General features: G+C 42.6%; 2 protein-coding genes and 1 long non-coding RNA gene across 4 annotated transcripts; 2 read left to right on the top strand and 1 right to left on the bottom strand.

Moving 5' to 3' along the window:
- Window positions 1–20,914: 20,914 nt before the first annotated feature.
- Window positions 20,915–21,639, bottom strand: LOC128587437 (uncharacterized). The gene is made up of 3 exons (XR_008380595.1): window positions 21,496–21,639; window positions 21,271–21,338; window positions 20,915–21,000 (listed from the first exon to the last, which is right to left on the bottom strand). It is a non-coding gene; the product is annotated as an uncharacterized LOC128587437 (long non-coding RNA).
- Window positions 21,640–22,008: 369 nt separating this feature from the next.
- Window positions 22,009–121,708, top strand: MYZAP (myocardial zonula adherens protein). 2 transcript variants are annotated; one of them, XM_053594288.1, is made up of 13 exons: window positions 22,009–22,211; window positions 34,366–34,452; window positions 48,504–48,659; window positions 51,534–51,626; window positions 54,955–55,068; window positions 58,136–58,288; window positions 60,531–60,656; window positions 61,658–61,786; window positions 65,593–65,672; window positions 67,048–67,153; window positions 90,437–90,520; window positions 111,664–111,764; window positions 120,726–121,708. In XM_053594288.1, the coding sequence occupies exons 1-13, from the start codon at window positions 22,137–22,139 to the stop codon at window positions 120,820–120,822; spliced, it is 1,401 nt and encodes a 466-aa protein (XP_053450263.1). In that variant the 5' UTR covers window positions 22,009–22,136; the 3' UTR covers window positions 120,823–121,708. The 2 variants fall into 2 exon arrangements, with proteins under 2 accessions (XP_053450263.1, XP_053450264.1); XM_053594289.1 differs by lacking the exons at window positions 90,437–90,520; window positions 111,664–111,764; window positions 120,726–121,708 and adding an exon at window positions 73,645–75,857.
- A 16,527-nt stretch (window positions 121,709–138,235) lies between these two features.
- On the top strand, window positions 138,236–146,844 carry POLR2M (RNA polymerase II subunit M). The gene is made up of 4 exons (XM_053594290.1): window positions 138,236–138,654; window positions 140,337–140,984; window positions 144,471–144,675; window positions 146,458–146,844. The coding sequence occupies exons 1-4, from the start codon at window positions 138,542–138,544 to the stop codon at window positions 146,602–146,604; spliced, it is 1,113 nt and encodes a 370-aa protein (XP_053450265.1). The 5' UTR covers window positions 138,236–138,541; the 3' UTR covers window positions 146,605–146,844.
- The last annotated feature ends 141,514 nt before the right edge of the window (window positions 146,845–288,358 follow it).

A 288,358-nucleotide genomic window follows, 5' to 3' on the forward strand; every position in this document is an offset into this window, starting at 1 on the left:
TGCTCAGGCTGGTCTCAAACTCCGGAGCTCAGGCACTCTGCCTGCCTCGCCTCCCCGAGTGGTAGGATTACAGGTGTGAGCCACTGCACCAGGCCAAGATTACTACTTTTGAAGGAAAGGTAGTGATAAGTCTCTATTAAGTTCAGAGAAAGCCAAATAAACAAAGAAAAGGTGATCATTTTTAGCTGCAGGGAAAGCAAAATGTGTATAAGAAAGAAAAGACAGCCGTATAATGTACCTCCTGGCCTAATTGTGGATCATAATCACAGGGTCATAGGGCATAAGCACTGAATGTTGAGAAAGCCAAAATAATCATCTTGCTCTATTTGGAGAACAGGAGAGAGAAAGTGAGCAAGGAGATTTAAGAGACCAAAACCTCAATTTCTTCAAAGTCAATAGAAAAGATCTACAATTTAAACAAGTTATAAATATAGCCATATGTGTGTTGTATAAATATACGGTGATAAACACCAGAAGAAAATAGCTAAAAGAGTTAGAGGCAGTTGTGTCCAGAGGCAGAAGAATGCTAATTTGCATTCTCAAGCTTGTATGCATAACTAGCTTTGTTTTTTTTTTAATGAATGTAATGGCTAGTAGTTGCAAAATCAGTATTTTAACTCAATTCTTGTCTGAATCCAAATCTCTTTCTATTATCTCGATTTTGTCTCTCAAAATAATTATTTGTTACTATCTGCCTTCCGACTGATTTTCTTTAGAGTCAATTTGTACAAGGGACTCAACAATCTACAAACTCCATGAGGAGGGCAGGGTCTGTGATTATTTTGCTGACCATTATATTCCCAGTGCCCAGTGCAGCACCTGGAAACTAGCCTCTCAAAAAATATTTACTTGGCATTAAATCCATTTTCTAAATCTCTCAGTGTATTGGTTTCCATTCTTGAATGTCCACTTCCCTCTTAAAGGCCAGTTCTGGGCTTCACAGGTGTGAACACCACGGCAGGTGCATATGCAGGAGTGAATTGGGGTTGTGTGATCCCCCTAGACTAGAGAATTCAGGATCTGAGTGACGAGAGTTCACTGCCTAAGCTCTCTTGATTTCCCTGAAAAAGGTGCCATTATTCAGCTGCCCTGACTGTAGCACAGTGGCTGCAATTTGATGGCTGTCTGGCTCTCCTAGATGGAGCAGAATCTGGGTAGAATTTAATTTGACTAGATGTTATTTTATACTTTAAGTCATTGGCCTAAGGATCCTCCCTTTCCTTCCTTCTTTACTCCCTTTTCCCTTCCATCCTGTCCTTCCTTTCTACAATGAGTATACATTGGGCACCTACTACTTACTGGGCACAGGGGGGAGGTAGGTAGGAAGACACCTAAGGAAATAAAAGGTGATTAATATTATCCTTGCCATTGAAGAGCCCACAATCAAGTGAGAGAGCTGGGTGTGCAATCAGCTTCCCAGCTGGAGCCAGGAAACAGGTGCTCAGCCGCACCTGGGGCACACACAGGATGTGGAAATGTGGGGGGGGAATGTGTAATACCAGCTGGAATCAAGGAAGCCTTGGTAGGCAACGTGGGGCTCACAGGGAGAGAGCCGGGGCTCTGGGTGTGGGGAGGGCAAGACAGAGGCTTACAGAAGCCTGGGGCCTCGATGGCAGGACCTGGAGACAGAACCCAGTGCTTCCTGCAGACCATCCAGTGAAGGGTGGGGTACAGCATGTCTGCCCTTCTCTACCCTTGTCCTTGGGGACTGGGCTTGTGATGTGACTTAAAAATCTCCAGAAATGCTGATGGGATGTGAGTGCCAACCGGAGTGGCCCTGCTGTCATCTTGAAGAGGAAACAGACACAAGGCCACAGACTCCTGCCCAACTTGGGCCTAGGAATGTGCTCCAGGGCCTCTGCGTGAGGCTCAGCTGTCAGGCTGGATTGGCTGCAGTCATCCAGAACTCACTGAGATTACCTTAAGTGACAAGGAGAACTTGTTCTGCATTTGGAGGGATGTCTCACAGAGCCCAAGGGCAGGGAACTTGAATCCAGAACTTCAGTATTGTAGGAACCCTGCACGTTCTTTCTCTCCATTGCTTCTTGGGCTTCCTCCTGCCTATGGCATCCCATTCCTCTGAATTCCAGTCTTCATGCTTGAAAACAGCCCCAGATGGCACCTGCATAGACCAGCTAGAGGGAGGCTTGGGGAGGGGTTAGAACAGACATAGTTAGGTGCCAAGTTCTATAAGGTCAGAGGAGAGATCCCAATGCTGTGTGTAGAGCTAGAATTCATTTAATTGAGCTGGAGTTTAGGGTCCTGGCTTCCCTGAGGGAGTTAGTCTCCTTCAGTCTCTGGACTGGGTGGGTGGCTGGGCTGGGAGTCCTTCAAGGGAATCTTCAAAGAAGCCATTTACTCTTATTGGAACAAAATCCAAGCTTGCACAGCAGCGGGGACTGCACAGACTGGGAAGGCTGAGGAGGGTCCCAGTTCCTCCTTGGGGGTCCCAAATCCAGCTCTTCTTATTAGTGGTGTAGTTCCCAGGTCCATGTGACTATTGAACACTTGAAACAGAGCTACTCCAAACTGAGATGACCTGTGAGTACATACTGAATTTTGAAGACTTAGTACAAGGAAATGTAAAATATCTCACTATTTTAATATGACTTATAGCAATATTATTAGTATTAATGTCAAGTGATAATGTTTTTGGATATATTGGGTAAAATAAAATATTTTAGTAAAGTTAATTTTACCTGTTTCCGTTTATTTTTTTAAAATGTGACTATTAGAAATATTAAAATTACAAAAATGGCTCACATTATATTTCAAGTAGATATCACCAATCTAGACTCTAAGCCTAATGGGTTGCCTTTATGGAAAAAAGCAAAATCTGGCTCGGTGCCCATAGCACAGTGGTTACGGTATCAGCCACATACACCGAGACTGGCTGGTTCAAACCTAGTCCTGGCCAGCTAAACAACAATGACAACTGCAACAAAAAAATGGCCAGGTGTTATGGCAGGCACCTGTAGTCCCAGCTACTTGGGAGGCTGAGGCAAGAGAATTGCTTAAGCCCAGGAGTTGGAGGTTTCTGTGAGCTGTGACGTCACAGCACTCTATTGAGGGTGACATAGTGAGACTCTGTCTCAAAAAAAAAAAAAAGGAGCAGAATCACACAGGCTCAGCACCACTTTAGAAAGTAGAGGAAAGATGTGTATACAATTTCAATGCCCCTGTTTACAATTATTATTGTTTCTTGCCAGGGGCCAGACCCAAGTACCATCCATGGCTGCCCCACACTCTGCACTGTCTGGTCTCAAGCTTGCCCTAACCATAGGGGACAAGGTGAGGACAGTAACCCTGACCTAATAAGGCCCTGTGTACTCTTCAGGACCTGGAGACATTCTCAAGGACCACAGGCTATTCTATGAGTCTGAAAAGTTTGACAGAAAGAAAGCACACAGCCACCCAAACACTGCTGCCTTGGCCTGTGAGATTGTTTCTTGGCTTGGGGCTAATATGTAGTAGCAATCTGGCCAGGCAAGGTTGGTGGTCTCAGCTTATCAAAAGCTCTAATTGGCAATTTTAAACCTTCCTGATTAATGAACAGGTTGAAAATAAATTAATTACACATAAAAATGTAATTGGATAGACAAAAATGTTCTTAGCTATGTTACTAAAGATGCCCGTTGGTAATCTTTGGGAAGTTTGGGAACCATGAATAGAATAAATTGTATTCTTCAGAGTCTTGGTTTTTGAATGTTCTGTCTCCACATTTGGTTGGTAGGTGACTGAATTCCCCTTAACTTTGTCCCAGGGATGTGTCCTTGGCATCTCTCTGAAACTCACAGAATTTTGAGGTTTGGGAGGCTTTCCTCATTTCGCCATCTGGGATGTCAAAGCCCCATGACCATCCCCCACGCTCTCATTCAGCCCGACTTCCTCCACACCTTGGAATGCACCAAGCTTTATATCATCACTGAGAACACAGAGTGGTAACCACAGATTCCTTAGTTTGTGTGCAGTTCTGTGATCTGCTGTGACACCCACAGGACTAGTTCTTCACCCTCATCGTGACTACAGGTGCCTGGGCTCTGCCCAGCGCAGTAACATCCCACTGTCCTGGTCTTCACCTGAGCCTCTTGCTCCAGTGCCCATCCATAGGGAAGGTGGCATTGACGGAGGTTAAGTGCGTGTATTCTGGAGCAAGTTGAGCCCCCACACCTTCCTTGCTATGAGACCATGAGCAGATTGCTTAATCTTTCTGGAACTCAATTTTGTTATTTTTAAGCCAGGGTTCATGACAGCACCTACCTCACTGTGAAGGATAGGATCCTATGTATGCAAAATAGGACCGACTGGCTCTGTCCACAGAGCATGATACTTACATCCCACAGGTACATCCCAAAATGCAATCATTGTGCATGTGTGTAAAAGTTTAACCAAGAAATATGTGTGTCACGATGCCTCTTTTCCTTTATTGAGCTAAAATTCATATGCTATACAATTAATCCATTTAAAGTGTACCATTCCATGGTTTCTAGAATATTTGCCGAATGATGCGACCATTATCACAATCAATTTTCGAACATATTGAGGACTCTAAAGGTTCGGTGCCACTATGGTGCACTGACACAGCTCGCAAGAAACAGCCAGGACACGGATTAGAAGTACAATGCTTGCAAGAGGTGGACTTCTCATAGGTGGAGGGAAGCCCTGAGTAACCTGTGTCTTGGCTTTTTATTGAAACAATATACAACAGGTGTGGAGAGCCCACGTACAAAGTCTACGTGCTTAATGATCGCTCTGAGCTCTTTCCCCACCGGCTAGACTCCCACCCTGTTGCACCATAAATGTTCAGAGTCCAACACCTAATTGCTAACAAGCCATGATCTTATCTCATTAACACATGCAGTTGCTTGAGGGCTTGTCTCCGGGCTGTAAAACATCTTCATGCGGGACAGGGGATTGTCCCGCTCCCAGAGCCTCCCTCAAGAACCAGTGATGGCTCCTACAAGCCTGGTGCTCAGTCTCCTACAGTAAAGAACAACCCCATACTCTTTAGGATCGCTCTTCATCCAGACCAGGACAATCACTCATATACTTTTTGTTTTCTCTTTGGATCTGCATATTTCGGATATTTCATACAAATGGAACCATGCAACATACAGTTTCTCATGACTGTTTATTTTCACTTAGCATGTTTTTAAGGTTCACCCATGTTGTAGAATGTGTTAGCTCTTCATTCTCTTTCATGACTAAATAATATGTTATTGTATGATTATGCCACATTTTGCTTGTCCATTGATTCATTGATGGATGTTTGGGTTGTTTTCAGTTTGGGGACATTGGGAATAATGGCACTATTTTGTACAAATTTTTAGTGGACCTATGTTTTCATTTCTTTTGGGTTTATACCTAGGAATGGAACTGCTGGGTCCTCTTTAACCATCTGAGGAACTGCCAGACTGTTTTCCAAAGTGGCTGCACCATTTTACATCCCCACCAGCAGTGTAGGAGGATTCTGATTTTTTTGTATCTTGCCAACACTTACTATTACCTTTTTAATTATAGCTACTTTGGTATATGTAAAGTGGTATGGCATTGTGGTTTTGATTTACACGTCCCTGGTGGTTACTAATGTTGAGCTGATTGGCAATCATTTCTCCATCATTTTCTTATTATCTCTTTGACTCCCATTGTGGGTATTACAAACCTTTTGCAGACTTCAAAAGGTCCCAGTCCCTCCCATCCTCTCATCTCCAGAAATTGCATCTCCTCACCATTCTCAAACATCTTTGTGCAATCATTCATCCTTCCACAAATATTTATTGGACATCTGTTTTGTGGCTTGTGTTGACGCCTGGAATGTACAACTGAATAGGCCATGATCTTTGCCATTGCCTGTCATTTGTGCTTAGTATAGTGGTGACACTTGCAGCCTTGTCTCAGGGACTCCTCCACTTAAAATGCTTCACTGGCTTCCCAGCGGCTATCCTGGCTTTCAGGATAAAATTTCATGGCAAATTCATGGCAACCATGAGAATCATGAGTGCTGGGCCAGCCTAGCCACTTCCCTGCCATTCTCCCTCCTCAGATGCTCTACTACCCACTGAGGTCTATAAGGGAATAATTCTGTCATGAAGCCCTGCTCCCAAGCTTCTCCATGGCCGAGGATGATTCTATGGATCCTCGCATTTTCTGTAGCCCTATAGGACAAGGCTTCAAGAGCTGGATGACTGCTGAGTTAGTAAATGAATAGATGGCCAAATAAATAAATGAATGAAGGGACGCAGTTCTGCCAAGTAGTGCGATTTATGTTAGTTGTTAGTTGGCTGAAGTTAGGCTCTATTCTGATCCTTATTTCAAACTGTCCCACTAGAATGATGAACCGAGCCAGCTGAGCTGAGGAAGTTTGATTTTAGTCTTTGTTGAGACCCTTCCACTCCCATAGCTGCTGTGGCCATGCTTCTCCCATGTTTTGTTGACCAGGAATTCCTCAAGCTTAGCACTGCCTCAAGCACTAGCCACTTCCCTGCCATTCTCCCTCCTCAGATGCTCTACTACCCACTGAGGTCTATAAGGGAATAATTCTGTCATGAAGCCCTGCTCCCAAGCTTAGCACATCTCAGCTGCACCAGACACTCACACAGCTGGCTGGTAGCAGGAAGAAAATAGAACCTACTGAGTAAGGGTAAGGTCTCTGCATCAGACTCTGCATGCGTTCAACTCTGCATGCAAATTCCGCAGCTACCCATTATGAGAATATTCAATTTCCTTCCCCAAGCCTCAGTTTCTCAATCTGTAAAATATGAGAAATAGTCATTAACACTCTCTTTGAGGGTGGTCAAGATTAGCGGGATGATATATGGAAGACACTTGGTACATAGTAAGTACTTAACTAAGCAGAGGGGCCGAGAGGCTGCCTCCTGTTTTGTGTCCTCAATGGCCTACTATTGAAGATCTGATTATTCTGTTTTAGGAGGGGGAAGAGAAGAAAGAGCCAGAGAGGAAGAAGCCGTGGTAGCTGCTACCATGAGTGGGCATCTGGGTCACCAGGGGCTCTTAACAGTGCAGGGGTGTTGGGGAGGATGAGGCCAGTCCCCTGGGGAGTGTGGGCTGGGGATGTGGGAGTCTCACCGCGGATGGCCGGGAGGATCCTAAAATGGGGGGAGGGAAATTGAGGCGAAGACCCTGGGGCCAGCTCTGCCCTGGTGGTGAACCCAGCCCTGTTTCAGAAGCCCTGTTTTAGCCCTTCATCAGGAAGTTATCTTCGCAGCAACCTCTGAAAACACTCTCTCTGCCGTGTTTATTGTCTCCCCCAAACAACATTCTCAGTGAGTGACAAATGCTACCACTCCAAGGAGTTTTAACTAATGCTATGTTTCTGTCTGTACTCCATAAGCTTTTAAGCAAAATAACTTGACATTTAGCCTAAGACAGCCACAAGGTAAATGTGAACGTGTTAAACGGTCATGTTGAGGAGCTGATATTGAAATTTTCAAGGAAGGCTGGAGAGTTACAAGTGTCCAAGCCCGGTGTGCTTCCCCTTTCACCTGCAGATAGACAGGATGAAGGTCTTGCACCATGCAGCACAGGAAAATGTCCCTGTACTGGATAGTTTTGTGGAGGGATGGGACAGAGGGGCGGAAGAAGGCTTGCTGTGGGGTATCCGGTCTGGCCAGCCCCATGGGAGACAGGATGCAGGCAGGCCAGACACCCCTCTAGTGCAGCTGTTTTCTATTTTCAAAAGTCTGTATGTACGCACAGCAAGAAATGCATTGTCCTGCAATCTAAACTGGAGCGGGAGGAAACGCCTGGCATTGATGATATGCCTGTCTGCTTATTCACTGAGAATGCTGTTTAGGGGATAGAGATGATAAACACAGCAGAGAGAGGGATTTCAGAGGTCGCCGTGAAGATAACTTCCTGATGAAGGGCTAAGATATCAGTGGCTTCTGAAACAGGACCAGGCTCACCATCAGGGCAGAGCTGGCCCCAGGGTCTTTGCCTCAATTTCCCTCCCCCCATTTCAGGATCTTCCCGGCCATCCACAGTGAGACTGCCACATCCCCAGCCTACCCTTCTCATGGGACTGGCCTCATCCCCCCACCAAGATCCCTGCACTGTTAAGAGCCCCTGATGACCCAGATGCCTACTCATGGAAGCAGCTATCCACGGCTTCTTCCTCCCTGGCTCTTTCTTCCCTTCCCCCTCTCAAAATGGAATAATCAGATCTTCACTAGTAGGCCACTGAAGGCATGAAACAGGAGGCAGCCTCTCGGCCCCTCTGCTTAGTTAAGTACTTACTGTGTACCAAGTGTCTTCCTTATATCATTCAGTTGATCCTGACTACCCTCAAAGGCAGTGATAATGACTATTTCTCCTACTTTACAGATTGAGAAACTGAGGCTTGGGGAAGGAAATTGAATATTCCCATAATGGGTAGCTGTGGGATTTGAACGCATGCAGAGATGTGTTGAACGCAGCAGATTCTATTTTCTTCCTGCTACCAGCCAGCTGTGTGAATGTCTGGTGCAGCCGAGATGTGGCTGGCAGTGCTAAGCTTGAGGAATTCCTGGTCAACAAAACATGGGAGAAGCATGGCCACAGCAATGATGGGAGGGGAGGGGAGCAAAGGCACTGTGTCTGATGCTGCTATACATCCAGGTCCCCTCACTCTCCCAGTCACAGGGGGCATGCATGCTGATGGCTCATAGAATCGCCTTTGACTGGAAGGAGCTGCCTCACTCAATGTTAGCTTCCTCCTAGGGCAAGCCTGAATCCGGGGACTGATCAGTAGGTGGGCACAAATGCTTAGCCTCCATGGCCTGCATCGAGGACAACTCTGAAGAGCCACCTAGCCCTAGAGTGCTGTGGGATGGCTGAGCCCTTGGGTGTGCCTGCATCACAGGCCAGTCCCTCTCTCCACCAATCCCAGTCGCCTCCAGCTCTTAGGTGTCTCCCGAGACCCCTTCTCACACGAGTTCCTGCCTGAGAGTCTGTGTCCCAGGGAATTCAAGCTAAGACAGGCAGGGAAGCATGTAGCATGTTCTGGAAAGTCAAGATGGTCCCAGATTGTAGGGTGTAGGGTACAGGTTGTGTCCCAGTGGTTCCTCCTGAATTTTGATCTGAACAGCCCTACTGGACCTACATTTAGTTTTCTTCAGAACCTAGCCTGGTGGCTCAGAGTCTTGACCTGTTATCAGAGTAAACTGCTTGAGATTTAGAGAAAAGGACAGTTAATAACTCAAATAAACAACAACAAAGAAATGTTTGGGAATCATTTTATTTATTGATGCTTTTGGGATGTCAGAGCTAAAAAGCAATCTTAGTGAGCACCCTGTCTAAAGGACCTCAGGTATCATGTGGCAGTGTCAAGGCCCAGAGAGGTGACATGGCTTCAGGCCAACACAGAAAGTGCCAGAGAACTCCGCAACCCGGGACCGAGGTTCCCTGGCCTCCCTGCCGTGGTCTTTCCACCACTGCTGGGGCCGGGCTGTATCTCATGCCTCCCGAGGACTGTAGACTTAAGCCCTTGATGGCCTTACTCATCTTTGTTCTACCAAGGGGCCTTGTCCCTAGGGGTGCAAATATGCTCTTGAAGAAGACTGCTGCCTAGCGTCCTCCAAAGGCTCCAGCAATCCTCCACCAGGCCCTGCACCTGGGGAACCCAGGGAGTCCTTTTTGCTGGTGCAGGCAAAGCAAGGCTCAGTGTCATTCCAGAACCCTCTGCACTTCCTCTGCTTCTCCTCTCAACCCCAGATCAAATCTAAGATCAAGCTAAATACAGAAGTCATAGAAATCATAGTCAAGGCGGTTCTCCCTACACTGTCACAGCTCAGAGTTAGTGCTGGCACCGGAGCGGGTGGCTGCTTCTCTTCATCCCATGCCTTGGGTTTCTGGGCCCCTCCTTTCTCTGCAGAGAGGGTTACCAGGTGGGCTGACCTTCAGTTGGGTCACTTGGTATGACCAGTGACAGTCCTTAGCCACAGCACTTTAATCCCAATACATGGGTTACTCTAGAACATCCCTCTATGGGAAGCGGTAGTGCTTTGTCCGATGAGGCCATGAGGTCTAAAACGGAGACTTTGTCCCTCTGTTTGGCTCTCTGGGCTGGATAATTATTAACTCACATAATCAGACTCCACATGAACTTCTCTCTCCAGATACGGCACATTCCTGAAAAGTTACCTTAGAGCAGTGTCTCCCCAGCAGGGCCTGTGTTTTGCTGGCTTCCTACAAGCTCTGTTCTATCAGGGATGCTATGGGGTTGGGAGAGGCCGTGGCCAGCTAAGATGGGGAAATACTTCTTCCTTTGAAGATTCTCCATGCGTATTAGAGGGATAAGTTCTGTCTTGAACCTGCCTACTTTTGTTTGACCTAAATTTTCCCAATTTTGTTTGACTACGGGAATTTTGCTTTGGTTGTTTTTTTTAATGGAACTCCTTTTAACCTCCTTGAAGGGACTTACCCTCATCTCTTCCTAAGCCCAATCTCTTCCCTCTGTCTTTGTTCTTGCACCTGGGCTTTCTGTCTGGGTTACTTTTGGAGTCAGTGTTCTGCAAGTGACCCTGATGAACCTTCTTCACCCCAGAGTCAGGCCTTGCTCCCTGCTCTGGGAGGAGTGACCAACTGTCCCAGTTTTCCTGGGACTGATGGGGTTTCCTGGGACATGGGCCTCACAAGTGCTGAAACAGAGAATACAGGCAAACTGGACCATTCTGGTCTTTCTATCCTGAACCTTACTCCATGCCTGAAGTCCTGAGGCCCCTGGTAGCCCAGCCTGGGACATCCTTGGCCTCTCTTTCTGCCAGGTTGTGGGGCTCAGCCTGCCTGCTAGAACTTGCAGCTGTTCAATCTTAAACTCCCTGCTCCTGGCTGATGATCGGGGCTGTGACCAGGAGTTGCTTAAATACCTCTCTCCTGTTCTCTAGTTAAACTCAGTCTCCTCATCAGCCCCTACAGCTGGGGCAGACCCTGATGTTCCCTTCCTGCCCCTCTGAGCAGACCTTGGCCCCAGTGCATCTGCCCCAAGTTGATGTGAGTAATCACAGCACCAGGGTATCTTGCAGTCTGACAGGCACAAGGGAGCTAAGTGGCCATCAAGAGAGGTCACGGTGATGTGATCCAGCTGAGAGGAAGCTGAAGGGGCATGAACATGCAGAGGTAGAGAGAGAGACACAGAGAGAGAGTGTGCGTGTGCAGGAGACAGGAGCCTGCAGCCTCCCAGCCCCTCCTCCCACCTCATCCTCTGGCTGCAGTGAAGCAGGCTTTGGGGATTGGCACCTGGCACCTTGACTGTCCATCTCTGGGCCACACAGGTGTCTCTGACGTCAAGGGCTCTCTTGCGGTTGAGGAGGTGACATGGGAACCAAAGAGTGTAATAAAGTACTAAGGTGTGTCACAGCATAATTGATGGAGTGATTAATTGGTTCCTTGTTTTTGCTGCTATGGGTATTTATCCTTATTCCTTCTCGTTTCCCCAAGCTTTTCTGTTCCCTTGATCCAGGGCCTTTTGTGTAGGTCTGTATCAGCAATTTCTTTTGTTTTTAAAGCCCTGCCTTATTGAGAGATTGCTGACATCTGCTTTTGAAGAGGAGGGATGAGATGACTTGCTGTTGAGTGTCAGAAATAACCCAGTAAGAGGGAAATTGGGACCAGAAGTAGATGTACTTTTTCATTTCTGGTGAGTAATGGAGCTCACACCACTCCCATCCAGAGGCGCTGGGATCTTGGATGACTGCTGTAACATCTTATAGCCCTCGGACCTGGCAAAAGACCACTCATTCACCCAAGAACGATCCACTGGATGTCTATTCTGTGCCAGGCATTGTTGTAGATGCTGGTAATAGTGTCATGAGAAAAACAGACTAAAACCCCTGCCTCGTAGACCTTGATTCTTAAGGGAAATGGACACAAACTAGATGCCCAAGACTTGGGCTTTTATCTGAAGAGCTGTGAAGCTATTGCAGGAGTTTGGGCAGAGCAGTGTGTTTAGACCTCTGTGCTGTAAATGGACTTCAGGTGGGCCCGGGCAAAAACAAGGAGACCAGTTAGGGGGCTGTTTCAAAGAGGCAGGAGAGAGGGAATGGTGGCTTAAACCCTGGTGATGAAAAGGGCGTAGGGTCTGGACCTGTTTGGAAGGCAAAGCCAGAGAGATAACAAGTAGGATATGAGTGAGGGGAGGGAGCAAGATGACTCCAGAAGTATTGGCCTGAGCCACTGGAACAAAGGAATCCCTATTAACTGAGCTGGGGAAGGATGTGGCAGGCACAGGGTGCTTTTGATGGGAGGAGAGGTCTTGTACAAAAATAACAGAGCCCCCCACATCCAGGACAGCACTACCACCAGCCCCTATGGCTTTGTGTGAATTAGAAATGCTTTCTCTGGGGGACACAGCTCCTTTTTGGGGACACAGCTTGTCAGAGAGAACATGAACTCTTCTAGCCTGAAGGCTTTGTGCTGTGACCAACCTTCGCAACCATGTGAGAGGCCCTGCGGAAGCGACTACTGGCACATCGGAAAGACCCCTGCCAGCCACAGGGCACATGGGGAACTGGGGAGCGCAAATTGGACTGAAAGAAAAATGGTTCTTATCCCATGTTTTATGGTAAACTTTATACAGGCCTCAGCAGTCATAAGGGAAACCTGTTTGCCTGCGTCATTAGAGAAATAAAGGCAGAAAAATAATGTTGGGGAGTATAAATAGTCTTCTTAGGATTAAAAAAATGAATGCTGCTTGGTTCTGAAGTTATATGATTTTCCTCTTACGTGCTAAGAATAGGTAAGTTCTCTATTTCAATCTCTCTTAATGGAGCAAATCAAATAGCGGAACAAAAAGGCTTTTATTGCTTTCTAAAAGTCTTACAGTAGCACTGGCATGGAACGCTCGATGGTTTTGCTTTGCAGAAATTGTTGCAGATCAGAAGGAGTATGCTGTCCTCTTTCATGCTCAGGGTCACCAAAACATGAGCAGGCAATTCATGGTTTTCCTTAGAAAGGACTTCACTTTTGTTGAGAGCTATGACCTACTATGGTCCTGTACTTTTTATTTTATGATCTCACTTGAGCCTCAGGACAACCCTAGGAACTGCTACTATTATCTTCCATTTTATAAGTGAGAAGATTCAGACTTGGAGTGTGGAAATGACTTGCCCAAGACCCCTCAGTTGGTTTGTGGCAGAGCCTCAGTGCAGACCCAGGGTAGTGCGGCTCCGAAGTCCATGTTCTCCATGAAATAGTGTTTGTCCTACTGACTCCCCTGATGTGAGACCTAGAATCCCACAGTCCCAGGGGCACAGATTTCTGGGATTTGAAGGGAATAAATGCATCTATTCTATGCCCACTTCCCCACCTGGTGGCCGAGTCCTCTCTAGTCATCTTTGATGAGATATCTTCACCAGTGGTCTCAGACCTTGGGCCCAGTACAAATACTGGATGATAACATCAGAAAAAATTGGGAGAACTTATTAGAATATATATTTCTGCGTGTTATCTACTCAATTGGAATGTCCGTGGGTCAGAGCCCAGGATGTGTTATGAGCAAGCCCCCATGTGGCTTTGGTGTGCAGCCTGGTCTGAGAACCACTGGCAGGGCCACCTTCCAAGGATCATCCCTATGCTTCCCAATCCCTCTCCTTCGCTAGCCAAATCCTTGGTTGAAGTTGTTCCTTAGCTTGAGTTGAACTTTGTCTTCCCACAGCTTTGACCCTCCGGCCCTGGTCCCCTGACTTACACTTTGGGTTACACAGAACAAGTCTATTCTTTGTGCCACAGTGACAGCCATTCAAGAATTGAAGTCACCTAATGCGTCTTCCAGTGTTTTCTTCTTTAGGGAAAATACTCCCAGTTCTGTCATCTCCCATCACTGAGTGTCAAGTTCTTATACCATCTGGGTCATGTTTTTCTGAAATTATTTGGGTGTTTCATGTTCCATTAGCCTGTGGCACCCAGACCTGAAGGCCACATTCTGGGCATGGTTGTGGCAGCACCCCACAGTAGGGACTCTTCCCTTGTGGTTCTGGATTCTTATCCCCCTGAGCCAACTTAGATGAGGTGTTCTAGGGCATAGAAGGATGGGTTTCCGTGGAGCTACTGGCCAGACCGAGTCCCACAGGTATCTTTAGCATGGGATGCTGCTGAGCTGGGTCTCCTAAGTCCTCTACTGTGTTAGTGTTGATTTTGGATCCAACGTTGGCATCATACATGAATTTCTACCAGATTTCATCTTGTCGGATTCTGCTCCTTGCTCCAGCCTCTTCATTTTTTGGATCCTGCCTCTTCCATCAGTAGAATCCACCCTCTAATATTTTTCAGGCTATCTGTATCCTCACTCCTTTGTTTCAGACTCTGCGGACTGCATAGTGGGTTATGGTTACTGTTTCTCTAGAGATTTACTCAGAGTGGTGACATATCACATACCTACCGGTATCTGTGTTTACATAGAAATACCTTTGTATACAGATATAGACATGGTGGACACAGTTGGTGCCCACTCCAGTCTCCTCATCCCCTGTTACCTGCTGTGTGTGTCTGCTCCCTACCTTTTGTGTTCTTTGATGCTAATTGTCTACACCTGTCCTCCTTCAGAGGCTTTTTTGCTTTTGTTTTCCCCATAGGATTTTCTATGGACATATAGTTTCTTTGTCCCTATGAAGTGCTGCAATGGCACGGGAGTTCACTCTTCACCTCCATCCCCAGGGAACCTCAGCTGAAGACAGGTACAGAAGTACAAATGCCTCAGCTCTTTTGTCTTGAGGGAGAACTATCTCTGAGCTGCAATTTACACTCCAGAGCTGCCCAAGGGCTCAGGCAGAATCTGGAACTTTACCTAAATTTGTTCTCTCGCTTGTTTCTTCCCCTTCCTGTGTCCCCTACTCCCTTCCTGATTTCTCCTGAGATGATGTCTTTAATGGTCACCTGCATGTGGGTCTTACCTTAGAGTCTGCTTCCAGGAAAAGCTGACCTAAGATGACAGTCACGGCACAGAGACATATCAGATGTTCTCCATGAACATGCACACATAAACATTTCAGGAGTTTTTTTCTTCTTTTATAAAAGTTTCAGAATATTACAGGAGTACACTTGTTTTACTTATATAATTTGCTTTTGTACATTTTAAGTCAATTATAAGTGTGCCCTTTACCCAGAATGTGCGCATTCACACTGGTTAGGTGTGAGTTTACCCAAGCCCTCTGTCCCCTTCCTACCTACTAGATTTCCGTTGAGTTTTGCGATTGGTGCCAATTTAGTATCAAGTACATATGGTGTTTGTTTTTCCATTCTTGTGATATTTCACTTAGAAGAACGGTCTCCGGTTCCACCCAGGTTGTTGCAAAAAATAGTAGACTGCCGTTACTTTTTTTTTTAAAGGCTGACTAGCACTCCATGGTGTACATACACCACATTTTTATTAATACACTTATGTATTGATGGGCACTTGGGTTTTATTTTTAAAGTACAAGGCATTAAAATTTTTCTTCTTTACAGATTGATACTTCATTTTTGGTATAGATTCAAACTCATATTTTAATTTGTACAAATGATAATTATTGACTAGTCAACAATTTTTGGGGACAAATCTACTAAATTACTCAAGGAAGCACATGGGCTCCAAAATGGGTTGTTCTTTATTTTTTTATTTCAGATTAATATGAGGGTACAAATGATTAGGTTACAATGTTTGCATTTGTTAAAGTCCCTGCTGTAGTTGTGTCCCACACCCAGGAGGTGTGTCATATACCCTTACATGGTGCCCATGGTGCACCAATCCCCACCCCTCCTCTCCTCTTTCTTTTTTTTTAATTTCTATTATTATTATTAAATCATAGCTGTGTACATTAATGCGATGATGGGGCACCATACACTGGTTTTATAGACCATTTGACATATTTCCATCACACTGGTTAACATAGCCTTCCTGGCATTTTCTTAGTTATTAAGACATTTATATTCTACATTTATTAAGTTTCACATGTACCCTTGTAAGATGCACCATAGGTGTAATCCCACCAATCACCCTCCCTCCCCTCCCTCTCCCCCTTCCCCATATGCTTAGGTTATAACTGGGTTATAGCTTTCATGTAAAAGCCATAAATTAGTTTCATAGTAGGGCTGAGTATATTGGATACTTTTTCTTCCATTCTTGAGATACTTTACTGTGAAGAATATGTTCCAGCTCCATCCATGTAAACAAGAAAGAGGTAAAGTCTCCATCTTTCTTTAAGGTTGCATAATATTCCATGGTGTACATATACCACAATTTATTAATCCATTCGGGGAACGATGGGCACTTGGGCTTTTTCCATGACTTAGCAATTATGAGTTGGGCTGCAATAAACATTCTGGTACAAATATCTTTGTTATGATGTGATTTTCGGTCTTCTGGATATATGCCCAGTAGAGGAATTATAGGATCGAATGGCAGATCTATTTGTACATCTCTAAGTGTTCTCCAAACATCTTTCCAAAAGGAATGTATTAATTTGCATTCCCACCAGCAGTGTAGAAGTGTTCCCTTTTCTCCACATCCATGCCAACATCTCTGGTCTTGGGATTTTGTGATATGGGCTATTCTTACTGGAGTTAGATGATATCTCAAAGTAGTTTTGATTTGTATTTCTCTGATGATTAAGGATGATGAGTATTTTTTCATATGTCTGTAGGCCATGCGCCTGTCAATCCTCTCTTCTTTCATTTCCCTCTCTCCCCAGCTTGAACTAAGTTGAGTTTTTCTCTTGGGTGGGCGTGTATTTGTTCTACTGACTTCATATTAGCATTGAGTACATTGGATACTTGCTTTTCCATTCTTGTGATGACTTGCCCTTTGAATCACACTGCTCAGGATGGTTCCTGATTCCTTTAACGTTTCTCACCTACCATTACTTTTTCTCCTTTGTTATTTATTTATTTCTTTTTTGACATCAGGTAGAACCTGCTTCCTCTTAAAGATAGTCATCAGGATGTCTTCCTGAGAAAATAAATACATAAGGTGTTTGCCTTTGCATCTAAAGATGTTTTGCTATAAGTTGATAGTAGCAGCTACTTGGAAAGTCAGAATGATGCCTTCTTCTAGACTTCAAGATGTGTCCCTTTGTGTTTGATGCATGGGGGAGACTCAAGGCTAATAAAGTCATCATTTATCCTTTACTTAATTCATTTTCTCCACTGTTTCCTCTTTTCTCAGGATCTATAGAGGTGTTGGTCAACTCTTCTCTTGGGTGACTTACAATTCACAAAAATCCTCCAACTTTTGGTTGGTCGCTAAGTTCTATTGATTTTCTGCCTTTTGAATCTCTCCTCTCTTTTCCATTCCACAACCACTGACTGCCCTAGTATGGAGCCTCTTTATGTCATATTAATGCTAGTCCAGTACACTCCAAAGTACTCACCCTCCAGTCTCTGTCTTCCATACACAGGCCTCTCCCTGCTCCTACCATCTTTCTTAATGCAGCTCTGTTCATGTTACTGAGTGGTTTCAAACTTTGAATAGCTCATCACCTACAATAAAGTGTCAACTTTATACAAGGCTATGGGCACTCTGAACCCATCGTATTTTGTCTCTGGCCATTCCCTTCTACCCTGAAGTTCAAACTGAACTGGCATTTCCCAGGCCCTCTGACCAACCCCACTGTTTCCTCTAGCTCCTGGTTTGGAATGCCCTTACCTTTTCCTCCTCATTTTTCACAGCCAGCTCCCATGCCACCTTCTGTGGGAAGCTTTTCCTGTCCATCATGTCTGCAGCAGCAGCACTTTGTCCTCTGCCACCATAAAGCTCTGGACATGTCTCAAGTCTGGCCCAATCCCAGTATGGAAGGTGATTTGTCAAGTTCATAGATGCTGAAGCCATCTTGCTTGGGGTAGAAATTTAGTTCCATGGGCCAGTTACTTTACCTCCCTGTGATTCTATTTTCTCATTATACCAAATAGGAGACAAAATAGTTCCTACCTTCCTCATTAAATGGCTGTGGTGAGTAAATGTGTTGATACATTTTAAGCTTTTTGAAGACAGTACATGCCATGTTAAGTGTTAGCTATGATTTTACTTGCTAAGTACATGTCTCTCTTTCCAAATTGGTCATTAACTCCTAGGGAGCAGGGGCTGTCTTACTTGTCTCTGTGTCCCCAGCGCCCAACATATAATAGGTGCTTGGTATATATTTGTTCAATGAATTGGGTCATTGCAACTCTGCCAGTTGCTTGTTTTTTTCATTGGGTTAAATGATGAGCTAACAGAATTATTTTCAAGTTTGTATTCCCCAGGTTGGATTGGCAGCATGATCCAGCCGCTGTGTCTAGACAGGCTTATAAACGCCATGTATCTGGGTGACTAGGCTGGCATATTGGGTTCCTCTTAGTCTGCTTCTCTTATCACTAGGCCTTGTTCCTTGTTTCTCAGATGCTCTGTGAATGCAGGGTGTTTCTTGTTCTACTTTGTCCAAAGGAGTTTTGTAATTCAATATACTTGTCCTTTCTCCATTGTGAAAGTTTGGTCTGGTTGGCATTCAGAATGGGAGAATATGCCAAGACATTGGGATGCTGTCACAGATGAATGGAAGAGGAAGAAAGAGAAGCTTCAGAGACATACGAGTGAAGATGGCAGACAATACTGAGAAGCCTGGCATTGCTTGGGCTCGCCTACTCTGTGCTCTCATCCGGCGATTCAACTTCTGATTATTTCTGCCAAGAAATAGTGGTAGTCTTTGTTGCTCAGAATTTTGCTGGAGAAATGAGTCCCATCAGAAGCCCTTTAACTAAAAATGCCAGTAGAGTTTGGAAAGAGTTAACAGAAAGCAGAAAGGCAATTCAGAAAGCAGAGGACTAGAGGATAAGAAAGGAAATTCTGGGAATTAGAATGGGAGAAGGAGTTACAGTACAGTAATAGATCACAAGAAAATGAAGGGAGTTTGTATAGACATCTGAAATTTTTTACACACCTCTGCTTCAGTGGAGAAATTTAGGACAGCATTTAGGCCCATTACTGTGGGTAGGAAAGGATGACAGGTAAGATGGTTTTATCATAGTTCTTGTTTCCTGCAGCCCAGACTCTGGCAACCCATCATTACCAACGCTCAGGGAGGGCCTAGAGTGAATGTGGGATATTGAAAGGGAACATGGTGACTTTTTACAGCAGAACTCTACCCCTGTCCTGCCCCTGCCCGCTTCCCCACTCTCTGACCCTGGAGGACTTTTGGCTGGGGCAGAAGTTCTCAGCCTTTGATGCCCCTTTCATAAAAGCATCAGTTCTTTATTTATTTATTTATTTATTTTTTTGTAGAGACAGAGTCTCACTTTATGGCCCTCGGTAGAGTGCCATGGCCTCACACAGCTCACAGCAACCTCCAACTCCTGGGCTTAGGCGATTCTCTTGCCTCAGCCTCCCGAGCAGCTGGGACTACAGGCGCCCGCCACAACGCCCGGCTATTTTTTGGTTGCAGTTTGGCCGGGGCTGGGTCCGAACCCGCCACCCTCGGTATATGGGGCTGGCGCCTTACCGACTGAGCCACAGGCGCCGCCCAGCATCAGTTCTTTTTAATTTTCTTTTCCAAGAACTATTCATAGAAACAAGTAACTGTGACGTCACTTTTTACTTTATCCTCTCCCTTCAAGGTCCACCTTCCCATTGACTTCTCAGTCCTACTTGTGTCCCCATTTTCGTTCTGTCCCACCATTCCTTCTTTCTGAGGAGCCCCATACTCCTCTCTCTTGCAGATCTTTGTGATCTCAGCTTCCTAGGATTGGCCAGGTAGGGAAGAACAGTGGCATAAGCCAGAGCCTGGCACCTGCCTGGTCACACCCACAGCCTTTGGTGACTGACAGCCAGTTTGGGGGAACTGACCTGGCTGAGACAGGGACTCCGGCTGCTTCTGCCAACCAAGTGCTTGGGGACCCTGGCCCACCCTAGAAGCTGATTGGCAAGGATCTTAGTTTCTGTTTTGTTTGACCATGAGTACATTGAAATCTTGCTCTTTCTGCCATTTCTTCACTCATTCAACATTTAGGGCACCTGCCTCATGTCAATTACCTGTTCTAGATATCAGGCTGGTGGAGATGTAAACAAAATGCCCTTCTACACAGGGCTCCCAAGCTGGTGAGCAGTCTGCTGCTTTTGTAAAGAACTATAATTCAGCATGAAAAAGATTACATGAGTGATATGAAGAAGACTTGGGTGGATGGAAGGAAAATGTACCCATGGACCACCCTTCCTCTCAGACGTTTACTCCAGCCGGGATGGTCACTTGTGTGGTCACCATGATTTAAGTAAACATTGATCATACCAGGTTATTCTGACTGTCTAAGCAACAGCCCATTTCCTTTCTCCTCAGGCCAACAAACAAAACAGCAATAGCCTCTCTCTATTGAGATTACCATGCAGATGCCTCTCAAGCCCATTGGCTTTTTCATCAGCCACATTTTGTCCCAGTTTTCAATCTTCCAAAGCTTTCCTCAAAGTAGGGGGCTGTGTGGGAAGTCAAATGGGTCTCTCATGAGTGACCTTTTTTTGGAAGGGTCAGTGGGTGGAAGATGCAGAGAGGGGCCTAGAAGAAGGCAGAAGGCCTGGAGTTAGAAGACCAGAGCTCTAGACCCAGCTGTTTACTACTTTACCTAATGGGGGTGATGACAATAAACACCTTGTAAGGTCAATGTGAAAACTGGATGAAAAAGTACATATTAAAAAACACTTAGAGCACAGGCACGGCTGCAGGGAGGATGATGGTGGGGATGGTGAAAAAGAGGCTCTGTGACTTTAGGAGTCACTTATATACACTGGCCTCAATTTCCTTACCTGCAAAAGGAGTGGGTTCCATAGGATCACTTGTAATTCTATCTGGTGCCATTTCTTCAACTCAGGGTGCATTCAGGGAAGGGCAAGGTCTGGCCCTCACCCTCCAGAAGGAAAGGGGACAGGCACACATAGATGACTCTGACAGAAGATGTGGTTCCCCAGGGGGTGCTAAGTTCCTGAGCCGGAGCTCCTGGTGAACTTGGTGAGGAGGCAGGGCTTGAACCGGGTTTTGAAGAACCAGTAGACAGAGACTGTGTCTTCCCTTGCTGAAAAACACTTTGTCTTCAGGATAAAGACCACAGCCTTTAGGTGAGCACGCAGGTCCCTCACCCCCTGGCCTCAGCATCCCCCTGCTACTTCTGCACCATTTTGTGCATGTACCGTGATGCTTCCAGTTCCTGAGACCTGTCTGATCCTCTCCCCTGCCTCTCTCCCTGCTTTGCACCCAGCAGCCTGGAACATCCTCCTTCCTCTGCTAGAAGACAGTGGAGGGGACAAGCAAGACACTAGGGTCATACTGGGGGTTCACCTCTTACCTTTGCCCTGGAGTGGCCAGTGGATCCTTGCTATGTTACTCAGCCCCTTGGTGAACCAATGTCCTTATCTGCAAAATGGGGTTACAGGATGACAATAGTGCTTATCTCAAAGGATGCCTGTGGATTAAATGAGGTAACACGTGCAAAGTGCTTGCCGACCAGGCCCAGGTCGTTACATAACTAGGAGTAGTTGTGCAGAACACTTTATGTCTGACCTAGTCTTACTTTCTTGCATTTCAGGTCCTAGGTTAGTCATCACATCCTCTTCACCTGTTCTGGCTCAGAGGCCGGCGTGTGCTCCTTAAGTACACTGTTTCCCCTCTCCTACACAGTGTCAGCCCGCCAGATGGCAAACTCCAGTAGGCCAAGACCCAGCCAATTGTGTTGGCTGCGGAAAAGCCCTCAGTAAAATTGAATGAATGACACAGGATGAAGGTCCATTGATCCGAGGGTGCTGCAAGGGGATCAGCCAGGGAGACCGATGGGCAGGTGGACTTCGACTCCGCGGGGGGCAGAGCGAGTCTGGGCTCCAAGGTGTCCAGGGCCCCTTCCCACCCGGGAACTGAAGGCGAGGCACGGTGGGAGAGGATGGCTCTCAACTTCGGCTGGGTCTGGGCCCTGGGGAGAAAATGCAGCCAGACGGGTCAGACTAGCGCGCGCGGCCCTGCCCCGCCCCCGCCCCCGCCCCGCCCCGGCCAGGGCCCCGCCCCCAGACCCGCCCCCTCCAGAGCCCGCGACTGCTGCAGCCAGTGGCCCGGGCGGTCCCCGCGTCGCCCTCGTGTCGCCCCCGCACAGGACGGGCCCCTCACGTTTATTCGGCCCGGAGGAGCACCGGGGTCCAGCCTGCTGCCGGCCGCCGCTGCGGGATGCTGCGCTCCACGTCCACGGTCACCCTGCTTTCGGGTGGTGGCTCCCGGACGCCCGGGGCGCCCAGCCGGAGGGTGAGTAGCTGGAGGGGGAGCCGCCGCCTCACTGGAGTGGTTCTCCCCGCCTGGCCGCCCCCTCGGTGGGAGTCTCAGGACCGGGACTCGCAGGAGCCAGCCACTTTCTGGCTGTGCCCCTTCCTCTCTAAGTCTCAGGGGCGCCCCACTGGCTGGAAGGAGAGGGCTTAGGGGATTTTATGGAATTCCCAGAAATTTCCTCTCCTTCCTGCCTTCTCTGTTAAGCCAAGTTTATTGGTGGCGCCAGTTTAAAAAGCGGGGAAGACATTTCTGCAGTGTGTTTACCTTGAGACCCCAAAGTAATGAATGTATTTAAAACCCAAACTTTCCTTCGGGGTCACTTGTTTCAACTGGTCGTAGAATAACTCTGATTCTGTAGTGGGTTTAGTTAAGGAGCGGGGGGGCACCACTTTGCAAACTAGAGGTCAGCTGGCGGTCCAGGAGCCCAGTTCTGCAGGACTCTGGCTTATGCAAACCGCTCGCTTTTTGTTTCCTGATTTAAATACTAGCACAGTGGTAGCAGTGGTAGCCCTGAAAACTCTGGGCACCATTTCCAGGGAAGGTTGCCCTTAGGAAGCAGGGTTTTTCTGCATTCGCAGTTGCATCTTTTTTCACCTCTCCAGATGCTCTGTGAAAGAAATGCTGGGCACACGCAGGTTGTGCCTCTCACACTCCGTGTTTCTTCCACAATCAGGCCTAACAGCACACAGCTGAGGACTTGGTGTACGGGTTTTAAATTCTTCCATTTATCATGATGTTCAATACTTAATATTTGGTACTGTGATTGAGACTTTGGTGATCGCATTTCCCCACTCTTAGCTAAACAGGTAGTTAAAACCTTCTGGTACTGCCATCTGTTTGCTGGTCTTGGATATACTTATTTGCTTTTATATTCCTCAAGCAAGTGAGAGGGCCACCTCATAAGCTGTCTTATGACACACTATTGACACGCTTTTTTTTTTTGAGATAGTATCTTACTCTGTCACCCTGGGTAGAGTGCTGTGGCATCACTATAGCTCACAACAACCTCAGGCTCCTGGGTTCAAGTGATCCTCTTGCCTCAGCCTCCCTAGCAGCTGGGATTATAGGTGCCCCCACCACACCCAGCTAGTTTTTCTATTTTTTTTTTCAGTTTTTGGCCAGGGCTGGGTTTGAACCCGCCACCTCCGGCATATAGGGCCGGCACCCTACTCCTTTGAGCCACAGGTGCCGCCCAAGTAGAGTCGGGGTTTCTATCTTGGTCAGGCTGGTCTCGAACTCCTGAGCTCGAGCAATCCACCCACCTTGGTCTCCAGAGTGATAATGTTACAGGCGTGAGCCATCGTGCAAAGCCAGGCTTTGCTTTTTGAATAAGATGGCAGAAATACTTCAGACTGGAGGACTCCGAGCTCTGAATCAGACTGTGCAGGGCTATCTACTTGTTCTTGAAAGACGATATCTAAAGGTTCTAATGTTCTCTGTATCTTTACAGTTTCCAACTCTACTCATGATTTGTAGATGTCACAGTTACTATCTGTGTAAGGGGAGGCATGGTTGGAAGCTGTGATCCATTGGTTAACTGGTTTATTAAACATTCACAGATCTCCTTCTGTGTGAGGCAGGGCTGGGAGTCCACTCTGCTTGTGGAGGCAGACATTGTCCCAAACTATCATCATACAAAGTGATAATGGTTATGGTGGGCTGCAGGGTTTATAGCCATCACTGCAGGTGACGTTTGAGTTTAATCTTGTGGGGTAAGTAGAATTTGTAGGGGAATTGACATCATTGGTATTAAAAGGAGGAAATATTCATATGGAGTACTTAGCATATAGTCATGTGCCCCATAATGATGTTTTGGTCTACAATAGACGCCTTATATGAATGTGGTCAGAGCAATAGGATATCCCGTATGGTCTGGCAGTACTATCTAGGGTTGTGTAAGTGTGCTCTATGATGTGTGGTCATTGACAAGATCACTTAACGATGTGTTTCTCAGAATGTAACCCTATTGTTAAGCAGCACATGATTCCTGTATAATGATGGCATATTGGACCTGCTTTGGGACCAAAATGCTTATGTTTTAGAAAAACAAGAACAGGATGTTTGAAAATAAAATTATAGACCAAACAAGCAATCATTAAAAGTGTTCCTGAAGTTGAAAGATTTTCAATAAATACTACTGTTCTCCTCTCTGATGATGGACAAGTGATGGTTTTGAACAGTAACACGTTAGCCATGAAAAGTGTATTTCTGTTTCATCCAGAGAGCTTAGGGACGGCAGGGGAAACCAGGCTATGTGGCTCCAGATATTGAAGCCAACCAGAAATGGTGGTGACAGCTGATGGTGAGCAGGGCACTCTCTGAGTCAGCTGCCAAGGGCAATGTGGCCAACTGAACGGTCCTCAGTTATCCTTTAGTGCAAGGCTGCCACCTGCAATTTGTATTTCCTTCTTATCTGAAATGATCTCTCAAGGGGAAAAAAAAAGCAGGTGGAGAGAGTAGTTATTGTCAGCTGATAAACAAAGCCCCAAGAGGCATTTATGGATATCAACCAACAGGAGTTGTGAAATTGAAAAAAAAAAAATGCTTTCAAACCAGTTATGTACTCACTAAAAATAGTTTTATCTATGGCAAGAGCAGGAAGATAAATTGGCTGGAGAATAACCACAGCCAGAATGATGACCTTAGAGAATGGGGGGAATGACCTTTTTCTAAAGTATTGACATTGTTTCATGCTTTTTTGTCAGGAATTTTACAAATGCCAGTTAATCCGCTGAAGGAGCTTTGAAAGGAAAGGTCAATTGTGTGGCCAGGATGTGTCCTTTAGGGGGAAGGCGTGTGTGACTGTGTGCATCTGAGTATGTTTGGCTGAGCTGTTTGGTGAGGGTGGTGAGGGTGGTGAGGGTGGTGAGGTGGTGAGGGTGGTGTGAGACAGACCTGTCCAGGCTTTTCTCCAGCACCATGCTTTCTTGATAATAAGAGACTATTGCCTGGTGTTGCTGGTATCACGGCCCCTCAGTGGCACATGAAAAAGAAAACAAAACCCAACAAGGTGTGGGGTCGGGTTGTCTCCTAGCCTGCCCTTGCTGGTATTTCCTTCTGTTCATATTTGGGAAAGGCTTCCCCTATTAGAAACTGGAATGGGCCTGTCAGACATTGCTCCCCTCTCCTCTGTCGCATTTCTGTCTGACTGACTTGAAGCAATCCTCCTTAGCTGGCCTATGAATGGGTCAGACAGGTTTTTGCTCCACTTCCCTCTCCCAGTAGACAGAAACATCTGTGCACGTAAGCTCTCTATCATCCTATAGGCTCTGAGGAAGGGACACAGGAAGTTGTGGGACCTTGGTGTCTGGTGGAAGGAAGCTGGCTACAGCATCCACTGGGGGAGGGGAAGTGGGTCCCATTGCACCTGGAAAACAGTCTGGCTGCTCACCGGGGCCCTCCTGAGCTAGCCCCCGACAGGCCAAGCGGTGAGGCATCTTCAAGGCTTATACAAAAGCCTCTGACACTAAAATATGGCAGTTGTAGACTCAGAAAAAATTGTCCCAAGCTCTACGCTTTTGTTCTTACATCTGGCCATGTCCAGTGTAGGATGTACTGACCAGAGTTCTGGGGACTCTTAAGGAAATTTTGTTTTCCCAAGACATTGAAGGAGACCCCATGGTGGTTCGACAGAGGGCATGGAATGTGATTCTGACCCATTTTGTGTCTCCAGGGCCCTGGGTCGCTGTTGTAGTTTATCTGTGCTATGCACCCATATCAGAACGAGACATGGGGTTGGTGTCACCACCGTGCTCCAGTCACTGGGGAAACCAGGCTTGACTAACTAGAGACCACGTTGAAACATTTTCCCCTCAGATACTTTGAACAGTGTGGTGTGTCACGGTCCAGTGATTCTTCAACACAGCAAAGTACTACAGGGGTACTGGCTTCAACACAGGGGTACTGGCTGTGTTTACATCTTTTACTCTTAGATGAGTGATGTTTCCTAAATGTCATACTCCTCACTTTTATTCATTCTTAAAGGCCAGAGCGCCCTTTCTGAAATGTACCATCTAGTCACCTGACTCTTCTGCTTCAAGAACCTCTGCAGTATTGATGGGAAAAATTCCTTAGGCTGCACCCAGGCCCTTGCTCTGCCCTTTATCTGCCCAGTCCCCCTCCACGCCTACTCTGCCCAGACGTTCCAAATTACTTGCCAGCCCCCAAGCTTTCAGCGCTGTTCCTCGCCTCTTTCCTTTCTTCAGGCTTGTCCTCTGAAGAGGGTTGCCTCCTCCAGAAAGCCTGCCCTGAGCCCTCCTTCCTGTGTTCCCCTAGAGGCCAGTGCACCCTACCACAGCTTGCTTGAGGAGTTTAGGGACCCTCCCTCCCCAGGCCTGGGGGGATAGGTGCTTAGGCAGAGGCAGGTCACCAAGGTCCTAAAGGAGCTACCTTAACATCCAAATGGCAAATAGCAAAACAGGAAGAGAAGCCTCGGGATGAAGCCAGCCCATCACCTCTGACCCACCTGGGCAGGAAACAGGTGACAAGTGCACGGGACTCCTGGCCCAAGTGAAGAGTTTGACAGTTCTGGGAAGTCCTCCAAATATTCCAGTTGCCTCATCCTGCCACACAGTTGGAGCCTCATTCCTTTGGTCAGGTCAGTGGTTCTCAACCCTGGGTTCACATAGAGTCCTTGGGTGCCCAGGCCTGAGCCCAGACCAATGAAAGGAGAACCTCTGAAAGTAGAGAATAGCGTGAATATTGTTTACGAAGCTTCCCAGGTGATTCTAATGCATAGACAACGCTAAGAATACTTCTTTAAGCATCGCTCCCTCCTAACAGCTTTCTTGTAAGGGCAGACACTCCTGGGATAGGGTCTGGAAAGGTCCCTTGGGTCCTGTGGGATGGAGGGCAGGTGGCGTGAGGGCAGGGCTGGGGAGTTTAACAATCCAGGTCACGCTAGTACTTTTGTGTACCTTCATCAACCTGTGTTTTCTCTCTGGATCTTGGCATGTCAGTCACATTGTGTGCCTGCTACAGAAATGAGCCAGAGAGAGCAGGAAAGAGAAGTTGCCTTCTTCCTATTTGTGAATTTTGTCTAGAGACAGGAGAGAGGGGCTTTCTACCACCTGGAAAAAGTGGCCAAGTATGACGATGGGGCAGCCAGCTGCTGCCCCTGGGCCAGATCTTGCCCTTGGCCTGTTTTTGTATGCCTTTGAGCTAAGAATGGTTTTTATAGCTGCCTGCAAAACCTAAATATTTACTGTCTGGCTCTTTACAGAAAAAGTTTGGCCTATCCTGATGTAGATAATTGGGCTGCAATTTCAGGGCTAAGCAGAATGAAGAGGCCCAATCTAGATGGAGCATTCTCCGTGCCACGGATCCCAGAGATCCTATGTGGAGGATCTGTGCTGAGCTGTGTGTGGGGTCTGTTCCCTCTGTCATGACCACAGGGGCCGCACTTTCTGTGCTTAGGAGGTGTCAGGCAGGCATCAACAAAGTGGACAAAGCAAGGGAGAAATGTAGATTCATTTGGCTAATTTCCTGAGGAAATCTGATTAGCAAAATGATTAGCAAACTGGTCATATCCTTGGGCTGTCTTTAACTCCCCTTTTTATTTAGATGGTTATTCCCCCACTGGGCAAGCCCCTGTGCCAGAAACTGAGAGCCTGAAGGTACTGGATCCCCAGGGCACCAGATAGGTGAGAGACCCAGGCCTGCTGCTTCCAGAAAGGGGTTGGAACCAGGGCCCCAGAGGACCTGCAGTGCTCCCCAGGTGCCCTGAGTTGCAAACAAGGGCTTGGTTGTGCCTTTTCTTGTGGAGGAAGCCTGAATACTGCCTGCCTCCCCTTGCCATGGGGGGATGGTTTGTAGAAATAGAAGGCCCCCTAGGGAGTTTCAGGTATATTTTCCTTACTTTGTTTCAGTTCAACCTAAAAAAACCACCCAAACATTATTGAGCAAATGCCCAGTAAGTGTTGATACCATGCTAAAGCTCCGTAAGGGCCTTGGAAGTCATTGCAGTACAAAGCTTGCTTGTTCTCTCCCTGGGCCTTCCCTTTCATCCATTCTGTGGTACAGGGAACATAAAAGTGCTTAATAATAACGGATATCAGCTGAATTATTGAAATGAACTCAGATTTGTATGTCTGTCTCTTCCTCCAGAGGTTTGAATGGCTCCTCTTGTCTTCTGACTGGACTTTGTGCTTCCCCATCAGGCATTTGTAGTCTTAGACTGGTCCATTTTCTTCTCCTGCTCCAGCATAGGCCTTTAAAACAATCTCATGACCCACAAAACTCCTTATGCAAAAGGGAAGGTGAAGCCTGGAGGCTGAGTGATGCAATACCCTTTTTCAAAAGAATAACTGTTCCTAGGAAATTCTTTGCTGGCCTCCCCCAGACAAGGGCGTGGGGATCATAACTTTATGCCTGCAGGTGAAATCTACCTTCTAAAACTAAAGTCTGTCCACACTGGTCAAATTGGTTACAAGCTTATCTTCTGAGGTGTAGAACACGGACAAGACAAGAGGGGTTGTTCCTCCACATACTCAGGTACATCTGTGTAATTCATTCTTCCTTTACTCCCTTTTTCTCTTCAAACATTCACCATATCTTATGTAAAATGTAGATTTCCAGGTAGTTCCTAAAGTCTCAGAAGAATGGAACCATTTCACTTTACCACCTACCTGTCCCTCCTCCCTGTGCGTCTTTCCCCCCTTTAAGGAAATATACAGGTAGTAAACCTCCTGAAAACCTCTTTGGGAAAACAGCCACAGTCTCAACTATGACTTTTGTTTTCCTTGGATGTGTCCTAAAGGTGGCTTAATAAACCTCGAGTGATTGAGATCCTTGCCTTAGTCACTTGTTTTGGTTGACATGCCCACTTATTCTCTGAACATGCCAGTATCTGACCAGCCTGCAATGTCTTGTTTGATAGCTGTCTGTTGTTATGGTGATGGATTCTTCAAACCTCACTGACCTAAGAAGTCCTTTCTGTCCTATACCCAGCTCAAATATGATCTCTAGGAGTCATCTCACTGAGTCCCACTTCCAATTAAGATTAGTGTTCTCCTTCCTGTATATCCACAAGGTGTCCATAAAGTTCATGTGTAATTTACTATGTTAAACTATTATAAATGTCACACAAACTTTATGTCCCTGTCTATGTACCCATGATCATAAAGAACACTTAGAAAGTGCTTAATAGGTGACAGAAACTGTTCTAAGTCCTTTCCATGTATTAGCTATTTTAATATATAGATAAAAATACAGATGGAGGGACCATCTTGTTTTGGGTAACAATCTGAAGAGGGTCTAGCATCATTAGCTCTGTTTCACAACTAAGATAACTAAAGCACTGAAGGTCAAGTAGATTTCTAAAGATTTTATAGCTAGTAGGTGTCAGAACCAATGTCGGAACCTAGGAAGTGCAGCTCCACTGTGCTTTAACCACCAAGCTACCCCGACTGTCAGTACTGTGTGTTGGGTTATACCAAGTGTTCTTGATTGTCTTCTTTGGGTGTATTTCTAGATCATGAGCTCGTGGGGACATAGCTGTTTCTTTGTCATCGTGGTACTCTCATCACCTTTACAAAGTATGTCACAAGTAGAGGGTACTTGGTAACTGAGTAATGAAATACACTGGCTGCACTGCTGGAAGGGGTGCTCGCTCACAGGGATGGTGCAGGGTAAGGTGCAGCTCTTCCTTCCAGTTGTTCAGAACTCAAGGCCTGAGCCAGATGCTGTGGATACCCCTAGGAATAAAGTGCCCTATCTGCCTCTCAGGTACTTCCCAGCCTAGGACAGATCTCGGTATTGTGTATCTGAGTTTCAGGAAACTGTGAAGACCTGTGTCATAGAAAGCTCAGTGATAAACAGCACTGCCTTGGCTGAACTCAGAGGTAGACTTGTCCATGGGATGATTGCTGAAGGTGAGTGAGTGGGTGGAGACTGTGCCAGGTCAGCCTGGTAGGTGGGTTTAGGGGTTACTTTCCTTGGTGCTTCTGTTAGGAATTCAGAGTACCTTCTAGACTTTTAGGATACTCTCTTTGTTGATCCTGAGGCGGTCCTGTGGATTTGGGAAGAATTAATCTCTTTTTCTCACTGTTTCTTTCTGGCACACATTCTCTTTCAATCTTTATTATTGCTATTACTACGATCACTGTTTTAACTAAAACAATCACATATACTTGAAACAGGCACAAACAACACAAAAATCCCATTTTCTATCCATTTTCATGGATAAAACCATCAACACTTGGTTGTGTTTCCTTAAGACTATTCCCCCCACCCCCCACGTCAAAATCTACACAAGTGTATTTAAGACATAATTGCAAGAGGGACTTTGCCTAACAATTGCAATCAGTGTAACCTGGCTTATTGTACCCTCAATGAGTCCCCAACAATAAAAAAAAAAAAAGCTTTTTCTGCATCAATCGAAAAAAAAATAAAAATGGGATTATTCTTAACATTTTCTTCTGCAGCTTTCTTTTTACCCTTGAAAATACACTTGGCTCTCTTGTAAGGAAGACGTGTGATCCCGTTCCAAGCTGGGTTTAAATCGCTCCTGACCAGCCAGTCCACCAGTGGGTCAGCATTTGTTAAAGAAAAACTAGCTGTGTGCCTTAGTGTTTCCATCAGAGCACCTTTATTGACAAATGTCAAGTTAAGACAGGGCCCTGGGTGTAGCCTGAAGCACCTGCTGCAAATAAATATCTTTGCACTCAAACATTTCGTTTTATAAGTTCATTTTATTTTGTGCATTTTGTTTACCCTGTGGCTTTATATACTCCAGGGTATAAATGGCTCAGTGTGAGAGTTTGATGCATTAATGTAAGGTGTGCTCAGCTCCATAGCTAGTGTGTTGAGGAATATCAATGTTCTGGGTGGGCAGATGTAGAATGGGCTCAAGCAGGGGGAGGGACCATCTTGTTTTGGGCGACTGGACCCCTTGGGTCCCCTTTCTGAAAACTTTATCCCCGTAGAGCAATCAGTCAACCTATGGGCATCACTTACAATGCTAATGTCTCAGATCCATTGACCAAATTGTCATTTTCATGGAAATAAGGCTGCAAATTCAAGTAGGTCTGTTTCATTTTTGAGCATATAGGATGACAAAATGATGATTATATATATGATAATATATAAACATATCTAACATTCATGGAGGCTAACTATGTGCCAGACACCCTCTTTTATCCTGTTTTACCGCTAAGATTCAGACAGGTTAAGTAACTTGCCCATAGTCACACAACTAGTAAATTCAGGAGCCAGTGTGGGTGCATGCATGTGCAAATGTGTGAGCATGCGTGTGTGTATATGGGCTACGGTTCAGGGAAGAAAGCATCACACATTTGGATTGCCTAGCTGGTGTGAGTTACACATGGATGTTTGTGCAAATACCAGGCTGAGGGGTCTGGAGTCAGAGGATTGTTTTTCTCTGGAGGGCCTTGAATTCCCATCAGTGTTATTGCCTGTCTGGAAAGAGCTACCTGCTGCTATGGCTTGGTTTCTTTTTGGCCAACATGGATGGTGATGAGATTCAAAGGCTGGTTGCAAAGTTGGCCTCATAAGGGGCAGTGATAACCTTGGGGGATAGGCTACAGCTGATGCTGGGGTTACTGCGGGATGAGTTTACCCAGATGAGAAAGAGGATGGAAGAGGAGTCTCAGAAACAAGTCAGGTGACTTAAAGAACATGTTTCGTCTAGAATAAAAGAGGTTCAAAGGACAGGAGGACTGTCTAGAGAAAGGGGAATTCTGCTGCAGTCCAAGGACAACTGTGGGTCTGTTAAGTCGAAATTATGAAGAACACACAAGCTCAGTTTCAGGAAGGTAGAGGTGCCCTGTAGCCAGATGGGGTGCCTTGGAGGGAGGCGATGGTGTATATGGAAGTGCTAACATGGGTCTCATGTGTGGCATCTCTGACCTATTCTTTGAAAATTAATAGGTGCATTCCAAACTGGTTCCCAAGTGCATTGTTGGGTGTGGGGTGCCTTCATAGATGGACAGGGTGGACTTGAAAGCTCTTTTATAATCCTGTCCAACCCTGGGCTGCAGGGTAGTTTTGCTCAGAGGCCACCTTGTAGACCAGTGCAGATCTTGTAAACCAGGCCAGGGTAGGGCTGGGGAGGATTAGTTTGGCAGGATTGCCATAAAAAGTACTGCAAAAACCAGTGGCTTAAACAATGCATTGTCTCACTATGATATTCATAAATCATAAAGTTGTAGCTTCTCTCACTGAATCAGTATAATTTTTTTTTACCATTTTTTACCATTTTTTTTACCAAGGAGAAATAGTGCAATTCTAGACTTTTTTTTTTTTTGACAGAGTCTCACTCAGTTGCTCTGGATAGAGTGCTGTGATATCAGAGCTCCCAGCAACCCCATACTCTTGGGCTTAAAGGCCAGGCACAATGGCTCACACCTGCAATCCTAGCACTCTGGGAGGCCATGGTGGGTGATTGCCTGAGCTCAGGAGTTCAAGACCAGCCTGAGCAAGAGTGAGACCTTGTCTCTAAAAAATAGCCAGGCATTGTGGCAGGCACCTGTAGTCCCAGCTACTTGGTAGGCTGAGGCAAGAGAATCGCTTGAGCCCAGGTGTTTGAGGTTGCTGTGAGCTATGAAGCCATAGCACTCTACCCAGGGTGACAAAGTGAGACTCTGTCTCAAAAAGAAAGAAAAAAAGGGCAGTGCCTGTGACTCAAAGGAGTAAGGTGCCGGCCCCATATGCTGGAGGTGGCAGGTTCAAACCCAGCCCTGGCCAAAAACTGCAAAAAAAAAAAAAAAAAACAACAAAGAAAAAACTTGGGCTCAGGTGATCCTCTTGCCTCAGCCTCTTGAGTGGCTGGGACTACAGGTGCCTGTCACCATGCCCAGCTAGTTTTTCTATTTTTAATAGAGATGGGAGTCTTGCTCTTGCTGAAGCTAACCTTGAACACATGAGCTCAAGCAATCCATCAGCCTCAACCTCCCAGAATTCAAGGATTATAGGTATGAGCCACTGTAATGATTTTAAAAAATCATTTAGGAGTCTTTATTCCAATATTTCTGTGAGCTTTGTTAGCAGCGTTTAATAAACTGACATGAGAATCTCAGAGATTAGTGGCAACTATTCATGGTGGCATGGCTGATTAAGGAGTGAGATATTTGATTAACTCATAATCATTGTATTCTTAGTCTCCTATGCTTTTTCAGCTAGCTGTCTTACCTTACCCGAGTCTCCATTTAGCAAAAACACAGGCAGCTTTGATTTTGTTTTTCAATCATTGTAAAATACAAATAACTTAAAATTTACGATTCTAACCATTTTAAAATACATAGGTCAGTGGCAGTAAGGGCATTCGCATTGTTGTACAAACAGCACTACCATCCATCTCTAGAACTTTCTCCCTCTTCTGAAACTGAAATTCTATGTCCAAAAAACACTAACTTCCCAGCCCTGTCTCTTTCTCCCTGGCAACCACCATTCTACTTTGCCTCTCTGACTTAGTTTACTCCAGGTACCTTGTCTAAGTGGAATTGTACAGTATTTGTCTTCTTATGACTGGCTTATTTCACTTAGCATGATGTCCTCAATGTTCATCCGTGTGTTAGAATTTCCTTCCTTTTTAAGGCTGAATCGTATTCCATGGACTGTATAAGTCACATTTTGTTCATTCACCTGTTTATGGACATTTGGATTGCTTTCACCTTTTAGCTATTGTGAATATTGCTGCTATGAACTTGGGTGTTCTTTTGAAAAGAAAACCTTGGGTTAAACACATACATGTCTATTGTAGTAAAATTAAATACAATCAAGGAAAGAGTACTCTCCCACCCCAGTCATCTGAAACCGTTCCACTTCGGAGAGAACCACTGCGTGTATTTAGGCCTCTTTTCCCTCTAGCTGTTTTTTGGACTATACTTGTGAAATGAGATTATTTTATACATACCATTATGGAACCTGAGCTATCCATAAAAAGTTTGAAATCTCTGAAGTTATTTGGTAGTTCCCTGTTTTGAGCAGCAGGGTGGGTGGTTGGTACTTGTGTTGGGTCAGGCAAAGGCTGGTCATGTCGACACAGTCTCCTGTGGGATCGGTTCTGTGACCCCTTTGGAAGTGGGCGAAGCAGGCTGTGAAAAGCCCGAGGTCACCTGGCTCTTCTTGCCCCAACACTGGCTTCTGACTGGCCTCTCCTCTCTGTCTCTTCCAGGCAAATGTCTGCAGATTGCGGCTGACCGTACCTCCAGAGAGCCCAGTTCCCGAGCAAAGTGAAAAGAAGATTGAGAGAAAAGAGCAGGTGAGGCATCTTGGGCAAGGCTTGGGAAGGCCCCAGCCCTTGTGCTTTTAACCAGCTCCGCCTCCTGTCCCCTAACCCGGCTGGTTCACACAGGCTCCTATCAGCAGCTCTGATGAGGAGAAGGCCCACTCCACTTTGCGGCCTTGTCTCCCATCTTCCCAGCAGACAGCCAGCTCTCCCAGCCAGCTCTGCCAGCATCGTGCCCTGCTCTTGTTTCTTGGTGGACACTGTGGGTCTGTGTTGCTTCAAAGCCGTGGGGACGCTGGCCTTAGTGACAGGTGCTGTGGCGAGGAACGTGGGTTTTCCTGAAACAGCCCAGTCCAGTTGAGTCAAAGGGCCCTTTGTGAGCTGCTGCTGGAGCCAGTATTTTTCTCAGCACCTTAGAGCAGCATCCGGGGCCCACAGGGCACAGGATGGGCCAGCAGACATCTGTGGCATGGGAAAGGGCACTTTCTTGGCTGGGGGAGGAGGTGTTTAGCAAATATTTTTGTGCTAGCTTGTGTGCTAGTGCTGGGGCCATGGAGATAAGTATGTCCTTGCCTTGAAGGAACACATAGTTTTCCAGGTGAAACAGGTTTACCTATTTATTCATTGTATAAATGAACAGTGATAATGCAAGGTTTCAAGTGTTAGGGTCCAGCGATGTAAGAAGGGCTCCGGGGACACAGAGAAGGGAATAACTACCTGGGAGTTCACTTTGGAGCAGAGGGTTAAAGAGGAAAGAGGAAGTCCTGTTACCTCTAGGCCTCAGGTCCTGGCCAAGCTGTTTTAGTCAGTCACAAGCAATTATTGGGCACCTACTGTATTCCAGGCACTGTTGTAGGCGAAAGGAGTAGCGTAGTAAACAAAGAAACAAACAAAAAAATAAAATAAATCTGTCATCCATGCAACTTACATTCTAGTGGGACAAGAGTGAAAAATCAGCAAAATAATTGAGTATATTTTATAGGGGTTAGGTGGTAGTAAGTGTTGATGGAGACAAATAAATTAAGAGAAAAGCATAGGCGTGCCAGGGAGTCAGTGTATTTTTTCTTATGCTTATATTTTACATGGATATAAAATAAAAGAATATAATATAGTATACATTTTATAAATAAAATCTTGAAATGTAAGCCTCGCTTTAGAGTTAATAATGTGGTCAGTTATACAAAAAGGAAGCTTTTCATTGACTGCTAAGAGTTTAATAATGTCCCTGAGTTTCCCCTGAGTTTCCTCTGTGTCCCCTCCCCTTCTCCTCCTGCCTTCCTCTCCCCACTGCCTACCGAGGGTGGAGAGTTGCCTGTGCTAACGCAAGTGATGAATGACAGGGAAAGGAAGTAGGGAGGAAGGAAAGCAATATTATCAGAGAAAGGGGAGAGAAGGTAAAGTTGTTGATCTGCCTGGAAAGAGAGGATGAGTCCAACTAAAAGGGTCCAGAGAAGCAGCTGCTTCCTGTTGAGCACGTACAGGGTGAGGTGGGCCTGGGACCCAGGGTGCTGGATGCGTGGGGTCGTAGCAAAGGGACCCGGCAGTCAGTTTGAAAGGGCTCTCACTGGCCAAAATTAGAGCAACTTGAGCATGGAAAAGAATAATGACAGTAGTGGATTATGACACATAGAATAATTTTTACAAAGTCCACATAGTAATATTTGGAAAGGGGAGGGGTTAAAAAAGGGAAGGCTCTTCTTCATAGAATATGGGCCAATAAATGTAGAAAATCTCTATTTTGCAACTCCCTGGTAGATTTGTCAATAGACAGAGAAACTAGGAGGTGAAAGGTTATTGCAGAATAGATGGAAAAACGAGTTGGTGAAAGAATATTATGGAATGGGATTATTCATGTGATCTCAGGGTATTACCTCAACAGATTACTTACCGATTCTGAAGGGATATGTACCTTCACAGTGGGGTAGGCTGGCGGTCAACATTTCAACCACGTGATCCAAGCTAGTGTAACCAGTAGGGGGGCAGCTGATGTTACAGGACCTGAGGTGATGTGATTAAGAAGTACACAGTATTACCTATGTTGTATTCATGCCGCACTTGTTTAACTGAATCTAATAATAAGGAAACAGAAAAACCTCAAACGCAGGACAGTCTGTAGAATACCTCCTTAATAAAGTCAATGTTGGGCGGCACCTGTGGCTCAGTGAGTAGGGCGCTGGCCCCATATGCCGAGGGTGGCGGGTTCAAACCCAGCCCCTGCCAAACTGCAACAACAAAAAAAAATAGCCGGGCATTGTGGCGGGCGCCTGTAGTCCCAGCTACTTGGGAGGCTGAGGCAAGAGAATGGCTTAAGCCCAGGAGTTGGAGGTTGCTGTGAGCTGTGTGAGGCCACGGCACTCTACCGAGGGCAGTAAAGTGAGACTCTGTCTCTACAAAAAAAAAAAAAAAAAAAAGTCAATGTTATTAAAAAAAAAAAAAAGGGCGGCACCTGTGGCTCAAGGAGTAGGGCGCTGGTCCCATATGCCGGAGGTGGCAAGTTCAAACCCAGCCCCGGCCAAAAACCACAAAAAAAAAAAAAAAAAAAAAAAAAAAAAAGATGAGAATCTGTTGTAGGTAAGGGAGACTAAAGAGACTTAACATTAAATGTAATGAGTGAACCTTGATTAAATTAGTCCCCAAAAATCTTTGAAGGACATATTGGGATAATTATATACTTTTGAATATGAACCATATATTAAATATTAATTTTCTTGTGGTAATGGTACTGTGGTATGTACTTGAACTATTCTTTCAGATTCTTTCTGTAGCTTCAAACATTCTCCAAAGAAAAAGTCTGGGAGTGAAGTTCATTGCCAAGCAGAGAAGGCAATGGTTTAGCTTTGGCCGCTGGGCCCTTGTTAATGAGGGCGACTGAGGGGGCCTCTGTTGCTGTGGGGATTTCTCCTTCTGCCCTCACTGCTCCCTTCTCCTTCCCCTGTTAAAGCTGATGGATGGTCAGTGAAGCAGACCTGGGCTGTGTCCACAGCGATGCACCTGCTTAGAACACTTTCTAAGACCTGGGCTGTGCCCACGCTGGAGTGAGGGGCAGGACGTGGGTGCTGGCTGTGCCCTTCCAGACATGTGGTAGGGGAGTTGCGGAACTCTGTCTGTTGGGGTCAGAGCCAAGCTGTGTGCCTGGGAAGATGTTTGGGAAGGGTTTTGAGTGCCCTGGAGGACCTGTTGCTGCTGAAGAAGAATCAAGTATTCCCAAGGAAGGAGGCTCATGTGTTTAGCTGTGTCAAGTGGAGTTGCTGACCAAGTTGTATGCAGATTTGCCTCTCTGTCTTGAGCAGTGTGTTTAGAACTTGTTAAAGCAAAAGGAACTCTCTTTTTGGGGGGATCAAAATGTTGTACTGAACCCTCGCATGTAAATCAGGCAAAAGTGGCACTGGTGGGGGCCCCGGTCCTCCCAGCCTTCCTTTACCCTTCGACCCCCAGGCACCCTCCCTTGGTGCCTGAGAACTCCAAGGCTCTGAAGAGCACCTGGGGCAGCGTATGCACTAGGATGCTGCTTCCACCCGGTGGGCCAGGTGCGGTCCCAGTGCCTGTCTGCGACACATTGGTGACTCACTGCCGAAGAACTGGGGTAGAGAGGAGGAGGGTGGGGCAGGTGGTTCCCTGGGAACGAAGTCCTTGGGTGGTGGCAGCCCTTGAAGGCCCTGATGGCAACAGGGTGATTTTTGTCACCATGTCCTGGCTGGGTTCCTGGCGTGAGTCACTAGGAGCCAGATGCCACACACCAGTAAGGACACTCTGGGGGGGCTGCTTCCCCTGATGTGGTTTCAATGTGGCTGCCCTTTCCCTGGGGCCCGCAGAATTTCAAGGTGCCAAAAACTCTGATTACTCTTTCTGGTTCCTTTGAGGATGGGGGGGTGTCTGTGGTGTACAAAGGCCCAGGGCATGGAGCTGGTTCAGATGGAGGAGTTGGAAAATGGAAATGGTCTGAATGACTTCTCATGAAGGGGACATCTTGGAGGATTTCCAGGGCCCTGTTAGAGCCACAGCTGACAGAGGGCAGGCTGGAGACACTGTCAAAGATGCTTAGTGTATTTTGAAATATGGGATGCCATGGTGCAACTGCCAAGCTTCTTCCATGTGGGCCCATCTGTCCATTGTCCACAAATCACTGGAGAGAGAGGTAACTCACAGTGGAGCTGTGTTGCAGATGGCACGTTTTGCCCAGCTCCACAAAGAGATGTTTGGACGTTCCTGGAAGCAAATGCAACAGATTTGGCATCTTTTTATGGGGTAGTGCATTCTTCAGGTGTGGCAGGTGTCTGATCTGCCTGTTCCTTCTAGTCATTCTCTTTAGGAGACATCAACTGCCCCGAGACTGCTTCCTACAGGCCATCGATGAGCTCCAAACACTCAGCTTCCTCTTTAGAGTAGGCATAATAATGCCTGGTTGCAAAGAGTAAGTGAGCTAATAGATGCAAAGTTGGTATCTGGCTTAAAATATGGATTAGAGAAGTAATGACCAAATGCCAATCTCTGTCCTTTGAATGGCAAACCCAGTGGCCCTTGGTCTTTGCTTTTCCTTTACCTCTCTGGGAGTTGTTCCCCTTCGTGAAGTTGCCCATCCTGCCTTTCCTTCTTCTCAGGCTGTGCCTTCTATGTCCTTTCTGATGTCATTCTGTTCTTCTGCTCCACCCATATACCCAACCTTTGCCTCCTGTCTACACAGACCTGCCCTCAGAGACCTCATCTTTGCAGCTTGGAGCTGGCCTCACACCTCAGCTCTGCTCTTCCGAGCCCTGTCCTGCTGGTGGCCATGCGGGTTTTCAGTGTTGTGTACGTGGTGCTATTTTTAGATACCAGAATACCAATATTTTGATATTTATTTTGTTATAACAAAACACAGTTATTTTACTTAGAGGAAGAGATATCATCATCTTCTTCTACCCTTTGTGTTCACTTGTCATTTCATCTCAAAGAGGGTCAAGGCCCAGGACTGTATCTCAGGTGGGTTGTTTGAGGTTCTGGTGAAAAGAAATGATCTTAGAGAAGGAGGGATCAGGTTGTAAGAGATAAGGGATTCAGCTCTGGAGGAAATAAAGGGAAAGAGGCAGAGTAATCTGCCCTGCGAAGGGGGTGGTTAGAGTCCCAGGGAAGAGTTGGGGGGACTGGGTGCTGGCACCTGCCTCTCCTGTTCCTCCTCCCCAGATCCTTACCCCACACAATGACTCCAGCAGGTGGATGGGAAGTGGAAGTGGATGGGACCCAGATTAGCTCTGAGAGAAATGTAGATGATAAACCCAAGACAAGACACTTGTTCTCGCTAGAGGTCCAGAAACGGAATATAAGACACTGGGGGCGGGGGTGTTCCTCACCAGAAGGGGGATAGAGGCTGGACCATGGCTCACGCCTATAACCCTAACACTTTGGGAGGATGATGTGGGAGCATTATTTGAGCTCAGGAGTTCCAGACCAGCCTGAACAATAGTGAGACCCCATCTCTACAAAAAATACAAAAAGTAGCTGGGCACTGTGGCTCATCCCTGTAGGCCCAGATACTCTGGGAGCTGAGGCAGAAGGATCACGTGAGCCCAGGAATTTGAGGTTGCTGTGAGCTGTGATGGTAATGTCCCTGCACTCTAGCCCAGGTGACAGAGAGAGAGACCCAATCTCAAAACAGAACAAAATAAAACTAAACCCAGCCAAACAAACAAATAAACAAAAAAACAGAAGAGGGAAATAGAACATTTCTGAATGAGGGTGCCTATGTTCCATTCAGAATTTTAATGCAGCCGGGACCTTTTTGGTATTTGTTCATATAAATGACCCAGCTTCACTTCTCTGTGTGTATGTAAATGTACACGTTATGTTCAGATTTCACAGAAATACATATCGATACATACATGGAGTGCTCAGCTGTGGATGGCTAGGTGCCAAGGGACAGTGGCAGCCTGGATGTCACCTCAAATTGTATTAACAACTCAGATGAATTAGCTGTGGGCTTTTATTTGTCTATTAAAAATCATTAATAATATGAGAGAGGGAATGCTAATTTGTTTTCAGGCATAAACTACATGTTGAGAAGTGGATAAGTGGAATATAATATTTATAAAATTGTTGCTTATTAGAATTAAAATTAGTAGTAGATAATTTTGAAAATAAATAACTATTGTTTTCTTTCCTTCTTTTTTCTTTGAGACAGAGTCTCACTATGTTGTCCACGGTAGAGCACTGTGGCATCACAGCTCACAGCAACCTCAAACTCTTGGGCTTAAGTGATCTTTTGCCTCAGCCTCCCAAGTAGCTGGACTACAGGTGCCCGCCACAACGCCTGGCTACTTTTTGGTTGCAGTTGTCATTGTTGTTTTAGCAGGCCCAGGCCAAGCTTGAGCCCACCAGCCTCTGTGTATGTGGCTGGTGCCGTACTCACTGAGCTGTGGGTGCCAAGCCTATAACTATTGTTTTCAAAGAACTCCGTGAATGCGTGTATCCATAGTCCCGTCCAAATCCATATGCATTGTATTCTTATGTCATATGCAGGTGCGTGCACACACGTGCACACACACATGCGTGTGCACACACACAGAACCACAAGAGCCTGCACCAGTTATTATAGATTTATCATGTGGAATTAGGGTCTCACATGTACTTATCACGTTGAGTTTTAGGGAGCTGGTTCTGAGTCTTAGTGTTGGTAAAGTCCTTTTCAAATCAAAAAATAGCTGAGGCAGATAATATTTTACATAGCAATTAGCATTCCAGCTTTGAAGTGTGCTTTAGTGACCAGTTTTTTTTTTTTTTTTTTTAGGTTATTGCCCTCTAGATCTCTGGGAACCGTGACTGAGAGAGGGCAGATATGTGTGTGGATGTGAAGGCAGGGACTTTCATAGCCCAATAAAATGTTGAAAAAGAGGAAACCCTTGCCAGTAGGTTTTAAAGTCCCCTTTCCTTTAAAAGCCCTGGATGAGTAAGCCTGCTAGGTCCAAGTCCCTGGCACGACTGTTTATACAACATTGAGGGCTGTTGCCAGGTGGAGGAGTATGCTGCCATGATTCAGAACTTCAGCCAGGAGCCCGCCTGCCCTTTGTGACAGTGTGCAGGGACTCTGCGTGCCTCTCAGAGATAACAGCCCTGGGAGGACCAGGAGAGGCCTGGGCATCTGGTCCCAGCTCCCTCATCAACTACTGCAGTAGTCAAGGGCAGTGAGGTCATCTCGAGGAGCCTCAGTTTCCTCTTGGAGCAAATGGAAATGTTAGCCAGTGTTTTTCCAAACATGTCTTTAGCTGTGGAACTCAGGTCAAACTGCTATGTGTGGAAGTGCCATTGGGACACCAGGGGCAGTTGCTGTGGCTTAAAGTTAAGGCTGGGGCTCTGTTGGCTGCCTCCAGCCGCCCTCACCCCTCCACCCTACACTACAGCCTTATCAGCTGGTGGGGGCCATTGTATATAAACCCACTGGCTGTGTCTTCCGAAACTGTCTGCTTCTGTCACCAAGAACAGAAACCATGGTCAGGTGCGAGGGGGGCATTTCACTGTCACAGCGAATTTGATGATTGTAATGTGAACAGCAAAAGGACATAATAAAAGAGGAGGGGACAGATGCACAGAATCATCCAGATGGACATGTAGTGTTTAGTTGGAACCCAGATGCTCAGAAGTATAAAGAAACCACAACCCTGATACCAGAAACCACATATCTACCTGTTTGCCATCAGCACACTAAGCGTTTTATGTACATTATTCCATGTATTCCTTAAACTGTACCCTGAAATTGGTGATAGTATCCCCATTTTGCTGTTTGGGACCCTGAAGCTCAGTGAAGCACAGAAAATAACTTTGCACAGGGCACACAGCTGGTAGATAAGTGGTTTTCAACATTCCTAATGCCACGATGTATTGTTACAAAGGGGTCGAGACCCACAGGTTGAGAACCACTGTAGTAGATGGTGGATTGGCAATTCCGCCTCAGGGTGGTCTGACCAGGTTGGCATGGGAACAGCAACTTGCAGGCTTCTCTACCAGAGAAAGTCTGTTTAGGATATTTACATTTTATCAGTCAAGGTTACCTGAAGTGTGTGCTATACCCCTGGGTTCTAGGAAAGCTGTTCCTGATGTTTTCCCTCCCATGCTTCTCCCCATTTCCCCTGGCCTTGTTGGGCCTACACAGCTGTTGTCTGCATAGAAGCTGTAAAGTACTATCTTGAGGAAGTTATCTCCCGTCAGGATGCTGTCATTATAGCTGTCACTCTTTTGGGAACTTCTGCTTGGCTGAAGGTCTTTCATCTCCTTCTCATCTTAAGCATTCTTTTTTTTCTTTTGAGACAGTCTCACTCCTGCCCTGCCCTGGGTAGAGTGATATGATGTCATAGCTCACAGCAACCTCAAACTCCTCGGTTTCAGTGAACGATCCTCTTGCCTCAGCCTCCGAAGTAGCTGGGACTACAGGCACCCCCCACACACCCAGCTAGTTTTTCTATTTTTGGTAAAGATGAGGTCTCGATCTTGCTCAGGCTGGTCTCGAACTCCTAAGCCAAAGCAATCCTCCCACTTGGCCTAGAGTGCTGGTGTTACAGGTGTGAACCACAGGACTTGGCTTCATCCTAAGCATTCTAAGTGATCTTTTTTCTTTAGGAAGTAAATACTATTTAGTCTGTCAGATAATTGGAAGTAACAAGTTAATTTTTTTTAAGAGGCCTGGTCTTGCTGTGTCACCCGGACTGGAGAGAAGTGTCTATTCACAGACTCTGTCATAGCTCAACAGCAGCCTTGAGCTCCTGGGCTCCAGTGATCCTCCTGCCTTGGCTTCCAGAGTTGGAAGCTTGACTGGAACGACAGGCTTAGGCCACTGCGTGGCTAAATATTTTAATAAGCCAAAGGTTTCAATTTCTCTGATAATATAAGGCTGCCCACCTCCTTTCTATTTCTTTCCCAGGCTGTGGGAAGGCCCCAGGAGCTCAGCTATAATGTTCATTTATTTGTCACAAGAAGGCAAAACAATGTCAAGTGTGAATAATGACGTGGGACAAGTAGTTTGCTAAGATGAACCTGCAGGTCAGACAGGCCAGAGCACATTCCTGACAGTTCTGGCCTCTGCCTGCAGGATGCACAGGGGGCCCAAAGGCTCTGTGCTCAGCAGTCCCTGGCTGGCTGCCGCCCTCTGGCTGGAGAGAAGAGGTCCAAAGCAAGAAGTTTGGGAAATAACTCCGCTTCTATTTTGCAAGTCATTTGAGTCATGTTAGGGTCCTACTAAGTCATGCTGGCAGTTGGACCTGTGATCAGCCTCCTGTCCTAGCATCTGTGGCCGGAGTTGTGGCAAATCTGCCACCATCTGTTCTGATTTATGCTGAGCTGTGTTTCTGCTGTTATTTACCCCCTGGGAGACCTATTGACCAAAGGATTTTCTTCCATTGCACAGATAGGTCCCAAGTGTCTAGGATGGCCACATAGTCCAAATATTCTGTCTTTCTTTTTTCCTTCAAAATGTAGGTATGTGGCTGGCGCCTGTAGCACAGTGGTTATGGCACCGGCCACATACACCCAAGCCCATGGGTTCGAACCCAGCCTGGGCCTGCCAAACAGTGACAACTGCAACAAAAAAAATAGCCAGGCGTTGTGGCAGGCTCCTGTAGTCCTAGCTACTTGGGAGGCTGAGGCAGGAGAATTGCTTACACCCAGGAGTTTGAGGTTGCTGTGAGCTGTGATGTTACAGCACTCTACCGAGGGTGACATAGTGAGACTCTGTCTCAAAAAAAAAAAAAAATGTAGGTATGGAACATCTATTTACGCTGGATACCAGGATGTGGTAGTGAATGTGGGAGATGCAGTTCCTGTCTTGGTGGAGCTGGCTGCATTGTAGGATTATACATTTGGATGTAGGATTTGAATATTATCACTGGCCTTGATGACCCAAACTCTCCAGTGGGCAGTAAATCCCTTAGAGTAGGAATTTAGGCTAAGTTACTTTTCTATTGTTTCTTTCTTTCTATAGCACTTGCTGTTAAATGCATCTTTACAGAAAACAGCCATAGTACGACCCTGTAGGTTAATTTTAAGCTATGAGTTCACCCAGGGAACAGCTCAATTTGGAGATTCCGTAGTACGGTTACACCTGCATTCCACTTAGGGACTATGGAATGACCTTTTAGTTGGCTGTTTCCTTTTTCATTCTTTGGTAATATATATATTTTTTATTCTGTGCATTTATTAGGGCTTTTGTTTTCAAGGTGATTTTGCCTAATATTGCTTCATGCCCAGGAGGCTTTCAATAGGTTTGCTGTACATTTTAAAAAATTTTATATTTTAACCAACCAACATTATAAGTTAAACAAATCTCAATTTTGGCTGGTTTCAAACATATACAAAAGGAGACAGAATAGTGCAGTGAGCCACTGACCCTTCCCTCCAGCTCCAACAGCCCTTAGCCCATGGCCAGTCCTGCCTGATCTACACGCCCGTCCACGTCCTCCACCCTGTACAAAGAAATAAATAGATGTCATAAATATTTCTACGTGTTTCTCTAGCAGATAAAGATTCAATAGTATTACAATGCTGTTATCATGCCTTAAAATAATTAAAATTTATCTTGTAGAAAGATACTGTAAGGGATCTGAGAAGAGAAAAATTTAGATAAAAACACCTTGCCCAACATACCGGCTCTTTTCTTTTTTTTTCTTGTGTTTTTCAGTCTTCACCAAAAGCATACCAACATTTTGTAAAACCAATAGTAGTTTCTGCTCCTTAGCCACTTTTCTGGGTATACCTGTTGTGATTGGGGGGAACATCTGTGTTATATCATCTCAGAGGAACCAAGGGTGTTCTTCAGCTGGACCATATTTATGTAGTCTGTGGAATTCCCTAGAACGGGCGTCCTCAAACTTTTTAAACAGGGAGCCAGTTCACTGTCCCTCAGACCGCTGGAGGGCCGGACTATAGTTTAAAAAAAAGAACTATGAACAAATTCCTATGCACACTGCACATATCTTATTTTGAAGTAAAAAAACAAAACGGGAACAAATACAATCACACCGCCTCATGTGGCCTGCGGGCTGCAGTGTGAGGACCCCTGCTAGAACCTCTTTCAACTTTTAAAGCTCCCTGTTCGTTCAGCAAATATTTGTTGAAAAACTTGTGTGTCAGTCGCTGTTAGATGGTGGTACTTATAGTGGAAAAGAACAGGAAGAAGGGCCTAGACCTGCTGGAACTCACAGTTGATAGGGAAGCAGGCCTCACCTATGGAAGGACACTAGTGGTCATTTGGTGTGGCAGGGCTGGGTGTTGTGGAGAAAGGTGAGAATAGACCAAGGACATATGCCCGGGCTGGAGGGTCAAGGAAGGTGTTCTGGAGGGAGAGGCCTTTCAGGTTGGCTCCTAAAACAACAGAAAGGAGGCGAAGAGGCAGGACTTGGGGAAGGGTTGGTGTGGGGAAGTAGAGAAAAGTCCCCCATGCTGGGCCTGCCTCTTCCAAACGGCCCAGGACCTGAGGGCCAGCCTCAGCTTCCTCACTCTTTGAGATTCGGAGATGCTATGGAAATGTGAAGTCCAGTTCCGCTCCTGACAGCTGTTTTGGAAGTATTGTAGAGCTTCTATTTGGAAAGACATTTAGAAAGCACTTTTAGGCTCTCACTTGACAGAGCTAACATATTTACACAGAAGGGTTAATTGTGAAGATTAAAGAAAATAATACACTATAAAATTGCTACACAAATCCCTTTTCCTTCTCTCTCATTGTGACGGTGTCTGGCCCAGCAGCTCCCCAGGCTGCTTCAGGAGTCCTCTCCTCCAGGAGTGGCCCAGCCACCGCACTGCTCCTGAGTAGGGTCCTGGGACTGTGCCCTTCCCTAGACCTGGATACTTATAAAAATGATCAGTTAAAACATAATGCTCTTAAAAAATGCCAAAAAAGATAATTTAAAGGGTACAGAAGAGGATCAAGGAAAAAGTAAAATCCCATTTTAGGGAGGAAACTGTGATGAAAAATTTGGATTCTATCCTTCTGGATGTTTTACACACATAAACACGAACATTCGTAAAACAAAAATCAGCAATATGAAATGTATTATTTGCACTGAGTGTATCTTAGATGCCTTTATAGGTGTGCGGCTTTAGCCGCAGGACCTCTCAGGCTGTGTTCCACAGACCTTTGTCCTTGGTGTCATTTGTGCTTTCCTCCCTGTCTGTGGCCCTCATCGTCCTGCCTGGGTCAGGAGGCGGGATCCTCTGTATCCAGCCACCTGAGTGTTCCTGCAAGCTAGTCCACCTCGGAGAGTCTTTTGCTTTGCAGAAATGCACTTCATCAGCTTGTTTTTCAGGAACTGGGTGGAGCCCATGACTGAAAGAACATGCTTTTGTTTTCTGGTATGTGGATAGTTTCATTAGACTTTCCTCTTCCTAGTTGTATTTCTAGTAAATTGGGAATAACTTAATGCCAGCTTGTAAGTCCATTGCGAATCATGAACAGCTCAGTTTCCCAAACTTACACACGAATTTCACAAGTTGAGTCAGTGCCTGTGAAGCCCAGGTGTGAGGGACTCAGGGGGGAGTGTTTACCAGACACAAGTACATATACAAAGGGTCGCAGCCCCTTGCATTCCGTCTTTGCTCAAGCATGTGCAGAAGGGTGGGAAGCAATGGAGATACACAGCTATGATTTAATAAAAAAAAAATGATTAAACCATGAAAAAAATAAAAAAAATAAAAAGCTCCCATTATAAAACAAAGCAAAACAAAACAAAAGCAATACAAAAGAGGCTAAAGACCAAAGTGAAAGTCATCCCAACCTCAGCACCCCTGTATCACCCTGCTGCCCCCTCCTTAGAGGGGTCTACTATTAATAATGGACCGTGTACCTTTCTAGACTTTTCTTTGATTTTACAAACCTGAATGAATGAGGTCATAAAGTACTTGCTGTTCTGTCATAATGAATGATTTTGAATTTGTGATGAACACAGGGAAAGAATGGATGCAAAGGCAGTTGAAACATTTGCTGGAGAGCAGTTAACGATTATGAAGCTGGGGCTTCTGTGCTGTGGCATTGTTGAGGTTTAGGGTCAATCCCAGGGAAAGTTGGGAGAAGGCCAGTTTGCAGGTGAAGTCTCAGTTCTTGGTGGTGTTTTTTCCCTTGTCTCTGTTCCCTTCATGTGGTGAAGGCCCCTGCCCTGACCCCTGCATCTGAGGTCACCTGCAGGATGGGAGGAAGATTCACTGTCAGACAGAACCACACAACTAGACTTGAGTCCAAATGTGTGACTGCTAGCAAGTGGCTTAATCTCTCCCAACTTCAGTTTTCTCAGCTGTGAGCAGAGAGGACAATGACTACATCACAGAGTGGTTGTGAACGTTAAACGTGCTTAGAAACGCGTCTGGATTATAGAACGTGCTCAAAAAAATAAAGGGGTATTAAGACTTGAACATGTTACTTTTCTCAAAGGTATTTGCATTGAACGATGACCAAAGTTTTAACTGAAGGAATGAAGGGTCAGCCAGCAGGAGCAGAGGGATTCTGCCTGGCTTTACAGAAATACGTCATAAATGGTCACAACAGGTTTTGTACAAAGCCTACTTCTTTTTCTTAGAACTGCAGTAGGCTTTGTACAAAACCTGACATGTGACCCCCAGGCCAGCTGTCCTACCCTCAGAGGATAGCTTGGCTGCCAGGTGACAGCCAACTTCCACCTTATGCATTTTAAGCCATGTGTTTAGTGATGAGTTTGAAGCCACAAGGGAACTGGTTCAAGGCTAAAAGTGGCATTGCTAAGAGCAGCAGGTTTCAATCACTTGCTCTTGTTATCAGGGATGATGGAAGTCCATCAGGCACCTTTGTGGGAATTAGGAATGAGCGCCCCCTAGGGGAAGGTGGGGCCGTGTAGATGCTCTACTAGGTCAGTGGACAGGGCCTTATAGAAATTAACCCAGTGTGCTCTTCCTCCAGGGCAAATGCAAGCCCCAGCCCAGGTCAGGTGTGACTTGGTGAGCTGAGACTAAGCTGGATTTCTCCTCTACTCTGTCCCCACTGCCAGGCACCTAGCGCTGGGCATGACCTGCATGAATACGGTGAGAACCCATTATGACAACTGTTTTCATGAGGACTCAAGAATCATTTTTATTTTTTTCTCTCTTTTCTTACCCTCTTTTAGCCTGCTGACCTAAGCAAGGGAGAAGCTACCAGGAAACTTCCTCAGGGTGTTGTTTATGGTGTGGTGCGAAGATCAGATCAAAACCAGCACAAAGAAATGGTGGTGTATGGGTGGTCCACTAGTCAACTGAAAGAAGAGATGAACTACATCAAAGATGTGAGCTGCTTATCAGCTTTTTTTCTGGTTTATATTTTACTTACAGCACGTAAGAAGATGATGTTGGAAGAATTGATATCAGGTTAATACGGCATTTGAAAGAATTCTTTGTGTTGCCATTTTAGGTAGAAATGTTTCTGTGTATGTCCATAGTAAAGTTATAATAGAAAGTACATATGTAATTCTGCAAGGTAGGGTAGGTTGAACTTCTGTGGGATGAATGTTACTGAGCAGGTGTACTAGGGAGACCAGATGGCTTCCTTCTTCCATGTACAGTATGGAGGCTCTTAGGGGATTTTGCTTATTACACTGAATATATCTAATGTATAAATTTGGACAACTATACATTTGGATGCTTTTGATTGCAAATAACAGAAAAGCCAACTCAAAGAGGACATTTATCTCCCATGGGGTAAGTTTAGAGGTGAGTGGGTGCCAAGCAGGGCCCGTCTGGACTCTAGTTCTGTTTCTCTGTGTTTCCATTTCTCCCTCTTCCTACAGCCTCAGACTCAAGGTGTCATCTGAAAACATGACAGTGTCTGGAGGAAGAAGAGAGGCTACCCACCTCTGGAAACTTGTTAGAGGCCCACACTCCATACCCATTAGATCACCCTTCTGTCGAGTTGGGCAGGACTGTGTCACTTGCCTCGTCCCAGCCCATCGCTGGCAAGAGAGGCAGGAAACTCCGGCTGGTCCAGGGCAGTCACTCGGGCTGGAACGAATGCTGTGCAGGCAGCCACAATAGGTGTCACTCAGCCAAGTTGATCAATGCCATTTCTTTGTATTCAATATTTTTTTAAATTTCATGTTCTTCTGAGAAAATTTTGGAAATATGAAAGTCTATGAGGAAGGACACAAAGTTACCTCGGGGCGGGCCTGTGAGCGCACAGACCTTGCTTCAGGGTCTGGCTTGTGATTGGCCCGGTGTGTCATTTGGGCCCTAGGTAGGCTTCAGTTTTCTCAGGTATAGATCATGGGGACTGGGCTTAACCCCTCAGGTCAAAATCTCAGGGCTGTGAACCCCTTTTTATTTGGTGGGCTTGTGGATAAGATGCAAAGCCACTCTGTCTCAGCCTTTGTGTGAGTTTTTAAAAGAAACATTTCTTTATTGAATGTAGAGAATAATAAATGATTAGTAGAAAATATGAGGAAAAGCTAGAAAGGTTATAAAGTTACACACACACACAAGATGTGTGTGATCAATACCAGCCTCAAATCCCGAGTTATCCTACTTGCCAAAGATAATCCCATTTGGAGTGTTTCATTCCTGATTTTCCTGTTAAGAATAGCTCAGGCATTCTAAATTTCCCGTATTTTTCTCAAGGAGATACTTACATTTTCCTTACTTAAATGCTCCAAACATGCTCCAGCATGGTGTTACTTTGGAGGTAAACCTTCTTTCCAAGCAGAGTACAGAGTCACAAATTGCCTAAGATAAAGATGGTAGGTTGAGGCTGATCTGAGCCATGGATGACACAAACCAAAGTCACAGAGCTGCTGGCTCTAACCTGGAATTACCAACCTCCACCATGATCTGTGATTTAAAATGAATTTCCAGGTCCTTTCATCTCGAGCTGTTTTCAAATCTCTCCCTGGCCAGGTTCTTCCTGTGTGTTTATGGGTTTGTCTGCCCTCTCCCCTTGGGAGTGTCCCTCTGGCCCTGTTGTCAGTGGGAGTGACAGCCAGCTCAGTTTTCTACCCATCCCCACCGGGGAGTGGCAAAGTGCAAACTCAGAGCCCCAGATGAAAGCCATCCTGATGGCCTACAATGAAAATCATGGTTTTGGCTTCATTTTTCCAAAGTGTTTGTAGTTAATGGCAAGAAAGTAGCCTCTATTATTATAATTCATCTGGGGAAGGCTTAGTGGAAGGCTTAGGGTCTTCACTGCCCCCTTCCCCCAAATCTCCTCCAATATCCAGTCACCCCTAATAAACATGTACTCTAATTTAACACATTTGCTATACAAATACATCTTCAAAATTGTACTCTTAACGCTGTCCCCTAAACTCTTGCATTCTAAGCAAACTGCTGCCCTTAATCCTTTCCTGAAATAGAAATTCTGGATGGTACTTGAAGAAAACTCCTTTGAGACTTCCTGTCCTGTTTAAGGATTCCCGAGCATTTTGTCCATCTTAGCGACACAGAAGAAGGGAGGAGACAGGGACTGTTTCTATGGATTTTTGTTTTATTTTAAAGTTTTCAAGACCTTGTAATTCCTCTAACACTGGTACTATAAAGAAACTTGAACAGTGTTTGTGTGAACAGTTGGGTTTTTTGTTGTTGTTACATCGAATGCCTTGTATGTTATTGGTGATTATTGAGGAACTGACTTTCACATTTGTGGCTCTCTAGAACTCATATTTTCCTACCTTACGTTCCAGATATTTAATTGCTGTTTGGCAGAAGTAGGGAAAATTAAAGGTCACATTTTGGTTTTTTGGTCCCTTTACGTGCGTTTGCAGAGTCGACTTGTTAAAAATTTTGTACTTGTGAAAATGTGTGATAGGAAAGGAACAAATCTTGCCCAAATATGGTGTGAGAGTGATAGGTGAGTTTCAACAAACCTTTTTTTCTTCAGAGTTTATTATTTGGATAATTAATATTTATTGATAGTTACAGATATAATCCTAACATATATGTGTGTGTATATATATATAAATGTATGTATATATAAATTATTGTTTGGATAATTCCCTTGGTTTCTAAGTAGATGTCAGGGGTGTTCTCCCTGACTTTCCTGAATGTCCTGTTCTTAGGATTTTTTTTTTGTTTTTTGTGGGAAACCCCTCTTCTTAGGGTTTCTTAAAAGTTTTGAAAATCTTCCATGACAATGTTATAGCTTAGTCTCTAACCAGCATCTTTGTGGGCTGCAGGTGAGAGCCACTTTGGAAAAAGTGAGGAAGCGAATGTGTGGGGACTATGACGAGATGAGACAGAAGATTCGAGAACTCACCAAGGAACTGTCAGTAAGTTAATACCCAGTGACGTGGTAATATGGAGGCGTGGTGCAGCTCAGAACTTTCTCTCAGTGGCTGGTGTATATAATGAGTGTATAATGTTGAATATATAATGTTGTAAATAAATGGAATCATATTTTAAATGAACTTAGGGAATTTTGTCACATGGTGAAATTTATTATTTAAAGGGTAATTTTTTTGGTTCAAATATTTCTATTTGAACCAGTCCCACCAAGGTCAGGAACAAGACAAGAAAGATAGATATCACCGTTATTATTTATTGTACCTAAGATGCTAGCCAGTGGAATTAAACAAGGGAAATAAATTTAAAGGTTTAAAAAGAGGACAGGTAGATGTAAAACTATCACTATTTACAAACTATATGATTTTATAACAAGAAAGGCCAAGTGAACTGATGAAAAAAACAACTAGAAACAATAAAAGAACTCTGTAAGACAGCAGGGTATAAAATTAATATAGACAAAGAGATTTCAATGGATTGAAAAAAATAGCTAGGAGAAAAAATAGAGACAGAAAATATTAAATATCTAAAAACTTTAACAAATGGAAAGACACATCATGTGTTTAGAGAGGAGGAGTCAATGTTGTAAGATTGTCAGTACAATCTGGGTTAATGTGCACATTTATGTGATTCAATAAAAATACCAACAGTACCAATAAAATTTGGAATTTATTTTGTTTTTTACAAATGGACTAGGTGATTCTTAGGTTGTATAGAAAATAAATACAAAGAGTTGGGAAAGTTCTGGGGGAAAAAAACATTGAGGGGGACTAACCCTATCAATGTTAAAATAAACTGAAGAGTCCTCAGAGATTAAAATATCAATGAAAAAAGTCCCAAAATGTCTTACCCTAGTATATGATAAATATAGCATCTCAACTGAAGGAGGAAAGAGGCCTTGTCAGTGTATGCTATGGGCACAACTTGTATGCTGTTGGGACGGTCTCATACCTGGACAAACTCCAAATGGAACAAAGATTTAAATGCTAAAAATGGAACTTAAAAGTGTTAGTAGAAAACGTGAATTCATTTATACTCTTGGGGTGGGAAGGCCTTTTCTTATTATGACATAAAGTCCTAAAACCATGAAAGAAAAGGTTGGTAACTTTGACTACCTTAAAATGAAAAACTTTAGCTGATAAAAGTACCCAGCTCAAAGTCAAAGGACAGACTGGGAAAAATGATTTTCCCTTTTTTATCGTAGATAACAGGCTAATTTTCTGAATATTTAAAGTGCTCCGTTGACTCAAGAAAAATGCTACAACTCATAAAAACAGGTGAAAGATTGGTAACAGGTAATTTATCATAGAGGAAAGATGGAGAGCTTTTAAATATTTGACAAAATATTCCACCTCACTCACAGGAGAAGAAACCCAGATCAAAACCATCCTGAGATGTAATTTTTACTCATGAGACTGGCCAGACTGTATGAGTGGGGCAAGACATTGTCAACAGAGCTGTGGGCAAGCAGGAAGGTCGCTGATGGGAAAGCAATTTTGTATTGCTCTTAGGGAGAGCGACTTGGCACTATCTATCAAAATTGCAAATGCCTAGACCCTTTGGCCCAGCAATTCTGTTCCTAAGCATTGTTCTATTGATAGGCTCTCATGTACGAAAAATAACATATGGATGAAGTTATTTATTGCAGCATTGTTTGGAAAAGTGAAAAGATTGGAAACTTACATGTCCACCAGGAAGGAAGAAGTAAAATAAATTATATCTCTGCAATAGAGTATACACATTTGTAAAAGAAATAAAAAGGTCAAGTAAGCCCTTTGAAAAGAGTTATGGAAAGATTTCAAAGATACAGAGTAGGTGAGAAAAGCAAGATGAAGGAAAATATGTATAATTTGATACCATTTGTGTAAATGGGGACAAACATATATCAGGATTGTTCTGTGTGTGCACAAAGAGTTGCCAAAATGGATCATCTGGGAAGTAATTAACAGTGGTTCCCAACTGGGGGGCACAGTGGGCAGGGTGGTAACCCAGCAGATGGGATAGGAGTGACAGGGGATTTATTTCAGGGTATACATTTTATACTTTTTCAATATTTACACTATGTGAGTGTATTACCTACCCCTAAATTTAAGAAAAATAACCTTCCTTTAGATTAACCAAGCTAATGCTTATGGACATTTAAAAAAATTGTTATTATTAATCCTAAAGATAAAAGTCCATATCTATATGACATACTTTTCATAAGAGTTAATATCTGCAGGAAAGAAGGGCAATTATAATAATCATGCGTTAGAGTTGAGTGTATGGCTGGGCGGTGAGAATATCTGCTTACGTAAGATCTACTGCTCTGATTAGAGAAGTGGGGGACCCACCTAGCCCATTCTCACTGGCATGTAGGAGATTTGTGACATTCTCACCTACTTACGGAAATTCACTGTCATCCATTGACAGACACTAATGACTGTCTTCAAAGCCAAAGGATTGGATTTGCAATAAATGCATAAACAAGGCTCTGCCGTTTGCTTTCTGTCACCATCTCCTACACACCCGCATTTTCTCATGCTAGAACTGTCCTAGGAGCCCTGTCTCTCTGCCTCTAAGTCTCTTTGTTCTCCAGGCCATCCTACATCCTGCAGCCAGATTAAGTTGCTAAACTCTGGCTACATAAACACACCCCAGAGCATGCCACGTGGGGTGGTCCTGGCCTGGTGTTTCAGCTTTCTCTCCCACTCCCCAAGAGCACCTCCTGCCCTGCTGTTTCCTGCGGCTTCCCTGGCTACACATCTGAGCCTTCCTGAGAACCCGACCCCTAGTTCTCCCTGTATCCAGCCTCTTGCTAGGATCTAGCTCAAGACTGGCCACTGATGAAACTTTCTCATACATGTTAAACATACACCCAGTAAGACAGCAACAGCAAGAGCAGCTGCAAATACCTCCTGAGAATTGGGGGGCCCAAAGCAGACCCTTCCTTGGTGAGTAGAAAGGGCAAGATGGCAGAAGAAGTTATTCCATCTGGGCTCTAGTTCTAGCTGTGTCCCCTCTGGGCTGTTGTGAGCAAATCATTTAACCCCTCTGATTCTGTTTCTTGTACAGGGCCATGTTCTGACTCCTCACAGCACTGCTGTGGGGTGAGTGAGGCTCTGTGGGTGAATGGTGTGTGTAGATACTATGCAAAGGGAGCATATTCCTCTCTTCTCTCTGGGTCATGCAGATGTAGACTTTTCATTTAAAGCTTTGCTTTCAATATTGTTGAAGTGGGTGCAGCTTCTATTAGAAGGGCATTGCAGCCTAATGGAAGATTGCTGTGGGTGTGTATGGACTGATTTCGTGTGACTGTCTCCTCAATCTGTCCAGGTTTCCCACGCCCGGCAGGACTATCTAGAGAACCACATCCAAGCCCAGTCATCTGCCCTGGATGATTTTGATGCCACGAACTCAGCCTTGGCGTCGGACTCCATCGGCCTGCAGGTACTCACCTGCTCCCTGTTAAACTCCCTGTCCCTCTGTTACAGGCCAACCAAGCCTAGCCCAGTGTGGGCCCTGTCCCTTCCCTGAACAGTAAGTCACAGTGTGTCCTTGGCTCATTATGTAGATTCTTCTAAGCAGAGCCACAATAAAAACTGTGCCCAGAAGACGGTGAAGGAAGTTGAAGGAAGGGCTTCCAAACTGAGACTGGAATGCTTTGTTTTTGCCCTCACTGAAATGGGGGTTTTGATGCTGAGTTCAGTGTGATGTCAGTGGTTCCACCAGGTGCCCAGATGGTCCTCAGCATCAGTGCCTAGGACAGCACATCAGCCCACTTCTTTTTCCATCCTCAGTGTTATAGGAGGTCCAGCCAATCTCAGAAAAGACCAAAGACATCTGTACCCTTTACATGGCAAGTCATTCTCAAAGTCTTATGAGCACTTTTTCTTAATTTAGAAATTATTTTGCATCAAAGAGAATCATGTGTATTTCAAAGAATGTCTTGTAGCAGCAGAGAGGAAAACAGAAAGACCCTGTCTTCTATGCTGGTGAAAATGTGTGTTGTCACTCATTTCAAGGGACTATGTTGACTGATTTGATTTGCTAGGAACTATTCAAATGCTTCTACTCTTACTCTTCCAACAAAGTCCCCATCTAATACGCAAATTAACTTTAAAAATGTCCAAAACAAAGCATTGTATTTATTTGAAATAGCTTCTCTTGGCTTTAGTTTCCAAACATAAGAACAATAGTTTCTGCCCCTCCCCCACCTTTATTTGGCTCTTATCATTTTACCCTCCTCTTAAAAGTTCCACAGATGATTTCAAATCCTTTCCGTCCCTATATAAATAATCTCTTAGGTAAACAAACACATTTTCATGTTGAGATTCTCCACTTCCCCTGGATCCTAGTATTCTCCAACAACAGCTGACAGGGCAGTGGTGACAACAGCAGGACTGGCCACTGTCCAAGAGTGGGTCCAGGCGGGCCCCATGTTAGGGTATATCTGGGCTACCCACTTCCGGTGGGGCCTGTGGGTCCTACCCTTTTCCTGGCTTTCTTGGTGTGTGGCAGTTCCCCCCGGCCTCAGACTGGGCCCTGTGTAGGGTCTAGTTTACCCAGTAGCCTTTGTTTTTCCTTCCCCCTGTCATCAAGGGGGCTTGCCAAGATTCCTGTTCCTTCCCTCTGAGACGTAGCTCACTCCCAGCCGAGCAGGAAAGGCTGTATCTCACCTCAATTCAGACTTCATTGGTATCTATGCTATGTGTCTGGTTTTTCTTTCCAGAAAATAAAATATATACATTTGCAGGCATTTTCTGTCAATTCTCACTCTCCATCTGGCTGACTCTTCAGGTATTTACTGCAGAGGTCAGGTGTTAGAAGGGTCAGCCCTAACCATGGTTTCCTGACTGATTCCCAGCTACTGTCCAGCATCTTAGTTCTGGACAGCCAAAGGAGCCTTATAACTATAAGATCATATCGTTGTTACTGGAGGTGGATGGCAGGGGGAGCAAGGCACCATCTCACAGCAGGAAACTCAACTGAGTCTGAAAGTAGCCCCAAGATCCCAGCCTCATACTCTGCCCCATTCCACCCACTTTCATTGCTATTCACAGGAAGACCAGACCCTGGGTTTGATTCCCCAGAATGTCAGAGTTAGAGCGAACTGTCCAGATGATCTCCAACCTCTTTGTTTTGTGGATAAACACACTGAGACCAACAGAGAGAAGTGACACGAATGAGGTGTCTCTAGCTAGTGGCAGAGCCAGGATTAGAAACATCCTGGTCTCCTGGGCCAGACAGTGCATGTTTGTATAGAAATCAAAGTAGTGTTTGCGAAGCCAGTAGGCTTGGGGAAGGGGTGACTGGGATAGGTGGTTTCTAAAGCCCCTTGGAGTTCAGCATTCTATGATTCCATGTCTCCAGGCGGCTTCAGTATTTCCTTTAATATGTAATCACCTTCAGAAATTCTTTCTCCTCATTCAAGTAAGTTTAGGAGAGAGAAGTTTATTACTGTCCAATCTCTCAAGAGAGGTTTACTATTGTCCAAAGTGGAGGTTGAGGAGTTTGGGAAGCTGTAGGGCCTGACCATCTTACAAAGAGGACAAAGGTGTTGGAAGCTGTGCCCAGCACCAGAGTTCCCTGATCTTCTAATTTGAAGTTGTAGATGACTTGGGGAGGTGGTAGGAGGTGCTTCCATAACCCAGTGTCCAGTGGTAGGAATTCTGTGGGAGCCATTTCTCCATAAGAAGAGTTAACCAAATAGAAACCAAAGCGGTAAATAGCAACACGATTGATTCAAACATTTCTGCTCCTGTGGGTGGCCTGGAGCAATAATCAACAGGCTTTTGACACTTGTCAGGCACTTACCTAAGTCACCAAACTCTATTCCTTGGCATGCCTTCTTCACCACTCTTCTCTGCCCGAGGGAGGAAGGTGAAGCATTTGGAGGCATGGGTGTAACTTCAGCCAGGTCGTCTCTATCCTGGCAGGCAGTCCAGAAGTGCTGAAATGAAAAAAGGGGAATATCTCGGTTCTGTAAAACTTAGATTTTGTTTTCTGATGTCATGCGGGAATTTGGAAAATACAGAAAGAAATAAAAAAGAAAGTAAGCATCCATAATCCTATCACGTAGTGAAAACTGTCATTTAGATTTCTTCCTGGTCTTTTTTTAATGCATAAACACATTTGAAAACATGAATTTTTTTCAAAGTGGGATGTACTATATTTATGATTTGCAACCCCGTTTTTCCCCCATATCAAATGAAGTATTATAAACACCTTTCCTTGGGAAGACTGTTTTAATCCCTTTCATCCATCCTAAGCAGTTGCAGTGGGGTTAACAACAGCTGTGGGATGTATGGAGGGGCTTGCTATCCCACCATGCTGGGGGGTCGAGGGGGGCAGCCCACCTCTCAGCCCACTGTGAAAGGCCTGCAGCTCTGCACACCGCAGGGGCCCAGGCTGGCAGCTGCTGTGGCCTGTGCTAAAGGAATGTCCCAGTGCATGGCTCCAGCCTTTTCTTTTCATCCCATAAGATCTGGTTTTGCTTTTATTTTCATTCAAACAGAAAACCCTTGTGGATGTGACTTTGGAAAACAGCAACATTAAGGATCAATTCAGAAATTTGCAGCAGACCTATGAAACATCCATGGACCAGCTGAGGGAGAAGCAGAGGCAGTTAGAAGTAGCTCAAGCGGAAAACCAGCTGCTGAAAATGAAGGTAGCACGGGAGCTCGGATTCTCTGCTGGCCTTCCTCTTCCTTGCTTCGCCTTTCTCTCCTCCCGCCTTCAGCACTGCCATTTCCTTTTCTCCCCTCTCTTCTTGTGGCCAACTCCATCGGGCTTGGGTTGAAGGCACGGAGGAGGGGTCTGTGTTCATAGTTGTCTGTCCAGGTTGGGGGTACTCCATAAATGTGCACTCCTGCCTTGGACCCCAGGGCCTCAGGGGCTACTGAGACAGTCACTCTGGCATGGCCCTTACAGGACCGAGCAGGCAGGTGGGTGTACCCCCAGGTCTGGGATCTTGGAAGCTTTGGAGATCTCTCCCTTCTTAGTTAGCTTTTCTGTGAGAGGTCTTTCTGTCTGGCTTGATAACAGAGAGGTGAGGAGCGTGCGGGTTCCCTGGTACTAGGGCTCTGGCCCCTTGTCATGGCCAAAGTGAGGGTGACTAAGGACGCTGGTGCTGTTCCTTTTGTCTCCCAGGCTGTGTGTATTCCTTAGCTGGACTTCTAATGACCTGGAGGCATTCGTGTCCCTCCCAGATTTGAAACAGGGATAGACTTTTTACCCAATGGCAGGAGTAGACCCATAAATGGCTCACAGAGGCACTTCACAAACTATGTTCTGAATAGATTCTTCCTTATTTAAGTCTGTGGTCTTAAAATTGTGTTCAGCATAGCCTTAGAGTATCTTGTGGATAGTGTATCCACATTAAGTATTGCTCAAACCAGAATATGTTAAGGGCGTGAACAGTAATTTGTGCTTTCCTTTGGAAACACTCCAACCTAGTTTTGGGAACACCAAGTGGGCTGTTAATAATTTAGTTAGGGAAACCGGCTAGGCAATATGGTCCCTGTCCCTGTGGGCCGCCCGAGGTGGGGCTGGGGAGGGGCTGCCACAGGGTCCTGCCTAGTCTGTGTATCTCCACCCCCGGGGATCTGCCAGCCCAGTCCAGTGAGCCCGGCACAACCATCCCGGAAGCCGTGGAGTAAGTGAACAGGGGAGTCTTCTCTATTGGTATGTCATATATTATATTTCTGAATAAGAATTACTTTGTAAAAAAGGTTTGTGGCTGAAAAATCTGAAATTATTGTCTTTTTTATTCCAGCTTAGGAACTTTATTCAATCATTCACTGCACAAGTATTTATTGAGTGTCTGTTAAATGTGTCTGTCCCGTTCATTCCTGTTTGTTCCAGAGATGCTGTGTTATCAAGCATCTGGGGACATCGTTAGCTTGCTTCCAGGCCTTTAAGTCCAGGTGACAGTTGCCTGGTTTGGGGACTGATGCTTGTTTTTATCCTGACCAGCAGAGTTAAGGAGGGTTTCCCCTACTCTTCCTGTTATTTTTCCCCACAACAAAAAAAAAAGTCTCAGGGACTCAGGGTACTGCATATGACCTGGTGCAGAGTGTATAGGCCTTCAGGGACAGGGCCCTTTTGGGCAGTCTACTTGGGCAGTAGAAATTGAGCCCGGGGCACACTGGGTCTCTCTCTCTCAGCTAAAGGTAGCCTCTGCTCAGGATTTTCCACTGGGGGCTTCTTGGTGCCAATAATAAGCCTTGTGATGAGAAGGAGAATTAAAGGGCGTCAAGGGAGACTTGTCACATTTTCGACATAAACATCATGTAACCTGTTAAGGTTGGAAATGACCTCTCACATCCAGAGGTTAGGTAGCCAACAAATCCAGCCCTCTGGAAAAATCAGTGATGTGGAAGCGAGGGACAAGAGCAAACCTTCAGATGAATGGCACAGTCCCCATGTGAGGACAGGGTCCGGGCAGACAGCACCCACCTAGGCCCTGCCCTTCCACAGCTCTGCTAACTTTTTCTCATCTCCTAAGCTGGGCCTGCCTCTCACCACTAGGGGTGCCCACTTAGTGTTCCCCAAACTAGGCTGGAATGTTTCCAAAGGAAAGCACAAAGGCATAAAAAGATTTCTTACCTGAACTTGACTGAACTCTTACCCAGAGCCTGGCTTGGCCAGCACAAGGAAGGGGTTTGCTTAGGGAAGTAAGTTTATACCCTCTGAAAAATTCACTTGTGTGAAGAACCTTTGTCACAATGCCCAAATGAATCAATGCAAACGCTGCTTTCTCTTTTTCTGTGGCTCTGCTCACCTTCTCCCTCCCATCAGTTCCCGCTTCGGTCTGTTACAGGACCCAGCTGGCGCATCTCCCATCTCTGTGAGTCCATGCGGGGGCATACTGAGCGGAAGCCGTAGCTCTGACGCAAGTCTCTTCACAGGTGGAGTCATCCCAGGAGGCCAATGCCGAGGTGATGAGAGAGATGACCAGGAAGCTGTACAGCCAGTATGAGGAGAAGCTGCAGGAGCAGCAGCAGAAGCACAGCGCCGAGAAGGAGGCTCTGCTGGTGTGTATGGTGTTGCTGTGGTGCGACGTCACCAGGGGGCCTAGTGTGCTTGATTGTTGGTGAGGTTTAAATCGCAGTTTCTTCTTAGAGGAATATTCGTTTGCTCATTCCCTCCCTCCCTTCCCTCCCTGCCTCATTCAAACCCCTTCCTGCTCAGAAATGCCCCCGATCTCTGTCCCTAAACACAGCACTTGCCTTTCTCCAGCTCCTCTGACCACCTGCCAGCGTCCAGGCAGGTCCTGGGCTCACCTGCCGCCCTGCCCCTGCTCACTCCATGTGCACCTTTCTACTTGAGATTGCCTCTTTCCTTGCCCTTGAAGGAAACTCCCCTAAAGCCTTGAAAATGCCGCCTCTCCACACACAAGGTCTCTCTCCCATTCACACAGCTGGGAGTGTCCTCTGTCCTTGGCAAGACACTCTCTTTGCCATGGCATTCTGTTAAAATGTCATTAGAGTTGGATAGAGTGCCCACATTTTGGTTTCTCTAGGACAGTGTAAGCTCCTGGAGGGCAGGGACTCCGGGTCTGGCTCCGTGTGTTTAGAGGCTTAATTAATATAAACGTGCTGAATGATTAACTGGGTTTTCTTCTTGGGAGTGATTTGGTGCATTGCAATATGGGAGAAAGATCTGGGAATTCTGCATTCCATTCCAGATCTGGCCCTAATTCCCTTATGGCAAACAGAATAACACTTTGAGTAGATATTGAATGTTATTAAAACATTAGCAGGCCCTTTTTTTACACCTTTTAGACATAAGGACTCAAGGGGAAAAGGGAGAAAAACTAAGGAGGCCCATTAAAAAGGCACAGAATGTATCTGTATCCATAGGCAAGAATCAGAATCATGGAAGTTGAGTCAGGGTTCCATGAGACACTTATAGGTCCCAAGGTCATGGGACCTATAAGGAGAAATCATGATTTGGAAAGGCCAGTGCTGCTTGGACCCTGGCGTGTAGTGCAGGTACCCCATGACTGCATTGAGGGGAGTGTGTTTCTTTTCAGGAAGAAACCAATAGTTTCCTGAAAGCGATTGAAGAAGCCAATAAAAAGATGCAAGCAGCAGAGATCAGCCTAGAGGAGAAAGATCAGAGGATCGGGGAGCTGGACAGGCTGATTGAGCGCATGGAAAAGGTAATACACAGCCTTGGACCTGTTGCCCACTTGTCCGAACTGCCCTGCTTCCCACATTCCCTCACAGGCCTGTCTGAAGATATAAGAAACCTTTGATGCTGATCCCTCTCATTGTTCCAATTTGTGATTTTTTTAATAAAGAGATAAGACTACAAAGTAAAGTATAAGGAAGTCCAACAAAGTTCTGGTTTTTCACTTGGTTACTATTTTGATGCCTTAAAAAAAATTACATAAATTCTATGCAAATATATATTTAGCAGCCTTGCTTTGCTGGTGTCCCAGGTGTTAATTGAGTTTACCTGTTGAGTAATCAAGCCCTGTTTAGATGTGACATCAACTCTGCAACCCTGTTGTTCCCAGGGGTGTGTCTCAAGGGTGGCTTTTCCCTGACATGCCAGAGACTTGGAGAAGTGGGGAGGTCCCATTTCTCTGGGCGTGTGGTCAGCAGGCTGCTGGGCGGGGTGGGGGCACCTAGAGACAGGAGCTTAGCTGAGATCAGGCAGCTGCTTAGAGAAAGGGAAGAGCTTGGAAATTAGGCAGGAAGTGGAGAAAATGGGGGGAAGTGGTGGGAGAGACAAAAGAGGAAAGGAAGGGAAGGAAGAGAAAGAATGGGTGACCTTAAGCAGGTGACAGCTGACTTCTGGGGGGAGGGCCCAGGAGTTTAAGGCTAAGGCTATGGTTGTTTTCTGAAAACTGGCTCTCAAGCTATAGGTGGGTTTATAGAAAATGGTGACCTGCCAACACTGTGACATTACTAGTGCCCTGTCACTCACTCTGGGTGCTGAGAATCTCCACCCTGATGACGCAGGCAGGGGCCAACAATGTGAGTAAAGCCACTGTCTGACTTCCATGACAATCTGTGAAGAGGTCCCCTTACTCCTTCATGTCCACAACATGGAATCTTCTGTAGTCCCCTGAGAAGGCGGGTGTCACCAGCGTGGGCACTGCATTCAATCAGTGCTTTGGACCTTCAGGACTCACTAGGGTCTCCTTTTTAGCTAATATTTTTATTTGGGAGAGACTTGAGCAAACTGAAGAGTCATTTACAATCTCACCTCTGCCCCTGAGAAAACAGAATCCCATCTTTTCTGGAAGAGCAGATGGTTGGCTCATTTAGGACTAATGTTAGTATTGACCAGAGTGGATAGTGGTGAACATAGGGCAGTGAGGGAACTTTCTAGAACTTGGGTAAGCTTTCTCCCACATTACCATTCTCCTGCAACAGTGGAGGATGCTGCTGAACTGTCTCTGGGTGACAGATTTTCCCATGGCATAAAGCAGCAAGGTGAGCTGGTAGCCACAGGGAGGCAGCTTGGGCACAAAGTCACCCTACAGACAGACTGTGTAGTGTCTGGGAATACAGGGTTTGCAATCAGGTAGACCTCGGACTGGAGCCTTGCTTCCCTTTCTACTGTGGGTAGTTAGTTACTTGACTTTTGCAAACCCAGTTTCCTACTCTGTAAAATGCTGGTAATGATATTCTTATTCTTCGGGCTTTATGAGAAATAAATGAGAAAAAAAGCATAGTGCCTGGTGCCCGGGCAGGGCTCAGTCCTTTGTGGCTCTGATTTTTATTTTATTACAGCCTTGCCTAAGTGTCTGCCCCCAGACACTTTTTTAGCTGGATTCATTTTGTAGCTTATCTTCTTTGTACCCTTGGAATTCTAGCTTCTCCCCCGTGGTTCCCGTGTGGAGCCTGTATGTGAATGGGTGAGGAGCCAGAGGGGTAGCTAGGCCAGCCCTGTCTGCCAGCCTTTGGGTGACACAAAATGTTCCCCAAGTGGAGTTGCCCACTTATTTACTAGTTCAGAATTGTCCTTTCTCTAAATCTTCCTTTCCATTTAGGCTAGAGAAACACTATATTTAGCTGAGACTGGATATACTGATTACAGTCTTTTCAGAATAAATCCTTGAGATCAGGAATGTGTTCACATCTCTGCCACATGTGATGTGAGCAGCATGTCCACAGGCAGGGACCGTGGCAGTGTTTGTGTCCTGCTTGAAGTCTCAAACTTCTGAGCTCAAGCAATCCACCCTGGCCTCCCAGAGTGCTAGGATTATAGGCTTAAGCCACCCTGCTCGGCCTACCTTTATTATTCCAAATATGTTGGTGGTGACTCACTCCTCCTGGACCCCTTGGTATGCTTCTGTGTAGAGCTTCAGAAGTTTTGTTGATCGGGGCTGGGTTTGAACCCGCCACCTCTGGTATATGGGGCCGGCGCCCTACTCCTTGAGCCATAGGCTTCAGTAGTTGTGGGAGATAAATCTTCCATGATTTGCTCTCAATAATTTCATGAAAGAGTTTTGGAATCTATATAACTGGTAAGAATGTGCAGGGTCAAATTTCTGAACATAAAGGTGAGGTGCAGCAGTTCTCCGAGGAGTACCTAAGGTCAAATAATCTCCTTCTGGTTAGTGAGCAGGATTTGTTAAACTTTCATTTTAAGGAAGATATTATGCTAATATCTGTAATACATTTCTAGTGCAATTTTAGTTATGATGGCCACCACGTTTTCATTAACATTTTCCCACTTTGTCCAAAGAAATAATAACAGGTCCTTGCTTTTTTGGTAAATTTCTAAATTGATATACATACGACAAAGTGTACAAAGTAGCCTGCTTGCCATCTGGATGTCTCGTATTGCTGCTGTTAACTAGTTACCACAAAATTAGGGTTTAAAACAACACAGATTTATTATGTTACATTTTCAAAAGTTAGAAGTCCTAAAATCGAGGTTTTGGTAGGGCTGGATTCCTTTTGGAAGCTCTAGGGGAGAACCTATTTCCCTGCCTTCTCTAACTTCTGGAGGCCACCTGTGCTCCTTGGCTGGGAACCGCATCCTCTGGCTTCAGAGCCAGCAGTGGGGCATCCGTCTCCCTTCCCTGATTGTAACCTTCCTGCCTTTTCCTTACCAGGGTCCAAATGGATAATCCAGGACAATCTCCCTAAGTTAAAATCCTAACTTAACCACATCTGCAATGTTCTTTTTTCCATGTGAGATCACATATAGATTGATCAGGGATTAGGATGTGGACATCTTTAGGGGACTGCTATTCTGACCACTACAACACATTTTTACAAGTGAACGCACCTGTGTAAGTGCTACCCAGGTTAGTATATAGGTTATCGTCAGAATTCCAGAGCCTCTTGATGATTGAGAAAATAATATAGAATTCTGTAATATTACAGGCCACCAATTTAGAGTAATGATTGTCATTACTTAGAACTATAACTTTTCACAAGATGCCTGAGCCTGGGCTGATGGAATACTTTTAAAAAATAAATCTTAGGCTGGGCATGGTGGCTCACGCCTGTAATCCTAGCACTCTGGGAGGCTGAGGTGGACCGATTGCCTGAGCTCACAAGTTCGAGACCAGCCTGAGCAAGAGTGAGACCTTGTTTCTAAAAATAGCTGGGCACTGTGGCAGGTACCTGTAGTCCCAGGTACTTGGGAGGCTGAGGCAAGAGAATAGCTTGAGCCCAAGAGTCTGAAGTTGCTGTGAGCTATGATGCCATGGCATTGTCATGGCATTTGCCAAGGATGACAAAGTGAGACTGTCTCAGAAAAAAAATGTTGAAGTTTTTATGTAGGATACGTGTATTTGTCTCTAATTCATAAATATGCCTATGAATGCACACCAACACGTGGTACTGTTGAGCTTTGTTTGGACTCTGGGTGAATGGGCATGTAAAATCCAGGGAGTATTATATACACTTGGACTCCTTAGTGCTAAAACTGCTTGATAGACATTCTCCACCCAACTTGGGACGCACCAATAAAAACATCAGCTCCTGTTTGTTTTAGGAACGCCATCAACTGCAACTCCAACTCCTAGAGCATGAAACAGAAATGTCAGGGGAGGTAACTGCTTCTGACAAGGAGAGGTAAGATGTGAGGCCCTTTACCTTGCAATAGATTGAGATGGTAGATGTGCTATGTTTTTGTAGGCTTATTAGTCCCTTGCGTTTTCATTCATGTGGTCGTACTTATAACGGATTTGTACACATGTAACATTGGGCTGAAGAGTTTCTTTAGAAACGTACAACCACACTGTACAGCCCATGGTTGGTTGTTAGTACAGCAGAACATATGAAAGACTGTCACAAGTGCAAAAGTTCAGTCTGTTAATGTTCTCCATAACTTTGAACTCCACAGGATATAGCTTCTGGATGAGAAAGCTCATCAAGTATGACTGATACCATGTGTCCTGGAAACTAATTTTAAAATGTCTTTGTTTCCAAACATTGCTAAGTAAAACTTTGCCCTGTCCTATGGCTATGAGGATACAAAGGCATGTGTGAAAAATGTGGGAATAGCATACGGTGTCTTCTAGAAATCAAAAGGCTGCTCTCTGGTGAAGGACAGCAAGGTTGGGATGATTTGAGTATTTGGGCCGTGTTACTTCACCCGAGAGTCTTGCTCATCTGTGACATGGAAATTTGTTTTCAAAGGAGAAGCAGGTTATGGTGAGAACTGTGAGGGAACTGTTGGGCGTTCTGCCTGCCACATTGTATTTGCTGCAAAAAATACCTCTTTTCCTTCCCATTTGCAGCTTCAGAGTTTTCAAAGTCACAGGGGGCTTTGCTGGTCTTTAACGTAGTGCTGAGAAGGAACCTGGCAGAGAGGGAAGTGGGGAATAGACTGCCAGATTCTTCTTCTAGAGCCCCGCTCTGGTGGCCCCAGAGAAATGAAGAGTCCATCTGTTGCTTCCTTTGGTTCCTTTGAACCAAGCAGTGTCAGAGAATAATTTGTGTTTTGAAAGTATGAATTGTTTTGGCATGTGGCCTGTTCTATTGTGGTGCCCATTTACCCAAAATTGCTCCATGTATTCCCTATTTACCCCAAATAAATGACACGTTCAGTAACTATGATTCCACAACTTTCCATGACTCTGCCATTGATTTTAGATATTTTGCTGTGTTTGCTAGATCCTTCCTTCTCTGTTCTCCCAATCAAGGTCATTGAATGGGCATGTCTATATTTTTTTTAGCCCCGAAGCAGGTTATAATATGTTTAAAAAGTAATGGTCCATGTAGAGGATAAAACTTGCAAATGGTAACTTGCAGAAGAGTCCCATCCTTCTCCTCTGGTGGGTGGTTGGTTGGCAGTGAATCACCTGGGATGCACACAGCGTCAGACGAGGGCATCTCGTGGTTTCTTCTCTTGTTCCTGCCACCATTCTCTAAAGCGGTGACTTTTTATGTTGGTGTTGCTGCTTTGGTTTGGGCCTCATTTGCTCTTTCCTTCTATTTGTGTTAGGTATCAGCAGCTGGAGGAGGCATCAGCCAGCCTCCGTGAGCGCATCAGACACCTTGATGACATGGTGCATTGCCAGCAGAAGAAGGTCAAGCAGATGGTTGAGGAGGTGAGCACCTGTGAAAGGCCTGGGCCCGGGATTGCTCTCTGTGGTGGGGGGAAGGTCAGCCCCAGAACAGACCCAACTCTCCGCTCGGTTTCCTGTGGTTCATCGTGAATTTGATTGGCCTTGATCATGAACTTGATCATGGGGGACCTTGATTGGTCCCCCATGGACTGATGATGATCCCTCTCAAAGGGAGCTTCTCCAAGGCCAGGGTTACAGTGGAGAGAGCTGGGAAGTGAGTGGGAAGCACACCCTCTTTGACGGGGCAGTGATACCCTTTGTGGGTGCCTGTGGGCTCAGCGGATGAAAGGGTGTGATGTGTGAAGAGCAGGTTGATGTTAGCTGAGGTCTCAGCCTCCTCCCAGACCTGCCTGCCTCTCTCTCCAGCTGCCACCTGTGTCCTTTCTCCTTTTCTGGGTTCGTTTCTATTCTGCCTCTTTCGTTCTCACTCACTTTCCTTGTTTGTTTCTCTTTGTCTCCTTCCTTCCTCCCTCATTCTCTTCTCCCACTCTTGCTTCTTCCCCATCCTTTCTTCTTTCCACCATCCTTTCTGTCCTTAACATCCATGTAACAGGAAACCAACTTATGTATTTACTGGGCTGGGCATAGTTCACTATTCTATTTTTTTCTAAGTGAAAAACCAAAGCCAGGTAAGTTGAACATTTGGATTTCTCTAAGAGGAAAAAAAATCCTTCTAACTTGTATCAGTACGATCTGCCCCCCTGATGGTGGTGCTCAAAAGAAGAAAGTCTGTGCGGTGGTGAAGCTGCTCACGTGTTCTTATCATTTCTTCTTGCTCAATTAAAAGATCTGATGGAAAAACCTGTTAGAAGAAAAAGCAGTGAGGGCTAACAGGATTATAAGAATTCTCTGGCAAAGAAAAAAGTTTCAATTTAATTAAATATTTCCTTGGCAATGGAAAACCTGGGGGGAAAAGTTTTCCTTCTATTAAGCACTACTGGGTGGTACCTGTGGCTCAAGGAGTAGGGTGCCGGCCCCATATACCAGGGGTGGTGGGTTCCAGCTCGGCCCTGGCCAAAACCGCAAAAAAAAGAAAAAAAAAGTGTCTATTAAACACTGCTCTAAAAGGTTATCTGTTTTATTAATAAATTATGAAAATTAAATGTGTATATACTGCCAACAAAACTATAGACATGACAAACATACAAAATTAAAAGTATATCTATTTTAATCCATAAAAGATTGGGGGTATTAGTATGATAAGAGGGTTGTGAAGATGGGCAGGGACACTCTTTGATGGTGTGGAGGATTAACACTTAATATTTAGATAAAGTCTTGCCCCCAAAGTGGAAGTTCAGTCATAATGTGCTGAATCTTGTAAGCCTCCTATTGGTTCACATAAAACCCTTTAAAGGGGACAAAGGAATAGCAGAGGAAGCCAGGCAGCACTTTCGAAGCCCCCCTGTGCACCCATGCAGGAGGACACCTGTGACTGTGACCAGGACGGAGCTCCTACCTGATCATCAACACTAGGTACATGTCAGGAGTGTGTTTCCCGAGGAAAAGCATCATTTTGTCACACTTGGCATCTCGGTGAACCTTGGCTGTCAGAGCATAGGTCTTCGGCTTCTGCACTCCACACACGTGACATCTGGGGCAAGGGCAGTCCCTCGTGTTCCCATGTGACTCCTTAATTGTGGGGTGGGGCACTACATGTTTTTCACCTCACCAGGAGGGGTGTCTGTGTTGTTCTTGCATCTATATCGGAGAACCATTCAACAAAGCCTCATACTAGTTGGCTTCTGATTCAATTAAACCTTTATTTAGAAGGGGCTAAGACTGGTACCAAAATTGGAGACACATTTTTTTTTTAAAGATACTTTCAAAGAAATTTAGAATTCTCTGCTTTCTAGCCTACTTCCGGAATATAACAAAGATATCAATTTGAAGGGAGTGCGGGAATATATGTGTATAACCCATGCACATATATGCACATATACATTAAATAGTTGCTTATACAGATCACTGCTCATGCCTTGGTTTCTTACCTGTGATTTGATGTCTCCCAAATAAGCGTCTCTAAATTCTGATGTTGTGGTCTGAAAGGCCCAGTCATTGGAATGAAATCATAGGCTAAAACTTAGGACACCACCATCAAAGTCCACACCACCTGGGGACTGTCTGGGTTTCAACAGTGAATGGAAACAGAAAAAAAAAAAAAAAAGAGTTTTATCCTTAAACTATCTAAATCAAGTAGTAAAAATTATTGTGTTTGTCCAGTAAACCATGTTAACTTACACCAGAAAGGGAAGGTTTAAAATATCAAAACAATCACATACAAGAGGGAATGAAAGTACTTTTCTTTTTTATTTTGATGCAAAGCCAGGCCACCACCACTGGGTGGCACTTTCAAAGAGGCAAATTGAGTTCTTCGTTCAAAAAGAAGAAAACATTTCTAATATTGGCTGCTCCGGGAAGCTAGTTAGCCCTTCATCACAGGCACATTACTTATGATGTAGGAAGTTGATTTAGAAGTTCTTTAGCATTCCTCCAAAATTCTCTGTAATCTGAAAGGCTATGTGGAGGATAGTGGGTGATGCTGGTAAGTGCTCCTTATATAAAGAACTCTCTGTTTTTTACTGTGCTGGGCCTGTTACTGTGATCTCAGCATTGTCATTACTTATAATGAGCAAAATCAGCAAGTTATCATTAAGTCGCTTCAGATCATTTGGACCACATTTTGAAAAATCCAGACTACTGAATTGGTCACTTGTGGAATATTGAACTCTGCCTTTGGAAGCATAGTTTTATCTGTGAGCTCTGGCTCCTGAGGCATAGAGGCAGAGGTGTAGTGGATGCTAGGGCCAGTTTTCCTTCCTCTGTGGAGGGTGAAAGCTCCCCTGCCTCACAGCCCCACGTTCACCGAGGATGGGAATCTAGACTCCATCCGTGGATGCTATCATTTTGGTCATAGTGTCTGTGAAGAAACTTAGTTTATTAAGATGATGGGCTTGTTTTTCCAGCTCAAAACTACCGAGGTTTTGGAATCTTTGAACGTTAACCAATATATTTCTTCCCACCTCAGTGTAATATCATTTTGTAATAATTAATCAAATTAATTAATTAAATTAAAAAGAAAGTAACTGGCCCAGGGTCTGTAAGCACGTTAGATAGTCAGGACTTGAAATACGTAAGAAGGGTTCACGGTGGTGGGCTCTGTTGAAATGAAGCATCTTATGAGGTCTTACATGAAATGTGGGACCAGATACCCTCCCTCGTCTAGGCTTTTCTACTGAACTCTTTGTCGTGGACATCAGGGATTGGATTATCTCCCTCCCATCACTAGTTATTTCAGCTGGTCTGACTCTGGCAAGAATAAAAAATAAGCAAAACCAAAAAAGCCTCATATATATCCCTTTTATACTTTTAAGGGTTTGCTAAAAAATTAGCAAATTTTAATTAGCAAATTACGGAGAAATACCAAAGTACTAGAACAAAACAGCACTCAAGGAGAAATTCATTCATTCATTCAGCAGATACCACCAGCACCTGCTCTGTGCCTGAGCCCTGCAGGCAGCAGTGCAGATAAAAACCCTGTCATCATGAATCTTACCCTCTGGTGTTACCAGAGGCCAGGGTAATCCTTGCCCTTGGGCTCCATTCATCTTCTGAAAAGTCTTGTTGGGCTTTTCTACTTGTGGGGATTGGTCCTTGGCCTTCAATCAGGCTGCTTCCTTTAGATTACCAGGAAAGGTGCCAGGAGAGCAGGGAAGAGGAAAAAGCTGAGAGGATCCTGAGGTCAGAGCCACACGGAGCACACCTTGACCAGTCAGCAGGGCCAGTCACACCTCTTTACCTGTGCTCACCACAGCCCAGGTTGTTGCCAACCAGATAGATTTTTCCAACTCTGGAAGGAAAAAACTTCGTATGTGCCTTCCCGAATGATGGATTTACATTTTTGCCAGTGGGCAGTGATATAATTCAGCTGAATAAATAATAATTTAGTAAGAGTTCCTTTACTATCGTAGAACTGCGGTGAGTTGACCACCCCACGGACTGTAACAAACTGGTCAACCTAGGGAGCTGGTCAACAAAAAGAGCTAGACCTACTGTACTGATTGACAGATGTGGTGCATGTCCGGTCTTTGAAAATTAGGTCAACTTAAGGAAGTGGTCAGTGTAGGGAGGTGGTCAGCTATGGGGGCTCTACTGTATGTCCCAGTTCAACCATAAGGCATCCTTTCATTTTTCATGTCTACCTTCTGATTTCCCATTGCCATTTATGATATGCAAAGTGTTTGTTCTAACAGAAACTTACTCGAGGGAGTTTCTTCTCAGTTGCAGAGACACATTGTTTCTTTTGACTTCTCTGCTGAAAGCAGTTGCACCTCACCCCTCCTCACCTTGCTGTAATTCAGATATTTAATAAGTGCAAAGGTGCAAGGAATTGATTTTGTCGTTAGTGCTTCTCCAACCAGGCTGCAAGTTAGAGTCACCTGGGAAGCTTTAAAAAATGCCTGGACCTGGCAGATGGGGGTGAGGGCTGACTAGATACTGGCGGGTTTTGTTTATATTTTATTTATTTATTTATTTATTTTTTTATTGGGAACTGATGCCCTGGAGTCTCAGAGCACCACTGTGGCCCTCCTGGCTGCGTTCATGGTGTTAGTGTATCAGCCAGCCTCCCTCCAAAGGTCCTATACTTGAGGGAAACTGGCCATGAACTTGGGGTAGGCAGCGCTTAGCAGGAGAAAGCCAGGGAGATCAGCCCCCAGGAGCTAGGAACACTGAAGTGCAAAAGCTGGTTCAAGTTTGTGTCAGTCTGGGCCTTCTCAGGGGACTTTACTTCTTGCCAACCCCAGTCCTGGGAGGATTCTGTGACAGCTTAATAGCTGTACTGGCCTGGCAGGATCCAGGTTAGGAAAACTTCCCAGAGGCTGTTCAGATCCAACTGGAGAGAAGATGTTACTAAGGTAGGGAGGGTAGGATACACTTGTTAAACGAGTGTTAGTAGAGAATCCAATTCACCTAAATCTCTGGAAGCTGGGAGATTACCACTGACAGATAATAACTGGTTCTCATGGGTCCTCCTCCTGCTAACGTGTTTTTGTGAGCCTGCCCTTGCCTGGGTTTAAATTATCCACTTCTGTCCATATAGAAGATCTCATGCTTGGCCATGCTTTATCTCTCCAGAAAGAGGAGAACAAAATACCTTGGTGAGATACTATTAACAATAACTGTTTCTCAAGTGCAAGTCAAAGCAGAAAGTTTCTGCAGTTCCTAAGAAATGGTTTTGAAAGTATTTAATGGTCATCTCTTAGATCTTTAAAGAAGGTTGCTATTGCTGTAATACAACAGCTCCTTGGGGGAAAACAAACTGGATCAGGGAGCACAGATGATGAATAACTCTTCAGACAGTTGAGGCTTCCAGTTTCTGGCTCTTTGGCCAGTCAGAAAAAGTCTTCTGGCTCGCTGCCCATGGCTCAGCTATTAGGACGCTGGCCACATACACCGAGGCAAGTTGGTTAGAACTCAGCCTGGGCCTGCTAAACAACAATGACAACTACAACCAAAAAATAGCTGGGTATTGTGATGGGCGCCTGTAGTCCTAGCTACTTGGGAGGCTGAGGCAAGAGAATCACTTAAGCCCAAGAGTTTGAGGTTGCTGTGAGCTGTGACACCACGGCACTCTACCGAGGGCGACATAGTAAGACTCTGTCTCAAAAAACCCCCCAAAGCAGTCTTCTTTTTTTTTTCCTAAAGCTCTTTAACTTACCTCGCCAGGCCCTAATTCCGCAAGCACCCCTTTATGAGCATACAATGAAAGGTGGCCTAGAAAAATAGCAATGAGCATGGACTTTAGAATTAGACAGACCTGCATTTACTAATTGTGGGACCTTTGAAAAATTATTGGTTCCTTGCCTATAAAATGGAATTAATAACAATATCTGCCCAAGAGTGCTTTTTATTGGAGTTAAATGAGATGATGTATATAAAACACGTAAACATGTTATTTGGAACGTAAGACGTACTCAGTAAATAAAAGCAGCTATTGTTACTACTACCAGTGGAAGAGTTCCGACTGTGCACACCTGAAGTAAAGCTGATCTCCTGGGCATTACACAGGGCTGCCCCTCATCCTTCCCTTTGGGAGTCTTGTGGGCCAATTTGGATCTTTGGGTACACTCCTTTCTTCTTTTCTGTGATCTGTGCTGCTTTCTGGCTTAGCTATCAGTCTCCCAAGTAGAATATTTATACACAAAGCAGTTTGTAAAATTTGAATTCTGTCCATTCCAAGAATCTTCCTTTTTAAGTGGTCCAGCCGTCTGCTGGCACATGACTCATTTTAAAACTATTGTGTGGTGCTCCAAAATGGGCAGCACGCAAAGCACACTTTTGCTGAGTATCCCATGTTTGGAGAGTTCCGAGCACGTCCTGTCCCTGGGGATTAGCCTAGCCGGGGGGTGGGGGTTGGGGAAAGCGTGTGTAGCACTGAGCTCACAACCCTAACCCACTCATTGAACTGTCTCCAGATCATGTCACACGAGCTCTTCTCCAGATTTAGTCTCCGGCTCTTTGGAAGATGATAAATTGGTAGCCTGCTCTGGGTTGGAAGCGATTCCTTTTATTTTTGGTGATTAGAAGAATACTCGCACCCTCTCTGCTGGGAAGAGGTGGCATTTCTCGGTGATAAGCCCATGGACAAAACAAGAAGGACGTGCTATCCAGAGGAAAATTTGACCTTGTGGGGCTGTCGTTTGTGAAGGCACCCACATACTGTCATGTCAACCTGTACAGCCTCCAACTGCAGAGTTGGGAGAACTCAGAGATCCACAGTGTTTTTAGGAACTTGGGTTCCTTATGTCAAAGAAGGAACTGCAATGAAAAAGACTGCTAAAAAATTCATTCAGAAAGTGCCATGTGGAGGCTGGCCGAAGAGCTTGGAAGATGAATCCTTATTTACAGAAAAGCTACTGAGGACATCCGTTAAGGAGCTGGGAAGTGGGCACGAAGCCCTTCAGTGCTGTGGGGAGGAAGTACACCCCACCAGGTTACATCCCAGAAAACATGGGAGCAGGCCAGCGTCTGTGTGATTACACAATATCTGTGCCACTTACATGAATAGAGGTGTCTTTTCTGAATGGTTACCAACCCTAGTCATCTCAGCACCCTTCCAAGAAATGTTCTGTTTGCTTCTATCACTGTAGGCATTTTGCCTGAACAGTCAGTTCATCCAACTTCATGAAAAGCAGTATGTCTGATGAAAAGAGTTTATTTGTCTGAAATACATGTGTATTGAAGTGAACTGTATTTCACAGGCACTTTATTTTTATAGGGGTCTTTCTTGAGCCGGTCCTAGGTGCTGGTATTCCATCAGAGCGTAACAGTCCTGCTGAGAGCCAGCAGTGGCAGGGGCCCTAGTCACAGGCGTTGTTAGCCTGCGTGAGCTGGTAGGCTGAGCTAATGGGGCGGGTGCCTCCAGAGGCCCAGGCCCCTCGGCTGTTGGCTAGGTCTTCCTCCTGCTGATTCTCTCTGGCACCTTGGGTATGTAGACGCTTTTTTGTCAACATTTGCCTTTGGTGTTTCCTTTATATCAGCAGTTCTCAACCTATGGGTCGTGACCCACCAGAACTGTATTAAAGGGTCGTGGCATTAGGAAGGTTGAGAACCACTGCTTTAGAAGCTCTGCCCAGGTGACTCTGCTCTTACCCAGATACTCTGCTGGGTCTTCAGAGTTCTGCCAAGGAGATGGAATCAGACGTGAGAATCACTGATCTCGACTTGCCCAGCATAGTTCCCTATTTTCTTCTCCATCTTTGCTGCTGTCCCTCAAGTCACCTCCCCCCCTCTAGACTGTGGTATGGTGTGAACTTAACTTGGAGGCTTGCCCGTCAAACCTGATTACGTGCTCTGGTCCTACCTCACCACCCCGTCCCCATCCTCTCCTCAGCCTGTAGCCTTGCAAGGCTGCAACTCTGCCTCACGGTTGCTTTTGCCCCCACGCAAAGAGGGTCTTCCTCAAAAGGCTGACAATTTTATAGATGAAAATGTTGTGATTGCAAATTTTAGTGTTTAACATGGGATTATTCATTTCTTTATCTGATAATCTTACATGCTTTATCTGAAATGTGAAGCGTTGAGAAGGTATCAGAAAGGAACAGGATCGTGCCAGCCTTTTTTCCGTCTGTGTGTTCCGGAAGTACTATAGGGTTATATTGGCAGGTGTTAATGAATGTGTTCATGGTATAAATTGTCTTTGCAAGAGACAAGATCTTTTCTTTGGACACGTTATTGAGCCCACAATTTAATTTTATTAAAACTCTTCAAATTGGCTTTGAACTATTTCCTAGAGACCCAGGTGCCGGGTTGCCCATAGAAAGCATGTAAGTGAGTGAGGCTACATTGTGGTCCATGTGCCAAGTCACTTTGGTCATTGAATGCTTCTCTTGTTTCAAGGCTATGCATATGGATCTCACATTCCCATGTTAATCCTACTCTATGGGAGGTATTATTTGTCAATTTTTTTTTTTTTTTTAAGCACAGGAAGCTGAGGCTGAAACTCTTAAAAGATAAGTAGCTCACAATCTCTCCGAAAATAATGGTGGTGCTGGGCTCCACACCTAGATCTGGAGTCTAAAGCTAGCCTTTCTTCTTCTATTTTTAATTAAAAAATTTTTGAATTACAGAAAATTGTAAAGATTGATGAAAACAAAAACCCATATATCTCTGTAGAATTAACAATGTTAACATTCCTAGCATGTTTGCTTTTGTTTTATTTATTTTAATATAATTTTTTTTTTTTTTGTAGAGACAGAGTCTCACTGTACCGCCCTCAGGTAGAGTGCCGTGGCGTCACACGGCTCACAGCAACCTCTAACTCTTGGGCTTACGCGATTCTCTTGCCTCAGCCTCCCGAGCAGCTGGGACTACAGGCGCCCGCCACAACGCCCGGCTATTTTTTTTTGTTGCAGTTTGGCCGGGGCTGGGTTTGAACCCACCACCCTCGGCATATGGGGCTGGCGCCCTACTCACTGAGCCACAGGCGCTGCCCTTTTTTTTTTTTTTTTTTTGAGGCAGTGTCTCACTCTTGCCCACACTAGAGTGCCTTGGCCTTAGCCTAGCTCACGGCAACCTCAGACTCCTGGGACTTAAGTGATCCTCTTGCCTCAGCCTTCTGAGTAGCTGGGACTACAGACACTCACCACAATGTCCAGCTTATTTTTTCTATTTTTAGTAGAGATGGAGCCTCTCTCTTGCTCAGGCTGGTCTTGAATTCATTCCCTCAAGCAATCCTCCGGCCTAAGCCTCCCAGAGTGCTTGGATTACAGGCATGAGCCATCATACCCAGCCTGTACTTTTATTTTTAATAAAAGATAACATTACAGATGTAGAAGAGATTCTCTTTTTACTCTTCTCCAATTCCATTTCACTTCCTTCTTCTGCCTTTCTTCTTTCTTCAGAGACAATTTGGCCTTATATTTTGATGCTTTTATTACATATATATAGCTATTATCAGTATATAGCTTAGTATAATATGCTTAATAATTTATATAAATATTAATTTATAATATAGATAATATATTTTATTGTACATATTTTGCAACTTACTCTTTGCCCCAGTTTTGTTTTTATTGTTACTACATTTGGATCTAAGTTGTTTACTTCAATGGCTATCTAATGTTCTTTTATATAATTATGTTGTAACCTATTTATCCTATTGATAGATATGTTTATTCTTTTACAAACAATGCCAAACATGTCTCCGTGGTTCTCTTACTAGGAAATATACTTAGAGGAGGAATTGCTAGGGCGTGGGGTTGGCACAGTTTCATCTTTACTGGGTACCGCCCTGTTCTCCAGAGTGGCCAGACGTTTCCACTAATTGCAGGTTCTTTCCAAATGCTCACCACCACTGGGCACTGTGTGGACTATAATTTTGGCTCGTTACAAAACAGCATTGTGTCTTACTTTTAATTTGCATCGGCTTGATTACTACTCATTACTAATTATGAGGCTGAAAAACTTTTGGTAAGCTTATTGACCAAGGATTTCCTCCTTTGTAAACTGGCTGTTTGTATCTTTTGTTCATTTTTATAGTAGCTTGCTTATCTTTTTTCCTCCTGACTTGTAGGAACTCTGCATAGTGCCAATGTTTGTCATTCATCAAAAAATATTTACGGGCCATTGTCTTCTCCCAGTCAATGGTTTTTGTTTGTGTTATCTTTTATATGTAAGTTCTTAAATATTGATAAAGTTAATCTGTTTGGCTATGTGGTGTGTCTTGTTTGTTATAAAGGTATTTTTCTGTAATAGTTTTGGGGTTGTTTTTCAGTGTTAGGCCTTTAATTACAACCCTCATCCCTATCTCCTCAGCCCTTTCCTACTCTATTTTTCTCCATGGCACTGGTCACCTTATACTTGGCACTTGTATACCATGTACTTAGCTGCTTTGCCTATTTATTTTGTCTGCTGTTTCCCTCACTAGAATGTAAGCTCTGTAAGAGCAGGGGCCTTTGTCTGCTTTGCTCATGTCTGTATCCCTGACACCTCAAACAGTCACTGGCATATAGTTGATGCTCAATAAATATTTGTTGGACACATAATGTATATGGAATTTATTTTTCATGTATGTAAGTAGGGCTCCTTTTGTTTTTTTTTTTTGGCTCATGGAAAGTTTATTTTTCTAACAGCATTACCTTGTTGATCTTTTTCACATCACCTTTGTCAAGCAGGAGTTGTTTCGCCTGCACTCCTCTGCTGACTGCATAAAACCACGTCTTTGGGCTTGGGAGTGGGAGTGGGGATGGGGAGGAGAAGCCAGGTGTAGCTCAAGGGAGCTCTTCTCTGATGGGACAGTCAGGAAACATTTAAGAAGTGCCTCTTATGAACCCAGAGAAAAAATGGGTTAAGGACTTTCCGGCTGACATTTAAATGTGTTGAGTGCTGGGAATACAGAAGCTGGAGAACATGGTGGTTAGGTTCATAGGTTTGGGGTAAATTAAATCTGGTTTTGTTCTCTGAGTAAACTAAATATGGTTTTGCTTCTTACCTCTGCTTCTGACAAGGGCTTGTATCTTGAGCAAATTACTTTTCCTCTCCAAGGTTCAGTTTCCTCATCAGTGACATGGGAGTGGTCAGAGTAGTACCTCCTCCAAAGATGGTTGAGGATTGACTGAAGTGATGCATGCTAAGTGCTTAACACAGTGCCTGCAAATAAAATTGACTTCTGGGGTGGGTGGAGAGTCTTTAGGGAGGAGGTAGTGTTTGACCAGGTCTTGCAGGAAGGGGTGCATTTTTCTAGGTAGGGATCGCATGGGTGGACATGCCAGACAAGACACAGAGTAAATAAAAACAAAATCATGGAGACCAGGAAGCAGTAGGGTGAGTTTAGGGAGCATTCATCTAGTTTGACTGGATTGTAGGAGGAAGTAAGAAATGAAATGGCTGAAAATGTGGGCTGAGTGCACCAAGCCAAGAAAAATATCCTCTATTACTCCACTCATAATCCCTCCATGGCTCCCCATTGCCCAGTCAGATCTGAGCCTCAGAGTGGTGCATCTGGCAGGGGAATGCTGGGCAGATGGGAGTGGGGACGTGCGGGGAGGGCAGCTAGACGGCTCTGAGGGCCCTGGCTAGCGCTAGAGAAGGGTTCATGTGCTAAGCACTTGAACTTTAGGAACAGTTATTAAAGTACCATCTTTTTATTTTTAAGTTTAGATTAATATGAGGTTACAAATGATGAGGTTACAATGTTTGTGTTGTTATGCGAGGTCCCTGTTGTAGGGTGTCCCGCACCCAGGAGGTACAGGTGTCCTGTACCTGTACATTGTGTCCATCAGGTGGGAGCACCCCCCTCCCTCTTCCCCTCTCTCAAGTACCATCTTTTCAATATCAGCTTTGTGCCAGGTGTGGCACTCACTACCTCCATTTATTACATTATTCTGAAATAATTCTTTCCCTGGATACTCCAGTTGAGGATATGGTGTGCTGTCTCTGAAGCTGCATCCATCAAGGGCAGCATGGGAATAAATAAGCCGCTCCCCCACCTTTGCATTCCACCTTCCATAAGAGGGAAGTAGCACAGCCTGAAGACTTAGGGCCCCAGCAGATCCTTCGTGAAAGACGCATCAACATTCTTCCCAGCTCTGCCTAGCTTCTGGGGTGGCCCTGCAGTCACAGGTTGTCATCACAGGGAGGACGGAAGCAGGAGAAGCTCTGAACAGCACACAGTATGGTGTGAAAGAGCCGGGCCCCAGCAGCATCTAGATAATTGTTGAGGGAATGACGGAATGATGGAAGTCTCGGAACCTCAGTTTCCTCCTCAAGTGGGGATAACCACTGAGTGTTGTTCCTGAGAATCGTGAGCTAATCCAGCAGTGTTCCTGATACTGTCAGTGAATGCTCTCAGATTGGGAAGCCAATGTCACCGTCTTTCCCGGACATTTTTCTAGCCAGGCCATTTTTAGGGGTACCCAGGAGAATCAGATTGCTTGCTGTTGCTCTCTTTAAAGAAAAGTTGGGTTATCTTCAATGTAAGATAGAAAGCAAACCAAATTAGATTATTTTACCTCGGAAGCCAGTTTCAACTGATGCTTTTGAATGGTGTAGTTCTATTATTATATATTACTTCAAACTTAATAGAAAAAAATTGATTAAAATATGTACCATGTTCATATCTAGCCTGGCTGAATGCCACAAGACACATTAATTGAAAATGAATTTCCACAAACCCAATCAAGCATCATGAAGATGAAAAATGTACCTTTTCCCCTCCATTCCTTCATTGATTTTTCATTTTCCCCACTCAGAGCTTCATTTAGCAATTTTTCAGTTTTGTTGTGTTGTGGCCTTAATTCATTCCCTTCACTTCCCCACAAATGAGATAATGTACCATTTTCTTCCTCCTTATTAAACTGTTCTCTCGGGCGACATTAGTGCAGGGGAGATTCCGATCTTGACATATTTCTCTTTGCATGATTATTTTTTGTTAAAAAGAGGCTAAGCTTTATTATTTTTATTCTTACATTTTTGTGGTGGCTTTTATCAGGGAGAATGCACTTTAAAAATGTAATAACCGTGAAATCACAGTGTTACAAGACTTCTAAAATAGAATTAAGGGAAGCTGTAGCAAAAATAAAAAACCTTTTCAGAGGAAGAGTAGAAAAGATCAAGTATTCTTTTTTTTCACGGTGGGGCATATGGGGGCATCAAACATAATTCATCTCTTGTTGAGGGAAATGGGAATAATGGTTTGCTGGATCACAGAGGGTTGAAGCAAAGGGAGAAGGTGGCCGAATCCTGAAGGTTATCGCCTGTTCTGTTCTGTCCCTGCCCCAGTCTTTTTACCTGTTCACTGAGTTTCTGGGAGTTTTGAAAATAATAATAGGAATCTTCAAGCCACTTCCTTGTGAAATTTTCAAATTTTCTGATAATAGAACAGCATTTTTTATCCTTAAAAAACCTCTAAGAACTCACAGTAAAGTATCATATTGCTTTATTTTCACCTAGAATTCCTGACCCTGATAATGTCATGTTGATTCGATTGGCATTTATACATCTTTGGTAAATTTCCAATGGGAAAATAAATTATATCATCATAAATGCATCATAAATGCCACATGACACACAAGCCCCCACACCCCGATTTTAAATAAATGTGCTGCTGGGCCTTAATTGGTGATTCTTAAAATTGAAAATAAAACAAATGCCATAAAGTTAGTCTGGATGTGAAAAATCAAATTCCTTTTTCCTGACAAGATTTTAAACAGTTCAATTAAGTGTGATTATCAATTATATTTTTTGTTTTTGGTATTTAATCTTAAAGAGGTTATTCATGATTCATGAATTAGGCATCAGCCAGGTTGCAGGTGGTTCAGGGCTTCATTTAGGGGACACAAGGGGAAAACTTTTGTAAGATGTTTGAGGAAGCAAGACAAAGAAAATGCTTGATTTAGAAGTCCCTAGGTGGAGGTTAGTTGGTGGTTTTGGATTGATGAAGTCTCTAGTTAGAGGGTAGTTTCTGATTGGTTAAGATAAATTTGGTTTTCCTAAGCTGTAACCACTCAGTCCGAGTTGGGTTTCAGCTTGCTTAGATGGGAACCCAAGGCACTGGGGCCATCTCAGCCTAAGGGCCTCCTAATAAATTATTCTAACAGCTCCTCCCTCTTAGTCAGCCTCTCATTGATGAGAGACTGATCAAAGAAGGGGTGGGATACCCCGTTACCATCATGGCTGGTGTGTCTTTGTCCTGGTGTAGAACTAGTAAGTGTTTTAGGAGTTTTTTTTTTTTCTTTTGAGATAGAATCTTACTTTGTCACCCTAGGTAGAGTGCTGTAGTGTCACAACTCACAGCAACCTCAAACTCTCGGGCTTAAGAGATCCTCTTGCCTCAGCCTCCTGAGTAGCTAGGACTGTGGGCACCCACCGTAGCACCTGGCTATATTTAGAGACTTCACTCTTGCTCAGGCTGGTCTCGAACTTCTGAGCTCAAGCAATGCACCCAGCTCAGCCTTCCATAGTGCTAGGATTATAGGTATGAGCCACCGTGCCTGGCCTGTGTTTTAGGAGGTTTTTTTTTTTGCAGTTTTTGGCCAGGGCTGGGTTTGAAACCACCACCTCCGGCCTATGGGGCTAGCGCCCCACTCCTTTGAGCCACAGGCGCCGCCTGTTTTAGGAGTTTTAACATGACCGCTAGTGTCAATGAGGGGAGACAGTAACTCTGATCATTACGTGGCACTCCCAGTGTATAATAAAGCTCAGGTGCATTCTTCATGTGCTCTGTTTTGGTGTGTTCCCTATTTTTTGGTGTAAGACCTTTTTTAACGTATTTTACCACTTGCCAGCTGGTGAAAGAAAATACCCCAAAGCACAATCTCTTAACAAAACCCCCATCAAGTGCTATCTAATATTTAAAATTTATTTGCTGCTGTATTTGTTTGTTAATTTTTCTTCATAGTCCCTGAGTTTGAGATCAAGTTATAGTTCATTACTCTTGCATGATTGGGTGGGTACTCTTCACATAATCCCAACTGGAGAGCTGGATCATTTTCTGACATCTGACGTGAAACGGTCTGTGTTCTGCATGTGACTGATGGCAAAAAAATTCCCTTTTTGGGAGAACTGAGAAGACTCACAACTTTCAGAGTTGTGCTAAGTCCGTAACAGAACCTTATTAAGGTTTTGTACAGTTTTCTTTTGGTCTGGTGGACATACAAGCTCTTTTCAGAACAAGTTGGGAGGAATGCTTTTTACTTAGCAGTCTGTTTCCCAAGCGGTTCATAAAAATGTGCGGATGGATTTCACCTCTTTTAATATAAGATCATTGATAGACTGAAATTTGTTCCCTGTGGTTCTGGGATCTAGCAAGGGAAGGGTATAAACAGTGGATGGAGTATCAGTGATTTTTCCTACCAGGGGTTGTTCAAAGGGAGGTATCACAGAGGAGAGAGCCACACAGCCACCTGCAGGACTTGGGAAACGCTGGCCTGGGAGGGGCCTGTGAGGAGATGGTGATAGCAGCAGTTTTCCTGGTGGAGAAGGGGATGGGGAGTGGGAAGGGGTTCCCGGGGGAGGCACCAGCCTGTGCAAAGGCATGGAGGCAGGACAGTGTGTGTTCACTGAGTGGTGAGAGGATGGAGTGAATGGCTTAAAGGTAGGGTTCATTGTGGGATGGGACGGGCACAAAATGAAAGTGGGAAGGCTGAGCAGGAGCACAGAAAGGCTTCCTGGTCTGCGCTAGGGAGTTTGACCCTTGGAAGTTCGGGAGAGTTTTTAAGTAGACTGAGATACACAGCATTTCTGGGGCCTGGGCCTGGACTTCTGTATTTTGCAAAAGTTCCCTCCAGGTGATTCCAGTATGTGGCTGTGGTTAGGGGCAATTGCTTTTCTCAAACCACCAATGCAGAGAACCCAATTGTGGCTAATATGGGGGAGAAAGCCATTATCAGTTTTAAGAATTAAGAAGTTAGAACTTCTTTTTCCCCTTCCATCCTTAACCGTTTGACTGTTGAGTGCTCAGAAACAGAAGGTGCCTACAGGCTCATATACATAAAAGGAACATCTTAGTTGAGCACCTATAGGCGTGTTCACAGTCAAAAGGTTTAATATCAAACTGATCTATAGTCTTAGAGATTAGCATTCTGAATGATTGATCAGACAGCAGGGCGTGTACTCAGTTTGGGTTACAAAGAAACATGCCAATTGAGACAAAAATTAGAAAAAAGTTAACATCATTAAAAAAGTTCTAGACTTTACCAAGATATGTTTGGTGTTTTTTCCCTTTGTTTTCTCAGGACTCTACTATTTGATATTTAAATTTAGCTGTTGCAAAAAAATTATGTTGTTGTATAAATCAAATAGGCGGAGTAAGGTGTGGAAAAACGAGTGCCTCTAATTGCTCAGTTCTTAATTTGATTTGAGCCCTGTACTACGGGCCATTTACCACCACCTGCTGACTGCTGCACCTAAAAGCAGCTTTGTGAAGGGTAAATAAACCTCTCCAAAGTTAAATTTACACACTTGAGCGCATCAGAAAATGAGAGTAAAGGGGCTTAGTAGATTTCACTGGCACACCACTTGCAGTGTACCCTGAATTTTGAAGTGGCCACCAATTTGGGGGTTGGTTTGGGACGTATGTTTTGCAAGGCCATCCTTGCCTCTAAGGGTCTGTTCTACACAATTTTTACCCCAACGTCTAAGGGATGAACAAACAGATTTGATGATGCATTCATTCATTGTCTGAGAATATAAAGAGGACCAAGGTCTTTACTCTCAGGAAGCCTCACCGTCTAGGGTGCGAGAAATACCAGTTATCATATAATAGTAGCTGATTTTGAGTGCTGATCATGTTGTAGGTGCTATAAGAGACAATATTTCAAAGCTCTTTGAAGTTGGTAGTGAGAAATATCATTTTCTATAAGTGTGTGATTTAGAGATTGTGAAGAAAGAACCAAAGACTTTGGAGTTAGACATTACTAGAGGGTGATCAAACCCAGGAGCATGTGAGTATGGTTATTTTAGAAGGGTGCCTAATTTGAAAGAGGTCATGAGATGTGCTCCAGGGCAGATGGCAGGGGATACTAAGTTGGGATTCAAGGTTGGCAGCCTTGTGGCGGATGCAGGCCCAGCTGTGTCCTGACTTGCCAGCCTCAGCATCCTTTTTTCCTCTAACCTGAGCAAGTCAACTCTGGTCACAGAATACATCTACTGGACTAGAGGTGTCTGTGAGAAATGCTCATGGATAAAAGCAAATGTGTGTGAACAGCATCCATTTAGCACAATAGCACATCATTGTGAGACAGAGGCTCACTCTATCACCCTGAGTAGAGTGCCATGGCATCATCATAGCTCACAGCAACCTCAAACTCTTGGGCTCCAGAAATCCTCTTGCCTCAGCCTTCTGGTATTTGGGACTACAGGTGCCCATCACCACCCCTGGCTACTTTTTTTATTTTTAGTGGAGATGAGAGTCTCGCTCTTGCTAAGGCTGGTTTCGATCTGAGCTCAAGCAATCCACCCACTTCAGCCTCCCGAGAGCTAGGATTTCAGGTGTGAGCCACTGCACCTGGCCTGCATAGTCACTTCCTGAAGCATCGTTTGTTGAAAACCATGAGCCTTGTTAGAAGTGTCAGCATCCCGAGATCCTTCTCCTGGCCAGCTCCTCCTCCCCAGACAGAAGTGCCTCTTCAGCCTAGCGTTGGCTGTCTTCTCTCTCATGAGAATGTCCAGAGGTCTTCTCCCTACAGTGCTCTCCCTAGATGATGTCCTTGCCTTTGATTGACTTATTTTTAACACATTGACTGCCATACTAGGAAAAAAAATTTTTCCTGGGGGCTACAGCGTTTGATTAGGTCAAGCACATTAACTGCCATGGGAGTTGTATTTAACTCATGCTAGTTTTGAGCTTAGGGCCCCATGAAGTATGTATAATTCACACATCTCTTAACCTAATAAAACACTGTGGCCTCAAAGACAAAATTTATTTTTTCATTTTTTTTTTTTTTTGCAGTTTTTGGCCGGGGCCGGGTTTGAACCCACCACCTCCGGTATATGGGACTGGCGCCCTATTCCTTTGAGCCACAGGTGCCACCCAAAATTTATTTTTTCTAATGTGGTAGTTGATATACAAGAGGTGTGTGTGTGTGTATGTGTGTGTGTGTGTGAATTACATGTGCTTCACAAGGCCCTGGGCTCAAAACTAGAATAAGTTAAATACAACTCACATGGCAATTAATATGTTAAACACAATCCAGAGGATGATGATCAGCAGAATTATCTTGCTATCTCCCTAGAGCTATTGATCAGGGTATTCTTAAACCACATATCTTGCTTTCTTCACAAGATACAAACTACTCTGATTTCTCTAGAGATAATGAAACTAGTGTATTTGAAAAGACTTTTTATTCCTAGCACTCTGGGAGGCTGAGGCAAGTGAATTGCCTGAGCTCAGGAGTTCAAGACCAGCCTGAGCCTAGAGCAAGACTCCATCTCTTAAAGAAATAGCCAGGTGTTGGGTGGGCACTATAGTCCCAGCTACTCAGGAAAATGAGGCAAGAGAATCACTTGAGCCAAGAGTTTGAGATTGCTGTGAGTTATGATGCCACAGCACTCTACCCCGGGTGACAGAGTCTTTGTCACCCTCAGTAAAGTGCTGTGGCGTCTTAATTCACAGCAACTTCAAACCCTTGGGCTCAAGTGATTCTCTTGCCTCAGCCTCCTGAGTAGCTGGGACTACAGGTGCCCATTACAACACCTGGCTATTTTTAGAGATGGGGTCTCACTCTTGCTCAGGCTGGTCTCAAACCTGTGAGCTCAGGCAATCCACTTGCCTCGGCCTCCCAAAGTGCTAGAATTACAGGCATGAGCCACTGGCCTAGAAAAACAACTTTTTGTGTTATTCTATTAAATATTATCCCTGACCTTCTTGGAACCTTTTAGTTAATTTCAGGACCCATGTTGCCTCTCATTTAAAGATTTTTAAGTTAGATTTTTAAGGTCTTAATACTATAGAAAGGAATGAAAAAGGAACACTTTGAGAATGATTTTTGAAAATTATTCCTACAAAAAATTGAATGAAATTTACACAAAACAAACTTTTTGGCTTTTTATTTTATTTTTATTTCTTTGACCATGCCCCTATTGTAACCCCAGAAGGATTTCATGTATCTAACTTCGCTTCCAGCTTTTACTTTCATCATTAGAAACTTTTTTTTTTGCCCCTGGAGGCTTTTTGTAAACACTTTTCCATTTTGCAGTGTACTTGTTTTTAGTGTTTGTGTAATACACTCCATCAAATTGATAATTCATAATTTATTACCCATTCCTTTAATGCTAGACATTAAGGTTATTTCCATTTTTCTCTCTATTATAAATAATGGGAGCAAGAATATCTTTATATATATAGCTTTTCCCCTATGTTTGAGTTATATCCTTAGGATAAATTCCCAGGAGTGGGATTAGTGGGTCAAAGGGTATGAACAGCTTTATGGCTCTTGATATTTATTGCTAAATTGCCTAAAGGGTCATTCTAATTTACAGTGCCACCTGCAACACACGAGAGTAGCTGCCCCCTCCGGCCCTGCCAACACTGTTTCTTTAGTCACCAGTTTTAGCAAATTTAATAGGTATTCAAGGGTAACTCATTACTGTTTTTAATTGGTAATTTCTTTAATTATTATCAACACTGGACATTTTTTCTTAAGTGTGTTTCTATTCTATGTTGTATGGTTTGCTTTTTATGCCAGAAGAGTACATTTTTTGACACCATGTGGAATTTAAAGTATTTTATCCTAAAAATACCAAATGCTTGAAGAACAGGAGGAGTAATTGATGGAGCTCCCTACGTTACCCAGGCTCAACAAATAGCAAGTTTGGGCTGCATTTGCTTTATCTGCCCCTTTTGTTCCTAACCACCTCCCCCCCCCACTTTGTGTAGTATTTTAAAGCAAATCCCAGGCATTCTGCATAACATTGCCTCTATACTCTATAAAAAAATGCACGGTGTAAAATATAAATGTCTTAACCCAATAACTAAGAAAATGCCAGGAAGGCTATGTTAACCAGTGTGATGAAAATATTTCAAATTGTATATAAAACCAGTGCATGGTACCCCATGATTGCATTAATGTACACAGCTGTGATTTAATAATAAAAATGCACAGACTCTTTTTATGTAGTCATAATGTCTTTGTCATTCCTAGATAAATTAATGATAATTCCTTGGTATCATTTAATACCAATCTGCAATATACTTTTTCTTTTTTTTTACAAACTTTTTTTCTTTTCCTCATTTTCATTTTAAATCTGAAAATGAAGTTTGAAGAAGTAAGGCAAGATAAATCTTTGTCTTTTTCTATAAATTGCCAAGTTTCCAAGTAGGGAATTGGTTTTTTGTTACTGTTTTTAGAGTAGTTGGGACTATAGGTATCTGCTACAACACCCAGCTAATTTTTCTATTTTTTGTAGGGATGGAGTCTCACTCTTGCTCTGGCTGGTCTCAAGCTCCTAACCTCACGGGATCCTTCTGGCTCAGCCTTCCAGAGTTCTAGTATTACAGGCATGAGCCACCACACTCAGCCCTTTGTCACTTTTGATGGTGTCCAATTATAAAATATTCATGTTCTTGGCTCAGTGCCCACAGTGCAGTGGTTATGGCTCCAGCCACATACACTGAAGGTGGTAGGTTCAAACCCGGCCTGGGCCAGTTAAACCACAATGACAACTGCAACAAAAAATAGCCGGGCGTTGTGGCAGGCGCCTGTATTCCCAGCTACTTGGGGGGCTGAGGCAAGAGACTCGCTTAAGCCCAAGAGTTTGAGGTTGCTATGAGCTGTGACACCATGGCATGGCCCTCTACCCAGGGTCACATAGTGAGACTCTGTCTCAAAAAAATAAAAAAATCATGTTTTTTAATATTTATATATTCCGTATATATTCCATATATATTCAATTACACCCCTTATTCTTCCTGATGTTCAAATTGTCTCATCCTTGGCCCAAAAGGAAACCTTTCATGTCCTTGTTTTCAGGTATAACAAGCTATCTCAGGTTCAAATGGGCCAATTCCTACAAGATGTCCTATGTTTTTCTAGTGGGGAATGCTACTTAGGGGCAGCAATCCAGATATATTATGTCTTTAGTGTTTCTAAGTTTTCTCAGTGGACAGAGTAGAAATGTATATTTTGCAAAAGAAAATAAAAGATTGTAAGTTCATGTTGATATTGTCATTTCAAATTTTAATAAAACTCTGTACTTTTTTAAAAATTTTGTTTCTTTGTCTTACAATAAAAGTTTTGGTTCCAAACTTGATTATACTACAATATAGATCAACTATATTGATCAACTAGTTTTAAAATAACAATAGCAATGTCACTACTAACAATTTTTTCAGTATTCCTTTGAAGCTCTTTTTATCCTTAGAATATATTCCATTAAAATATACAAATTGGCCAGGCTTGGTGCCTCACACCTATAATCCTATCACTCTGGGAGGCCAAGGTGGGTGGGTGGTTTGCCTGAGCTCAGGCGTTGGAGACCAGCCTGAGCAAGAGTGAGACCCTGTCTCTACTAAAAATAGAAAAACTAGCTTTGCGCGGTGGTGAGTGTGTGTAGTTCTAGCTATTGGAAGGCTGAGGCAAGAGAGTAAGTTCCTTTATTTCAGTTTGTTTTCAAATTTTAGGGTTCGCTTTTTTCTTTGTGGTTTAATTCTATTTTTTTGAATATCTAAAATGTGCTTTCAAATTAAACCCACGTAACAAGTTATCATTCGAAGACTTTCTTCCACCTGTCTCCCCTGCCTAAGTTCCTGCCTTTCTCTATTGGTGACTATTTCTTAATAATTAGTGTTTGTTTTATCTTTGCAGGGTCTCTTCTTGCAAATATATATACATTTATATGTCACCACATGCTTTATACTAAAGCTAGCACACCTATGTTCCTTACAAGACACTCTGTCAGTGTTTCAGAGACCTTCTGCATTGTTTTGGAAGGTTATGCAGACCTCCCTTGTTAGGTTGTACCATGGATTCTTTAACCCATTATTGTTGGAGTTCTGCTTTGCTTGGTGTGTTCTAACATAGCAGAAATACTGTGTCCAAGTCACTTCATGTTTTGACCATTGTATCTTTGGGAGCTGTTCCTAGAAATGGGATTGCTGAGAAAAAGGGTAAATGCATAATGTACTTTTCTAGATACTGCTTGTTTCCTTTGTATAGGAAATGTGTCATTTTGCGCTGAGAGGGGTTTTTTGGTTTTTGTTTTGTTGTTTGTTTGTTTGTTTTTTTGGTGACAGAGTCTCACTGTGTCGCCCTGGGTAGAGTGCTGTGGCGTCACAGCTCACAGCAACCTCCAGCTTTTGGGCTTAAGTGATTCTTCTGCCTCAGCCTCCCAAGTAGCTGGGACTACAGGCGCCTGCCACAAATAGCACCCGGCTATTTTTTGTTTTTGTTGTTGCAGTTGTCATTGTCGTTTTAGAAGGCCCAGGCTGGGCTCAAACCTACCAGCCTCAGTGTATGTGGCCGGCACCCAACTCAGTGAGCTATGGGCACCAAGCCAACTGAGAGGGTTTTTGAAAAAACAACTTTGTAAATGCTCAAATTTAATATACAAGATTGTCGGAAAGTTGGTGCATTATTTATTGAACCTAAATACTGTTTCCCTGCTATTGTCCAAGATATGGCCTGGGAGAGTATACTTTTTCCTGCTTTTAGGAAACTCATGGTTTGTGGAGGGAGACATGATATATGAATTAAAAACAAAGAGTTGTCCAAGATAGAATGTAAGAACAAACATAAAAGCCCAGCTCAGAGGAAGTCTTTTTTGCTTACTCCCTGCCAAATTTCATGAACATTTTTAATGACACTTTCAGTGATCCTTTTCTCAAACCAAAATTTTTAACACTTGGTTGAACAAATATGAATGTATTAAGAGGGATAACAGAGCTGAAAGCTTGAAACGTGGGCTGAATAATTGTTTTTTGAGGAGTTGAATCTGCATTCCCCAACGCATGTTTTCTGGAGGGTCCGTGAGAAGTTCTTAAGGGCTACACAGCAACATCCGTGTGGAAATGTTGGGTTAAAGAAATCTAATGAGCCGTGACTCCAAATTCTGCCTGGCATCTTATCTGCTCACAGAACCTCCCTTTCATGGAGCATGTCATGTTAATACTGTTGGGTGAAACAGTATGAAGTATAAGTATAATTAACAGTAAACAGAATCAATGAGCAGGTTCTGTTTAAATGAAAACCAAAGGCATCCCTTCCAGTTGAGGAATGTGTACTTACACGTTTATATTTCTGATTAACAATTTTCAATCTGTTTCTTTTCTAGATTGAATCGCTAAAGAAAAAGGTGCAACAGAAACAGCTCTTGATATTACAGCTTCTAGAAAAGATATCTTTCTTAGAAGGAGAGGTAAGAAGCCGTGTTTCTTTAAGTTGATGTCTTCCCTACCATTAAATTTTATGTTGCTACGCCTACCACCGGCACTTAATTAAAAATATGGCCATTTCCTGGCCTTATAAAATTGATTGAAGGTTAACTGCCGCCCTGAAAATGAGGATCTGACAGCTGGTTTTTCTTTAGCATCTGACTCTCCTCATTCCAGCTTGCTGCAGCACCTCTGCTTTTTGGCTCTAATTTTTCTTGTTCAAGTGAGTCTGATAAGCTGTTGATTAATGTTGGTAATGAATTACCCACCTTTGTGTGGTGCTTTATACTTGGTGAAACATTTTCACATACATTTCTCTCCCCAACTTGAAAAAAGGCAAGATACAGATTACCATCTCTGCATTGACAAAATTTCATCTCTGTAATAACAAATGAAAAACCAGAGGCACAGAGAGGACAGGTGATTTTGCTCAAGGACCCCCAGGTTAGAGCTGGCTGTCTGTCATCGCCAGAGCTAGGCTGCAAGACTGTCTCCTAACCCAGTGCTCTTCTGTCCCATTGACTGGTCACGTTAAGGCCCTTAATTTTACCTGAAACTTTAAGATGCTAAGTATTCTTGACTTTCTGGCTTTTTGAAAGTCCTTTGGAGATTTTTTTGTGTAGGTTCCAGAGAAGGAAATCATGGGGTTTGAAGAACTGTAAGAGGTTAAGTGTTAATAGAAGGAGAAGCCAAAATCTATCTGCTCTAACGTCTTCTTATTAAGAGCTTGGCAGAGAGCCTTTTCCTTTTAAGACCCCGTGAAAAGCTAGTTTGCCGAGCACCTGGCTTTGCCTGTCTTCCTCCTTATAGTCCTTCCCCAGCAAGACAGCTGAGGAGACCATGGATGAAGTAAGGAGGGAGGGAAGGAATGACTTTGCCCAAGCACTGTTAGTTACTTTCCACAAGATCTGTGTCACATAGACGTAAAGCATGGAATCAGACTTACCCAAGTTCAAACTGTGTCTGCTTATTAGTTGGGTGATGCTGGGGACGTTTCTTCTAATTGTAAACTGGGGGGTCTAACTGCACCTATGTGTGTGTGACAATAAAATGAGAAGGTTCCTGGCATGTACTAAGCACGCCAATAATTTTTTAACTTCTTGTTCTCTATTCAAAAGGATGCCTTCTGAGTTATAGAACACTGCCCCCATTTTATACATCGGGAAACTGAGGTTCAGGGATGTTAGGGAGCCTGCCCAAGGTGGAGGCCTGAATACAGAGCCTGTGCTCTCCACCATCATGCTTACAGGGGTGGCCAGCTGAGTCTTGATTTACCCCATTTGGCTGCCTACAGTAGCCCAACCAAAGTCCCGCATGGTCCCTGCTATTGTCTTTTTTCACTACTTTGTTGAATTTTCCCTCCTCATCCCCCCTCCCCCCGCAACCAGGGCTTTCTGAAATCACCTCCCAGATGCCTGTTCTTCAGGATAGAAGTCCTTCAAGGCCCGAGGGTCTCAGTCTCTTGAAGACCCATGCTCACTCCTGTCATCTCCACAGCCAGCCTTATGAATGCACATTGATATTGCTGAAATTTCCATCTGAAATTGCAGCTTCCAGTGGGAGGAATCATACCTTTCCAAGTGAGGGTCTGAAAATGAGCATTCTGGTGAAAGTCCATGTGTCCAGACAGAGGGTATTTCTAGGAAAGAGGAAAGAGATGCTGACGAGAGAGGCAGAAGGTCCCCCAAGACAGTGCCCACCCCCTGCCCCATGCTACTGGGGTGATTAAATGCCCAAGGGAGTATGTGTGTAGAGAGAAGCCTCACATGTGTTTGTGCTTTGTTCAATGCTTGATTTATCAGACTCATTCTTTATCTTAGACCCTCAGATATGGATATGAGTCCCAGATGGTTTACCTGGGAGGTGATCTCAGGAAGCCCTGGTAGGGAAGTAGGGAAATTCAACAGGGTAGAGAAAAAAGTCAATAGCAGAACCTTATTGAGGAGGTCACCCCTGAGGGCAGCTGGGGCTCACTGGCACTGGGGACCTCTGGGGATGCTGTGGAACTGGCCCTTGAATAATCCTTACCAAGAGGCTAGAGAGGGCATTATCCACTAGTTGCCATCAATCCTTGGCTGCGGTCTGCTCCAGGGTGTGTGACAATTCTGGCAGAATCCGGTAGCAAGAGGAAGCCTTCAGGTAGGGAGTCACAAGTGGCCTGTCAGGACATAGTGCCCAGAAGATATGGGTGGGTCTGGAGGCGTCAGTTATGTATGTCTAATTCAGCAAGACTTTCAAAACCAGTTTTTCTTGAGTATTAAATAAACAATGATTATAAATTTGATTGACTAAATTCCCTGAAACTATTTAAATTCCAAAGCAAGTTTAGGATGGTTAATTCCTTTTGGCTACTTCAGACATCCGCCTTACACAGCAAACAAAACATATACAAAATAAGTTACATAATGATAAGTTTAATAAACATTTAGACTTAAGTCTATTCTAAAATATTCAATATTGAATGTGTAATTTCTTTTTCTATTGTTTCTGTTCTTGTTTTTTTTTTAAATCTTTCTGAGGCCATCGTTTTACTCACTTCAGTGTTTTCTTAGGGTTCATACCATTTTGATTCTTGGTTGGGTTATAGGACTAGGCAGCTTCTCCCAAGATGATTCAATCTCAGGACTCCTTATCATTGTGATATATTGACCTGGTCTTTAGCACTATTAAAAACTTATATGTTCTTTATTAATATCATACTTAGTTGGGCCATGAAGAGATTTTATCTCCTAGGAGATGAGACGTTCAGTTTGAATACTTGGTTTTCCTCTGTGGCCATTTGACCAGTTCATCATCTTACACACTCTGCTGACTGCTGTTCCTTGCTCATGGCTAATGACCACTTACACTGATGAATTGCTGCCCCTCTTTCCACCTGTTGTTTTATGTTTTTTATTTTATTTTATTTTTCACCTGTTGTTTTATGACCACCAAACAGTCCTTCTGTGGGCCCTGAAATCCTGCAGCGACCTAACTTTTTTTCCCCTTATTATTCTTTCCAACTTAACACAGAAAATTTATAAACAGAATATAATTAATATTCTATAAAAGAGACTACATATTCTTACATATTAATGCTTCTTACTTTAAAAACTCAATAAAAATTTCATGTGTCTTATTATAGTCACCCTTCTTTTCTATTGAAACTGTCTTTTTGTACATGTTATAGTATTTTTCCCTTGGAGTGATGTTATGAACACAAGGCATTTCTCAGACTCAATTTCTCAGACTCAACTTATTTCCATAATTATAATTATTTCCTGGCTCAGCGCCTGTAGCTCAGCAGGTAGGGCGCCAGCCACATACACCGGAGCTGGCAGGTTCGAATCCAGCCCAGGGCTGCCAAACAATAATGACAAATACAACCAAAAAAATAGCTGGGCATTGTGGTGGGCACCTGTAGTCCCAGCTAATCGGGAGGCTGAGGCAAGAGAATCACTTAAGCCCAAGAGTTTGAGGTTGCTGTGAGCTGTGATGCCATGGCACTCTGCTGAGGGTGACATAGTGAGACTCTGTCTCAAAAAAAATAATAATTATTATTTTCTTCTAAACCTTTCTTTTCTTTTTTTTTTTAGATGCTCAAATTGTGGCAATTTAGCCAGAAAGAGTTCTTATACATGAACTTCTTTGCCATGTAACAGGGTTTCTGATGCTCTTAAAGTCATCTTGCTATTTGATAACAACGAGGTGTTTTAGACCTATCTTGGTTTTTGTTCTGTTCCAAGATATGGAATTAGTTTGTCTCTAAGGAGCTCTTGTTCATTTTAGTTGAGAACTATATTGAAGATCCTATCTGAGCATGAAAATTGGTAGTGGACAAAAGCACTAGGCCTATTGTTAGGCCAACTGTTTTTATAATTAAGAAGTAAAAATTATATATATTTATGGTATGTAACATGTTTTGACATTGTGAAATGGCTACATCAAGCTATTTAAGATACCAGGCCAATTATAATAGTGGATGAACTAGGGAAAATATGTATCTTTTTTGAGCTCACAGTGATGTTTTCCAAATTTATCTAATTATTTTGATTTATAAGACAGAGTTCTGTTAGCCACTAGGAATTTCTATTATGTTGACTGGTTCTAAAATCAGTAATTTTTATACCATGATGTTCCCTCCTCTGCCTTAAACTATGATGATGCCAATGGTGGTGTTTTAGGCAACTTTGAAAATATTAGTGGATAATCTCAAATCTCAGCTCTGCCACTGACTAGTCATGTGATCTTGAGCAAGTTACCTGACCGCCTTGTGCCTTAGTTTGCTCGTATGTACATGGGAAGCCACTTTGGCAAATGGCATCCTCTCCATAGAGCTGTTATGAGGATTCAGTTAGTGAATACCTAAGTGATTACCAGAGTATTATAGTAAATGCCACATAAGATGCCTGTTTTTTTAATTGCCTGGGTTTCAGGGATTCCTCTCATAGTCACTGATACATGCTTCAGATTTACAGACATGTCCCATAATCATACTTTCACATTTGCTCATCTCTACAGTTGGAGACCATCATCAAAACTCACTGTGTGAGAATTTAATACAGAGGGTTTTATACTTAGGTGAACATGAGCAGGGCTTGGACGGGTCAGGGCCTGCCAACAGGCCACACAGCCCAGAAGTCCTTTGTCTGTGGCCAGAGAGTTCTTCCTGGAGTTTGAGGCTAAATGTGGATCTTATAGGCTGGCAATATTCCATCTTATTTTCACAGTTGATCCCAGGATTTGTAGAATTCCTAGGTGCTTCGGATCCATATCAAGTCTTAGAGTTGGAATGTCATAAGCTGATGATCTTGTATGATGTCATTTCTCCTGTTAATTGTTCTGGCTGCAGGCCCAGGTGGTATTTGGGGATTTATTGATCACATCTGTGTTCCTCTTAGCCACAGTGCTGATGGTTTTAAAGAAGCAGCAGTTATTTAATCTCAGTTTCAGACTGGAGAGCCTTGGTTCTCACACAGTCCTTACTTAGTTCAATCTTACCTATCCCTGGGAACATTTTAGTGGTTCCCCTTGATGGGCATGGATTTTAGGCCTGCAGGGCATATCCGGGGTGTGCTGGAGCATCATGCTGGCTCGTGACAGCTGAACACGTGCATCACTTCTCAGTTCTGCATTCAGTGATGTTGTATTGGCAGTTTGAAATTAGCCGCGAAAGGAGTCCTTACACCAGAGAAAGTGGCATATACCACAAATCAGGGCATTTTCTCCTAACGATCCTATTGTTAAAAATTTACTAGCACACCATTAAACACATAATTTTAGTTTTATCTAAGTGTTCTGGGTTTCAATCCTGACACCTCTACTTATAGCCTGACCCACTTGGGTCAAGTGACCGGTATCCCTCCAAGCCTCAGTTTCAGCATTTGTAAAATGGGGATAATTACATCCACTTGAAATAATCTTGAGTAAATAAAATAATGTGTACAAAACACTTAGAATTGTGCTTGGCACAGTGTAAAAGACTGACAAATGGCATTCCTTTTTTGATTACTCAGCATTTGGGAAACTTAGATTCTTATCCACATTCTGCTGTTATCTGTGCATGACCTTGGGCAAATCATGACACCGAGAACCTGGATTCAATTACTTCATCTTTAAAAAAAGGGAAGAGAGAATAACAGAAGGCTTAGATCATCTCTGAGATCCCTTTATTTTTAATGTTTGAAAACTTGGTTGGCTTTTTTCCCCAGACCATAGCAGGAGTTGGGCAAACAGTGAAAGGAATCCTATCCATGATCCTGGGCTCAGAGAAGAGGCCAGGCCAGGCCCTTTCCTAGGTCAGGGCTGAAAATCTAGAACTCTTCTTCTTTTCTTTTAAAATGGAGAATGTGGACCACTTTGGTCTTTGGATCCATCATTTATACTTACTTATGTTTAAACTCATTAGATTTTGAACTGCCCCCCTTCCCCAAAACACACATCAGATTCCCAAAAGCTTACCCTAGCCTGGCCCTGTCAGACTATATTTTCATCAACCAATTTATAATTTTCCTGCTAACAAAAATATGCACTTTTTTTCAAACAATTTTTTTTTTAACTAAATCATAGCTGTGTACATTAATGCAATCATGGGGCACCATGCACTGGTTTTATATACAATTTGAAATATTTTCATCAAACTGGTTAACATAGCCTTCCTGGCATTTTCTTAGTTATTGTGTTAAGACATTTATATTCTACGTTTTAGTAAGTTTCACATGTACCCTTGTAAGATGCACTGTGGGTGTGGTCCCACCAATCACCCTCCTCAAACAATTTTTTATTTCCTCACCTTCTAGTGAAGAAATATCCCGTACCCTATTTCCAATATAGAAATGTTCTTAAAATAAAATCACAAGTATTTCTCTTCTTTAGGTTTCTGAAACTTTAAGCAGATCCCATTACATTTTTCTCTGCTTAAAATCCTAAACTTATAGCGAAATCCAAAAGTCAGAGGCAAGGAGTCAAATGTCTTGGTTTTGTCCCTCCTGCATTTAATGTGTGGTGTGTGGTACATAAACCTCTTAGCGTGTCTGTTGTGCATTCTTGCGACTATTATTAATTTTCCTGTGTAATACTGGGGCGGCAGCACCAGGCACCAGGGCTTCCCGTACGCATTTTATTGAACACACACTCTTATTTAGTGCATGTGCCACAGCTCCTGACTGCTCGCTCCCCTAGGCTTGAGGAATTTGGGGGAGGAGGTGACGGCCATACATTTGTGACATAATTTCCCAAAAATGTTCAAAGGTGCCACACCAGATTCTTCCTTTGGGAAAGGCACAGAGCCTCCCCAGCCACTGGTGGTATTCATTACGCATATTAACACAAGGGGGTGGTATGGGAAAGGAGGAAACCCCAGCAATTTGCTTCTCAATCCTAGAAGCAGTCTTCAATGGCGCGCAGTCCCTGGCTGTTCTTTGTCATTTACTTTCGTTGTATTTTGCAAGGCTCAAACAGATAGTCTTTACTTTATTGTATCAAGCCCTGTAAATCTTACTTTTTGAGTATTTCGTAAATCTCTCCCTCCCTCTCTAACTCTCCATCTTCTGTCCATATTTAGGCTCTCATCATCTTTTATTTTTCCTTATCCACGCTGCTGTGTATTAATTTACATAAACACAGTGTCTAATTTAGGGAGTTCTGACAGTGTGTACAGTGTGCCTGTGAAGTCGCACCATAATCAAGACATGCGAAATTTGCATCAACCCCTCAAGGATCTGTTTCCCTTTGCAGTTCAGCTCTCCATTCATCCCAGGCAATCCCTGGTTATTTTTTGTTTTCGGGTCACTTTATATCTTTATATCACTGTAAATTTGTTTACACTGTATGTGGCTGGAGTCTTACAGTCTGTGTCCTATCATGTCTCGCTTCTTTCACTCAGAATAACGATGTGAGACACATCTGAGATGCTGTGTGCATTACTTTTTGTTGCAGAATAATATTCCCTTGTATGACTGTATTGCAATTTATCCATTCATCTTTGAACTACATTTGAGTGTTTCCAGTTTTGGGCTATTGTGAATCAAGCTGCTTTGAATGCTACTGTGGGAGCCCCTGCGTGGACATGCATTTTATTTATTTATTTATTTTTTTTTTTTGTTAAATCATAGCTGTGTACATTAGTGCAATCGCCTGTACCCATTCTAAGATGCACCATAGATGTGGCCCCACCCATTACCCTTCCTCCACCAAAACCTCCCCCCTCCCTTCCCCTTCCTTGGCCCTTTCCCCATAGTCTTGTGCTATAATTGGGTTATAGTCCTCATGTGAAAGCTATAATTTAGCTTCATAGTAGGGCTGAGTACATTGGATACTTTTTCTTCCATTCCTGAGATACTTTGCTAAGAAGAATATGTTCCAGCTCCATCCATGTAAACATGAAAGACGTAAAGTCTCCATCTTTCTTTAAGGCTGCATAGTATTCCGTGGTATACATGTACCACAATTTGCTAGTCCATTCGTGGGTTGATGGGCACTTGGGCTTCTTCCATGACTTAGCAATTATGAATTGGGCTGTAATAAACATTCTGGTACAGATGTCTTTGTTATATTGTGACTTTTGGTCTTCTGGGTATAGACCTAGTAAAGGAATTATAGGATCGAATGGCAGGTCTATTTATTTATTTATTTATTTATTTGTAGAGACAGAGTTTCACTTTATTGCCCTAGGTAGAGTGCCGTGGCGTCACACAGCTCACAGCAACCCCCAACTTCTGGACTTAGGCGATTCTCCTGCCTCAGCCTCCCGAGTAGCTGGGACTATAGGCGCCCGCCACAACGCCCGGCTATTTTTTTGTTGCAGTTTGGCCGGGGCCGGGTTTGAACCCGCCACCCTCGGTATATGGGGCCGGCACCCTGCTCACTGAGCCACAGGCGCTGCCTTGCAGGTCTATTTTTAGGTCTCTAAGTATTCTCCAAACACCCTTCCAGAAGGAATGTATTAGTGGGCATTCCCACCAGCAGTGTAGAAGTGTGCCTTACCTCCACATCCACACCAACATTTCTGGTTTTGGGATTTTGTTATGTGGGCTATGCTTACTGGGGTTAGGTGATATCTCAGAGTAGTTTTTTTTTCTTTTTTCTTTTGGTTTTTGGCCGGGGCTAGGTTTGAACCCGCCACCTCCGGCATATGGGACCGGCGCCCTACTCCTTGAGCCACAGGCGCCGCCCTCAGAATAGTTTTGATTTGCATTTCTCTGATGATTAAGGATGATGAGCATTTTTTCATGTGTTTGTAGATCTTGCTTCGGTCTTCTTTAGAGAAGTTTCTCTTCAAGTCCCTTGTCCACCCTGAGATGGGGTCACGTGTTCTTTTCTTGTTGATACATTTGAGTTCTCTGTGGATTCTGGTTATTAGACCTTTATCGGAGGTATAACCTGCAAATATTTTCTCCCATTCTGAGGGCTGTCTGCTTGCTTTACTCACTATGTTCTTGGCTGTGCAGAACCTTTTTAGTTTGATCAGGTCCCAGTAGTGTATTTTTGATACTGCTTCAATTGCCTGGGGAATCCTCCTCATAAAATATTCACCCAGGCCGATTCCTTCAAGAGTTTTCCCTGCACTTTCTTCAAGTATTTTTATAGTTTCATGTCTTAAGTTTAAATCTTTTATCCAGTGAGAGTCTATCTTAGTTAGTGGTGAAAGGTGAGGGTCCAGTTTCAATCTTCTACAGGTTGCCAGCCAGTTCACCCAGCACCATTTGTTAAATAGGGAATCTTTTCCCCACTGAATGTTTTTAATTGGCTTGTCAAAGATCAAATAACAGTAAGTAGCTAGATCCATCTCTTGGTTCTCAATTCTGTTCCAGACATCTACTTGTCTGTTTTTGTGCCAGTACCATGCTGTTTTGATCATTATGGATTTATAGTACAGTCTCAGGTCTGGTAGTGTGATTCCTCCTGCTTTGTTTTTATTGCTCAGTAATGTTTTGGCTATTCGAGGTTTTTTCTGATTCCATATAAAACGAAGTATTATTTTTTCAAGATCTTTAAAGTATGACAATGAAGCTTTAATAGGAATTGCATTAAAATTATATATTGCTTTGGGCAGTATGGACATTTTAACAATGTTGATTCTTCCCAGCCATGAGCATGGTATGTTTTTCCATCTGTTAACATCTTCGGCTATTTCTTAGAGTTTCATAGTTCTCTTTGTAGAGATCTTTCACGTCCGTTGTTAGGTATACTCCCAAATATTTCATCTTCTTTGGCACTACTGTGAAAGGAATAGAGTCCTTGACTGTTTGTTTGGCTTGGTTATTGTTGGTATATATAAAGGCTACAGATTTATGAGTGTTGATTTTGTAGCCTGAGACATTGCTATATTCCTTGATCACTTCTAAAAGTTTTGTAGTAGAATCCCTAGTGTTTTCCAGATATATGATCATATCATCTGCGAAGAGTGAAAGTTTGATCTCTTCTGACCCTATGTGGATACCCTTGATTGCCTTTTCTTCTCTAATTGCAATGGTTAAAACTTCCATTACAATGTTAAAGAGCAATGGAGACAATGGGCAACCTTGCCTGGTTCCTGATCTAAGTGGAAATGATTTCAATTTAACTCCATTCAATACAATATTGGCTGTGGGTTTGCTGTAGATGGCCTCTATTAGTTTAAGAAATGTCCCTTCTATACTAATTTTCTTAAGTGCTCTGATCATGAAAGGATGCTGCATATTATCAAAAGCTTTTTCTGCATCAATTGAAAGAATCATATGGTCTTTATTTTTAAGTTTGTTTATGTGTTGAATTACATTTATAGATTTACGTATATTGAACCAGCCTTGAGACCCTGGGATAAATCCAACTTGGTCATGGTGCATAATTTTTTTGATGTGTTGTTGGATTCTGTTGGATTCTGTTAGGATCTTGTTGAGTATTTTAGCATCTATATTCATTAGTGATATTGGTCTATAATTTTCTTTTCTTGTTGGGTCTTTCCCTGGTTTGGGGATCAAGGTGATGTTTCTTCGTAGAATGTGCTGGGTAATATTCCTTCTTTTTCTATATTTTGGAAGAGGTTTAGTAGTATAGGTACTAGTTCTTCTTTAAATGTTTGGTAGAATTCTGACGTAAAGCCACCTGGTCCTGGGCTTTTCTTTTTAGGGAGATTTTGTATAGTTGATGCTATTTCAGGACTTGATATAGGCCTATTCAACATTTCCACTTCGTTCTGGCTAAGTCTTGGTAGGTGGCGTGCTTCCAGGTATTGGTCGATTTCTTTCAGATTTTCATATTTCTGAGAGTAGTTTTTTGTAGTATTCGTTAAGGATTTTTTGAATTTCTGAGGGGTCTGTTGTTATTTCATCATTACCATTTCTGATTGATGAAATTAGAGATTTTACTCTTTTTTTCCTGGTTAGGTTGGCCAAAGGTTTATCTATTTTATTGATCTTTTCAAAAAACCATCTTTTGGATTTATTGATCTGTTGTATAATTCTTTTGTTTTCAATTTCATTTAATTCTGCTCTGATTTGGTTATTTCTTTTCTTCTGCTGCGTTTGGGGTTGAAGTGTTTTTCTTTCTCCAGTTGCTCGAGATGTCCCATTAAGTTATTGACTTCCTCTCTTTCCGTTTTCTTGAGGAAGGCTTGCAGTGCTATAAATTTCCCTCTTAGGACTGCCTTTGCAGTATCCCAGAGGTTCTGGTAATTCGTGTCTTGATTGTTGTTTTGTTCCAAAAATATGGTGATTTCCTTCTTAATCTCATCTATAACCCATGTATCCTTCAGCATAAGGTTGTTTAGCTTCCATGTTTTTGTATGGGTATGCAGGTTCCTGTTGTTATTTAGTTCAACTTTTATTCCATGATGGTCTGAGAAGATGCAAGGAATAATTTCTATTTTTTTAAATTTGCTGAGGTTAGATTTGTGGCCTAGGATGTGGTCAATTTTGGAGTATGTTCTGTGGGCTGATGAGAAGAATGTGTAATCAGTTTTTTGGGGATGAAATGTTCTGTAGATGTCTGTTAAGTCCAGATGTTGAATGGTTGAGTTTAAATCTAAAATTTCTTTGCTTAGCTTCTTTTTGGAGGATCTATCCAGGACTGCTAAAGGGATGTTAAAATCTCCAACTACTATGGAAGTGGAGGAAATTGATTTGCTCATGTCTTTTAGAGTTTCTCTTCTAAATTGAGGTGCGTTGTGGTTGGGTGCATAAATATTAATAATTGAGATCTCATCATATTGAGTATTACCTTTAACAAATATGACGTGTCCATCCTTATCCTTAATTATTTTGGTTGGTTTAAAGCCTCTTGCGTCTGTGAACAGGATTGCAACGCCTGCTTTTTTCTGCTTTCTGTTTGCCTGGAATATAGATGACCATCCCTTCACCTTGAGTCTATATCTGTCTTTTAATGTAAGATGCGATTCTTGGATGCAGCAGATATCTGGCTTGAGTTTTTGTATCCAGTCCGCCAACCTATGCCTCTTTAGAGAACAATTTAAACCATTCACATTAATTGAAAGTATTGATAAGCCTTTCGAGTGACTGGTGGACATTTTTAATCCTTTTGCGACTGTGGAAGTTGGAATTTGATCAAAAATTTTTTGGGTGAGTTTACTTTTGTGGTGGAGAATTACGCTGGTCTTTATGGAGGATAGGTCTAAGAATATCCTGGAGAGCTGGTTTAGTTGTGGCAAATTTCTTCAACATGTGAATGTCGTTGAAGTATTTAATTTCTCCATCATAAATGAAGCTCAGTTTAGCTGGGTACAGGATCCTGGGTTGAAAGTTACTTTGTTTTAGGAGATTAAAAGTTGATGACCATCCTCTTCTAGCTTGAAAGGTTTCAGCAGAGAGATCTGCAGTTATTCTGATATTCTTCCCCTTGTAGGTAATAGTTTTCTTTCGTCTGGCAGCTTTCAGAATTTTGTCCTTCATATTAACTTTAGTGAAATTGATTATGATGTGTCTGGGGGATGTCTTATTTGGGTTGAGTCGTGCTGGAGTTCTGAAACTGTCTGCTATCTGAATTTCGGAATCTCTTGGCATGTCTGGAAAGTTCTCCTTCATAATCTCATGGAGAAGAGACTCTGTGTCTTGTGAAGCCACTTCGTCACTTTCAGGGATCCCTATAAGACGAATATTGGTTTTCTTCAAATTATCCGAGAGCTCTCTGAGAGTGTGGTCTGTTTTTGCTCTCCATTTCTCTTCTTCTTTGAGGGTTTGGGAGCATTCGAAAGCTTTGTCTTCAATGTCAGAAATCCTTTCTTCTGCTTGCTCCGTTCTGTTACTGAGGGATTCTACTGTGTTTCTCAGATCTTTGAGGGATGCAACTTCTTGTCTCAATGTGTCGAAATCTTTGGTCATTTGGTCTTTGAATCTGTTGAATTCTTGAGATAACTTTTGGAATTCTAATTCGATTTTATTTGCTATCCAGATCCTGAATTCAATTTCTGACATCTCAGCTATTTGTTTGTGCATGGGGTCTTGTGCTATTTCTGCCCCATTGATTCTTGGGGGAGTTGATCTACTCTGATTATTCATATTGCCAGAGTTTTTCTGTTGATTTCGCCTCATGATTGTTTTTCACCATTGCCTCTGGCTGTCTTCAGAGTTGGGGAGGTGTCTCTCCAAGATTAGGCCCCAGCGGGATCACTCTATTGTTGCTGGATCTTTGTAGGGAGTGACCCTGTGTAGTTCCTCTGGGGCTCTCTAGCTAGGGAGTTCTGGTTGTGGAAGCAGCTCCGGTTTGTGACACACCGGATCCAGCAACAGGGCTGGGGGTGGTGCGCACAGTTCTGGGAGTGGTAGGCACCCAGTGACTTTGGCATAGAGAGCCCAAGGCTCCAGGGGTCTCTGGCCAGGAGAAGAGCTCTGCACAGAGGCATGGAGGGCTCCAAAGGCCACGCAGCTACCAAAGTCCCTGTCCAGATGAACGGGCTAGTGTGGAAGCTGGGAGGACACAGGAGGGAGGGTGCAGGGTTGTATGGCTCCCGCAGTTCCTGGTCAGGGAATGTGGAGACCCTGTAGGTATGGGTCACCGGTCAGGGGTCACTGCACAGCTCTTATGGAGGTCTAGGTGGCCCCAAGCCCAGGAGTTTGAGGTTGCTATGAGCTGTGACGTCACGGCACTCTACCCAGGGCAACAGCCCAAGGCTCCAGTGTGCCAAAACCGTCTGACTCTGCCCCTAAGGATTAAGGCTGTAAGGCAGCTCAGTCCCCGCCTATAGGCTGCTCAGTCAGTAGGTTACTTTGACCCGCCCAGTCCTTGCTCTGAGACCCTGAGGGCGGAGCTTGCCGGAGCAGTCTTTCACAGTGGCTTCTTGCGCCCAGCTCAGTGGCTCAGTCTGGGGCCCCAGACAATGCCCAAAGTTCTCCACACTCCTGCTCAAGCTCTCCCCAAGGCAGTTCAACTGAGTGCCAAGTCCAAGAACACCGAAACAGTTTACAGGTAAGGCCTTTCCGGTTTGCAGTCTCACTGCTGCTTGTACTTACGTTTGCCGGCGTGATTAGGTTGATCAAACACACGCAACCACTTGCCAGTTTTCCACTGTTTTTGTCCTCCTCTGGTCCAGAAGTCCCTTGCTGGCTCCCTGTATCCTCAAAGGGATGATTATAGGCAGATCCCACTGGCCAGAGATGCCTGGAGTCTTGTCTCCCCAGACTCGCTGTTCCCAGTTGCAGGGAAGCTGTTACTTGGCCGCCATCTTTAATCTCTCCTGGACATGCATTTTAATTCCTCTTGGGTAAATTCCCAGCAGTGAGATAGCTGGGTTGTAGGGTTAGCCGTTCTAGGAGGTGTATAGTGGTGTCTCATTTTAGTTTTAATTTGCATTTCTCTGGTATCTAGGGATGTGGAGCATCTTTTCTTTCTTTTTTATTTTTGAGCATCTTTTCGTATGATTATTGGCTATGTGTCTCCTGTTTTAAAATATCTGCTTAAATCTTTTGCCTGTTATTTTACTGAGTTGTTAGTTTTCTTATTGAGTTGTAAGAATTCTGGATTTGAGTCCTTTGTCATATATACATATATATATATATATATATATATATATATAATACCATAAATATTTTCTCTCATTCTGTGACTTGGTTTTTCATTTTTTGATATGTATTAAAGATATTTTTATTTTGGTTTTATTTTAGATAAAGTTCAGTTAATCAAGTTTTTAAAAATGATTTATGCTTTTGGTATCCTAAGAAATCTTTTCCTACCACAAGGTCATGAAAATTTTCTCCTGTGGTTTCCTCTAAGAATTTTATAGTTTTGCTTTTTTATTTAGATGATCCATTTTGAGTTAATTTTTGTACTTTGTGTGAAGTAAAGGTGTGACTATCCTTTTTTTCTGCCCAATTCCCTGTTAGTGTCCCTTCCGTTTTTTATGTTGATTATTTGTGCCCATTCTTGCTCACAAAGGGTCTCTTTCTCTCTTTTCTCTCTTCCCCTTTTCACAGCCTAGCTGGGGGTTATCGATTTTCTTTCTTTCTTTCTTTTTTTTTTTTTTGTGGAGATGGAGTCTCACTCTGTCATCCCAAGCTAAAGTGTCATGACATCACAATTCACAGCAACCTCAAACTCTTGGATTTGAGCAATCCTCTTGCCTCAGACCCCAGTGTAGCTGGGACTACAGGCACCCACCACAATGCCCAGTTAGCTTTTTCTAATTTTAATAGAGATGGTGTCTTGCTCTTGTTCAGGCTGGTCTTGAACTCCTGAGCTCACATGATCCACCTGCCTGGGCTTCCCAGAGTGCTAGGGTAACAGGAGTGAACCACCATCCCCTGCCAATTTTGTTGACTTTTTTTTTTTTTAATTACAATAGCTTTATCAATTTTCTCTATTGTCTGTTTTCTATTTTACTGAATTTTGTTCTGTTGTTCATTATTTTCTTCCCTCTAACTATTTTGGGATTACTTTGCTTGTTTTCTTCCAACTTCTTGAGGCAGAACCTTAGGTCATTGATTTTAGACCTTTCATGTTTTTGAATATAAGCCTTTAAAGTTATAGATGTCCTTGTAAGCTCTGCTTTAGCTGCATCCCACACGCTTTGATGTATTGTATTTTCATCATCTCCAGTTGAAAATATTTTCTAATTCCCTTGAGATTTTTCTTGGAAGTGTGGATTATTTAGAAGTGTATTTTACTTCCAACTGGTCGAGATTCTCTTCGATATCTTAGTGTCTTTGTATTTCTAATTTAATACTGTTATGGTCAGAGAACACACTTTGTATGATTTTTCTTTTAAGTTTATTGAGACTTGTGTTATGGCCCCACATATAGTTCCTCTCAATTAAATATTACAGAAAAAAATACATTCTACTGTTGTATATTCTATAAGTACCAATTAGGTTTAGGTGGTTGATAATATTGTTTAGATAACTTATGTTTTTCCTGGTTTTTATATAATTGTCCTATAAATTGGTGAGAGAGAGGTGCTGAAATACTTTATTGTCAGGTTTTGTATTATGTATTTTGAAGCTCTGTTATAAGGTACCTACACATAGTTAATTGTTATGTCATTATGATGAATCGATATTTTCATTGTAAAATGTTTGTCACTACCTTTTTAATACTCTTTGTCTGGAAGTTTTCTTTTTCTCTGATATTAATACAGCCATCCCTACCCTGTTATGTTTACTATATATCTGGTGTATCTTGTTCTGTCTGCTTATTTTCAATTGATTCTCTTCTCTGTATTTGAAATCAATCTCTTATAGACAACATATAGTTGGGACTTGCTTTTTTATACATTCTGATAGTCTCTGCATTTTGTTTAGAGTATATAGTTTATTAACATTTAATTATATGGGTATGATTGGATTCAGGCCTACCATATCATTATTTGCTTTCTGTTTGTTGCTTCCGGTTTGTTTTGTTTTGCTTGCTTGTTTGTTTTGTTCCTCCTTTTTTACCTCCTTTTAGATTATTTCAATTTTTTTTATAATACTATTTTAATTTATCCATTGGTATTTTTGCTGTATCTCTTTTCTCTAATATTTTAATGTTTACTCTATGACAATATGTATCATTGACTTTTCATAGTCTACTTAGAGGTAATGTATCGTTTCTGGTAAAATCTAGAAAGCTTGCAGTAATACAGGTTCACTTATCCTTTCCCCCTCTGTTGTAATTGTCAAATATATCGTATCTGCATGCATTGTAAACCCACAATGCATTGTGCTTATTTTTGCTTTAACAATCATATGTATTTTAAAGAAATTAAGAGAAACTAGAGTCTTTCATACTTACTCATTCCGTTTCTGACATGCTTCATTCATTCCTGAAGGTCTAACTTTCTCTCTGGTATCGTCTCTCTGTAGCCTTAAGAAATTTCTATTTCTCATTCCATGTAGGTCAGGCCAGCTGGTAAAAAATTCTCTTAGTTTTTCTTATCTGAAAGTAAAGTCTTTACTTCATCTTTATTATTGAAAGATACAGACCCCTAGGCTGACAGTTCCTTTCTCTCAGTACTCACTGTTTCTGGTTTCCATGGTTTTTGATAAGAAATCTGTGGTAATTCTAATGATTGTTTCTCCATATGGGTTGCTGTCAAGATTTTTCCTTTGCTGTGGTTTTCAGAAGTTTGACTATGATGTGTTTCTCTTTGAATTTATTGGGGTTTGCTGAGCTTCTTATGTTTGTGAATTTATGACTTTTACCAAATTTGGGGAGTTTTCAGCCATTACCTTTTAGAATATTTTTTTCTAATTTAGTTCTCTCTTTTCTTTCTGTGATTCCAATATCCTTATGTTAGACTTTAAAAAATTTCACAATTCCATGAAACTCCATTTGTTGTTTTCGTTCTTTTCTTTGTCTACTTTTGATTAGATAATTTCTATTACTATATTCTCAAGTTCACTGACTTCTTTTATCATTGCCAGTCTTTCCTTAGGCCATCAAGTGAATTTTTTATTTTAAATTCAGATACTGTACTGTTCTATTCTAAAATTCCATTTGGTTCTTTTTTCTATTTTTTTTTACTACTTTTTTAATTATAAGCATCTTCCTTTCAATCATTTATCACAGTTATTATAACTGCATTAAAATCCCATCTGATGATTCTAGCACCCAGGTCATATCAGGATTGGTGTCTGTTGATTCTCTTTTCCTTTGGGAACGATTGATACTTTTTGACTCTTCATATCTCATGTAATTTTGGATTATAATTTGGACATTGTGAATGGTTTGTTGTGGAGTCTTTGTATGATGTTTCATTGTTCCGAAGAGTAGTGAGGTGTTTGTTTTGATTATCTGTAATAGGTGACAGGTCAGATCTCAGTTCAGTTCTTTACGTCATAGCTGCAAACTTCTTTGGCCCACATGTGAATGGTTCAGGGGTCTAGCAGAGGCCTGAGCTGAATGTATATGCAGAATTTGGGGGTGCGCCCTGCTCTGACTGTCCTTTCTGGGCTTCTCCCTTACTCTGGGGAGTCCTGAGCTTCTTCCTCTAGTATCTCCTGCCAGGAAGATGATCTTTCTTTTGACTTTGCCCTATATCTGTGCTTCTACCACCATGACTGTGGCACTCACAGACCAAAGCTGCAAAGAAAACAAAATAAAAATGAGCAAACCACAGAGAATACAGAGGAGTTTCACTTGCTCCAAGTTGCACCTCATCTCTGAAACTTGCCTGTCTTCTTTCAATTCTCTAGAGATTTTCTTAGTTATTTTTGTATCTTTTACTCCGAGTGGATAGCTATTACTTGTAGCATGTCTGTGTGCTGAGCACATACCCCTGTGTGCTGGAAGTACAGCTCTCAGTCTTTCAGCTGGATGTAGCAATGGCCTTCCTACTGTCTATTTTTTTTTTTTTTTTTTTTGAGACAGAGTCTCACTGTTTCACCCTTGGTAAAGTGCTGTGGCATCACAGCTCACAGCAACCTCAAACTCTTGGGCTTAAGCGATTCTCTTGTCTCAGCCTCCCAAGTAGCTGGAACTGCAGGCACCTGCCACAGTGCCCGGCTATATTTTTTGTTGTCGCAGTTGTCATTGTTGTTTAGCAGGCCCAGGCCAGGTTCGAACCTGCCTGTCTTGGTGTATGTGGCTGGTGCCCTAACCACTGAGCTACAGGCACCGAGCCCTTTCCTATCGTCTTTAGTATTATTTCCCTCCCATCCAGTTTTCACTCTGAAGCCAAGTGGTGAAAATGAATTCTGGTGCTGAGTTTGCTCTTACAAGATTGGGTTTTCACTCCTTGTCCTGGCATCCGTCGCTTCTCATAACTAACTCCTGCCCACCTGTATGATATGAGGAGGTGTCTTGTCTTAACCTTGCGTGTTCCACAATTCTGCAGTATCCATCTCCTTCATCTTTTCTGACTTTCTTTACCTTGCCTCACTCCAGGAAGTCCAGTTATCTCTTTCCCCATTGGGAGTGGGACATCCCTCTGAGTTCCCTTTGAGTTCCACAGGTCCCCTTGCAGTGATACTTACCACATTGTTCTGTTTTCTGCTCCGTTGTCTGTATCTCCAGAAGACAGAGCTCCTCAAGGGTGGCACGTCATTCCACACCTCTTTAACTGCTAACTACATTCCCCCACCTAATTTCACATACTGCATAAAATATAATGTTTCTACTGATTGCATTACATTTTCATGAGTACAGAATGTTCATATCTGTGCTTTTGTGGGTGTCTGATATGCACAGAGAGTTCTCAAGAAATAGAACAAAAGATTTGGGGCTACTTGTGCACTGTTCACTGTCTACTAATTGGGGCATATTTGCTAACCTTGCCTTTTATGCCCCTCACTGTAGGTGCTGCACCTAGCATTCTGTGAAATCCCCATGATTAAAGTCTTTATACTCAGAAAGGATAAGGCCGTGGGATTGCTGGAGCTTCCAATATGGGCAGGCCTCTTCTGCTTTTCCCTTTCCTTGTGAATGGGAAAGTTCACATATTCCCGGGGAAGCAGTGTGTGTGTGTGTGTGTGTGTGTGTGTGTGTGTGTGTGTGTGTGTGTGTGAATGTTGATACCCCCTGGCAGTAAGCCAACAGCATTCCACTCTGAGGATCAGGTGATAGATTCAAGGCTCGTAGAGCTATCACAGTTTGTCAGCTGCTAGGGAATCTGGAATGCCTTCTCTTCCTTTACACCACTTCCTATTTAACAGAAGGATCTAGAGACCTTTACATCTTTTATAACATAAGTTTGCATGAGAACTGCCACTTTGATTTTTCTTATCACCCATTCAGAGCAAGAGCTTCTGAGTTGTAAGCAATATTATTTCTTTCAAAACAAATAAGCTTCTATTTCTTTTCTGTTTGTGTGTGTGTGTGAGAGAGAGAGAGAAAGACAGACAGAGTCTCACTTTGTGCCCTGGCTAGAGTGCCGTGGCATCAGCCTAGCTCACAGCAAGCTCAGACTCCCAGGCTCAAGCAATCCTCCTGCCTCAGCCTCCCTAGAAGCAGGGACTCCAAGTGCCTGCCACAGTGCCCGGCTATTTTTAGAGATGGGGTCTCACTCTTGCTCAGGCTGGTCTTGAACCCTGAGCTAAGGCAATCCACCCTCCTTGGCCTCCTGGAGTTTTAGGATTATAGACATGAGCCACCACGCCTGGCCATGAGCTTCTATTTACATAGAACATTCAAACTTTCATATGCTCTCTATTATTGAGAATGGTGCCTCATCTTCATCTCCAACTTAAAAAGAAAAGACACGGGCTTTAATTTTTTTCTAGTTATGCAACTCATATGCTTATGGTAAAAGCCTTGTTACACATTTACTTATTCAATAAATATTTATCTTCTATCTTGTATATGCCATGCTTCAAGAATACGGCCAGGAAAATAGAGTCATTGATTCATGAAAATTTAGTCTAGCATTACAAAGAATTATGTAGAAGAGCTTTTTGAAAAGCATCCAAGAAGCTCCATACACACAGATAAGCACCATTAGCCTCTCTCTGAATTATTTTGTATGTTTTTGCTGTTTGGATTTCAGGCACCATCACTTCATCTATTTTCATTTCAATATCCCCAACTCTCCTGTTCGTTTGTCCTTCATTTCCTCTATGGGGCAAATCTCCAATTCCCGAGCATCTAATGTTCAATTTATGTAATGTTTGACTCTGGCCTGAAAAGAAACGATTCAGTATGCTAAGTTTAATCCCAAGGAGCTTGTTGTACTTTATATGTTTGGGATTCTGAATTTTCCACACCTATGAAATCCTAATTATTAAGTTTTAGAGGTACTTCCCACTAAATTAAATTAATAGACTTACTCATTTTATAGTTTCATGAGGGAGTATTAAAAGCTGGGCTGCACTTTATTTATAATGGCAGAGAAAGTGACAAATATCTAAATGCCCATCAACAAGTGACTAGTTAAATAAATGATGTATCCATACAATGGAGTACTATGAAGTAACTAGTTTGTTGAATAAACATGGAAATATATCTACCACAAATTGTTGACTTGGTGGGAGGAAGATCAGATTTAATATGAATAGATTAGGATATTTTGTTTTCATTTATGTAAAATTAGAGGCACATGTATGTACATGAACAGAAAGTTACCGATAAGGACTCAATCTATATATTTCTTCAATATAAACCTACTATGTACGAGATGTGCAACAAATGCATCCTGATAGATGTCCTAGTCACAGGGGAAGATCACAAAATGCAGATACATTGTATCATGCGTATTTGCGAGGCAACGTATTTGATTTACTAAAAGTGCTTTTTTCTCCTTTGCTAGAATAATGAACTACAAAGCAGGTTGGACTATTTAACAGAAACCCAGGCCAAGACTGAAGTGGAAACCAGAGAGATTGGAGTGGGCTGTGATCTTCTACCCAGGTATTTAGGAATTTCCTGTTTTGGGTACTAAAATTCCTCTTTTACTTAAGAAAATAACTTTACTGGACTGTTCTTAAAATTCTTGCATTCTTTCTTTCAATAATATTTCTGCAAAGCTAAGTGGTAGCTGCTGCAGGGGTCCGACTGGTTTGTGGAGGAGCAGGGGCTTTGTGCAGGTGGAGGGGAGAATGAAGTAAAGATCTGGGGAAGCCATGAGAGGGAGAGATTGGCCCTGTGAGTGAGTGCATGTATTTGTTCATTCATTCATTCATTCATCAAATAGCTGTTGAGTATCTTACTGTGCCAGATATTTATGAAATGGAGAGGAGTGAGACTGGGCCCCTATCCCAGAGTACTGTCAGGAGGGAGAGACAGGTGTGCAAAAGACATTTAGGATAGTGAGAGAGGGGCATACAAGGTGCTATCATGATACGGAACAGGTAGGGTCTCAGTCTTGAGCAACATTCCTCTCCTCCCCAGTACTGTGTAGCAGTATTGTGAAACACAGATCCAGTTCATAGATGCACGATCTGCTTCAGTCATCAGCAGATGTAGGATAAGTATACTGGTGTGTTGGGTTTTGTTTCCGAGCTGCAGGACTGGCCTGCTCATTGTTAAGCTGCTGCTGTGCCTGCGTCTTTCCCTGGTGAGACTGGAGCCCGGTAACTTGCCTTTGGGAACTAACTCCCGGTTTCTGGTGCTCTCAACTGTGCCTGGCACAAAGACGACACAAAACAAGTTTATAACAAGGATGCTGATGACATGTGTCTGGTGATTTAGGCAATTAAAGTCACAAAATGTATTGTGTCCTGTGTACAAAAGGGTGGATGCTTGTGTAGGCAGAGGCGTGTGTGTGTGCTGTGCTAGACACAGGAGTTCAGGTAGAGCCTGAACCCTGGAATCTCGAATGCACACTCCGTTGGGAAACAGTGATGCCGACCACCAAGCTGGGGTGTGGCACATCTGGCACTAGTCCTCCCTGCCACTCAGACATGTGCCCTTAGACAGCTCTTTCTTTGCTGGGCCCCCAGTTTCCTAATATGTAAAGTCAGTGATTTGGCCAGGTGCCTCCCCACTCCCTGCCAGATCTAACCTTATGTAGTAAGTCCTCATTTCCCTACTTTACTTTTATTTATTTTTTTAATTATTTATGTATGAGACAGAGTCTCACTCTGTGTCCCTGGATAGGGTGTTGTGGCATCATAGCTCACAGCAACCTCAAACTCTTGGGCTCAAGCGATCCTCTTGACTCAGTCTCCCGAGTAGCTGGGACTACAGGTGTGCACCACTACTCCTGACTAGTTTTTCTATTTTTAGTAGAGACAGGATCTCGCTCTGGCTCAGGCTAGTCTCGAACGCCCTGAGCTCAAGCAATCCACCCGCCTCGGCCTTACTTTATGTTTTTTTATTCTTTATTAAGTTATCTTTTTTTGTTCATTAAAATGAGTCACTCTAAATTCTCAAAGAGCAGCATGAAGCTCTTTGACTGCCAGTGTTCTCGTTTACGTTGCTTGCCTTCTGGTAGAAGCAAAGTCATTGTATTATTCTGATACAATTAACAGCAAATATTTTAAAAAAGAAGAAGAAGAAGAAAATATATGAATAGACTTCAGATCTCATCAATATGTGGTACAAAGTACATGATGAAAATATAACTGAAAAGAATGATGAAATATTCCTTTGAAATATAAATAATTTGGCCATTTCTCCTCTATTTTTCAAAAGTCAAGTGGCTTAGTCCCCTCTAATTGCCCACATAGTAAATCTTGTTTGGCTAAAACGGGTAGAAAATTATGTCTGAAACCAATAAATTGTTTGTTTTCTACTTCCCACATTTTGGCTTAAAACAAGCTTTTCAATTTGTATGCCCAAGTATCGCCTGAAGCCAACTTTTATGGCTAAGTTAGGAAACCACAAAGTGGTTTTCATAATGGAAGTGCTGACAGACCCTTAACTTATGGCCACGGTGAACTTGGAAGCCACTTCAGGATCTAAAAGCAGCTTTTCCATAAATGTAACATTTGGTTTCCCCTAGGATCCATCTTAGCAGTTTAACTACCTAGGTCAATCAGCAGAGGAAATGAAAACTACATTTCCACATTTCCGCATTTCCGAAAAGGCAGAATAATATTTCATTCGTTTCCTCACAAATATTTATTAAGTGCCTACTATGTGAAAGGTGCTGGGCAGGTCTGGGGGGTGAGTGAGAAACAACTTTGGGGCAGTGGTTTTTCACCCGCGCTTCTTGGGGCAGCCTTACTCTGTGCTGGGGCTTCCAGAGAGGCCTCAGGATGTCCCAGAGTATATAAGGAAGGCCAGTGAGGAGCCGGCCTGTGGGACACCCTGCCCCGCCCCCCCAGCAACCTGAGAAAGTCAGCTCTTAATCTGTTTTGTATATTGGATTCCAAGTAAGTTTTTGTTAGAATAAAGAGTTCTGTGGTCAAAAACAAATTGGAACTCTCGGTCTAGTTTAATCCTCATTTTTTTTTTTGAGGCAGAGTCTCACTATGTTGCCCTCAGTAGAGTACTGTGGCATTACAGCTCACAGCAACCTCAAACTCTTGGGCTTAAGCTATTCTCTTGCCTTAGCCTCCCAAGTAACTGGAACTATAAGCAGCCGCCACAACGCCCGATTATTTTTTGGTTGCAGTTGTAATTGTTTAGCAGGCCTGGGCAGGGTTGGAACCCACCAGCCCTAGTGTATGTGGCTGGTGCCCTACTCACTGAGCCCAGATGCCGAGCCAATCCTCATGTTTTCTGGATACCAAAATTGACACCTAGAGAGACAAAGTGATTCAATGGAAGTCCCACAGCCAGGATTAGAATCAAGCCTTCTTGAGTCTTACTGTGATACATTTGTAGTTTGAAAATACATAATAAATAGAGAGTTGCTAACTGGTGTTTTGTATATTCTAATGAAATTCTTAGTTCATACTTGGACTTCACACTTGCACCTAAGTACTAAAAGATTCTATAGTATTTTTCAGAATATTTTTGCTCCTTGAGAATAGTTTATATCAATGAAAGTATTGAATGAAGCCTTAATTATGCAGAAGTCCTTGTCCTTGTTCCCTGTTCTTGTGCTGTAAAGCACTCACCAGGCTGGTCCAGTTGGGGAGTCTCAGGCTGCCGTGATTCCCCGCCCAGCCAGCTGCTGGCTGAGCACAGTGTTGGGCAGGCTACTCAATCTCTTGAAAGTCTCCACTCTTTCATCCTTAAAAAGGGAATGAAGATGATAATATCAAATCTCATGGAGTTGCCATGAAGATTAAATGAAAACAGGCATATAAGCATGTGGCGTGGTAACTGGACCAAAATGAAGCACTTAATAAGCAGTAACTATTAATATGATTACTATCAATGAAACCAAAACTTTGATTTTATATGTAAAACATTATATAATTGAATATAAATGAATCTGGATAAGCTAAGACTAAGATAATATAAATGAATCTGGGTAACCTAAGCTCTCATTAATTTTCATAGTGATTGTATGAAATGGATTGATGGCCTAATCAAGTGTATAGTGCTTCGGTATGCTTTGGGTTTTTCAATTGAACTTCAACTTGAACAGTGGTTTGAACCCCCTTCTAGACACCACATTAAACTCTGGAAGGCTCAGTGACTGATGCGGTTTCTGTCAGCTGAAGCAGGGGAGTGGTCCCCATGTGTTCCAAGCACCCGGCACACACTTTGTTATAGAGTAGCATGGCGTGTCCTGCACACGTCCACACAACTGCAAGTGCTGTGCTCCTGCTAATAGCATTTGACTTACAGTTATGGCTGCTCTATTTGTTTTTATCCTGCTAGGAAAAAAAAAATTGTATTTGGTTATCTTCAATAAGGATTTGTTGAATGAATGAAAAGTACACACCAAATGGAAAAGTTAGGAAGCCGAGCTCTATTATAATCTAATTAAGCTATTTAATAAAGGCCTTGAGTGAAGTGACCCCTGCTTATGTTTGTGTTTCTCTGTCTGTGTCCTCACTAAAATGTAAGACCCATGAGGACAGGGATTTTCATCCATTTCACAGATTGTGGTCTCCTGGGAACCTCCTCAGGACAGTGCCTCCCGTGTGGTGGGCAGTCAGTCGGTGTTGTTGAGTGGAGCCATCTCCCTGTGGCATTCAGCAGTCCTTCCTGAGCAGAAAGACAGGATCTCTGAGCCAGCTTCTTAGTCTTGTAGGACTTTTCTCTCCTGGTTCTCTCTCTACTTCCCTGGCCTATCCCTCTCCCCTTCCTCCTCCAAGATCGCTGCCACGGGAGCTCCTCATGGCTCTGACTTGGTTCCAGTAGTTCCCACAGAGATCGCATCCAATCTCGGAGCTTCGCCTCTCCTCCCTTTAGCTGAGCCACAAGGGAGTGCTAACCTCTTTCTTGAAAACAAGTCCTCAGCCAGCTGGGCACTCTCAGCTAGTGCTCACGTGGACTCCATACTTGCCATTGCATCGCTGAGCATACCAGCTTTTCCTTCAAAGTCAGTTCTTCCTAGTAGTGGTTAAGAATAATACTGACTTAAAGCCAGGTGCAGTGACTCATGCCTGTCATCCTAGCACTCTGGGAGGTCCAGGTGGGAAGATTGCTTGTCCAGGAGTTTGAGACCAGCCTGAGCAAGAGAAAGATCCTTCCCCTCTCACTAAAAATAGAAAAAACTAGCTGGGCATTGTGACTGTAGTTGCAGCTACTCAGGAGGCTGAAGCAGGAGGATCGCTTAAACCCAGGAATTTGAGGTTGCTGTGAGTTAGGCTGATGCCATGGCACTCTAGCCTAGGAAACAGAATGATATTCTGTCTCAGAAAAACAAAATGAAACAAAACACAAACAAACCAATAGGAAAAAAAATAAATAAAGGGAAGGAAGGAAGGAGAGAGGGAGGGAGGGAATAAGAGAAATACTGTCTTGGAAGTTAGACCAGGATTGGAGTCCTGCTTCTGTGTCCTGCTACATCTGCAGCTTCGGCAAATTCCTAAACCTCTGTGAGTTTCAGTTTCCTCATGTTGAAAAGGAAGGTGTTGGTGGTGATCCTCTCAGAAGCTTGCTAAGAAGGTCTGAGTGAGGTGACAGGCATAGAACATAAGTGGCGGCGCATTAATGTTTCTGTAGATGTCACCGCTGCTTTCCCAGTCTCTAAGCTCAGTGAATCGTGGCGGCGCATTAATGTTTCTGTAGATGTCACCGCTGCTTTCCCAGTCTCTAAGCTCAGTGAATCGCAGGTGCTTCTGAGCCTGGGATTGTTTTGCTCCTACACTCACTCGCTCATGCTGAACATGCCTCCTGCCACCAGCCTGCCTGAGACTGGTCTGACCCTACCAGCACTCTCTGCAGAATCAGCTTCCTGCCCCCACTTTCTCCTCCAGATCTTCCTCTCTTTCATCTGATCTTTGTGTTACATAAATTTCTAGCAAGCAAAGATCTCATCAGAGAGGAAGGAGAGAGGGGTAGGGTGAAGAGGGACTCACTGTGGGTACAGGGCCGTTTAAACACCTATTTATTTTTATTGTTATTTTTTTTCTATTTCTTTTTAAAGGCTCAGAAGTTTGGATTAAAAATTTGATTATGTTAAAGTTATTGAAAATGAATTCACATCATCCAGCCTTCATTTACAAAGAAAAGTGAAAAGGCAAAAACCAAAAGAAAAGAGACTTTTCTTTTTCCTGTCCCTTGGTAAATCTTAGTTTCCAGCAAACTCATAAATTATGTCTTAAGTGGTGCAATTTGATAAAAAATATTCCCCATGGCCGTAAGTGCCTGACGCGTAGTAAGTGCTTCAAAATGCTAGCATTTTCCTATTTTTGTTGCAAAGACCAGAACACAAAGTAGCCTTTTGTCAAAGCTTGATTTGCTGATTCTGCTATTGTTTCTCCCTGGGGAACTGCCCCTTTATGGATTAATAAAAGGTTAACAATAGCCTGAGTGTGTTAAAGAAAATGGTTCTATGCTTGAGATTATGTTTTTGAAATCCTGTTGTTTCCTTATGATCGACTAAATAAAATACCCCACTTCTTTTTTAAAAGTTTGGGATATGAGAGCCTGTTTGCGAAACGCAGAAGTTTCACCTTTATAAATATTTCTGCATTTTATGGGCTTTTAGGATATTGTCACTGGAGACCATTTCTGTTATATGGAATTTTCACAGGAGTTGGCACAGATCACCATCTGGCTCCTGCCCCTGGCATTCCATGAAAGTGCCTGCTCAGGTCTCTGGGGACTCCTGAATTGCCAAGTCCCATGGATTCTTCTTTGTGGCAGGTGACACTAGGATCACCCCTGCTGAAAACTCCCTCAACCTTTGGTTTCCTTTGTCCTCCATATGTGGGGTTATAGCTCTGTGCCTGGACCTGGGGTCATGGACATGATGGAGATGTGGTTTTCACCCTTAAAATAATTATACCTAGTAGTGGAGACAAATACATAGACCAATGTGTGCAATAAGACACTTCCAACCTGTGTTAGAAGCCCGTACAATAGTGATTTTCAAGGTATAGAGAGGATAGAGTAGGCACAGAAGAGGTATTGAATCTCCTGGGGGAAGACATTTGAAGCTTACAATTTCCCTCCTATGCTTGTAATATATATACCGTGCCACCATGTGAATGATTGGACACGGGAAATTAGAGCAAAGGGAACTGACTGTTAGATTTCTTATATATATTTTGTCATTGCATTAGTTAGAATAAGGAATGTAGCTGCTGTCTGAAACAACCCATGAATCTCAGTGGCTTAGCATGGTCAAGGTTAATTTCTCATGTTGCATCTAAGGCAGATTGGTATGGGCTTCACTCCACACAGTGATTCAGGAACCCAGGATTCTTCTGTCTAGAGGCCCTTTCAGGGCTTTAGAGTCCTCCTAGATCTTCCACAGTCCTCTGCATAAAAGGGAAGATAAAGTGTGTGTGTGGAGGGTTATGTAGGTTTTACCTGGAAGTAATATAAATCATGTCTGCCCTTGTAGTCACATGGCCCACCTAGTTGCAAGGGAGGCTGGGAAATGTAATTGAGTTATATGTCCAGGAGGAAAAGAAATGGGATGTGTCTCCATCTTAGTTAACAAATCCTGTTCACCAAATTCTACCTCCCAAGTATCTCTCTGACTTTTCCCTGCTACTTCCCTTCCAGGGCTCCTGTTTGAATTCAGGTTTTCTCTTTCATCTCCTAAATTTTAGCAAGAATTTTCTACTTTACCTTCTGCCTTCAGACTCATCCCTCGCAGTCAACCCTGAACTGTACCTGAGGAATCTTCCAAGAATAAAAATATGAGCAAATCATGCTGTTCCTTACAAATCTGTCTTGGTTCCCTGTCCCCTTCTGAACTCCTTAGCCAAGCACATGAGGCCCTTCTCCACTGGCCCTCATCTTTTGCCACTTTCTGTTATGAACTCTTTGCTCCGGCACACCCAATGTGTCTCAGTTCCATATCCACCAACTGTGTGTTCACCTCCTTTGCTGTCACACGTACTGTCCCTCCTGCTCAGAATACCCATCCCCTCTTTGCCAACCTTGAGGGAATGCCAGGCATCCCTCAAGAGTCATCTTCTCTGTGAAAATTTCCAGACATAAATTTCCTGGTGATGCCAAATTATTCTACCCTCGGTTTGCCCATAATGCCTTCATTCTTTTTTTTTTTTTTAGAGACAGAGTCTCAAGCCATCACTCTGATTAGAATGCTGTGGTGTCACAGCTCACAGCAACCTCAAACTCCTGGGCTTAGGCGATTCTCTTGCCTCAGCCTCCCAAGCAGCTAGGACTACAGGCCATACCACCCGGCCATTTTTTGGTTGTAGTTTTCATTGTTGTTTGGCAGGCCCAGGCTGGATTCGAACCTGCCTGCTCTGGTGTATGTGGCTGGCGACCTAGCAGCTTGAGCTACAGGTGCTGAGCCAATGCATTCATTCTTATATTGCTCGGGTCCTGGCAGGAAGGGAAGATTGGAGAGATTTAAATGAAAAGACGATTTACAAAAGTTTTGGCAGCTTTAAGGGGAAACTTGAGGGACAGTTGGTATGCTCTGGAGCTAGTTAGAGTGGCAGCTGTTACTGCCCTGTGCCTGAAGAGGCTGGGGAAGAGAGCCAGGGGAGCTGCACTATGGCTGCAGCCTGGCTGGGAGGGGACAAATGTCCTGACCTTTCTGTTCACTTGTTCCTTGACCCCCTTTGCATCTTCCAGGTGGTCAGAAGGACCTGGAAGCTAAAGAGCAAGGTAAACCACTGATGCTGGTCTTTAGGTCAGCTTCCCACTGAGCAGGGTGGGAAAAGGGAGAGCAGATCTGAAGAGGTGCACAGATAATACGCAGCACAGCTCTTTCTGTCTCCATGATGGTACCTAGCACAGTATATTAAAATTATTTACATACATATCTTCCCACCAAATTATGTTCCTTGAATGCATGTTTTTTATTTTACTGAATCATCAGTGCCCAGTACAGACTTTAAAAGTTGCTAAAAATAATGGTTCTGTCAAAGTCTGTTCAGGATGCTGTGACAAAATACCCTAAGCTGGGTGGCTTATAAACAACAGAAATTCATTTTTCACAGCTTTGGAGACCAGGAAGTCTAAGACCAGGGTGCCAGCAGATTTAGTGTCTGGTGAGGGTCCACTTTCTGGTTCACAGATGGTATCGTCTCTCTGTGTCCTCACATGGCAGAAAGGATGCCAGATCTCTCTGAGGTCTCTTATAAGGGCGCTAATTCCATTCAGGAGGGCTCCACCCTCTTGACCTAATCACTGCCCAAAGGCCCTACCTCCTAATGCCATTACCTTGGGTGTTAGCATAATAACACAGGAATTTGGGGGACATAAAAATTGAGTCCATTGCAGGACCCTTTTGTAATATTCAAAGGCTGCATCATTACAGCCTTTTTATTTTTTAAGTGTTTAAAGGCCATTTCCGAGGTTTGCCTTTTCATGTGAAGAAGTTGGAAAGTTTTGTCTCATCTTCCTGATCTGCCTTTTCTCATTTCTCAGCCAAGCAGGCAGGACTCGTGAAATCGTCATGCCTTCTAGGAATTACACCCCATACACAAGAGTCCTGGAGTTAACCTCGAAGAAAACTCTGACTTAGGCACTTGAGATGCGCACTTTTCACAGAAGGACAGAGACCCTGGAACCCTGTGGCTTGAAGTCTGGAAAGGGTGACTGTTGTTTCCTTACATACACAGTGCAAGCAGGATGGAAATTGGTACACAGCGCAAGCAGGATGGAAATTGGTACACAGCGCAAGCAGGATGGAAATTGCCACGGTTCTGATCGACTTCTGAGACAGGAAGAAAAGTGAAGGTGGGGAGGGGGAGAGGGAGAGAGATGCGAGGTCACATTTCAAACACACCGCCAGCGTCCGCCACTGTGCTGCATCACCATTCATTTTCCATGTAGACGCTGAAATCCTATCAGGAGATTCCCTCACAATTTATTTTCTGTTTTGCTAGACTTTGGTTGGGAAGGAAAGGGCATCAGTTTGAAATTTCATGTTATTCAGGCCAGGAATGTTGGATGTCGTGTGAAGGTTTTGTTTACCCGTAAAAGTATTAGAGGCAGGGTTTCTCTGGACAGACAAGCCTGTCTACGAGGAGCATGGGCAGAACTTGAACCTGGCAAAACTTGAACCTGGAGGAGAGGACTCCCAGCTTGCAGGTGCCTCTTGACCCTGAGGATCTGTGTTAGGGCTGTGGGAGCCACGGTTAGAGAGAGCCTTGTGTGGCCCAGGCAAGCTTCATTCTGATGTGCTAATCCCCTGGTTTAATTTGTGCCTTATGCCTTTATTGGACTAGATGAAATCACTGTATTTATTTAACTTGTGATTTTTTTTTCTTTATCACTTTAAAGAGTGGAAATTTAATCATTGAATGTTTTCAGTACCAACTGGTGTTTTGTTAAACAAGTAATCTGTTCAGCATGCTCTACTTTGATATTATAACCTGTGCCCACATATGTTTAATAAATATCATATATTTTGTTCTACTAATGTTGTCTCTGTGTTCCTTCCATGACGGTGTAGAAGGGATAAAGAGCTGATAAAGCTCTGGAAGGAGTGTGAAAGTCAGATCCCGTGATCCTTCAGTCACTACGATCTACAGAGTGTGAAAGTCAGATCCCGTGATCCTTCAGTCACTACGATCTACAGAGTGTGAAAGTCAGATCTCGTGATCCTTCGGTCACTACAATCTACAGACACATGTACAAGCCATTAGACTGTATGTGCATGTCTTTTTAATTCATGATATTGATTTAATTAACTCACCTTCTGAAAAGAGTAAGGTACATTGATGATTATAAGATATAAAAACAGTTACTACTTTTATTTTTTTTTGCAGTTTTTGGCCGGGGCTAGGTTTGAACCTACCACCTCTGGCATATGGGGCCGGCACCCTACTCCTTTGAGCCACAGGCGCCACCTGGAAATAGTTATTACTTTTAAGTATCTTCTTTTTGCCTGAACTCCCCACCTTTTACTCTACTCACTTCAGCAAGAAAAAAAAAAAAAGCAAGCAACTTAACTGGATAAAATGGGTCAGGAAAGTGTAAAGAGAAAAATGCACATTTTGGTGCCAAATTTCTATTTAAATTCTCCCTGACAAGTCATCAGAGCTCTTTGGATATTGGTTTTTCCTCTAAAAATCTAGAATAACTCACGCCTCCTCCAGAGGCTGATGTGCACCTGTCCAGATAATTCCCACAGGGGACAGGCATGGTGCTGGGCACATGAGCAGCGCTCTGTCATTCTGGAGCTTCTTCTACAGCACTGTTACCCTGGGAGGAGCATTTAGTGAAAAGGCCGCCCTTAGGGACAGGAGATAGGGAAGCTGGATTCAGAGTGGCAGAGGCTGCTAAGAGCCCAGGCCTCTGGGGAGCCCAGTCTGAAAGCAGTTTGTAAATGAAATGGTGATGACTTAAAGAATGTTGGTTTTATGAGATCAAGGCAGACAGGAAAACTGCTCTGCAAACACTTCCACATTCCCTTTCAAAACAAAGTAAGAAAAAGAAACACTGAGTAATTTTAAATGTAAAGAATGCCAGGGGCTTTGTATTTTAAAATATATCTTCAACATATGGAAAATTCTAAACATGATTTGAGCTGTTCAGGGAGACTATTGCAGAGAGGTCCTAACTTGTATGGATGGAAACTGAAAGAAACTAAAACATAATCCTTGGTCAAAATCAACTGTAGTGACCCATGCCTCCAACCCTTCATCTGAAAGAGTGACATTCATCAGTCTCTTCCTGAGCAAGGATATTCCCCACAATCAGGGCTATGAACTCTAATATTACACAGTAAATTTATCTCATGGAAATGAAAAGCAGCAGTGTATGTAAGGTTTTCTTTAAATTAAAAATAACATCCCAGCTACTCGGGAGGCTGAGGCAGGAGAATCGCTTAAGCCCAGGAGTTGGAGGTTGCTGTGAGCTGTGTGAGGCCATGGCACTCTGCTGAGGGCCATAAGGTGAGACTCTGTCTCTACAAAAAAAAAAAAAAATAACATCCTATAATAATGCTTCCAATTAATATTTGCTTTCTAGTCCTTCCATACTTAACACACACACACGCACACCCTGCTTAATTTTGTTTTGCTTTTTAAACAAATATGACCCTACACTGAGAAGCAGAGTCATGTGATTTTTAGGAATGCGGGAATACTCAGGAGTCCAACTGTCTGAGCTCAGTCACTAGTGTGCACATGGGTAAGTCACAAAGCTGGCAAAGCCCCTGTAAGATGAAAAAAATGACACTTCTTTCCTAACGGGTTTGGTGTGCAGAGTAAATGAGTTAATCCCTGGGCAGTTCTTAGAATAGTGCTTGGCACATAGTAAGCACTTAATAGATGCTACCACTTATCAATATGTACTTTTGTAACCACGTTTTGCTTATTATGATCATATATGTGAATATATAAAGATTATTTTATATATCAGATCATTACATATATGCACACATACACGTACTATATAATCTATAACACTGAATTGTTAATTGGCTTCTATTGTTTTGATAATACTGTAATTTACTCAACATATCACCTAATGTTGGAATTGTGGAGGTAGAGGTTGTCTTTACTCTTTCTAAAGCAATCCTCTGATGAACCATCTTGTGCACACATCTTTGTATATTTCCTTAATTGTTTTCTCAGAATAAATTCCTGGAAAAGGTATTTCCAGGTCAGAAGTTATGCAACTAATGTGTGCATACTAGTTGCTGCATATTAGTCCAATTTGGCCCGTGGAAATCTGTATTTGTTGAAACTCTCTGTCAGGCTGAGAATGTCTTTTTTGACACCTTTGCCAACATGGGAAATGAGAAGTGGAGTGCATAAAGTCGCTTGATTTAGGCAGACCTCCCCCGAGACAGGCAGTGAAAAAAGTTCCTATGGGGTATTGCTTTCAGAAACCAGAGCTCAAGAAACATGCAGGTGTGTGCTGGCGGCCTGGAGGTGTCACTAGGGCCCAGAGGTGCCTGGACAGCTGACAGGAAACAGGATGGAGCAAGTGTCCCTAAGGATCCAGGCCTCATGGAGGACCTGATGCTCTGTGAGCCAAGATCAAGAGCCAGTTGTGGAGACAGAAAAAACTCAAGCCACTGAGATGGGTTTGACCATATTTCAGGGATAGCCTTGGGGAGAGGACCAGCTTTTCAGAAGCGCCTGGAGGGTATGTCCACCAACGATGAGCCCTGAGTGGGTCCACATGTTGCTCTGAGCACCCACCTCCTCCCCTGTGAAGGCCATTTGCCTGCTCCAGGAACTCTAGAGAGGTCACCAGGGCAAGGAGTGGGGGTGAGAGGAAGGGTTGGATTCCTTCCTGCCCTGGCTCAGGACACATTGATGGTGCTATTCATGAGCTGACACCCAGACTCAGAGGCTCAGTTCAGTTCAACCAGCACGTACCAGGTGCTGGGAAGATGAAAGTGTGCGCCTCAAGACCCTCATGCTCTCCAACATCTTTCCCATCAGCCCTGCTCCTCCTGATTTTTCCCATCTCTGAATCCCAGCAGCACTGAATTTTGTCCCTCTTTATTCTTACTTCTCACTACTGATCATCACATCCATGTCCTGTCTCTCCAGTGACATAAGCTCCTCAGGGACAGGGACACCCCTAATCTTTAGGGAAAATCCATTCCCAGCCTTGGTGAGCAAGAAGAAATCTACAACTGAAAAGTATTCCAGAGAGAGCCTGGCAGGCGGTGGCAGGAAGCGGAGGAGACCAGGGGTACCAAGCTGGATGCAGCATGCATCCACGGAGCCTTTACAACAGCCCTGCCCGGAAGATGTTACTCATAGTATCACCATTTTGTAGATGAGGAAATTGCAACTCAAAGAGATGTGCCAGTTGTACAAAACCACCCAGACTGATCTGACTTTAGAACACAGGTGGGAGGCCTGGCCGGTCCCAGGTCGGCCACGAATCACACTGGTCAGGTCACTGCAGTGCTCTGAGTCTCCACACACAGTGTGCAGCTTTGCCTGTAAAGTAAATGGCATTACACCCCCCTGCATTAGAGTGCTGTGCAGATCCCCTGATAGCAGGGATACGTGTTTCCCAGCATTGCATCAGAGACATGCCAATAACTGATATCTGTTAATATTACTAGTAATTCCTGGAAGGGGGTATTACACCAAGGATATTTGCCAACCCAAGGAATTCCTCTTATGAGACACAGAATATTAGTGAATACTAGTATATGTATTGCATTGAATGAATAGCAGGGAACAGGATGGTGCACTAGAAAAATAGGTTGGGGGAAATGTGGCTGGATGAATAGGAGACCACATAAACTGCATGTCCTTTTCCTTATATGTGAATTTGAGAATAATCTATCTGACTTTGTCAGGGAAGGAAAGGCCCAAAAGGGAAACTAAAGATGCATTTCTATAAAGAGAAGCCAGAGGCAAAGAGACTGGAGGGAGACTGCTGCTAAAGTTTAGGGTAATTTGTTAGGCAGGATTAGCTAATTTAGGGTGTGAAGTATATAGTGTTTTGTTTTTTACATATGGATATACAATTGTTTTAGCACCATTTTTTGAAAAGACTACCTATTTTCCACTGAATTGCTTTTGGACCTTTGTTGAAAATCAATTGGTCATGTATGAACAAATCTATTTCTACACTCTCTCTACTGTTATATTTATTGAGTTGCCTGTCTTGAAACCAATACCATGCTGTCTTGATGGCTATAGTGTTAGGGTAGCCCATGCAGTCAGGTTGTATATGCTCTCCTATTTTTTTTTTCTTTTTCAAAGTCGTTTTGGCTAGTCTAGGTCCTTTGCATTTCTATATGAATTTTACAAATCTGCTGATGTCTACAAAAGGATGGTTGGGATTTGGATTGGGATTGCATTAAATGGACAGACTACCAAGGATAACGTCATGACCTTGCCGTGTCAGGCCAGCTCGGAGCAGCCCTGAGGACTCCTGGTCAGTAAGCACTAGGTCAGCTTTTGGAAATCAGGGGCTGCTTTCCTCTTCCTCAGTTGGAAAGTACCAGCAAAATCTTCTGTAATGTATTTTGATAAAGGTATAGTATAATCTTTGTGGAATTCCGAACAAAATATTATAAGAAACATTCATTTGTGCCCAAGGGCCATAAAACTGATGTAATTCGAATATAATAAAATATAAATACATGGCAAACGGTTGTTGAGGGTTTTCTCTTAATTCTTCAGGTTTTAACAAAGAGTTTACAGGATTCACCTTCCTGAATCAGGGGTGGGAGGGGGGTCGAGAAATAATTAGTAGGCAATTTTTTGGCCCTGGGACTTTTCTTGTAAATGTTTTCTTTGGCAGCCATACTCTTGAGAACAGGAAGTTACTCTCTTGTTACAGATTTAAGACTTTTCTGAGCCAAATAACAGAAAGCTGGATTACTTCTGAAATGAAGGGAAGGGGGGAGTAAGAAAACAACGGTATGCTCTTGCTGGAGATTAATGACATCTTGCAAATATTTTAATTCTCCCCTTTCCTCTTAATTTGCCACCTTCTAAACAAAGCACACTCAGACTGAAAAAAACTTAACTGGTCACTTGGTAGCCCAACCTTAAAATAAGATATGGAACCCCCAAATTTATCTAAACATTTTGGGGAGGGGTTGACTCAAAGTTGATCTATTTTTATTATAGAATCCCCATATGAAATTTAGAGTGTCAAACGTAGTTGTGAAGATGTTACTATTTCTATGGTAATCATAAAGATTCATAATTTCCCTTGAGCTTTGAAAAATGACTTTTGTTATAGAAAACATGTTTAATTAAGTTCTGTGAACAGTGCCTGTATGTTGTTTGAGATTGTAGTAAACAATTCTTTAGGAATTATTCAAAATGGCAGGATTATATCCTTTGACTAGAGCACTTATTAGTGTGACTATAAAGCAAGGAAACTGAAAAGACTGAATCCTTGTAGATGGGTCTGCTAAGGTAGAAATTGAATTAAAATCTGATTTTTACTCTTGACTCTAAAAAATATTGTAATCTTGATGAAGTTGATACTCTGTAAGAATATTAATTCCATGAATTATCTGACAACCATTCAGAATTCTTTTTTTATTTTTTTTTTCTGAGACAGAGTCTTACTTTATTACCCTCCATTGAGTGCTGTGGTGTCACAGCTTACAGCAACTTCAAACTCTTGGGCTCAAGCAGTACTCTTGCCTCAGCCTCCTGAGTAGCTGGGACTACAGGCGCCCATCACAATGGCCAGCTATTTTTTAGAGGTAAGGTCTTGCTCTGGCTCAGGCTGGTTTCAAACCAACTCAGGTGATCTACCCGCGTTGGCTCCCAGAGTGCTAGAATTACAAATGTGAGCCACTGTGCCTGGCCCATTCAGAATTCTTAAAACACAAAAAGACTAAAGAAAAATTTTGAGATTTAGAGTTAAAAGGGACACTTCCCTGCATTATCTTTTACTAGGAAGTTTCCCTGGTATTAATTATAGCCTCTCAGGAGAGAAAAGAGTTGAGCTAAATTTTTTTTTTTTTTTTTTTTTTGGTCCGGGGCTGGGTTTAAACCCACCATCTCTGGTATATGGGCCGGCACCCTACTCCTTTGAGCCACAGGTGCTGCCTGGGCTAATTTTTTTTTTAAATCAATATTTATATTTGCCTCCCATGCTCAAACTCAAATGCCCTGGTACCCAGGAAGTTTGCCCAATAGTGGAAAAGTTGGGATAATGTGGGTAGGTGCCTGGTGGGGGTTGGGGAGACTATAACTACATGCTCATCCTAAAGTCACTCAAATTCATAATTTTTAAAAATAACATAGTGCCAAATAAGTCCATCTATAGACTGGATATGGCCAAAGCCCTGGAATTTGCAACCCTTGATTCTCATTATCTAGTATATTTTTAAAGAGTATTATAAAGAAAATATTTATTCCTTCGAACTGACTTTTTCTTCAGTCTGCTTAAAGTGATGTTCTTCTCAGATCATTCATTATAGTTTGCTTGTCTTCTACTATTTTTATGATTCCACTTTTTTAACCCTATGAACAATCTTAAATTGCTCAGAGCTGTCATCCATTAGATATAAAACTTAAAGTAAGCCCAGGAATTCTAGGTGATTGAAAACATTAACCAGTCCCATAAGATATGGGCAACTAAGGGAGTCCGTGAAGGTTGATAAACCCAAAACTTCATCACTGTTGGAGGAATATTTATTTAAAGGGAGCTACCTGCTTCCCAGTTTGACTGCATACCAAATATTTCTTCTCAACATTTATGAGCTTAAAAAGTTGCAGATGTTGCCAAAGAATGTATCATAACATTAATCATCCTAGAATTATATAATTTAAGTGTTGGAAGGCATCTTGGAGTTTGTCTGGTTTAATACTCTCATTTTAAACAAGAGGAAAGGAAGGCCCAGAGAAGTTAATTGACATGCCATGAAGTTAATGGTACCTATATCCACTCCCCTAAAAGCATAGTTGAGGACTGACAAATTTTATACCACCACCTTCATTCTCTCATCTGGATTACCTTTGTTGTCCTATATACTGTGCTTGACTATTTTTGCCTTCCAATTTGGGGGAAGAAAATCAAGAAAGATTTAATAATTCTCTCGAGTATATATATTTCATGGGCATCCTTTCTTCCTCTTCTCTTTCTCCCCCTAGTTGATGCTTTTCAGAGCTGTGTTCTTTTCACACAAGACATAAATCAGTGTTGACCAGATACGTGATTTTGGCCAGATCAAGCCTGCTAATGATCCACAGTTCTTTACGTAATAACCTCAAAGGCAGACATCAGACTCCAAAGACTAAGAGCTTTGGAGTGGTGAGCTGACACTGTAGTGGACACCCGATTCTTCTTTCTTTTCACTAAAGGGACAACTCCCTCCTTGGTGAGAGGACATGATGAGATCTCATCCTACAGTGACTTTGCAAATTGCCTCTCTTACTTTTCTGTTTTCTCATAAATATATACACAAACTGTCTTTCCTCAAGCACAAAGGAAGCATAAACATAGTTTATCTGATTATATTTTATGGAGTAAGTAATTTTTGTAGCCAGACTTAGGATTTGCAAGGTTCTGTATGTTTTATAAAAAAATCTTAGATGAAGCCTATTTAGTTGTAGAACACTCTGCCCTCCAGCATGGAATCTGAACCAATTCTAAGCAAAGTTTGGTTTTGACATCTTCCTACTTTCCTTTCTATCTACATATTATCCAAATCCTGGAGATGAGGTCCCTTAACTCACTACCATAATATTCTGTCTGGTTTGTCCTTCTAAGATAGCTCAAAATTCTATTTTCTTCCTTTCATTTTTAATCAAATTCCACTTTTTTGTGTGTAACTCATTCCCTCAGCCAGGTTTTTATGAGAAAACCACTTGGAACTAATTCATGCTCATATGTAAATGACCCATAGACCACAATCTTTCTAGAAATATCTATGGTCTCAAAGAAAGATCCTTATTAACCAAATCATCTTATTGGTGTAATTTCAGCTCCTGTGTCAAAGGGGAGCAAAATAAGTCAAGGAAAAAGGAGGTATTCTAAATCTTGTCTAAGATTTTATATCCTAAACTGGGAGGAGGGGCCTTAGATACGATGTCTGTATAGTCTGTGTCAAACGATCAGTATGTGTACTCTTTTAAGGATCTTTTATTCTTGTTTGCAACTTGATTCATATAAAAAAATTTTTGCACAAGTTTGTTGTTCAGTCATAATTGGTCAAATGTCAAATCAACAATCATTATTACATTTGCTAATTAAAATTACAGGAAATTTCAGATAACCAGACATTTTATGTCTTCCCACACTATCAAAATCATAAAACACAGTAGTGGCCTGAAACGGGATGTCCATCACTAAACAACACTTCACCACGTAAAGGTCTGAAGAGGAAAGAGTTCTCTTCCTCCAACTTGAACCTGAGATTTTCTCACCAGAGTCTTTGTATTTTTTTTCCTGTGGGCAACTGCCCCCTTGATTAATCCCATTTCCCTTAGCCCTAGTTTTTCCAAGCAGCTGAGCAAACAAAGACGTAGGCGGCCATTTTAACGTGCTTCCTCCCTCAAACCCTCAGGGATGGGCTGTCTGTTCATCCTGTTCATAAACCAATGGCCTAGATGGGCTTGGAGAAAGCAGCCAGGATCTTCTGTCAGGATTAATTTTAATAGGCCACTGTCTGTCATCCGGGAACCATAGTCCCAGCAAATAGCCTTAAATTACTATTTGCTGATAAAAAGGGAGATAGGAGCTGAAAATTTGGTTCCTTGTTTTAAACAATTTGGATAACTAATGCAAGAATTTACTTTGAGTGTGGAGTGCATGCACTTACAAGTTAAACTCTTGAAGCTGGGGAAAATCTTTTGTTGCTGTGAGATCACGGTGAAATATAAAGGGCAGAAATGTGACATTTTGTAGAATAATAGAATGTTAGAGCTGGAAGGGAAATAAGGTACCTATTTGTGAATTTCTAAGGACGTTTGGAACTTGATGTTTCTGATTTCTGTGCAAAGAAATTTTATTCCTCTTTCGCCCCTTCTACTTTTTTGTTTCCCTCTTTATTAGTTCGTTTCTCTTTCCTTTTTTCACTGTTTTTCTCATCCCCAATTCCCGTTTTTTGTTCTCTTCCTTGCCCCTGGCTGGCCAGGCTCCTGCCGTTTGTCTGTGGGGCTCTAAGCTGAGGGGCACACAGGGCAGCGGGGAGAGTCCAGAGATCCGAGCTCTTGTCTCTTCCCCTGTAAACTCAGAGGAAGCAGTTTGGGGTACTGACTGGAAGGGAAGGTTTGGTAAAATGGTACACAGATATCAGCATTATTGTTCAATAAAGTGTTGGGTGTACCGTTCTTAGTTAATTTTTCATTAGCTAAGGCAGGTGTTTTGGTTTGTTAGAAAACTCATCATTCCCAGTTGGATGCTTCAAAGAAAAATCATGGCAGAAAATAGAATTTGCTTCATTCTTGCAAGCGTTTCTGATCCTTGGTTCCCATCCCGTCCCTTCCCACCCACGCCCCTTGCACTCTTGTGGATTATGTCACTTGTTCATGGAGTAAATGTCCTCCACATTCCTTTTCAGACAAAAAAATGTTTGGTGCAAGTTCTGTAATTCTTTTAAAATGTCTGAGCTGGAGCTGTTGGGCAACAAGGCTCATGACTAAAATGAAAAACAAAACAAAACAAACAGAACAAGGGCCTCATTAGGATGTGCGAAAACTGGAATTCTCAGACCATGCTGGGGGAGTGCAAAATGGTACAGAAACTTAGTAAACAATTCGGCAGTTTGTTATGAAGTTAAACATTCATGTGCCGTGCAACTCAACTAATGCCACTCTTGAGAGAAATGAAAACTTAACGTTCATACAAAAACTCATACACAAATTTATATAATGACTTGATTCATAATCACTGGTAACTAAAAACAATCCAAATATCCTTCGACTGGTATATGCATAAACAAACTCATACAATGCAATATTGATAGAATATAACACCATTTAGCAATAAAAAGGATAAACTTCTGATAGAGAGTGGCACACATGAATCCCAAAACCATTATGCAAAGTGAAAAAAACCAGACTCAAAAGAATGCTATGTGATTCCATGTATATAATATGGAAATTTTGGGAATGACAGAACTGTGACTGTACTATCACAGAACTGTGTGCATTGTCAAAACTCACACTTGTACCCTGAACAGGGTGAATTTTGACTGTATACAAATTATACCTCAATACATCTGACCTAAAAGAAATGCATAGAAATTATTTTGCATGTCATTTATATGAAACAATATTGTTCTGCAACTTGTTTTTTCACTTAACTTTAAATTGTGGAGATAAAACTATTGAAATCTGTAAATGGAGTTCTTTCATTTAAATTGATGTAGTTCTCCTTTTCACTACTTACTGCAACCATTGCAGCAGTGAATGTTCTGACAGGAGCCTTCTTTAGCATTATGTACAGAACTTCTTTAAGGCGACATACATAGTGGCTGTATGTTGGATTGTAAGGTGGGCACAGCTTCACATCTACTAGATTTTTGGCTGGATTCCTTTCCAGAGACTTTCTGCCAATTCACTCTCCATTCTGCAATACATGAGTTCCTGTTTCCCCAATCAGAAGGTTTTTAGATTTTTAAGATTTTTGGTTTACTTTGCATTTCTCTGAAGTTGGGGATTTTTAAAAAAATACACGTTTCTTGGCTTTTCCAGTTTCCTCTTCTGTGAAATGTGTGTAGTCTCCCTTTTTTTCTGTTGGCCTGTTTTGCTTACTGATTTGTGAGGATTCTTTTTATACTCTGGGTGCTTCTTTGCTGACTGTAGAACATAGTAGCTTTCTCCCTTTTGTATGGTAGTTTTTGTCTTATTGTACTTGAATTTACAAATTATTTCCTATTGCGATAATAATGTGTGCCTTAGGGAATCCTTCCGAAACTTGTGATCATTGAAATATTTTCTGTAAACCTTTTTTTTTTTTAACAGTAGTTTATTACTTCTCCTGTAATTCTCATGTGTTGGAAGTAGAAAACCACTTTTTTCGCCAGATGGACAACAAATCTCCCTAGCATTATAGTTATGAAAACTCACTCTTTCCTTGCTAATCTTAAATCTCAATTCTTACAAATACCAAGTTTCCACATATGCATGGGTTGATTTTAGAGTTCTATATTCTGTGGTCTACTTGCTGTGATGATTGTATGAAATTAGTAAAGTGTAAAGGACAGGCATATATGGGGGGAAGCAAAAGCTAGCTTTCTCTCTCCTCAGTCAACTCGCTAACCCTAAAGTCTGGTCATCAATTAAGTCTTGATTTTTCTAAAAGAATAATGCTGTTTAGCTCCCTTGCTGGTGATCATTACTCCCAGTGACCTTGTGTGGTCCAATTCTCTAGCTATCCTCTCTTTTAAATTCTCCTTGGTACTAACTCCCCACTAATCCTGGTTCTACTGCCCAAGTTCTCTGGCACTTGGCCCGTGTCAGTGTAGGTAGTCTAGCTGTAGAGCCTGGGCATGCTCTGTGTGTCCCTGCAGCACCCCCATCCCTGCTCTCCAGGCCTTCCCATATTGGGGCAGGGCCATCTCTGCACTGAGAGGCCCAAGTGTGGTACTGAACACTTTTAGTCTTTACACTGACATTGATGTTTTCCACATCAGTCATCCAAGTGAAGGAAACAAAATTAAATATCTTAAAGGAAAAAAAGCTACCCATTAGCAAATTAGAGGAAAAAAACAGATTAGGCTGTACATAGATCATTTTTGAGGCTATTGCAATAGTTCTACTCAAGGGCTTGGACAATGGCAATGGCAGTGACCATGGACACACAGGGAGGTGATGGAGGAAGAGTATGCAGAGAGGGGAAAGACACAGAAGGTGTTTCTGCTGTGGGCATTCATGACTGTTTGGGCTGAGAAGAAAAGAATAGCCAGGACTGAATTCTGACTTTCTGCCTTGGGCAATAAGGTAGATGGTAATGCTATATAAAGAGTGGGAATTTGGGCAGTGCCTGTGGCTCAAAGGAGTAGGGTGCTGGCCCCAAATACTAGAGGTGGTGGGTTCAAACCCAGCCCCAGCCAAAAACTTCAAAAAAAAAAAAAAAGTGGGAATTTAAGGAAGGCAGAGTGGATTGTAGGGAGGGAAATACAAGTTCAATTCTGGACAAGTTGAACCTGAGAGACATTTGGGACTTCCAAATGGTAAGTAAAGCCTTTACCTTGACCTGAGTTCTAGCCCCAAAAGACTCACATGCTAAAAAGCCTGGAGAGATAGTACCAGGGAGTTTTCAAAAGGAGAAAAGTGGTCAGTAGGGTCAGATGCTGTGAGAAGGGGGAGTACTGAAATGTGTTCTTTGAACTTGACAGCCATGAGAGGTTGATGGCACTAGCAGGAATGGTGAAGAAATGGAGTCAGAGACTGTAAACAATTCTGTTAGGAAGCTTATTTTTGTAATAAAAGGGTAAATGGAAGGTAGAGGGGAACTTTTAACTTCTTCATTGGGGGTATGATTGACGTGCTATACATTGGACATATTTAAAGTGTACAATGTGATAAGTTTTATCAATGAATACATCCACAGAACCATTGCCACAACCAAGGTAGTATCTCCATTACTCCCAAATGTTTCCTCCTGCCCCTTTGTCATCCTTCCCCCAACTTCTCCCTTCCACTTCACATTATTAGATAATAGCTAATCTGCTTTCTGCTACTACAGATTAGTTTGTATTGTTTTGCAATTTTATATAAATGGAATCGTATAGTTCACCTTTTTTCCTGGCTTCTTTTTCAGTATAATTGAGTTTCACCAGAGTTGTTGCATACTGTAGTATTCAACTGTGTGGCTATACTGCAATGTGTTTATCCATTTAACTATTAATGGGCACTGGGTTATGTCCAGTTTTTAGCTATTACAAATAAAGCTGCTACAAACATTTATGTACCAGCCATTATATGGATATATGCTTTCATTTCTCTTGAGTAAACACCTAGCAGCAGAATGGCTGGATTGAATGGTAGATTTTAAGGAACTGTTTTCCACAGTGGTTATACTATTTTTCCTGTTAACTCCCGTTAGCAGTGTGTAAGATTTCCAATTGCTCCACATCGTTTCCAGCACTTTATATGGTCAGCCTTTCTAAGTTCATGTAGTCCTATAGGCATATAGTAGTATCTCATTGTGTTTTTAATCTGTATTTTCCTAATGGTTAATAACATTGATCACCTTTTCATGCACTTTTTAAAATCTATGTATCTTCTTTGATGAAATGTCTGTTCAAATATTTTATAATCTCATCTTGGAAGTGATGCCCCATCATTCTGTCATATTCTTTTTATTAGAAGTGAGTCCATAAACCCAGATTAAATTCAATGGGAGGGGATTACATTAGAGTGGAAACACTTGGGCCGCCTACCACACATGGCTGCCCATTGCTCTTAGAATAAAATCCAAACTCCATGAGCTGGTCTACAAAGCCCTGGGGGATTTAGCCCCAGTCTATGATACTCACATTTCTGAACATGCTGTACTCCTTCTCCATTAAGCCCTGACTATTTTCTCTTCCCTTTGCTTGGGATGTTTTTCATCAGATTTTCCCATGGTTGATCATTTCTTGTCATTAAGATCTTAGCTTATAAATTACTTCCTCAGAAAAACCAACTTCTAACACCCCATCAACATAGTCTTCTAGTCACTCCCTATTACACCGAACTATTAATTCTCTATGTGGCACTGAGTACTATCTGATAGAGTATAAGTTTCAATGGGGCAGAAAATGTGTCTTATTCATTGGTAAATCTTTAAAGCCTAGGATAGCGTTTTGCATATGATAGGTACTCAATAAATATTTATTGAACAAACAAATATCTCCAAGAAGGCAAGAACAGATGGGATCTAGAGCATAGGTGGATAGATTAACGGTGGAAAATATTCCTGTTACTACTGCTGTTTAATAAACCATTTCAAACCTAATGGTATAAAACAACCACCATTTTATTATGTCCCAAATTCTGTATGTGAGGAATTCAGAAAAGGCACAGTGAGGGTATCTCTGATCTATAACGTCTGGGGCCTCAGTTTACAAGTTTTGAAGGCTAAAAGTGACTCAATTGGGGGCTGAAATTATCCAAAGATTTGATCACTTACATGTCTGGTGGTTGATGCTGCCTATGGGCTGATACTTCAGCTTGGGTACCAGCCAAAATACCTACACAATCTCAGGCTTTTTCATAGCTTGGTGACTGAGTTTTAAGGATAAGCACCTCAGAAAATTAGGCAAAAGTTGTACCTTTACTCCTCTAGACCAGAAAAATCACTCTTGCTTTAGTCATCAGAGTGCCCAGATTCAATGAAAGTGCCCATTTTTTGATAGGATCATGTAGTAAGAAGAAGGTGTAGAATGGGACATATTGTTGCTGCAATTTTGGTCGGCTTGCGGTATCATGGCCAGTTTTGTGGCCATTCATACCCCAACACTGACAACCGGTGTAAGTAAACAGAGGAGAGCAGCCTGGAAGTTTTAAAGTTTAATGTTTATCAATTTTTGTAATTGATTGTTAACTGTTATTCTCAATTCTGTAGGGGCAAATAACTCCCAAGTTTTATTTTTAAACATGTTCAATGTTCTTGTATAGCTTCGTGGCAATGGGATGACTATAAGTCACTTTGGCAGCACTTCATGTGACTGATGAAATTTTCCTTTCAATTTTTTGTTTTGAAATTTTCTTCCTCTCAAACCTAGCCAAGTTCATTAGTCGCTTACTTTCAGGGCAATATTCAGTGGATTAATCCCAGTACCATTAGAAAAGTGATTCAGTTATTATTTTTATTTTTCAATGAGCATTGAAAAATGCAAATAAAACCCCCAAAACACTGGTCTAGATTCATTTTTATAACAGATAGGCTCTTTGACATGCAACTTGAATTCTTTAGCAGGGAATAGCTCTGTCTGTGGTTTGTGGGTTCCATTTCTTCTCAAGGGTTATTCTCAGCTGCAAGCAGGTAAAACCTGTAGTACTCACTGTTTCTCTCTTTATTTCTCCATTGTTAAATTTCTCCATTTTATATTCTTTCCCCTAGATACTGCTGAAAAACATGTACTCTAGACACTGACCTTTTATTTATTTGATGGACAAATTTATTTATCTGATGAACAAAAACTTTGCTTTTGTTCATTCTGAAGTGCAAGTAGCCTGCTTTTGTTGTAGGTGATGTTTTTCCACTTGCCACACCTCCTGGTTACTGACAAAACTAGACAGTTTATGCCTGGGTGGGGACAGAAATTAAGATTTGTATTATGATACCTTGAAGCCCCAAGCTATATTTTATAAAAGATTCTATCCCAAAGTATTGAAAATGCCTTCACAGTAATTATGATTAATGTAAAAACTTAAGATTTTTATATCCTTAAAAGAAAGAAATATTAGGGAATGGTGGAGAAAAAATTTATGAGAGGAGATTCTGCTGATTGCACCTGCTACGGGGCAAAATTCTGAGGCTTGAAAGAAAGAAATCCTTGCCTTGAGGGCACCAGTGGCCTAGGTTCTGCAGATGGGTGTTCAAGACAGTGAGGCAAATAAAGGCCTCCCCAGCTGGGGACTAGAGGTAGGATGAGGAAGCTTGCCAAGGAGAACCACCCACCTGAATTACTTAGGAGTTGAGAAAACTTCAATTTTCTATATAAAAACACCGGGGGTGGGGGGCGGTGTTGGAGGTTATGGGGGACTTCAAACCTCCCTAGTGTTATCTGTTGTGATTTTTGAATGCTTCCTATTCTATTGCGATGCAGCTCTGGTAGTTGCTGCCTATTACATTGCTTTCCTCTTCTTAATAGCCAGGAACAAAAGTCTTTTCAACAATTTTATACATTTAGATGTAGGTCTAAAGTGAAGAAAGATATTTTCAAATTGATGTGGTGGAAAAGCGGTTGGTCATCTGTGGTTGAAATCTGGAGCTGTCACTAGTTTTGTCCCCTTGGAATATTCACCTCAGTTTTCGTGCCTCTGTTTTTCTATAGGCAAAATAGGGAATTGCTGTGTAAAAGACAGGTTCTCACCTACCACCTCACCATCGCCTCTCATATGGGTCTCTGGATGTGTTTCGCGTGTGGGGTGGTGGTGGTGTGTGCATTGCTCCGACTTGGGAGGCGTGCGAAGGCAACGAATAGGCAGAAGCCAGAAGCAATGTTCTGCAATGGCAGACACAATGTTGCAAGTCAGTGAAGTCCTGTTCCAAATGCCATAGAACCCCAGTAAAAAAAGCTGATGTTCCGTAAGGAACCTCCCAACTCCTAACATTCCAGGACTTCACTGAGCTGGCACCACACTTAAGCCAGGGTCTCCCAAATCCTATCCCGCATTCTCCCCTACCTCACTAATGGCTAAGTCGTCCTTAGATTCCAACTTAAATTTCGCTTCGCAGAGACGCCTTCCCGGGTACCCATCCCTATCTTACTATTATGTTGTTTTATTAATGTCCGCCTCCTTCCACCACCGGTAAACTCCGTGTTTGTTTACTAACATACGCCGTTGGGGAAGGTCACAGCAGCACGCAATGCTTTTTATATAAACAGACGAACAGCCGAGAAACCCACCAACCCACACGCCGCGCACGCCCCGCCGAGGCGCTGACGTCACACGCAATTTCCGCCCCTTCGCGCTCTTCCCGACGGCCCCTTCTCCCTGCCCGCGTTTGTTTCCGGCGTTTCGATAAAGCCCGATTCGGTTCGAAGAAGACGCGTTCTTCCGGGAAAATGGCGACTCCCGCTCGAGGCTCGGAGTCACCGCCGGCCGCGGATTCGGCGCTAGAGGCGGGGCCTGGGGAGGAAGCCGAGTGCCCGCCGCCTCGCCAGCCTCAGCCTCCGCAGAATGTCCTTGCTGCCCCGCGGCTTCGAGCCCCAAGCTCCCGAGGACTTGGGGCTGCGGAGTTTGGCGGAGCTGCAGGAGATGTTGAAGCGCCAGGAGAGACTTTTGCGCAACGAGTAAGCTGGGGTCCGCCAAGTCACCTCCTGGCTCCTTGGTTTCGTGCCCCCTGGGACGCTCTCCCTTACCCCACTGCGTTCCCGTCCCTGGACTGTGACCTTGCCTTAGTCCTGTGGGCTAGTGGCCAGCCTGCGGCCGCCAAGCCTCGCCTCCGCCTGGCCAGGCGCGGACGTACCGCCTGTGATGGGGGCCCGTGTATTGAACAGCAGCTTAGCGTTCCAGGGAGACAGTAGCTCCTCCTTGGTTTATTTACCCGTGAAGCGAGACTCTGTTCTCCTAATTTTTTTTGTCCCTCCTTCCCCAGGCTAAAACAAATTGTCAACTTCATTTCTTGATCCTATTCTTAAAAGAACTGTAGGGAATGGGAAGAGTAGGATATAGAGTTTATTAGGCTGAGAAAGTTAAACTCTAGTTCAGATGGCAGACTTCATGGATTTTCGCAGAGCGATGTGATACGAGTGATTATTTTTTTAAGGCAGCTTTGGCAGCTTTGTGCAGTGAGAAATAAAAGGCAGAGGACAGTAGGAGGATATTTCCAGAGAGGTTTCCAACAGGGAGTTGTTAAGAAAGTGAACTAGTAAGGTGACTATGGGATTGGGAAAACTTCGTCAAGCCTAATATAATTTGAATATGTAGTCGACAGAGACGGCTAAAGTTTCCATTCCTTATGGAGAAACACTAACAAAAGTAAGAAAATCCGAAGAGAGGAATAGATCTGAGTTTGATTTTTATTTAGGGTGTGCTGAGTTGAGCAGGACAGACATTAAGTTAGTTAAAACTGAATACTTAATGCTGGAGAAATGGTCATGAGGCTCAAGAGAGAGGAGAGGGCTGGGAATTGAAGAGAGTTAATAGTTGAAATTGTGGAAATGAATATAATGTCAGAAAGATTAGAGAACCTAAGATGTAACCTTTTCTTTTTCTCCATCTATTGTATAGCTAAAGAAAAGAGGAACTTTTGTCACACCCAGCAAAAGGGACAGATAATTACTTGGGTTCCTAGTAGAGACAGGTGATTTGACTTTATGAGACTGAGTTTTTAATTTCTAGCAGCAAATTAACTTTTTGATCTCAGGACCCTTTTATACTCTGTAAGAATTACGAAGCATACCAAAGAGCTTTTGTTTTATGTGTATAGTCCAGTGATCATTGATTCATGTGCAAAACAACTGAGAAGTCTTTAATTAAAAACACAAGCATACTCAGGCACATCTTCTGTTTCAGAGCAGTGATGTCACCACATATCATTAGCCTCTGGAAAACTCCACTGTGAGAAAAATGAGAGGAAAATGGCTAATAACACCTTAGTATCATTATGAAAACAGTTTTGTCCTTCATCATTCCTCCACTGCCCAAGGTCTGGGAGATCACACTTTAAAAACTGATTATTTTTTTGAATGTTTTTGTCTGATTATTTGCTTAAAATATTTTTTCTTAAATTCTAATTAGATAAGTTAAATGAAGCAAATATTCCCTATTCTTTCGCATCCTCTCGTTTTGGGGGGGTATTTGGATAATGATTGTCTTGTTTCATTCCTGTTTGGGGACCATTACAAGTAAGGTTTTTTGACTTAAAAAAATAGCTTTTCTCCCTTTCAAAATAATGATTTAGATTTTAAATGTTATGTCTCAAGTTTTAAAATGTGTCTGTAATGTATACATGTTCTTTTCCATTTGACAGAAAATTCATTTGCAAATTGCCCGACAAAGGTAAAAAGATCTTAGACTCTGTTGCCAAATTGAAAGCTGCCATTGCAGAACGTGAAGAGGTTAGAGGAAAAAGCGAACTGTTTCATCCCATTAGTGTAGACTGTAAGCTAAGGCAAAAAGCAATTGCAGAAGTTGATGTGAATACAGATAGGGCCCAGAATTCTGACCAGATACTTGATACTTCATCGTTAGTTCCTGGCAGTTCTTCTGTAGATAACATCAAGTCATCTCAAACAACCTCACAGAAACAGGGATTTGGACATCCTACTCACAGAGGCGATGAAGAGACTCCAGAGGCTGAGGGTGCAGTGAATGAGTGTCCAGCTTCCAGGAACACAGCCAGGGCATCTTCTTCATCTGCAGCTAGTGAGCATTTCCCTCAGCATTGTGTTTCAAGTCAAGCAGAAGATAACTCCAGCAGCTCTGACAACCTGTTTATTGATAGGTTTCAAAGGATCACAATTGAAGACCAAGGTGAACACCACTCTGAAGAAAACTCGAGTGTTGAAAAATTGACAGGTCTTTGTAGTAGGACTCAGAAGAAACCTCACTACATGGAAGTGCTAGAAATGCGAGCCAGAAACCCAGTGCCCTCACCACATAAATTTAAAACCAATATGTAAGTATCCTTAGAAACAAGGCTATAACAGAAACTTATTTTTTGTGTGTGTGTTTTGAGACAGAGTCTCACTATGTCACCCTCTGTAGAGTGCCATAGCATCATAGCTCACAGCAACCTCAAACTCTTGGGCTTAAGTGATTCTCTTGCCTCAGCCTCCCAAGTAGCTGGGACTACAGGCACCTGCCACAACTCCCGGCTGCTTTTTCTTGCAGTTGTCATTTTTTATTTTTTAAAGACAGAGTTTCACTTTTTTGCCTTTGGTAGAGTATTGTGGTGTCACAGCTTCCACCTCTTGGGCTTAGGTGATTCTCTTGCCTCAGCCTCCCCCGTAACTGGGATTACAGGTGCCCGGCACAGCGCCTGGATATTTTTTGTTGCAGTTTAGCCGGGGGCAAGATTTGAACCCGCCATCCTTGATACGGTACCCGTGCCCTACTCACTAAACCATAGGTGCTGCCTCATTGTTGGTTAGCTGGCCCAGGTCGGGTTTCAACCTGCCTCCTTCGGTGTATGTGGCTGGCGCCGTAACCACTGCTACGGGTGTTGAGCCTATGTGTATGTTTTTTGAGACAATTTCACTCTGTTGAGTGCAATGGCTTCATAGCTCACAGCAACTTCAAACTCCTAGGCTCAAGTGATCCGTTTGTCTCAGCCTCCTGAATAGCTGGGGCTATAGGTACCTGCTACAATGCTTGGCTAGTTTTGTTTGTTTTCTATTATTATTAGAGATGGGGTCTCCTTCTTGCTCAGACTGGTCTTGAACTCCTGAGATTAGGCAGTCACCCACCTTGGCTTCCCAGAGTACTAGAATTACAGGAATGAGCCACCTCACCCTGCCAGAAACTATTTGTTAAACTCAAAATTATAGGAGAATGCTTGAGAAGTACTTGTAGTTTGAAAATGTTGTGGAAACAGTGAGACCAGCGTGGCTGGAGTGGAAGATTCATGTTGAAAAATGCTACTTTAGTTTTGAAACCAAATAATTGGTTTTTATTTTATTTTATTTTTTGGGTAGAGACAGAATCTTGTTGTGTTGCTCAGATTGGAGTGCAGTAATTGTGATCCTAGCTCACTACAATCTTGAATTCTTGGGTTCAAGCTCCAAGTAGCTGAGAGTATAGGCGCAGTCACCATGCCCAGCTGATTTTTTTTATTTTTTGTAGAGACAGGGTCTTGCTTGTTAACCAGGCTGATCTTGAATTCCTGGCCCAAAGCAATCCTCCTTGCCTCAGCCTCCCAAAGTACTGGGATTACACATGTGAGCCACTGTGCCTGACCTGAAAAGGTTTTATGTAGCGGATGGGAGAGTATTAAATTTCAGGATGCTTAGCTAATATTTCATAATAAACACAAATTTGGAGAGAAAATTTATTATGACTTTTTCAGAGCCCCTTTGGTAAGTCTATAAACTAAGGCAAAAACAATTGCAGAAGCTAATGGACTACCCACAAAAAAATATTTAGATGTTCACTATATGTAACCATCAGGTACACAGTGTAGTAAAGATTGTGCACCTCGAAGAGTTAAGATCTAGATGAGGACTAAAGGTTTATATACTTGGAAAAAAGTTAGACTTTGTAATTATGTCAATTTCAGAGGAAAGGGAGCTGAGAGGAGGTTTAAAAAACCTGAAAACAGATTCGAGAAGGACGGGCAAAAATCTTGCTTCTAATTCTTGCCATAGTTTTGTTTCAGAGATTTCCAAAAAAAAAAGCTTTTTGAAGGGAAAAGAATTACTTATAACAAATGGCACCATTCCTATCCGGTAACTGGTACTTTCCTATACTGTATTTACAAGGATGTAATATCACATCATCACATAAAAAATCAAACCTCTACTGTACTGCCTTTCTTAGGAAAATTGTTTAGTTAAAAATGCCTAAACATGCTGATTTTTTTGGGGTGGTGGAGTTAGAGACTTAATTTAACTCTACCCCACCATTCATTTTTTTTCTTAACCTCAAAACATTTTGTGTCTACAGTGTAGAAAAATCGAGATTATACTACATTAATTTCATCAAGTAATCTCTCATCTTGTATGCAATGAGGTATCTCTACTTACAGGAAGACATTTTGGGCAATAAATACAACAAAGAATATGATGACCCCAGTTCTGTTTTGGTCTAGCTGGTTTTGGGAGAAAGATAATGGAACAGGCACAAGGGCACCAAGAGTTAGGAAGTTTAAGAGAAGGAACCTCCTGAGCAGTTAGAGGACATCAGGAAAGGCTGGGCCCTGAGGAGATCACAGGCCATATACATTCAGAGGCTGAGAAGTGGCTTGGAGGTTGGAAGTGGGATGAAGTAGTGTCCTTGTCTCTTTTTCTGTTCTTTTTTTTTTTTGCAGTTTTTGGCCGGGGCTGGGTTTGAACCTGCCACCTCCGGCATATAGGGCCAGCGCCTTACTCCTTTGAGCCACAGGCACTGCCCCTTTTTCTGTTCTTTTGGCCACTTCCTGGCTTCATATACTGCCTGGATGCTAGAGGGCCCCCTATTCACCTGTAGTCTCTGTCTTCCTAGAACTTTAGGTCTACAAAGCCAGTTAGCTATGAAACTTGATCCCTTGGGCGTTCTGTGGCACCTTAGCTTCATCATGTACAGGGTGGAACTCCCTGTTTCTTCCCTACCTAATGGTCTCCTGTATATTCCCTAATCATGCTACCACCTCCTTGTTTTTACCCCAAGTTATTTTCCTTTTCTCTCATCTTAATATCTGCTTACCATGAAGACCTATGTAATATATTTCCCTTATCTTTTTTTTTCTGTAATCATTCTTCATCCCCTCTCCAGCCAGAGTGGAGGCTCTCATCTTTCTCTTGGGCTATAACTGTGGACTCTTCCTGGCTCTGGTCTTAACTACCAATCCATCCTCTCCACTGCTGCCAGAGGGAAATTTGTAAGATGCAAATCTGAACCTCTTACCTAGAACTTTGCATTGTGGTTTGGGCCCAGCCTACTGCCTGGCATTCTCTCTGGTTGCCTTTCTGTACTCCCCACTTTCTATACTTCCTGTGTGCTGTGGCCATGTTGCTGCACTCCCTGTGCTGAGATGTCCTCTTCCCTTCATTAACGTGGTGAGTACCTGCTATTCCAAAAGTGTTCAAATTTTACTTTGAAACTTTTCTGATAACCTTCCTATCTTCCACTAGAACTGGCCATTTCCTTTACATTCCAGTGAATTGGGTAAAGATGTATGTCCTAATACCTGTAATACTATAGTGCACTGAAACTCCATGTTTGTATTTTATTTTTCTTTACTGGATAGTATGCCCCTTTGCAAGTATTCTGTGAATGAATAAATGAAAAATAGCTTAGTTCAAGTGTAAGATTTGAAGAGGGAAGGAAAAGTCACACCCCCCCCCCCCATCAGAGCAGTGAATATTGGTAAACTGCTATTACCTTGGCTGTTTGTGTGTGTGAATGTTATTAAATGTGTCTATAAAAAGAAAGTCTGATTGTATACCACAAATTTTCTCTCCTTCAGATTACCTTCCCAACACAGTGATTCATCTAGTCACTGTCAGAGGAGAGGGTCTCCTATTTCCTCAGAAGAGCGGAGGCGCAGGGATAAGCAGCATCTTGATGACATCACTGCAGCTCGGCTTCTGCCACTTCATCATATGCCCGCCCAGCTGCTCTCCATAGAAGAATCTTTGGCACTGCAGAAACAGCAGCAACAGAATTATGAGGTATTTAGAGTATTAATTTGGGTATTTGTATGTTGGATGCTGCTTATATAAGTCAGAATTTACTCCATGTAGTTGAAGGAGGAAGGGATTTAATAGAAGGAATTAGGTGCTATAGAAATGGTCAGCTAATGCCATTAGCTCTCACGCCTGCGTCATGAGTTTCCAGAGAGTCACAAAGTTGCTAGAACTGTGAGAAACAGCTGGATATAATCACAGGTGCCTGCAACATCAAAGTGGTGATTTGCCAGGAAACATGGGGAAACAACTGCAGAATTTCACTTCTTAAAGCTCACGAATCTGCCTGCTCCTGTTAGGATAGCAGTAGCACTGTTTTTCTTTCTTCCACCTTGTAAAACCATGAAGCAAAAAGCTTCAAACCATTCTCAGTAATGGCATCTAACCCACAGCTCTGCTGTGAGAATCAGGGAAATATAATTCCCAGGCTTCCATCTCCTGCAATACTGGGGAGGGGATAGAGCGGGTAGGAGAGCAGTGTTGTTTTGCCAGCAGACAATGAGACACTGCGCTTCAAAGCATCGTCTGGCAGGCCCATGTGAAGAGAGAAGAATTTTCTACTTTTGGTAACTTAATTTTAAATAGCACTTTCTTTAGAGATGCATGTGTTTTGCATAGAACTTTAAACATGGATGTTGAGAGTTTATATACCGAATAACAGTTTGGGTGAAAATAATTGTGAGGACTATAGCGTAAGTAGCAGAGGATAGATAATACTTGGATAGTAATAATTTGAGCCTCCAGGACAATAGCATCCTGTCTCACTTCCCAGATATTGCTTAGCTAGATTTTAGGTAGGTACTGTGCACCACCTAGTATCAAAGGAGAGTGTTCATCTGCCTTGGCTTTTTATAAAAGTACAATTGGCATGGGTTGGCATTTTCAAGGCATTCATTTTTTAAGAGCTGTTTTTCTTCCTTTCAGGGCACTAAAATTACTGCATAGTTATGGTGATAGCATTAACAAGTGTTTTCTAAATTGTCTCTGGGATCTTAAATACCTGTCCTAAGAAATTTTTAGATTGAGTTAAACCCGTCAGCGTGAAATTGGTTTTCTTGGCAGAGTAATAGTTCCCACTTACTCCTATTCATGCCCTGAGGGGAGGAATATCAAGAAGTTCTAAAACACACAAATCAGGAATACGCAGTCCCATCTGCTGTCAGTTGGTGATAAAGTCATTGGGTGTACATAAGCACATCGCCAGTGTCTCAAATTTACTTGGACTTTTTCTTGGATACTAATTTATGTAGGACTTGGAGAGAAATAGTCAGCTTTTTGGTGTTAATTTCTTGATTTTCATTCTGCCATTGAAATACATCTCTCAAGAGTAGAAGCCATGATTTAATTTGGGAAAGAAAGTTCTGCCAGAGAAGTCAGTATGGCAGTGATGACTTGACATTTGATAGGTCAAATTATGATGTGTGTGTGTTTGTATACGTGCATGTGCCCACATATTTAATGCATATGTGTTTATAACTGTTGAAGTGCTAAGCTGATTACTCAGTTTCTTTTACAGAGGACATTTTCGTGCAGTGTTTATTAATGGAAGTGAGTAACTACAACTGTAGTGGGCTGGTAGCTCTCGGAAGCATTGCCCTGTTGTATTTGTGGTGGGTGGAGCACAGCCATCAGATTTGCATTACCAAAGAGAGCATTCGGTGGCTAAGTAGGTGTTGTGCCCGTTTCTGATTCTGTTTGAAAAACATTTCATTGAAAAATTGTAAGGAAGTGATGTGAATGTCTTGTTGCTTTGCTTTTGTTTTGAAGGAGATGCAAGCGAAGCTCGCAGCACAAAAATTATCTGAAAGACTGAATATTAAAATGCATAGTTACAATCCAGAAGGGGAGTCGGCAGGGAAATACCGAGAAGTAAGAGATGAAGCTGATGGTCACTCCTCTGATGACGAATTCTGAAGATGGGTGTTGGAATTACCTCCCATACCACCAACTCTAAGGTGTCATTATCTTACATCAGACTTTCTTAACAGGTATCAAGATCAGTGTCAGACATTTTTGAGGGAAAGAATTTTCTAAAATTACCAAAGTAGAGGCTGTTAAAGAAGCCCAGTTTGTCTTTCAAAAGATGTCTTTCATGTGCTTGAAAAGTTTAATATTTGAATATTGTGTTTAACCACATTGTATTAAAATTTTGCAGAATGTCATGTGTTGGTCTGATATTTTAGCATATAGAAGAGCATACTTTTTTCTTTAAGCCAAATGAAAGATATAACTTTGCTTTTTCCTTATTCTTACCTCTACTAAATAGCATTTATTACATATCTTTCATTTAAATACAACTTAGTTGTCCTGGGTATTTAAAATGAATTAGGAAGACCTAGTTCTCTCCTTTTCTGGGTAATGGAGCGAACAGTCTAAAGAATTGTAGGCATGTTTACAGGGAGTTCTTGATATAGTGGATGAGAATATTTAGAAGGACAGTCATAGGAGATACTTAACACATGTCTCCATTTTCTGTCCTCTATTAGGAAGAATGTTCTGTCTCTTCAGGTCAGGAAAAAGCAGTATTTTGAATAGATCTGGAGGGTGGAGGGTTTTTCTGGATAACCAGATTGGCATGAGGTATAGGAAAAGTTCAAGCTAACTTAGTAGGGGAAAGGAGTGCTCGTTCTTGTGCTTTGTGTACAGGAAGGACAGTAGCACTTGGTAAGGAAGCCAATTTTATTTTTTAATTTCAATTAAATTGTCAGTACTTTGCCTTCCCCCCACCCCAAAGAGGCGTACATAGGCTGCAGAAACCTCAATCTCCTATAACATGTTCATGTCATTTTAAAGGATTAGATAGTTGTCTTCAGAGAAATGAACATGTATGTTATCAAAAAAGTTATATATCGTGTTGGAGTCTTGAAGGAAGAATAAAATATTAATTAGATAACTTCAAATGCTAATGCTGATGTTTCACTGGTGCACAATTCAGTCTCACTTTTTTCTTTGAAAGATACTGTTCAGATACGAAATCTGACTGAAAATACATTTCGGTCAGATGCATGTGTGATAGGAAGGGCTCTGTTCCATGTCATGTGCTTCTAGGGATAGCAACCCTTCTCATCTTTCTCTCCCCCAAAACAAATGTGAAAAGCATAGTGAGTGAACAGTCTCATTGTTTTGGGGTTTTAAGACTAATAGTAAATGATTTCACAACATAAAGAGATTTGATGTTCTTTCTCTATAGAATGAAATAACATGTTATTTCTGGAAAGCTGGATAACCTGGGAATGCTCATGTTCATGTACACAGTTCACTATAATCCTCCCATTTAGGGATATGCTACTTCTGTTAACTTTTGGGTGTTTGTACTTCTACTTATTTTTCTATGCATAGGTATACATTTAGATTTTCAAAAAAGCAATCATAAAATAATTGTTTCATAATCTCTCTACATTGTAAACGTTTTCCCACATTAAATATTTTTCTTTTTAGATAACTGCAGAATATTCCATTTCATGGGTGCACCATAAGCGTAAAATCAACTTCCTGTTATTTAACAATTAAAATATAATCTGTAAACAATGAAGCAATCAACATCTGGAAAATAATCACATCTGTACAAAATGGTTTCTGAGATAATCTTTCTATAAGTGAAATAACTAGGTGAAAAGGTGTATAAGTTTTGAGTATTTTAACGTATATCATTCATTATAGAGATTGTGTCTATTTACCTTCTCTCTACCAATATATCAAACTCTCAGAATCAAAAGTTACTATTTAAAACATTAAAATATTTGCAAATTGGATAATTGCTGAAAAGGACTACTTTTAAAACGTATATATATATTTTTTTATTAGTGAAGGTTGAGTGTTTTTTCATGGTCATTGGTCATTTTTTATTCTTTTGAGAATTGCTCATTCATACTTTTTATGTTATTCTCTTGGAGCATTTGCTCTTTTTTGGGGGGGTGTGAGTTCTTTAATTAAATGTCTATCCTTTGTCATGTCTTGAAAGTATTTTTCAGTGTGTTATTTACCATTTAATATAGTTTATAGTATCTTGATGTAGAAGTCTTTTTTAGGAGTCTTCTTTTGCATGTGTGCTTTTCCTAACCCAAGAATGGATAAATACGCGTATTTTCTCTTAGTATTTTTTTTCACTTTTTATACTTTAATTCAGATGGAATTTTTGTTTATATACATTAATTTATTTAATCTACACAGCTTTGGAGTGAAAAGGAAATTTTTAATCCATCTCAAATTTATTTGGGGCTATTGTATTAACATGATGTAGGAATTTGATTTTAAATTTGGCAAAGCATTTGCTAATTGTTTCAATATCATAAACCACTATTTTCCCTCTGATTTGTAAGGCTATTTTATTCCTGTCTATCTTTTGTGTCTTGGGCCTGTTTCTGGGCCTTTTAATTTTTTTCCACACTATCAATAATTAATGACTTTAATTGGTAACATTCAGTAGTACTATTTAAGATCTCTGTTTTTCTTTTAAATTTTGTGAACAGCCTACAGAAAAGTACATAAGACAAATGTGCGGTTTCATAGATAAAGCAACAGCTTTGTAGTCACAAACCAGATGCAGAGAAGCTACTGCCAGCCCTTCAGAATCTCCCTGTGTGTCCCCTTTTGATACCGTCTCTGTCCCCCAGAAGTAACTATCTGGACTTTATAGTAATTCTCCCCCATCCCCTTTAAGTTATTATTTTTACCAGTTATATATGTAACAATATGGTTGATTTTGCTCACTTTTGGCTTACATAAAAATGGAATCATACTGTATGTTTTGTTTGGTGTCTTTCAACATTTCTTACTCATGTCACACGTAGGTGTGGCTTATTCATTTTCGTGTTGTATAATGTGCCATTTCATTTATACCATGTTGTTGTACGATGGGCACTTTGTTGATATTTTCAGTTTGGGGCTGTTATAATCAATGCTGCACTGAGCCTCTTTGCTCACATAAACACATTTCTGTAGGATATGTACTTGGGAGTGGAATTGCTGGATTATAAAGTATACATGCCTTTAACATTTTATGTTCTTGCTGCCACTTCCAGTGTATGAAAGTTCCAGTTGGCCAACATTTGATATTGTCAGACTTTAATTTTAGCCAACATTTTTTTAATAGAAATTCACTGTGGCTTTTAATTTTCTGTAATTAAGAATGGCATATGAAGATCTTCATGTTTATTGGCCACTGAATTTCTTAATTTGAAAAGTACCTGTTGCAGTTTTTTGTCTGTTTTTCTGTTGTGTTGTGATGGCTATTTTTCTCTCATTGATTTGTAGAATATATTCTGGATCCTAATGTTAGGTATTCAATCAAATAATTTGGTATTCACTTGGTTATATTTGTTGTAAATATCCTCTCCATTTCTGGGGATTACTTTTCATTCTCTTCATGATGTGATGGTAAAAAACATATTCTTAATGGCAAATGTTTTATGTTTAGTGCCTTTAATGTCTTAGTTTAAGGAATCTTTTCCCATCCTGAAGTCATGAAGATACTCTTCTCTCTCTTAAAATCTTCATAGTTAAAACATAGTTTATAATTTTGGCTTTAGCATTTAGGTTTTTGATTCCACCTGGAAGACAGTGTATTGGCGAGGGAGGAGTCCGACTGAGCAGCTGCTTGTCCTGGCATTACAGAGTTCAAAGACAGTGCTTTCCAGATGCTCCTTGGTGCACTTCTGCCACATACCAAACATCTCTGTGCGTCTGGTACTTTCTGAGTTCTCTCTTCAATTCCATGAATTCATTAGTGCTAACATTACGCCGCCTTGTTTATGATACCTTTATGATAAGGCTGGAGCAAGGCCTGACATCTTATTCTTCAGAATGGCTTGGGTATTTTTGGCCTTTATATTTTCATATAAATTTTAGAATCAGCTTATCACATTCCTCACATACATAAAATCCTTGGTGGTGCAAATCCTTCCTCATTCACTTTCTAAAATGTTAGATATTCTGTCATTAACTTTACTTCTAACAATCTATATTTTGAAACTTAGGGACTTCAGAATCTTGCCACTTACTACAGTACACTTATGTAGCTCTTCTATGAGGATAACCATGTTTAGTTTCTTTGAGTTAAATAGAAAATTCATAATATTTCAGTGTGAACACCTAAAGCAGTGGCTCTCAACCTTCCTAATGCTGCAACCCTTCAATACAGTTCCTATGGGTCACGACCCATGGGTTGAGAACCAATGACCTAAAGGATTGTATAGTTTTTATTGAGAAGATATACCAAGTAAGGAAGAGAAAGGATTTTTAAAAAGTAAAATTTAGGTTTAAAATAGGAAAATAGAGTGAATCTGTAAGAGTCATGAATTATTCTTACCTTCAGTCTTCAAGTGACTGTACCAAGAGAAGGAATGGAGCGCTAAAGCTTGGGTTCAAGCTGACTGTGGAACACGTTGTGAGGATTAATCTCATTTTATAATAGTCATCTATAAGAGTAATAGTTTTTCAGTTTCATAGGACCTGTCTCTAATCTCTGTTGCATTCTCTGGGGAGTTAGGAGGATTGTTGTGAGCCATTGTGGAAGGTAGATAATTTGTGGGATTATCTCTATTTCCTGAAACTGGGATGTTAAGGTGATTTGCTCAGGGGTCACTCAGAGGCAGCCAAGAAAAGAACCCAGCACTCAAGATTTTAGGCCCAGGACTGCATGGCCTTGCAGGTGAATACCACAAATCAAGATTGCATGCAGGCTTTAAAAATGTGCTAATGCTCGGCAAGAGCTCAAATTACTCTGAGGGTATTTGTCAAGTGTCTTAAGACATTCTATAAGAGAGTTTTTTTCCTTCTGGTGATTTTTGTATTTGGAATGTTTTGTTTTTAATCATCTATGACATTCTATAAGAGTTTTTTTCCTTCTGGTGATTTTTGTATTTGGAATGTTTTGTTTTTAATCATCTTGGGACCCTACAATCATTTTAATCACTGCTGAAATCTTCACTCTTCCCTTCTTATATGATAGTTGGCTACGTAAAACTTTTTAGAAGAGATGTGAGGATGTCAGGTATCAGGCTTTACTCAGACCAGGTAAATCTGGCAGTTTACTCTTTCCAGGTTTAATGACACTGTAATGCCAAAAGAAAAGAGTTGTTAGGCAGAAAGAATTCTGTCTTTCAACAGAAAAAGTTTGGGATGCCTGTGCTAAATAAAAGGATTATATCCCACTTTTATGGGGAGCATACACAGTCATTTACGAAATACAGCAAATCACATTGTAGCCGCTTGATCAGAGTGGGAGAAATTTTTTTTTTTGTAGAGACAGAGTCTCACTTTACTGCCCTCAGGTAGAGTGCTGTCATATCACAGCTCACAGCAACCTCCAGCTCTTGGGCTTACGCGATTCTCTTGCCTCAGCCTCCCAAGCAGCTGGGACTACAGGCACCCGCCACAACACCTGGCTATTTTTTTGTTGCAGTTTGGCCGGGGCTGGGTTTGAACCCGCCACCCTCGGCATATGGGGCCAGCGCCCTACTCACTGAGCCACAGGCGCCGCCTGGGAATACACTTTTAAACCCAACACTTGAAGTAACACAGCATTACCTGGTGATGTGCCATAGCACTCTGTGGTTTTTGAGTATAGAAGATCAGTTACGTTTTTTATTTGGTTGGGGGCAAGGATCAATAGAATTCATATTTCCATAGTACCCTCCCATTACATATCCTACACTTGTCATTATCATTATTATTTTTTTTTTTTTGTAGAGACAGAGTCTCACTGTACCACCCTCGGGTAGAGTGCCGGGGCGTCACACAGCTCACAGCAACCTCTAACTCTTGGGCTTACACGATTCTCTTGCCTCAGCCTCCCGAGTAGCTAAGACTACAGGTGCCTGCCATAGCACCCGGCTATTTTTTTGGTTGCAGTTTGGCCGGGGCTGGGTTTGAACCCGCCACCCTCGGCATATGGGGCCGGTGCCCTACTCACTGAGCCACAGGCGCTGCCCAGAGTGGGAGAAATTTTTAACGCTATTATTTTCATGTCTGGCTAAAGTGAGGAAGCTTTGATATGGGACCGATGAAATAAACCTAGTGTTGGATGATACTGAACTAGAGCCAGACCACAAATTAGATGTGATTCTGAAAGCTCAGCATAAAAGCCTGAACAATTAAATATGATCTATTACTTCCCAGATGATTTTAGAAAGACTTGGAATAAAAAAAAAAAAAAAAAAAAAAAGAGAAAGAGGGTAAGCCACTGGAATAGCATTAGATTATTAGATTTAGGATTTAAATGCCACTATTTTTTTGAATCCAGTGGGAAGTTATGTACTTGTATGACTATTAAGTCTGTAAGATGAGGTCAATGACCCCTTATCTAATGTATGGGGTATGTAGTTTCAAAGTGTGGTCTTTATAAAGCACTTTGAGGTCTAAAAGATTTCATATGAAAACCTTCTTGTAACGATGGTAACAATTATGATTGAAGTAGTTTAGGAGTTACCTTTTGCCATATGAAGTAAAATGTTTTAAAATCACCACCATATGAAACTTTTAATTTAGTGTTAAAATTAACTGAGAACAATAGGGACTCCCTAAAAAGGCTATTTTGACAAGGGGAAATTAGTATATTGAGCTAAGGAGAGACTCAGCTTCATATGGAAAAATTTCACATTATTAAGGGAAAAGAATGAGAGTTGTAAATCAAGTCCTTATTTAGAGCATATAGAAATACTCCTTAAAAGATGGAGACTCAGCTCGGTGCTTGTAAATTTTGTCTGAAAATGTTGCTAGTAAATACATCAGTTCTCTTAATTAGTACCACATATATTTGTATTGAATTAAATAGCTTTTTAGTGATTGTGTTGTAAAAATGAAGCCATATCTTCTGTTGATTATTTAGATTTTTAATAAAATATATATTTTTTCTTCCCTTTAGCTACTTTTAGTAGGGTCAAAAGGAAACACTATTAGGAAAACTATAACCACCTATAGAAAGCAAATCTGAGCATGAATTAACATCTTTTAGCTTTTTGTTTTTTTTTAAATTTAAGATTAATATGAGGGTACAAAATGATTAGGTTACATTGTTTACATTTCTAAGGTAAAGTTCAAGTTGTCATTCATCCAGGGGGTGTGCTGTATACCCTTACATGGTGCATGTTAGGTGAGAGCTTCCCAATCTCCCTCCCTCCTCCCCTTCTCCTCCACTTGAATATAACTTGTGTGGTGTGTAGTTGTTCATCTACTGGTTTCATATTAGTATTGAGTATATTGGATACTTGCTTTTCCATTCTTGTGATACTAAGGAGAATGTGCTTCAACTTCACCCAGGTAAATACAAAAGATGTAAAATCTCCATCTTTTTATAGCTGAATAATATTCCATGGTATACATGTACCACAGTTAATCCATTCATGTGTTTGCTGATGGGCACTTGGGTAAATTAACTCTGACTGGATAAAAGATTTAAATTTAAGACATGAAACAAATAAACAAAAATCCTAGAAGAAAGTTGGGATAAACTTTGATGCTATTGGCCTGGGAAAAGAATTTATAAAGAAGACCCCCTTGACAATTGCAGTAACACTAAAAATAAATAAATGGGACATGATCAAACTAAAAAGCTTCTGCATAGCTAAGGGTTCAACAACTAAAGCAAACAACCTTCAGAATGGGAGAAAATATTTGCATGCTATAAATCTGACAAAGGCTGATAAATAGAATCTACAGAGAACTCAATCAACGTGAAAAGAACAAACAATTCCATTATAAGTGGGCAAGACACTTGAACAGAAACTTCTCTGAAGAAGACAGATGAATGGGCAACAAACATGAAAAAATGCTCATCGTCCCTAATCATCAGAGAAATGTAAATCTAAACCACTCTGAGATATTACCTAACCCACATCACAAAATACCACAGCTGCAGATGCTGGTGTGGTTGTGGAGAGTGGGGAACACTTAAACTGCTGGTGGGATTGCAAACTAATACCGCCTCTATGGAAAGAATTACGGAGAATTCTCAAAGAGCTAAAAGTAGACCTTCATTTGATCTCGCAATCCCATTACTAGGTATCAAAAGAAAAAATTTCCCACAAGACATTTGCACTGGAATGTTTATTATTGCTCAATTCACATCTTTAGTTTTTTAGAGAAGGAAAAATGTTTAGCTACCATTTGTGCCACATCCTATAAATGGGGAAATTGAGGCACAGAAAATAATGGAGACTTCCCTATGGTTGGGTAACTGGTTCTGATAGCACTAACCCTTTCTTCCCTAGGCCAATGCTCTTTGCAGCGTCATCTCATTATTAATTCTTTAACACATTTTTGTAAAATTACAGAAAAAGTACAGTGCCAGAAATCTATTTTCTTATTAGATGATCTTTTCCTGAAGAAAAGCATAGCTTAAAGGAATGGGAAATGGAACAGGCAAGTTTGGGGGAGTTGGAGGTGGTAAGAGAGCAAGGGGAAAATGGCAAATGATGGAGCAGGATGTGTCCTGAGCAGTTCAGGTGCAGCATGGCAGTGAAGTTTGGAAGAGGCATCCATCACACTGTCTTCAACTTCTCTCCTATTTGCTCTTGAATCCACTTCAGTTTCAAATGTTTGCTCCCAGCATTCTCCCGAGAACATGTGTCAAGGTCACCAGTGAGCTCAATGCTGCTAAATCCAATAGTCAATTCTCTGTTCTACTTTCTCTTGACCTCTCAGCAATATTTGACATAGTTGATCTCTCCCTCTGCTGTGCAACATTTTTTTCTTTGTTTCCGGAATGCTAGTCTCTGTTGGAGGTACAGGCATACCTCAGCTTATGGCACTTCATTTTATTGCACTTCTCAGATACAGCTTTTTTTTTTTTTAAACAAAGGTGTGTGGCAACCTGGATTGAACAAGTCCTTTAGCACCATTCTTTCCAATAGCATGTACCCACTTTTTATCTCTGTGTCATATCCTGGTAATCCTATCAATATTTTAAATGTTTTTGTCATTATGTCAGTTAGGATCTTTGATGATGTTATTGTAATTATTTTGGGGTACAGACCACAAACACCCCTGTAAGAGGGCAAACACAATTGATAAATGTATCGTGATCTGACTGTTCTACACTCTCCCCCTCATCAGGCCTCCCTATTCCCTGAGACACAATATTGAAATTAGGCCAATTCATAGCCCTACAATGGCCTCTTAGTGTTCAAGTGAAAGGAAGAGTCTCAAGTCTTTCATTTTAAATCAAAAGCCAGAAATGATTAATCTTAGTGAGAAAGGCATGTTGAAAGCCAAAATGGGAGATAAAGAAAAGTTAGACCTCTTACACAAAACTGCCAAGTTGGGAATGCAAAGGAAAGTTCTTGAAGGAATTTCAAGTGCTGTTCCAGTGAACACATGAATGATAAGAAAACGTAACAACTTTATTGCTGACATGGAGAAAGTTTCAGTGGTCTGGATAGAAGATCAAACCAGCCACAAAACATTCCTGTAAGCCAAAGTCTACGCAGAACAAGGCCTTAACTCTCTTCAATTCTATGAAAGCTGAGAGAAGTGGGGAAGTGCAGAAGAAAAGTTCGAAGTTAGCTACATGAGATTTGAAGAAAGAAGCTACCTCTGTAACACAAGAGCAAGGTGAAGGAGTAAGTGCCGAGGCAGAAGTGGCAGCAAGTTATCCAGAAGATTTAGCTAAGATCATGGATGAAGGTGGCTACACTAAACAACAGATTTTCAGTGTTGAAGCAACAGTCTTGCATTGGAAGATGTTGTCCAGGACTTGCATAGCTAGAGAGGAGTAGTCAGTGTCTGGATTCAAAGCTTCCAAGAACAAGCTGATTCTTGCAAAGGGCTGATGCAGCTGGTGACTTTAAGACGAAGCCAATGCTCATTTACCATTCTGAAAATCCCAGGCCCCTTAAAAATGATGCTAAACTACCTGTGCTCTATAAATGGAGAGCCTGGATGATATACATGTGTTTACAATACGCTTTGCAGAATATTTTAAGCCCCTATTGAGACCTACTACTGCTTAGAAAAAAAGATTCTTTTCAAAAAAGAATCAAGAACCCTAGTCAACCAAGAGTGCTGATGAAGAAGCACAAGGAGATTAACGTCTTCAAGCCTGCTAGAACACATACCCATTCTGCACCCATGGATCAAGGAGTAATTGTCCTTTTCAAGTATTTTTATTTAAGAGATACATTGCAGGTGGCTCACTTTTGTAATCCCAGCACTTTGGGAGGCAGAGGGGGGAGGAGTCCTTGAGTCTAGGAATTCACGACTAGCCTCGGCAACAAGGTGAGACCCCCATCTCTATAAAAAAAATTATTTTAAAGAGAAATAAACTTCATAAGGCTATAGCTGCTGTAGATAGTGGTGGATCTGGGCATAATCAATCAAAAACTTTCTGGAAAGGAGTCACCACTCTACATGGCATTAAGAACATTTGTGATTCATGGGAGGAAATAAAAATATCAACATTGACAGAAGTTTGGAAGAAGTTCATTGCAACCCTCATTGATGACTTTGAGGATTTCAAGACTTGAATGGAGGAAGGAACTGCAGACGTGGTAGAAATTGCAAGAGAGCTAGAATTAAAAGTGGTGCCTAGAGATATAACTGAATTACTGCAATTACTGCAATTGCATGGTTAGAAGTTGCTTCTTATGGATAAGCAAATAAAGTGGTTTCTTGAGATAGAATCTAATCGTGGCGAAGATGCTGTGAACATTGTTGAAATGATAGCAAAGGATTTAGAATATTTCATAAACGTAATTGACAAAGCAGCAGCAGGGTTTAAGAGGATTGACTCCAATTTGGGAAGAAGTTCATCTGTGGGTAAAATGATGTAAAGCAGCATTGCACACTACACATTTTGTGAAAGAAAGATTCAAAGCAGCAAACTCTATTGTCTTATTTGAAGATATAGCCTCAACCACCCCAACCTTCAGCAACCACATGCCTGATCGGTCCAACGGCCACTGACATGCAGGCAAAACCTTTCACCAACAAAAAGGTTATGACTTGCTGAAGGCTCAGATGATCGTTAGCATTTTTAAGCAGTAAGGTATTGTAAAACTAAGGAATGTACATTGTTTTTTAGATCTAATGCTATTTCACACTTATTAGACTATAGTTTAAATTTAACTTTATATGCACTGGGAAACTAAAAAATTTGTGTGACTTGCTTTATTGCGGTGGTCTGGAACCAAACCCAGATCCCTGAGGTATGCCTGAACTCAATGGCGGCTTCCTCTAAGTCTCCTGCAGATTCTGTCTCATCTTCCTAGTCACTAAACATTGAAACGCCCAGGGGCTTCTCTCCCTTCTCTATCTGTGTTCATTCTCTTTGTGACCTCACCTGGCCTCATGGTTTTAAGGACTATTTATGCATGATGACACCCAAACTTTTATCTCCACTTCAGGCCTTACCTCTGAGCTCAATTGCAAAGAAAAAGTGCTCTGAGGAGAGTTGGAGACTCTTGGGAGGTGGGAAAGGAGGCAGAGTTCTTGCTTTGCTGTTAACACATTGAATAATTTTGGGCGAGAATTCGAATTTGTGGGCATTTCTTTTGGATTTTTTTGAGAGTCTTACTATGTTACCCTTGGTAGAGTGCCATGGTGTCACAGCAACCTTAAACTCCCGGGCTCAAGAGATCCTCTTTGTTTCAGCCTCCTGAGTAGCTGGGACTATAGGCATCCGCCACTACGCCTGGCTATTTTTTAGAGACAGGGTCTCGCTCATGCTCAGGCTGGTCTCGAATTCCTGAGCTCAGGCAGTCCACCCGCCTCAGCCTTCCAGAGTGCTAGGATTACAGGTGTGAGCACCGTGCCTGGCCACTTCTTTTGGAATTTGACCCTTTCACTTTCTAAAATGAGGGATTAGACCAAGTCAGCGTCTCTGAAAATATGTGTCTTTAAACAGAAATCCTGAGAAAAAATGGAATTTAGTGCCCAAATGAGCTGTCACTCTGTTGCCCCTGTTATTACAGGGGCCTCCTCCTGGTTCCTCTGTCCACATGACAGTGGGGTCTCGTCACAGCAGCCAGCATGAGTTTTAAAGATGTAAGTCAGATCAAGCCATTTCTCTGTCAGTCCTCAGTGGCCAAAGAAGAAAAGCTGAAGTCCTTATGTTGACTTATAAGATGCCCTGTGACCCTGCCCTCAGCATCTCTGACGGTATTGGCTGGCTTCCGCCACACAGTCCTCCTTGCTGCTGTCCTAGTAAGTCAAGGGCCTGTGCACGGCCGTTCTCTCTGCTTGGAATGTTCCTTCTCCAGATACCAAGAGGGCTGGTTTTCTTATTTCCTACAAGTATCAAATGTCACTTAGTCAGGGACACTCTTAGCTGCCTTCCTTTTCTCCATGGAATTGTATATTTCCCTGTTTGTTTGTTATCTGACTTCGTCTGCTGAAATATGAGTACAGGGATTTTTGTTTGTCGTGTTTTATTTCTTTTATTTTATTGGGACATCCGCCAGCTTAGCAACGTGCTAGCCACAGAATGGGCATTCAGGAATATTTTGCTATCTGAGTGAATGAATGAGTTAAGTGGGAGGGGAAGCGAGCAGTGGAGACGAGGACGGTGAGTGTGGCCCAGTCCCGCTCACTTCCCCACGGGGCTCCCATCCCACACGGGCCGACACCGCCTCCCATCACGTAGCAATTTGTTGTTTAGGAAACGACTTCAAGTCTGTGGTTTCCCTGAACTCCCATTCCTTCCCTGAGATATAGAGATTCTTATTCCAGTGTTCTCAGAGAAAGAAAATGAGGACCGGTGAGTAGGGGCTTTCTCCAGGTGACACACCATTGAGACCTGCATCTGTTTTTCTCTGAGCCAAGTGCCCTTTTCCAGGTCCTGAGCTGTGGTTTCTGTTGTGTGAATGCCAGACAGTCAGGGCTTGGCGTGGCTTTCACGGGAGGCAGCGAGGACTGGTGAGGATGCAGTTAGGAAGAACCCTGTCTCCTGTCACCACAGCCTTCACTGGGACCCTGTGCGGACCCTCCCCTTTGGTCCTGACAGCAGGGCTGAATGTGCTGCAGCTTTGAAAGAGATTTTCCTTCATGATAAAGGTGAACAGGAGAAGTGGGGCAGGAAGCGCGACAGCAGCTGAGGGTATGGCGTCTTTCTAGCTCTCGACCCTCCCACGTCTTAGAGTCTGCCTTCCATGGCTGCTGCCTCCCACAGCGGACTCCCCGTGCTTAGCCATCTGCCCCAGCCTGCAGCTCAAACCCACCACTTATGCCCTGGGTGACACTGGGCAGGTTTCTTGCTCCACCTCCCCCATCTGAAATAACCGTAACAGACTCGCCTTTGTAGGCTTGTCATGAGGAAGAGATAGTCCTAAGGTATACAACTGTCCTGTTTCCATACTGTCCCTTAACACTTTTCACCTGCTCCCCTGCAGATTCACTGCGTTACAGAAGAGAACAGCGTCCAGCTGCCCTGCTAACCACCTAGTAAACAGTAGTTGTTACCATTGGGGAGCATGTCCAAAGTCATATAGCTGCCAGAGGTGTGGCTTCTTTGCCCCTCCGTCCTCCAGCGTGATCCTGATTCATATGTCATAGAAGCACTGGCATTCAAAGACTGAGACCCATACATTCCTTCAGGAATGGGGGTGGCACTGTCAAACTGTGGTTCCTAAGCTTGGAACCTACGTACTCCTAAGGGTGGGAGTACTTCACAGGCCTGAGGAGATGACAACATGTGCATTTGGCGTTGGACTTGCACATGCAGGGCTCCCCCAGGAGGTCTTGCAGACAGGGGGAGGGCCACTGGAGAGCCAGGCCTGACTGCCTGAAAGGTCATGACTGGTGGTCAGGGATGAGGCTCCTGCATAAGAGAAGGCGGGCGAGACCCACTGGCTAGACACCCAGGGAGAGCACAGAACAGAAGGAGGAAGGACCGGTGATAGAGCTTGGGGAGCACAACTGCAGGTAAGCAGGGCGGGCCTGAGGCCAGCGGACTCCGCAGGGCCAAATACTGCCCTCCCGGACCTTACGGCCCTGCCACACGCACACTGCAGTCTTAAAAGCAGACAGGTCCACAGGACAAAGAGAGGACCCATGGCCTCCCAAGGCCTCCTTTCCAGACTTGAGGGCCAGGAATACTCCATGAAGAGAGTGTTTGAACTAGGCTTTGAACCATGGGCAGGGCGTGCAGAGTGGGAAGGGAGATGGTTAGGCAGCAGTGCAAAGGCAAGGAGGCAGGGAAATGGGGAGGTCTGGGAAACCAGGAGGTGGGTCAGAAGTGCTCACAGAATAATGAAGAACTGGACTAGAATTCAAGAGCATTTTTAAAAATAGGAGAGCCACAGATTAAAGTTTAGAGGCAACTAAGCTAAGAGCATACTGGAAGAAGGCATACGCTCTTGTGGCAGACCCTGCGATGGAGGGTAGTGTGCAGGACCTGCCTTAGGGAGAGCACCCGAAAGAACGCCTGTTCAAGGAAGGGAGGTGAGCAGGAGCAGACTGGGAGGAGCTGGGCTCTGATGAGCTCCTAACAAAGGCCTCAGGAGACCTCCCAGGGAGGCCTGGAGCTCGGACAGAGGTTTCCCTGTGGGAAGTATGTGGGTTGAATGGAGGCCCCCAGTCCCTAGTCCTAGCCCTTAGTACCTTATTTGGTTATAGAGTCTTTACAAATAAAATTAAATGAAGACTTTCAAGGTAAAAATTCTGCTGTATGTAGAGTCAGCCCTAAATCCAGTGACTGGCAGAGAAAAGGGAGGGTGGTACAACACTCAAGGGAGAAGGCCGGGTGAAGACAGAAGCAGGTGTAAGCATCTTGAAGCAGCGAATGCCCAGAATTGCCTGCAGCCACCAGGAACCAGCACAGAGGTGTGACTCTCCCGCAGAGGCTCCAGAAGGAGGGATTCTGCTGACACCTTGATTTTAGACTTCCGCCTCCACAAGTTTGAGAGAGTAAATTTCTGTTGTTTTAAGCCATCCATTGTGGTAATTTGTTATGGCAGCCCAAGGAAACTAATACATAGTACAGAACACCAGGCCTTTTTACCCCGTATGATTGTTCAGTCACTGGATGTGAACTGCCCCCAGGAAAGAAGCATGACCTTGGACAAGCCAGTTTTCTTCAGCCAAAGCAATCTCCAAAGAGGGCTGACAGCTGAGGACCCTTGGCTGGCAGCAGTCCCAGCAGCTGGGGGGAATATATGTGGTCTTCATCCCTGAAGGGGGTCTGGGCAGCACATTAGAACAGCCACCTCTCTGTTCCTCAGTTTCCCTGTCCACATAAGGGGAGTAACAACAAGACCCATCTCATAAGGTGATCAGGAGATGAAATTAGATGGTAACACTAACAGCCAGCATTTATTGAGCACTTACTATATACATGCCAGGCACACCAGAATGGATTGTAAGCACCTAGTAAACAGTGGTTGTTACTGTTGGGGACATGTCCAAAGTCACATAGCTGCTAGAGCCAGGAAAGCAGCCACAGTTCCTGATTCTCAGGTGAATACTGCTCCTGTAACAGGGGCCCTCCCCGTGTGCGCCTGGTGTGGTGTTTTTATCTAATAAAACAGAAATTTGTGCTTCTTCACAAAAGTAATGTTTTTTTGCCTCCTCATCTGAAGGGAGAGCTTTGAGCTGTTGGAAACTCATTCAGGCTGACCCTGTGTGACCAAAGACATTAATTTGTAGGACAGGCCAGGGCAGGAGGGGCTGGGCACAGCTCCCTGCTGCCTGCAGCTAATTGGCCTTGGAGGCCCCAGGCACAGTCCCAGCAGCTGCTGACATGGCATTCCTAAGAAGTGGGAGAGGCCAGATACTATCATTTTAAAGAGGACAAAGTGAAGGACAGAGAGATTAGCTGATTTGCCCCCTTAATTATGCGGTGAGCTAGGATGGAGCCAAGAATTAAATCCAGATTTCTCAAGTCCCAGATGGGTTGCATTCCTTCCCTCGGAACCGCCCCCTCCCTGGATCCCAGAAACACATACCTGGGTTGAGTTCACGCTGCGCCTGGGTCTTTTCGTTACTGCTCCCTTCACGTTACACTGATTCTTAAAAAGAAAGGGCGAATAAAGTGCTCCCCCTTAGACAATGGCCACTTAATGACAATACCAGAGAGGATACACAAGTCGCTTAGATGCTGTAAACCACATCTTATCTTCAAGAAATTTTGGTTTGGCACATCTAGAGCCCAAACAGAAGAGCTCGCTAAATGTGACCCATACATTTCTTTCTAGAAGACTTTGTATACGGAAGCTTTGTACAATTACTAATGTTAAGAGGAATTTTCTCCTCCTGTGAAAATCTGAGATAGAATTCACAAGGACACAATCTGGGACTAGGAAGGGACAGTGGCCACCCAGAAATTTCCATAGGCAACCCTCGTTTGTCTTTCACCACTAGGGGGCTTGACCTGAATTATGCACTTGATGTTTTTTCCAAGTGCTGTGGTTAATCATTTTTAGATTTTCAGGTAAAGTTAGCTTCTATATTAAAAAATTATGCACAACACAAGAACCAAACCAGCTTGCAAAACTGGTTGCAGATCACATCATTTCTATTTTGGTTACTCTTTTTAGAAATCCACCCAGGTAAATGCCGTCCTGTGAGACTATCGGATCACCTTGCCTGGACTCCCTCCTCTGTTCTGCCAGGCCCCTTCATCTCAGCCTGGATCTTCTTTGGAAACGTAAATATTTCTGGTGTTGGTGGGCAGAGGTGTGTTTAGTCATTCTTCCCTTCAAAGAGCTGACAAGTTCTTTGAAGCAAGACACAGCTTGTTGGTTTGTTCATTTGGTCATTGATTCATCCGTCCATTCCGCGGATGTTCACTAGCCCTATAGAGTTACTTCCTTGACCTCTTAAAATTAATGGTCTATAGGACAATATTAATAATGGCATGGGCGGCGCCTGTGGCTCAGTGAGTAGGGCGCCGGCCCCGTATGCCAAGGGTGGCGGGTTCAAACCCAGCCACGGCCAAACTGCAACAAAAAAATAGCCGGCGTTGTGGCAGGCGCCTGTAGTCCCAGCTACTCGGGAGGCTGAGGCAAAAGAATCGCTTAAGCCCAAGAGTTAGAGGTTGCTGTGAGCCGTGTGACGCCACGGCGCTCTACCCCAGGGCGGTACAGTGAGACTCTGTCTCTACAAAAAATAAAAAAATAATAATGACAAGTGTAGGATATGTAATGGGAGGGTACTATGGAAATATGAATTCTATTGATCCTTGCCCCCAACCAAATAAAAAACGTAATTGATCTTCTATACTCAAAAACCACATAGTGCTACGGCACATCACCGGGTAATGCTGTGTTACTGCAAGTGTCGGGTTTAAAAGTGTATTCCCGGGCGGCGCCTGTGGCTCAGTGAGTGGGGCGCCGGCCCCATATGCCGAGGGTGGCGGGTTCGGACCCAGCCCCGGCCAAACTGCAACAAAAAAATAGCCGGGCGTTGTGGCGGGCGCCTGTAGTCCCAGCTGCTTGGGAGGCTGAGGCAAGAGAATCGCGTAAGCCCAAGAGCTGGAGGTTGCTGTGAGCTGTGATAGGACAGCACTCTACCTGAGGGCGGTAAAGTGAGACTCTGTCTCTACAAATCCCTTTGGGCTCAATCTGATGTAAAAATAAATTTATTTGCAAGAGAGCAACAAAAATACTGTGGGGAAGAGAAGAGTCCTGGGCTCTTGCGCTAGGAATCAATACATAGTGGGTGACGGGGATGGGGGTGGGGTGGGGAGGTGGGGAAGCAGCACAGTTCTTGCTTTGCCATTAACAAATTGAGTGCTTGGCTGTGTCACTTGACTTCTCGTGATTTGAATTGTCCAGTTTCTGAAATGAAGGAGTTATACCTGGTCCATGTGTCCCAAAATGTGTCACTTTAAAACAGAAGTCTTGAGAAAAATGGAATATGGTGAGTCAAATGAACTTGGGAAATACAGCATAATCTCTGCCTGTCTTTACTCATTTTCCCATGGAAATTACAAATCATCTTAGCATATTAAAAGTTTGAGAGACCCTAAGGTAAGAGGCCTGTTTAACTTTATTTCACCCAGTGTTTCCCGAATGTATTTGTCTAGAGATCCAATTTTATGTGAGAGGTATTAATATAGAAATGTTGGATTAGCTATTCATTGAAAAATCAGAAAACATTTATTGAGTGAGTACTTTGTGCCAGGAAGTTACCTCTTGAACTGTATTACATGAGTCTGCGAGCCTTAAGATTTAATTAAACAAACAGCATAGGCAGAGATTTTCCTGTAGATAACACCTTCTAATCAATCTGTCCACAGGTCCCAGGAGTGACTTCCTTCCAGAGGGCACAGTTTAGTATCATTAGCAGTTTATCACATCTGTGCCAAACTTTTTGCACTGCATATTAGAGTTCAAATCAGATTTAATACTTTCTAATTAACCTGGTGAACAGCAGAAGATAAATAGCGTTAATCTCGTACCAGTCTTAACTCCCACCTGATCCTAGCTTGTCAGATTGGACCAGGCTTCAGACGCACAGGGCTCATTTCCCCATGTCCTCTTTCCTTGGAGGTGCTGTAACAATCTGGGTAAAATTCAGTTACTTTGGGGAGGAAGGAACTTTCCAAATATGTTTTTTTGTGCGCAGCTGATTAAAAAAAAAATCCCCATCTGATCAGCTAAAAAATAGACTCATTTTGTCCTTTGCCACTTTCACACACAGGGAAAGGACATCATGTGATATATCTTTAAACGTTCTCCCAGGTGTCATATTCTGCAGACCTCAGGTAGTGAGTTTTGCCAGAGAGCCTGGTTTCCTTTATTTTAATGTTATTTTACTTTAGTTTTTCAAAAGAAGACAGGGTACATGAGAGGGAGGGAAGAAAAGAGCGTGCACAAGGGCTCCTGGTGAAAACTCCCATTGCTGGTTCTGACTTTGCCTTACATAACATTAGGAAAAAGAGAATAGGAAGCTGGAAATCTGCAAGCTAGGCATTCTAAGATCTGGATTCCATATACGTCTTTTATTCTCTTAAATGGACTCTGTGCTGCTGATTGTAACGCCTAAGTGATAGCTGCTGATAAATATTATCTTTGTGAACACATAGGGCATCATCATATGTCAAGTGTGCAGACAAATTTTTTATGCAAGCCCAGCAGATTTTTGTGGATATGGGCCAGGAATTTTAATGAAAGAAAACATCAAAGATGCAGAAGAAATGAGAATATTCGTCAAGGAAGATACACAGCGATGCTCTCTGATAACCCCTGGTATTGACATTAGAACTCTGTGGGAGCAACTTAAATAAACATCTGGACACCGAGTTTAGACATTTTCAGTGACAAACCCCAGACAGATCTTTCTGACTTGCAATAATAAATATTTCAGAGGCTATATGAATCAACTGCAAATTCTGTTTTCAATTATTCTAGTTTTATAAATAGAGCATAGTTAATTATTCAAGTATAGAATTTCTTTTGAAGATTAGGTGAATTTTATATTTTCTTTGTCCATATTATACTTCATTTTTATTATTCATATCAAATTTATGTCTGTGTGTTCAAAAGTAATATGGTTAGCTTGCCTGATACTATTAAATCAGAATCCAGCTGAGCTTGATTTTTTTATTATTTTATTTTCAGGAAAGACCCTTTTACAGCCCTCGGCACTGCAGTTCTGGGAATATGTTCAGCATGGCAGCTCCAGCTAAGGACACCGTGATAGAGAAAATGGGAAGATGGGCTCCTTAGCTCTTCTTACCAAACTCTGATGGTTTGGAGTATTTTGACCATCACTTAGCCAGGAAGGCACCAGAAAGACAGCATACTGGTAATGCTTCAAGAGAGCTGAACCTTATGAAAAGCTCTGACCAAAGCTACTCTGATGGTCTTATTGATTGCTGTTGTAAATTTCATAATATGAACACAGGCTTTCCCTGAAAAATTGAAAATAAAAAAGGGAACTGTGATGAATTCCATATATCACCCCCAGAGAGCCTAAATGTTCATGCATTAAAAGTTAGTAACTGTGGCAGATAGCCCCCAATATTTATGACCCACTCTGGCACTGACAGCGTGGCTTCAGAGGGACATGTTGACTTGTGGCTGGCTTAATGACTGCGAGCCCCTTGTTGCCTGGTGCTTTCCAGAGTGCCCTTTGTGAAATAATTATGCTCCTCCGTGTGATCCTCCAAAAGGGCCTGACACAGATGCCCTTTAAAATGCTATAAATGAATAGGTCCTAGTTCTGCTTTTGAAAATTTCAGGGGACGGAGGCTTTAGGCAAGCCATAATGTCTCCACTAGTCCAGTTTCACATCTAGCACATGATAATAGTAGCTGACATTCTTTGGGCTCCTGCTGAACGTAAAACACTATATTAAGATCTACACTAAGTAAATAAATGTATATAATATAAAAAGTCAAATAGAACCAGAAGGTTTATAACAAAAAACAGCAATCCTCTTCCCACCCCTATCCCATCTCAAAGCAACTACTTTAGTTATGTATCTCCAGATTTCTAAATACTATGCTAATGGTGTGATTGTTTGGTTTTTTAAGATAGACATTATCTATTTGCTGAAGAGTGTGGTTTAACCCTATCTCCCATCTGCCCCCTCACTCTTCTGCTCCCCTATTCTGCTCTTCCAAATTTCTAGCCACTGAGAAATTTGATGACATTCTCCTGATTTTTTATATTTCGGTGTTAACATTATAGTGACTATAAAGAATATTTTCTATTAACAATATTTTCATGCTATCATTAAATTACACTTCCTCTTTTATATGACTTGAGTTTGCTTTGGATTCCATAATCACTTTGTTTGTTTAATTTTCTGTGTGCCTACAAAATGAAGGCTCAAACTTTCCACAGAAGCATAAAGCTCCTCTCCATATTGTCAAATGAATCAAACTCTCTTTCAGTTCTCTTTTACTTGTAGCTATCCCTGCTATAGTCTTCTGTCCTGCTCCTCTCTGGAAAGATGGGTTTCTTGGTCATTCTGAGACTTCCCTTGACTTTCCCTCGGGAAATTTTCTCACTGGAAATACCTTACTCTTGTATCTGATCTGTTTTTAGGATACCGTGTCTTTGTCTTTCTTGATTTTCTCTGAAGTTTTGAAGGAACATACCTTCCAGCAAATAAAGAAATAGCAAAAAAGGTGCTATTTTTATAAAAATATAAAAAATTATAAAAAATTTTGTATTTTTTATACCTTGAAGGTCGGATGGTTTTATTCTACCCTTGTAGTTTGGCTGGGTATAGCATTCTAAGTCGGAAATTAGAATTTAGAAGGCATTAAGGCTTCTACCGTCTTTTGGCTTCTAACTACTGAGAAATTTGATGACATTCTGGTTCTAAGTCCTTTGTATGTGACCTCTTCTCCCTTTCTCCCTATTCCTTTCTTTCTTTCAACATCCATGGACTTTTAAAGTCTCCAGGACAGTGATTTTTCAACTGGTATGCCATGGCACACTGGTGTGCCATGAGAGGATCTTAGGTATGCCATAAACATTTTTAAAGATCATTAATTATTTTTTTCAAAAGAAGTTCAAAGCACAGTAAGTATATATATTTTTTTTTCTTTTTTTTTTTTACTTTTTTTTTTGATCAACATAATTTGAGTGTGCTGTGGAAGTTTAGCTATTGGTTCAAGTGTGCCATAAGATTAAAAAAGGTTGAAAACACTGCTCTAGGATATATTAAAGTTCCATGATGACCTCTTTTGGCGTCAACCCCCACCATCTTTTCCTGTGGTAGTGTGGGGTGGGGTGGTATTTGTTGGGCTTGTATAATCTAGAAAAGTATCTCTTGATTTCTGGGAAATGCTTTTTTGTATTAGTTGATAATTTATTTCTTTTCAGTTTCTATCTTTTCATGCTGAAACTTCTATTTGCCATATATTGGCTCTCCTGGATCATTATTATAATATTTTGATTCCTATTCATTAAAGTTTCTTTTTTATTTTTTTCTCTCTTTGAAGTCTCTCTGTTTCTTTCAAGTACATTTTTTTCTTCCTATTTTCCTTTGGTCCCCGCCAGGTTAGAGGATCTTTTCTGATTTCTTCTGGTCTTGTATCTAGTGAGTTACTAAAAAGTTGAGGGGAGGTTCTCTGACTGGGCCTAGAGTGAGGATGGCAGCCAGCCTTTCTTGGGAAGAGGTTCAAATGTCAGCGTCTGTCCATGTTTCGGGTTCTCCAGAAAGTCTCCTGCCTTTGGGGTCTTTCCAAGCTGCCTGCATTCAGGAGGCAGTGTGGGGAGTCTCCCAGCTGGCCTGCAGTCTTCCACTCTACCTCCCTGTCTTTGATAGATTGCCTCACCCTCTCCTTCACTGTGTATCCTTTGAGTATCCTTGACTGTCTGCTGAGTGTCCTCACCTCTCTCTGGCTTCTCTTCAGGGGGGCTGCCAGCAGGTGTAGGGTTTGGAGAAAGGGCTCTGGGGCTCTGTCCATACCCTATGGACATCATCAGTGAGTCCTCTGGGGTTTGCTCCACCCCTCAGGCTGACGTGCAAAGAATTGCATTGCCTCCATTTCTGAACCTTTCTAGGTTCAGTGGTATAAGTTGGCTTGCTTTTCATTTGTTTCTCCCCTTTGCAGAGAGTTACATATTAGCTCTCTCTACTCTGGTGCCTGGGTTGGCACAGTTTTTATCCTTCTACAATCATTTCAGTAAGGCCTTCAGTATAGAGTGGATTTAAATGCATGCATGCAGCCTAGCTAAGTGGAAGGTTTTTATTTTTTCTTTCGAGGCAGTGCTTCTGACCTCCTGCCTGTCTCAGCCTCCCAAGTAGCTGGGAGGCACACATCACCTCCTCAGCTCTAAGAGGAAATCTTAAGCAATTCATGCAACAGCCTTATAATGTAGGAACAAGAATTGTCCCCATTTTATTGATGGTGAAATAAGCATAGTTTAGGTCATATAGCTAGGAATTGATAGCAGTGTACCTAGATCTATCTGACCCACTGCCTTGGAGGACTGAACTTAGTGGTCCTTAAAGTGGTGGTTTTCAACTGTTTCTCATAAGAACCACCCAGGGAGATTTAAAAATGCTAATACTTGGGCCATACTGAAAGCAATTAAATCAGGATCTCTGAGGATGGACTCCAGGCACTGATACTTTTTAACTGCTCCCTGGGAGATTCTAATGTGCATCCTGGATGGAGAACCGCTGCTCTGAATTCTCTCCCAGCTCTAGGATCCTGCCATTATTTCCCGTTAGAGCAGAGGATCACTGTGCAGCGTGACAGGCAGTAGTCTGCCCTTCCTCTACAGCTCTCCATCTCTTCCACCCCTGTTCGCCCTTTCTCCAGTTCTACTCAGATAGAGATTTAGCAAATTAAAATACAGGACCTTGAGTTAAATTTGAATTTCAAGTTCAACAATATATACCTTGTAAGCATAAGGCCCCCTGTATGTGACATGCTGTACTACCAAAAAATTATCTGTTGGTTCTTTGAAATTCAAATTCAAATGAGTGCCTTGTGTTTCCTCTGGCCATTCTGTGTTCAGAGCCCCTGTTCAGGGAACGTTTGTGGTTGGTAGAACCTTCCCCTGGAAGCGCCTGCCTTCATCTGTGCTTGCAGGCTCTCCTGGGCATTGCCAGCTCTCCTGGCTGGGCAGAAACAAGGCTCCCACCTGGCCACCTTTTCCTCTTTAAAATAATACGTTCATATTTCTCCATGCCAGCTTAAGTGCTACCTCTTCCAATATAGCTTCTGGATTTTTCCGTGTCCCCACAGTACTATGTCCAGGCCTGGTGAGCACATTGGAGTTATTGAGTTCATGCCCCGTTGTGAGGGAGGTGGTCCTCTGCATCCTCTGTGGGACTGGAAGCGTCTCTGGGACAGAGCCCTGGTTTATTCACCTGCCTGTCCCCTCAGCCTGTGTGTCTCTAGGGTATGATAGGGGGAATGGGGGCACTTAGACACTGGCTGTTGGGAAGTTGTGTCTTCACAGGATCATCCTTTTCTAGGCTCCATGCTTTCCTTGCCTAGGTAGATCTCCCCTTCCTGGCAAGCCAGGACCAAGGCACAATTTAAGGAAGCTCTCACTGTCAGGGAAGTGTATAAGTTCAGGGTCACAACAGGCATTGCCCTGAGAGTGAGTGCTGTCTTAAATAGCACACCCTAGTCTGGTCCTGCCTCTCAGAGAGACAGTTTCTACTGCTTGGCCCAAAAGAGAACAGGCCTTGAATCAGCCAAGTAGCAGGATATGTTTCACGGGGCTCCCATGTGCTTGGTTTTTGTCACCCTTGTGCCAACAGTAGCGTGTAGACAAGCCTGTTTCTCTGGACCATGGGGCCACCCATGGCCACACGTTGGCCAACGTGTGCGAGCATGTATATGAAATACGTACTGTAGATGCACAGAAGCATCTCTAAAACTTTCTGAAGTCTGCTGCCAAGTATTTATTGACACTTAAGAAAATGGAGTAAAAATGAGAATCAATCCTTGTCCTCAAGGAGTTTATGGTATATGTCTTAACTTAAAATTATGCATCTATTAATAAAATAAACTTCTCTCTATAAAGAAAAAAAAATCACCAACTCTTTTTTTATTACCTTTAGCAGAAACAGGGTCATTGATGTTGGTACCTGGCTGTGTTGCAGTAGAGGGTCCTTAATCTTACAGACCTCTGCTTCTTGGTTTGTAATGATCAGATGAAACAATCTCAAGGACTCATCTAAATTCTAAACCTTCCATGATTTCACATTCTTAGTATTTCATTTCCTACTAAACTGGTACTTTTCTTCTATGAAGCGACAAAAATATTTCTACTTTGGATTATTTGTATTGGTTTATCACTTATTTTAATCTAGTTCCATATCCCAGCATACGTCTTTATTTTAAAGATGTATTTTAATTTCTTTTTCATGCAATTTATCCTTTATAACTCTTTTTCACGTCCCATAAAAATGATGGATAAGGGAAGGCAGATAAAGCTACAGATCAATCTTGGATTCTGATAATCTAATAAATGCTTTGAGCACCAATCTTGCAGTTTACGACCTCTTGCCAACTGATTTATGGCCTGGTAGTAAATTTTCTCTCCCACTTATCCAATATTTATTGGAACATCTTGTTCTTAACAGACAAAGTACTGTATAAAACATCTGTCAAAACAAAAGCCGATTCAATGAAATATCTTTTACTTTCAAATCTACTTTTCTGGTTCTCTCAAGCATCCAGATTGTAGAACAATAAGCGATGTTATGCACAACCTTTGAGCAAGGTTTCAGAAGCTTACAATGTACTGGAAACATCATTAAAACAAAAGTTAATATGAAAGGAATGAAAAACCCCTATTGACCCACTCAGGAGCCACCCTGATCTCTTCATCAGTAAAGACTCTGTTACTCATTCTCACCTCACACACCCAAAGATTTTCTTCAGAAACAAACTTCATTTCCCTGGAGGTGATTAGTTTAGTTATTAACCCAAAGATGTCTTAACCACCAGTTCCCCCCATTAGTTCATGACAATCCACATTCACTTACAGAGTTGATACAATTCCAGCCAGAACAAAGGAAAATAAATTTATGTGCAATTGTTTTAGGCATTCTGAAATATTAAAATAATCTAAGGTTCTCTCCATTACTGTCTTCGAAGGAACCACCAAGCAAGAATCAATCTAGACATTTTTCACTCAGTTAAGTTCTTTTTCCTACTTGCAAGTCCCACAGGAAAAAAGGATCCTAATTCCCTAAGAGTAGCAGTGGTGAGATAATCTTGGACCTTTTGTAGCAGAAATGTACAAGTCTGTACCTCTTTGAACATTTCCTTTATGTAAGAGTGAGGAATGCTCAAATTCATGTCCTCCAGCTTTCTTTTTGACCTACGAACCTCAGAGCTCTGTTCTGAAGGTCAGTTTATAGATGATTTGAGTGTGTGGCTTAGTGAGTCCGGCTGGCAACATTTCTATAGTTCAAATTTCTCTAGAAGTCAAGGTTCCAATTTTGTTGTTGCTGCTAAATGCTCCCCAAATGTAACATGGATCAATGAGATATTGAAAGCATATGTATGTTTACTTCCATACTGATGTCATTTCAATAAGACTGGGAATTATATGTCAAGTGCAGGGAGGCGGGGTGCCAGTGAGCAGACCTGACAAGCAGAAGCAAAGGCCAAATGTATCTGAGGGGACAATGTCACGTGATTCTTGATGTTGACATTGAGACTTGAAATATGTACTCATTGTAAGGGGAAAAAAAATGCATTCTGTTGATGGACATCAATAGTACCTGAGCCATTTTCTTTTTCATGCATGGAAATTTCTTTTCTGCAGGAAATTTTGGAAATGATTTTGGCTGGAGGCTCACTGTAATTGCCACAGTGATGGCTATATTCCCCCAGTCTTCACCCTTCAATACTCTTGTCTTCAAGTTAATACTCTTGTCTTCACAGGGAGTAGGGATAGAATAGATAACTTTCCTTAAGAGAGTCTCGAACTTGTTATCTTCTAAGTCTGTTACATAAGTTCTCTTCTGACAGCTCCTGGGAAAAGAGGGAAAAACACTGGTGAGACTAATACGGAAGTGGAGTTTTGCCATTTCTGGATTGGGAGCTTGTCAGTTCCTCTGTGGCCAGATGGCATTTTAAATTTCATCTTTAAAATTCAAGGGCTGGATGTGCTGGCTCACACCTGTAATCCTAGCACTTTGGGAGGCCGAGGCGGGAGGATCACTTAACGCCAGGCGTTTAAGACCGGCATAGTTGATATAGACGACAGGTCTCTACAAAAAATTAACTAGGTGTGCTGGCACTGGCCCGTAGTCCCAGTCCCAGCTACTCCAGAGGCTGAGGCAAGAGGATTACCTGACTTTAGGAGTTGGAGGCTGCAGTGAACTATGATTTTAACAGAGCCAGCCTGAGTAACAGAGCAGGATCCTGTCTCTAAAAAAAAAATAGTAAACTAAAAAAATCCTTAGCCACTGAAGGCCAAAAATAGTTTTTCAAACCTTGCAAATTGTCCTTGGGCATTTATCATTTTAAATGTTAGCCCTGAGTTTCTCTAACACTGAAAAAGACTCCATCAAAACCAGGTGGGCTGGCAAGGCCTGCCATTGGATTCTGCCTTCCCCTAACTGCCTCCTTGTGGTGCCGACTTCCAGAGCAGGTCTGGGAGGAAGCAGTGTGTACAGGGGGGCCCCGAAGTCACAGCTTCCTATGCCCACGTTTTCCTTCCGTTATTCCTTGGTAAAGCTCAGCTGTACTCAAAGTTGCCACCCACTGGTTCCCAGGGCCCTATCTGCTTGTCCCAGCACTGCCCTCACTGCCCTGCTCCCTGTGGGGACCCGGCTCCTCACCCTGGAGAGCACAGGCTCCCAGATTAATGGGCCCGCATTTGGTATCAGCTGGCGGAATGACACTGGGCCAGTTACTCGGCCTTCCTGTACCTCAACTCTTTATCTGTAAATTGGATTTTGTGCACATCAAATAATATGTGCACGCAGAGCACTTAGGACAGTGCCCAGCACCCCCAGGGGGGCGGTAGAAGCTGTTATTAGTGTGATTGGGCCTTCACAGTCCCTCTGCATTTCCACACCCAAATGCCTTAGGCAAGAGTATGGAACCCTGGATCTTGACTTAATGCCACCAGAGGCCAGGGTATGTGAAAGGGCAGGAGACCCAAGGCTGCCTGCACAGCCAGAGCTTGAAAGGCGACACTGTGATGGTGAAATATACCAGAGAGGTCTCAGGAAGGTTCCTGAGCAGTGGCTGGGTTCTGGGTCCTAGAAATACAGCTGTCAGGACAGAGCCTGTTTCTGCCTTCAAAGTGCTTCCAGTTTGGCAGGGGAGAGATTAGCAAACAAATCACAGCCCTGCCTTCCCCATGGAGGTGTTCTTGCTTTTGTTGTTTTCTGCTCTGCCGGCCATATACTTTGCCTTTTCCCAATGCCGCTCACTCCTGCCTAGCCTCCCCCACCCCAAGTGTGGGCCGCTCCTTCCTCAACCTCCCTGGGACATGAGTCCCCAGGACACTCGAGCTCAGCCGCCCACTGAACTAAGTCTGGTTCCTCTGGCTGTGGCTGGAGTGGCCCAGCTGCTGGCACAAAAGGGCAGGAGAGAGTTTTGTCTGGCAGCTTCTTCATGAGGCCTCTCATCTCAGTCTGGAGTCTGTAGGTGAGGGTCCAGCCCAGTGGAGTCATTTCCTAGGAAGCTTCATCTTCCTAATATTCCTACTGAAAAATAGTTTCAGTAATTCAGATAATATCCAATTTCCATGCAGCTTTGGTAGGGGCGTAGGTATGTCTTTCCCAACTTGAAGCTTGCCATTTCTGGTGTTCAACTTCTATAACATCCCAAGCCTGGCTTTCTTTTTTTTGTTTTGCAGTTTCTGGCGGGGGCTGGCTTTGAATCCGGCACCTCCGGCATATGGGGCTGGCGCCCTACTCCTTTGAGCCACAGGTGCTGCCCCCAAGCCTGGCTTTTTTGTCCAACATTCAAGGCCTTCCCCAGCCAGGGAGCAGCCACCAGTCTCCTGCCCCCCTTCCCTCCCAGATTGCTTTCTACCATGTCCCACTGCCTGGAGGCCCTTGTCCCACCTCTGCCAAAGGTCTCTGCACCGTCCTAGGGTGGCTCAAATGTCCCAAAGAGCTCCTCCTCTGCTAGGCTCCCTGGACTGCCTGCCTCCTTGGAATCTCCTGCAGTACTTCAGAGCTTCCCATCAGAGAGGTCAGCTGTGAGAGCTCCTGACCAGCCTCTCCTCCTGTGACTCCTGGTCTCAGCACCAGCACTGCAGGTGTGTGATCTTGCCTCAGCGTCTGTATTTCTCATTCAGTAGACATGGTAAGAAAGCTCAGCCACATCCAGGCTGTCTAGTGGCCACACTGAATTAGAAATGGCTGATAGTTATGTGGGCAGCCGCCTTGGGTATCATCCATCACCAGACCAGCCACGTTCGTGGCTCGTCTTGGCCTACCTCTTCCACTGCACCTTCATGAACCCAGTGGTCTGTCAGGTGGACACTGTACCAATGCCTGCCAGCTGAGCCTTCCGGCATGACCCAGGCGACAGGGCTCTCCGTGGGAAGCTCACGGTGTTTTACTAACCAAAGCTCGAGATGAAGGAAAGAACGTTCCATGGAGGGATTGCTGATGTCCTTGGACAAGGCACGCCTTGCTTAGCCCCCTGAAATTACACCTAGGCTGCCCGAGTTCATCTTTATCTCGATTTTTGTTATTCCTTAGGGTAATGTTCCACAGAAAGAGCTCAGGGTGGGGAGGCCAGCTGGCGGCTGTGAGAGTTCCTGCGCTGGCTGATAAGGGTGTCTGTCAGCTCCAGAGAAAGGGGCGCCCCAGAACCTGACCCTGCTCTTCTCCTCTTACCTCCCGGGCCTGCCTTCCGGGGCTCCTCTCCGACAATGGGCTTCTTTCACCCCTGCCCCTCCCCTCTGCCCCTGTCCTCTCCAGGAGCGCGTCTCTTCTCATGGTTTCATCAGTCCCTCTTTGCAGACGACGTGCAAGCCGACCTCTTTGGCCATGACCCTTTCCTTTGCCCAGACCGCATTTCTAGCCGCTGACAGGACATCTCCACTCACATGTCCCCAAGGCCCCTCTGTCTCCCGAGGCAGTGTTCTTCATTCACACTCTCCCCTGGAGGCGGCTTCCTCAGCTGGGGCCTCGTAGTGGGCTTCCCAGAGCTTCCAGCTAGAAGCTTTGGAGTCAGTTACCGAGTCTGCTGAAGCCTGTTGTGTGTCAGGCAGCAAACTTGGGCATGAGGGAGAGAGATAGATAAAAGTCACTTCAGTCTAAAGAAGAAGAGAGATGCATAAACAATTCAAGGCCGTCCCAATGTCATAAACAATTCAAGGCCATCCCAAGGTCAGGAGACGTGTGCAGGGTTCTGTGCTGGGCTCAGCTTTGACCGTCTTGCCTCTCTACCCTGCCGCCATCTTAGTTCAGTTTCCTGTGACTCACAGCCAAATCACAGCAACTGTCTTCTTTCCTTCCTTCTCCATCACCAGGTGACTCCAACTCTCAAGAAAAAAAAAATCCTCTGGTGCCCCCTCCTTTCTCTGTATCCGTATTTCAGCATATGAGCTCTGGGGTCAGGCTCACCATTAGCTCTGCTGTTTAATTGGGGCATGGCCTTGGACTAGATACTTAACTTCTCTGTGCCTCAGTTTCCTCATCAGTAAAACGGGGATAGTCCTAATAATACCTGTCTTACAGAATTGTAAGAACAGAGTGAGTTCATACAGGCCAAAATTATACTAAGCACTGAATACGTGGTGGCTATTATGATGATTCTTTTCTATTGCTTCCAAGTAGAAGGGGCACCCTTACCTGAAACCCCTGGACTTTTCTGGTTGTGTTATTCCCGCCCATTTCTCAGAGCCAGCTCTGTTCCTTTCCCTTGTGTGGAAAGTTCCCCAGAAGCCATCAAGTATGTCTCTTTTACAGCCTCCCTCTCTAAATATGCTGCCTTTCCTTTAAGTAATTAAAACCACGGCAAGATTAAAACTGGCAGCATTTATCATAAAAACACCACTATCTCCTTAGATCATGAAGTGTACAAAGCCATTTGTATTTTCTCTGACCAGAGATTATCGGCAAACTTTTCCTGTAAAGGGCCAAACTGTAGACATTTTAGGTGTCACAGACCACATGCCTACGACTCAACTCTCAACTACTCAGCTCCACTGCCGAAGGCAGAAGCAGCTGCCGCAGCCAATATGAGGCTGTGTTCCAATGAAACTGTCTTTACAAAACACCTGGCAGGCCAGATTCAGGTCCTGGACTGTAGTTTGCAAACTCCCAGCTCTAGATAAGAGCCAGTTTGCTGGACAAATTCACAACTTGGGGAGGCTCCCTGAATTTTCCTCCTAGGAACAGATGACTTCCTCCTTGTTTGAACTCGAGTCAGCCTTAGCCAATGTTTAAGTGGCTCAGGGCACTCCTGTGAGTAAGCGCTCCTTGTCTGACAGCTTTGTTCCTGAGATCAGCCAGAGCAAGGGAGGACAGGACCCAGGGGGCTGAAGACATTTAAGCAAAAGAAAACCAGAAGTTCTCATCCCTTTCTTCCTCTCTAGCCCAGGGTCCGTTCCTGCTGCCTTCAGCCCAGTCCCAGAGGTAAATAAATATACATTTTATAACCACCTCAGACAGATTTTTGTTATTAAGAAAGGAAATTAAAAGTCTCTTAAGTGTAGATAATGTGGGGTTTGCTAGACAAATTGACAATAGCCAGGAAATTTGAAATGTGGGGCTCGGAGTTCCTCCACTGGCGTGCCTTTGGTTTGCAGGCTCTCTGGGCTGGCCTGGTCTCAGGTGTGACCTGCAGCTTAGGTGTCCTATCAGTAGACACGAAGCAGGTTCTGTGGGCCATGGTGCTTCGCCCAGTATTGATCTGGCATTTGTGAGATTAGGCCCTATTCTCTCTTTTGCCCTTCTTGAGGACTGGTGGGGACTCCCCGAAGGAGGTCCTAACAGCTAAGCCCTGGGTCACCCTCCTTTAAAGGAGTCTTCTTTGCAGCGGTTCTCAACCTGTGGGTCACGACCCACAGGAACTGTATTAAAGGGTAATGTGGCATTAGGAAGGTTGAGAACCACTGCAAAGGGAAACAGAAACATTTCTCTGGGGCACTATCTGGCTTGCATTCTCCATAACCCCTTTGGTTGTCACCAGGGGAGTAATTATAATTTAAATCGATGGGTACTTGAGAGAAGGTGAACTATTTGCTCTCCCTCAGCACTTGACATTTTGAGCATTGGACAACGAAAGGTGACTTTGTTTATTTATTGAGCTATTACGGCTTACTGCTAAGAGAGGTTTCTGCCAAGAATGGAAAGAAACTGTCTTTTTTGGATTATATCTTTAAGCACAAATTGCTTTTGTTACTGGTCAATATTGGGGGAAAAAAACAATCCAGTAAAAGCGATATTCATTTGATATTGCAAGCATTTTCTTATATCTCCCTGCATATGCCGAAAATAAATGCTTTCTACAGTATTTCTGACATCTGGTCTTAATATTCAAAAGTCTTTGTTTCATGTACTTTCTTGATAGACAACATTTTTGTGTGTGAGTGTGTGTAGCATTTTGTTATTAGACTCTACGAAATGTTGATATTAATCTGAGCTGCCCTGGTCTTCATGGAACAATGCAAGGCCAGTCTGAAACTATGCTTGGGAGCATCTTTGGAAGAGTATTTTTGGGATCAAGCAACATTATTTTGACATCCTTCCAAGGACATTTGACTTTGTTTTGTGGAAACACTGTGTGCATTTAACCCAATTGCTACTCATGTCAAATCTCCCCAACCAGTGTAGCTGGTGCTGCCATGTCAGGAGCATTGAAGGGTTCAAAGAACAGATGCCAGGATTGACCTCATCCACTCAGTGCTCCTGGGCCCAGAGGAATTGGAGAGTTCTATGAGGAGAAGGTAGACCTGTATTTCAAAGGGGCCTCCTATCCTTTCTGGATCTAAATGGACTTAAATGCTGAGGCCCATTTTCCTAGAGCCCCCCTTCTCAAAAGAGTCAGTCCATGCTGATATTTATTTATTTATTTTTTAAAGACAGAGTCTCACTTTGTCACTCCTGGTAGAGTCCTGTAGTGTCATAGCTCACGGCAACCTCAAACTCTTGGGCTCAAGCGGTCCTCTTGCCTCAGCCTCCTGAGTAGCTGGGACTACAGGCACCTTCCACAATGCCCAGCTGTTTTTAGAGATGCGGTCTCGCTCTGGCTCAGGCTGGTTTCAAACTTGTGAGCTCAGTTGGTCCACCCACCTGGGCCTAGCCCAGGCTGATTTTAGAGGACAAGCTACTCTGCAGACTTGGCCAGGCCCATATACAAATGTGTAGGGGAGCTCCTGGTCATGCACAGAGTGGTGTCCTCTGTTACCGTCGGAGGCTTCAAGGGAAAAAAATACACTGATTCAAGTAAAATATATGAAGCTCATGAAAATTTAGGGTGGTGGTGCCAGAAGAATGGGGAATGGGGAAACAAGGGAACTAATAGTCACAGACATTTCAGACCTGGACATTCTGGGATCTGGCTAAGGTCATGGAGCCAGCTGGTCTTAACTAGATGAGTTCCTCAGACCAAGCTCAGTGTCCCCACTTATACATCAGCCTGGAATGGAGTAGCGAATCCGATCTCCCCTGACCAGAAATGCTGATTGCCATTCATCCTTATTTTCCATATTTTTTGCTATCTATTAACAAAAGGGCCAGTAGAACTTTCTAACATAAATTCTCTGGACCAGTGGAGAGGAGCTATGACCAGGCAGCCATTAAGAACCTCAGGGACACAGTCACGTGTTGGCTTCTGTGTAATGGTCCCCCTCTGAGCTGCCTTTTCTCAATCTTCTTTCCTTAGCATCTGCTTCACCTCAAGGGAATGTCCCAGGCTTGTGTTTTTGAAACCCCATACAATTGTTTGAACTAAACTTCATTACCGAGTTCTCGAGTCACAGATGCTCTCGTCTGAAGTTCACTGAAGAAGAAAATTAAATAGAAACGCACAAAATATAAGAGAAATTTGTCATTCAATTTAATAAATTAAGATAGAATTTGAAACCTCGGATGAGGAAAATCCCAGACCATTCTCAGCCATAGGTTGCTGGTGCCTCAAAAGACAAAAAGATCTCATAATCCTCGGGATGAACATTCATTTCGGTAACCACTCATAAAGACTTCTAAAGTTACAGGGTGCTCTTGGAGTCCCAGCAGGCTTGCCCAACTGGTTTAAATTCTACTTACTGATGGAAGGATCTCTAAAATGTATCATTAGGAAAATGAGCAAGGTGTAGAACAGGGGGCATAGTGTGCCACTATGTGGTTAAAAATTAAAAGTGTCTGTGTCTATATAGAACATATTTGAAAGGATATTCAAACGGTGGTAAGGGGCTGGGTACAGTGTCTCGCACCTGTAATCCCAGCACTTGGGGAGGATGAGGCGGGTGGATTGGTTGAGCTCAGGAGTTCAAGACCAGCCTGAGTAAGAGTGAGACTAAAAATACAGAAAATTGCTGGCTGTTGTGGCGGTTGCCTGTAGTCCCAGCTACTTGGGAGGGTGAGTCAAGAGGATCTCTTGAGCCCAAGAGTTTGAGGTTGCTGTGAGCCTTGGGGCCATGGCACTCTACCCAGGGTGACAGTTTGAGACTTTGCCTGAAAAGAAAAAAAAAAAGAAGCTGGTAAAGTTGCATCAGGGAAGATGAGCCCAATGGCCAGATGTCCAAGGTAGAAGAGGGACTTGTCTTTTACTCTATAGCTTTTGTATATTTTGAAATTTATACCTTGTATATGAATTAATCAGTTCAAAAAATTAGTTAAAACCAATTAACTGAAAAAAATAACTACTTATTGAGCCCTCTGTCTACTCTCTGTAGTCTTTTGAAATCCAGCTTTCTATAAGAAAAAGCTTACTCTCACCCCTCCATTCCAGTGCCTGACCAACCAACAGAATCCACCTCCTCCATGATTATTTTATGGAAAAATTTTTAAAAAACTTTGCCCCCTTTTATTGTAGCAGTCATGGCACCAAAAAACTTCCACAGGAAGGTAGACATCAAAAATAGTTTTTCTCTTTAGGTCAATGGCTTTTAATGTTGGCAGACAGGTGCTCTACGAGCAGAGAGGAAATATGCTGAATTATCTGGACTCCACTTGCAGAGGGGTGAGCCCAGAGGCAGGCTTTGCACTGATAGCCAAAGTGAATGCACACAGCTAATGATAAAATAAATGAACGTGACTTTTGAAAACTGTCACGGGGGAGAAGGAAATGAGGGTGAAGGGGAAACTGGCCTCTATAATCCCGTAATATTCCAAATATAATTGCCATCTGACTCAGATCTGACTCAGACAAAACGTATGGATGGGGTCACAGGCCTGGGGGCAGGCCGCTCACTGCCTCATTCCTGTCCTGCAGCTCGGTAGCTATGTAGGTTTAGATGAGCTGGGGGATTTCTGTGAACTTGAGCTTTGGAATCTATACAGTGGGGTTAATAATGCTAACCTGGAAGGGCTGCTCTAAGGATTAAATGTAAAATTGGTACCCAGCACCTGCGTGTGGTCAGCTCTCAAAAATGCTGTTTCCTTTTGATTTGCAGAGAGCTCTGTGATTGGACCAGGGTCCCCACAATGGCCGCAGCCACGTTTCTTTTTACAAGCTGCCTGGGTGAGCCTATCGGGGTCTTGACCTTCCGTGGGAATTGATGAGTGCTGGCTCAAAGGTCTGTGACATGCTGCAGATGGCATTACCTGTTAGAGACAGAGCTTTCTCAAGAGAGGCTTTCATTTCCTTTACTTTGAAAAGTGCTATTTCCCAGTCTCTCAGTAGATGTCAGCAGCACAGCAAACATCTCTGTGCCCGTAGTAGAATTGGGTTGGTTTGAAAACAACTTTTCCAATTAAAAAAACAAACAAACAAATATATATACATATATATATATATATATCAACTCTTCCTTTTGCAATTTTCTTCGGGAGTCCCAGAACCAAAATGGCAAGATCTACCAGCCTCCAAGTAGATCCTTGAGAGGATACCAAGGTTGTGTTTGCATTTTAAAGACAATCTTTCATTTTCTGTAATGAAAACATCATCCCTGAGATGGTTAGGGATTATAGCCACCTTTTAGCAACACTTGAAGAATTTTCTGCAAATATATGCCACATTCATTCTCTATGCAAGAGTGAAATATAGAAGTTTCTTAGGCAACTTAAACTCTCAGGGACTCAGTTACTTCATCTGAAAAATGGAGCCCCTGAAAATGGTATTTGTACATTAATAATACATGTGTGGGTTTGAATCAGGAGTTTTTCAGATTTCACATCTTCCAGGTACTTATCAAAGCTCTGTTTCTTCCACTCTCACTTTGCCAAGCAGCCAGGGGGTGGGTACCCCATCTCTTCCTCCTCTCCCCAGTCTAGGGCCTCTCCCCTTGCCTGAAGAATCTGACATGTCAGTAATACTATGAGTGATCATCTTCTTGTTCCCACCGATATTCATTATAAAAAATTCTTTTTGGCACCCTCTCCACTTCCTCTGAACTCTCAACCAGGTAAAGATCTTTCCTAAACCAGGATCAATTTTGTTTGGGCTAAGATGATTCTGGTAATATATACATGGTCTGTGCCTCCAGGAGGAAATGTCAGCACGTTACTAATACTGTTCAGAATGTGCACTGTCACATGTATTCTCCAATTTATAATAGTATGTGTCAGCTTATTAAATCACTGTGCGGCCCGTGGGATTCTATTTGTAACCCCATGAGTGTTTTTGCAGGATTGTAGTCAGGATGTATTATGCTTGAGGGTTTGTAGACATTTTTTGTTCTTGATGGCATAGCTTTGATTTCTCATCAAAATGACTTTGGTTACATGATTAAACCAAATGTTATCTTCTTTTTTTCATGGCTATTTTGGAATGTATAATGCTGTTGAATACTAATGACTTCAGATTTGAGTACCAGGCTAAAATTTCGATTTTGTAGCTAGATGTTCTATTTATAAGACATCTGTGAAATGTAAGGAATGGAGTCACATTACCAAAAATAGTTCAAAATTGCCGAATATAGTGTGTGTGTGTGTGTGTGTGTGTGTGTGTGTAGGTGTAGTGGGAAATAAATTTGAGAGGGTCCACAGGGATGAGGTCGGAAGGGCCTGAAATCTTAGGCCAAATATTCATGCTTTGTTCTTTGGACTAGAGATAGCAAACTCAGATCCCTACTGTGACCAGGCAATAATGAATGAAGCAACAGTGAATGAAGAGGTCAAGTATAAGAAATGATATTGTTGACTGTACTTTTTCTAATCTGATGCAATTTGCTTATAAAATGTAGGAAAAAATTGTATGTTTACAAAGGACTACATTCTCACATTTCCATAAATGTGGCCCTTGCACATTATTTGTTCTACTCTTGACAGAAGCAAGGAGAGATTTCTCTACTGTAAGGACAATAAATGTTCCCAGGCTCACGTATGGCAGTCCACTCTCACCCCAGTGTCGGGGAGACCACATGGAGGGGGCTGTGGCTGACTGTACTCTTCAAGCTCTGCCCTTAGCTCCAGATGAGGTGGCTGTTCTGAGGGAACATGAGCCCTGTGTTGACAGATCTGATTTTTTTTTCGAGACTGTGTCTCCCTCTGTGGCCTCAGACTAGAGTGCTGTGGTGTTATAGCTCACAGCAACCTCAAACTCTTGGGCTCAAGTCATCCTCTTTCCTCAGCCTCCCGAGTAGCTGGGACTATAGGGCACTTTACTATACCATGTTGTCTATTAGCAATAACTAAAATTTGCTTACGACATAAATAGAAGATTGTGTATGAGGGTTGGGGAGTAGTAGAATTTTGGTATATAATTACATTCTGATTGTGGTTGAGGAAAATATGGAGAAAAAGCAATCTTTATTGGTTAAACAACATTGCTAAAGGTTAAGATATTGGTTCACCTAAAACAGTAAGAATTAATGTGTCTTTCAAGAAAGTAGAAACTAAATCTGAATAGTATTAGTGTTATTCTCCACGCACAGCTGTGTATGAAACTCCTTCTCTTCTATTCTTTTTAAAAGATTCCTAATAACCTGAATTTCCATCTTGGCTCTAGCATTAATCACCTGTGTATTAGTGTCCTATTGTTGCTATAACAGATTACCATAATCTTAGTGGTTTGAAACAACATAAATTTATTATCTTTCAGTTCTAGAGGAGAGAAGTCCAAAATGAGTCTTATGAAGCTAAAATCAAAGTGTGGGCTAAAATCAAGGGCTATAATCCTTCTGGGGGCTCTCAGGGAGACTCTGTCCTGGCCTTTTTCAGTGTTTAGAGGCCACCACATTCCTCCTTTTGTGGACCCTTTCTTTGGGTTCAAAGCCAGCAAGGTACCACTGATCAGTCTCTATCCTATTCTGACCCTCACAGCTGCCTCTTGGAGGACCCTTGTGATTACACTGGGCCCATGTAAATAATCTGTGGACAATCTCCTGCTTTTGTTTTCTGGGGATGCCACAATAAAATGTCACTGACTAGATGGCTTTAAAAACTAATTTATTTTCTCCACTTCTAGAAGCTTCTACTTTGGGAAGGCTGGAAGTTGAAGGTCAAAGTGTTGGCAGGGTTGATGTCCTCTGAAGCCTCTCTCCTAGGCATGTAGGTAGCTGCCTTCTCATTGTCTCCTTATGTGGCTTTTTCTCTGGATATCCTTGGTGTCTCTCTTTCTATAAGGACACCAGTCATTTAATTAGGGCCCCACCCTTATGACCTCATTTAATCTTAAATATCTCCTTAAAGGTCCTATTTACAAACACTTTGGGGGTTTGGGCTTTAACATGGGAAGTCTGTGGGGGATATAACATCTCCCCATCTCAAGATCCTTAGTTTAACAATTTCTGCAAGTTCCTTTCTTCATGTAAGATAACATTCACGGAAACTGGGTATTAGGACATGAACATTTTTGAGGGGACATTGCTTTGGCTGTTGTCTATCTTTTGAACTTCAGATTCCTAATTTGAAGAGCTGGTTATCCTCTAAATAAAATACTATCCTCAAAAAATGTTGCAACTATGAGGCATGGTGGTTCACACCTGTAATCCCAGCACTTTGGAAGGCTGAAGCAGGAAGATCACTTGAGGCTACGGACTCAAGACCAGGATGGGTGACATAGTGAGAGCCTTTCTCTTAAAAAAATTAAAAAGATATATATCTGGTATAGTGGTAGTACCTGTAGTCGTAGCTACTCAGAGGCTGAGCCAGGAGGATCACTTGAGCCCAGGAATTCCGGGTTACAGTGAGCTATGATCATGTTACTGCACTCCAGCCTAGATGACAGAATGAGACCCTATCTCTTGGAAAAAAAAAATCTACAAAGAAAATGTATCTAGATGAGGAGTCTCCAAGTCTTTTCTTCTCTGTGGAAAATCTCATGTATTAGACTAAAAAAAAAAAAGTAATAAAATCTGTGAAAACTCTGAACAAAGGAAGAATGAGTATCCTAAAAGTTCCCCTCAGACCTGGTGCACTCCATGGAGCTCCCAATGGCTGTCTCGGTGCTCATGTGGTGAGGTGACAGGATCAGGGAGGTGGACCCAAATTTCTCTCTCGTAGCTGTAGGGAAGAGTGTCTTGAAAACCAATTGGCTACTCAGGTCTCTTCCCCTGCTCTGCTCTGCAATGAGAACAGGCTTCCTCTGGCTGCCCATGAGGTGGATGGAACTCTCACCTTTCTTGGGGCCACAGAGCAAGAGACCAAGGAGGTAAACATGGGCCCCTCTAGGCTTTAGGAGCTATGAAAACTAAATGCAAAGTTTGACCTGAGATTGGATCCTGGGCCAGAAAAAGACAATTAGTAGGACAATTGATAAAATTTGAATAAGGTCTATAGTTTAGATAATAAGTATTACAGCCACGTTAATTTTCTGATGTTGATCATTATACTGTGGTTATGCGAAAAGAGAACATTTGGGAAATCTAGATGAAGCATATATGAGAATTCTTTGTTTTATTTTTGCAAATTTTTTGGAAGTCCGAGATTATTTCAAATTGAAAAGTTAAAATAAAAAATTAAAATGGCAGACTTTCATGAGGATGACAGTGATTGCGTACTCCTTCCGAGCAGACAGAGAGATCCCTGGGAGGGTCTGCGGCAGCTGGACCATGGACCCCCACTTGGAGAACCCCATGTTCTGTGCTGTTGCCCTAATTTTCCTTGCCCCGAAGGACTTTGGCTTACATCAGAACATTCCATGGAATTTGTTTTGTTCTGATTTAATTTACATGTTGATGAAGACTGCTAGGGGGACCCACCCTTGGATCTTGGGGTAGGGGCAGGAGAGGACAGGCACGAAGAGATCTTTGGAGCTGGACTTGAAAGCTCAGGTGGTCTGGGTCAAAATCAAACTGTAGCTGGCCCAGCTGGCTGATGGCGAGAACATTCCATTAATAACCAAGTCACCACAGGCAGCTCACAAATCGACAAAAGAATTCAAATACAAGGAAATACACTTAACACTAAACAACTAGACTAATCACCATCTCAGCTTTCTTTGGTGATTCAGGGGGGCTTCAAGATTTTACAAAATCAACATAATAGGCATCAGTGGCTATTGATGGTACATAGAAGTCTTGGCTTTCATCCCTCTCCAGAAAGAACAGAATGTCTCCATTCCTTCTGATGATCTTGGTATTCTCTTTTATGTGGAACCAACTCATGAAGCAAAAATTCCATCTGAGGACTTTTGGTATACTTCTGTTCAAGACCATAATGATCATAAAAGGGATGCTAATGACTAAAAACAGGAGTAGCCATCAGACTTTATATTTATTGCCTTTTATAATAAAATTTGGCAGAATTTGCATGTAATTTTATGTTCTTAGGAGCACAGCTTGGAGATCAAAAGGGTAGTATTGCTCCAAGCAGAACTGAGGACAGCTAAACAGACTTCTCCCTCTGCCGGGAGAAGACTGTGGTTAACTTTACCTCAGAGGAAAAGAAGATAGGCTGCATCCAGTATGAGATGCAGATCCCTCTGACACACAGGGAAGAGGTCCCCTGGGAAACAAGCCCCAGAGATGTGTCCTGGAGTCCAGTTCCAACAGATCTGTGCCTCCTTCTTTGGTATAGGAGTGAGGGCAATAGGGGGAAAGGGATACGGAGAGCTTGGTCTTTTTCACAATCTTGGGACTCACAGTATGTACTTTTGCTTTACCTCCCTGCTGAATGGCTTTTTCTTTATTTGCATTTTTTGCAATATGGTTGCCCCTGAAAATTTAAGGTGGGGCACAGCTCAGGACTTTGCTTGGCCCCTGGATCAGCTGCACTGGTGCTAGGTGGGATGAGTGTCTTTGGTCCTGCTGGCTGTGGTCAGGGCTGCAGGGTTACATGCAAACACTTCAGAATGTTTGGAGTTCACCATTTTCTTGCCCAAAGGTTCTTGCCCAAAAAGTGCTCTTAGCTTTTGTGTGTTGGAGCCATTTCTGAGGAGGATCTCCTCTGGGTAATGATTTTCTTTTTGTTATTCATTACGGTCCTTTCAAACTGAATTTAATCATTCCATCTTTGGATTTTTGCTTGTTCAAGGCACTTAAATTTATTTTACCAAAATGTTCTCTTGCATTTATGGGATACTTTTCCCTCTAGTATAGAATTGGGGCACCCTCGGACCACACATGAAACATAACTCCTCTCCTGGGCACCACCAGTCTGAGGACCACGTAAGTCACGTTGATGTCAGGAATGGAGTTCCTGTTCTCATCCCCCCACACTCAGAGCAGTCTTCCAGCCCCCTACAAAGATTTCTGTGACTTTACATAGAGAAGCCTCCCATGTGGCCACCAACCAGCCTGTAGTCCCTGTCCTGACCTTTACTCAGCTCTGCTGGTGACAGCACCAGGCTCTTTGCCCAGAGTTAATGCTACTCTCATGGCTGCCCCTCTCAGGTGTTTGGGTGCCCAAATGGAGGGAGAAGAGACCTCCCTTCTCGCCCCATGCTCTGTGCTACATTTGTCACCTGGACCCCATAGTAGCCCTGGCCTGCTATGTCCCACTCAGGTCCTCTTAAAAACACGCTCTCCTGTCTTCTGCCCTAACTTCTTTCTCTCTCTGTATCCCAAGAGTCTTGGAAGGAAATGAGCCCACGTGACAACCTTGTTCTCCTGTCTCCTTCCTCTTAGTATGCCCTGCGAACAATACCACCATTCTCCTTCCTCAGCCCCAAATCAGAGGTCTCCACTCAGGTCAGTTCACATCCAGTCACACCTAGTCAGCCCCAGCTCCCAGTACCATAAACAAAAAAAACTCTGGAATTCCTATAGAAAATTGCTATATAGGAGTAACAGCTTCCTTGCATCTGGGCACCGTGAGTCTGGGGAGATAGGATTCCAGGCATCTCTGGCTGGTGGGAACTGCCTATCATCACTCCTATGAGGATACAGGGAGTCAGCGAGAGACTTCTGGACCCCAAGAGGAGGACTAAAACAGTGGAAAACCGGCAAGTGGTCGCGTGTGTTCAATCCGTCTAAACCCGCCCACAACTGTAAGTTCAGTAGCAGCGAGACTGCAAACCAGAAAGGCCTTACCTGTGAACTGTTTTGATGTCCTTGGGCTTGGCACTGAGTTGAACTGCCCTGGGGAAGGCCTGAGCGGGAGTGCGGAGAACTTTGGCCGTTGTCTAGGGCCCCAGTCTGAGCCGCTGAGCCAGACGGAGCTAATAGTGTTTGGCGGTGGGTCACACGGAACCATTGTCAGTGATCTGCCCTGGCAAGCTCTGCCCTCAGGGTCGCAGAGCTAGAAACGGGTGGGAGCTTGTAACCCAGCAACCAAGTAGCCTAAGGGTGGGGTCTGAGCCGCCTTGCAGCCCTAACCCTCAGGGGCAGAGTGAGACCGGTTTTGGCACACTGGGTAAGTGGATAGCCACTTCAGCAGTGATTCCAGTGAGAAAGCTGGGAAAGCTTCTGCTCAGCAAGTTTACAAGTTCAAAGTGCCTTTTAAGTGGGCTGAAGAGAGATTTAGGGTGTCTACCTGCTGGGGTTTGAGAAATCAGCAGCCTCCAGTCGTATCAGAACTGTGACTAACATCTCATACCCCAGAAGACCACGTGTTGCCCAGACAATATTCAATAACATATACAAACTGCTTTGTTTTTGGTTGTGTATTTTTTTCTTTTTTTTTGTTTGGTTGTTTTTTTTTTTTTTTGTTTGTTTATTTTGACGTTGTTGATGTTCTTTTGTTTTTTAATTTCAATCTTTTCCATACAGGTCCCTTTTTCTTTCTCAACTTTTCTAGTTTAATTATAATTTCCCATTGCTGCCTTTTTTAATAACTACAACTTCATTTTTGCTAGTGTTTCTACCGCTATCATTTGGTTTTTCACCCAACTGTATCCCCGTAAAGTTTTCTGTTTGCTTGTTTTGGTTTGATTTATAGCATTTTTGTCTTTCCTCTCTACTTGGTGGAGGTGGGGTACTATGTCTGATCGGGTTAGCAAAGAGCTGCTGAACTCAAGGGAACCACCCAAATGGGCACTCCCAGAAGGTGGGGTTTTTTAAGGTTGTGTCAAAGTACCCTACTGTACACCTATATTGCCCTGTCTCCCTCTTTCTGTACCTCTCTTCTTTTTGTCAATATTCCTTATCCCCACCCCCTCTCCTTTCTCTATCTTTCTTTTTTTTCTTATCACTCGGTCCTCCTTTCTTTCATCCCTTTTTTGCTCCTCAACCTTCTCACCCTTCTGGTCCTGTAACCCTTAGTCCACAGGCACAAGAACTTAAAGAGCAAGAGGAAGTGAAAGGAAAATTAGGGCAAGGAAACAGATAAAAGAAATCACTCACGAGGAAGAATCAGCAGAAAACTCCAGGCAACATGAAGAACCAGTCCAGAACAACCCCGCCAAGGGACCATGAGGTAGCTACTGCAGAGGATTCCACCTATACAGAAATGTTAGGAATGACAGAAAGGGAATTTAGAATACACATGTTGAAAACAATGAAAGAAATGATGGAAACAATGAAGGAAATTGCTAATAAAGTGGAAAATAACCAAAAGGAAATTCAAAAACAGAATCAAATCAGAGATGAACGATATGAAGAATATAAAAAGGATATAGCAGAGCTGAAGGAAATGAAACAGTCAATCAGGGAACTTAAAGATACAATGGAAAGTATCAGCAACAGGTTAGACCATGCAGAAGAAAGAATTTCAGAGGTAGAAGACAAAGTTCTTGAGATAACTCAGATAGTAAAAGAGGCAGAAAAGAAGAGAGAGAAAGCAGAACATTCACTGTCAGAATTATGGGACTTTATGAAGCGTTCCAACATACGAGTTATAGGAATTCCAGAAGGGGAAGAAGAATGCCCCAGAGGAATGGAAGCCATACTAGAGAATATTATAAATGAAAATTTCCCAAACATCACCAAAGATTCTGACACACTGCTTTCAGAGGGATATCGGACCCCAGGTCGCCTCAACTCTAACCGAGCTTCTCCAAGACACATTGTGATGAACCTGTCCAAAGTCAAGACAAAAGAAAAGATTCTGCAAGCTGCCAGGAGTAAGCGCCAGTTGACCTACAGGGGCAAATCCATCTGAGTGACCTCAGACTTCTCTAATGAAACTTTCCAAGCAAGAAGACAATGGTCATCTACCTTTAATCTACTTAAACAGAACAATTTTCAGCCCAGAATTCTGTACCCTGCTAAGCTAAGCTTCAAAATTGACGGAGAAATCAAATCATTTACGGATATACAAACATTGAGGAAATTCGCCACAACAAGACCAGCTCTACAGGAAATACTTCAACCTGTTCTGCACACTGACCACCACAATGGATCAGCAGCAAAGTAAGAACTCAGAAATCAAAGGACAGAACCTAACCTCCACACTGATGCAAAAGATAAAACTAAGCAATGGACTCTCACCAAATAAGATGAATAGAATACTACCACACTTATCAATTATCTCCATAAATGTTAATGGCTTGAATTCCCCACTGAAGAGACATAGATTGGCTGACTGGATTAAAAAACACAAGCCATCCATTTGCTGTCTGCAAGAAACACACCTGGCTTCAAAAGACAAATTAAAGCTCCGAGTCAAGGGTTGGAAGACAATTTTTCAGGCAAATGGAATTCAGAAGAAAAGAGGAGTTGCAATCTTATTTTCAGATACATGTGGATTTAAAGCAACTAAATTCAAAAAAGACAAAGATGGTCACTTTATATTGGTCAAGGGAAAACTACAACAAGAAGACATTTCAATTCTAAATATTTATGCACCCAATTTAAATGCTCCCAGATTCTTGAAACAGACCTTACTCAGTCTGAGCAATATGATATCCGATAATACCATCATAACAGGGGACTTTAACACACCTCTTACAGAGCTGGACAGATCCTCTAAACAGAAATTAAACAAAGATATAAGAGATTTAAATGAGACCTTAGACCAACTATGCTTGATAGACGCATATAGAACACTCCACCCCAAAGACAAAGAATATACATTCTTCTCATCACCCCATGGAACATTCTCCAAAATTGATCATATCCTGGGACACAAAACAAATATCAACAGAACCAAAAGAATTGAAATTTTACCTTGTATCTTCTCAGACCATAAGGCACTAAAGGTGGAACTCAACTCTAACAAAAATGCTCGACCCCACCCAAAGGCATGGAAATTAAACAATCTTCTGTTGAATAACAGATGGGTGCAGGAAGAAATAAAACAGGAAACCATTAACTTCCTTGAGCATAACAACAGTGAAGACACAAGCTACCAAAACCTCTGGGATACTGCAAAAGCAGTTTTGAGAGGAAAATTCATCACTTTAGATGCCTACATTCGAAAAACAGAAAGAGAGCACATCAACAATCTCACAAGAGATCTTATGGAATTGGAAAAAGAAGAACAATCTAAGCCTAAACTCAGTAGAAGAAAAGAAATATCCAAAATCAAATCAGAGATCAATGAAATTGAAAACAAAAGAATCATTCAGAAAATTAATGAAACAAGGAGTTGGTTTTTGAAAAAATAAATAAAATAGATAAACCATTGGCCAGACTAACTAGACATAGAAAAGTAAAATCTCTAGTAACCTCAATCAGAAACGATAAAGGGGAAATAACAACTGATCCCACAGAGATACAAGAGATCATCTCTGAATACTACCAGAAACTCTATGCCCAGAAATTTGACAATGTGAAGGAAATGGATCAATATTTGGAATCGCACCCTCTCCCTAGACTTAGCCAGGAAGAAATAGAGCTCCTGAACAGACCAATTTCAAGCACGGAGATCAAAGAAACAATAAAAAAGCTTCCAACCAAAAAATGCCCTGGTCCAGATGGCTTCACTCCACAATTCTATCAAACCTTCAAGGAAGAGCTTATTCCTGTACTGCAGAAATTATTCCAAAAAACTGAGGAAGAAGGAATCTTCCCCAACACATTCTATGAAGCAAACATCACCCTGATACCAAAACCAGGAAAAGACCCAAACAAAAAGGAGAATTTCAGACCAATCTCACTCATGAATATAGATGGAAAAATTCTCAACAAAATCCTAGCCAATAGATTACAGCTTATCATCAAAAAAGTCATTCGTCATGATCAAGTAGGCTTCATCCCAGGGATGCAAGGCTGGTTTAACATACGCAAGTCCATAAACGTTATCCACCATATTAACAGAGGCAAAAATAAAGATCACATGATCCTCTCAATAGATGCAGAAAAAGCATTTGATAAAATCCAGCATCCTTTTCTAATTAGAACACTGAAGAGTATAGGCATAGGTGGCACATTTTTAAAACTGATTGAAGCTATCTATGACAAACCCACAGCCAATATTTTACTGAATGGAGTAAAACTGAAAGCTTTTCCTCTAAGAACTGGAACCAGACAAGGTTGTCCTCTGTCACCTTTACTATTCAACATAGTGCTGGAAGTTCTAGCCAATACAATTAGGCAAGACAAGGAAATAAAGGGAATCCAAATGGGAGCAGAGGAGCTCAAACTCTCCCTCTTTGCTGACGACATGATCTTATACTTAGAGAACCCCAAAGACTCAACCACAAGACTCCTAGAAGTCATCAAAAAATACAGTAATGTTTCAGGATATAAAATCAATGTCCACAAGTCAGTAGCCTTTGTATACACCAATAACAGTCAAGATGAGAAGCTAATTAAGGACACAACTCCCTTCACCAGAGTTTCAAAGAAAATGAAATACCTAGGAATATACCTAACAAAGGAGGTGAAGGACCTCTATAAAGAAAACTATGAAATCCTCAGAAAGGAAATAGCAGAGGATATTAACAAATGGAAGAACATACCATGCTCATGGATGGGAAGAATCAAAATTGTTAAAATGTCTATACTTCCCAAAGCAATCTACCTATTTAATGCCATTCCTATCAAAGTACCTACATCGTACTTTCAAGATTTGGAAAAAATGATTCTGCGTTTTGTATGGAACCGGAAAAAACCCCGTATAGCTAAGGCAGTTCTTAGTAACAAAAATAAAGCAGGGGGCATCAGCATACCAGATTTTAGTCTGTACTACAACGCCATAGTGCTCAAGACAGCATGGTACTGGCACAAAAACAGAGACATAGACACTTGGAATCGAATTGAACACCAAGAAATGAAACTAACATCTTGGGGGGTGGAGCAAGATGGCAGCCGAGTAACAGCTTCCTTGCATCTGGGCACCGTGAGTCTGGGGATATAGGACTCCAGGCATCTCTGGCTGGTGGGATCTGCCTATCATCACCCCTGAGAGGATACAGGGAGTCAGCGAGAGACTTCTGGACCCCAAGAGGAGGACTAAAACAGTGGAAAACCGGCAAGTGGTCGCGTGTGTTCAATCCGCCTAAACCCGCCCGCAACTGTAAGTTCAGTAGCAGCGAGACTGCAAACCAGAAAGGCCTTACCTGTGAACTGTTTTGGTGTCTTTGGACTTGGCACTCAGCTGAACTGCCTTGGGGAGAGCCTGAGCGGGAGTGCGGAGAACTTTGGCCGTTGTCTAGGGCCCCAGTCTGAGCCGCTGAGCCAGACGGAGCTAATAGAGTTTGGCTCTGGGTCACAGGCAGACATTGTGAGCGATCTGCCCTGGCAAGCTCCGCCCTCAGGGTCACAGAGCTGGAATTGGGTGGGAGCTGGTAACCCAGCGACCAAGTAGCCTAAGGGCGGGGTCTGAGCCGCCTTGCAGCCCTAACCCTCGGGGGCAGAGGGAGACCAGTTTTGACACACAGGGTAAGTGGATAGCCACTTCAGCAGTGATTCCAGCAACAAGCACTTCCCTGAGAAAGCTTCTGCTCAGTAAGTGAACAAGTTCCAAGTGCCTTTTAAGTGGGCTGAAGAGAGATTTAGGGTGTCTACCTGCTGGGGTTCGAGAAACTAGCAGCCTCCAGTCGTATCAGAACTGTGATTAACATCTCATACCCCAGAAGACCACGTGTTGCCCAGACAATATTCAATTCCATATACATACTGCTTTGTTTTTGGTTGCGTGTGTGTTTTTTTTTTGTTTGTTTGTTTGGTTTTTTTTTTTTTTTTTTTTTGGTTTGGTTGTTTTTTTTGTTTATTTTGACGTTCTAGATTGTTGTTTTGTTTTTTAAGTTCAACCTTTTCCATACAGATCCTTTTTCTTTCTCAATTTTTCTAGTTTAATTATAATTTCCCATTGCTGCCTATTTCAATAATCAGAACTTCATTTTTGTTAGTGTTTCTACCACTATTATTTGGTTTTTCCAGCCAATTTTATCCCGTAAGGTTTTCTGTTTGCTTGTTTTGGTTTGATTTATAGCATTTTTGTCTTTCCTCTCTACTTGGTGGAGGTGGGGTACTGTGTCTGATCAGGTTAGCAAAGAGCTGCTGACCTCAAGGGAACCACCCCACTTGGCACCCCCAGAAGGTGTTTTTTTTTTTAAGGTTGTATCAAAGTACCCTATTGTACACCTATATTGCTCTGTCTCCCTCTTTCTGTGCCTCTCTTCTTTTTGTCAATATTCCTTTCACCCAACCACTCTCCTTTCTCTATTTTTCTTTTTTTTCATTTTTTTTTTTTTCTTATCACTCGGTCCTCATTTCTTTCATCGCTTTTTTGCTCTTAAACCTTCTCACCCTTCTGGTCCTGTAACCCTTAGTCCACAGGCACAAGAATTTAAAGAGCAAGAGGAATTGAAAGGAAAATTAGGGCAAGTAAACAGATAAAAGAAATCACCCATGAGGAAGAATCAGCAGAAAACTCCAGGCAACATGAAGAACCAGTCCAGAACTACCCCGCCAAGGGACCATGAGGTAGCTACTGCAGAGGATTCCACCTATACAGAAATGTTAGGAATGACAGAAAGGGAATTTAGAATACACATGCTGAAAACAATGAAGGAAATGATGGAAACAATGAAGGAAACTGTTAATAAAGTGGAAAATAACCAAAAGGAAATTCAAAAACAGAATCAAATAAGAGATGAACGATATGAAGAATATAAAAAGGATATAGCAGAGCTGAAGGAAATGAAACAGTCAATCAGGGAACTTAAAGATGCAATGGAAAGTATCAGCAACAGGTTAGACCATGCAGAAGAAAGAATTTCAGAGGTAGAAGACAAAGTTTTTGAGATAACTCAGATAGTAAAAGAGGCAGAAAAGAAGAGAGAGAAAGCAGAACGTTCACTGTCAGAATTATGGGACTTTATGAAGCGTTCCAACATACGAGTTATAGGAATTCCAGAAGGGGAAGAAGAATTCCCCAGAGGAATGGAAGCCATACTTGAGAATATTATAAATGAAAATTTCCCAAATATCACCAAAGATTCTGACACACTGCTTTCAGAGGGATATCGGACCCCAGGTCGCCTCAACTCTAACCGAGCTTCTCCAAGACACATTGTGATGAACCTGTCCAAAGTCAAGACCAAAGAAAAGATTCTGCAAGCTGCCAGGAGTAAGCGCCAGTTGACCTACAGGGGCAAATCCATCAGAGTGACCGCAGACTTCTCTAATGAAACTTTCCAAGCAAGAAGACAATGGTCATCTACCTTTAATCTACTTAAACAGAACAATTTTCAGCCCAGAATTCTGTGCCCTGCTAAGCTAAGCTTCAAAATTGACGGAGAAATCAAATCATTTACGGATATACAAACATTGAGGAAATTCGCCACAACAAGACCAGCTCTACAGGAAATACTTCAACCTGTTCTGCACACTGACCACCACAATGGATCAGCAGCAAAGTAAGAACTCAGAAATTAAAGGACAGAACCTAACCTCCACACTGATGCAAAAGATAAAACTAAGCAATGGACTCTCACAAAATAAGACGAATAGAATACTACCACACTTGTCAATTATCTCAATAAATGTTAATGGCTTGAATTCCCCACTGAAGAGACATAGATTGGTTGACTGGATTAAAAAACACAAGCCATCCATTTGCTGTCTGCAAGAAACACACCTGGCTTCAAAAGACAAATTAAAGCTCCGAGTCAAGGGTTGGAAGACAATTTTTCAGGCAAATGGAATTCAGAAGAAAAGAGGAGTTGCAATCTTATTTTCAGACACATGTGGATTTAAAGCAACTAAAGTCAAAAAAGACAAAGATGGTCACTTTATATTGGTCAAGGGAAAAATACAACAAGAAGACATTTCAATTCTAAATATTTATGCACCCAATTTAAATGCTCCCAGATTCTTGAAGCAGACCTTACTCAGTCTGAGCAATATGATATCTGATAATACCATCATAACAGGGGACTTTAACACTCCTCTTACAGAGCTGGACAGATCCTCTAAACAGAAATTAAACAAGGATATAAGAGACTTAAATGAGACTCTAGAACAACTGTGCTTGATAGACGCATATAGAACACTCCACCCCAAAGATAAAGAATATACATTCTTCTCATCACCCCATGGAACATTCTCCAAAATTGATCATATCCTGGGACACAAAACAAATATCAACAGAATCAAAAGAATTGAAATTTTACCTTGTATCTTCTCAGACCATAAGGCACTAAAGGTGGAACTCAACTCTAACAAAAATGCTCGACCCCACCCAAAGGCATGGAAACTAAACAATCTTCTGTTGAACAACAGATGGGTGCAGGAAGAAATAAAACAGGAAATCATTAACTTCCTTGAGCATAACAACAATGAAGACACAAGCTACCAAAACCTGTGGGATACTGCAAAGGCAGTTTTGAGAGGAAAATTCATCGCTTTAGATGCCTACATTCGAAAAACTGAAAGAGAGCACATCAACAATCTCACAAGAGATCTTATGGAATTGGAAAAAGAAGAACAATCTAAGCCTAAACTCAGTAGAAGAAAAGAAATATCCAAAATCAAATCAGAGATCAATGAAATTGAAAACAAAAGAATCATTCAGAAAATTAATGAAACAAGGAGTTGGTTTTTTGAAAAAATAAATAAAATAGATAAACCATTGGCCAGACTAACGAGGAATAGAAAAGTAAAATCTCTAGTAACCTCAATCAGAAATGATAAAGGGGAAATAACAACTGATCCCACAGAGATACAAGAGATCATCTCTGAATACTACCAGAAACTCTATGCCCAGAAATTTGACAATGTGAAAGAAATGGATCAATATTTGGAATCACACCCTCTCCCTAGACTCAGCCAGGAAGAAATAGACCTCCTGAACAGACCAATTTCAAGCACTGAGATCAAAGAAACAATAAAAAAGCTTCCAACCAAAAAATGCCCTGGTCCAGATGGCTTCACTCCAGAATTCTATCAAACCTTCAAGGAAGAGCTTATTCCTGTACTGCAGAAATTATTCCAGAAAATTGAGGAAGAAGGAATCTTCCCCAACACATTCTATGAAGCAAACATCACCCTGATACCAAAACCAGGAAAAGACCCAAACAAAAAGGAGAATTTCAGACCAATCTCACTCATGAACATAGACGCAAAAATTCTCAACAAAATCCTAGCCAATAGATTACAGCTTATCATCAAAAAAGTCATTCATCATGATCAAGTAGGCTTCATCCCAGGGATGCAAGGCTGGTTTAACATACGCAAGTCTATAAACGTTATCCACCATATTAACAGAGGCAAAAATAAAGATCACATGATCCTCTCAATAGATGCAGAAAAAGCATTTGATAAAATCCAGCATCCTTTTCTAATTAGAACAGTGAAGAGTATAGGCATAGGTGGCACATTTCTAAAACTGATTGAAGCTATCTATGACAAACCCACAGCCAATATTTTACTGAATGGAGTAAAACTGAAAGCTTTTCCTCTTAGAACTGGAACCAGACAAGGTTGTCCTCTGTCACCTTTACTATTCAACATAGTGCTGGAAGTTCTAGCCAATACAATTAGGCAAGACAAGGAAATAAAGGGAATCCAAATGGGAGCAGAGGAGGTCAAACTCTCCCTCTTTGCTGACGACATGATCTTATACTTAGAGAACCCCAAAGACTCAACCACAAGACTCCTAGAAGTCATCAAAAAATACAGTAATGTTTCAGGATATAAAATCAATGTCCACAAGTCAGTAGCCTTTGTGTACACCAATAACAGTCAAGATGAGAAGCTAATTAAGGACACAACTCCCTTCACCATAGTCTCAAAGAAAATCAAATACCTAGGAATATACCTAACGAAGGAGGTGAAGGACCTGTATAAAGAAAACTATGAAATCCTCAGAAAGGAAATAGCAGAGGATATTAATAAATGGAAGAACATACCATGCTCATGGATGGGAAGAATCAACATTGTTAAAATGTCCATACTTCCCAAAGCAATCTACCTATTCAATGCCATTCCTATCAAAATACCAATATCATACTTTCAAGATTTGGAAAAAATGATTCTGCGTTTTGTATGGAACTGGAAAAAACCCCGTATAGCTAAGGCAGTTCTCTGTAATAAAAATAAAGCTGGGGGCATCAGCATACCAGATTTTAGTCTGTACTACAAAGCCATAGTGCTCAAAACAGCATGGTACTGGCACAAAAACAGAGACATAGACACTTGGAATCGAATGGAAAACCAAGAAATGAAACTAACATCTTACAACCACCTAATCTTTGATAAACCAAACAAGAACATACCTTGGGGGAAAGACTCCCTATTCAATAAATGGTGTTGGGAGAACTGGATGTCTACATGTAAAAGACTGAAACTGGACCCACACCTTTCCCCACTCACAAAAATTGATTCAAGATGGATAAAGGACTTAAACTTAAGGCATGAAACAATAAAAACCCTCCAAGAAAGCATAGGAAAAACACTGGAAGATATTGGCCTGGGGAAAGACTTCATGAAGAAGACTGCCATGGCAATTGCAACAACAACAAAAATAAACAAATGGGACTTCATTAAACTGAAAAGCTTCTGTACAGCTAAGGAGACAATAACCAAAGCAAAGAGACAACCTACACAATGGGAAAGGATATTTGCATATTTTCAATCAGACAAAAGCTTGATAACTAGGATCTATAGAGAACTCAAATTAATCCACATGAAAAAAGCCAACAATCCCTTATATCAATGGGCAAGAGACATGAATAGAACTTTCTCTAAAGACGACAGACGAATGGCTAACAAACACATGAAAAAATGTTCATCATCTCTATATATTAGAGAAATGCAAATCAAAACAACCCTGAGATATCATCTAACCCCAGTGAGAATGGCCCACATCACAAAATCTCAAAACTGCAGATGCTGGCGTGGATGTGGAGAGAAGGGAACACTTTTACACTGCTGGTGGGACTGCAAACTAGTACAACCTTTCTGGAAGGAAGGATGGAGAATCCTCAAAGCACTCAAGCTAGACCTCCCATTTGATCCTGCAATCCCATTACTGGGCATCTACCCAGAAGGAAAGAAATCCTTTTATCATAAGGACACTTGTACTAGACTGTTTATTGCAGCTCAATTTACAGTCGCCAAAATGTGGAAACAGCCTAAATGCCCACCAACCCAGGAATGGATTAACAAGCTGTGGTATATGTGTACCATGGAATACTATTCAGCCATTAAAAAAAATGGAGACTTTACATCCTTCGTATTAACCTGGATGGACGTGGAAGATATTATTCTTAGTAAAGCATCACAAGAATGGAGAAGCATGAATCCTATGTACTCAATTTTGATATGAGGACAATTAATGACAATTATGGTTATGGGGGGGAAACAGAAAGAGGGAAGGAGGGAGGTGGGTGGGGCCTTGGTGTGTGTCACACTTTATGGGGGCAAGACATGATTGCAAGAGGGACTTTACCTAACAATTGCAATCAGTGTAACCTGGCTTATTGTACCCTCAATGAATCCCCAACAATAAAAAAAAAAAAAAAATTTGAAAAAAAAAAAAAAAAAAAAAAAAAAAAAAAGAAACTAACATCTTACAACCACCTAATCTTCCATAAACCAAACAAGAACTTACCTTGGGGGAAAGACTCCCTATTCAATAAATGGTATTGGGAAAACTGGATGTCTACATGTAAAAGACTGAATCTGGACCCACACCTTTCTCCACTCACAAAAATTGACTCAAGATGGATAAAGGACTTAAATTTAAGGCATGAAACAATAAAAATCCTCAAAGAAAGCATAGGAAAAACACTGGATGATATTGGCCTGGGGGAAGACTTCATGAAGAAGACTGCCATGGCAATTGCAACAACAACAAAAGTAAACAAATGGGACTTCATTAAACTGAAAAGCTTCTGTACAGCTAAGGAGACAATAACCAAAGCAAAGAGACAACCCACACAATGGGAAAGGATATTTGCATATTTTCAATCAGACAAAAGCTTGATAACCAGGATCTATAGAGAACTCAAATTAATCCACATGAAAAAAGCCAACAATCCCGTATATCAATGGGCAAGAGACATGAATAGAACTTTCTCTAAAGACAACAGACGAATGGCTAACAAACACATGAAAAAATGTTCATCATCTCTATATATTAGAGAAATGCAAATCAAAACATCCCTGAGATATCATCTAACCCCAGTGAGAATGGCCCACATCACAAAATCTCAAAACTGCAGATGCTGGCGTGGATGTGGAGAGAAGGGAACACTTTACACTGCTGGTGGGACTGCAAACTAGTACAACCTTTCTGGAAGGAAGTATGGAGAAACCTCAAAGCACTCAACCTAGACCTCCCATTCGATCCTGCAATCCCATTACTGGGCATCTACCCAGAAGGAAAAAAATCCTTTTATCATAAGGACACTTGTATTAGACTGTTTATTGCAGCTCAATTTACAATCGCCAAAATGTGGAAAGAGCCTAAATGCCCACCAACCCAGGAATGGATTAACAAGCTGTGGTATATGTATACCATGGAATACTATTCAGCCATTAAAAAAAATGGAGACTTTACATCTTTCGTATTAACCTGGATGGAAGTGGAAGACATAATTCTTAGTAAAGCATCACAAGAATGGAGAAGCATGAATCCTATGTACTCAATCTTGATATGAGGACAATTAATGACAATTAAGGTTATGGGGGGGAAGCAGAAAGAGGGATGGAGAGAGGGGATGGGGCCTTAGTGTGTGTCACACTTTATGGGGGCAAGACATGATTGCAAGAGGGACTTTACCTAACAATTGCAATCAGTGTAACTGGCTTATTGTACCCTCAATGAATCCCCAACAATAAAAAAAAAAAAAAAAGATGAAAAAAAAAAAAAGAAAATTGCTATATAATCAGGGAGGCTCCCTTCAACGCAGAGAGATTCTTGAGTTGAAGTTAGAGAAGCAATGATTGACATTTTTATTGACCTGGAAACCAAAATAATCGAATAAAGTGATTCACCTTTGCAACTCACTAAAAGTTCTTTCAGTTAATTGTATTCTTTTTATGTTATTTTAATTTATTTATTTTAGTAAAATATACATGAAATTGACCATTTTAACCAACTTTAAGTGTCCATTTCAGTGGATTGTTGTGTAACCATCACCACCATCCAGCTCCAGGACTTTTTTTTTTTTTTTTTGTAGAGACAGAGTCTCACTTTATTACCCTCGGTAGAGTGCTGTAGCGTCACAGCTCACAGCAACCTCCAGCTCTTGGGCTTAGGCGATTCTCTTATCTCAGCTTCCCGAGTAGCTGGGACTACAGGTGCCTGCCACAATGCCCAGCTATTTGTTGTTGCAGTTTGGCTGGGGCTGGGTTTGAACCCACCACCCTTGGTGTATGGGGCTGGCGCCCTACTCACTGAGCCACAGGCGCCGCCCCGGCTCCAGGACTTTTTTTATCTTCCATACTGAAACACTATACTTGTTAAACAACAACACCCCGCTGCCTTCCGCTCCTGGAAACCACCATTCTACTTTTTGTCTCTATAAATGTGACTATTCTAGGTATTGCCTATAAATGAAATCATGTGGTATTGGTGCTTTTGTCACTGGCTTATTTCACGTAGCGTGATGTCTCCAAGGTTCAACCATGTTTGGAGCATGTGTCAGAATGTCCTTCCTTTTTAAGGTTGAGTAAGTTTGTCCATGGACATTTGGGTTGCTTCCACCTTTCAGCTGCTGTGAATCAGATTTTTAATTTTCTAGTGGCCTCATTAAAAAAGTAAAAAAAAAGGGCCAGGTGTTGTGGCTTATGCCTGTAATCCTATCACTCTGGAAGGCCGAGGCAGGTGGATTGCTTGAGTTTAGGAGTTTGAGACCAGCCTGAGCAAGAGGGAGACTCCATCCCTACTAAAACTAGCTGGGCATTGTGTGGCAGACACCTGTAGTCCCAGCTACTTTGGAAGCTGAGGCAAGAGGATCGCTTGAGCCCCAGAGTCTGAGGTTGCTGTGAGCTCTGACACCACAGTGTTCTACCTAGGGTGACAGAGTGAGACTCTGTCTCAAAAACAAACAAAAAAGCCCCCAAACGACAACAATAACAAAAACAGGTGAAATTATTTTTAAAAAAGCAGTTTAACCTAATATATCCCAAATTTAATCATTTCAACATATAATCAACATAAAGCATTTATTAAGATGTTTTCAGTCTGTTTTTCATGGCAAGTTGTTGCTATCTAGTGTGTATTTTGTGTTTATAGCACATCTCCATTTGGGCCACACTTCAAGTGCTCAATAAGTGCACATGTGGCCCTTAGCTACCCTTGCACTATTACACAGTGCAAATTGAGGATCCTAACAATACCATTTCCATGTCCTTGGATTCTGTCCAAGACAGCCAGTGTCTCAAATAAGTCTTTGGTAAGCTATAGATTCCTGTTAGTTCTTAGCTAATTTCCTAGACAAATACGTGGATTTCTGAATTTCTGTGTCTCCAAATGTTTTAGCTCCATGTTCAAGCAATCAAGCTGACATTTTGAAAATGAAGGAGATAGGTTTGTGTTCTTCCTCAGTAGAGAGACACACACTACCCCTTATATATTCTAAATACATTATATACTCAGCACCTTCAAGGCACCAAATATTTTTTTATATGGTCCAACATACTGATCCTATCTCATATGGACACACATATGTATCTGAAATTAATATTGCAGACCTTTAAAAATTTATTTATGGATTCAATGATTTGTTGAGTGCCTTCTATAGGGTAGGCACATAAGAGGCGGGGGTGGTGGGGGTGTCCATCCACAATCAGCAGGACACAGTTCCTATCCTATTCTGGCAGTGACCTGGACATTGACTGCCATGGAAAGAGGATCACCCACCCTTCCCAGCCTGGGTAAACCTCTGTGGTTCCTTTCTCCCCTCTAATCTGAGAGAGAATTCCATTCTCTTGATTGTTCACCCCAGGGGAAAAGGAAATATTTTCTTTCAGGAACTTAATGGATTGTTTTGTCATGAAGTTATGTAGGAATTTGAGGGCTTACTTTTATTAGAGTGTAAATTGCCACAAAATTACTAAAAACTGAAGTTCACTAAATGACAGCTGGGATAGCCAGGGTAGATTTTCTCCCCATCCCCAACTCCCAAATAGGGGGTATGGGCTTTATTTCGCAGGAGTCTTCCCTTTGCAGTTAATGAGGGCCCATGTCATGCTATGAATGGTACCTAAATTCCATAATCTACAGTGTAAAGGTGCCAGTGGAGTCTGAGCCTGATTTTTTTCCTTGTATTTATTTCAAAAACATGGTCATGATGCCTGAAAATGCCCGTGGTCCCCTCTCTCACCCTGCCTATTCATATTCACAAGAAAATCAGACATGTGGCCACTTCCCGAGAATTAATTCCTTGTTGCATCCTTTGAATTAATGTCTTGGCGCTACATGTACATTTCCTTAGGGAAAATTCCTTAGAATTAGTGGGTTCTTACTGACATCTCACTGTGGTGTAAATGCTTCCATTCATCTGATTTCTAGAATCACAGATTAAAACCGTGTGGATTTGGATGGAGGTTTTTGTTGTTCTTCCTTCAGGGCAACTTTCTGAGGACTCCAGGTCCGAGTGTTGCAGAGGAGTCTGCTTCTCTGTCAGTCCCTTGCTTATCTGTGAGGACAGTTCGGAGCGCTGTCCTGGAGGTGGTGGGGGAAAGCTGAATTCATCTCTGGGCTTCTGTCTTCCCATCATCGGCCCCCTCGTCTCTCTGCCCAGCCAAGCAGCACCCCCTGCTGCCCACACCAAGGATTTGTCAACTATGGGCATTTCTTCTACACACTCTATCATGTCTTCCTGTCTTTCCAAAGCCAGCTCAAGGGTTGCCCCTATCTTGAGGGCCTCGCTAAGCAACTCCCTTAGTCGTACACATTGGGTTCTTCCAACCACCCCTTCCTCCCACTTGAGTCCTGCCTTTGAGATCTCATATATATAATTTATGTGTTAGAGAATTTACCCTTTAAGTGTCCTCATGCCATTCCAGACTGTAAATGTGGATGAGTTTCCATCATCTGGAATACTTAAAGTCTTCCTCTTGCAGCTACATGATTGTGGGAAAAAATAACTCAATCTAGTTTCTTGCAGCAGCCCCCTGGTTTGCAGCCTCTTCCTCAGTATGTCACGAGCCACTTCATCTTAGCTGCCCTCCTGAATCAGTAAAGAATGCCATTCCTTATTGGCTTCTCTTGCTCTGAAGCCCGGCTTTAGCTGCCTAACAGAAGCAGTGCTGCCTTGGCCTGACCCGACACTCTAAGTTCTCCTGAGCTGGTTCATGAGGCCAGGCTCCCAGGGGAGTGGCTAGGGGTGAGCTCGAGGTACCCCACCCTCCCATCACCACACCACCCCCAGCCCCTCAGAGGAATTAGCTTGGCAGACTTTTTCTTTTCCCCCAGTCCTTTTGCCACAGCCCAAAAACATTTCAGGCAGAAAGATGAGGAAGAGAGATTTTGTTTGAAATGCAAGTCTTTGACCAGAAGCAAGTCATGTTCTGTGAACGCTCTGCCTCCCCAGCACTTTCCTGTTCAGACATGGATCTAGGATATTTCTACCAGGTAGTTCTGAATCTTTACATGAGAGCCCTTGGGCATTGAGCTAATGGTAATAAAAATAATAGTGTTCACCCTGGATGATTATTTTATCAACCCCATTTCACAGGGAAGGAGCCCAGCTATGGGGTGAAGTGATTTGCTCGTGGCCAGGCCGTGCACAGCTCCTGAGGGCTCTGCAGTCGGGCCAAGGCTTGGGGAATGGGGGCACGGGCGCAAAAGCTGTGCCATCAGATCTAATCCTCTGTCTGTACGTTCCGTGCAATTGTCCTCTGTGGCAGTGTTTTTCCAGCACACAAGTCAAACCACAGGAGGGAGGGACGTGGGATGGAGCTGTTGTCCTCTCTGCTCAGGGCCAGCCTTCTCTGGAAGCAACACAGGCTATTGATTCTTCCATGGGATTTCAGGGACCCAGGAAGCTACTTGCTGCTTGAAATTTCCCTGTGGAATTTGACTAGGGACCCGCTTTTGACTTTGGGCTTCTCTCCTTTCAGGTGTGCCGATCTTAAGTAGGTCTCTTCATCTTTCTGAGACCTCAGTTTTCTCCTCGAAGAAAGAAAAAGATTGGAATCTCACTGAATTTTAAAAATTGAGATATAATTCACATATTATAAAACTCACCCTTTAAAGAGTACAATTTATAGGTTTTTACTTTGCTTGCGAGGTTGTGTAATTATCATTACTATCTAATTCCAACACATTTTCATCAACCCTAAAGAAACCCCATACCCATTACCAGTCATGCTTAACTGCCCGTTCCCTCACCTCCCGGCCACCACTGATCTATTTTCTGTGTCTATGGATCTGCCTGTTCTAGACATTTCCTATAAATGGAATCGTAATATGTGGTCTGTTGGGTCTGGCCTCTTTCATGGAGCGTAAGGTTTGCAAGGTTCATTCATGTCATAGCCTTGATCACTGGGTTTTAAATTTTTGTCTGAGAAGCAAAATGCTCTGAAGAGAAATTGTGGTTGGAAGTTCTATACATAAGCTAGACAGAAGCAGCAGTGACTGGATGGATGCAGGGCAGAACCCTCTTGTCACCTGAGAGCCCTCCCAGCCCAGTGACTGCCCCAGCAGCACCTCCGTAGAACCCAAGGGCTTCACAGAAAGGAGTTTGGTGGCTCTCAGCTGGCCAAACTGAGGTCTTCCAAGTGCCTTTAGAGTCAAAGACCTCATCTCTCTGCAAGTTTTTCTTCAAAAATACAAATCACCTTTCCAGTCATTTACACCTGAATTGGTTCATGGCACCTCTTTCTGAAATAATTTGCACAGAGCAAAAAAAAAAATTAAACAAATGTGAGTCTGATAGGAAAGAAGCAAAAGATTATTTTGTAGCTTTGGCACTGCCTTGGAGAGGTGGTGGGCAGAGTAGGAGCTTTGGATGTCCTGGGTAGGGGACAGGCACCTGGCAAGGGAGAGACCTTGCAGAAAGGAAGGTGCTAAAGACAGCACAGGAGGCTACTTTATCTCAGTGTGGGGGCCTGGCCCCTAGTAATGGACATTTCTGAGAAATGTTCTTTTCTTTGAGGCCAAAAAGGACTGTATGGTCTGCAGCTAACCAGAGGTCTCCTTTCCCCAGGACATGATTGCTTTTCTGGACAAGGAAAACAAAAAGCCATATAAATCTCTGTCCAAAGTCAATTATCTGAGATGTGGAATAGTGCAGCCTGCCAACAGAAACTGCAGGCCATGTGTGTGGGGCCTGGTCTGTGGGACGCCTCAGCATTCTGGCTCATCCCTCTACCCTCATGGGAGATGGGAGGCAGCTGCAGCAGCCTTCTTGGCTGTTGCTGGCCCTTCTTTGCTCTATGGGTAGTGAGTTTCTTCTGAGCAGGTGTCTGCCATCTTAACCCCGCTAAGATGCCTCCTTCAGCCCAGGGTGGGGCCCAAATCCTACACGTGCCCCTCAAGATGAAGAGAGCTCGAACTGGGAGACAGGAGGCCCAGTGCTGACCGGGGAGACAGGCTTCAATATAGGCTCTGCCTTCCTTTCTTTTCTTTCTTTCTTTTTTTTTTTTTTTTTTGAGATAGAGTCTCACTATGGCCCTCGGTAGAGTGCCATGACGTCACAGCTCACAGCAACCTCAAACTCTTGGGCTTAAGCAATTCTCTTGCCTCAGCCTCCCGAGTAGCTGAGGCTACAGGCACCTACCACAACACCCGGTTTTTTTTTTGTAGCAGTTGTCATCATTGTTTAGTAGGCCTGGGCCGGGCTCGAACCTGCCAGCCTCAGTGTATGTGGTCGTCGCCCTACTCACTGAGCTACGGGTGCCAAGCCTCTGCCTTCTTTTCTTTAGAAAAGTGATAAGCAAGGCATGTTGTCTCAGTGAACCTTAGTTTTTTCATCTGTAAAATGATTGATAGATTTTCTGACTCCTTCTAAAAAGGACTTCAGGCATTTCTCCTGTAAAAATCACTGATTTAGACCAGATGATTTCTAAATTCTTTCTTTTTTTTTTTCAGGTCCTAAAAACTCTTCTACAAGGTGGGTGCTGACTTAGTATTTAGAAGAGCCTTTCAAAAAATCACATAACAAAATCCCAAAACCAGAGATGTTGGTGTGGATGTGGAGAAAAGGGCACACTTCTACACTGCTGGTGGGAATGCACACTAATACTTTCCTTTTGGAAGGAGGAGAAGATCCTGAAGACCAAAAATCACAATATAACAAAGACATCTGTACCAGAATGTTTATTGCAGCCCAATTCATAATTGCTAAGTCATGGAAGAAGCCCAAGTGCCCATCGACCCATGAATGGATTAATAAATTGTGGTACATGTATACCATGGAATATTATGCAGCCTTAAAGAAAGATGGAGACTTTACCTCTTTCATGTTTACATGAATGGAGCTGGAACATATTCTTCTTAGCAAAGTATCTCAAGAATGGAAGAAAAGTATGCAGTGTACTCAGCCCTACTATGAAGCTAATTTATAGCTTTCACATGAAGGCCATTACCCAACTATAGCACAAGAATATGGGGAAAGGGCCAAGGGAGGGGAGGGGAGGGGGAAGGTTGGGGTGGAGGGAGGATAATTTGGGGCCACACCTATGGTGCATCTTAGAATGGGTACAGGTGAAACTTACTAAATGCAGAATACAAATGTCTTCATACAATAACTAAGAAAATGCCATGAAGGCTATGTTAAACAGTTTGATGAAAATATTTCAGATTGTATATGAAACCAGCACATTGTACCCCTTGACTGCACTAATGTACATAGCTATGATTTAATAATAAAAAGAATAAAATAAAATAAAAAATAGCCAACTAATCAAATGTAAAAAAAAAAAAATCACAGCAATTTCCCAAACATCTGAAATAGTCACCTTGTCACTTGCTATCTCTTAAGCCTCTTCACCCAATAGGGCCAGATTTCTACAGATCAATTTAAATCCTCTTTAAAATGCCTGCCAGATGGGGAAGCTGCTCTAGATTTAGGGGGAATTAAGAGACGTGAGGACCAAATACAATGCGTGCAACTCTTGAGTCTTGGATCAAAAAAACCCCAACCACCTCCAGTGGATACTGTTGGAAGGATTGAGGTTTGGAACGAAGCCCCCCTGGTTTCTCTGCCTGCCTTCTCTGCTCCCCTCATCTCTCCTGATTCTCACTCACCCTGCTGGGCCCAGTTCACACCTCCCCAGATGCTCTGGCCCACTGACTGCCCTTGCCCTTCACCTCTCTGGTATCTCCTTGCACATTTGCTCTTGCCCAGGGCATTGCTAATGATAGAAATTTTTAATCTGTGCACGTGTATGCAAGAAGAAGCAGTTAGAGGCCAGGGTTTTGGCTTCTGGGCTATTCCCAGGCAACACACTTGATAAATAGTTTTGCAACTGAATTTGGAAAACGTCTTCAAATTTAAATTTTACTCTGTGTGTGTGTTTCCTGCTGAAAGCGAAGTTCCATATTCTGAGCCTACTGCTCATTTTTCAGAGGTAAGAGCAACATGGGCAAGATCAGCCTGGATCCTGACAAAGCCCAGCCACCCCCAAGCTCAGAGCCCTTTGTTTATTTTACAATTAGAAACATGCAGGCTCCTTGGCAGACAGGTTAATATATCAGACTAACTTGTGCAATGGCCCTACTCAAGCTTGCCCGGTGTAAGGATCTCGAGCAAGCTTTAAAAATTACCTTGGTAACCGGATGCTGAGAGGCATTTTCCTTGTTTCATGAGAAATGGTCAGCAGGGCCCCTGACTGGAGTTCCCGTTCTAAAGAAACCCTCCGACACTGGGTCAAACTTCTCCCCAGAGCGTACAGAGAAGGTCCAGGGTCTGCCTATCAGAGTCAACCAGCCCCCTTCTCATCCAAACCCCAAGCAGAGATGGGCAGGGGAGGGGGAAAGCTCTTTGGCATTGTGACTCATCTACCTGGGGGGATGCTGTGGGTTTTACCTCCTTCCCTTGCTCTCCTGCTGCAATAGAATCCCACCTGAAGAGGGTACCACCAATGCTTCTTGCTCACCTTGCAGGAGGAGGCTGACATCCAGTTATACAGTTGGATGTCTGCTTAGGGAGCAGATTTGATACTGTCTGGAGACATTTTTGGTTGTCACAACTGAGAAGATTCTATATTCCTCTAGTGGGTGGGGCCAGGGATGCTGCTAGATGTCATATCATGCATGACAGTCCCCACAGCAAAGAATTATCTGCCCCCAAATGCCTATGGTGCCACTGTTGAGAAGCATTTGTGTAAAAAAGCTATTGATTAAAAGGGAAGGGGTCTTGTTATTCCTGGGACAGTCTAAAAGTTGCATCCTGTGCGCCATCCTGGGCCAGCACACGCACTGCTATGCTGTCCTATGTTTTTGTGTGTTCTTATGAAAACTGTTCAGGTTGTGGCCCACATCCTCAGAGACTCACAGGCTCTGATTTTTGCCCCTGGCATTGTGGCCTAGTAACCTTGTGATCCCACACAGGTGCTTTTGAAAGGGAACCTGCTCTATTAAAATAAACAAAACATTACTGCACATTAGAATCATCTGGGGGAGTTTTTAAAGCTCCCAGTATAACAGCTGCATCCCCTGTCTATTAAATTTGAACCTCTTAGAACTTAAGGGTAGAACTTAGGCTGCCGAATATTTTTAAACTCCCCAAATGAGCCCAGCGTGCAGCCAAGTTTTGGAACGGCCGCTCCACCTCTCTCTCTTGGTGTGTGTGTCATTAGGCGAATTCTTCTTCCTGGATCGTGCTGTGTCATCTATATCAACTGATTTTCCCCAAATGTAGGGTCATCATTTGAGCATCACACTGGCCTTTGCTGCTTCTGTGGTCCTCTTCCCCGGCCTTGGGCCGATGGCTTCGGCTGCCAGCGCTTTCCTGTTGTTTCCACGGTTCACATGGTGTATCTCTGCCTCCACTGCTGTTACCACCAGCTTCTCTTTCTCTCATTTCTTCCTCTTCCTCTTTGCATGGTCTTCCATTTGCAATGGATTTAAACGTCAATGCCCAAATCACTAACTTTGGCTTTGCTGAATGCTGGAAGATTGGGAGCTTTTTTAAAAAAAGAATTTTTAAATTAAGTAATATTACATAAAGAGAATGTAAATAATATATATTGAAAGGCCTGCTAATCAAATGAACACCCATGAGCTTGCCTAGCCCCAGCCTAAGATCCCAGTTACTGCCCCGCTCCTGGTACACACAGGTCCTGTTCCTCCCTGTTCTTTGCCACCAGAGTCAGCAACATCTCAAATTTTGTTATAACTTTGGGGAATAGGTGGCGCCTGTAGCTCAAGTGGCTAAGGCGCCAGCCACATACACCAGAGCTGACAGGTTCGAATGTGGCCTGGTTTTACCAAACAATGACAACTACAACCAAAAACTAGCCAGGTATTGTGGTATTGTGGCGGGTGCCTGTGGTCCCAGCTACTTGGGAGGCTAAGGCAAGAGAGTCACTTAAGCCCAGGAGTTGGAGGTTGTTGTGAGATGTGACACCCCGGCACTCTACCCAGGGCGAGAGCTTGAGGCTCTGTCTCAACAAACAAACAAACAAACAAAAACAAACTTTGGGGGAATAAAGTTTTCTTAAGGATGCATGTTTTCCTGAGCAATATATTACTTGGTTTTGCTTGTGTTTGTGCTGTACTACAAAGGCGGCACACTATATGTAATCTTTTGTGGCTTTTTTTCCCCTCACTTTTGTTGCTAAGGCTTATCCTTGTGACACCCAAGAGGTCACTCATTTTCAGCGCTGAATGATATTCTATTACGTAACAATACACAATGTATTCAGCTGTTTTACTGTTGATGGGCATTGGTGGTGTTCTTGCTTTTCTGCTATCATGAATAGGATTGCAAAATTCTCTCCTGCTGAATATGAGCAAATATTTCTCTAGAACAGGGCTTGTCAAGCTTTAATGGGCATATGGATCATCTGGGATCTTCTTAAAACACAAATTTTGGTATAATTAGTTTGGGGGGAGACCTGGAAGTATCCCTGGTGGTCTGTGTTCACAGAGCCCACTTTCAGTAGCCATAGTTTGGCGTGTGATTGGCCCACATAACCTGGTGATGCCACCGGGCCGTCTATGTGATGGTATCGATTTACATGATGTCTTTTCAACAGCTTGCGATTGCTGACTTTGAGGTTTAATGTTCGGTTCCTTGTTTATTAATAATGTTGAGTCATCTTTTATATGTTTGTTACACACTCACAAGTATCTCTTCTGTGAAATGTCTATTCATATCTTTTGCCCTTTTTTTCTTTTAGGTTGTTTGCCTTCCTCTTATTAATTTGTCAGAACTTCTCTTACCCTTCTGTGTCCCGATTCAAACCCTTCATTGTCTGTATGTTTTACAAATATTGATATCCATTTGTTTCTTCTCTTTTACCTTTCTTGATGATGTTCTTTGAATGGGAATTCTTTTTTTCTTTACATATATATGTATAAAATTTCAAAGTAATAGAAAGGTACACATTTTTCAGTTACATTGTTTTCACTTTCAAGGTAAAATTCAAATTGTAATTGAGCTGAATAGGAATTCTTAATTTTAACATGGTTGAATTGATCTATCTTTTATGTTTAGAAGGCTTTTGTGTATGTGTCTTTAAGAAAAAAATCCTTTCTTAATCCACATAAAGTCTGCCTTTTAGTTAATAGTATTGCACCAATGTCAATTTCTTACTTTTGATAATTATACCACGTACTGTGTAATATGTTAAATTTAAAGGGGGTGAGAGTGAAGAATATAAAAGGAACTCTTTGTACCATTTTTTTGCAACTCAACTTCTTTATGTCTAAAGCTATTTCAAAATTAAAAATTTTTAATAAGTCCATCCCTGTCCTAAGGTTATAAAGACATCCTCCTGTATTTGATTCTAAAAGTTTTGCTTTTCACATTAGATCCTTGCTCCATCTGGAATTGATTTTGTGTTTGGTATAAGGAATGGATTTAATTTTGTGTTTTCCCAGTGTGGTTGTCAGTTGTCCCACTGTCGTTTACAGAGTCGTGTCTTCTTTCCCCAACACTCTGCAAGGCCATCTTGGGCATATATCACATCTACAGAGGAGAGTGGTACTTTACAAGCCTCCACACTGTAAAGAATGATGAGACAAACTTCCACGAAGGGCGCTTCCAGGAAGACATAGCACCCAAACCCAAATGCCCCTTCTCTAGGGTGGTACCTCTGGTGTAGCAAAGTCAAAGAGACCACTCACCCCTGAGTTTGCAGTTCTTTTGGGGCGTCCAGTCACTCCCTGCTTAACGCTGTCCTTTTGCCACTTAGATTTTGTCAGACTTGTCTCCCTCATATTCTGTCTTTGAAATCACAGACTATTCAAGACAGAAAGGAACATAGGGATGAAGTTTTCTAGCTTTTTCAGCTTATAGTTGAGAAGACTTAGGTGACTTCAGCTATGTATCCAAAGCCGGATACTCAGTTGATGGAAGAACTGAGATTGGACCCAACCTCTTGACTCCTGGTTCTGCACCCAGATTTCCTCTCTCTCCCGTGTTTCTCCACAGTTCACAGCATCACCACCTACCCAGCCACGCAGGCTAGAGGTTCAGAGGCTTCTGGGGCTGCTTTCTGTCCTGGCCACATTCTGACAATTCTGAAACCTTTTTCAATTTCTTTTTTCATTTTTGTTTCCTTGTCCACAGCCTGCCTCATGCTCTTCTCAAGCGTTCCCTTCTTGGCCCTATTTCTAGTCATTCTAAGATCTATTTTTGCTTGACTGCTCTTAGGATTTTGAATTCTGAAACATATACCTGGTTCTATCTCTTTCCCAAGGTATGAAGTTGTGACTCTTACCATCTGCTCCCAAGCTTCCTTCTCTCCTTCATCTCTCATCACGTTTCCCCTCCTTCCAGGTCAAGGGGCTGGATCTACACTGATGCTCCCAGGAAATGCCACATGGGTTTGTGCCTGTGATACTTAGCACATGCCATGTCCCTCTGGAACACCCTTCACATTTAACCTTGATAACTCAGCAAATGCTATCTCCTCCATGAAGCCTTCCTGAATGCCCTAGGTGTAGTTAATCACTCATTACCTTTTATAGGATCCTATGAACCTCTGTTACAACAATGGGCTCGTTTATGTTTTTGTATTCTTTACCAGTCTGTGAGCCATGTTTTATTATCTTTGATTTTGTATGTCTGGCCCACAGGAGACATACAATATATTATTCTTGATCGAATCCACAAATACATAAGAAAAATACTTAGAGAATGTTTATAACATTTTAAACTCTTTGTGCTGTTGACACATCCTTCTATTGGTATTGCTTATCTATTGGGATTCTTATGGTGGCAAGTGCAGACATTCTATTTGCATAAACTCAAGTCAAACAAGAGTCAAATATTGGTTCATATAATTTGCTGTGAAAGGGTAGGACAAGAGCTGGCTTTCTGGGCAGCTGGGAATAGGATTCAAATGTGTTTAGAGCACTCGACTAAGGAGTGTGGTTTTGGGTTTCTCTGCAGCATGGCTTATCTCTTCTAGGGGTTTTCTTCCAGGGAAGCTCTGGATCAATATCAACAGCCACATGACAGAGAGGAAAGCTCTTTTATTGCAGTTTTGGCTGGGACGGGGCTTGAACTTGCCACCCCCGGTGTATGGGGCCAGTGCCCTACTACTTGAGCCACAGGTGCTGCCCAAGAGCTTCTTTCTTAAATTCAGTTTGAGAGGTTTTATAGAACTCTGCTGGGTTTGGGTCAAGTGCCTGCCCCTAAACCATCTGGAGAATAGAGTCAGCTAAGGGAATGCATGAATAGGATGGGAGGAAGAACACCAACAAGTTATGAAGTAGACAATCCATCCCTAAATCTGTGACCCCTCAGAGGACAGGAGACAGACAAGGACTTTGTTCAGCTTCAGGATTTGGACCAGAAAAGAGCCTAATATTTGCGCACTCAGCTGAAATACTTGACGAAGTCAATGTGTCTCCCCCTAATGAAGTTATTTCATCTTTTGGGCCACGTTTTTGTGTTTGACAAGTACCAGGGACTTTAATTGAAAATTACTTTGGGAATCTTGCCAGACATTACAAATTGAAAATATGAAAACCCTTCTCCTGGGTCAGGAGTGTAACAAGCCCCATGTCAAATGTCATTACCCCACGTGCATTCTAGGATTGTGCAGGTGGGAAGCTAAGTGTTGATTGCATATTTTAGCCCAAGAATAATTTCCTGAATGGCAATTTGTTCCTTTATTTGATGAAACTGAGGTTTTCAACAGCAGTAAAATGCAATCTTTCCAGAGTGTATTTCCGTGGGTTATGAAGATTGATTATGCTGCTTAGTGAGAGATTCATTATTTGGTTATTTAGACCATGATTTATTAAAAAAAAAAAAGGAAAAAGGTAATGATTTCCAGTTCGAAAGTTTTGTCCCTGAACAGTGGCACTTAGCACTGCTTCTCACTGATAGTGCTGGGGAGGGAGAGGGGGGAGCCAGGAGACCAGGCCTGTTTTAAGCTGAGCCACTGGCACTTTCTTGAGTGGCAAAGGGGTCCCCTAATTTCTCAGGATTTCAGGACCGAGTTCCCCTCCTCAGGGCCCCAAGTTTGAGGGGATTGGAATTTTTAGAATAAGCTGGCAGGGCAAAGATATAGTCAGAGGCCCAGCTGAGGCCCAGAGAGGACACCACAGAGAAAGACCCAGGGAGAAGTCAAAGGCAAAGAGCTGGGAGGAAGAGAAGTGGAGAAGGAATCAAGGAAGCAGAGTGAGAGGGAGATGCTGAGAATCCTATGGAAGGACTCAGACCCAGAGACTACGGGACAGAGCAGAGACAGAGAGGGACTCCCACGCCCACACCTCTCTGTCCCCCTCAGCTCCTGTGAGGGGACCCCAGGCTGCCTGTGTGGACGTGCCCGGCACAAACTCCTTCATAGCCCTTTCCAGCCGCTGCAACCTCATGCGCTCTCTCTGCAGGAAAACATGCCAACCAACCAAAAATAAGGAAGGGTCTGAGAGGAAAATTGCTCAGATCAAGGAGGAAACTTGGAAACATGAGGAAGTACGCAAGGAAGGGTGAGTTGCGGCTACTCTCCTGTGCCCTCAAGTGTGCCCCTGCTCAGGTGTGTCATAGGCTGCACCCGCCCTCTGCAGGCGCTCACACTGTTTGACCCCACGAGGGGCACGGCCCCAAGCAGGGGCCTTGTTCCTGAAGTCTCCTCTGGGGAGGGAGGCCCACAGTAGTGAGAACAAGTGGTAGACAGGAAATCTTTTGTTTCTTGATGGAAACCAGCCCTAGATCTTAGAAAAATCGCCAGGAAAACCCCAGAGCAAGAGCTGAGATGATGACAATCCTAGTTACTGATTACTGAACCCCAAAGTGGCTGGGGGCTGACAACCGTGATCTCTTTTAAACCTTGTAAAAACCATTCAGGGAAGGCTTTGCTACTATAACTCTCTCTCTCTCTTTTTTTTTTTTTTAAGGGAGGTCTTATCTTCTCTCTTTTATAGATGAGTAAACTGAGGCTCTAGAGAGCCTCGATTCTAGGTGGTGGTAAGCTAGATGGGTTCTACAGCCCCAAGTCTCTTTTTCATACCTTGCTGTCCTTCAGCCTGTCCGTGGGCCAACTGGAGCTGGTGACCAAACAATTTAGTGCATGTGTGAACGCAGGTATATTAGACTTGATGACCACTTATAAGGGCTGTTCACATCCATCACTTGGTTTTATTTGGTGGATAAAATAAAAGGCATCCCAGAGCAGATGAATAAGAGGGGCTTCTGACCAAAGGAACATGGAAGTGCCTTCTCAATAGAGTCTCTGGAGTTTGGAAACCCAGCATTGCTGGCCACCCTGTCTCATAACAGGGTGCCTCTGACCCTGTCCCAGATCAGAGCACCAGGGTGCCATTTGAGGAGGGATGTCTTTCTTGCCAGGTGCTGGGTAGCACATAACTCCATCATTGTGATCAAGGGAGGGAGAAAAATGGCGGATTCGACGGAACCCTGCCAAGGACAACTCCCTGTTTGAACTTCAAAGGAATCCATTCTGGGAGAAGCACAGTATTGGGCGAACAGAACATTCTTTATTGTTCCTTTCAGATGGTCCCAACCCAGTTTCCACGCAGTCATGCTTTAAATTCCTTCATCGTTCTTACATTTCCTTCTCACTGTGTCTCCAGGGAAAACCCTAACCTCTCATCACCCAGGGATCTCATTTCCAAAGATACAATTGTAAAGTCCATTACAGTTCTCAAAAAAAAAATTCATTTTCTAAAAGTATTGCTTAGTAGTAATAAATTTCATAATTAGCTATCTTGCCATATGTCTCTTTTAAGATTTGTATTAAATAATTTCTTTTTGAGTCCATATGGGATGCCTATGACAGTAAACATGTCATAGTTTACTGTGGAGAGAAAGAAATTTTGAGGATCTGAGAAATTGCAGAGTTGACGTTTACGGTGCTTTTTCAAGTAGCAAAGGCAATTCTTGGCATTGAATATGAGAAAGAGGCTGGGCAGTAGTGATGAGACTTTGCTGTGCAATCACAGTCTAGTTGAGTTTCATTCATTGAGCTGTAAATGAGAAAATCAAGTTTCAAACATAATCAGAGGATGCATCAGCACGATGGTGGAATAAAATATCCATGAGCATCATTCCCCCAACAAAAGTATAACTAGAAACTACTCGAAGACAAGACTGCCATCCTGAATTCACCAGAACTTGGGAGAGAAACAGAAATGCCCTGGGCCCGCTCATGGAACGGAGAGAAGCTGAAACTTCTCCCAATTTAGGTAAGAAGATCTTGAAAATTATCATCACAAAGGATTGATAAAGGTTGGAGATACGAACATGCTAACTACCCTAATTTGATCACTATTTGAGGTGCACATGTACTGCACATCACACCGTACCCCATAAACATGTGTGATTATTTGATGGTAAACAATATTTAAAAATTAAAAAAGGAAGAGGGAGTTAGGGTGCAGACATACACAGAGGAAAGACCATGTGAAGACGCTTGAAGAAGACAGCCAGCCACAAGATGAAGAGAGAGGTCCTCAGGAGGCCTGCCAACACCTTGATCTTGGAATTCCCGCCTTCAGAAGTGCATGACAATTTAAGCACCCCCATCCCAGCCACCACCTACCTACATACAGACAAAAATGACAATAAACTCCACGGAATCATAAAATAAGGCATAGAATGGCGGAGAATGCCTTGGATAGGGTATCTAAAATATATGTCTATGTTCTTTATGACTTGGTAGGTAAGCGATTATCCACTGCTTAGACCAGTGTTTTTCAACCTTTTCCTTAGCTCATGACATACATGAACTGATAGTTAAACTTCCACGGCATGCTTAAATGACATTGATTAAAAAAGAAAAGTAAAAAATACATGTATACTTACTGTGCTTTGAACTTCTTTTGAAAATAATTTATCTTTAAACATTTTTTGCAGTACACCTAAGACCTTCTCACGGCACACCGATTGAGAATCACTGGCTTAGACTGTGCCCTTTTTGGTCCATTGCTGTGTCCTCAAGCTCTCGCCCTGGGATTGCCTGGGGTGGCTGGACAGACTACGGCCTGCACAGAGTTGTCTGGTTAGGGACCAAAAGTACCGAAATGCGGCTGCTCTTAGCTCTTCAAGCTAAGACTCCTGGGCCTTCCTTCTCCTTCCTGATTCACATGGTCTGCCTTAGTAGAAGCTCTGCCTAACTTGCACAGTGCCTGGGTATATCATATCAATTATTAAAAAGAATTAACTGATTGATCTTCTGCAAGGCATGAAAACTGTCAGTTTCATCCTCAATGAATCTGTAATACTATGTATTACAAATGCTTAATTTATAGGACAATTAAGAGGTGGCAATAAAAACAGAAAACTACTTTGCAAAGTCCCATATGACTGTACGGTGTTCTGTTAGTGTTGCAAAACCTGTAAAGCTTCTATCATGTCAATTACCCCCACATCAATCATCTACACTTCTTCAAAATTTGCACTTCCATTTTTATATGCCCACATTTTTGGTTCTCAATGAGAAAGGAACCATTCCCAATGCACCTTTCAGTCTCATTAACCAAATTCTAAATATTGGTTATTATTTTCTCTCCTAAGTGAAAATCTGAAGAACAGCCCTTCTGAAATAATTGCTCTTTTGCAATATTAGAAATATTTCAACGGTGACAGCTTGAAAATACTTTAACTTTCAAATGCTTAAGCCGAATAATAAATAAACCCTTGTGATTAATGTTTCCAGAAGGGACGATTAACATTATCCTTACAGCTGTTCATGATATAATATCAAAATGAAAAACACGCACGAGAAAAACAGCAAACCCATGCTGACTTCATGTTGCTTTTTTTTTTTGCAAATAGCTCTAATGTGAAGACATTCTCGGTAAGACTCAACCAGCGATATTTCAGCTGATCATCATTTAGCCAAACCACAACAATACTCCTGAGGCCTCTTCAGTTTCCCTGACAGCATCTGTCATTTCAGTTACTGCAAATAGGAACTCTTGCAATGATGCTAGCTGGGTCTCTCTGTGGCCTGAAAGGAAAATGAACCTCTTTTTAATAAAAAAATTTCATGTTTTATTTCAGAGGTAGGATTCAATAGTAGCTCAGGAAGAGACATTTGTTGTTGTTTTGTGTCTTTCTTTGGAGGGCTCCCCAAACAAAAACATGAATGTAAACAAATGCATATGTTACTGATTTAACTATTACCTAAACTGAATTGCAAGAATTCCTGTTTACTTCAAAGGTGGTTTTACAGAACAGAAGGTAGAACTATAAGTGAAAAATATCCTTAATCTTAGTGGTCAATAATTTATTGGCAGAATTCCCCAGCAGCTACTTCTAATTTGATGGGGGGAATAATCACGACCACATGCGGCAGGCTTGCTATGTGCCAGACCCTGTGTTAGGCTGCCTTAAATGCCTTATCTGACTTCGTCTTCTTAACGATCCCCCTGAGGTTGGAATTATTTCTCTCATTTTGAAACTGAGGAAACTGAGGCTCAGCCTGGTTGCTGAGTGGGGCTCCAGCCTGGGGTTGCCTGACTCCAAATATTGATCATCCAGGGCCTCATAGCTGGTGAAGAAATTGGTGAGGACCCAAGAGAGCCCACAGTTGTGAATATGACTCCATTTCTTGGCTCCCGCTTCTTTGCTTTCTTTTGAAATGGGTCTTAGCATGGGGTGGGGTGTGGTGTGGTGGGAGTGCCCTCCTGGGGAACTGGGGTTGCCTCTCATCTTTCCAGGTCCATCAGAATGGCATCCCTCGTGGGTGACACGTTCTCTCCAGGTAGTCTGCCCGTTCCCCGGCTGACCCACTAACAAATCCCTGCTAATCTAGGAATGTCCCGAGCAGTGTTAACAAAGGGCAGTGGGGCTTCGATTGTGGACAAATGCCCTGTGATGGATGGGCTCTGGCTGACACGCTCTCCCCACTGTGGAGGTGCCAGCTCCAGGCAGGTGGGGACACCCGGAATGCGAGCCCCGCCCAGCTGCCTCTGTCACCCTCTGACATACCATTCATCAAGTGGCATGTGGAGCCCCCTGGGGGCCTTCCCTCATATCCTGGCAGGATGGCGCATTTCAGGGGGTGCCGCTGGGTTTGTGCCTCACCATCTGAGCTGCCGTTCTTGTTTATGTAAAAGAAAATGCTACCACATTGTTCCCGGTCACATTAGACCTCAAAGGTGAGGCAGGGCTTAAGTCAATAGGGATCTGAAATGAAAGCAGTTGTGAAAAGCCCATGAAATATAGCACTCAGGGGTAGCTGTGTTCCCCAAAATGTAATTTATACTGCTTCTGCTTCTAGAATTTATCCCAAACTTTCGGCTTTGGGTGCATGGCGATTTGAATCGTGCAATATCTGAATTCTGGGTCTTCTGAATTCTTTTCGCCGCGCAGCTCAGTCTAACCTAGAGTTTGGAACTTGACCTAGACACCACTCCCTCCTTGATGCCCCCAATTTTGCTTTCATTCCTCCATTATGAGCTTCCGCAGTAACCTAGCTTATCTTGAGATGCCTGTTTCAGAACTGTCTGTTTAATCTCTGCTTCCTCTGTGAGGGAAGGCCTGGGGTCAGGCAGATATTTTTGCACTGATAGAAACTGATGGGGGTTTTAACTGAGACCCAGGGAAACCACTCTAGGAAGTCTGAGGAGGGTGGTTTGGGTTTTTGAAAAAGACATTAACTCGGCCCTCATCAGGGAAAAGATTGCTCTTAGGATGCTTACGGATTCAAGATGCCATCTGATTTGTACAGATGACAGCTTTTCCTTCAGTTCTAATCTTCATGAGAGAAGGTCATTTATTTCCCTCCTCCTGGTACTGGAGTCTTTAGCATCTGGCTTGAGGGGCTTGTTTTTGGTTGGAAAAAAGAATGCTAGTCCATTTTTAGCAGATCTATTAAGTAACCACAGTCAATATACCTAACAGCCACGTAATGTGATTTTATCTGAAGCACAGTCATATTATGTGGTCAGCTCCTCACTGTGGTTTTGTCAGGTAGAATGGCTTTGATTACTGTTCTAAATAGGCCAGGGATCATGGAGGCTGGGGTCACCAGGCAGGGCTCAGCCCACAAAGCAGAACTCAGATCTCCTCAGTCCCAGGGAGGATGCCTTTCCTATTGAGAACAAACTTTCCTCTTTGGGTTTAGAATTGACTCACGTATTTGTCACCCAGGATGCAGATGGCTGTAGGGAAATGGCCAACTAGGACAGCAGAGGGTGAAGAGGGGTTAGGCCAAAGTCACAGCTCTTGGAAGGTAACAGTTGAGAGATCCAGACAGGAAGATGTGACCAAGATTGAGAAGAAGGGTCTCAGCTGGAACCCTGGCTGTGCGTCCTCAGCAAGCTGTGTGACTGCTTCAGCCCTCAAAAACCTTCTAGAAGATCTGTCCTACAGTGTGAAAGTCTGTAAACTCACAATTCGTAAACACAAAGAAAAGAATGAACTATTTTCTGGAGTTTCATCATCCACCTCTTTGCCTGTCACCTCACTAGCGTGACAAGGTGTATCCCCTGGAGGGTGGGGTTTATTTTCCCTCTGTTTACACTCCTGGGTTGGAGAAGGTAACCTCCTGATTTTTGTTTCCTCAGATAGGAAATAGCACTATACATATATGTTTTCCTGGAACGTACAAAGGTAATTCTGAAGTTGAAATAATACATAATAAGGAAAATTCAAAAATGCATAAAAGAAACAATAGAATCCATCTATAATACCACCAGAGGAAGCTGCTGTTAATATTTTACATATTCACACTTTTCTCTAAGCACATACACATTGTGTGAGTAAATATTTTTTTTTTCCAAAATGAAAAATACATTTGTTTATTTTATTCATATGATTTTGAAGTCTGCTATTTTTACGGAGATGTATGGCAAATCTCTTTATTTCAATAAATGCAGATCTACTATACATATTATTTATTTTTATTTTTTAAATTTTAGATTAATACGAGTGCACAAATGATTAGGTCACATTGTTTGTGTTTCTAAGGCAAAGTTAAAGTTGTAGTTGAGCCCCTCAGCTGGGAGGTGTGCTGCGTACCCTCCCAATGTGCACATTACATTTGAATGGCTGCATAACGGCATGATTGATCAATCCATCCCCCAGTGTCTAAATGTCCAGCAATATTTTGCTGTGACAAAGAGCACTGTGGTTAGATATCCCTTTTTTTTTTTTTTTGCAGTTTTTGGCCGGGGCCAGGTTTGAACCCGCCACCTCCGGTATATGGGGCTGGCACCCTACTCCTTGAGCCACAGGTGCCGCCCCGTGGTAGATATTCTTGCTAAAACTCATCTGCAGACCTCAGCATCTTGTCTTCTGGAAATGACTGAGGCTGGGGAGGTGGGGTCAGGAGACACAAGCTGGGAGATGCTGTCTGTGAGCCTTGGGAAAACAGAGTCGGTTCTGAGACAAGACTGGGAATTTGAGTCAGTGTTGGAGTGGAGCTGAGTAGTATTGGAACGGTGCTTATCTCTGGATGAGAATGACCTGAAACTAGGACGTACTTCCTGGAACTGGAAGTGGGCTAACAACCTATGACACCTTCCAAAGAATGGACATGTTACCCAAAGGACAAAATGACTGTGGCTGTGCCTGAGAATCCCTTGTATGTTAGACAATTATCTGTTCACGTTTGGAGCCCACTGGAGACTGTCATTAGTGCTGGCTGAGTCCAGGAGTGGGTGGGTGGGGGAGACGAGAAGAAAAAGGCCATGAGACGCAGGCTTCAGAGGCTCAGCCTCTTGCGGGAAGATTGCACGTAGTGGGTGGTGCCACATGGACTAAGAAAAGAAAACTGGCATTTGTGGAATGTTGAGGCCATTTCATGTCCATTCTCATACTGAATTTTCACAACAATCATTTTCCTGCTTACAGATCAAGACCCAGAAGTGAGTGGAATCAAGTCTCTTTTCCAAGGCTGGCTCACAGTGGCAGAGCTGAGATTTGTTTGGATCCTTGTATTTCTGGCACCTTTTATCAGACAAGGCTGAGAAATTTGGGAATTGCCCACAACCCGATTGAAGTAAAAACTAATTCCCATCAATTTTGAGAGCAGCGAGTTATTCATAACGTGTGCAAGGAAGCTGAAGTTAATTTCAATGATGTTGGACACCAACCCCACTCCATCTCATGTTGTCAGACTCTTGCGTCTAAGCTGCCACTTTCCTTTCAGACCAGAAAGGGTCTATCCTGGGTCTATGCTGGGTTTGAAGAGAGTGGCCAATGAACACAGTAGGAACCGGCATTTGGCTTCCACTGGGCTCTTACCTGCTTCTTGGTATTCGGGGACTTCACAAGACCTCCCAGAACTGAGAAATCAGATCTTCTCTGGGCTGGGCCTCAGGAAGCAGTGTGTGAGCACAGAACAGCTAGAACACTCCTTAAATTGTCACAGTCCATTTCCCAATGTGGCTAGGCCACTAGCCAGTCCCAGTGACCACAATGTCCCTGAGAGCTGGGCTCCCCCTGCAGGCACCCCTTCTGCTGTTGTGCCCATTCAACTTGCCCTTGCTACCCTACTATCAGGCTTGGCAAACTGGTTTTTGTAGACGGTCACACAGTAATTAATTTAGCCTTTGTGGGCCATACAGCTCTGTCACAATCACTCAACTCTGCCACTGAAGTGAGAAAGCAGCCATGAACAACAGATAAACAAATAAGCATGACTGTGTGCTAGGAAAACCCTATTTAGCCGGTGGGCTGTAGTTTGCCAGCTTCTGCCATAAGCCAACAGGTTTATCAAAGCCCACACATCTTACTTTCCTTCCTCAAGATAAGGCTTCAAAATACAAATTTTCCCCAGTGTGCTGGCCACTGAACACAGAGGGTGTACAGCTGAAAGGCTAATAGCTTTCCCCACTCCTGTCAGTAAATAAATGCTACATTTCACCAAATGCTCATGTGACTGACGATGGAGCAAGTGTCTTTGCAATATCTTTTCTCTGGATGCTGTTCACGTCTGGCAATGCAAGTGTCCTGTAGGATGGTGCTCTTACCTAAGGGAAATGAAGATCATTGCATGCTTTTGGCACAGAGGGCAGGACTTGGGGCTGGCTGACCCCATCTGGAGGGAAAGCCATCAGCTCCAATATCTCGTTTCATTTCCCAGTGTTTCTGATGAGACACGGCGGTACAGGAGGCTTGGGTTTTATGCCCTGCACTGTCTCTATTTAGACCCCTTTCCTCTTCTGAGCTCAGTTTTCTTTTCTGTCACAAGTTATCTATGCCACATGCAAAAGAATGATGTTAGACCTGTTCCTAACACCATATACAAAAAATTAACTCAGAGTAGCTCAAAGGCCTAAATGTAAGAGCTGAAATTATAAAACTCTTGGAAGAAAACATAGGGGGAAAGTGTCCTGACATTGGGTATGACACCAAAAGTACAGGCAACAACAACAACAACAAATAATAGATACATTGAACTTCATCAAAATAAAACATTTCTGAGTCTAAGTTCTCACAACCAATGGTGAAAAGGCAATCCATGGAATGGGAGAAAGTACTTGTAAACCATATGCCTACTAAATGGCTAATGTCTAGAATATGTAAAGAACTTTTACAACTCAACAAGAACCTCACCCCCAAAAACCTGATTTAAAATGGGCAAATGATTGGAATAGAAATGGCTGGTAAGCACATGAAAAGATCCATAACATATCACTAATGATCAGGGAAATGCAAGTCAAAAGCACAGTGAGATAGGACCTTATACCCATTAGAATGGCTTCTATCGAAAAAACAGAAAACAAGTGTTGATAAGGAACTCCTGTGCACTGTTGGTGGGAATGTAAAATGGTGCAATTGCTTTAGAAAACAGTATGGTGGTGGCTACTCAAAAAATTAAAAATAGAATGATATGATCCAGTAATTCTATTTCTAGGTATATGGTACACAAACACACACATACACACACACACACACACACACATGAAAACAGGGGTTTCAAACAGGTATTTGTACATCAAAACCAATGTTTACAGCAGCACTATTCACAAAAGCCCAAGGGTGGAACCAACCCAAGTGTCCATAAACAAATGAATGAGTAAATACAATGTGATATATACATACCATAGAATATAATTCAGTCTTAAAAAGGAAGGAAATTCTGACACATGTTACAACACAAATTAACTTGAAGATATGCTAAGAGAAGTAAGCCAGTCATGAAAAGGTAAATAAATACTGAACAATTCCACTTAGATCACTTACACGACGGGTACCCCCACCCTCAGATTCACAGAGAAGGAAGTATAATAGAAGGGTGGCTGCCAGGGACCCAGGAGAGGTGGACAGAGAAGGGGGAGTCAGTGCTTAATGGGGGTGTCAGTGCTTTTTCTTTACCACTGTGCCCTGGAAGAGTAAGTGTTGTTTGGGCCACACAGTAAACACACAAACACCAGCAGAAGCTGATTAGCAAAAACAAGAAAAAAGTTCATACATTCTTTTCATGAAATCTGACCTCAATGATAAGCAAGACAGTCCTCAGGAAACAAGCATGCGACCTGTGGGTTGCATGTTTGGGCACCCCTGGTCCAGCCAGAGCTTCAGTTTTACGAAAGGAAGAGAGTTCTGGAGGTGGATGGTGGTGAAAGTTGTTCAACAGCGTGAATGTACTTGCCATGAACTATACCATGGTAAATTTTATATTATTATTTTATTTTTACCACAATTAAAAATAAAGTCCCTTGTGTTCTAAAGTGGTGTATTTCTGCTGTGCCTAGGGAAGGGATCTGCGGGGACACAGGTGCTGGTGTGAAGCAGAGGACGGTCATTTCCACGCCTCACCTCAGTCCCTGCTATTCTCCACTTCTCACAGGCACAGTTTGTGTTCAAATATTGGATCTTCCGAGCATCTTGCAACAATACTGCAAAATTGACAGGGTTGTATTATTGTGCCCATCTTACAGATGAAGAGACTGAGGTCCAGGGGTCTCCATCGGCTGTTCAGGGCATTGAGTTAATCCAGGACACACAGGGCTCAGCCAATCTCTCTCCCTTGCTCTCCTTGGAAGCCTTAAGGATGGCTGTCTGAGATGTTGTTGATGCCATACTCAGCAGCATGCCTGGGGCCTCTGCTAGACAAGCAATAACATTTCCTTTTGAGAAAGGAGGAGAATGTAGGTCCTAAGGCGTGCAGGATCACACAGCCAGGGAGTAAGTCTGGGCCGGAGTAGAGGACCGTGAATTAATCTCTTTCTATCACTTTCTCCAGAAAAAGGGGCCCCAGGGTTAAAATGCTCCATGCATTGGTATGAACTGAGCCAAGAGAGTGGAATTTCTCTCCAAATGGACAAGATGGCTAGCTTGTCTCAGTGTCTTAGTCAGGAATTGTCCCCCGAGATACAGCAGGAAATTGGGCGGTTCACTCCATCATGGTACTTTCCTTCCACCCAAGAGGCAGGGAATAAACACTAAACCAAGGGCACAAACATGACATTTTCAGGTAGTGATAAGCCCAGTGGCAGGAACAAACAGGCTGATACAGTAGAGAGTAACTGGGGCACCTGACTAGGTCTTTGAGGAGAGACTGTTTTCACTGTGACCTGAAGGGAGAGGAAGAAACCACAGATGACCAGCAAGAAGGAAACCCCAGCAGGCAGGGGACAGCAGGTACAGGTGTTGGGCAGGGGGCCAGGTTGTCACTCAGGCACAGTGAGTGACAGACATGTGGAGAGGGGCACGGTTGCCAGGTCAAGGGGAGCCTGGAAAGCCGTGGCCCAGAGTCTGGATTTTACTCTGGGAGCTATGAGAATTTGTAAAGAGTTTTAAGCCTGTGTGTGGGAGGGTGGTTTTACCACAGAGTCCCCCAACAGCCCACACCTCCCAGAGAAGCCATGGGACCTTCTGCACAGCTGCTCAGCCCCTTGATGCAGCTGGCCTATCACCTGACACAGAAGAAATCTGGTCAGCAGATTTTAGGAGTTACAGAATGTACACATTTTTCAGTGTTTCTTTTAGGGACCCTAAGCCTTCAGTTTTATGATGAGTTAATATTGATACTGAACCATAAGCAGAACTGGGCCATCTTGATTAGAAAAGTAGCAACTTGGGCGGCACCTGTGGCTCAAAGGAGTAGGGCGCTGGCCTCATATACTGGAGGTGGTGGGTTCAAACCCAGCCCCGGCCAAAAACTGCAAAAAAAAAAAAAAGAAAAAAAAGTAGCAACTTCATAACAAACTAGTAATATTTTTTCTTTCCTCTTCCCTTCCTTTTTTTTTTTTTTTGATAAGTGTACTTAAATCTAATGACTAGAGTAAAGGAGCTGGTTCTTCCTTGGATATCAACAGTTTCCATATGTCTGTTGGAGTCCATGACATACAGCAACAGACTCTGATTTGGCAGTGACCTTGACCTCTAGGAAGACAACTCACACTGAAGGGAACACAGCCCATTGTGCATGTCTCACAGAGTGCCTTGGATGGGAAAAGATTGCAAAATCCACTAAGTTAAGTAATCACCCCTTCCCCCGTCCCCCACTGCAGGGCCAATAACAGGAAGGCAGGAAGGCCCATGGTGCCAGAACCTGGGGAGAGAAAAAATGATGAAAAATAACTTCCGGAAGAAGTGAACTCACATTATAAGTAAAAATGGTATTTAAAGAAAACCAAAGCCAAAAATCCCAAACAGTCCATCCAACAGGAAATTATAATCAGCTTTAAGAAATTCCCAGGAGAATACCCTGGGACAATTGCAAATTGGCATAAGGACATTAGTTGGGCCGAGGAGAAGCTGAGGATGGATTGAAAAGTTGCCCAAACATCTAGGAGTATGCTCGGTGTCCTGACAGTCCCCTGACACCCCAGGGAGGACAGAGAGGTCAGTGGTATCCAAAAGGAGTCTGGTGAAGGTGGTATGGACAGCCGTCAGTCTTGCTACCTGACTTCTTGCAAGCAGTAGATACTTACAGTGAACAGTCCAGACGCCAGGCACCCTTCTAGGCACTAGAAATGTTTAGTGAACAAGACAGCCTGAGCCCCTGCCCCCTGAGGGTTGCAAAGCCTTCACTTTGGGAGCACTATCCCAACTGGAGAACTACTCAAGACTGTTGATCAGAGTGACCTGACCTTCTCTAGCAAAGGGACAGGAAACTGCCCTAAGCTAGATCATGAGATGCACTTGCCCTGGAATTTGAATCATGTCTTTAAAAGCTGCCTCTTCAGGCTCGGCGCCTGTAGCATGTGGTTATGGTGCTAGCCACATACACCAAGGCTGGTGGGTTCAAACCTGGCCCAGGCCAGCTAAACAACAATGACAACTACAACAACAACAACAAAATAGCCAGGCGGGGTGGCGCCTGTGGCTCAATGGGCAGGGCGCCAGCCCCATATACTGAGGGTGGCATGTTTTAACCCAGCCCCTGGCCAAACTGCAACAAAGAAATAGCCGAGCATTGTGGCGGGAACCTGTAGTCCCAGTTACTTGGGAGGCTGAGGCAAGAGAATCGCTTAAGCCCAAGAGTTTGAGGTTGCTGTGAGCTATGACACCACGGTACTCTACCAAGGGTGACATAATAATACTCTGTTCAAAAAGAAAAGCTGCTTCTTCAGCCTTCCCCTTGATTCTGTGAGCTGTTGCATCTGATAAATGGCAATTCTGCTTAGTTGTCCAGTATTAGTATCTGTTGCTTGCAACCAATAATTCTTGACTATTATAGGGGGGCCAGGAGGAAGGATTTGGACAGAAATGATTGCCTTTGCAATTTCAATTCAAACTCAAAATTGCCAAGCCTAAAATGTTGTTATTTTTTTTACCTCAGAGCCTCTTCCCTAAATCTTGAAATAGCCCTTTTCTAATTTCCTTGCTTTTAATTTCTTCCAGTGTCTCTGGTATCTGCCAGCAGAATGATTAATCTAAAATGTTTCTCCACATGTCCAGAATCATCAGACTTCTGAGCCTGGGAGGTAAGGCCTGCCAAATTTGGGTTGCATCCTGCTTTGTAGCTTGCTCTAGACATCTTTGTATATCCAATGGTAAGACCATCTGGGGTGACCTGTCATTCCCCACCACTCAATGCCGTGGCCTCAGTACATTTGCACAACCCTGCCCTCAACCAGGAATGTCTCTCCAGGTTCTTGTGCTTTTTGCAAACTCTACTTTATCTTGCAAAACTCAGTTGAAATGTTACTCTGGTATGAAGCTACCCTTGAACACCTAGAAGGAATTAATCATGTCCCCCCCCCCCCCACCGTGTTCCCACAAGCCTCAGCATGCACTGTTAGTATTTCTCCTGTCTTATCCATGTACATAAAAATGGGTCTCTCTTGGTTTGATGGCATCAAGGTAGGGCCTGTGTCTCTGGTCTCCCAAAGCTTAGTATAGTGCCAGGCTAAACAGACAATTTAATTAATTTGCTTTGATTGCTTGTCCTAGGCTGCTAAGAGTTATTATTATTTAAAATGATCTGAAGGTAGAGAGTCAGGTTCTGACCGCCTGCCCACAAGTCAGTCCTCCCTCTTGCAGGTTTGTCCACAGCATTGGCTAGAAGCCACCCTCACCTCTGTGTGGCTTTCTTCATTCAATGGCCCCTCTTAGATGAGAACCTGCCAGTTCACCACAGTGTACTTGGTCTCTGGCTTAGGAGTGAGTAAATTATAGTTGAATGAATGAATAAATAAATGAACTTGAACCTCATTCACTCTGGGGTGAATCCTGACTCAGGCCTATCCCTAACATTTGTGAGGCTTAGTATGAGAGTAGACAAAAAAATCCTACATCCCATGTGTCTGAATATTTAGAAATTATGAAGCAAGTGGATAAAGTCTTATTCTCCTAGCCTGACGAGGATGCCTTCAAAACTCGGGTTTCTCTGCATTCTGCCACGGCACGAGGTAGTCAGGGAAGGCTGGCCGTAGACCTATGGGCCTTGGTCTGCTTGCTTCCCTTCCTCCTCCGGTTCTATATCACCCATTGTGAGGCCTGGAATATCCACGCTATGGCCACCTCACCTCAGAAAATCACTCCCCTCAGCTGTCCCTTGGCTGCCCTTTGGACATAGGGGTGCCATGTATTGGTACTAACTGGTCTTGAGTGAATAGACAGACCCAGGGTTGAGGCCCACGCAGGTCTGGTGGCAGGCTCAGGAACTTTGGGGTGGGGATTCCTGGAGTTCTGGGTGGCAGAACAAAGTCTAGAAAGGGAGGTATGGACTCTAAATGGGTTAGCCCTCCAGCCTGCATACTCCTTACTTCGTAGAGAGAAGAATTGCCAGAAGGGAGGCCAGAGTGTTCCCAGGACAGTGATCATGCCTAGGCCTAAGGAAGGTACTGCTAGGACTTTGTTCTCTAACGTGGGGGATTTACCCATCAAGAGATCAGCTAAGAAAGATCCCTTCCCCCAGTAACCACGCACTCTGAAGAGGTTGTGTCTACACTGTTTTATACTTGGAGTTTCGAATACATCAGAAGCCCAGGGAGAGCCAGGGCAATGGAACAATGGACCCCACATGGGTGAGAGTTAAGTCTGATGTCTGCCACCTCGATCACTGGAAGGATGCAGTGTAACCATGATGCCCTGTCAAAGCGGGGCTGGGGATCCCTGGCAGACCAAGCATGTTCTGTGGTCTGAGAGCTCCGGTTTCTTCATGTGATTTCTGCCATTAAGCAGGCATGCTTCAACATTGCCTTGGGCAGACCCAGGAGGGCAGGAGGCCCCGAGGCTGACAGTGACGCTGCACTTTTCCCAAGTTGAGCAAATCCAGTGGCTGGCGCTTTAAAGGAAGAAGGAGATTTTCTGCACTGAGGCTTTCAAATGGGCTCCTGCAGACAGCTGTGGCCAAGCTTTTGAAATATTTCTAACCTCTGTTTTCCTGCTGTGAAGTCTTTCGAGAAACAGCTTAGGAGCGATGAGCTGTTTGCTATTCTGGGGCAGTGGGTGTGCAGATGAAAGGGCAGATGGGTTGGGGAGGAATAATTCCCCAAGAGCCCATAAAATTTTTGATCTTTGGCCCCTGCTGTAAAGTGATTCTGGGAATGCCGGTGGGACAGGAGAGCCATGCTTTGTGCTGCTGGGGCTTCCGTGACCTCCATCTGGGTACCTGGGACACAGTCCTTGTCACTGAGATAGGAACTCTTGCAGCTCCTGGAGGTTCCAGAGACCTGTTGGAACTAGAGATAATCTCAGGCCAGAGGATTGGGGAAGACTTGCGAGACAGGCCCTGTCTAGGTAGCTGATGCAAAGAGGTAAATATTCCATCAAGAAAGCAAAATTTTGCCTGTGTGTTTTAACTGATGGTCCAGTTCACTCAGATTCAAATGAGTCAAGGCCATCTGAGCACTTAACTGAGAGTCACGACACCTGGGGTTAGCCCTGGACTCTCTGACCAGGTGGCTCTGGATGGGTGGTGGATGGGTGGACAAATGGCTTGCCCTCTCTATCATAATTTCCCAACCTGAAAAATGAGGGCATTGGACCATTTGTTCTACAAATTACCTTCCAGCTGAAAGATTTGAAGTCACCTTTTCAGATACTGGGGAGTCTAAGAGGCAGCCCTAAAAATGTCTTTGTATATTCCTTACATTTAACTGATTTCCATTTTTCTTTCTTTTTTTTTTTTTTTGAGACAGAGTTTTACTATATCGCCCTCGGTAGAGTGCTATGGCATCACAGCTCACAGCAATCTCAAACTCTTGGGTTTAAGTGATTCTCTAGCCTCAGCCTCCTGAGTAGAGGGGACTACAGGTGCCCACCACAATGCCAGGCTTTTTTTGGGTTGAAGTTGTTGTTGTTTGGTAGGCCCAGGCTGGGTTTGAAACCGCCAGCTCTGGTGTATGTGGCTGGCTGGAGCCCTATAGCCGCTGAACTATAGGTGCAGAGCCCTGATTTTCATTTTTCTTGAGATATCACTTACTTAGAGGTGGAGATTTGAGCATTAAAGTCAAGATAGATTTACATATAGTCCCAGCTTGGTCACAGACAACTGTGTAATCTTGGGTGTGTCTTTGGGCCTCAATTTACTTGCCCGTAAAATGGGCTATCACCTACTTCCCCAGTGCTTGGGAGAATTGAATGAAATACTAGCTGTAGAGTAGCACTGCCATTGGGGTTGGCAAATTTGGGTGGGCACTTTGAGGACCCCACAAATGGGCGGTGACTGCATTTTCACTGGAGCTTAATGGGGCCATGGCTGAGGTGGGCACAGCCTCTCTCCAGACAAAGGGAACCCAGGATTTAGCACTGGGTGAAGCACAGGGTCATGGCCTAAAGATAGCTGTGATCCAGGTGAGGGCCTGGGGTCCAGAAGATGTGGTCAGAGGCAGAGTAAGAGAGGTGAAAAGGCTTGTTCAGAAGGGGGGAAGCTGTGGTGTAGTGAGAAGGGTGCTGGACGCAGAATCAGATGGGCTAGGACTCTGTGTCATTTCACTTTGTGTACCTAATTCTAGTATCACTCACCTGGGGCTAAATAATATGTGCTTAAGGAAAAGAGGAAAGATGGATGGACAGACTAAGCTTGATTCCTTGCTCTGCTACAGTAAACCTGGGGTCTCAGTTTTTTTCATTTGTAAAATGTGGGTAATAATATTTTCCTGTAGAGCTTTGTTACGATCCCCTGTGACACGGCATTCAAATCTGTAAAGTATTATCTGTCTACCAATCATCTGTCTCTCTGGGATGATAACAATAACAAAAAATTTAGACCTGACCATTATAGAAAATGATAAGACAAAGAAAGCAAACATGGAAAACGAGATCTCAGCCAAGCTAGAAATCTGATAATATTGCCTTCAAAGCCAGGCCATTTTCATGATGATTAACCAACCAGGAAAAGGGTTTCCAACTATATCTTAGTTTAGCACGGGTATTAATTCTTTGTAATTCTATTCTTTGTATTTATTTGCTTGCCTTCAGGGGTTTTTTGTTTTTTTTTTTTTTTTTAAGACAAAAGGCAAATTATAATAAAATAAATTAAGGAAAATTTTCTTTATTGTCTGGGTTTTATCTAGAATATTGAAAGTCTTTCCGATGACTCTCATTTTGTACAATAAAGATGTTGAGATTCACACTCATTAGCAGCATCCTAAATCCTGGAGGAAATATTTGCACTCCTTTCATATAATGGAAGTTCTAAGGCAAGATGTTTAGCAGTTTTTACCCTGAGACATGTGTGCAGATCTTACGTCTGGACAGCACTGTCTTGTGCTTCTTTTGCTTGTTACGTGCCTGTTACGTGTCAGGCACTGTACTGGGCCTGAGATCATATCACGAACAAGGCCCAGGCCTTGCCCTCAAGATCACTATAGCCTAGTGATGGAGATGGGCAAATAAAAGGCAATTACAATAGTAGTAATTGCTTACATACTGATTGGTTGATTTTGAATAATCATTGAAAGGAATTTTGGGTGACTAGCTATGAAACAATCCAGAAATGCACTTGGCCATTTTCAGAATAGAAGAGAAAAATCAAGTAATACCAGTCCTTTATTTTGTGCTTAGGTGAGTATTTCACGTATCATTTAACCACCCCCCTTCCCTAGTTCTGAGACATAATTGTCCCGTTGCACAGCAGGGAGGGTTAAGACAGAGAAGTGTTAGGTTATAATGGTTAAAGGCGCCTACACCTTGCTCTTTCCATGCATCACATTACAATCGAATAATGTGCCCAGGTAAACAAAAACATCTTTTCACTCAGTCCTTGAATGCCTCAGGGAATTCCTAAGGTCCAGAGTTGAGGTTTCAGATGAGACTTCGGGTCTGCGCCTGGGCAGGAGGCTGCTACGCTTCAGCTTTCTTCCCATCGAGTGAGCAAATTCCTCATATGTAAAATATGGATAATAATAGGTTTGCACCTCCTAGGATTGCTGTATTAAACCAGGCACTATTGCTAATAGCTATTTTTATTTTTTTAAACCTTTCAGAGATTTCCAAAGATGAACTTAGCTAGCAGAGGATTACTTGGAAAGACTTCATGCAGAGTGGACTTAAGTGCTGACTGGTAAACTCAGTGACTCACAGCACTACGTCACTGGGCCTGTGTGTGTGTCTCTTGACGGTGCAGGGCCCTCAGAGGCCATCTCTGGGCTTTCTTAGTTTGCATCTCAAAGTGCTTAGCAAAATAGTAAGATACTATTGGGAAATGAATAGTTAAAGGTGTATAGTACTAATTAAGTACCTTATTGGAGGGGAAAGCCGCATCCCTCTCCAATATCACCTTTCAACACAGCCAAGATGCATGTTGAGAGGATGGTCTCTCCAGCTATCCCAGGGGTGTCCTTGAGTATAGAGGAAGCTAGGGTGCAGCATAGGCTCACCCAACAGAAGCCGGAATCAAGAGTCCCAGAGGACCCTTGCAGATGTTAATTTTCCTAATTCCTCTGTCATTCTAGTCTCTGTGGCTCTTTTTGTCCAAACTGCACTTGGGCTGTGTTGAAACTGAGCAGGGGCCTCCGTCCACTTCACCAGCGCCCAGACATCTGGGGCGCCCCTGGGGAGCCAATTAATGAAAAGCATGCTTCCCATGCAAAGATGTCCATTCAGTTGTTCTGCGTTTGAAGAAGTAAACAAAGCAGGCTTTAGTGTTGTTTCTATATAAAATCAAGTTTTCAATCTCCACTCTGATTTTTCTGTCTGCCTTCGTCTGACATACATACTTTATTGTTTTCCGAGAGTGGCATGTTTAAAGACAAGTTATATTGCTTAGTATTTTTGATTACAAGAAAAAGAAAAGTTTTATGTAATATTGGCTTAAACAATTTGGACATTTGTTAGGTCATGTGACAAGAAGTTCGGAAGTAGGACGGGCTCCAGGGCTGACTCAGCTGCTTGGTGATACCACTGCAGATCCGAGTTCTCAAGGCCTCTTAGATGGATCATCCTGTGTGTGTCAGCTTTGCCCTCGCCCTGGGCCCTCCTCATCCAGACAAGATAATGTTCAAAGGAAAGAAAAGATGGTGTCTTTCTTGGGTTTGTATGTATAGACCTGAGAAGCTGGCAGTCTTCTCTTCACATTTAGTTGGCTCAGATTGTGTCCCATTCCCAAACCAAGCCCTAGCAAGGGAAATGAAATGAGCACAGTTGGCCCGAATGAATCAGGTGGGGGAGAATGAATGTTGAGTTGGGAGGCTGTAGTCAGAGGCACTATTTTATTTTATTTATTTTGAGACAGAGTCTCACTCTTTCACTCTGGGTAGAGTGCCATGGCATCATCATAGCTCACAGCAACCTCGTACTCTTGGGCTTGAGCAATCTTTTTGTCTCAGCCTCCCAAGTAGCTGGGACTACAGACCAATCTGGCCAGCTAAAATTTTTTACTATTTTTAGTAGAGATAGGGTCTCACTTTTGCTCAGGTTGGTCTCAAACTCCTGAGGTCAAGCTGTCCACCCACGTTGGCCTTCCAGAGTGGTAGAATTATAGGCATGAGCTACCTTGCCCAGCCAGAGGCACGATTTTAAATATGCAGTTTCAGGTTGGTGAAACTCCATCCTGGAGTCATGAATGCAATAGGTTTTTAGCACATAGTTGGCAGTGATGGCATAAAAGATTTAGGTCTTACCTATCAAACTTGTTTATTCCTATTGCTGCTTTGAGGTTCCCTGACACCTTGGTCTAGCTGAGAACAAGCATGGACAAATCGCAAGCCCTCTACTCTGTCTCTGAACTTGTGATGCCTATCTGTGCTGTAACCCCAAAGCAGGAACTCAGGAGCTGCCCAAAGCCCCACTCTGCAGTGTGGCAGGTCCACTGAGGCTCTCGTCCACATCCCTCCCTGAAGGCAGGATGGATGATTAGTGCAGAGCTGGCTTCCTCCATTCAGTTCATGCAGAAAGAGAGGAATTCCCAAGATGTGTTCCTCTGAGCAGGCCTTTCTGGTTTCCACGGCTTCACTTCGCCAACTATTAACTGTGAGTATCAGATGAGGCCTAGACAATATCAGCATGGTCATTTGAATACTAAAACCAAGTTATTCTATCACTTCACATTTCCTTGGAGGGGGAAAAAGCATTTGGAGCACGAGGCCCATCAGACCTTTCCCATTTCTGATGTCTCTATCATGGACGTGGCTGTAAAGGCTAAATGTTTTGGATTACAAAATGTACATTATATGGCGGTCTTCCTATAAATCAGCAAGGCAGGTATGTTAAACACAGAAAAATATCTACAGCTGTTCTCTTACTCATCCCGCTTGTTATTTAACTCAGTCTGGGCCCTAAGGAACATTTTTAGTTGTACTGTCAACAGTTTCAAAACAAAGAAGAAATTGCGACTGGCAAATGAGGAACCCAGCTGGCCCTCTGTTTAGGCTCCCACTGCATATACTTTAATCCTGACACCTGCAAGCTATTTAATCAGGATTTACAATTGAACATGAAGGATGAGGGGTCCGCAGGGCTGTGTTTTTAGTGTTTGGATTGCAAATGATGGAGAAAAACTTTGTTATCGGATGTTGTAGTTATTTGAAGTTGGGTGCCCTCTAACCCACAGGGAATCCAGCATCATTTATCACTCCCCAGAAAAAAACTCGACTCAGGCAGAAGCTGCCCCTCACTGCCTAACATTCTATTTTTGCTTTCCCTATATTCTAGAGTAAACAAACTTGGAACTTATGAACAATGAGAAAAATAACTTCCAGAGAGCATATGGCAGGAGAAAGTAGTTTGAAGTGAAATGATGGAAGCACAATCCCCATTTAGATAGAAGGAAGAATGTGGACAAGGGCAGTTGGCCTCAGTCCGGCCAGGGCGCGCAGTATACAGAAGGTTCTCTACTTACAAACCTACAAAGTTTCATAGAAAAGAACAAAGTCTTAAGCCAGGGCAACAGTATGGCAATTTTGCTCACCACAACAGATAGAACTTACAGCTGTGCGTAAATGAACAAATTACCCAGATGTTATTTTAGCAAATGAGCTTCATTTTGGACTTGCAGAAATCCAAAATTAGGACTTGCAAAAAATCCAAAAAGCCCTAGGAAAAGCCCAAAGGGCTAAGGATGAAAACTTTCTGAAAGTCGAGGAGCTTCTGTAATGATGTGATTGAGAGAAGCCCGCAGAAATGGCAAATGACTATTTGCTTACAGGGTTTTGGGAGAAGTGAAGAAACAGAAACCAGAGGCCCTGCCTTCAGGGAGCTTATAGTCTGCTTGAGGGGAGGAGGGGATCCCAGTTGACATAATAAGAAAACAGATTAGAACAGTGAATAGTAAGAAGAGTTTCAGAGAAGAGATGATCACTGTCAACTGGAATAGTCAAATAAAACTTTCTAAAGAACTCAGAATCTGAGTTGAAAATGTAAGTGATGGAGACAGTGGTTCCCCAAATATTCTAGTACAAAGAGACTCAAATGATATCCTCTGGACATTCACATTTAGAATCCATTAATTGAGAAACACTTAATAAAAAATACTATGAATTCATTTACATTGAAAAATAAGTTTGCATTTTTCACTTTGGCAATGTTTACGTGCATTTGGAAAACAACACAATTAAATGTTACTTAAATGCACATATCATCACTTTATAATCTGTCATTTTCTTAAATACTTAATACAATACAAAGTGCACTTATCCAGCCAGTGTTCAAGATGTGGTTTGAATCTGCATCTTTTCCTTGTAAAAGCTCTGCTCTTTCATTCTAGGGGTCTGGAGTTCACTGCTTATAAACACTGGCCTAGAATAATATCTTTGTGTGCCTATGAAATTGTCCTAATGGTGTTAGAGCAATATTAGGGGCAATGGCCAAAGAGGACTTGATTTTGGCTTTGGTGGCAACCTTTCTTTCAACATCTCAACCTGCAACTCAGCACTTCTAGCAATTCCTTTCTTCCCCTCCACCTCTTTCAGTATGTTAGAGTGATGAGTGACATTCATTCAAAGAAGTCTAATGATGGAGCAAGTCAGTTCACATCTTCCACTGGACCTGGACCACCATACAGTGAAAATTCCTTGACTATCAGCCTGCATGACTTTTAAAGATCACCAGAGAACTAGATTTACTGGTCTCTCTTGGAAACTTCTTATGCAAATGGATAAAGAAAACATGCTAAGTTTTTTAAGTTTAAGTAATATATGCTTGCTTATTTTTGTAAGCATTCAAAAATAGGTTCAAAAAAAGATTCTGCAATTCTGGAGGGAGTGAACAAAATACAGGAAGACACACAAGAAAACGCATCCAGTGTTTTGTTGTGATCATTTTGACATATCATCATTTTATAATCTGTCATTTCCTTACTTAATATATTGGGCTTAGTTTCCTTGTCAGTATATATTTTTCTGAATGCTGATTTTTCATGATTGTATGATATTTGATCACATAGCTTTTCTATGCATATTTAACCAATCTGCTTTTTGTTACACAGTTAGGTCATTTCATCTTTTTAACCTACACAAAAAGGCAGTGACAAATATTTTTTATACATAAATTGTTATGCTTATCTCTAAGAAAAAGCAGCTTTACTTAATCAAGTGTCTTGAACTCTACAGTGTGTTCATTCACTTTAGAGATAGAGTCTTGTTCTGTTGCATAGGCAGTGGTGTGATCATAGTTTCCTGTAGCCTCAAACTTGTGGGCTCAAGGGAGCCTCTCCCTTCAGCCTCTTGAGTAGTTAAGACTACAGCTGCACATTACCACACTCAGTAATTTTAAAAATATTTTTGTAGAGACCAAGTTAACTCAGGCTGGTCTAGAAATTCTGGCCTCAAGTGATTGTCCTACCTTGGCCTCTCAAAGTGCTGGTATACCCTTGGCCAAATTCTGTAGTTTAGTTCTGGATTTTTCCATCTCATTTGGGCTTCCCACCAAATTTAGATTCTATTTGTTTCCCCAGCAATATCAAGGTATAATTGATGAAAATTATAGATATTTAAGGGGTACGCTGTGATGATTTAATATATCTATATATTATATATTGATTACCACAATCAGGTTAATTATTCATCATAATGGATATATATTATCATTCTTTGTTACTGTTTGTGTGTATGTATGTACGTGTATGTATATGTATGTAGTGAGGACACTTTAAATCTGTTTGGGAGAAGCAGTGTAGTATAAATAACTGTAGTTACTGTGCTATGTTAGCTTCCCAAATGTACTCAGCTTACAAGTGAGAGTTTGTATTTTTTGACTAACATCTCCCCATCCATCACCCAGCCTTTGACAATGACTGTTCCATTCTGTGCTTCTATAAGTTTGACGTTTTTAGGTTCCAAATATGAGTGAGATCATACAGCATTTGTCTTTCTGGTCTTTCTGTGTCTGGCTTATTTCACTTAGCAGATGCGAAATAAGGTTCACCCAAGTGGTCCCAAATGACAGGATTTCCTTCCTTTTATGGCTGAATAATATTCCATTTTCCTTATCCATTTATCTGTTGATGAATACTCAGGTTATCCCTGTATCTCGACTATTGTGAACAATGTTGTAATGAACATGCAAATACAAATACCTCTTGGACATACTGATTTCATTTCCTTTGGTTATATATGCAGAAGTGGGATTGCTGGATTATATACCAGTTCTATTTTTAATTTTTTGAGGCCCCTTCATACTGTTTTCCATAGTGGCTTTACCAGTTTACATGCCCATCAACAGTATGCAAGGGTTACCATTTCCCCAGCCCCTTGCCATGCCTGTCTTTTGATAATAGCTATCCTAACAGATGTGAGATACCTCATTGTGGTTTTGATTTGCATTTCCCTGACGATTAATGATGTTGAGCACCTTTTTCAATACCTGTTGGCCATATGTATATCTTCTTTAGAAAAATATCTATTCAGGTCTTTTACCCATTATCAAACTGGGTTATTTGTTTTTTGATTTAGGGTTTTCTATTCTTTTCTTTCTGTTTTTTTTTGCTCTTGAGTTATGTGAGATACTTGTATGTTTTCTATATTAGCCCCTTATGTGATATATGGTTTGCAAATATATTTTCTCCCATTCTGTAGGCAGCCTTTTCATGTTGTTTACTGTTTTCTTTGCTGTGCAGAAGCTTTTTAGTTTAATGTAGTCCTACTTGCTTATTTTTACTTTTGTTGCTTGTGCTTTTGATATTAAATCTAAAATAATCATTGCTACAACCAATGTCAAAGTATTTTCTCTACCTTTTCCTCTAAGAGTTCTATGGTTTTAGGTCTTACATTTATGTCTTTAGCCTGCTTCAAGTAAATTTTTGTATATGGTGTAAGACAAAAGTCCAAGTTCATTCTTTTGCATGTGGGTCTCCAGGTTCCCTAGCACCATTTATTAAAGAGACTATTCTTCCCCCATTGTGTATTTTTGGCACCCTTGTCAAGTATTAGTTAACTATATATACATAGGCTTATTTCTGGACTCTCTATGTGCCTGTTTTTCTTTCTTTTTTTTTGGTCAGTATCATATTGTTTTTATTACAGTGGTATTATAACATAATTTGAAACCAGGGAATGTGATGCCTCCAACTTCGTTCTTCTTTCTCCTTATTGCTTTGGCTATTTAGAATTTTTGTGGTTTCATACAAATTTTCTATTTCTGTGAAAATAGTCCTGTAAATTTTGATAGGTATTGCATTAAATCTGTAGATCATGTTGGGTAGGATGGACATTTTAGCAACATAATTTCTTCTAATCCATTGACATGAGATATTTTTCCATTTATTTGTGTTTTTTTCCAGTTATTTCATTGATACCTTATCATTTAAAGTGTACATATCTTTCACTTCCTTGATTAAATTTATTTCTAAGTATATTTTACTCTTTTTGACAACACAGAAATACAAGGCATAAGAAGATACTAGCATGAACAATTATGTGCCAAAAAAAATTAGAAGAAATGGATAGATTCCTAGAAACATACAACCTACCAAGACTGAAACATAAAGAAATAGAAAATATGAATGGGAAAATAAGGAGTAAGAGATTGAATCAATAACCAAAAACCTCCTCACAAAGAAAAGCAGAGGACCAGATGCTTTCATGGATGAAATATACCAAGCATTTAAAGAAGAAGTAATGCCAATCCTCTTTAAACTCTTCCAAAATTTGAAGAGGAAGATATAGTTCCAAACTCATTTTATAAAGCCAGAATTATTCCTATACCAAAGCCAGACAAAGATACCATGAGGAAAGAAAATTACAGGCCACTATTCCTGATGAGCAAAAATACAAAAATAATCCATAAAATAACTAGTGAATCAAATTTAACAACAACACATTAATAGTATCATATACCATATTCAAGTAGGATTGATCTCTGGGATGCAAGGATGGTTCAATATATGCCAATCACTACATGTGATAAACCACATTAACAGAATGAAGGATAAAAATCACATGCATTATCTTAACAGAAGCAGAAAGGGCATTTGACAAAATTTAACATTTGTGCATGAGATCAGAAACAAGATAAGGATGCACATTCTTGCCACTTCTAATCAACAGAGTGCTAGAAGTTCTAACCAGAGAAATTCATAGGAAAAAGAAATAGAATGCATTCAAATTGGAAAGGAAGAAATGTAACTGTCTCTGTTTGCACATACCATGATTTTATACATAGAAAATGCTAAGGACTCTACCAAATATCCTGGTAGAACTAATAATTATTCAGTAAAGTTTCAGGATACAAAATAAATAAACAAAATTGGGTTGAATATCTACACCAATAACAAACTATCTGAAAAATAAGAAAACAATCCAACTTGGAATAGCATAAAAAAATACTAAGGAATAAATTTAACCAAGGAGGTGTAAGATGAGATTCCACTTGGGACCTGCATTTAGGCATTGGGAAAAGTCCACCAAATACATGGCACTGGGGGTTGCCTCTTGCCAGAACAGTTGGGAGAGTCAGAAGAGTAGAAACTTCTTGTTCTCCTGTTATGGGGCAACTTAATCTTCATCTTAACTTTCAACCTAATTTCTTAATTTACAGTTCACACACCAGGCCTGTTAACTCAGCCTCCAATTTGGAAGAGTATCATTATTCTTATCAAATTTGACCATATAAGTTATTGTCTGAAATAGAGTACTTTGAGAGTAAAAGGAGGTACTACTATTAATTATGCCAGGACAATAGCATAAATTGGGACTCCAGTAAACCTGGGAATATGGTAATGTTATCTTCAGTTTGTTCTTACTTTCATTCCCTGTTTCTCTGAAAGTTCTTTGAGCAGATTCCACAAATTGGATCAAGAAGAGGCTACATCGAATTGGGAGTACAAAATTTTAGAATTTCGATAAGTTAGTCAGAAGTTGGACTAAATCAGGCTAGTCTCAAAGAATGGTTTTATTAAGCAAATAGCATAATACAGAGATTTATAGGAGAAAATCTGGGAACTTTTTTTTATATATACTGAAGTAGCTGATTCAGTATCTATGCCTGATAGATAGTTGGATGAGCCAAGCTGCTTTCTTCATATCAGGTATGTTGTGATCATAGAGAAGGCCTCCAGTTAAGGAGGTGGTTTGTTGCCCCAAACCACCTGGGGCCAACCCATGGAGAAGCAGCAGGATGCATGCCCCTTGGCGGCAGCCCACTCCCAAAGTGCCAAAAGAGATTGGCATAGTGATCAGATAAGTGATCAGATAAGTCACTTCCTGGGGCAGAGGAAGGCCAGGAGAGTATTTCTAGAATAACAGAAGTGGGATGAAAAGAGTTTCTGCCAACATAAACATAGGCCATGATTCAGCCATAGTTCATTTGGTGGCCCTTCTGTCAGAAGACCATCCTAGTCCCATCAGGTGTGATCAGGGAAGGGTAGGTTTCACCAAGACATTATCAGGCTACCTGTGCCTATACCAGGGGCTGTGGCTGAGGAGCTTTCCCTTAGGATGGGTGAGTAAGATGGTGTTGCAATAGGCACTCTACCACAGCTGAACTTAATGGTATGTGCTTGATTGGTTCATTTCAGGGACAACATGTAAGTACAGTGAACACTTGGGTTAAATTTCTTAGAAATGACCTATCCAGGTGAGCAAAGTTGAGCAGAAGGCAGTCGCTGGCCCAGAGGTCAATGGGGCTGAGGGAGAGATGGCATGGCCCACAAAAAGGCTAGTCCTGGCATGCTTTCCATTCCTGTCTCAGTTTTCATTTTAGTTCATATTCTTTTTAAAAAATTTTATCTATAATAATCTAGTTACTTCTTAGGTATTTTTTATTTTTTATTTTTGCCCTTAGCTTACTTTTTTATCCAAGAAAACCATCCATAGGCAACCATGACCCTTAGACCACTTTTAGAAAAAATTTTGGATTAATGTGAGGGTACATGCGGTTAGTTTACATTGTTTGCATTGTAAGGTAAAGTCCAAGTTGTAGTTAAGTCCTTCACTCAGAAGGTGTGCCATATATCCCTACATTGTATCTGTTAGATGGGAAGTTACCAAACCACCTCCCCTCTCCTTCTTGAATTTAACTGTATTTTTCTCGTGTATCAGCCTATAGTTGTTAATCTAGTAGTTTCAATTTAGTATTGAGTACATGGATGTTTGCTTTTCCATTCTTGACATACTTTATTAAGGAAAATGTTCCTCAATCCATCCAAGTCTTCATCTTTTTTTTTGGCTGAACAGTATTCCATGGCATACATATACCACAGTTTACTAATCCATTCACAGGTTGATGGGCACTTGGGTTGTTTCTATATCTTTGCATGTCCTTATGATAAAATGACTTTTTTTCTTCTGAGTAGATACCTAGTAAGGGGATTGCAGGATCAAATGGAAGGTCTACTTTTAGCTCTTTCAGGATTTTCCATATTTCTTTCAATAAAGGCTGTATTAGTTTTCAATCCCAACAAAAATGCATAAATGTTTTCCTCTTTCCACACCCATGAGGCACCTGTAGCTTTGTGACCTTGTGATGTGGGCTATTTTCACTGGGGTAGGTGATATCGGAAGATGGTTTTGATTTGCATTCTTCTCAAGATTAAGGATGATGAGCATTTTTTCACATGTTTGTTGGTTATTCATCTGTCCACAGGGGAACAGATTTTGTTCATATCTCTTGCCCAAAGATTAATGGTGTTGTTTGTTCCTTCTTGTTGATTTGCTTGAGTTCTTTGTAGATTCTGGGTAGTAGCCTTTTGTCAGATTTGTAACATGTGAATATCTTCTCCCATTCTGAAGGTTGTCTATTTGCTTTGTTGATTGTGTCCTTAGCTGTGCAGAGCTTTTTAACTTGATAAATTCTCATTTATTTATTTTTGTTGTTGCAATTGCCAAAGTGGTCTTTTTCATAAATTCTTTCTCCAGGTTGATAACATTAAGAGTTTTTCCCACACATTTTTCTAGAATATTTATTGTTTGTGTCTTAGATTTAAATATTTCATCTGGCATGAATTAATTTTTTGCAAGTGGTAATAGGTGTGGACCCAGTCTCACTCCCTTACAGGTGGCTAACCAGTTCTCCTAGCACCATTTATTAAATAGGGATCCTTTTCTTCAGCATATGCTTTTGTTTATCGAAGACTGGTGGTAATATAAGGTGGGTTTCAGCACTAGCTTCTCTGTTCTGTTCCATAGATATATGTCTCTATTTTTATGCCAATACCATGCCATTTTGGTCACTATAAATGTATAACCTGAGGTCTGATGATGTGATGCCTCCTGATTTGTTTTTATTTCATAGAATTGTGTTGGCTAGTTGGAGTTTTTCTGGTTCCATATGAAATGAAGAACTTTCAAGAGTTTTTCAAGTTCTTCAAAGTATATCAGTCCATATTCTTAAAATACACCTGTGGCTCAGTGAGTAGGGCGCCGGCCCCATTTGCTGAGGGTGGTGGGTTCGGACCCAGCCCCTGGCCAAACTGCAACAGAAAAATAGCCGGGCGTTGTGGCGGGCGCCTGTAGTCCCAGCTGCTCGGGAGGCTGAGGCAGGAGAATCGCGTAAGCCCAAGAGTTAGAGGTTGCTGTGAGCCGTGTGACGCCACGGCACTCTACCCGAGGGCGGTACAGAGAGACTCTCTCTCTACAAAAAAAAAAAAAAAAATACACCCTCTTTTGTTCCTATAATAGCTTTGGTGCAACCACAATGAGCTATACTGAGCTGCCATTTATGTGTTTCATGTTCTCTTAAGAGAATCCTCAAGACCCCATATTTATCCATGTCTTCAGGATTTCTGGGCCCTGATATTGGATATGTCAGGTATTTCCATCCCTGAGAACACTGAACTAACATGATGACAACTGCTAGAGCCTCGATGGGTGCTTCCTTCTCGGGGGTTATATTTTTTTTTAAGTAAACATTCAATTTTAGAACAGTTTTCAATTTACAGAAAAATCGCAAATATAGTTTCTGGAGTTTTCCATCCACTCCAAACCCAGTTTCTCATATTATAAACATTTTATGTATGTGTGGTGCATTTGTTACAATTAATAAACCAATATTCATGTAGTATATAAACTAATGTCCACAGTTTTTTTAGATTTCCTCAATTTCTAATGTCCTTTTTCTGTTTGGGGCTCCATCTGGCTCGCCATATTACATTTAGCTGGCTCTCTTCAGGTTCCTCTTGGTTGTAAAAATTTCTCAGACTTTCCTTGTTTTTGTCGACCTGGATAGTTTTGAGGAGTGCTGGGCAGGTATTTTGCAGGATGTCTCCCTGTTCAAATCAGTGTGATGTTTTTATCATGATTAGACTGGGGTGACATGTTCTTGGGAAGAACGTCACAGAGATAAAGTGAAATTCTCATCCCATTGTATCAAGGGAACCCATATCAACACAACTCACACTGTGGATGTAGACTATGACCACCTGCCAGATCACATTTCAGAAGTTGTTTTTCTTGGCACTTCACTCTTGGCCCAAGGAGTAACTCTCAGCGAGGGCAGGAGTCATCTCCAGGAGGGTCAGCGCTGTCTCACAGAGCACCCCAGGCAGGTCACCTCTATTCCACTTTCAGAAATGCCTGGCTCAGTCTGACAGCTCCATTTTCGCCAGTCTCCATTAGAAAGTAGAAACAGGGACTCAGGATTCCTGATCAACCAGCTCGGTTCCCCTGGGCTTTGGGTAGGGAATGGAAAACTAGGGATTCTAGAACTAGGGATAGTTTCTGGGACACAGAGGAAGCCTCCTAGTCAAAACCAAGTTTTCTTTTCCTAAGCAGTAGGAAGAGCCATCTCAAAAGCACTAAAATTTGCATTGAGAAATATATATTTTAAAAAGAACATACTTCATTTCCCATTGGTGAAAAAGGCCCAAGGAGTCTTTGAGCCCTTGCTGCTTTGCAGCAGTCCTTTGACATATGCTAGTTGACTCCCCATCACGGGCACTGAGCTGCTCTTCCAGAGCTTCTCCAGCTTTTGTCCACCCTCAGCCATGCACTAGACCAGTGTTTCTCAACTTGTGGATCATGACCCCTTTGTAACAATGAAAATACATCCTGCACATCAGATATTTACCTTACGATACATAATAGTAGCAAAATTACAGTTACGAAGTAGCAACAAAAATAATTTTATGTTGGGGGTTACCATAACATGAGGAACTGTATTAAAGGGTCATAGCATTTAGGAGGCATTAGGAAGGTTGGGAACCACTGCACTAGGCAATACTCTCAGCTGCAGACCACTCCTGCTTCTCCCTGAGTCCTCACCTGCTCTCCCTTCTCTGCATTGTCAGGGCTGTTGGCCAATCTTTCTTCTTCTGACCAACCACAGGCAGGTTCACCTCCTTTAGTCCACCCTTCCCCCCGCCTCCTCTTGCTCAGGCTGTCTTGCTCCAGCTTAAGCGACTTCTCCTCATTGGAGCCCCCTCCAGCCACCATCTTGGCCTCTCCTCTCTCTACATGGCTGTTTGAAAGAGTGACCGCCAATGATCTGACCCTATGAGTTGTCCATGCTCATCTCTACGTTTTTTACCTCTCAGTTCCACCCAGACCAAACCATTTTCAGTTCCTTGAAGGTGTCAGCTCTCTTTTCCTTCTGGGTCTCTGAACATGCCTTCTCCACTGCCTGAAACACAGTCTCCACAGGCTGCCTTGCACCCCGGGCTGCTGCCTGGCCCACTGCCATGCTTTATGTTTCACATCCTGACAGACACAAGAAGCCTTCCTGGATTCCCTGGAGCCAAAATTGGGCCTCTCTGTGTCCTCCCACAGGATCTTGTGCATCCCTGTTTCAGCACGTACGTCAAGGTGCTAACCCCACTTGTTTATGTCTCATTTACCTCCCATTGGATGATAAGCTCCTTGCAGGGGCGGAGCGCACCTTGACCAGCGCTATATTCCTCTAAGATACTGGACTTTACAGACAGCCGGAGCTCAATAAATTATCTGTTGAATGAAAAGAATTTATTAACAGCTGCTTCTCCCTTGAACATAAGCTCTCAAACGCCTACTTTTTGTTACACTTCCATCACCCACACCCCAAACCCTTATATCTGCTTTCTGTGTCAGCTATCTTGTGAAACGTTCTTCCAGATAACGTCCTGAGTGTAACATCCAGTGGTCCCTTCCCTTCTCAGTCCTGGCCTGCTCAACCTCCCTGAAGCCTGCAATGCTCTCGCCCAGTGTTCTCTTCCTTTGCTTTTTAAAATAGCACACGGTCCTGGTTCTCCCTTTTGTGCCTTCTGTTTCTCAGAATCCTTCACTCTCTTCTCTTCCTTCCCCTCTGCAGTCCTAAGTCACCCCTGTCATTTTCTCTCTTATGCTTCCTTCTCTGCCTTGCTTCCTTATTTCTGGGTACAGCACGAACATCCTCTGTGACATGAAGGCTTATGATTAAGAGCAACCGTGTCTAGTAAATTCTGCCTACAAGTATCACTCCAGGCCTCTCATCCTTGCTCTAGCTCAGGCCCTCCGGGCATTTCACTTGGTCTATTGATTGTCATCACCTCCCCTGATTGATTCCATCCTGGCCCCACTCTGGCGTCTCCCATATAACTTTTCTTTCATTGTTCAGATCATGACACAACATTGTTCAAAATGTCAGCTTGCTGCTGGGTGCCTCTGGAATAAAGCCAAACTTCTGAGGAAGAGGTCAAGGCCTTCCTCCATCTAGTGACCAACCTTTCCCGCCTTATCTGCTGCTCACGGCCACGTCCTGTGCTTGCTCTGCTTCCCGCCTTTTCCTGCCGGCCTACCTCCTTCTGCTTCCTCCCTCACAGTCCCTCTCTACCACTTAATTTCTTCACAAAGAACTCTTACCAAGTCTTATTTCTGCCTGTAAATGTCTCTTTTCCATGCAGTCTTCCCCGATTTCTTGCCTTGGTGCTCTCTCCTAGCCCGAATATCCTCATGCTTTGCCACCTTCATGAATAAATTCTGAAATTTCAGGGGCTCAACCTATTTCTCACTCACAGCACAGTCTGGTATGCGTCGAGAAGCTCTCCGTGGCAGCTCCTCTCCAGTGGCGACTCAGGGATCCCAGCTGTTTCCATCCATCAGCTCTTTCATGTCAATCTTCTCTGCTTCCAGGGGTGAGAGGAGACAGGGAAGGCCTGGAAGCACACCCACTCTTACTAGCTTCCAAGCAGGAACAACCTATCTCATTCATACTCCCATCAGCGAGAGCTCAATCATAAGGTCCCAAATCAGCGACAGGGGAGGCAGGACAATGTAGGAAAGCACACGGACATTTGTCAGCTCTGCTGTACCCTGGGCTTCTCTGGTGAGGTCACTAACTGTCCTAGATGGCCTGAGATTGTCCAGGTTTTAGCACCATAAAGTCCCATGTCCCAGGGACTACACAGGTTGGACGCCCTACCCCAATCTTTTGCTACCCCGTTTCCCTGAAAATAAGACATCCTCCGAAAATAAGACCTACTTACGGGAAAGATAAGACATCCCCTGAAAATAAGACCTAGCACATCTTTGGGAGCACACCTTAAAATAAGACACCGTCTTATTTTCGGGGAAACAGGGTAGCACTTCTGCATTTCCCAGTTTCCACATCATCTAGATCTGGATCATGGATTTCCTGGGAGCAGGGACTGGATCACAGGGATATTTTTCTTCCCCTACCCAGGTCATGAAAATTGTGTACACTATGTAGATAACCATAAATGTGGTGGAGGTTTTAAATGTCATTTTGTTTTTTGGTTACATGAATAATATTATTATTTCTTTGGCTACATGAATAATATTATTTGGTTACATGAGAAGAACAGGTGAGCAAAAGGAGAGAAAACACTTTTTAAATCACCTTAATTACTTCCCCTCCTTAGAAATTACCATTTAGCTTTTGGAGTGTATATGCACACACATATACACACAAATGAACCAAGCCACGTGTGTGTGTATAAAATATATGTGAATTGTAAAAAAAAGAAACTGGATCATATTTCACAGGCTGTTCTGCAAGTTCCTTTTCTCATAGAGCAATATATCTCATAAATGTCTACGGCATTAAATTGAAAATAATATGATTACATGACTTTCATTTATTGGGCCCAAACTGTAATATACCTGGGAATGCTGGGATGATTAGCAGCTGTATCATGTTCTATAACTTGGCATGCTAACCACTTTGTATAATTGACTGGTTGTGTTTCCTTTTTTGAAGAAAATGCGAGTAATATAAATTGTTCCAGAACATAGCAAAAGATGGGCAGCCGCCCAGTTCATTACATAAAACAAACAAGACCTTGGCACCCATAAGGATCAAGATATCATTTAAAAAAGAAAGAAAGAAAAACTACAGACCCAGTGCCATTAGGAATATTGATCTTAAGTGAAATATAAGAAGATATTGAATAGAATATAAGAAGCTATTGAATAAATCAATAATGATAATACTACTAATAATGCAAGCTAACACTTTTAGCGATCCTTCCGTGTGCCAGCTGCTTGTTTGAGTGCTTTAGATCTGTGAGGTACCATCTTACAAAACTGAGGTACAGAGAGGGTAAGTAACTTGTCCAAGGTCATATATGTATTACTAGAAGCTATATACGAAGATTGCATAGGGCTTTTATTCCAGCAATATATGGACAAAGGAAATCTACTAATACCAGTAAGTTTGTCTAGGAAAACAAGATCATCTTGATAGACAAAGTAGGCATTCGAGAAAAGACAATGCCCTCTTTTTTTTTTTTTTTTTTACAATCCAATGATATTTTATTTTATTAAATCATAACTGTGTACATTGATGCATTTATGGGGTTCAGTGTACTGATTTGATACATAGTGTGAAATGCTGCATTGAACTGATTAACATGGGAGCAGAGGACATCTGCGTATGCCAAATAGCATATGCTTCAAACCAATGCATTTTTTTGTTAAAAATCAAGTTCAAAGCATAAACTCCTCACTACTACTTACTAGCAACCAAAATATAAATCACCTAAGAATATTTTACTGGGCATATGAGAGTTTTCTTTTTTCTACACAATGAATATCTATCTGTTCATTATATGAAAATTAGTGGCAAAGCAGCCTAGAAAATGAAAAGAATAAAAACTCCCAATCAGCCTCTGCCCTGAGATACCTCCTCAACACTTCTATCTCCTATATTTTTTCCTTACTGAATTGGGATTATACAATTATACTACTTTGAAACTTGGTTTCTTTCTTCAGCTAAACATATACTATGAATAATATCCCTTGTCATTAGAGAGGGTGAATTTTCATAGCTGCATAATATTGCATTGAGTATATGTGTCATGATTTAACTTCCAGATGGACACTCAGGAGCTTTCCATTTTTTGGTTATTATAAATAATAATGCAATTAATATCCTGTCCTTAAATTCACTTTCCCAGCTCTGATGTTTTAATTTTAGGTTACATTCTTAGGGAAGAGTCCCTCAATTTTCAGTGTACAGTGCCAAATTACCTTCCTAAAAGATGTGCAGTAATTTGTACTTCTGCTGGTAAAACAGGGTGTCATTTCCCCACACTGTCACCTCCCAGTCCAGGCAACCCTTCTCATCTGCCACTTCTGCATCTGTGGATTCAATTAACTGTCAATTGAAAATATTCAGGAAAAAACTCTGATTAAAAAATAACAATCAAAAAGACAATTCATGAATCTTCATAGGTATGACCCAAAAAAGCCAGTTCAGTATAACAACTATTTACATAGCATTTACATTGTATTAGGTATTATAAGTAATCTGGAGATGATGTAAAGAACATGAGGGGATGTGTGTAGGTTATGTGCAAATAACACGTCATTTTGTATAAGGGACTTGCGTATCTGCGGATTTGGGTATCTGCAGGGGGTGCCAGAGCCAATCTCCCCACAGAGCCTGAGGGCCGACTGTAATTCATATGAGACGTGTGTGTGACATACATGGAGAAACGACAAAACATTCCTAAGAGTTTTATTATTTTGAACAAATGGAGAGAAGCATCATGCTCTTGAATGGAGGAATATATAATGTGAAGGTGTCAGTTCTTCCAAAATGGCATTCTCTCAGGGGTGACGCGGTGAGACTCTAGCTCAAAAAAAAAAAAAAAAAAAAAAAATTAACAAATGTAATGAAATGCCAACAGGAATTTTTTTTTTCTTTTTTTTTTTGAGATAGTCTTGCTGGGTCACCCTCGGTAGAGTGCTCTGGCGTCACAGCTCACAGTAACCTCCAACTCTTGGGTTTAAGCGATTCTCTTGCCTCAGCCTCTCAAGTAGGTGGGGCTACAGGCTCCTGCCACAACGCCCGGCTATTTTTTTGTTGCAATTGTCATAGTTGATTAGCTGGCCCGGCTGGTTTCCAACCCGCCTCAGCACATGAGGCTGGAGCGGTGACCACCGCGTGGTACGGGTGCCAAGCCAGGAATTTTCTTAAGAATTTGTTTAAATGCTTCTAAAAGGTATCTGGAAGAATGAGCAAGAGAGAATACCGACAAAATGTTCTAAAAGGGAAAAGTAAAGAGAGGGGACACCTCCATCAAATTTTATAAAAGCAATAATAGAGATAGCAACATCCATGCAAACCCCAGAACACTCCCTTCTACAGCATGGCAAGCTCTTCTCCCACCCTCCTTAGCTCTGGGGAAAAGGGTCTTTCCACCAGCTGATCAAACCCTGTAGAAGGCAAGGTTATAGCAACCACTTCATTCTGCAATTTTAATTAAATAAGAGCAGAGATAGATCCAAATATAACTTTGTTGTTTCCTACAAGGCCTTGCTTTCCATGAAGAGGGGCCCCCAGTAGTAACTAGAAGCACCATCACTGGGCTTAACTGACTGTACTTCAAGGTTTATTAAATAAGGTAACATCAGCCATGTTTGGTTTGTATCATGCTTTTAACTTTGTAAAGAAGGTCCTAGCATACAAATTGAGTGCACAGAGAGGCCCAGGAGACATGACTACAGCGCCAAAGGACAGCCATGAAACTCTGAGAATTCTTGTGCATGCAGGGGAGGGGGTGGTGTGGGTGTGGGTTGCAGTATGGCCATGTTGGCCATATTAGAGTTGCTGATCTAAAGACAGAAAAATGGAGCTGTTTGTGCCCCTAAACTCAGAGCTTAAAAGCACCAGGGCTTAGACTCTGCCTGGCTGCTCTTGATTAAAATACGATCTTCTGAGAACACATGGTCAGTCTATAAAAACACAAGTTCATTTCCTAAAACCCATCAGGGGAACAATTTCCCATATAATGGTGTTGTTTAGAGGTTTTCATTTAAAGAATAATTTGAAAGAAGGACACCAACAACACATAATGTATTTAGAGAGGATACACACACACACACACACACGCTCACAGACAGCAAAGCTAAGCCAGTTGGCATTGACACCCAAGCCCTCTGAGTTCAAAGCAAGAGCCACCTCAGCATCCCCGCCATTTGAAGAGGACCTAGGCTTTTTCCTTTGAAGTGTTTCCTTTGAAGGCCAAGGTAAAGGGGCTGTGTTGACTCAGAAACTGTTAATCTATAGAAGGCTATGGCCTCTGCTCCGTCACATATTTGTAATGTTCACATGAGGTTAACAAAACAGAGGGTTTTCCCTGTCATGTGCGAGCTGGAGCCAGGCTTTCTTCTCCACTTGTCCCTGTCCCAGGAACATTTCCTCAAGATAAGGTGGGACCCAGGCTAAGAAAGAACCCAGCAGAGTCTGAAACCAGTTCCTGAGTTCAGTTCAAGTTTCTTGGATCTCTTTTGTAACCCAGTCGGAGTTGGTGCCCTGCCATTGGCTGCTCTTTGCCAAGATCATGCAGACTGGACTTAAGAGTTAGAAGACTGGGTTCAAAGTCCCTACTGTCCCTTAGTAAGCAGGGTCATCCCTGGCAAAGTCTCCTCACAGTCATTCTTCTCGACCTGCCTAGACTAATTCCTGCTGGAGAATGTCTTGAAACAAGTTGAACCATTAAAAAACCCAACATTTTTCATGGAAGTTTTAAAGTATAAAATGCAGAAGTTGGCAAGACTGCATGCTGAATTCTAAGAGACAGAAGACACATGGGAGAAACTCCATCCCTGGGATAGACTGTGCCTGGGCAGAATTTTGCTAGTGATAGTGAGTGAGTAGCCAATAGCAGTGTGTCCAGCAGGCTTCCTTATCTTCAAAACAATCTTCTCAACAATGCAACATGAACAATGCTGCATGCTTCCCTGGAATATTTGTCCCAGGCGTATCATTTAGTTTGGTATCGCCCATCCCCAGCACAGGCCTAGGCACATCCTATTAGTTTAATTTAGGTAATTAGGAAATGCAGTACGTTCTCTCCGCACTCACCCCTACCCCCAACCACACGAATATTGACCCTACATTGTGAGTATACTAAAAATGATGTGTATTCCAATTGACTTTAAACCCATCTGGAGAAAATGGGTTGTCTGGAAGAGTCAAAAAACCTGGAAATAGCTGGTAACTGTAAGAAACTTTGATCAAATATTTTGTTTTCGAGATTGATGTAGGTAGCACAGCCACAACCCGTCCCCTCACTGAGGAGGTCATTCGTGGGACTTGGAATGGACGTTGCATATGGCAGCCACCAAATGGCCTGCCTCAGAGCCCACAGGGCCACATGTTTGGATAAATTCCCTCCAGCCCCTCTGTTGTTGTTTATCTCTAGTCCTAATTCAAGGGGCTTCTCCCATCTCACTTTTCTTTTTTCCCCCAAGAAAATACTACCCAGAACGCTAGGACATCAACACAGATTGTGTCGGATGGGTGGAGATAGACCATATTAGTTTTAAAAGACAGAAGAACAGGCATGATTGGGGATAAGAGAACGATTTTGGCCACCCCAAGTTAGGATTTTATATGTCAACACAAAAGATAGATACATATTATATACACAGATATGCCCATATACAAATCTATCTATCTACCATCTGTCCATATGCTCCCATAGCTGGGGCTATTGGTACAGGGTGTATAAATTACATTTTTACAGCTGCTTTAGTGCTGGGGCAAAAGGAACCACTTTTCTCCATATTTATAGCACACTGTACCTTTCTAAAGCACTAAGTTCATTGAATCTTCGTTATGATCCTGTTAGGTAGGGAGGGTGAAAATCATTCTCCTTCTGTGAAGGGAAGTTAATGTGCCCAGGTCACTTTGGAAGGTTGAGCCGTTCCTCACCCAGGAACTGCACCGGCCCCAAGCCAGACTGGATGCTCTTCCCAGCCCCTTGGTGGTCTGGATCGTAGAGGAGGGTAAAAAATACCCTTTGTCCCATTCCTCCAGATGTTCTCCTAGGTGGCCACAGGCTTGTCACCCTGCAGGCTTTCAGGCCATCATGTGAATGAAGACCCCTATGTGGTTACTCTGAAGGGATCTGTCAGGAGAAGGTTGCTGAAACCCAAGTGTGGCCACTGGGTACACCAGTGATGTGTCCACCATTTGGTCGCCTCAAGAGATGTTGGTTCAGCTGTTTGGGGAGGGATGGGAATGATATCTGGGGATACAAGGCCTGATGATTGTGAAGACTGAGGTGGGAAGTTTTTGTAGGAGATAGATGGGCTGGTGTCTTAGGGACCAGCAAGGCCCAACCATGAATTCTGTTGATAATAACCAGTTCTTAAACTTTCAGCATTGAAAAGAAGTGTTTGAAACGACGGCACTACGTTCAATTCCCTTTCAGCTCATTTTCCACATTGCTAGCAGAAGCAAACCAGACGTCGTGTTTGTGACCTTGATTAGAATCCTTCAAAGGGGTGGAATGTTAACAGGATTTTTCTTTAGGCAGAACACTGGAAGATTTTTTCCCCCTTCTTCTTTCTACTTTTCTATTTTCTTTTTTTCATATTATGTATACAAACAAGTATTCTTTTTCAAAAAACTTTAAATATATTTTTAAAGAAATCCTTTTATGTATTTCTTTGCCCTTAGAATAAAGTGTGTATTTCTCCTTAATGAGAAGACCTCCCCATCCCTGGTTCCTGTCTTCCCACTAAGTGTGTGTGCCAATGAGCTGCCTGTGCACCTGAGGCTGGGTGAGCGGCTCCCCATCTCCCTGTTCCCCTCCAGAACCTCCCCTTTGTGCCTTTGCCCATGTGTTCTGCATAGAGGGCCTCTGGCTCCTTTGTATCCCTGAATAACACCTTTCTCATCCTTCAAGACTCAGCCCAAGGATCATCTCTTAATTGGCACCTCTAACCCTACTGGCAGGTACTCCCACAGTCAACAAACACACAATCCTGAACAGTTGCTGGAATTTTGTTCTGATAATACTCATGCTGAGAGCAAAAAGGAAAATGTGAGCATTTCAAAGATTCCGAGTATCTTGTGAAATACATAATAATCACTAAGTTTGATTTCCTGCTAAAGTCCAGGATTGGCTCATAATACAACTTCCTAAAAAAGTAAATTTATAGTTATTATAATGATGATAATCTATTATACTCACTTACATGGGATTTAAAGTTGACAAAATACTTTCATAACTATACTGTATTGGATTGTACAGCCAATGCTCTGAGCTGTACGTGGTACAAACTATACTACCCAGTTTGGACACCAAACTGTTTTGGAGATAAGGACGTCAGGGTGTAGAGAGGTAAGGTGACTTGTTCGCAGTCCCACATATAATTAGTGTAAGAGCCAGGGTGAAGCCCACTCTAAATCCTTTGCTCTGGTGTTAGATCAAAGGGCTTTAATGATAAGCTATAGTGTTGGAAGGTACCTTAATATATACTGAGTCGAACATCCTCCTAGGATTTGAAACACCTCAGCTCTTCCTCCACACTGTTCCTCTCCCCAGTGTGCATGTCTCATCACCCAGCTCCTGCCACATGCCCAGAGACCAGGGAGCGCGCTACAGCCTCTCCCCCTTTTTAGCAACTTCACTAAATCACAACTCTTACTGTTGTATTCTTCAGGCCAACTATTGTGCTTGGTATTTTACAAACTGGAAGAACAACCCTCTGTGATAGCTAGTACTTTTTCCACTTTACAGAGGAAAACTTGGAGATGCAGAAAGAGTTCAGCATCTCGTTTTTGTTCATACAGCAAGTTAAAAACAATCACACTCAGTTTGTTGGACTCACACTATATTGTATGCAGTCCCAATCAGACTTCCTATGTTTCTTAGTGCCCCTCAAAGGTAGTATACGGCTGCAGTCCCCAGCTGGGCTGCACAGCAGGAGGTGAGCTGCTGGCAAGCCAGTGAAGCTTCGTCTGTATTTACAGCAGCTCCCCCATCACCCACACCCCTGTCTGAGCTCAGCCTCCTGTCAGAGGTGGCATTAGATTCCCATAAGAGCACGAAGCCTAGATGGTTCGCACATGCAGCTCCAGGAGGGTTTGTGCTCCTGTGAGAATCCAATGCCTGATGATGTGAGGTGGAGCTGAGGGGATGGTGAGAGCACTGGGGAGGGACTGCAAATGGTCATTAGCAGGGAATCATTAGCAGGGAAGTTTGGCTGCAGAGACCATAATAAATCAATTGCTTACAGATTCATATCAAAACCATTCCACGCCTCCGCCTCATCTGTGGAAAAATTGTCTTCCATGTAACCAGTCCCTGATGCCAAAAAGGTTGGGGACGACTGATATAAAGTCTCTTCTATATAAGAGTACTTTAATTATTGACAAGCAGCTACTTTGTTTTCTTAGAATCTCCTCATCTTTGGCCAGTTATTATGAGCCCCTCCAGCTCTTTAAATCACGTGGTTGCAAATCCCCTCTCTGGCACTTCTGTTGCTCTCTTTGCAATTTTTTTTTTTTGAGACAGAGTCTGACTATGTCGCCCTCAGTAGAGTGCTGTGACTTTATAGCTCACAGCAACCTCAAACTTTGGGCTTAAGCGATTGTCTTGCCTCAGCCTCCCAAGTAGTTGGGACCACAGGCCCCTGCCACAACGCCAGCTATTTTTTTTTGGCTTGTGATTATCATTGTTGTTTAGCAGGTCCAGGCCAGGCTCAAACCTGCCAGCCTCTGTGTAGGTGGCTGGCGCCCTACTCACTGAGCTATGGGTGCTGAGCCAGATATTCAACGTTTTATGGATTCTCCTAAATGCCCTTGAACCCAGTTGATTATTTCTAAATTTAGTCCACATTGATATTAGAATATCTCTTAACAATCTTGCTGACATTTAGATACATAGTTGCACTTATAGTGTAGCCTGTTCTAAGTAAAATTTCTTCATCCATACAACCACTGCCATTTATCTTTCTTACAGTACCAAACACAGTGGAAGATATAAGGACACTCAGGACACAGTTTAAGCCCGTGAGAAGCTTCTATGGAAAGCAGGATGAAAAAACACACCCTAGGTGATCACACGGAAGAGTGTGACTGGTCAGAGAGAGGAGCCACCGTCCAAGGTTCTGCAGGCCTGACCAGAGCAGAGACAGGATGGGACCAGGACAGCAAGGGGAGGTCATGGGGTCATGTGACTCTCAAGCTGGAAGAGACATTAGAAATCATCATTGAAGCCTGACCCTACTTTCTAAGGAGGAAACAAATCCATAGATGGGAAGGAACCTGCCTGAGAGGACACAGCTGGTCAGCGACAGAGCTGAGGCTTCCGGATCCAAGTTCAGGGTGCTCTTTTTACTACACTGCTTTGCTTGGGCTCCCATTTCCATCTTACCTCTCCACACATGTGTCCTACGATAGAATTAAAATGACATGTAAAGATACGCTTCAGAATTTAGTTTATTAAAGATTTTCTATGGCTATACAATAATTGGATAAAATATTAACCAAGCATTTTTATTGACTTTGAGCTCCAAAGATTTCCTAGAAGAAATCTCTAAAGATACGCCAACAGAGGGGGCTAATCCATCAGTGGGAAATGTTACCGTGGTTGCCACCAGCACTCCCGCTGCTCCTCTCTGGTCAGCTTGAAGCCAAGCTGTGAGCACCTGCCAGCCCTCCAGCCTCTCTTGTTTGCCGGGGATGCTCCCCTTACCTGTCCATGACCTTTCAGGTTTAATTCAATGCTTGGATGACAACCTGGTTAGCAACAGGTGAAACTATAATACTACGTCATTCTATTCATTTTGAGGAAATGGAACAATGAAATTAATATTTATAAATAAATTCAGCAAAGTCTCCGGTTACAAAATTAATGTTCACAAATGAATAGGATTTTTATGTCCTGATAACAGTCAAACTGAGAGTCAAATCAAGACCACAGCACCATTTACTATAGCTGCAAAGAAAATAAAAATTTACATATTGGCTAGCATGAACGGTATTCTGGTGCTGGGCACACTAAAAACCTGACTTCAGCATTGTATAATTCATCCATGTAACAAGAGCATTTGTACCCTCTCATACAGTAGAACCTCATAGTTGACCACCTCCTTAACTTGACCTAATTTTCACAGACCAGACAGGCACCACATATATGTATCATTCCATTATGCCTAGTTTCTTATGTTGACCATCTCTGCATGTTGATCAGTTTGTTACAGTCCCTTGGGTGGTCAACTTACACCATATTTTGAAATAAAAATTATTCAAAAAATACATATGGGGATGCATTCAACTTAGAAAAGAAACAAATATCTTGAAGAGAAAAAAAAAGGAGGTCATAGTGAAGCTGAGTGTCAAAGTGAACTTGGCAAACACACTGAAAAACAAAGTAACAAACAATCATTAAATATGAGATTTGCTTGTTTGCAAATAACAAAAGGAAACTTTAGGAAACCTGGGAAGAAAATATGTTCCCAACACACACACACACCATTAGAAAAGGAATAATCTACCTAAAGAATATAAAATAATTCTGTAAATGGTCTGTTAGTTAAGTGTAAATACTTCAGTTAAATGATTTTCTAAAAAAATATAGCCAAAGGTAGAAGTACTGTGAATTCAGGCAGTGGAATTAATTGAAGATATCAAAGTACCTTCCTTGAAAGGAACCCAGAGCCTGGGTACACTGGTGAATACTTCCAGACATTCCTCCCGGACATTTAAGCAATAGATAGTTCCTGTGTTATGTAAAACCTTTCCAGAAAAGAAATGTGAGGAATTGCCTAAATTTCTATGGTTTCATTCCAAACCTGGAATAGATAGTAAAGAAAGCAGAAAACAATCAAAGACCAGCCCCTCTTGAATGAACAAAATAGCGAATAGCAAATTAACTAACACATCACATTCTAGTTTAGTTATCCCAGAAATATAGAAAGGTTCCAAATGAAAAAATATAATCATACAGCATGTTAGTTTTAAAATGTGCTCCTTACGGGCGGCGCCTGTGGCTCAATGGGTAGGGTGCCGGTCCCATATGCCGGAGGTGGCGGGTTCAAGCCCAGCCCCGGCCAAAAAAAAAAAAAAAAATGTGCTCCTTATTTAACACCATTCAAAATTCAAAATAATTTAAATAGAACTAGAAATGCATTTCCCTAAGAAGGTGAGGAGTATTAAAAAAAATAAGTAGAAAAGTTAATTAGCATTCTATTAGATGTAGAGATTTGGAAATATTAAATTAATGATTTTTATTTCCCAGTTGATTTTTTTTTTTGAGACAGAGTCTCACTGTGTCACCCTGGGTAGAGTGCCGTGGTGTCACAGCTCACAGCAACTTCCAACTCTTGGGCTTAAGCGATTCTTCTGCCTCAGCCTCCCAAGTAGGTGGGACTACAGGTGCCCACCACATCGCCCGGCTATTTTTTTTTTGTTGCAGTTTAGCTGGCCCAGGCCGGGCTTGAACCCTCCACCCTGGGTGCATGTGGCCATGTGGCACCATAACCACTGTGCTACAGGCGCTGCCCCCATTTGAATCTTATTCCCCGGCAGCCTTCCACCTCCCAAATCAGAGGGCAGCTGTTTGACTTCTACACCTAGACATAGGTTTCTTTTCTCTCCTGTTGGAATAACAAAAATCTGGCTCAAAGATTGTTCCCAGAGCTCTTTCACAGATTGACATCTTGGACATCAGGTTGATGCCCATTATGGAGGGAGGCTGTGATACAGGAAAATCTTCCTGGGGAAGGGGGAGAAAAAGGGAAGGGGCAAGGGAGAAGTTAGCTTTGAAGGGTGGAAGATGAGAGACGTGCTCCAACTTCTCTCCTGGAGCACAAAGCCTTGGACAAGAGAGGCCTGAGGGGACAGTGGTGATTCTTTTTTTCTTTTTTCTTTTGAGACAGAGTCTCACTCTGTCACCCTTGATAGAGTATAATGGTGATTGGCAGCCACCTGCAGATGATACCTTTGTCAATGCAGGCTGGGGGCACCCTTGGCCCAGGATTGTCCCAGAGAGGGGACAGGGCCCTTCCTCAAACTCCTGTATGTCTTGAACAGTCTCAGGAGCTCTGCTGACCCCTTGGGGAGGGAGTTGAAAGGAAGGGAGTGGAATTGAGAGCCAGTGATCATGCCAGGGACCCTTCATGGGAAGGAGCCTGGTGACACACAGCAGAGATGAATGAAGCACATGGTGGGAGCTCAGAAGTGTCTGCGCATAGGTTTAGAAGTCCCTGACCGAGCCACCAGACCAGCCACAGCTTTCACCTGCCAATGCCCACAAGGTTAGCAGTGACCAGGCAGATGGGCTAGGGTGAGGGGTGAGCGTGGAGAGATGGGTGAAGATTGGAGAGCACCATGCACGTCTGAGGACTTCTCATCACCTGCATGAAACACAGGCCCTTGCTCACATGACCAGTGATCATGTGATCCTGTAGTTTAAAAGCATAACTAACTAATCATTATAGCCAGGGAAGTCATATAGTCAGAACTTTATAATCTGAATATTCATCTTGTTATAATTGGATTTATTAAGGACTCAAACCTTAAAATAAAAAGTTGAAGGCAAAAGAGAATATTTGATGTTTGGAAGGATAGCAACTTTCTAAGTTTTGAAGAAATAAAATTAATTTGAAAGGAAACATTTGCAATTCCACACAGGCAATTAACAGCTTTTACCTAATAACATAAAAGTAAAAGTGGAGCTTTATTTAAAAAAAAGTCTTAATATAATATGTGGAATATCTTTCTTACTTTAACATATGTAACATTCATAACATTGGGCCTAGTGGTAAGACATTACTTATTACTAATGTCAAATTTAGATGTTGGCTTTTACTGTTATTTAACATTGTTTTAAAAATTCTGGGTAATACAATAAAAAGTGAAAAAAGATATAGTGATTAGAAACGAAAAGATAAACTATAGTTATTTGCAAATGATAAGATGATATTCTTCAAAAATTCAAGACAACTGGCCTAAAATCCTTTAGATTTGTGATTCCCAAATTTATCTATTTATTGATATCCATACAGGCGTTGTCAAAAAACTCCAAATGCTTGTGCCTCAGCTTAGAGGCTATGATTTAGTTGGTTTCAGGTGTGTCCAGCTTTTGGCATTTTTAAAGATCCCTAAGTGATTCCAACATACAGACAAGTTTGGTAACATTTGCATTTACAATTAATAAATGAGCCCAGTAAATTAGCTGTATCCAAGGCAGAGGTACAAAAATAATGTTTCCTATTGAAATAAGCAGTAAGAAAATATAACAGAAAGAAATGTCATCATTAACCATAGTGACAAACATGTAAGACACTCAAAAACAATTTTAGTGAGAAAAGTGTGATTTTTGTGCAAAACAATTTACAACATTATATTAGGGGACAGAAGAGGAGTATTTTTTTCTTTTCTTTCTTTTGAGATAGAGTCTGACTCTGTTGCCCCAGCTAGAGTGCAGTGGCAACATGGTGGCTCATAGCAACCTCAAACTCCTGGGCTCAAGTGATCCTCCTGCAACAGGTGGGACCACAGGTGCCCACTGCCACGGCCTGGCTAGTTTTTCTAATGTTTTGTAGAGACAGGGTCTTTCTCTTCCTCAGGCTGGTCTTGAACTTATGGCCTCAAGCAAAGCAATCCTCCCACCTCAGTCTCCCAGAGGGCTAGAATTATAGGCGTGAGCCACCCCACCCTGCCAAAAGGAGTCATAAATAAATGAGAGATATGTATGTAGTGTATTCATAGATACAAAGCATTTCCAAATAGTATCAAGGAGAAAAAGTAAAAATAAAGGCAAAAAACTGGAAGAAAACATTTCTAGCACATGAGAAAATGTTCATATTTTAATTCATAAAAGCTTCTTAGAAAAAAATCAAAGTCACAAAAGGAAAATGATCAAAAGGCATTTTAAAAACTGTTCAAAATATATACAGATCATGAATATTTTCAGCCTCACTAGTAATTCAGGAAATACAAAGTCAAACAGTGAGGTACTATGCTTTTATTTATCAAACTGGCAAGTACAGTTTAAAATACTGTACTCATGGAAGGGAAGGGTTTTGAGAGCTGCCAAATGCTAATGTTAATACGTTGATCCTTATCTTTCTGGAAAGAAAAGTGGCAGCATAGACTCGGACTCTTAAAATGTTTCTTTTCTCAGACCCATAAGCCTAGTTCTATGACTCTATCTTTTGCAAATAGGAAAAAAATAAAAAAGAGAAAAGAGAGAGAGATTTACATTCGATAATAATGTGAATGACATTATTTGTAAAAGTAAAGAATTATAGCCAATCTGAATGTCCAACAACAGAGAAATACAGGAATAAACAATCACGGTGCCCATATCGTGGAACAGGGCGTAGCACAGATGTTACTTTTGCAATCAGATGAAAATACTTCTTAACACCTGTATCAACTTTAGAAAAGAAAGAAGATACAAAATGTGCTAAAACGTACACAATGATCGGTAGCAGACTTTTTTAAAGATTTTAAATTATTTTTAAGGGAAGTATTTGTTTTTATAACCATGTGTTAGTTTTATAATCAGGAATAAAAATAAGAAAAGGAAAAGACATTAAAAAGAAGTAAGACAAATGATTAGTCTGTGAAAAATCCGTTTTGATGAAAGCATCAGAATCAATGGATAAACGGGCAAAGGACAAAATAATTCACATAAAGGGAAGTTAACATTGTACATATTAAAAGTTGTTCATATTCGACTTGGCTGGTAATGAAATGTAATTCAAGCTGAACTAAAACAAGGAACCAATTCATGACTAAGTTAAATTAAATACCTGAAATAATTTCTGATGTTGAGCAGATGGAGTGAAATTAATTACACTCATAAAGGGCTAGGGCAGTGTAAATTAATCCAACAACTCTCTAAAAGCAATTTGGTTTCACACATCCAGAGTAGTAATAACGCTTATATCCTTTGAAAACTCTGATCTCGTATTGGGTATGTGTCTGAGGAGATTATTCAAACGGGAAAAGAAAGATAAAGATGCCTACTGCATTTTAAATTAAAATTAAATTGGAATATATTATAAAGCACAAGATACACCACAGCACATCAACCCTATAAGTTCTTCTGATGCTATAAAAATAAGGGAAAAATACGTGCTTTCTACTTGCGTGGAGAAGAAATGTAGCAGGTGAAATTATATGTAAAGCGATTATGACATTAAAAAGTAATCAGAAACTAGGGAGAAGGCTGAGAATGTATCAGGATGGTAAAATTATGAGTACATTTTCTTTGTGTAACATTATATATAATTGTTACATAATTATATATACAATGGAATTATATAAGATACACATTATATACTATGAAATTATATATTATATAATAATTATATGTAATTATTTTAATAATCTACAAAAATAAGAGGAAAAATATATTAGAGGGTAGGGAATGAAGGGGAAAACAATATTTATATATTAATTACATACAGATTTAAACATCAATTGAATATAGAGATCATATATATGTATATGCATATATATTTTATCTGCAGAGTAAATATTACTTTCATTTCCTTACTTGGGTAGACAGCAGTCTGAAAAGGAAAGTCACTTTCTTGCGGTTGCACACTTTTAAATTCCGGAATGAAGATTTAATTCCTCTTGTGACTCCACTATGCTGCCTGACGCTAAACGCGTATATACTCCTGGCTTTGTGTGTCCCAGACTTGCTCGTATAGAATAAAAATTAGGAACCTTCTTTCCCAGCAAAGCTCACATGAATGCCCAAAAATCTGCATATTCAGCACCTTCTAAGGGTAAGCTTGTCATAAACCCTGGTGTGTGGCTGTTGTCCTGGAAAATCAATAGAGCCACTTTTCACTCTCAAAACTGTTCTGGTTTGGGTGATAAATGACCCAGTTATCTTTAATTATAGGCTGTGCATACTCTTCCCTTTTTCTTCTTTCTCCCAACCCTGTTGGCCATGCTTGAACGTTACCACCAGTGTGACTTGTTTGAGCAAACCATCCAGAATGAGTATTTTCCCCACCGGCCTAGCCTGGGCCCCAGTGACTGCCCCCCAGTTCTCAGCTAGTACCCCATTTTGTACCACATGATTAGGTTTCACCTTGGGGAGCTGAAAGCAGAGCTCTAAAAAAATTGGACAGCAGGCAGCGTGTAAGTTCTGGTTGTGTAAAGGGAAAGTCCTGGGCATGCACGCAGCCTCTAGTTGGAACTCATGGGCTGCCTACAACTGGGACCCCAGATTCCTGGGGAGGAGGCTGGGAGAAGGTCAACCAATAGAAGGTGGTATCTCCATACAGGCCCCAGGCATGCCCCATGGCCATGCTCCATGTGCCCTCAAAGTCGTCTCTATAAGATGAAGTGGAGAATAAATGCGGAACTTGTAAGCAAACACTACAGCTAGGGCCACAGTGCAGTGAAGTGGGAGGGGTCTGGAGCATCAGAAAGAGAGAGCTGGCTCCCGAAGAGCCAGGACTGAGCACCCTCACGCTTGCTGCTTTGGGCGCAGATCCAACAACTCCCGTTGGCCTGGAGCCCCCTGGATGGGTGGCAGCTGAGATTCCCACCAAAGAATGGGGCAGATGAACATCTTGTTCCTCATCACAGTTCTCTTCTTAAATGCAGAGAACAGGGGTTTCAGGGTCATGTGGTGGACAGACAGACACCATTTGTCCACATCAGTCACAGCAGTAGAAATGGAGTAGACGCTGGCTCCAGAGGAACCGTGGCTGTTGCTAGAGCCTCCACTTCCTTCAGGCTGGGAAGATGCTGCACTTTTTTGTTATTGTCCTCAAAGCCAAAGGGAAACTGGAGTGCTTTTCATGAGAAGCACTGCCCATCTGGAGGTTGGAGAAAATCATAATGACTACGCATCTGTCAAGGAAATGCTCTTACTTTCCGCTGACTTAATTTGTCCAAAGCAAGAATTTTTGACATGGAATCCATGGACTCAATTAAGAAAACAATGCATCCTTATTTCTGTCACTCTCTCCTAAAAGTTATCATTCTCTCTCATTATAAATATGGGTAACCAGCCACAGTAGTAGGGAACAGTACCTGTGACCTTGTTACTAATTAAAATTACCGATATTCTCATAGAATATTCTGATTGTTGCAGATATTTCTAAATATCATTTATGTTCATTAATTCTTTTATTTTTTTGGAGACAGTCTCTCTCTGTGGCCCAAGCTAGAGTGCTCTGGTTTCAGACTAGCTCCCAGCAACCTCAACTACTGGGATCAAGTGATCCTCCTGTCTCAGCCTTCTGAGTAGTAGGGACTAAAGGCTCGTGCCACTGTGTCTGGCTAATCTTTCTATTTTTAGTGGAGATGGGGTCTTGCTCTCACTCAGGCTGGTCTTGAACTCCTGAGCTCAAGCAATCCTCCCAGAGTGCTAGGATTACCAGTGTGAGCTACTGAGCCCAGCCTACGTTTGTTAATTCTTGGAGTAATTATTGGAGATAAATCTGCTGCTAGATTTTTTTAATGCATGACGGATGCCTACATGATACTATATCACAGATTTGTTCTTTTCAGATTAAAATTTGTTTTAATAATTTCAATGTAAGTGATCTACCTTGGCATGCTACATATTTTATAGTTAAGAATGTTATTCTAAGATGGAGTTTAAGGGCTTTATCCCACTGCTGAAGGGGCTCATGGCATAAAAACATAGGAATCCTTGGAAAGTAAAAATATCAGCCTACTTAGCTTTTATCATAAATTGCCCTTGTGGCTGTTATGCAATATTTTTATTATGAATTGATAACTAATTGTGTAAAAAAATCACGGAGCCATTTCTTGTTAGGCAACAGTGCTGAATAGGTGTCTCCAGAGACCCCCTTTGGCAGCATTCTGTCCTCATTTAAATGTGCATTCTTATTTCTTACTTCCTTTCCTTGTTCCACTGTGAATTCTTTTACTTCTCTTCATAGGCTTTGTGTTTTCAATCTGCATAGTGGCTGTGTATCTTATGGCCCCAAGAATGGGATCTTCTCACTTCCAGTCCATGAACTTGACCTTCTGGTATATATTTATGTATACATTTTAGCAATGAAGAAGCTGAAGGACAAAGAGGTTATGCAGGTAAAAATGGCAAAGTCAAAGTTACAATCTTTCCAAATCTCTGAAATTACATCCCCTTCTCAGCTGCAGGGGATACATTCTAAGACGTCCAGTGGGTGCCTGAAGCCACCAATATTACTGACTTCTGTATGTACTACTAATGTGTTGTCATACCCAGCAAAGGGACCCCTAAAGGCCCCTGTCTCAGCCTGAGTCCCCACACGTCTGAAACCTCCCCCCCTTGGGTTAATTCCTCAAACAGGTTTCAGAATAGAACAAGGAAGTTCCCTGAGTTCCCAAGAACTCCTAGCAATAGGTAACAACGGTAGAACGTAAACAATGGTGAAATAAATTACCTACGTGAAGTTCCCAAGGTACTGCATCCCCCAAGTTGTCCCCATGCCAAGTTTGTCCCCATGCCAGCTGCAACCCCCTGACTTGCTGTAATCGGTGCCAAACCCCCTGACTTGCTGTAACCCCGCCCTAGTGCCAACTGTCACGCTGTCACTGTAACCCCACCTCTGAGCTACCCAGCCATGTTCTGCTTCTGTTTTTGCTTAGCTTGCCACGTAGCACAAACAAGGTATGAAAGGCAATCTGCTTTTCTCTTTGGGGCCGTTTGCCCTTCGGGGTGGCGGCCCACCTGTGCAGGTGTAATAAATCACCATCTGATTTATACCTGAAGTGGAGTCCGAGTCTTTCTTCCAGGTGGCATGAGTACAACATTCCTATACATATATTTCTACAACAAAGTTTAATTTATAAATTAGGCACAGTGAGAGATTAACAGCTACTAATAAAATAGAACAATTATCATTGTAGTAAAAGTTATGTGAATGTGGTCTCTTTCTCTCAAGATCTTATTATACTGTCCTCACCCTTTTTCTTTGGATGATATAAGATGGTAAGATGGCCATGGGATGAGATGAACTGAAGTGAATGACGTGGGAGTTACGACAGAGCATTAGGCTACTGTTGACCTTGTGATGACCTGTCCATTGGGGGACCATATGCTTCAGGTGACCCTGGAGCACTGAGTCATGTTGATGTTGAAGGTTGGATGTCAGGAGCAGACAATGTCAATGGTTGGGGACCCTCAACAGATGAAGGTTTTTTGGTTGAAACTTTTGGAAGAACATGTGATCAGAAGCTGTCTATTTCTTGTTACCTCAAGGTGGTGCTGTAGAGGTTGTGACCCTTTAGTGATCACAAGGTGACTTTCATGTTACACTTCCTCTGAGGATGGTATCTCCTGATTTGGTCCTTTAATGCCAGTGCAATTCTGAACATTTCAGGAAATTTAGGTAAGTTCCACATCTCTGGTTCTGATCTAGTCTCCTTCTCTTCTTCCTCTGAAGATAATTCAGTAGGTCCTTCCAGGTCCTCATTCATTAATAATTCTCAATGGCCTCTGAGGCGTTCTTCAGCTTTCCTACTTCCGGCATGCTGGGAAATGTTTCTCCACCAACTTCTCTTGCTGTATGAATGATTTTCCTAACTTCTCCATTGATCCCTGAGAAGGCTTTCAACTCCTTCACAATTTCACCCCAGAAGTTCTTCCGGCAGGTATTTACAGCTTCTGGTTTTAATTCATGCATTGCAGCTATGATGAATGTTACTGCAGCAGCAGTAGTGACTGATTCCCAGTGCTGTATTATGTCCAGATTAGGCTCTGCATCAAATGCCATCAAAGACCAGGTGGGTGTATGTGGCTTTGACGAACCAAGTGATGCTCTCTGGTCAAGGGGCTGAAGCAATGAGGTTGTACTTAGAGATAAAAGTACAACTTGGACATTTTCACTTTCATGGCAGATTCAGGATGGTTAGGTGCATTATCTATTATTATTAGGCCATTAAATATGAAAAGCCCAATTTCAAATCAAAAGTGTAGTTTGTTATACCTCAAACAAGAAACCATACAATGAATCCGTAGTATGCATCTCAACTATCAACACAGTTTTGCCATCTTAACAGAAGTTTCTTCATGCCAGCAGCAAAGAAGCCTGGGCAGTGAGCGGTGATGAAATCTCAAAAGATATTCTCCAAAGCATGCTAAGAATCAATGATTTTTCCTTGCAAGAAGTGTCTCAAATCCTGAAAGAAGTGGTAGTCAGTTGGTGCAAGGTCTGGTGGTGAATACGGCAGATAAGAGAAAGTTTCCAAGTCCTGCATCTGCAGTTTGAGAAGCGTTGTATGTTGTTTGTGAGAAATGTGATTGAGTGTTGTCTTGCAGGAGGGTTGGCCTGTCTGTATTGATCAATCTCGGCTGCTTAATCCCAAGCACCTTCATCATTTCATCCAGTTGGCTGTGGTAGACATCAGCTATAATGGATTCAGGAAGGTTTCATGAAACCATAGTGGATAATACCGGCACTAGACCAAAAAACATACACCACTAGCTTTTTTGATGACTATTTGGTTTTGAGCCGTGTTTTAGCACTTTATCTTTATCCAACCATTGTGCTGAATAATAAGACTTTAAATTCCAATCCATCCTCTTCCAAGTATTTTTTTTTTTCATTTCTAGGATGAAGCATTGGTAGAACGATTCCATAAATAGAAGTCTGTCTCTCGTGCTTTCTGATTATGTTGCCAAGATATGGGCAGATAACTTGTTTTTGAGTGTGTGTGTGTTTTTTGCTCTGTGCACGCACCAGGCTTTATTGTATGCCCCATAGCTCTGTTACCAGTACCAGAATTAATCCGTCACTCCACTTTTATGAATGTAAGTTCCACCGGATGTCTTCATCCAGAAAATCCTATTATCATTGCAACTGGAGACTTTTTTGGATGGTATCTTTTCTCCTTGATCAGCTTCAGCTCTGCTGGAAATGTGGCAACACCTTCCTCCTTAACAGACTCAGGCTCTCTAGTAATTTGTATCATTTTCAGTCCAAATCTATCCCTGAATTGGTGTAACTTTCCCTTACTTGCAGTAAATGACTTGGTGTCACTCACTTCAGGGTTGTCTTGCTGCAATCTTCATATGGGTTTAAATGCTTTCTGGTCAGACACGTCACTATCTTTGGATCATGTTTTTGATTCATGGCCTCCACCTGCAAATTTAATGCCTTTTTTTATCTTAACTAAGAACTATGGCTGAGACTTTTACAGTTTGAGGTGCAACAGCAAAACTAGCATGAGTTTCTTTCTTCACGATTCCACAGGTTGATGTTTTGTTCTTACCATAGATCTTAGCAACCTCAGCCTGTGATATTGTTTTCTTTCCTTAAGTAGAGAATTGTCATCTTTTCCCTTAGAGGAAGCACTGGATGGGTTCTCTTGTGGTACATTCAAATTGTCAGCTTGGGTTTGGGGCTATTCTTAAGTAAAATGGGTCACTTTGAACCTAATCACTGCAATACCCCAACAATCACCTGATCGGCTTCTAAGTAACTCATGCATAGGAGTAGGTAGTGTGGTTATGCTGGACAAAGGGATGAGTCATGTCCAGGGTGGGGCAGGGCAAGATGGTGAGAGATTTCTTCATGCTGCTTAGAATGACTTACAGTTTAAAAGGTATGAATTGTTTACTTCCATTATTTTTCACTTAATAATTTCCAAGTAACTAAAACCTTGGAAAGTGAAACCATGGAAAAGAGAGGCTTCCATATAAAGCAATGTAGAAATGAAAGGCATTATTGTCCATGTGATGCTAAGGTTAAAAAGATTACTGAATTTAAGAAGCAAAAATTCATGGGTGGCGCCTGTGACTCAATGGGTAGGGTGCTGGCCCCATATACCAAGGGTGGCTGGTTCGAACCGACCTTGGCCAGCTAAAACAGCAGTGACAACTGCAGCAACAAAAAATAGCTGGGCATTGTGGTGGGTGCCTGTAGTTCCAGCTAAGTTCCACATTTCTGCGGGTGAGCGGCCCTCCTGGAGGTTGCTGTGAGCTGTGATGCCACAGCGCTCTATGGAGGGTGACAAACTGAGACTCTGTCTCAAAAAAAAAAAAACAAAAAACAACACGAAGGAAAATTCAAACTTGGAAAATTATAATGCAATTATCTCCCATTTCAAAAGAATTGACTAGAAGTCCATCTTAAGTGTGAAACTCTCTGATAAAGATAGAGGCAGCCTTAGGGCAGAGGGAAGATTAAAATAGAAGCATCTGTTATGTTAAAGTGCTGCCTTTAAAAATAAGAAAAACCTCTTAAACATAATGCAGGTCACTAAATTCAACAAAAACTATTACGTTTACCCCCTTTCCTGCTCTTTTAGGCAAACATCTATTGCATAAAATCAAGGCTTAGAACATTCTTGTTCCATTAAAGCCCACAGTGCACTAAATAAATTTAATCAAATCACAGGACATAAAAATGTAATTCGATTTAAAGATGATTTTGTAGTTTCAAAGAACAAAATATTTGTTGCTCCCCTCCAAATCTATAGCAATATGCAAATTTGAAAAATTGTATACAGTGGGTTTTTATGTACGGTTTAGGAGTTGCTTTCCCAGGAGTCTTTAAATCGCTGGTTTTCCTCTGCACTCCGGTATAGACTGCGGAGCTGAGGGACTGTGCCTGCCTGCATCTCTAATGCCAGGACCTTGCCTTATACCAGGTTTTGCCATGTAAAATGTGCTCCCATGTGTCATGTGCACCATTTTTGGCCCAAACTTTCAGGAAACCACCCCTTGAGAAAGTGACTGGCTCTCAGCCTGTAGAGACACATCTAGGGAGGACTAACAGTTCCCCGGTAAATATGCAGGTCACACTGCCCTCCTGCAGCTACCCACAGTGTGAAGGCTGCCCCTTCCCACTCTCCCAGGAGTCCTTCCCTCCCGGCCATGCTGGGGTCTGTGGCTCAGATGGCCACATGTATGACCCGTGGGGCTACTCGGCCTGTGGGCAGCCAGGGAGGTGTCTGGGTCCCAGGGATGGGGCTCCCAGTCCCTGTGGCCCAGGTCTTAGTCTGTGGCCCCCAGCCCACATGGCTGTAGCCCACCTTTGTCAGCCCCACCACTGTCCCTTCCCCTGACTGTGGCACTTGGCAAAGTCCTCTCCAGCCTGCTCCCACTAGATCCTTCCGGCCTGGAAACCTGTGTGCCCAGCAGGCCCAGGTGGGAGGGCAGGGCAGCCCGAGGAGACTTACTGGGTCCCCCGCACTCCTGAGCCATACTTCCCATGTATAATGCAGAGCCTTATTTTTCCCTCAAAAATGTGAGCAAAAAAGGGAGCATTGTACATGGAAAATGATGGTGTTTAGTCAATTCTCAACACGTATGTGTTGTAATTAACGGTGGCAGGTAGATGTGTGTGGTTCATGCTAGAGGGTCACTGTGGCTGCACATATGTTCCTGGTCTTACAATGAAGTTTCATCCTGATACACACATTATAAATTGAAAATAACGTTAAGTAAGAAATGCATTTGATACAGCCAACCTATTGAATGGCATAGCTTAGCCTAGCCCACCTTAAAGGTGTTCAGAACACTTCGGTTAACCAACAGTTGGACAAAATCATCTAACACAAAGTCTATTTTATAATGAAGTGTCAAATAGCTCATGTAATTTATTAGATACTGTATTCTCAGTTGTGTTACTGGATCCCTATCATCATCTTTCTGTGTTTTAAGCAAGCCCTGGTTCAAATGAAAAGCGTGGCCTGTTAAGGTTGTCACCTTGTCACCTTGCTCAGTTGCAGAGGTAACAAGCTTCCTTTGTACTTACTCTGGATCTTGCTGAACTCCCATTCACTGGGTTCACCAGAATTCTGTGCCTGTGGGTGTCACAAATGCTCTAGGCAGAAGGGGTTAGAAATCAAAGCCTGAAGATGGGCATTTTAAGTTTATCTCCTATGCTCTCCCGAATGCTTCATTCCCTGTGGGAATTCACTTGCTGAACACAAGTCAAAGGCAAAATCATTAAGAATGTAAAGATGGTGGGCAGCACCTGTGGCTCTGTGGGTAGGGCACTGGCCCCATATACTGAGGGCGGCAGGTTTGAACCCGGCCCCCGGCTAAACTGCAACAAAAAAAAATAGCCAGGCGTTGGGGTGAGTGCCTGTAGTCTCAGCTACTAGGGAGGCCAAGACAAGAGGATCACCTAAGCCCAAGAGTTGGAGCTGTGATGGCACAGCACTCTACTGAGGGTAACAAAGTGAGATTCTGTCTCAAAAAAAAAAAAAAAAAAGAAAAGAATGTAAAGATGGCAACAGAAGAACTTTAAACCAAGCTCAAGGTCATCTGAACACAAGTCCCTGTGTGACTGTACAGGTTGCATGCTCGTGAAGCCAGCTCTGGGAAAGACACAGAAGTAGAAAAGTGTATTTTTGGTTTAGGGATAGTTGGTTCATCTTGTTTATCTTGAACAGAAAGCACAAGACAGAAAAACCTACAAAAAAAGTTGGAACAGATCCTAGAGAGCCTTGAATTCCATAGCCAGGAGTTAAAAGTTTTATTTTGTATGCAAAATAGAAAATGTATATAGTATGCAGTGATGAGAGTGGAAGTGTTGATTAGAAGGGTGACATGGTCTGGAGTGGGCATTAGGGAGGGGATATCAGAAGCAGCTTGATATCAGTGAGCTATAAAAGGCGACACTGAGAAATGGGGAGAGGCCAGCTATGAGGTCACAATGGCTGAGCAAATGAAGACCAGAATTAGGGCTGTGGCTGGGAGTAGGGAGAGGGGCCTCCGGCACAAAGACACACTTTGAAATTCAATTTAGAGCAGTTCTTTCTTCACTGCCTGTCTGGTTTTGTTTTCAAACTTCAAAGTTTATTTTAAAAATAAAGCTTTCTTTTCCCATTGGAATTCTGAAGTTTCACATGTCTGTGAAAAAATTACTTGGGTTTTAGAAATTTACTTTGGAAGCTTAAGGCTGTCAATCAACATATAAACTCTACCCAAAGTCCTTGTGGCTACTCTCAATGCTGCTCTCCCTAAAAGCAACACTAATGTCCCAGTACCTGGCATTTACATTAGAAAGCCACACTCGATGCGAGGAAGTTTTAAAGGTTTTCTACCCTAAATAAACTCCTTTTGTCTATTTCAGACCATACAGAAATGATGTAGTGAGGGTAAAACAAAAATTTAACTGAAAACCTCCTTTGGGGGAATTAAAGGATTAAGTGCTACCTTCAGCTAGTCTTATCAAGCCTTTGGAGGTGAGCCTGTGAATTGGGACTCACGGCAGCCCACAGAGGGAAAGTTACATTCTGGTTTGCTAGGTGTCAGGTAGATAGATAAACATTAGCTTGACCCTGATCTAACTCTCAGTTCAAGGTAGGTTAAAGCCACATCTATATTGAATGCATCAAAAAGACTCACACAAGGGAGGAGGGAGGCAGGATTTTTCAAGTTCACACCTTGCTTGAATATTCCTTGACAACGTATGGGTCTAAACAAAGTTGGTGAACAGTGGACCAAATGCTTTGTTTGGGTCTGTGCTATAAGCCCAAAACACTTGCCAAAGCCCACATGCCAGATACTTTTCAATATACAAGAAGGATTTATTATTTTTACAGAAGCAAAATATTTCACCTTGGCTTTGAGGAGAATAAGTTTTAAAATATTTCATCCACAACTATAAACAAGGGCAACAAGCCTGATGCAGGGTTTTAAAACACTCCTCACAGCAAATTCTAGCTCTAAAGATGCTGCACATCTCAGCACCTTTGTCTCTCTGAGGCCCTTGATTGTATTATGTCATTTCCTTTCTTCCGGGTTCAAGGACAGCCTGGTGGTAGTGCTCTCTCCACTTACAAGGACATGGCTAAATAGGACCTCCAGCTCTTTCCAAAGAGGTAGATTTTCCTTGCAGTGGGATTGCTTAGCACTCCAGCGGATTGACATAGAAAAGGACGTGTCAATACCAAGGAATGGGGACTACCTAGAAAGAGATGCTAAAGCAAGTTCAGGGTGGTCACTGCAGCATTGTGCAGGACCTTGAAGACCTCAGGGCTGGCAAGGTGTGATGTAATACCTTCTCTTGGTGTAAAGCAAGTGATGCTCAACAAGGACCAACTTTGTCCCCCCAGGGGACATTTGACAATGCCAAGAGATATTTTTGATGGTTGAGACTCGTCTAAGCTACTGGCATCCAGAGGGATGCTGCTAAAGAGCCTGCAATGCTCCAGGCAGCCAGGCACAATGAAGAATATCCCCGCCAGGCACAGTGGCTCACACCTGCCATCCTTGTACTCTGGTAGGCTGAGACAGGTGGATCACCTGAGCTCAGGAGTTCAAGACCAGCCTGAGCAAGAACAAGACCCTGTCTCTAATAAAAATAGAAAAACTAGCCACGAGTAGTGGTGCACACCTGTAGTCCCAGCTCCTTGGGAGGCTGAGGCAAGAGGATCACTTGAGCTGGGGTGTTTGAGGTTGCTGTGAGCTATAATACCATGGCACTCTACCCAGGGCCACAAAATGAGACTGTTTTAAAAAAAAAAAAAGTATCCAACCCAAATGCTTTAAGTAGCAGAGATCGGAAAATCCTGGTGTACAATAACTTCTGATCCAAAGGAAGGGATTCTATCTGGGGAGACTCTAAGCATGGCATTACATTCTTGGATGGGAAGCCTTATCTGAAGAAGCCAATGTTGCAGAGGGTAAGGAGGTGGGCATCTGGAGAGACAATGAGTCTTTTGGGAGTTCCTTCTGCCCCTCAGAGGAATGCATTTTTAGCTAACAAGGTATGTTCCCACAGCAGACATCTGTTAATTTTGCCTGTCCAACATTCATTTCTTTTCTGTATGGGACTAGCACCTTGATTTTCCTTTGAAGCATTACTTCTCCCTTAGCCATGCAGCTTGGGCCAGACTGCTCAACACCTCCATCACAGAAAGAACAATGCAAAGATGTCAATAGGCTGAGCCAATTCCCTCCTGAAGAAACAAACAGTCTTTGCAATACATATCTAGATCTCCAGAGAATGTCTGATTTATTTAACTTTTTAAAGCCTGGTAGTTCAGTTTTATTTTTTCCTGTACTTTTCCAATCAATTTCTACTGAGACAGATTGATCACCTGAGCTTGGAAGTTCAAGACCAGTCTGAGCAATGTTTTTGTGCCTCTAAAATTCATGTGTTTAATTCCTAATCTCCAATGTGATGGTATCAGGAAGTGGAGGCTTTGGGAGGTGACTAGGTCATGAGGGTGGTGCCCTCATAAGTGGGATTAGTGCCCTAATAAGAAAAGGCACAAGAAGATAATCTCTCTGTTATGCGAGAACATAGTGAAAAGGTGGCCATCTGCAAATCAGGAAAAGAGCCCTGTGGTGTTGTGTTACAGCAGCCAGAGTTGACTGGACAATTTATTTTTCATTTGTTTCAACTAAAGAGAGCTGCCTGCAAACGAAGAATCCACAAGTCCCCAGCTTACTGTTGTGAGTGCTGGGTGATATCATGGATTTGAACAATCCCAGACTTGTGAGCCACTTCATGGTAGGTGTCTCAGTTCTAGAGATTTATAAAGGAACTAACTGCAAACTCTTCAGCTCAGTTCCCACCTCTGACGCTAAGTTGTTTAGTACACAAGAAAGGACAGTGTTAACTTTACGTAACTGCCAGTGGCCTGGAGGCATCTCGTCCCATGAATGGATAGATCACAAAACATGCTAACTGAGGAGGTCATTGTCTCAGAAAAACTACCTGAAAAAACACAAAAGGAACTGAGAAGTACAATTTGAAATAGTTCAAATCTGTCTCACTTGTGTTTTGGGTAATCATTGTGGAGGATAATACCATAAGATACTTAGAGATATGCAGAGACACTGCCTAGAGAATCCCCTCAAACTGAATAAAAATATCACAACATCTATGATATTTTACTTCATTGTGTTTTTGTCCTTTTCTTTTTTAACTGAGAAAGAAATTCTTCTTAGAGTAAAAAAGGCAAAAGCAGATCCTCTTTTCCTTCCTCCCTCCTCTTAACCCCTAGAAGAGTAAGCACAGTGAAGAGGTTGGTCTATCATACACTGTATATCACTCCAGACATCTTTTCCTGTCTAACCAAACACACAGACAATTTGTTGTTTCTCATGTGACTCATAAAATCAGGATTACACCATCATATTTTTTCATACTTCTCTTTTTTCACAATCTATTTTGGACACCCCTCTATGTCAGTGCATATACATCTTATTCCATTAACTTTTTTTTTATTTGTACCTTATAATAATGTTTTATCAGCACATTACTGGTTACTTTCTGAATCACTCATAAATGCTGATTAAAAAAATAATGGTGATTCCATCTCTGGCTAGTCTGTGTTTTCATTCTAGGTGAAGGACCCCTGGCCTGCTGCCCATGATATACAACTGCTGTTGTTAACAAAAGAGCAGAAATATTCTATATTTCCTCCAATCATCAAATCGTCAGGGTGACAGGGACGCCCTGAGTGAACTGCTCAGCAGAGAAATATACAACATTCTGATAATGAATTTCTAGGCCAAATGTAAGAGAGCAGCCAATTTCTCCCATGCATCCCCTCCCCCAAACCTGCAATCAGCAATAATTTTGGAGAAATAAAGCAAATGGAGCACCACATTCCTACACGTCTATTACACTTCCCTATTCTTTGCAGGAGCTACTCAGGACCAAATGTTTGGAAAGGAAGTTGGCTGGCCACAGTCTTTTTTTTTTTTTTTTCTTTTTTAAACTTATTCTGCTGCAGCTGCAAAGAAGAAGAAGAAGAAGAAGAAGAAGAAGAAGAAGAAGAAGGAGGAGGAGGAGGAGGAGGAGGAGGAGGAGGAGGAGGAGGAGGAGGAGAAGAAGAAGAAGGGAGAAGGGAGAAGGGAGAAGGGAGAAGGAAGAAGGAGAGGGGAGGCGGAGCAAGATGGCGGCCGAGTAACAGCTTCCTTGCATCTGGGCACCGTGAGTCTGGGGAGATAGGACTCCAGGCATCTCTGGCTGGTGGGATCTGCCTATCATCACTCCTATGAGGATACAGGGAGTCAGCGAGAGACTTCTGGACCCCAAGAGGAGGACTGAAACAGTGGAAAACCGGCAAGTGGTCGCGTGTGTTCAATCCGTCTAAACCCGCCCACAACTGTAAGTTCAGTAGCAGCAAGACTGCAAACCAGAATGGCCTTACCTGTGAACTATTTTGGTGTCCTTGGACTTGGCACTGAGTTGAACTGCCTTGGGGAGGGCCTGAGCGGGAGTGCGGAGAACTTTGGCCGTTGTCTAGGGCCCCAGTCTGAGCCGCTGAGCCAGATGGAGCTAATAGTGTTTGGCGGTGGGTCACACACAACCATTGTCAGTGATCTGCCCCGGCAAGCTCCGCCCTCAGGGTCGCAGAGCTAGAAACGGGTGGGAGCTGGTAACCCAGCAACCAAGTAGCCTAAGGGTGGGGTCTGAGCCGCCTTGCAGCCCTAACCCTCAGGGGCAGAGTGAGACCCGTTTTGGCACACTGGGTAAGTGGGTAGCCACTTCAGCAGTGATTCCAGCGAGAAAGCTGGGAAAGCTTCTGCTCAGCAAGTTTACAAGTTCAAAGTGCCTTTTAAGTGGGCTGAAGAGAGATTTAGGGTGTCTACCTGCTGGGGTACCAGCACTGTGATTAACATCTCATACCCCAGAAGACCACGTGTTGCCCAGACAATATTCAATAACATATACAAACTGCTTTGTTTTTGGTTGTGTATTTTTTTGTTTGGTTGTTTTTTTTTTTGTTTATTTTGACGTTGTTGATGTTCTTTTGTTTTTTAATTTCAATCTTTTCCATACGGAACCCTTTTTCTTTCTCAATTTTTCTAGTTTAATTATGATTTCCCATTGCTGCCTTTTTTAATAACTAGAACTTCATTTTTGCTAGTGTTTCTACCGCTATCATTTGGTTTTTCACCCAATTTTATCCCCGTAAAGTTTTCTGTTTGCTTGTTTTGGTTTGATTTATAGCATTTTTGTCTTTCCTCTCTACTTGGTGGAGGTGGGGTACTGTGTCTGATCAGGTTAGCAAAGAGCTGCTGACCTCAAGGGAACCACCCAACTGGGCACCCCCAGAAGGTGGTTTTTTTTTTAAGGTTGTGTCAAAGTACCCTACTGTACACCTATATTGCCCTGTCTCCCTCTTTCTGTGCCTCTATTCTTTTTGTCAATATTCCTTATCCCCACCCCCTCTCCTTTCTCTATCTTTCTTTTTTTTCTTATCACTCGGTCCTCCTTTCTTTCATCCCTTTTTTGGTCTTCAACCTTCTCACCCCTCTGGTCCTGTAACCCTTACTCCAAAGGCACAAGAACTTAAAGAGCAAGAGGAAGTGAAAGGAAAATTAGGGCAAGGAAACAGATAAAAGAAATCACTCATGAGGAAGAATCAGCAGAAAACTCCAGGCAACATGAAGAACCAGTCTAGAACAACCCCACCAAGCGACCATGAGGTAGTTACTGCAGATGACTCCACCTGTAAAGAAATGTTAGGAATGACAGAAAGGGAATTTAGAATACACATGTTGAAAACAATGAAAGAAATGATGGAAACAATGAAGGAAATTGCTAATAAAGTGGAAAATAACCAAAAGGAAATACAAAAACAGAATCAAATAAGAGATGAACGATATGAAGAATATAAAAAGGATATAGCAGACCTGAAGGAACTGAAACAGTCAATTAGGGAACTTAAAGATGCAATGGAAAGTATCAGCAACAGGTTAGACCATGCAGAAGAAAGAATTTCAGAGGTAGAAGACAAAGTTCTTGAGATAACTCAGACAGTAAAAGAGGCAGAAAAGAAGAGAGAGAAAGCAGAACGTTCACTGTCAGAATTATGGGACTTTATGAAGCGTTCCAACATACGAGTTATAGGAATTCCAGAAGGGGAAGAAGAATGCCCAGAGGAATGGAAGCCATACTAGAGAATATTATAAAAGAAAATTTCCCAAACATCACCAAAGATTCTGACACACTGCTTTCAGAGGGCTATCGGACCCCAGGTCGCCTCAACTCTAACCGAGCTTCTCCAAGACACATTGTGATGAACCTGTCCAAAGTCAAGACAAAAGAAAAGATTTTGCAAGCTGCCAGGAGTAAGCGCCAGTTGACCTACAGGGGCAAATCCATCAGAGTGACCGCAGACTTCTCTAATGAAACTTTCCAAGCAAGAAAACAATGGTCATCTACATTTACTCTACTTAAACAGAACAATTTCCAGCCCAGAATTCTGTACCCTGCTAAGCTAAGCTTAAAAATTGACGGAGAAATCAAATCATTTACGGATATACAAACATTGAGGAAATTCGCCACAACAAGACCAGCTCTACAGGAAATACTTCAACCTGTTCTGCACACTGACCACCACAATGGATCAGCAGCAAAGTAAGAACTCAGAAATCAAAGGACAGAACCTAACCTCCACACTGATGCAAAAGATAAAACTAAGCAATGGACTCTCACCAAATAAGACGAATATAATACTACCACACTTATCAATTATCTCCATAAATGTTAATGGCTTGAATTCCCCACTGAAGAGACATAGATTGGCTGACTGGATTAAAAAACACAAGCCATCCATTTGCTGCCTGCAAGAAACACACCTGGCTTCAAAAGACAAATTAAAGCTCCGAGTCAAGGGTTGGAAGACAATTTTTCAGGCAAATGGAATTCAGAAGAAAAGAGGAGTTGCAATCTTATTTTCAGATACATGTGGATTTAAAGCAACTAAAGTCAAAAAAGACAAAGATGGTCACTTTATATTGGTCAAGGGAAAACTACAACAAGAAGACATTTCAATTCTAAATATTTATGCACCCAATTTAAATGCTCCCAGATTCTTGAAGCAGACCTTACTCAGTCTGAGCAATATGATATCTGATAATACCTTCATAACAGGGGACTTTAACACACCTCTTACAGAGCTGGACAGATCTTCTAAACAGATACTAAACAAAGATATAAGAGATTTAAAAGAGACCCTAGAACAACTATGCTTGATAGACGCATATAGAACACTCCATCCCAAAGATAAAGAATATACATTCTTCTCATCACCCCATGGAACATTCTCCAAAATTGATCATATCCTGGGACACAAAACAAATATCAACAGAATCAAAAGAATTGAAATTTTACCTTGTATCTTTTCAGACCATAAGGCACTAAAGGTGGAACTCAACTAACCAAAATGCTCAACCCCACCCAAAGGCATGGAAATTAAACAATCTTCTGTTGAATAACAGATGGGTGCTGGAAGAAATAAAACAGAAAATCATTAACTTCCTTGAGCATAACAACAATGAAGACACAAGCTACCAAAACCTGTGGGATACTGCAAAAGCAGTTTTGAGAGGAAAATTCATCACTTTAGATGCCTACATTCGAAAAACAGAAAGAGAGCATATCAACAATTTCACAAGAGATCTTATGGAATTGGAAAAAGAAGAACAATCTAAGCCTAAACTCAGTAAAAGAAAAGAAATATCCAAAATCAAATCGGAGATCAATGAAATTGAAAACAAAAGAATCATTCAGAAAATTAATGAAACAAGGAGTTGGTTTTTTGAAAAAATAAACAAAATAGATAAACCATTGGCCAGACTAACTAGAAATAGAAAAGCAAAATCTCTAGTAACCTCAATCCGAAACGGTAAAGGGGAAATAACAACTGATCCCACAGAGATACAAGAGATCATCTCTGAATACTACCAGAAACTCTATGCCCAGAAATTTGACAATGTGAAGGAAATGGATCAATATTTGGAATCACACCCTCTCCCTAGACGTAGCCAGGAAGAAATAGAGCTCCTGAACAGACCAATTTCAAGCACTGAGATCAAAGAAACAATAAAAAAGCTTCCAACTAAAAAATGCCCTGGTCCAGATGGCTTCACTCCAGAATTCTATCAAACCTTCAAGGAAGAGCTTATTCCTGTACTGCAGAAATTATTCCAAAAAACTGAGGAAGAAGGAATCTTCCCCAACACATTCTATGAAGCAAACATCACCCTGATACCAAAACCAGGAAAAGACCCAAACAAAAAGGAGAATTTCAGACCAATCTCACTCATGAATATAGATGGAAAAATTCTCAACAAAATCCTAGCCAATAGATTACAGCTTATCATCAAAAAAGTCATTCATCATGATCAAGTAGGCTTCATCCCAGGGATGCAAGGCTGGTTTAACATACGCAAGTCCATAGACGTTATCCACCATATTAACAAAGGCAAAAATAAAGATCACATGATCCTCTCAATAGATGCAGAAAAAGCATTTGATAAAATCCAGCATCCTTTTCTAATTAGAGCACTGAAGAGTATAGGCATAGGTGGCACATTTCTAAAACTGATTGAAGCTATCTATGACAAACCCACAGCCAATATTTTACTGAATGGAGTAAAACTCAAAGCTTTTCCTCTTAGAACTGGAACCAGACAAGGTTGTCCTCTGTCACCTTTACTATTCAACATAGTGCTGGAAGTTCTAGCCAATACAATTAGGCAAGACAAGGAAATAAAGGGAATCCAAATGGGAGCAGAGGAGGTCAAACTCTCCCTCTTTGCTGACGACATGATCTTATACTTAGAGAACCCCAAAGACTCAACCATAAGACTCCTAGAAGTCATCAAAAAATACAGTAATGTTTCAGGATATAAAATCAATGTCCACAAGTCAGTAGCCTTTGTATACACCAATAACAGTCAAGATGAGAAGCTAATTAAGGACACAACTCCCTTCACCATAGTTTCAAAGAAAATGAAATACCTAGGAATATACCTAACGAAGGAGGTGAAAGACCTCTATAAAGAAAACTATGAAATCCTCAGAAAGGAAATAGCAGAGGATATTAACAAATGGAAGGACATACCATGCTCATGGATGGGAAGAATCAACATTGTTAAAATGTCTATACTTCCCAAAGCAATCTACCTATTTAATGCCATTCCTATCAAAGTACCTACATCGTACTTTCAAGATTTGGAAAAAATGATTCTGCGTTTTGTATGGAACCGGAAAAAACCCTGTATAGCTAAGGCAGTTCTTAGTAACAAAAATAAAGCTGGGGGCATCAGCATACCAGATTTTAGTCTGTATTACAAAGCCATAGTGGTCAAGACAGCATGGTACTGGCACAAAAACAGAGACATAGACACTTGGAATCGAATTGAAAACCAAGAAATGAAACTAACATCTTACAACCACCTAATCTTTGATAAACCAAACAAGAACATACCTTGGGGGAAAGACTCCCTATTCAGTAAATGGTGTTGGGAGAACTGGATGTCTACATGTAAAAGACTGAAACTCGATCCACACCTTTCCCCATTCACAAAAATTGATTCTAGATGGATAAAGGACTTAAATTTAAGGCATGAAACAATAAAAATCCTCCAAGAAAGCATAGGAAAAACACTGGAAGATATTGGCCTGGGGAAAGACTTCATGAAGAAGACTGCCATGGCAATTGCAACAACAAAAATAAACAAATGGGACTTCATTAAACTGAAAAGCTTCTGTACAGCTAAGGAAACAATAACCAAAGCAAAGAGACAACCTACACAATGGGAAAGGATATTTGCATATTTTCAATCAGACAAAAGCTTGATAAGTAGGATCTATAGAGAACTCAAATTAATCCACATGAAAAAAGCCACAATCCCATATATCAATGGGCAAGAGACATGAATAGAACTTTCTCTAAAGACAACAGACGAATGGCTAACAAACACATGAAAAAATGTTCATCATCTCTATATATTAGAGAAATGCAAATCAAAACAACCCTGAGATATCATCTAACCCCAGTGAGAATGGCCCACATCACAAAATCTCAAAACTGCAAATGCTGGCGTGGATGTGGAGAGAAGGGAACACTTTTACACTGCTGGTGGGACTGCAAACTAGTACAACCTTTCTGGAAGGAAATATGGAGAAACCTCAAAGCACTCAAGCTAGACCTCCCATTCGATCCTGCAATCCCATTACTGGGCATCTACCCAGAAGGAAAAAAATCCTTTTATCATAAGGACACTTGTACTAGACTGTTTATTGCAGTTCAATTTACAATCGCCAAAATGTGGAAACAGCCTAAATGCCCACCAACCCAGGAATGGATTAACAAGCTGTGGTATATGTACACCATGGAATACTATTCAGCCATTAAAAGAAATGGAGACGTCACATCCTTCGTATTAACCTGGATGGAAGTGGAAGACATTATTCTTAGTAAAGCATCACAAAAATGGAGAAGCATGAATCCTATGTACTCAATCTTGATATGAGGACAACTAATGACAATTAAGGTTATGGGGGGGGAAGCAGAAAGAGGGATGGAGGGAAGGGGGTGGGGCCTTAGTGTGTGTCACACTTTATGGGGGCAAGACATGATTGCAAGAGGGACTTTACCTAACAATTGCAATCAGTGTAACTGGCTTATCGTACCCTCAATGAATTCCCCAACAATAAAAAAAAAAAAAAAAAAAAAAGAAGGAAGAAGAAGAAGAAAAATTAACCTCCCTCCAACCAGAGACCATTTGGGGAAAATTCTCCAACTATTTATTTATTCATTTAAATAAAAGCACTTGCACAGTTACATTTGTGCTTACACATGCTGAAATTTCTTGATAATTTGTCAAGGGTTTTGAAACAATTGTTTTTAGGTTAAAATTTTAGAGATTTCTTTTTTCTTTTTTTTCTTTCTTTCTTTTCTTCCTCTTTTTTTCTTTTTTTACAAATGATTTGGTCCTTTGAATCAGGATTAAGTGTTGCATTCCTTGGCTTCTGAGGCTATGTAGCCCTGACTGAGCCTCCAAGGATTGCTTGTTTTCTTAAGGGCTATCCCCATGTGGGCCAGCAAACAACACTAATATTGATTATGATGAAGTGCTTTCCAAAGTTTGCCTCAATGTTTGTAATAGCATATGCAACCTTGGCCCGCCCTTCAGTCTATATAATTGCTGGCCTCTACTCTAGCAAACAGTAGCAAACATCCTAGTTTAGGGCAATTTAGTCTGCTGTCTTCTGACTGTGGCCCTGCAGGCCCTTGGATCCTTGTAAAATCCACTTCTCTGCCCTCCAGCCTCATCTACCTCACTTGGAGAGCCCTGGGAAGTCACCCAGTATCTTAGTATTGAGTGTCCTTTGCCTGCAATGTCGTCACCTTCTCCTTTGCCACCCACTCAGCAAAGTTCTCCTCTGCAAGGACCAGATCAAGACCCACCTTCTTTCTGCAATTTTCTTACCCCCTTCTCCCTTGTGCCCTCTCTGGGCAGAATTAAGCCTTCACAATTCAGTGGTATTTGTTTTATACTCTTAATGACATATACAGTGTGCTATATAAATGTTTGGGTCCTCCCAAAGCCATGTGTTGAAACCTAAGCCCCAAGGTGATGGTATTAAGAGGTGGGCTCTTTGGGAGGTGACCTAATCACACTTATATGTTTTATACATGCACCGTTATGCCCTTATTAGAAATGCTTGAAGAAATCTGTTTGCCTCTTCCAACATGTGAGGGTGCAACAACAAGGTAGGGTGGAGGCTAAGCCTTTACCAGATACTGAGTTTGCTGGGATCTTGATCTTGGATTTCCCAGCCTCTAGAACCATAAACAATACAATTCTATTGTTCATAAATTACCCAGTCTGACATATTTCTTATAGCAGCCTGAATAGACCAAAATGCAATGAAATTTCATATAGTTGTCTACAATATTATAATCATTCTAGTAAAAACAGCTATTTTCAAGTATCTATTAGCTTCCAGAAATTGAGCTAAAGACTTATATCAGGTGATTTCAATATCATTTGATTTTTTTTGCCCCTTACAGAGGAGGAAATTAATGTTCAGAGACAGAATGTTGCCCAAATGCACAAGGAAGTGGCTAAGCCAGCACCACCCGGCCAGTCTGATTCTGGAGCCTGTGGTCTTCACCCCTGGGCTTTCCTCTTGCCTGTCCTCTTTGCTTTGTTGGGTTGGGAATTTGGAGGGAAAGTTTTCTGGTTTATCCATGTTTGTGCTCACTGTCCCAGATATGGCAGATCCCAACCTTGCAGCACTTTTCTTTTCAAGTGGATTTTCATCCAGATGTTGAAAGTGGAGGGTTTCTGGAGGGAGTTAATGAACAAATGGGTTCAGGCTGCTTGCTGATGGGATAGCCTGAGGACTTTGACATTGTCAACAGCACTAGGGACAGAATACTGACAGTCCCACAGAGGCATGTGTGTGGGGTGCAGTGAGGTGGAGGTGGGTGACAGGCAGATAGGGAGAGAGATGAAGTATGAGGACAGACCTCTGAGATGCGGCCATGGTGCCTAGAGTGCAGTCTGAACTTAGAGTGTCAGCATGAGGCCATCTCTTGATGCTTGTTTCATGCTCTTTCCCATTTAATCTCCTCCTTTTTTTGTTTTTAGATGGAGCACAGAGACTCACAAGGAGCTAAGTAACTTGCCCAAAATTACATGGCTAGTGAGTGGCCAAGATTCCTGCGCAGGCATGGACCAAAGCTGGTACCACTTGGGTAAGTATGCTTGTTTTAGTCTCATGTCTGATATCACCGCACTGCCCTGCCTGGCTTTAAGTACAACTTTGTGCTTGGAGGAAAAGGGGAATATTGACTTCATACAGAATTGTTTAATGCATTGCTTAGTAGAAGAGCAAATGCCTTGCTCTGGAATGGGGGGATACCAGTGGACTTTGACATGACACACTTAACCAGCCTACAAGAAAAATAAAAGGCAGCCTGCCACCTTTCCTTGATACTGGGAGTCAAGTTGAATGCTATAGCCACACTCTGCAAGTGGTGACCATTTTTTAGGATGGGGAATAGAGAGTGATGAAAACAAGTGTTCTTTGGAATACACCCAGTCCACAGCGGCCTGTGGAGATGATGGCACAGGGAAAACCCCAGTGGTGAGAAGAATGGGGATGTTGGCCCCAGGCTCATCCCGCCCCGGTCGCTGCTCTGAAGTTCAACCCTGCCCTCACATTTCAGGGCGCACATGCCATGTGTCTAAATATTTAAAAAGTTATAAATCAAATGAATAAACTCTTAAATAAAATGTGTTCTACCCTCCTACCTTGACAAATCTAACTCCATCATGATGTGGAAGGCCAGCCTGGAATTTATAGTTCTCAAGCTCTTGGGGCTTTCTGCTGGAATGAGGTGACACAGGGAGAGGTGGTCCCTGGCTGGGGCCCGCTCCCCCGCACCTTATACCCCTCACTGCAAAAGGCCTTGAGTGCACATTTGTGATACGCCAGCCCTCCCATTCACATTCCGTCTGTGCCTCCAGCTGACAGCTGGCCCTTGACCACTCTGAGCCTAGGGTTGTGTCTGAGCAGGGAATTCTGGTGTGCCACATACCTGAAGCTAGGCCAGTTAGGGTGTAGACTCCTTGTCCTATGTGCAGGGGTGTGGCTGGCGGGGAGCCACAGCCAGGCTTTCTAAAGTGACAGGTCCGGGTGGGGGGCCTCTGTCGCCTAGGTCTGCTCTGAAGCAGTGAATGTTGATGAGGCAGAAGTTGCATTTGTAAATAAAAGCTGACGGCAGAGACTCAGCCTGTCTTGACCCTAAACTATAGTAGGTCCTCAATAAATCATGATGGAATGAACTGTAATTGTAGAAGCCAAGAAGGATTTTTAAGCCATTGGCTGTGGGAATACGAAAGTCACTGTGTACTTTGAATGCTTTCTAAAGTAAAGTGGGATTTGAATACTAGTGATTCCTATGCCCTGTGTCAGTCATGGCCAATACCTCCTCACACCACCTTTGGGGGTATTGTCAAAATGCTAAAAAATTTCCTAGTATCCTCAAATAGTAAAAACACAAGATTTTGTATTAAAAATGTCTGTATTTTATGGCAGAGCTGTATTGGAAACATTGAAAAAAGTTGTCTTCTTCAGGAAAGTTAATAATTTGTATCACTTTTAAGCAGAGACACTTTGCATTTGAGCATTAAATCTTCCTGTGATCAATCTTTCTCCAACTAGAAGGGTGATAAAGGGCTCTTGCCTGGATTCCCTCAGGTTTGAACAGCTATTTTCCCCCTACTGTTTCCTTCAGAGTAGCTTTTTGTTTTTTTTTTTAGTGCTTGGTCTTTGATTTCATTTGGGAGTCTTTATTCTGTGCCTTGATTTCTGGGATTACAGTTGCCCAGTTGCGCACATGTGACCCTCACGTTGGTTTCAGTCCTGCTTTGACATTGTTCTTCCTAGTGCCATGTAGGGAGCCTAATTTGGTCTTTCCAAGTTACCAGGACCCACTCTGTGTTCCTAGTGCCGCATTCCTTTGGATCATTAAGTACAAGTTTGCTTGAGTTTCAACAACACATTTACTTGAAAATACACAGAAGACTGAAATTTAATCAAGATATAAATGACATTAGAAGAGATATAAATTTTGTGTGAATTGGTATCCTTGTATATGAAGTAATGATTTTTATTTAGTAAAACCATTATTATTTATTATTAAATGCTTTTTGAAAATGAGTTTAAAAAAAAAAGAAAAGAAAATACACAGAAGCCTTCATTTTGGTGGATGCCACACCAAGGAACTCAGTTGCCACATTTTCTAGTCTGTGTTCAGGCCACACATCTTTAGTATTTTTAGTTTCTTAGCCTTTCTTTGCCAAGGTCCATTTAAAGTAATTATGATTTCGGTGAATGTCAACCACAAGCCTTAAGA

Source organism: Nycticebus coucang, chromosome 6 (assembly GCF_027406575.1).
Source record: "Nycticebus coucang isolate mNycCou1 chromosome 6, mNycCou1.pri, whole genome shotgun sequence".
NCBI classification, from domain to species: Eukaryota; Metazoa; Chordata; class Mammalia; order Primates; family Lorisidae; genus Nycticebus; species Nycticebus coucang.

Bases quoted from the DNA above. Each gene is read 5' to 3' on its own strand.
- MYZAP (XM_053594288.1), top strand. From the start codon at position 22,137: ATGCTGCGCTCCACGTCCACGGTCACCCTGCTTTCGGGTGGTGGCTCC. The intron at 51,627-54,954 runs GTAAGTTAATAC...CAATCTGTCCAG, and splicing joins AACTCACCAAGGAACTGTCA to GTTTCCCACGCCCGGCAGGA. The intron at 90,521-111,663 runs GTAAGAAGCCGT...CTCCTTTGCTAG, and splicing joins TATCTTTCTTAGAAGGAGAG to AATAATGAACTACAAAGCAG.
- POLR2M (XM_053594290.1), top strand. From the start codon at position 138,542: ATGTCCTTGCTGCCCCGCGGCTTCGAGCCCCAAGCTCCCGAGGACTTG. The intron at 140,985-144,470 runs GTAAGTATCCTT...TCTCTCCTTCAG, and splicing joins CATAAATTTAAAACCAATAT to ATTACCTTCCCAACACAGTG. The intron at 144,676-146,457 runs GTATTTAGAGTA...TTTGTTTTGAAG, and splicing joins AGCAGCAACAGAATTATGAG to GAGATGCAAGCGAAGCTCGC.